This window comes from Solanum dulcamara, chromosome 4 (genome assembly GCF_947179165.1).
Source record: "Solanum dulcamara chromosome 4, daSolDulc1.2, whole genome shotgun sequence".
NCBI lineage: Eukaryota > Viridiplantae > Streptophyta > Magnoliopsida > Solanales > Solanaceae > Solanum > Solanum dulcamara.
This window is the reverse complement of record NC_077240.1, coordinates 18,808,093-19,059,870: the sequence shown is the minus strand read 5'-3', so window position 1 is coordinate 19,059,870 and position 251,778 is coordinate 18,808,093. Positions and strand designations below refer to the sequence as shown.

Here is a 251,778-nt window from a genome sequence, read left to right as displayed (position 1 = left end):
ATAGTATAATGGACAATAAAAGTGAACGGTGAGGTAGAAAATGCTTTCACATTTCTAAGTACTTTCACATTTCTAGTTGATAAAAACTCAAAACAGTTTTTTGTATTTTAGGGGGTGTGTTTGGTATGGAGGAAAATATTTTCCAATTTTTTAATATTTGGTTAGTCAAAATATTTTAAAAAATATTCTTTCTAAAAAAACAAGTTCCTTAAAAATGAGAAAAATGACATCTTTAATCAAAGTAGAAAAAATAAGTTATATAAGTGAAAATTACTTGTTTATTTCTTCCCCCACCCAACACCCCTCCCTCCATGACCATTCCACCTCCGCTCACTGCCACATTCCACCTCCATAGTGTTACTACTAGATAATATTTTGTTTATTTACCTATCAAGCATTAAAAAATAGTAAAAATCTCACTTATTTTTTAGATAATATTTTGTTCATTTATCTATCAAGCATAAAAAAATAGTAAAAATCTCACTTATTTTCAAAAAAAAATATTTTCTATAAAAATATTATGGTAACTACTAACTACATACTTATGGTTTAAAAAGTTACTCTTGTTGTACAACAAATTTTAAGTGAATGTCTATGTCCACTTTTTCTTTCCACCAAATTTTGTCCCCCAACTTGTTACGTTTTCTTTATTTGCAGTGGCTATAAATAGCCATTATTGGTATGCAATTAAACACACTGAAATCTCTCAATTTTCGTTCTTTCTCTTACTATCTCTCTTTCTTATTAATTTGTTAAGTTGATTTGTTTTATAACACTTGTTTCATAACACGTTATCAGCACGAACATCCATCACTTTGAGCTATTTTAAAAAGGTAACAAAAGGGTAAGAATTTTATTTTATTAAAATGTCAAATATCTCTAAACTTGAATTTGTTGCTCTTGATATATCTGGAAAAGACTATTCATCATGGGCACTAGATACCGAAATACACCTAGAATCGATGGGTCTGACAGACATCATCAAAGATAACAATAAGACATCTAGTTAAGACCGTGCCAAAGCCATGATATTTCTCCGTCACCATCTTGACAAGGGGCTAAAATTATAATATCTCACATTAAAAGACCCCATTAAATTGTGGAAGAATCTAAAAGAAAGACATGACCACCTGAAGTTGGTCATCCTTCCACAAGCACGTCATGATTGACTCAATTTGAGATTAATGGATTTTAAAAATATAACTGAATATAATTCTGCCTTATTTAGAATTATAGCACAGTTAAATTTATGTGGAGAAAAAATCACTTAGCAAGACAAACTTAAAAAAAACATACTTAAGAGGGTGGCTAACACCCTTAGTAGCTGGTCAAGGCAACAGTATGGGGACATATATGAAGCTGTCAAAGAGTTTGAAGAGAAGGTAAAGCAAGCTGAAGTTGATCTCATCCAAGACAAGTCTGAGGATAACAAGATCAAGCTGAATCTTGTGAATGCTCAGTATATTAAATACTTGAAGACTGAACAATCCATCCTTAAACAAAAAACTAAGCTTTAGTGTTTTAAGGAGGGAGATGCCAATTCCAAGTACTTTCATGCTATTATTAGAGGAAGGAGAAGAAGATTATTCATCCATCAGATTACTGATGAACAGGATAATACTATTCAAGGTGATCAGAATATAGCTACTGCTGCATGTGACTACTTTGAGAAGATCTTTACTGGTAAGGATGATGCTATCAATGAAGATATCCTCACATGTATCCCCAAATCCATCACAGATAATCAAAACCAGGCTCTTAATGCTATGCCAACTAAAGAGGAGCTGAAAGAAGCTGTATTTTCCCTCAGTGATGTATCTGCTGCAGGTCCAGGTGGTTTTAATAGCAAGTTCTTCCAAACTTGCTGGGATATCATCAGTGAAGACTTATTCAATTTGGTGAAATACTTTTTTTGTGGGCATTCTATTCCCAAGTTCATCTCACATGCTTGTTTGGTCCTACTCCCAAAAGTAGATCATCCTAATAAGTTATCAGATTTCAGGCCTATATCACTAAGTAACTTCACCAATAAAGTTATTTCAAAGATCCTATGTCTCAGACTTGCTCCTATTCTTCCTCAACTGATCTCTGAAAATCAGTCAGGTTTTGTTAAGGGAAGAAGTATATCTGAAAACATTATGTTGGCACAGGAAATCACTCATAGCATTAAAAAATCAAAGCTTGGAGATAATGTTGTGATCAAATTAGACATGGCCAAAGCCTATGACAGGGTGTCCTGGGCATTTATATGTCTAGTCATGAGAAGGTTTGGATTTGGAGAAGGATTTATTGACATGGTTTGGAGACTTATGGCTAATAACTGGTATTCAGTTATTGTTAATGGAGGTAGGCATGGTTTCTTCCACTCTACAAGAGGCCTCAAACAGGGAGATCCACTATCCCCAGCCCTATTTATTTTAGGTGCTGAGGTACTATCAAGAATGCTCAATAATCTTCATCAACACTATTTGTACAAAGGTTTCCACATGGAGAAGAAAGGTCCATTGATTAATCATTTAAGCTTTGCTGATGATTTAATCATTTTCACTTCAACATGTAGTTACTCTCTCAAGCTGATCATGAAGACATTGGAAGTGTATGAGCAGACTTCAGGCCAACTTATTAACACACAAAAGAGTCAGTGCATGATCCCTCTGAATGCTGATCCTGAGATCACTGAAAGGGTCACTTCTACCACTGGTTTCAAAACAACTCATGGCCCTATTACTTACTTGGGTTGCCCCTTATATATTGGAGGTCAAAGGATCATATACTTTACTAGTATGGTGTCCAAAGTAACATCCAGAATTAGAGGATGGCATACCAAAATTCTCAGTTATGGGGGGAGAGCTGCTCTTGTGAAGTATGTGTTGCAGTCCCTCCCAATTCATCTCTTATCTGCTATGATTCCAACTTCCACTACACTCAAACAAATAAAGTCCCTAATAGCAGACTTCTTTTGGGGATGGGACAAAGAAAAAAGAAAATACCATTGGGCATCATGGGAGACCCTCAGCTACCCAACAGATAAAGGAGGTGTTGGCATGAAAAATCTGAAAGATGTCTGCCTAGCAATGCAATATAAACAATGGTGGATTTTCAGGTCTAAGAAGACTCTATGGGGGAGCTTTCTGAGGGCCAAGTATTGCCAAAGGGCAAATCCAGTAATCAAGAAATGGGACATTGGTCAATCAATTATGTGGAAACACATGATGACAAACAAAGCTGAGATTGAGCCTCATATACAGTGGCACCTTAACTCAGGCTCTTGCAGTTTTTGGTGGGATGATTGGCTAGGAATTGGCCCTTAGCTTATCACAAAGACTGTCTACCTAGACTTAACAATACCACTGTCTCCAAGTTCCTGAAGAATGGAGAATGGGATGAAGAGAAGGTGAGGCAACATGCACCACAATATCTGATACAGAAGATTCTTAGTTTTTCCTTCAAGTATCAACCTAACATCCCAGATACAGCCTACTAGAAGCTGACCTCAGATGGAAACTTCACTTGTGCTTCAGCTTGGAATAAGATCAGGCCAAAAAGGAACAAAACCATGACTGACACTTATGTATGGCATAAGAATATACCTTTTAAGATATCCTTTCTAGTTTGGAGAACTCTCAGAAGCAAGTTGCCCACTAATGAAAGTATTGAGAAATTTGGTCATGCACCTGTTCAGTGCTCTTGTTGCTACAGGTCAGGATGGGATAATATAGATCATATATTTATCTCAAGACACATGGCTAGACATATATGGAATTATTTCTCTGATTGTTGGGGTATACATCACAGCAGCAGCCCCATGAGGAGCACTCTGATGAAATGGTGGTTGGTTAAACCAAATAATGAAGTCCATAAACTATTAATGCAAGCTACCCCCATATTCATCTGTTGGAATCTATGGAAGAACATATGTGCTAGAAAATATGGAGGAAAAAAGTCAAGCAGTACTAGAGTGAAGTTCTCAGTTATCAAAGAACTTTACATGCTGATCTTCACAGCTTTCCCTTACCTTAGCTGGCCAAGTGACTGGAAGGAGCTAATAGTTATGGTGGAAAGCTGCAGTCAGGAGCTGAAAATCACCCAAGTTAGTTGGCACAAACCAACTTACAATGTGGTTAAATTTAACACTGATGGAAGTGCTTTGAATAATCCTGGGAAAATTGGAGCTGGGAGCATCCTAAGAGACCACAAAGGAAACCTCCTTTATGCATTTGCTGCACCTCTTGGAGTTGGTTCTAACAACCAAGCTGAGGTACAGGCTGCACTTCTGGGCATCACTTGGTGCATTCAACATGGCTACAGCAGGGTCCTACTGGAGGTTGACTCTGAATTACTTGTGAAATGGCTAAAACAAGAGATTACACCACCCTGGAATATCAGGAATTACATCACAGACCTGCAGGAGCTGATCATAATGCTGGATTTCTTTCAATGCAAGCACATATATAGGGAAGCTAACTTTGTTGCAGATACACTTTCCAAGCATAGCCACAGTGTAGACAGCATGGTTCAATTCTACAGTGCTCAACAGCTTCCTAAGGAAACAAGAGGATACTACATCCTAGACAAATTGGGGATGCCAAATTTTAGGAGGACAAAACTGAAGAGGATCAAACAACCTCCTTGAATTGTATACCATTAATAGTAGTACAGAACTCCCTATGTATAAATTCATAGTTAGGAGTTTTGCAAAGGGGAGAGTCTCCCTTGTTTATTGCATTCCTAGAGCAATCAACCTACCCCTAGAGGTAAGGATTAGAGTAGATAGTTTCTTTTTTCTTTTCATGCTTGATTGTGTAGGTACCAGCAGATTTGGAAAAAGGGAACAAACAACTGCAAGCCAGGTGAGGTTTGCTTCTTGGCACAACAGCTGCAAAATGAACCAATGGATAACTTGGAGATGGCCTTGGAGCTGCAAGAATGCTGTACAGATGCAACACAAGAATCAACAAAGGGAATTTTCCTTTTGTTTGTTTATCTGGTGTAGGTATCATGAAGCTTTGAGCCTGGTATTGGAGTTTCAGCAGCTGAGATTGGAATTTTTGGACCAACAACCTACCATAGACCTGCAGCATCTCAGCAACATCACTTGCATATGCTACTCTACAGCAGCAACAGGATCTTGCATAGGGAATCCTTTGTACTGCAAATTCAGCTTGCCTCTTACCTTCCTCAACAACAACACCCTCCAACAACAGATCCACCAACTTGCAACACTCAGGGAACACCTACAAGTCATTAGTATTAGTTACTATAACTTGCAGAATTGTTTGTATGTGTGTTTTTCTATTTCTGTTGGTGGGTGCAGGTACCTTAAGGAGCTGATCCTGATCACAACTAAGGGTCCTCTCTTGGAAGTAAATTGCAACAACATGCATCTTAACCTCCTTTACTATGGAAGTAATTTGGAGCTACAAAAGAACCTGCAGCAGCCTGTGCATCTATCCTCCTTTTTGGTCTTCTTGTCATTTGTCTCTACAGGTTCAAGTTACCTCAAGAAAAGAGAAGCAACAACCTGGCATGCTAGGACTTCACCAAATAGTCAGCCTCTTATTCAGGCCAACACCCTCCCTGCAACATCTGTACCTAAGCTTCAGCAGGGTAAGATGTGCAGGGTGAGTTGCAGCATGTGGACATGCACCATGGCCTCAAAACTTTGCAGTATTGTAGCACATACTATTTTGACAAGGCCCAAGAAGTTTTAGCCCAAACGGATAATTCGAGACGTTAGGCGAGCGACCTTGAAAAAATCAGCTGCCTTAAGCATAAAGAGAAAGCATTTTGCTGTTTGGAACTTCCAACTTGGGCAAAAAGCTTTCAAATTTTTCAGGTGTAAAGAAAAGGCTATAAGTGCAGACCTCATGAAGTTTCAACTCAAACGGATAATTGGAGACGTTAGTCGAACGACTTGGAAAAAGATAATAGCCTCCAAAGCTCTTACTGAGGTCCCTCCCTTTTTGTTAGTTTGTGCAAGCTCTGTTTTGTTTGGTTTTGGTTGTTGTATTATTTCAGGTGACTGGAGTGATGTATCAACATTTTTTAACAACCAATACATAGAGAAAAGCATAAATTCAACTTCTAACCACCCTACAACAACTAAGCTTCAGCAAGGCAGCATGTGCAGGGTGAGATGCAGCATGTGGACCTGTCCAAATGGCTCCAAGATTTGCAAGGTTTCAGAAAATAATATATTGACAAGGCCGAAGAAGTTTCAGCCCAAACGGACAATTGGAGGCGTTAGGCGAGCGACATTGAAAAATTCAGCTGCCTTAAGCCTAAAGAGAGGGCCTTTTTCCCAACTTGGGCAAAAAATCTCCAAATCTTGCAGAACTAAAGAAAGGGCTGTTTGGGTATATCTCAAGAAGTTTCAACGCAATCGGATAATTGGAGACGTTAGTCGAGCGTCGTTGAAAATTCTGACAAACTCCAAAGCACTCTTGGAGGACCTTTCTTTTTTGCTAGCTGGTGCAAATTCTTTTTTGCTTTTGGTTGTTTGTTGTATTGTTGCAGGTTGTTGTATTGATTCATCAACATGCAATGACAACAACTACATAGAAGACATCACAGATACAACCATCAAATCAAATAGAATCTCCAAGACCATTGCACAAGGACCATCCTGCTCTCTGTTTGGCTTTTTCATACCTAAGATTAGAGTAGCCTTTTTCTTTTTCTTTCCTTCTTCTTTTTGACTGTGCAGGAACTTGTACACATGCAACATATCAATCCACAGTTGGAGGGCCAGCTATGTGTGCTGCATATTACAACAGTGGCATGATGGAGCACTTCACCATTTGGAGCTTGCAGCTTGTGGAATTCCTCCATGCAACCAGAACTATCAAGGGGCTGGTGCTGGAGGGTCAGCAACTGAGTTTGGAATTCCAACAACATGCAGCATACAAGGAGAAACTACATCACAGTTTTTGCTGTGCAGAACTCTTTGCAGGTGAAGGGATCACAAAGTGCATGGTTGCACTTGTAGGTGCAGCTAAAAACTACCATGCTACAACACCTACAGCAGCCCTCCTGAATTGTGTGCAGGCTCACAAGATCCCTCCAATATCCAAGGCACCATATATTAATCCTCCTGGCAGCAGCAGCACCCTCTTTGGAAATCCATCCTTTTGGACATGGCCTTTTTCCCTTTATGCAGACCCTCTTTGGAATTACTATAAGGGCTGCAATATCCTGGGGCTTCTATGGAGCAACACACTCAACTTTCCATCCACATTCTCTAACATCAACACACCCCAGCAACAACTCCACCAAATTGCAGCAAACAAGGACCATGGTTACAGCAACATGCAGATTTCTTGGGTTGTGTGGTTTGTTGGTTTTGTTTGTCTGTGCAGGTACTCCAAGAAGTTGAACCATTTCAAAACAAAGACCAACAAGCAGCCTAATTACAATGGCAGCAATAAGAAGCTGCACACAAACCTGCACCAGCCTTTTCACCTCCCAAAATTGCTTGCCCTTTTAATAGTTGCTAATGCAGCACAACAGCAGCAGTATGCAGCATATGCAGCACTCAATGAGCATCTACAAGTCATTAGTACATGGTATAGCAGCATCCAGATTTGTTTGCTTGTGTATTTTTCTGGTTTTGTTTGCCTGTGCAGGTATCCCAAGGACTTGACCACCATCCAAAAGAGGAATCTACTACTGAACCTAACCTGCAACAACAAGCTTATTATCACTGCAGCTAGAGAGGCAGCAAGGAGCTGGTCACAGGACTGCAATAACCATGTTGGTTTGCTTCCTTGGCTACTTGTAGGTGCAGGTCCACATAGTTGTAAACGAATGGACACTAAAGCATGGCTTACTAGGGCCTCTCCAGCACACCCCAACACTCTTTAATACCTGCAGCAACCATATATTTGGACCCCCATACAGGTGTTCGAATGCAACTACACTTTTCTCCACAACAACTCCAAGGCTGTTGGCTACTATAGCTCCATATACTTCCTCTCCTTTCAGCCTCCATAGCTGGTAATCATGATACTGATACAAAGGCACACTTCACCTGGATTTACTTGGTACAACAAGACTAAAAAGAGCAAAGATGAAAAGAATTTCCCATCCCATGCGAGATAGAAGTTTCGTATACTCGTTCTTCTTCAATGTAGCTATGTATGGTACGTAGCATAGTTGGAATAAGACTAGTGTAAGTTACTTTCCTTTTTTCTCATGGAAGGGGAGAGTCTCCCTCATTTATGCTTTCATAGTTGAATTGTACCGGGAGGAGTCCTCTCACAGGTTTACTGCTTTCTAGTTATAATTAGTCTCTTTTTTGTATCGGGGATGAGTTAGCCGACCTTAATAGGTTAGCCGACTTATGAACCACCATAGGATCGGAGGTAAGATTTATGTCCCCCTCCTTGTATTTTATTTTGATTATTTATGTTAAGGCTTGGGGGTGTTGCTTAACCCCTGACTGTGCACGAGAGGTGGGAGCCTCGTGTAGGGTCTGTTCCCATAAAAAAAAAAGAATATGCTCCTACAGCAGCAATATCGCGAAAAGGATTTTAAAAAATATTCTAAATTAATTTCTCGCCTTCTTATTGCTGAACGCCACAACGAACTGTTAATGATCATGATAGTCGGTCCATTGGTTCTTTGCCACTCCCTGAAGTGAATCAGACAAACTATAACCAACAAGAAAGATGTCATGGCCCTAGTCGTGGTCGAAGAAGAAATTATAATCATGATGCTCGGATGATACCGAGAAATGATCAGCAATATAAAAAGAAGAATGAAAAGCAAGAAGGTATACCAAAAAAATTCAGAAAGTATATGTCATAGATGTGGAGGTATGGGGCACTGGTCATGGACTTGCCGATCATCAAAATATCTGGTTCAGCTATATCAGGCATCCTTGAAGAGGATAGAAAATAGTCTAGAGACAAACTTTAAATCTGAAAATAATATTGAGCTTATGCATTTGGATGTAGCTAATTTCTTCAATTTTTCAAAAGGAAATATGAATATTGATAACTCTGATAATCGTTAGATAATTTTCTTTTTATTTGTATGTACTAAATAATATGTTTATATTTTTTTAATTCATGTAAATAAATAAAATTTGTATAATGAGCCATGTTTTAATTATAATGTTTACTTTATTTTTTTGAAGAAAAATATGGATATGCCTCAAATTTTATTTAGATCAATGATCAATCATGAGGATATTTGTGTAATTGATAGTGGAATGACTCATGTCATTTTTAAAGACGAGAAATATTTTTCATGATTGCTTAGAAGAAAAGCAAACGTTACTATAATTTTTGATAATTCAAAAATTATTGAAGGCTCCAGAAATGCTGCTATATTTTTGCATAAGGGGACAAAGATTGTTATAGAAGATGCATTATTCTCTTTTAAATTCTCAAGAAACTTGTTAAGTTTTAAAGATATCCGCAGAAATGGATATCATGTTGAGATACTAAATAAAATGAATATTGAATACCTTGGTATAACCAAGAGTGTCTCAAACCAGAAATATATTTTGAAAAAATTACCAACTTTGTCGTCTGGCCTATATTGTGCAAAAATTAGTGCAATTGAAGCACATTTAGTCGTAAACCAGAAGTTTATTGATCTAAATATATTTGTGCTATGGCATGATCGAATAGGTCATCTTGAATTAATAATGATTAGACAAATTCTTGAAAATTCAACTAGACATCCATTAAAGAACCTGGAAATTATTACGAATGATGAATTTTAATGTGTTGCTTGTTATCAAGGCAAATTAATTGTCAGACCATCAACCCTGAAGATTGGCATCAAATTTTCTAGATTTTTATAGCGTATACATTGGGATATATGTGGACCTATTCATCCACCTAGTGGATTATTTAAATATTTTATCGTCATAATAGATGCATCATCAAGATAGTCTCATGTGTATCTCTTATCATCTCGCAACCAGGCGTTTGCAAAGTTGTTAGCACAAATAATAAGATTAAGGGCGCAATTCCTAGATTATCCAATAAAGTTATTCGCCTTTATAATGTTGGAGAATTTACATCCCAAGTTTTTGATGATTATTGCTTATCAATTGGGGGATAAAAACTGAACATTTTATTGCTCATGTTCATACTCAAAATAGCCTTGCAGAGTCATTTATTAAGCGTCGACAATTGATAGCACGACCACTACTTATGAAAACAAAATTGCCAATTATTATTTCGGTTTATGCTATCTTACATGCAACAGGACTTGTACGTCTCAGACCGACAAATTATAAAAAATAATCTCCATCACAATTAGTATTTAGTAATGAGCCAAATATAGTCCATCTATAAATTTTTAGTTGTGCGGTATACGTGCTTGTAGCACCACCACAAAGTACAAAGATGGTCTCTCACCGAAGATTGGGCATATATGTTGGGTTTGACTCATCTTCCATAATTCGCTATCTTAAATCGTTGACAGGAGACTTATATACTGCTCGATTTGCAGATTGTCGGCTTGATAAAATAATTTTTCCCCCATTAAAGGGAGAGAAAAAGGAACCCGAAAGAGAAATTGCGTGGAAAATTTCATCACTATCTCATTTTGATCCACGTACCCGCACACTTCCAGAAGATCAACCACTTACAGAAAATAGCAAATCAAATGCCAGATGCATTTACTGATTTGAAATGGATAACTAAGTCACATATCCTTATAGTGAATATGCCTATCCGAATTGATGTTCCAAAAGGACCATCAACTAGTATCATAGCTTCTGAGTCCCAAACACGCCTGAAGCGTAGTAGATTATTGGGTTCAAAGGATAAAAATCTTTAAAAAAGAAGTATGAGAAATAATAAAGATGATACTACAAAAGAACCTCCCGAAGAAGGTCAAAATTTGAGTAATCCTGATATTCCTTAAGAAATCAGTAAACTCGAGACTTAAGTGAATGAAGAATTTTCAATAAGTTCTATCCAAGATGAGATAAATTTAAATCGATCGAAAATAACGATAGATAATATTTTTTCATATAATATTGCACTTAACCTCAAACAAGATAGTGAAAGGTTTGAGCCGAAATCCATCAAAGAATGTCGACGTAGATGTGATTGGCCAGAATGGCAAAAGGCAATTCAATCAAAATTGGACTCACTTTCTAAACATGAGCTTTTTGGACCTTTAGTCCAAACCCCTGAAGGTGAAAAACTAGTTGGCTATAAATGGATTTTTGTGCGAAAATGAAATGAGAGAAATGAAATTGTAAGATACAAGAAACGCCTTGTTGCACAAGGATTCTCTCAAAGACCCGGGGTCAACTATGAATAAACATATTCACCTGTTATGGATGAAATAACTTTTTGATATCACATTAGTTTTGTTGTACTTAAAAATCTTAAAATACATCTAATGGATATAGTTACAGCTTACCTTTATGGTTTACTTGACAATGAAATTTGCATGAAAATTTCAGAAGAATTAAAATTGCCTGAAGCATGTACTAAATTTCGGGATATGTACTCAATCAAATTGCAAAGATCATTATATGGCCTGAAATAATCAGGGCATATGTGGTATAATAGCCTTAGTGGGTACTTGAAAAATGATGTTATTCCTTGTGTTTTTATTAAGAAAATAGAATCAAAGTTTGTTATACTCGCCGTTTATGTTGATGACATAAATCTCATTAGAAATCCTGAAGAGGTCCAAAAGGCGATTGAATATCTAAAGAAAGAATTTGAGATAAAAGATCTTGGAAAGACAAAATTTTGTCTGGATCTGCAAATTGAACATTTAGCAGAAGGGGTCTTTGTCCACCAATCTGCCTATACTGAGAAAATATTAAAACGATTTTACATGGACAAAGCACATCCATTGAGTACTACAATGGTTGTTCGATCACTTGAAGTGGACAAAGATCCATTTCGACCTCCAGAAGAGAATGAAGAACTTTTTGGTCCTAAAATACCATATCTCAGTGCTATTGGTGCACTTATATAACTTGCTAACGCAATATATTTTCTGTTAATTTGCTGGCAAGGTATAGTTTATTCCTAACACGAAGACATTGAAATGGTATCAAACATATTTTGCAATACCTAAAAGGTACCATTGTTTGTTTTATACTAACAAATGTTGTGCAGACCTTATTGGTTATGCAAATGCAGGTTATTTATCATAGCCACATAAAGCTCGATCTTAAACAAGTTATCTATTTATATACGGAGGAACTGCTATATCATACCGATCTATAAATCAGTCTAATGTTGCTACTTCTTTAAATCATGATGAAATAATAGCAATTCATGAAGCAAGTAGAAAATGTGTGTGGTTGAGATAGATGATACAGTTCATCAAAGAAAGATGCGGCCTGAAAAATTATGTCAAAATATCCACAGTTATATTCGAAGACAATGTCGCGTGCATAGCTCAATTAAATGGTGGTTTCATAAAGGAGACAAAACAAAATATATTTCACTAAAATTATTCTTCACACATGATCTCTAGAAGAATGGTAATATTGATGTATAACAAGTTCGTTCCAGTGATAATCTTGCAGATTTATTCATAAAGACATTACCAACATCAACTTTTGAGAAGCTAAGGTATAAGATTGGAATGCGTCGCCTCCAAAATATCAAATAAAATTTTTTATCAGGAGGAGTAAAATACGCGTTGTACTCTTTTTTCCTTAACTAAGGTTTTTTCCCACTGATTTTTTCTAGTAAGGTTTTTAATGAGGCAGCATTCAAGGCGTATTACTAGATGTGTGTACTCTTTTTTTCTTCATTAGGCTTTTTCCCACTGGGTTTTTTCTAGGAAGATTTTAACGAGGCACACCATCTATGGGTGTTCAAGATAATTATGTATATTGTTTCTTGTAGAGTTTTTAATGACGAATATTTCACGTAGACATCTAAGGGGAGTATTGTACAACAAATTTTAAGTAGATGTCCATGCAATTAAACACACTGAAATCTCTCAATTCTCTTTCTTTCTTGTCACGACCCAACCCCGTGGGCTGTGACTAGTGCCCGAACTGGACACTCGTACATACACTTGTCATCTATAATCAATCAGCAACTAAACTTGATAGGGGACTTATACGGGCAGAACATTGCCTCAAAACTGTCATACATATATATATATATATATATATGAAAACCACCTGTCTTTTGGGAAGTCACAATCATCAAATGATAACATAGTACATAAGCCGACAAGGCTGCCACTGCACATCATATTCCAAAATATACATGTATATATGCAAGCCGACAAGGCTGTCACTATGAATAGGAACGTTCTAAAATATAAGTCATACTAGTACAACTGGAAAACATCTATATACCACCCACATATATGTCTACAGACCTCTAAAAATATCAACAATAACATATGATGGGACAGGACCCCGCCATACCCATGAATAAATAAATATATACATCAATATATCTATATCGAAATTCTAGGCTCCAAGACAATGGAGTACTTCCAAAATAGCTGAGTGGAAATCCTAACCTGGCGAATCCCCGAAATTAATATTTGTATCTGCGGGTATGAAACGTAGCCCCCCGAAGAGAGGGGGTCAGTACGATATATGTACTGAGTATATAAAGCATAAAATACCATAAGGGAGATCACATTTGAAATAGGCAATCAGGAGACAAGTATAATACCATTAATCAAGAAATCACTGTACCTGTGCCTTATGAAATAAAATTATGCATGATCATATCATATATCATATCCGACCCATTATGGACTCGGTGAATCTGTCATATACATGTATATTATATTCAGCCCATCATGGATCACAACACCATCATCATATCACCATATCATCATATCATATCATTATATATATATATACCGTACCCGTCCCTCTAGTGAGGGACTCGGTGAATAATACAGTGAAATTGTGCACGAATACATACCCAGCCCGGGATTCGGTGAAGAATACATTAAGGCATGCACGAGCAGAGTAGTGAGAAACTATATGCATTTAAATCACCATTTGAGACTCAAAAGAATAATTAAAATGAACCATCATTTAAAAATCAAGACAATAGTTATTTCAAGTAACCTTCGATTGCCATTATGAATTATATCAAGCATGAATTATCTCAAAATATAAATTATACCAAAATAGAATGGCTGGAATCATACACATGTATCAAAACATAATGATATAATTTCTAGGAATTAAGAACAATAGCCATCCTAGTGTCTCTAAGAATAGGAGTTTCTTTGGAATGTATACATTCATCGTCCGTTGATTTCATATGGATCATGCCAAAAGAAAGAAGGGATAGGCTTTACATATCTTTAGCATTTATCTTCATACAACATGTATATGCTGCCTCATAGGATCTCAACCTATATTAATACGTTAAGAACTATGATTAGGCTATGGAAAGGCATACAACGTACTTCATCGTTAGTAGGTTATTTTTGAAAATTTGGACAGCACCTCTCCTGAACTTCATCACCATTTCTAGAGTATATAAAAGCAAAATTGGGTTTTAGGGCCTAAATGAAAGTTTTAGATCTATGAAATAGCTTTCCAGGACATCTTTAATCACTCAAAATGGAGCTTTACAAGGAGTTATGCTAAAATTACTAACAACAGTCCCATCCAAAAATGGGTTTACAAAACACAAAATTTTGGGCAGCAACTCCCTTATACTGCTCACTTTCCCCACTTCCCAAATCAGCCATACAATCACCAAGAAACATCAATAATCACACATTCAAATTCTGTGTCAAGGCAATATAAGACGATATTCAAAAATACTCCAAACAACCCACATAATATTTAACTTCCGTTTATTACCAACATGACGACTACGATGTCATCAAATTACTTCTAATAAGTTGCAGCCATCACACCTTATTAAAATGATCTATAACATCCCAACAATCAACTATACAATGCATAATCATAACTTCAATTTAACACAAGCAATCACACACTATAAGCTGCTCTTAAATGAATTACAACTTCAACTTGACATGTCGTATGCTTTCATTTTCGTTTTGTAATAAGCAACAATAACGACCACCACATTAATCGATGTTCATCCATTATTTTTAGTTTAGAACAACCCCAATATGTCATAAACATTAACATATACAATTCCTTCACTTTTAACACATAATTCATGGCAATAATAGCAACACTAATCATGGGGTTCTCTTGCTTCCAATTTTATTTAACACAAGTTAATATCTTCATTATAGCATTATTGGTAAGTTAAGGCAGCGCACATTCATAACACTCAACAACAATTTCAATCCACATACAACTACTACATCTTCCAATTATCCTTAATGATCCGTAGTCTTAACGTTTTATCGAAACAATCCTAAAACAGCCCAACCAACATATAATGCAATATAAAATCTTAATTATCATTAATCTTCCAAGCTCAACATGAACAACAATAACATGTCAAAACAGCCCTAATTAACAACATAAGGAGACTCAAAACCTTGCGACGACTTGTGAACACACCAAGGAGACTACATACGATTTTACACCTTATGTCGTATTAACTTTTCTTCCAATTTTTGTGAGCCATAGCAGCAGCCACATGTTAACAACATCACCTTCTTATGTGCAAGGAAATTACATTAACATCATTTAACTCCTACAACAGCACACAACCAATTACTACTCCAACTCAAAATATCAAATTCTTCCATCTCCGTTATATAATCAACCACAACAATAACATCAAGAATAGTTATAACTAATTCCATCATTTTTGGATTAAGGCAGCCCATTAGTTTCAATTAACACAATATAAATTTTAACTCCTTATCCTTCCAATCAACAAGAACAATAACACACTCAAAACAACCCACAACAAATTCAATCTCAACTTTAACCATTTACTTTCCTTTATTCTCATCACTTACTTCATATTTATAACAGTCAAATACTAAATAAAATTAATTTATCATTTTCATACCAAAATAGCCTCCAACGTTTCACCAACACTTCAGCATCAACACATATGATTTCATATATTTATAGACTCACTAAACGTCCAAACTCACCCAAAAAAACGTATAGAAAATGATCCACTCTTACCTTGACAAGTTGGCTCCTTAACTTGCTGAAATTTGAGGGATGAAATGTTAGGCTTTCTTGCTGCCCTAAGGACTCCATCCTTGCTACCATGACCTTGAATAATTACCAAGCTTGGAGCTTCTCCATGATCCGCCATGGTCTAGCCTCTTTCTCTCTCAAAAGCTTAGGAAGTTTGGAGAAGATGAGAGCTTCTCTCTCTTTCTTGAATCTTCTAGAATTGGAAATTATTTTTGGCTGATCTTTTGGTCAATAAGAAGACATATCCTGCAGATTTTTAATCCACAAGGAGACCAAGTGGCTGCCCAATAAGCCTACTTGTCCCCTACTAACACATAGGCCAATCAAAATTGGTCATGTGGCAATGTGACCACTTTTCATCCCACTATTAGCTTAATTCATCTTAATTAATCCCAAACTCCCATTTAATAATTCAACCATGGTTAATTAATTCTTAATCTCGACTAATATTTTTATACTGATGGAAATTTGCAAACAAGTCGAGCCATTTTAAAATTCAGAATTAAAAATTCGCAGCCAATACCTTTGTTCAGTAAAATAATCATATCTCTTGATCCCGATATCGAATAAATTCCCACAACCTATTATTGGAAAGATAATCCAATTATCTACAACTTTTATTTTATAAGGTTTCCCAAATTCCCGAACTATTATGGCGTTATGGTCTCCCGCAGTTAGATTGCCCAAAAATTTAACTTAAAAATATCTTTTTGGAGGGCTTACACTTGGATTTGGCTCAAGGGTCCTACTTGAGTTGTGTTTAACTTCACATATATTATCCATATAAATTATCATATGTTATTTTTATAAAAAAATTATTATGTGGGCTCCACCTCAACTCACGGTTAAGCCATATATAGCCATAGTAAGACAAATATTTTTTCGAGTGTAACATTTCTCTTACTATCTCTCTTTCTTATTAATTTGCAAAGTTAGTTTATTTTATAACACTTGTTTCATAACAACTCTACCATTTTCTCTCACATTGAGACATCAAACCTAAAGGCAAGTATGCACATTTTTCAAAATGGAAAGCTATATGAATTTGATCGATTAGTGAAACTATTTATTTAAATTGGACTCAATCCAAACTATTAACTTTAATAGATTCATGGCCCAAACTATTTACGCGTTTATCCCACTTTCTCTTTTCTATTTCATCACAACTATGAATTAATTATATGTGATGCTCCGTAGGTATCTTAATACCATATCAGTATCATATATGATTGAGTTTAATTCTCTATGATACTCCATCAGTATATTGATAACATATCGTTATCATATAGAATTGAGCTCTTTTTTAAAAAATAAATAAAAAATAGTTAAGAGAAAATTATGAAAGTCACAATCTTATTTTTTAAACTCTGAATTAGTAGAAATATTTTTTTTCTCTTTTTGCAATTTTTTTTAAAAAATTATATCTAAATTAAGCACTTTTTAGCTGTTTTTAAATTAAAATATTGAAGAATTGAAATATACATCAGTGATATCATGACAGTATGTAGACATACCATAATGGTATCTTGGATGATTGAGTAACCTCATCGAAGAACTGAAGTAAACCTCAATGAAAATACTATTCAGTTATTCTTTGATACCATCAAATTATAATATACATTGATGGTATCAAGGAGGAAGAAACAACCCTTCAATGAAAACACTGTCAGTTAATCTTTGATATCATCAGAGTACATTCATATACTAACATTATTGCGCGAGTTTAAAATAAGTAAATTTTATGTAAATCTCATAGTGATTCTTTTCAATTACACTTTAGTCCTACTCTTTTAAATATTATCCAAAATCTTTTCTTTTTTATCACTTTCAGATATATCACATACGTCCTGATACATCACGTAAAGTAATGTATCTAATCGATATATTGTGTAAAGTGATGTAGCCGACATATATATCACCGTACAGTGATGTATTAGAGGAGAGAGTAGAGATTTTTGTGGTTTTTTCTAATGGTAGAAAATTTTAAAGAATATAGTAAAATAAGTTGTGTATTTAAATAATTTTTCCTTAAAATAAAAATAAGGTATGAAAGTAATGAGACATTTAAGAGTAAATATTTACTTTTTGGGGGCATAAATGTTCTTTTTCCTTTTCAAAAAGTATGTATGAGCTGTGTGCTAACAGAGTTGTTAACATCACCTAGCTTTGTGCATTACTTGCGCTAAATTAAATTGGTTCGAGCATGTAAAGTGGAGATGCACATATATTTTAATAAGAAGTTGACTAAAAAGAGAAGATGCACAAATATTTGATGAGTCTAAAAAGATGTAGAGGATAGGCCAAAATAGTACTAGATACTCCTTTAGCTTATCAAAGATATAATCCTAGATCGAAAGATTTAGAAATCGAGAATTAGGGAGAATAATATATTAGTAAATACTTTAGAAGTGTCGAGTTTCCTTATTAGTGTTATTATTATTTTTTCTTCAACTATTATATTATTTGTTGTTGATAATGTTTTTTTCTCATTATTTTCAAAATGACTTGTTTATATTGTATTTTCTTTTCAAAGATGTTTTGATATGTTTTACTTGAATCCAGGGTCTTTCAAAAACAGTCTTTCTACCTTTACAAAATAGATTTAAGATTTATATACACACCACCATCTTCACATTTCACACGTGAAATTACATCGAATATATTATCATTGTAGCCTAAGAATTTCAACTTTTGGGGTGAAAAGCAAAACGGTAGTTCATGAATTTACAACTAACGGAGTTATACTCCTCCTAATATTGTAAATAAAATTTATAGATTTTGGAGAGTACAGTTAAAACCTTGATAAATTAATATTCGATAAAGTAATAATTTCGCTAAATGAATATTTTTCTCCAATCCTGACTTGGGCTAGTTATATTAAAGTAATATTTTTGCTAAATGCATTAAATAATAATTAAAAATAAAGTTTTTAAGGCCCAGAAAAAATATAAAGTAATAATTACTAGAATACATCAAGAATTTATATATATTTAATCAGTCAATAATACTAGATCAATAACTATTTCTTTTTAAAATATGATTTTATAGTTTATTATTTTTTTCCCACCAAAATCAAAATTAATTTCATCCTTAACTTTTTGAAGAACGAACACAATTCCCAAAATATCTTGTTTGTGTTGTATCAAATAGTTTGACAATGTAGTCATTGCTTGAAATGCCTTCTTTGACGATACATGTGGGACAATGCTACTATCATTTTGTTCAGGATCATTCTCATAATCATTATTCATTACAAATTGAATAATCTCTTCCTCTGTAGGTGATTCCATAATTTTATCATTCTCGTTAGGGTAGTTCAAAAGATGTTCAATATCCATCACATTTCTGTAGGCTAAATTAGACGTGACATTATTTAATTCTTGGATATCTTCATCTAATTCACCAACTTCTTAGATACCTTCATCTAATTCACCAACTTGTGATTTGAAAACATTGTTTTCTTTCGACCGGATCTTGCAATGTCAAAAATAATTTGCAATTGTTATTTCTTTCACATCAAAATTCCAAGCCAAGTTAGCAAAATTAATAACATTCAAAATATTAATTTTTTCAGTATTTGGTGCTTCAACCTCAAGACCTGGTAGTATGCTGAAATAACGACGACGACGATAATGAACTTTGAATGCTCGAATAATCCCAACATTACATGATTGAATCTTAGACGTTGTGTTAGGAGGTAAGAAAAATAAATCTACATTTCTTAGGCCTTCAACCATCTTTGGATGAGCTGGGCAATTGTCTACTGTTAACAAAACCTTCCTGCCATTCATTCTCTTATCAAACCAACCAACATATTGTTGGAAAAGTAAGCCAGTCATCCAAGCTTTCTTGTTGGATCTATACATGCAATTAAGATTGTTCATGTTCACATTTTTAAAGCATCTAGGATTTGCAAACTTACCAATAATCCACAATGGTACTTTTTCAGATCCATCACCATTGCAACAGAGAGCAAGAGTAATTCTCTTTTTGTCTTTTTGCGACCTTCAAGTTGCTTGGTAGCAAATGAATGATCAACTTCCATTCAGTAAAATAGTCGAGTTTCATCCATATTATAAATATCCTTCAATTCAAATTGATCTAGTTTTGACTGTATGCTAAACGTCTGTACGACTTGATTCCGTATCTTGACTTGAAACGTTCTAACCAACCAGAAGAGAAGCTGGATTCTGGATTAGTTTCACCATATATTTTCAGGAAAAGATCTTTTGCTTTTCCTTGGATAATTTCTCCTGACATGTTCACTTTCTCTTGCTTTTGAAGAAACCACTCGTACAAAATTTTCTCTAAATCAGGGTATTTTTCCATTTTATGCCTCTTGGCATCGCTATTTTTCATCTCAATTGACAAATACTTTATTAACCTTTTGAGAGTGTGCGATATTGTTAATTAACTAATAGTCAAATCAAATTTTTGTTTCACCCATGCTTGCAAATCTTTTTGGCTAATAGTTGGATTCTCTTTCTTATGCTCACATATTGCGTTTCTTATTTTATTGGTTAAAAATGATTTTTGTACGTTTTTCAAATGACGAGAAGACATTATACTTGGATTATGATATTTAAACATCTAGCTTTTTTCTTTTATAGTTAACATAAAATCTCTTCATATTCTATATACATGAATACAATTAGAAACATTAAATTTCACTAAATTCGTTTAACTTTCCTAGATTTAAATAATAAATATGCAAAGACTACAGTTTTTAATTTTCTAGATTTAAACTTTTGAAATTCTTAATTCAATTTTTTTTATGACACATACCGTAAAATACTCTCTAAAATAATAAATATTTATTTATCGATATGCATTTATCGATAAACTAATAATCTCAATAAATGAATATTTTTTTAGGATTTCAAACATATACATTTATAGAGGTTTTACAGTATAACGATTATGTCCATTTATTGCATACTTAATTGACTATTCTTCTTTTCACTATATATTAATCTCTTTTTGCATTTATTAAAGTAAGGATACAGGTGGAAAAACTAATTAATCATATGAATTAATTTATTTAAAATAATATGTATTTTGAATCAATTATATAATTATGATGTACAAGTTTTGAAGTAAAATAAGTCCAACATAAACTCAGCTAGGTGGACCTCTGGGCCTTATAAATTAGTGCTATAATTTTAACCATAAGATTTAGAAGTAGGCTAGTAGCACTCGAAATTAATTGAGATCCGAGCACTAAATAAAGGAATGAAGGTTAATATTAATGCAATTATTGTGTAAAAGATGCCCAGGATGCTATAGAACGGCAATTAATTGAGATCAGAGCACTTTTTTTTTCATTCGCTATCTGATATCTGCTTGGAGGGGAGTTTTGGAGTAACTGATAAAGTTGTTGTCATGTGACCAAGAGGTCACGGATTCAAGTCTTGGAAACAGCCTCTGGCAGAAATGCAAGGTAAGACTGCGTATAATAGACCCTTGTGGTCGGGCCCTTCCCTGAACCCCGCGCATAGCGAGAGCTTAAGTGCACCGAGCTGTCCTTTTATCTGATATCTGCATTGGAGTCCGACTAATTCAGCTTCAACTTAAATAAAACCCATTCAAATATAACGCTTTCTAGTTCCTACTAAAAGAAATTCATATCCAAAACAAAATTTCTAATTAAAGAAAAAATAACCGCATCCATTAAAACAAAATTTAAAGAGAATAAAGTATACATAAATTTTACTATTCAAATATAAAAAAGGGTACATACACGACTTTCCTAACTTCAACAACAACAATGACATATCTATATAATCTCATTAAATACAATCAAAAGAATAGAAATACGTAAATCTTACCGCTCAGATACAAAAACATTGTTTACATGACTTTCCTAACTTCAAAAACAACAACAATAACATATATCTATATAATCTCAAAATTCGAAGAAAATAAAATATACTTATATTTTATGACACCATCAAAAATGATTTGTATATTTATTATCGCTAAAGGATATTTTTTTTAAGCTGTGTATCACTCAGATACAGAGGAAGTTGTTTACATGACCTTCCTAACTCCAAAAGATAAAAACCAATGCGAAGATAAAACCTCCCTACCTACCCCACCCCAAATCTCTTTAACTCAATAACAAAAGGTAAAAAAACCCCAAACATTCAAAATCCACTTAACTAAACAATAAAAATGGATTACACCAAGAACTCCATCTCTACTCTTGCAGTTATTTCTCTTATTTTAGCTGGATTTATCTATATTTCTACTTTATCTCCTTTCCCCCCTAAAACTTTATTGTCTTTCCAACTCAACCCAACAAACTCTTCACCTGTAAGTATCATTATCAATAATTTCTTTCCCCTAATTTCATATACTCCATGTGAATGTTAATTTTTAATTATTTTTTTTGGGTAAACAGGGGATGGCGAAAAATGAGCTTGAAGAAGCTTTAAAAAGAGCTTCAATGGAGGATAAAACAGTAATTATTACTGTAATAAACAAAGCCTACGTAGAGCCCCATAACGGCGAGTACCCATCGATGTTCGATCTATTTTTAGAGGGATTTTGGGAAGGAGAGAGTACAAGGGTATTACTGGAACATTTATTAGTTGTAGCCGTGGATCAGACGGCGTACGAACGTTGTAAGTTCCGGCGACTTCATTGTTACCGGCTGGTCACCGGCGGCGTCGATTTCGCCGGAGAGAAGATTTACATGTCGGAGGAGTTTATAAAGATGATGTGGAGAAGGACACGGTTTTTGATGGAAGTGCTTAAACTAGGTTATAATTTCATATTCACGGTACGTACACTTTCTTCAATTTGCTCCTCTCTTTTTTTCAATTATTTATATTCTCGTTTTAATTAATTTATTTAATTTTAATTTAACAAATATTTTAAAAATATAACATGGGGTGCGTTGTTTATTAACATGGTAAAAACATGTCATGTAGAGTGACAGTTGGAGACTTTCAGTTTTAGATGAAGTAATTAACTTACATTTTGTCTACTTGTCTTAGCTCAGCGAAATTATAGATATTCGAAAAACAAATACGGTATTTAAAGTTAAATTGAATAAATGTATGTATTCAAAAATTAAAATTGTTTTTTTTTATGTGCATTTAATATGCGCATAGCTGCCACCTGTGGCTAAATTTATTTATTTTAAAAAAAAATGGAATTGGTTCTGTAAGAACATTTATATTGCATTTTCTAAATACTTTAGTTCTTTTTCCCCCTCAAAAGTACATTGTACTACTGATTTATCAGTAAAGGGATTTTCTTAAAAATCCAATTTTTCAGAGAAAACTTTACATAAAAATAGGTTTGATTGATTGTCATTTTCTGTAATTTTTTCAAAATAAAAATAGTAATCTGTGGTGATGATTGTGATTGCACATTTTGTTAGTTTTATTTGATAGGACACGTGCAAGCAACTTAAGGAGTGTACTTACCCTTTCTGATATTTAACCTTTCACAGTTAGAGACAAAAAATAAATAAAAATTAGCAATTTAATTTTTAATTTTGTATAGTTAAATCATTCGTGGTTCGTTTGATTGTTATTCAATTTTTACCGTGAGATAAAAATAATATTACAGTTTTAGGATAATTAATCTCGAAATTAATTATTCAATAGTTATTATTATACATTTAATGTGAAATAAAAATAATATTACAATCTTATAATAACTAATTTCAAGATAAGTTATTTCACGATTTTATAAGATAGAACTCATCTTAAAATTAGTATCTCTTATTCCCCACCAAATGAGCCATCAAAGAATACTCTTATCACAATTAACTCAAACAAGACCTCTCACCTTTTTGGACCCACAAAATTGTAAGGTAATTTTTTCATTGAAAAATTAGTAGGAAAAATATTTTTTAATAAATAATTATTGATTTTAGCGATATTTTTTTATTTATTATCAATATATAGCAATATTATGATATATCTATTATGTATTAAAAGTGAATTATGCATGCAATATAAATGTATTATAAGTGTTTTAAAATATATTATACTTGTTTGGTAAGAAATTGACACAATGTATTATAAGTGTATTAAAGTATGTGATAAATATATTATCCATGAATAAAACTTGTATTATATGAGTTTTATAAATCATTCTCGCTAATATCAATATGTATTAAAATTGTATTATAAGTGTTTAGTGAAAAAAAAATATTATTGCTATAAATGGTAAATATTTTCTTAATGTAGTACATTTATGCAAATTTTCCTTTTTTCAAAATCTCATAGTGAAAAAGCCCAAATACAACTTATGCTGATTTTTTTGGTAATTACCCGAATTTCTTTTTTTTTATTCAGATTTCTGATATATACGAATGACGTTGATACATCGCGATTTGATACATAAGTCTTTTTCATGATACATCGCTAGTTGATACAAATCAAACATTGTAATATCAATAAAACTTATGAATCAACTTATAACACCTAATATATCATGAACACAACAAAAATAGCATTAAAACTTATGTTTTACTGATACATTGTGTGTTTGGATTGTATCAACTAGCGATATATCATGAAAATGACTTATGTATCAAATCGCGATGTATCAGCGTCATTCCTATGTATCAGAAGAAGGATTTTTGAAATTTTTACAAATGGTAGAGAAATAATTGAAAATATAGGAATATAAGGTGTGTAATTTGGTAATTTTTCCAAATTGTAATGGTTTAATTGGGCCTGGTCCTTCTTTTCTGCTTGAAGCCCATTTTTTTGGATGACTTACTAAGGCCCATTATAAGTAGAGCTAATTTTGCAATTTTGGCAGGACACAGATGTACTGTGGCTAAGAAATCCATTTTTGATATTAAACAAGAGCAAAAATTTGGATTTGCAAATGAGTACTGATTTGTTCAATGGAGACCCTTTCTCCAACTCAAATTCCATCAACACAGGCTTTTACTATGTGAGATCCAACAGAAAAACCATCATATTATTGGAAATATGGTACGCAATGAGGAGGAACTCGAAGGGCATGAAAGAGCAAGACGTGTTAGCCAAATTGTTACGTGAAGGGGTGAATAAGGAACTCCATCTTAGAATGATCTTCTTGGACACCCTTCGTTTCGGTGGTTTCTGTAGCGATAATAAGGATGTTAAGTTAGTTATGACCGTTCACGCCAATTGCTGCCGGAGCATAGAAGCTAAAGTGGGTGATTTGAAGAATGTGCTAATGGATTGGAAGAGTTTCAAGGAGGGTGATGTTGCTGCTGGTGAAAATACCTTCAAATGGTCTAAGCATATTTCTTGTAAAAATTCATGGCATGTAATAAATTCCACTTTGAGCTAACAGCGGATTATTTAGAATAGAAATACATAAAGATGAACAAGTAGAGTATACTAAGACGTTTACAGAGTTATGTTCGAGGAATTCCGCAAAAATAAAATCTAATTTCAAGAGAATTTTTTTTTTACATTGCTATCTTTTGAATCTTTTCTAATGGTTTTAATTTAATTTTTGGACTACTTGAACGAATCTATTATTTATGAACCCCGAATTGCTTTCATAATGCTATTTGTAATGACGATGTGCGCTAGAAAAATTAAATTAAAGGTTGAATTTAAATTTTTGATAGGTGAGAATAATTATTATTTTATTATTAGAAAAGTATTGAAAACATCTTTATTAATTTCATCCTCAAATTATTGACAGACTTGAAAATATTTTTCTACTTGATTAACTGAACTTACATACACCACTCTCGTGCCATACACATAAACGTGTTATTCACGCACGTACACGTGATATTTTTTGTGATATTTTTTGTTGATGTGGCGTATACATAGATATATTGTATGACATGAGAGAAGTGTTTTAAAATTCAGTTAATCAAGTAGGGAGAGTTTTTAAAACTATCAATAATTTGTGGATGAAACTAATAATTCTCTCCAAATTAAGGGACGAAGCTAACAACCTCATTTTTATTTTATTTTTAAAATTTTATTTATTACTTGTCAATTTAATTTTGAGTGAAATAAAAAACTACCACCTCTGTTAGATTTTTTTCTTATAACCTACCTCTTGTTAGATTTTTTCCTTATATTTTGTTCGATCCAAATAATATACCGGCCTCACGACTCATTTCTTTTCAAAATAATAACAAATAAAAAATCAAAAGATGTCAAAGACCTGTTTAATAAATATAACTTATTTTTAAATTGATCATTTGGTGTTAATAAACAAATACCAACGATTGGTCTTTGACATTAATTTTTCCGTCGGTTTTTTTGATTTATGGATCATTCAGCTTCTTATAAAGTATGTGTCATGAGATATTTTTAAAGGAATTATAGGAGTGTAATTAATTAACTTTAAATTTGTTGTAATTGAAGAAGCGTCGTTACAGTCCAAATTCAGCTGTCCTTCATGTGGCTGTTGAGCTTGCTTCTCAGCTTCCATGTCATATATACTACTAGCAACAAGACCTGAGAATACTAATGAACCAGCTGGGTTGGCAATAGTGAGAAAATTGTACAAAGCCCCAAAATTCTTTAAGCCAAACAATTCAAAAGCAACAGCCGGCACAATCGCCCAATGAGCTCCATAACCAAGTCCAACCAAAAGAGTACCAATGTACATAGCTCCAGGCCGACCCATGGCAAAGAAGAAATGACCAAAGGCCATCACGACTTGGGCAATTGCCATAGCTGCATGTCTTGGATATGCATTATCCCTGTTTGAGAAGGTCGTGTAAGAAATTAATGAGATTTGAATATTCATGATTAGCAGTATCTAAAAGTCCCACCATAATCTATCATCTATTAAATACCATTCAACTAGAGCTAAAAAATTTCCTAGAAAGAACAACGTATAAAACTGCAAATAAAAGCAAACAAAAACAGATGAACAAATGAAACAGATAATGAAATAAATAAAAGCAAACAAAAATGCTGAAAGCAAACAAAAATAGAGTATTTATTTATACTGAAACAAATAATGCCAAACACTTCTCAAATGAACAAAACAATAACTAAAAGCAAATAAAAATGCTGAAATAAGAGAAAATTATCTGGTTCTGGGCAGCGAACCTGAACTCTAGCAGAAAGACGAGAACATATACATTTATATGTCAACTACAGTAGGCGTAGGGTATTTTCCAGCGCTGGCTAAATCTGAAGAGAAAATTATCATAATGAGTCGTGTAATAAGTATAAACCATGTACAACAATAATATACAACAAATATAATAAAAAGTATCATTACCTTGTTCAAGCTGTTCGAGATTATCAAGATCTTCCTCAACGCTAACAGATTGTTGTAATTTTTCACTTCGAAGCCAATCTTGAAGACACACTAGAGCTTGCACTAAATTAGGAGTCAATGAACTCCTAAATGAATCAAGAAGACGTCCTCCCGTACTAAATGCAGATTCAAATGCTACACTTGAAACTGGTATAGCTAATACATCACGAGCCATTTCAGCAAGAATAGAAAATCTAGCTGAGTTCATTTTTCACCAGTTTAGGATGTTAAATTCTTTACTATCATCCTCAGTTTCTTCACCAAAATATCTATCTAACTCCGTTCTAGCATCCACACCTCCATTCGCTGTTTTATAGTTCTTTAGATCTTTCATGAATGATTCTAAAAGTCCTGTACTTTGGGTACTTACTTGACTGTTAGGAAGCCCGGAAGTAGAAGTGTCCAGTGAAGAGCAAAGTGAAGATTGAGCAAGCACGTTGCCTTTTGAGTTGGATTTTACATACTCGCTAAATAATGAAGTCATGTACTTCTTTATTTCTGCTTGTATAGATGACCCTTTTTCCCCAAACATCTTTACAAGTGCATAGCTAACTGATTCAAGCTTGTAACGAGGATCCAAAATACTCGAAATAAAAATTATCTTGTTCATTTTTGCTGGATCTCCCAATACTTATTAATTTTTTCTTGCATCTTTTTTGCCATATCGCTTAAACCAGTGTCTTCGCTTGCCATCAATTGATTCAAATAAACAGCAATAGCACAAATTTCAAGAAAATAAATATTTGACGTAACATAATGTGATCCGGATATTTTCAAAGTAAGAAGATAAAATATCTCAAGAAATCTGGTAATTCTTTTCACATGGACCCAATCACTACTCAAAAGTTCACCAACAGTGATTTCAATTTCAACATAAGAATTTTTAAGATAATGTTTCAGGCCAATTTCACGTGAAGCATAATTTGAAAATGCATTCTCAAATTCAACAGCCCCACTCAACATCAGATAGGTGGAATTCCACCTAGTTGGAACGTCTAAGCATAAAAAAAATTTGCAACTGAGTTGTTCATCGTCACAACTTTTTTGAAATCTTTTCAACCTCGCAGGAGACTGCCTAACATATCTAACTGCATGTCTAACACGTTCTATAGACAAAGAGCATTTTTTTAAACCATCCTGAATAACAAGATTCATGATATGAGCCATACACCTCACGTGAAGTGATTACCGTTCATCAAATTAGTTCCCATTTTTGTTAATTGCTTAGACAATTCTTTCACTGTCACATCATTTGAGCTTGCATTATCAACTGTGACAGTAAAGATCTTATTTATCCCCCACTCACGTAAGCACCTAGTAATACCATTTGTCATATCTTCACCTTTATGGCTAATAATAGGACAAAAATTAAGTATTTTCTTGCACATGTTTCAATCACTATCGATCCAATGGGCAGTGATACACATGCAATTGATCCTTTGTATAGAAGTCCATGTGTCAGTGGTAATACAAATTCTCTGTTTTGTTTCTATAAAATAACTCCTCAACTTTTGTTTTTCTTCATTAAACAGATTAAAATAGTCCCTAGTTACAGTATTACGGAAAGGGATCCAAAAATGAGGTTGAGCCATTTTTATAAATTCTTTAAAATCTTTTTTTTCGACAAAGCTAAAAGGAAGCTCATCAACTATTACCATACGACATAAAGCCTTCCTACACTCTTCTTGGTCAAATTTCCAAGAGATAACAACTACATCACCTTGACTGTCACGCCCCGGGAAGGTACCCTAGACGTAACCGGCACCCGAAGGCCATTTCTGACCTCCGAGCGAACCACCTGGTCCAGTCACACATTCATTCAATCACATTCTCTTAGCGGAAACTCAATTAATGAAATACTATTCGTAATATGAGGGCCGAAGGCCAAACATTTATAAACCCGACAAACACATAAAATAAGACTCCTAAAAAATAACCGTTCAACCTCCCCACACTCCAGTCTATGAAGCCTCTATCTAAGTCCAAGAGGTGCCAATGACAAGTCCATGGCTACCAATAATCAAAATAAAGGAAATGACAACAAAACTGTACAAGAAGACTCGACATCCTCCGGGAACTAGGAGGACTCACCAACTAGCTGGGAGCGTATATGGATCTTCAACGGAGCGCCGGTTGATGACCTCTAGTACCTATCTCTACATCATGAAACGATGCAGGCCAAATGGTGTCAGTACATGAAATGTACGAGTATGTAAAATGGCCGAATACAACGAACATCAGAGAAAACAAATCAACTCGAAATCTCAACTCAAGGGAAATAACAACTCAATCAAGTGCCCTAAGTCTAAACAAGGATATGATTTAGATGGGACCAATCACATATAATTCAACTCAATCCGACTCAGAGTACTATCAAGACCTATTTGAGAGTTTCTCTTACCCGACAACCATCACTTATGAGCTAGTGAAAGTACAACAAACCGACGTTGTTGCCGCATCCGTTCATACCTTGCCAGGGTATGAACGAATCAAACAATCATGGATCCAATCCAACCAAGTCCTATAATGTCAAGACAAATATTTTTGGGGGAGCATCCGACTTTAACAGTTCAATCCCCTCCTACGTTTGGCGACGTAGTTATTGGGTTCGAGTATGGACTTTACTCTTGCTCAATTCGGTGCTCGATACTCCTCCCAAGACTCAATGCTCATAAAACTCCATCCAATCAACTCAATCAAATCATATCGACAAGTCTCATTACAACCTTGTCAACTCATCAACTTTATCATGATCAAATCTTTTCCAATCATATTATCCGGTCAATCTCAGTCATATCTTTCAAAAGGAATTTGAATGCACATTTATAGCAACATATAAGCATAACCAATCATTTCCTCTATCCATTTACTCAATCTTCGAAACTCATCACAACTCCAAGGCTTTAAGTCAACAATTTAAGATAAGCAACATTTTTAAGAAAATAACATCCTTCATCATAATCCGCATAATTAAGAAGATCAATAAAACATATTTAACAACTCATCTTCATCGACTCATACTCACATAAAGGCTCATTTTAGGAACTTCTTAGCTCAACAACATCAACACACATAGAATCAAATAATTAGGGGACAAGGTTCATACAAGCATAAACCATACCAAGAAACTCTATTTTCATGAACATCTAACCTCAAAGCAAGAGTAGGGCACATGGGTGGACTCAACCCATGTTTTAGATAGCCTTACATACCTTAGTGAAGACTTGGAGAAAATCTTGATGTTGGGTCTTCAATGGAAGACTCAAACCTTGAAGCTCTTGGGACAAATCTTTGTTGAGAATGGAGAAGAAGAAGGAGATGAAGAAGAAAGAGGGAGAGAGGAATTTCTAGGGCTTTTTAGAGAGAGAGGGGGCTGGAAATTTTTTTGATCCCAAAATGACCAAGGGCAATACCTATATAACTTGGGTAAGTTCCCAAATTACCCCTCCTCAAAAGTTCTGCAAATAGGCTAAAAACGCACCTGGCGCGATAGTGGCGCGTCGCGCCATTGCAGCGCCAGGCTGAATACGCCTAAAACCTGTACACCTCGTAGTGGCGCACCGCGCCAGAGACCAAACTACTGAGGCATGTTTCTGGTGCGATAGTGGCGCGTCGCGCCCTTATAGCGCCAAGGCCATATTTTCTGGGTTCTGGAAATTTGGCCTAAAAAACCCTACACAACGTTTAGTGGCGCGTCGCGCCAAGGACCAAACTACTGAGGCATATTTCTGGCGGGATAGTGGCGCGTCGCGCCCTTACAGCGCCAAGGCCATTTCCCAAGCAGTTGCAACCCTGGCCAAAAATGAAATTCCTGTCGTGCTAGTTCATCTTAGGATCGTCATATCTTTTGACTTCAAACTCCAAAATTTACGTTCTTAGTGGCGTTGGAAAGAAGACTCGACGACCTTTAATTTGATAGGTCGTGGGCCACCCATATTGACGTCCTTCAAAAGATAGGGTCGTTAAAAGTCGACCCTTATACGAACTCATCCTAAACTTAGCCACGACGGATCTTTTGGGCTTAGCTCGGTCCTAGGGGTCCTCTATGACCCCACATCACCTCCAACGCTCTTTAGTTTCTCAGGGACTCATTTTAACTCAAGCACATACTTCAAACTAAATACGACGGGCCCTACACGTGTACAAGGAAGGCCCGAATCTTAGGGGAAATTTTTTGAGGGGTGTTACATTGACTTCCCCCTAGAATAGATTTAAAGCCTATAGTTGATTGTTTTTTATCAACAAGAGGAGTAGGAAATTTAGGAAATGTCGACAAATGACCAAGAAGAGTCGACGTACCATCTCTTGACTTAAAATAGTACAACTTCTGTAAAATGATCCCAAGCAGCAGACCTTTTTCTCCTTCTTTTAGAACTAGCTGATAGAGTTATCTCAGCATGACTTGCTGCATTTGAAGCCTTACTTTCACCTATCACCTTATCACTTTGTTCAGCCATGCTAGAAGATTAAGAGTTTAAGACTTTGCTTCCCTGTATTTCAATCAACAACCCAAAAATAAGCTAAGATATGAATAATCAATTTTATATCAGTAGTTTAATAATGCCAAAATTAGTGAAGCACATACCAAAATTATCATAAATAATCAAAGCAGATGCGAAGTTGATTTAGCACAAAATACTGCTTATGCCACTAGTTACAGCTCAAGGTTATTCAATGGAATTTCAGTTCATATATACTAAGAGCTTACACCTGGACCAGAATCTATGTTGTTTTCCTCACATCACCCCACATTGTTGGTATGTCCTGCTCTGTTTGGTCCATAACACAGAATCACATCCCCAAGTACTACAAGTCCACAACATGAGAAGTTGAGAACAAGAAGTACAAGTCGGACCAACATATTGGTGACATGAAGGAACCATAGCCCCCACTGTGACACTGCAACAACATGTGACTCCAATAACAATCTCAACACTCCAAGACAAGGGCAGTTGAGGCTTCTCAATCATATTAAAAGGAACCTAAACACTGAATTTACACATGATTTTCAAATCAATTCTAATGACTGCGTAAATACCAAAAGGTTAACTGAATTTCAACTCTGGCACTACGAGACACCAAAACCCAGCCAATTTTTACTTGACAGTACATCTTTATTTCCTATGGTGATGAAATACACTTGATATGATAAAATAAGACTCACACTGTATACCACAGGGAAGAAAAGGGGCACAAACAGTGCATACAGAAGAAAAGAAAGAAAAAATCATGTCCATGTATGTCTACTGAGCAAGAGTGATGCCGCTTTCAGGTTTATTTTGGGGTCAAAAGACAGTTACCCTGAAACACCTATGATATTCCTCTTTGTTTTCTCCAAGAGATGAGGAGTCTAACAAAAATATTTCTTAAGGAAACAATAATAAGAACACAGCAGTCCACAAGCAGCATCTACCTTCAAAGTATCTGCATATGGTCATCAAAAATCAACTTCAGACATGCATATAGAATCAACTCTGGGATGCTACTAGAATTTCTGAGGCAGATTTACGCAATAAGAATTCACATACATTAAAAGTAAAATCCACAAGAAGTTTCAGAAGACAGACTCTCGATAATTTCTTTTTTCTTGATCAGTAAATCCAAAGGTTGAAGTTCTAAAGCTCTGTAGAAGAGTTGATTGTTGAAGTTCTAAAACCTAAAGTAGGCGGAAGTTCCTATTTCCTAAACCTAAAGTAGGCGGAAGAAGTTTATGGAAGAGTTGAAGTAGCCAAGTAGGGCTTCTAGTAGAAATGGGCCTGCCTATTTAATTAAATTGGTTAGGCCTGTTTAATTAAATGGGCTTGTCCCTTATTTTAGGTTTACAAATAAAAATTATCAATAGTATACATATTTTATATGTTTAGGGATAAAATATATTAAAATATAATAAATTCTTAACGGATTAACGGTTTACCCAATAACAAAATTGAGTAATCCGTCCTCCACACCGATAAGCCGTTAATTATAAAATTTAAATTCATTCTCCACCCGCTAATCCGATAACTCAATATCAATAAGCCAATAAGCCAATTTTGCGGTTGGATTATTGGTAGCGGACGATTTTGAACAGCCCTAATTGGGGGAGTACTATTTAAGTTCAGTTAGTCAAGTAGAGGGTCTTTCGGAAACAGCCGTCCTACCTGGGTAGGAGTCAAATCTGCGTACATTCTACCCTCCCCAGACCCTACATTGTGGGATTTCACTGGGTCGTTGTTGTTGTAGTCAAGTAGAGGATATTTTGAAGGCTGTCAATAATTTGGAGGTGAAACTAATAATTCTTGGCAAGTTTATGGGTGTTTTTCACATTTCTCTCAGCTTTTTATTAAAAGCCCTACGCTAGTTTAACATCACATGTTATATCATGTGGCAGATTGAGGGTGTATTTAAATTCAGTTAATCAAGTAAAGAGGTGTTTTAAGTCTGTCAATAGTTCAGAGACAAAACTAATAATTCATGTAAAATTTAAGAGTGTTTTCAATAATTCTCTATTTTATAATTAACGTTTTTTTGTTTATTTTTAAGCTCTGAATCACTCTCACTCTAGAGTATTAAAAGCACGTGTGCCATAAACCTATTCACTATTTAGGTTAAATCATCTTGTGAAGGCAGGATTACATATTTTTTCATAATCATATTGTTCAGATTAATTTTGTTCATATTTCAATTAATTTTATGGTACATTCACTACCTCCCATCAATAAACACATGTTTATATCTACTTGGTATCTTTAAATTCAAAAAGCAAATGATGACGAACCTGAAGAAGGAATAAGGCATCGGTGCGTATCCACATGAACTGCTAGAATTACAGTGGAGGACTGCTTTTTACACCGCCCTTACAACCAACGCTGAACCATCATCACCTCCACAAACTATCACCACTTCTGCACAATCGTTACACTGAACATCACTACGGTAGCCAGTAGCTGCAATCATTAATCACCTCAACCATCGGACTTCAACATAGTCGCTATCATCAATCACCTCTATTATTATTTATTATATGTAGATGCAAATTCAAGATTTAAAATTTATTGATATTTTTCTAATGACCTCAAGTTAATATATACTAATCAAATATAGAGTAATAAATTGTTTATTGAACTAGGTAAATGGCCCATGCTTCGCGCGATGGTGAACTGCCTTAATTATTTTACTCATGAGCATTCGATAATATACGTGGTTCGTCCCAAAAAAAGTTTAGAAAATAATTAATAGGCTTTAGTACATCAAATTTTGAAAATTGAACTAAATAAGATCCTATGATGCCAGTGCATACTGTACTCTATGTTGGCATGCTATCCTTCCTTCATTACTTGCCATAAACATTGAGGAAAGTTTAATTGACAGATGAATGTTTAACGTATATTGCACCATTATTTTAGTAATTTTCTAAGGAAGTTCCAATCAAATCGGGCTATTATTTTCATTTTTTTTGTTAGTTCAAAGGGAAAAAAATAGTATTGCTGTTATGACTCAAAACGGGCCATGAGTGGCACCCATACTTTATCTTCTAGGTGGGCAAACCAATGATATAAACCCCAACTTATATTAGCTATTCAACTTATCTAATTTTAAAATGTCAAGTCTAAGAGTATTAACCACCAAAATAGATAAACAGAATAGTCTGTTTCCGAAAACTAAGGGCATCATGTCATGATAAGAAAATCTAACACGAGCTAGGAGTATAGCTCACCCTGGAATCTGTGATACTAGAGAATGGCTAGAGCCGAGGGCGATTCGAAGTCGATGAAACACTCATTGCACTCCACAAAATAAAATAAAGAAAAATACAAGTATGGGTCAGTACAGGGCAACATGTACTGAGTAGGTATCATCGGCCGACGCGAAATAGAAATCAATATGCATAAAGTAATAGCAGGAAACAACTATAACACTTAACAGGTGGCAAACAACCAGATCAAGATCAAGTGGCAACACAACAAAACAAGTACGTAATCAATCAACAATATCAAGAACACACATGAGGACTCAGGCCTCCACACCGCACTCTTTAGGGAAATAGGTTATTTGAGATTGAGAATATTAAGCCATTTTAATATGTTTTCCTTTAATGTTATCGTGTCGAAACGTGACATTCGATCCAATAATATCATGCCAGCTCGTGGCACCCGATTTAAATATATAGTGTCCACTCATGACACCCGATCCAAATATACCATATCGAAATGTGACACTCAATCTGAATATACCATGTCGGAATGTGACACCTGATCCAAATATACTGTGTCGGAACGTGACACCCGATCCAAATATACCGTGTCAAAATGTGACATCCGATCCAAATATACCGTGTCGGAATATGACAACCGATCCAAATAACTGTGTCGAAACGTGACACCCGATCCAAATATAATTAATTTATCATTCTTTATTATTACATTTCACTTCATTAACAATATTTCATCAAACCTTCTTTATTCAAGACATCACTTTTGATAGAGCAAGTTCAAGATTGTGGATTTCACGGTCTTGAGATTGCAGACCAATCACAACAATGTATCAACCATACAAACCACAACAATCAAATGCATAGTAAATTTCACACATTACTCAATGACTATCAATCGCTATTAAGAGCTATCTATGACATAGAATAAAACCATAACCTATCTCAACCGAAGAACTGAGTCAAGCAAGCTAATTCACCAACGCTTTTCCTCTTTTCAATGTCACACGTTTTCAAGCTATCAAGTTTACAATATTTGTAAGCAAACGAATCCGTAGATACCCATAATATATATATATATATATATATATATGTATGTTTAACCTAGACCCTATTATCTAATTACCTATCTTAATTTATCAAAACTTAAATTATAATGTCATCATTATACAAAGGACCTGGAAAGAAAGAAATAATAAAGCTAAATACGTATTAATACCTTGTCGCTAGAAACTATAATTTGCAGAAAACAATTAAGTCACCCTATCCTCATCATTTTAACCCTTTACTCCCCAATCATTGGCCATCATTAATGAATGATGGCCACTAGTACGCTGCAGCAGAACCATATAATTCCAACTTGCCCACATTCATTTGTTTTCTTTCCAATTCAATTAATATAGTATAAAAAAAATAATTTTCCATTTATCCACTTGTTTATATACAGGAAGTTGTACCTTTAGATACTAATTAGTCCTTTACCTGATATGAAGTTCGATGTTCGTCCGCAGCATAGATGAGAGAACCATTTTTTTCTTCTTTTCTTTCCTCAATTTATCATGTACTAAAAGTGACAAAACCTATCAACTTATTTTAATAAATATGAAACAAGTGGTATAATACATTAACTAAATTATCACTTTAGCCCACCAATTAAATTAGTTATCTAAAGTTACCTTCAACTAAATAATCGTAGTTATCAAATAGTCCAAAATACATATTAAAAATTTATGGGATGAGTCTTTTATGAAATAACAAGTTCTAGTACTCAAAATGACCTAATGAGTCGTTACAATTGCAGTCTAAAAAAATGGATAACAATGGAGTAATATGCTAAGAACAAACTTGGATTTAATTTCGGAAACAACCGTCCTACCTTGGTAGGAGTCAAGTCTGCGTACACTTTACCCTTCTCAGACCCCACGTTGTGGATTTCACTGGATCGTTGTTGTATTAATTGTAACTCGAGAGTACCACAATATGACATCCAGACATCCTATGTGTCTCATTCACAACCTAAGTATAGAGGGAATTAGATTCATGTATGCTTATTTGATTCCGTTGGAAAAAAAATAAAATACTAAATTTAAAGTTAACCTTTTTGTAGAATCAGTTATTCTTTAGAATTGCCCACTAATTAATTTGTCTAAAAAAGAAATAGCAAGATGCATAAGCAATTGACACACTACAGATCAAAATTTTAAAGTTGAATTCTAACAAACTAAAAGGCAAGAATATAGCACCTCATCTTTCCAGACATGCAGACACCAGATAGAGAATACCGATTTCAACTAAATACTAAGTTTCTCCCTCAATCAAATGTGAAACTATCAAATCAGTCACAAATAGAAGTGAGAGTGACTCAACTATTTTCATGACAGATAAGAAATAAAACTTTGAGAAATTTCAGTATAACAAGTATCTAATTGTCAACTTATAATAAAATAGAAATATCATTATGCACTATTTGTGAAATCTGGCAAGATACTATAGGTTTTTGTCTCAAAAAGGTCATATAAGGAACAATTATGTCCAGAAAGGAATAGTTTAAACACTGCATATTTCTTGATGGAAGAACGCAACTGAAAATAAAGTAAAATAAGTAAACAAAGTGTAGTTTTCGAAGCTTACTATGGATTCAATTGAGAGAACGAAATCTGAGCCATCTTTTCTTCTTTCGATACCATATCAGGATTTTTGAACTCTAGCGAGAATACAGTATAAAAATCCATCTTAGAAAGGAATTATAAACAATTGTCTAAGAAAAGAGAATTAAATAAAAGAACTACACATGAAAATTTATGTGAGATTGAATCGTTCTGTCCTTTCGGGAATAGAAGAAATAAATCTAGAACTTTCTTTTTTTTGGGAGGTATTTTTTTTCTCGGGTGAGAGACAACAAAATTCTGTTATTTTCCGTTTTCTTTCTCAAGAATCACCCTTTTTTGAGATATAAGTTTCTGGGAAAGAATTATGGAGACTTTCCTCTTCATTGAGTCTCCAACATTCAAATTTCAAAAAAAAAAAACAGAGACTTCAAGTGAGTAAGTATACATTCAAAACAAATTTGATTAGAACAATCAATTTATAAAAATTGCAAACATGCTTCAGAGAACACCAACTGATATATAAAGGATTTTAAAGTGGAAACCTTCTCATTTGAAGAAGGATGGACACCCAGCAAATTCGGTGGCTTTACAATTCTTTTAGTGTCTTCAGAGGTGATGTCTTCATCCTCTTCACCATATAATATCTTGGTAATATACCTAACAATGGATGTAAAAACTATATCAGTCAATGACTTGAAGCTAACGACATCTAAAGAAAATGAAAAAAGTATATAACTGTACTTCTTTTCATTGTTCTGCACTATCAAAATAATAACAAATCAGTTACATAGCTTAGAGGTTCATAAGTTCATGTGCTTGCAACTTGCAAGGTGTGATAACTAAAAGAAAGATTTAATGCTGAAAAGAGCAAATTTTAATTTTAAGCTAAAGAATACACTCCAGATGCTTTAGAAGTAGCAACTCAAAGTGCAAAAAATGTAGAAGTAAGAACCAGAGAAAAAGGAGGAGGGAACTCTTTTTTCCCTAATTGTGCATGGGATAACAGTACAATCTAAAGGAAGTTCCCTGGGCAGTGCTCAGGGAGAAGTCTTCCATTAGAATAGGTAATCGTAATTGGTTAGGCCAAGTACCTCTAAGCCAGAGTTCCCTAGAAATATTTGTACTTTCTTGACAGCAGGAGGCAACTGTAGCTGATCTATGGAGCATTTAAGGGTGGAACCTCATTTTCAGGAGACCACTTAATGATTCCAATCAAAAATTTGATAGAATTGTTAAAAGTTTTGCAATATTTCAAGGATCTTTCTACTGTTGAGGATAGTTTAATATGGTGGATGGTGAGAGACAAGGTAATTTTACTGTCAAATCTGCTGTAAGTTTGATCCCTTTACAGTCTTGTTATTATGGAGGATTATACCATCTTTGTATAGCCTTACTATTTATATAAGATATGTTACATGTTTTCAAAAAAAAAAAAGACCCAAAATATATGCTAGTACTTGCATTTTGAGTGTTGGTCATAACCTATGAAGTAGCCTGCACTAAACCCGCTTACATTGAAGATTAAAGTTCCCTGAAGACAGCTTGGGCATGTCCTACTGATCATGGGCACATTTATGAGCCTATGTGCCATGTTTACCCATCTTTCATAGGCGTTTTGAGAAGATGTTGGAGCTAAATTATGTGTTTTGAATGAAATACCAATCAAGTGTGCACTAAGGCATGTTCAAGTATATGCAGGAGTTTGGAGAAGTACGAGAAATAAAAGAGAAATGCGTTCTGCAGGTGCTATAGTGGAGCGTCGCACCAGAAGTAAAACTTCAGAGGCGCTCTGCAGGCGCTATAGTGGTGTCAACGCCAGGAGAAAAACTTCAAAGAAACATTTTTGATGCTATAGTGACGCCCAATGCCACTACAGCTCCAAAAACTTTTTATTTGTTTATTATTCTGGGTCCGACAATAATTGAATAAGGGCATTTAAATACATTTTTAGGGCTTGTGAGAGAGGGAGCAGCTGCGTTTTGGAGGGGAAAAAAAGAAAGAGCAAGAAGTTTACAGGCATTTTAGGTTCCTTTTCTTCTTCTTTTTCTTGTTCTCATTAATTTGTATGATGCTAAGCACTTATTTCTATCATTTGAACATGAGTAGCTAAGCACCCAAAATCTGGGGCTATGCTCCGAAGTCATGGTTTAATATTATTTGAGCTTGATTGATGATGTTTATTGATTTTAATTACTCTTGTATTCTTGTGGTTATGATTTTAATGTTTGATCAACATTAGAATATATGTATTGTCTACCTTGAATTCGGAAAAGGACAAGTAGATAGATTAAAAAGTGGAAGAAATGTGTTTATACTAGAATAACCTAGGATGATTCGTCTATAGGATGCTCGTGATACATACCTATATACCACGTTTGGTCATGATAAAGGATGATAGTTTAAATGTGTCTTTATTATTTCATGCATATCCCTGCTCAACGATGTAGTTAGGTTAACGATAAAGATAGTCAATTATAGGTCGGAAGAGCATGATTGGATTAATAGCCCTTTTTGATCAGTAATTAAATAACTCCTAAGAGACTGAGATTGAAGAATAGTAAGCTTGACTTCACGTTATGCTATATCCTTAGAATTTCTCGTAATCTAATTAATATACGTAACTACTGCACTGCTTTAATTCGTAGAAATTTTTCTTACATCTAAAATTATTAATAAATTATCTCAAATCCATCACATAATCACAATTAGTGTAGTTCATTGAAAAGAAATAATTCACCTCATTAAGGTCCTTGTAGGTTCGACATCTGGCTTGAAAGAGCTGTTTTACTACTTGAGAGACTACGTATACTTGCGTGTGCAATTGTAGCCATAATAAATTTTTAACGCCGTTGTCGGGGACCTTAAAATTAGGCAACTAGTCTTTTTAAAGTTTCTATATTGATTGTGCTAGTGTTAACAACTTGGTATTAGCTGTAAAAAAAATTTGTAAGTAATTGAGACATTACACTAGGCAGGGATAAGGAGCTTGTAGATCCATTATCCGAGGCTGAATGATTCTTTCAGCAAAAAAGGCAAACAGCGGCTTCGAATACCCAATGCAGAAACTTAATCTGGAGAATAAGCACGACTTAAAAGAAGAGGTTTCACCAGAGGAGGTACCTATTGAGATGGCATCAAGGACAGTGCGTGATGTAGCAGTCCCACTCACAGCAAATGTCACTTCCCGCATCTTGAAACCACCGACTGGAGGTAGCTTTGAGCTAAAATAGAATATGGTGCAACTTTTGCATACTAACGGGCAGTTTACGGGGTCTTCTCACAAAGATCCCTAAGTACACATCTAGAATTTTTTGAAAATCAGTGACACTTACACGCTAACCGGGGTATCTCTTGATTATGTGAAGCTAACGTTGTTTTTCTTTTCGCTGTTGGGGGAAGCAAAAAGGTGGTTGAAGTCAGAACCACCAAACTCCATAACTATGTAGGACGGATAATTTGCATGGATTATCTCAAGTTGAATGAAGCTACAAGAAAATATCACTACCCAGTTCTTTTATTGATCAAATGCTAGAAAGGTTGGCGGGGCAGGAGTACTACTGTTTCTTGGATGGATATTCAGGATATAATCAGGTCTCAATTGCACCTGAAGATCAGGAAAACACTACGTTCACTTGTCCCTATGAAATATATACCTTTAAGCGTATGCCATTTGGCTGAGCAATGCTCTAATAACTTTTCAAAGGAGTATGATGACAATCTTTCATGACATGGTCGAAGATTTTGTGGAAATTTTTATGGATGACTTCTCAGTCTTTAGAAAATCATTCAATTTGTGTTTACAGAACTTAGACAAGGTTCAAAAAGACAAATCTTCTTCTGAACTGGGAAAAATATCGTTTTCTAGTAATGGGAGGGATTGTATTAGGTCACAAAGTGTCAAAACAAGGGCTGGCAGTAGACAAAGCTAAGATAGAAGTGATAGAGAAGTTACCACCCCTGATTTTAATAAAAAGAGTGCGTAGTTTCTTAGGGCATGCAGGGTTCTATAGAAGGTTCATCCAGGATTTCGCAAAAATAGCCAGGCTCATGTGCAGTTTGTTGGAAAAGGAAATAAAGTTCACATTCGATGATAAGTGTATCCAGGCCTTTGAGTTACTGAAAAAGAGACTAACGAAAGCTCCAATCTTGATTGCTCCCAACTAGGGTTACTTTTTGAGCTTATGTACGATGTCAGTGATATAGAAATAAGAGCATTATTGGCAAAGAGAAGAGAGAAGATCTTCCACTCCATTTATTATGCAAGCAAGACTCTTGATTCAGCTTAGGTTAACTACACAATCACTGAGAAGGAGATGTTGGCGCTGGTTTATGCATTCGACAAGTTCAGATCTTATCTAGTAGGTACTAAAGTAATTGTTACACTGTCCTTGCATCTCTTAGGTTCCTATTCAACAAGAAAGATACAAAGCCATGACTTATAAGATGGATCATGTTGTTACAAGAATTTGACATTGAGATCAAAGATCGCAAGGGTTGTAAGAATCAAGTTGTCGATCACTTTTCTAGGTTAGAGAATTCGACACATGTTGGGGAACATATGTAGATCAAAGAAAAATTCTCTGATGAGCAACTTTTAGCTCTAGAGTTGACTGAATTATCGTGGTACATCGATATAGTCAATTACCTAGTGAGTTGGGTGTTTTCCTAGATATAACCTCACAAAAGAAGAAAAAGTTAAAACATGAGGCTCGATTCTACATATGGGACGAGCCTTACTTATTCAAGTAGGGAATAGACCAAATGGTAAAAAGGTGTGTACCAGAAATCGAGTGCGCCAAGTGTTAGATAGTTTCCACTCATTGCTATATGGTGGTCATCATGGAGGAGAGTGCACTGCGCATAAGGCACTTCAATCTGGGTTTTTTTGGCCTACATTGTTTGAAGATGGTGCAGGGTATGTGATGAACTATGACCAATGCCAACAAATAGGAATTATCTCAAGAAGACACGAAATGCCATTGAGATACATCTTTGGAAGTCAAAATTTTGATGTATGGGGCATGGGCTTGATGGGTCTGTTTCCATAATCTTATGGAAATCAATATATCTTAGTGGAATTAGATTACATGTTCAAGTGGGTTGAAGTCGTAGCTCTTCCCACCAATGACTCAAAAGTGGTGACCAAGTTTCTAAAGAAGCACATCTTCACTCGATTTGGCATTCCTAGAGCAATTATCAACGATGGAGGATCACACTTCATAAATCAAACAGTGAAGAATCTCTTGGCTAAGTATGGGGTGATATATAAAGTGGCTACGACATATCATTCGTAAACCAGCGGGTAGGTCGAGATATCCAACGGAGAGGTGAAACCGATATTACAAAGGACGGTGAATACACAAAGGAAATATTGGTCAGAGAAGTTAGATGAAGCACTTTAGGCATACCGAACAACATACAAAACACCCATCGGGACCTCTCAATATCAGATGGTATTTGGTAAAGCATGTCACTTACTGGTTGAGTTAGAGCACCAAGCCTATTGGCAATCAAGAAGCTGAATCTTATCCCAGAGTTAGCAGGGAGAAAGCGATTGGACCAATTGCATGACTTAAAAGAGTTTAGGCTCCATGCCTATGAAAATGCCAAGCTTTACAAGGAGAAAACAAAGTGATGACATGATAAGCACATCATTAATTGCACTTTCGAACTAGGGCAAGAGGTACTTCTTTTTAACTCTAGACTCAAACTTTTTCCAGGGAAGTTAAGATCCAAATGGAGTGGCCCTTTTGAAGTGGTGTGTATGACACCTCATGGAGTTGTGAAACTGCGGAATTCATAAAAAAGTTCACATTTTTAGTTAATGGACAAAGAGTCAAGCACTACTTTGATAATGATGTGGACCGTGAAGAGGAAGCTGTAGAGCTTGAGGATGAATGATGGAGATGTGGAGTCGTGGAGTCGTACCGCAATGGTAAATCAGGCGCTACACGGGAGGTAGTTTGTGATTGGTATAACCATATAGGACTTAAAGTTTGTAATTTTGCTTTTAAAATAGATTTTGATTGTGTGAATATTTTTTTTAGACATAGATAAGGTGTCGTGCCACGACAAAAAATAAGGCGCTAAATGGGAGGCAACCCACCATTGTTTATATAACATTGTGAAGTTGATGCGCAGAATGACAGGAGATAAGGCAGAGCAAGGAAAAACGACATGTAACGTGAAGAGTGAAAAATTTGGAGAAAAATCAGGCTGGAGCTATAGTAGCACGCCGCGCTAATGTCCAAATTTTAGAAGATCTCTGTAGGGGATATAGTGGCTCGCTAAGGCATATACTAAACTACTGAGGCTTAATCTAGGTGCTATAGTGGCGCACCGCCCCACTAACGTGCTAGTAGTGGGTTCGGGCTAAAGATCAGAAAATTTAAGTTAAAAACCACCAAAACCCTCCAACTACCCCATTATCTCAACTTAAACTCTACCATTACCCAACCCCCACTCTCTCACAACCTTTCCCCTTCATCTGCCCATTCTAATTTCTCCTATAAAAAAAATCTTCCCCAACACCTATATTTTAAAACTTCAAAACACTACTTAATTTTCTTTGTCTAGCCACCCACCATTCCTAAAACTCCACCATTGTCCAAATCTAATTTTTCCCCCTTTCTAAACTTTTCTTTTATCTTCTCCAGTGGCACCTAAAGGAAAGCAAGTAGAATAAAGAGTAGGTAGCAAAAGGTCTCGAAAAAGTGGGGCTTCTACATCGACAGAACAAGCAAGTTCAAGAATACCACCGCATCGATTCGATAAGTAGGTGGTAGAGGAATATGGGTTAGACTGGTTTGAGTCCCAGAAAGAGGCAAAGTACATAGGAGATGAGTATGTCAATGAGGGTAGGCTGTAGGCAGAATTTCCCCGAATTCATGAGATGGTATACAATTTGGGTCTTCAATTCATATTTGAAGAATAAGGTGAGTAAAATTTAATTTTCGTCCGTGAATTTTATGTGAATTGGAACACTGACCAGTCTAGTGGCAATAAGGTGGAGGTTAGGGGTAAGACTATACGTTTTACCACTAGAGCGTTGAATGAATTTTTGGGGACGCCCTATTGTGATTATTCTGAATACTTGGATATGAAAGAATAACCACCTTTTAGAGATATTCATCATACATTGTGCGGTGTTAATTCTGTTGCATGATGGAATAGGGCAAAGGACACTGGAAGGCACACTACACTATATTATACACATTTTAATAGTGAGACTAAGGTGTGGTTGAAAATTGTTTGTAGTGTATTCTTGCCAAGTAAGCATGTGTCTGATGTTACGCGAGATAGGATTGTTTTGATTTATCGCTTGATGAGAGGTTTGTAGGTAAATGTTGGATTTGTGATACGTCACAATATGATGAAATTTTGAAACAATAAGAGGTGGCACTTCTGTTATGGTAGTATGATAACCCAACTTTGTGGGCTGAAGAAGTTGAAGAAGAGGTTCATGATATAAGTGCACTGAGGGTGCCACATTTGGTTTGTAATATGGTTGATGTAACTAAAACTAGGGGCCTTGATACAGCCCAAGGATAGGTGTTATCTGTCACAGACTGACAAGCTCGCGACGAAAGTTAGATGGGCTGCATGTTTGGTATAACAGAGTTGCAACTGCGAATTGTTGGTCGTTCGATGATGGATAATGAGATGGCTAAATTTGCAGATCGCTATCCTCTTACGGATAGTGCTATGCATATATACCGGGTGGGGCTAGCTTTTCAAGAGCCTTTGGATGATGATGAATCTACGATGGAGGAGATAAGAAATGATGAGGAAGATGAAGAGCCAGATGATACCACTACCACTACTCTTATGGTGGTAGATGACACTGTCGCCATTATTGACGGAGAGAACGACTGAGCGGTTTAGAGAGTTCCTTCTTTCACTCTTAGACTGTGCATTAAAATAGTACACTGGGGACAGTGCTTTCTTTAAGTATGGGGTGGGAGTTGGAATTCTCATTGATTTTTGTATAGATTCTGTTAAGTGTATTTTTATTTTGGGTTTCTTGGTAGTTATTTTTGGTTCTTTAGCCAAGGATAGTCTCTTTTGAACCGTACAAAAACAAATTTTCTTAGGTCTAAGTTTGTGTCTGTTTGTATATAAAGTGTCTGACTAGGCTGCGCACGTGAATGAAAGCATGGTATGAAATGAAATGACTAGTTTAAGACACCTAAGCTCTTAGATTCTACTCAAGTGATTATGTTTAATATTTAATTCATATGATTGTATAGTTGGTAATCAGTAGTTATCATTCTTCAGTTGTACATGTGCCATGTGTGTGTGAGGATTTGATGTATTCTGTGCATACATATTGATAGCTAAAACTTGCCCGGTGTGTATAAGAAACAAAATGAAGATTGTAGAGTTTAGAAAATGAAATAGGCCTTTCTTTGATAGCCTTGTTTGTGTTTCCCCTTATTTTGTGCCTAACCTGAATGCTTAATCCCTAGTTAGTCCTGTTGAGGCTTGAGTTTTTTTTCAACAAACTCATTATGCAGCTTACCCCTATGTTATCTAGAATCATTAATCTGATCTAAAATTCTAAGCGCTTTGAAAAGAGATAAATGTGAAGCAAAGGGATAAGAGAATATGAAACTTATGAAATGGGGTATTAGTATTTGAAATAAGTAAGAAAGGATAAGCAAGAAGGAGGGGTGAGCTTAAATGGGTGTTTGAAGTTGAGCAAATGAGAAGTGTAATGTATTGAAGCACTTAGGAACGTTGCCAGATAATAGTTCCTACACTCCCTTCAGCCTACCTTTCAACCTATGAAGACCTAGTGATCCCAAACTATTACATTCTTGTATTAGTAGAGAAAAACACTAAGGGCAAGCCTATGACAATTTTTGTGTGGCATATGAAATCGTTTGAGAGAGTGAGTGACTTTGTTGCTATATACCCACTACGGTTAAAAATACTAATTGAGTGCTTGTGGGTGATTCAATTGTAGTGAGAGGCACATGTTCAATTGTAAGGATTGATAATTTATATGATGTCCAACTAAATGATATATATGAGTTTGTTGTGTTATAGAGTCAGTCCTTGAGGTTCGGGGGTGTTGAACTAGTCATGAGGATGTGAACATGCTTAGCTAGGTGCTCATTATGTATTCGAGATGGACTACCTTATGTTTATGTTGGGTCAGTGTCTATGCCTAAGTCAGGTGTTCATTTGAGGATGAACAAAAGCCTAGGTGTGGGGTGGTGGTCTTGGGCAAATTTATGAGCCCATGTACCATGTTTGCCCATATTTGATAAGCGTTTTGAGAAGATGTTGGAGGTAAATTATGTGTTTTGAATGAAATACCAATTAAGTGTGCACTAAGGTATGTGTTCAAGTATATGCAGGAGTTTAGAGAAGCATGAGAAATGAAAGAGAAATGCGCTCTGCAGGCGCTATAGTGGAGCGCCGCGCCAGGAGCAAAACTTCAGAGACGCTCTGTAGGCGCTATAGTGGCGCCTAGTGCCACTGCAGCTCCAAGAACTTTTTATTTGTTTATTGTTCTGGGTCCGATAATAATTGAAGGAGGGCATTTAAATAGATTTTTAGGGCTTGTGAGAGAGGGAGCAACCGCGTTTTGGAGGAGAAAAAGAAGGAAGAGCAAGAAGTTCACAAGAATTTTAGGTTCTTTTTCTTGTTCTCATTAATTTGTATGAAGCTAAGCACTTGTTTCTATCATTTGAACATGAGTAGCTAAGCACCCAAAATATGGGGCTATATTTCTAGTCCACTCATTTCATTTCAGACATGAAATTGGAATCAAAGTCATGGTTTAATGTTATTTGAGATTGGTTAATGATGGGTTATTGATTTTAATTACTCCTGCATTCTCGTGGTTATGATTTTAATGTTTGGCCAGCATTAGAATATATGTGTTGTCTACCTTGGATTCAGAAGAGTACAAGTAGATAGATCAAAGAATGGAAGGAATGTGTTTATACTAGAATAACCTAGGATGATTCGTATATAGGATGCTCGTGACATATATCTATATACCACATTTTTTCATAATAAAGGATGATAGTTTAAATGCGTCTTTATTGTTTCATGCATATCCCCGCTCAACGATGTAGTTAGGTTGACGAAAAAATAGGCAATTAAAGGTCGGGAGACCATGATTGGATTAATAACCCTTTTTGATCAGTAATTAAATAAACCATCTGAGACTGAGATCGAAGAATAGTAAGTTTGACTTCACGTTATGCTATAGCCTTGGAATTTCTCGTAATATGATTAATATACGTAACTACTGCATTGCTTTTATTCGTAGAAAATTTTCTTACATCTAAAATTATTAACAAATTATCTCAAATCCATCACACAATCGCAATTAGTGTAGTTCGTTGAAAAGAAATAATTCGCCTCATTAAGGTCCCTGTGGGTTCGACATCTGGCTTGAAAGAGTTGTTTTACTACTTGAGAAACTACGTACACTTGTGTGTGCAATTGTAGCCACAACACCTACTTTCATCAGGAAGTGATGCAAACAGAAAATCACCAAACGTTTTCTCCACCTGATGAATGTGCACACTATCAGTATATTTACAATACTTGCTAAATCTAGTCCAGTAATCTGTCCAAAGGCCTTTTCATTCAGTCAAACCAGCAGAGACATTATCAAGTTTCGTCTCCATATCGACAGTAAAGTTCTAATTTGTTACTTCAGTAAAGTAATGAGAGAGAAATGCTGAGACCATGTAAGTGCTAGTTTTTCTTTTGACGTGGTAAATGGAGGAAAAACTACGAGGAAATTATATTTTGGTTTCATGTTTTTTTATTGAAGATCTAAAGTAGAACTTCCAATTAGGAATTGGCAAAGTTCCACAGAAATTAGGGACGAAATTTGTGACGAAGAAGAAAGACAGCAAGAGACATAATTTGCCTAGTTTTTATAGTAGTCTCGAAGGGGTGCAACCGAAAGGACACAACAATAACAAACGCAAGAGTTGAAGCAACAACTTTAAAGGTAAAGATAAAACAGGGAAAAAAAACTTAAGAGTACGGAGAAAAACATAAAAGTAAATTCTTAAATTCCAAGAGTGCCACGCAGGCGTTTTCTTTTATTTATATATATATATATATATATATATATATAAGATTTCCTTTTTTCCTTTTTATATATACTAATGCAAATTAGGGTTTTCCAAAGTTCCTCAATCCTGCTTTCTCGGTGTGTGTTCTCTCTCAATTTTCTGATATCACAAATATATTTCTACGGACAATACAAATTCCTCAAGCTTTCAGATCATTCTTAATTTCGTCGAAGTTCCAAAAGATCCAATCTTTAGAGTTCTCTTAGAATTCTACCGGTGAATTTTCCGAAACAATGCCTCCGAAAGCTGTAAAGAAGACGCCGACAGGATCTGCATCGAAAAGGGGCGGGCGGACAGCCCGAGGGACACCTAAATCACAGGGTAAGCAGCCGGTAGGGGCGGCGGATGAACGGGTAAAAGTTGAGGTTTCTGCGGTGGTGGAGGAGAAGAAGAAGGTGGAGGTCAAACAAGAATTGAAAGCGGAGAAACCGGACTCCGGCCAAAAAGCTGAGCCTGAGAAACCGGTGAAATCTGTGGACAACCGGGTTGTTGCTGAGAAGAGTAAGTATTACTATTTTCTTGTAAATTGGTGTTTATATGAACTTTGTTGATGAATTTCTGGCTTGGGATTAAGACCAGCTTGTTTGTATCATACGTGTTGGCAATTATCATAGTAATTTGAAATCTTGTTGGTTAATCAAGTTTTAAAAAGTTAAGTACTGAAGAATATTGAATTATTTGGGATCTTTTCTGTTATAGTAATTTGAATTCTTGTGGCTTAATCAATTCAAATAATATCTGGACTCTTTTCTGTTAACTTCATAAATTATAAAAAATATAGTATTGAACATTATTGTAGTATAGGGACAAAAAGGCAGTTGCTTTTATGGGTGTGGTTCTCACTATCCGGGCGAGGTTTAGTTGGTGCAGACACTAGAATTAATAAAAGAAGACCATCCAAGGTAGGATGGCCATGGGAGGACAGAAGAGTTGTATATGAATTACAAGATATGATCTGCTGAGAATTAATTGATGCATGTTTGTCCCAATTCACAAATTATGCTTTGGTGTTAGTGATTCTTGGTTAGAGCATGTAGCTGTATGAAGATAGCAATGAAATAGGAAATCAACGAATCATGATGATTAGCCATTTATAGCGATATTTATTCCTATAACATATATTTTTTTCTATCTTATTTTTCATTAAATTTGTATTATAGTTGCCGGGAAAATCGAATTACAGATTTAAGCTTTAGGTGCATATGACAGTAAAGCAACCTGTTTCCTCCACCTTTATGAGGGAAAGGTTTGGAATTAATTTGTAATTATAGAAAACTATAGAGAAAGTGTAGGTTCAGGATTCATTCATAATTTGGAGATAGATCAAACTGTTGTTTTTCTTCAATGAAGGAGAAACTATAAAGGAAGGTTACAGTGACAAGGGTGGTTAAGCTCTGGTGACCTTGGAATAAGAATCTTTACTTTGAAGTACTTCCCTTTCCATGGTTGCAAGCCTCTTTTGGAGCATATTTTCTTGATCAAGATATCGATTTTATTTCTCTATATAGTTTCAAGTTGTTGACAGCTTACACGATTTACCATAAATCTAAGTTGCATGGATCAAGGGATTAGACCCTTCTATTTTCAGTTTATTCATGGGCCTGGATGGCTATTTTTTGATGGCAGAGGACGATGTGAAAGAGTCGGTTGATGAGTATGAAAAAGGCGAACGATTAGATTTGGAGGATAATGATCCTGAATTTGAGCCCGAAGAGTATGGTACTGTTGATTATGATGAGAGAGGAATTGAACATGAGGATGTTCAGGAAGAGGATTATGAAATAGAGGAGGATCCCCAAGAGGGAGAAGATGGTGAAGAGGAGGAGGGTGATATGGTTGAAGAGGAAGAGGAAGTTGAAGAGCATGAGGAAATTGAGGGCGAGGAAGACCATGAGCATGCATCAGGTGAGGAGCATGCTGAGATGGTTGACGCAGCTGAGGATGCAGAACATCACGAAGTTGCTAAAGAAAGACTTAAGAGGAAGGAATTCGAAATTTTTGTTGGTGGCTTGGACAAGGATGCTATTGAGGATGACCTCAGGAAAATTTTCAGTCAAGTTGGTGAGGTAACAGAAGTGAGACTCTTGATGAATCCTCAGACAAAGAAGAACAAAGGATTTGCATTCCTGCGTTTTGCAACAGTGGAACAAGCTAAACGAGCTTGTATTGAGCTGAAAAATCCAGTGGTACTCTCTTGATTCTGTACTTATCAGAGCGCCTGATGTTCATTACATGATAAAGCTTGTTTCCTAACATACCAACTTCCAGGTGAATGGCAAAAAATGTGGTGTTTCCCCCAGTCAAGACAGTGATACCCTTTTCTTGGGCAACATATGCAAATCTTGGACAAAAGAAGCTGTAAGTAGACACCAGCAAATTCATATAGTCACTAAACATCGACTTCTTAGGTTCGAAGAGCTTCTTAACTGCTGTCTGATATACGTTTACTTTCACTCCAGTTAAAAGAGAAGTTGAAGCATTATGGCATTGATAATGTTGAGGATTTGACATTGGTTGAAGACACTAATAATGAAGGAATGAATCGGGGCTTTGCTTTTTTGGAGTTCCCGTCACGCTCAGAGGCCATGGATGCTTTCAAACGTCTACAGAAGAGAGATATTGTGTTTGGAGTTGATAGGCCTGCAAAGGTTTCTTTTGCAGATTCATTCATTGACCCTGGAGATGAAATTATGGCACAGGTAAGCTCTTCGGACCCATTTATCTGATTTTGAGGAGCAATGTGGCTCATGGCTCCGGCTAAGTTTGGCTATATCTTCCAAATGGAGTTGGTTACACTTAGCTTATTGGAGGAGCTTAGTCATTTTGCAGTGGACTATTTGGTATAACCTATTTCTGAACTTGTTACTGAAGTAGTTTATCCTTTGATGGTTTGCTTCCTACCCTCTTATTCTAGTACCTTATGCTTCAACAGGAAAGAGATATGGGTGAGGCTACTGATTGTATTTACTGCTAGTTCAGTTAGACTGGATAACTGAGTTCCAGTCTGAGGTTCTTTTTTTTTTTTTGCCTTTCTTGGTTTTCTTGGTCGGGGTGGGTGAGTAGAGGGTAGCTAAGTGAGTTTGTTTTTTTCTTCCCATGAAGGTGTTCTTCGGATGACTTTGTAGCTATAATGTAAATCTTGCAGTGCAGCAATTCGTTATTCGACAATCGATGTGTATTGATTTCAGGTTAAAACAATTTTTATTGATGGTCTTTCTGCATCTTGGGATGAGGATCGTGTGCGAGATTTACTTAAACAATATGGCAAGATTGAAAAAATTGAGCTTGCCCGCAATATGCCTTCAGCCAAGAGAAAGGATTTTGGATTTGTGTCCTTTGACAGTCATGATGCTGCAGTTATTTGTGTCAAAAGCATTAATAATGAAGAGTTGGGGGAAGGAGATAAGAAGGTCTTTTTTTTTTATCTTTAATCTTATCTGAACATGTCATTCTTGTGTGTGCCTCCTTATATTTGTATATTCCAGGTTAAAGTTAGGGCCAGATTATCACGACCACTTCAGAGGGGAAGAGGGAGATATGGTGCACGTGATCTGCGACCTCGACGTGGGCTGATGCGCGGTCCCCCTGCTCCTTGGGGTCGTCCAGTCCCTCGCAGACTCCCTGTTCGTGGATCTAGAGTTGGTACACGTGTTCCTCCCCCTGTTGATCGTAGTTTTAAACGACCTGTCGCAGTGAGGGATAGGCGACCAGTTATGGCCCCTAGGGGCAGACCTATGGCTCAACTATCCAGCAGGTCCTATGACAGGAGACCACCTGGTATGGGATCAGTTCTGAACTTTTGTTTTGCTCTGCTGCTTCCACTCTACCTCCTTTCTAAATGACAAACTGAATTGCAGTTCCCTCATATTCAAAGAGTAACTTGAAGAGGGAGTATGCTCGAGATGAGGAAATTCCTCCTCCTAGAAGCAGAGCTGCAGTGGATTATCCTTCTAGGTTTCCTTCTGACAGACGTGTGTCCTACAGGGATGACTATTCCTCTCGTAGCTCGGGATACTCTGATTTTCCTAGAGGTACTGCTCGCACAACGACAAGGAGAGCTTATGTTGATGATGAATATGAACAGCGGTTTGAAAGGCCGCCTCCTGCATATCGTGAGGGGCGAGGTAGGGAATATGACTCCATGTCGGGCTCAAAACGTCCATACAGTGCAATGGTATGTAGTCTTAGTCAGTGTCAGATGTTACTTAATACAGTGGAATATTTTGATTTTTGTAACATTCTTGATCTACATAAGATGTAAGATCTAATTTAGTGTGTCCACATGTCAGGATGATGTTCCTCCCCGCTATGCTGAGGCAGGAGCCCGCCCTTCTCGTTCTCGTTTGGATTATGAACTTGGTGGTGCTAGTGGCACACAGTATGCAGATTACAGTGACAGGTGTGCTGCTTTTGCGGTTGAGATGATAGTTATCTTCCTTGCAATTCAAGTGTTATACTGACTTTCTATTACTGAATAGCAGTAGGCTAGGGAGATCAAATGCTGGATATAGTGGCAGCCGGAGTTCCCTTTCTGGTCAAAATTCTCATGGAATGTATGGCAGTCGTCAAGGAGGCTATGGTGGAGGTGAGTTCTTAGTGTTTTTTGGAACATCTGGTGCTCATGTGAACTGTTTTTTGGTTACAGTAGGTATTATAGGGTTCTACTTGGATAACTGAACTTTTTTTGGGGGGTTATACAGGCTCCTATGATGGCAGTGGTGTCAGTGGAATGTATTCATCTGATTATGGTGGCGATTACATGTCTCGTAGCAGTGATGTATACTTTATTTGACGATTATTTGTCTAGAGCTTCTGTGTTGATTGCAGACCACCATATTTATGTTGGACTCTATTGAAATTTTCAGGTTGCTGGTAGCTCTTACTCATCAGCCTATTCCAGCCGTAGCATGGGTGGTAGTGGTTATATGGGCAGTGGTGATTCTGGATCTTATTACTAAGGTACGTCACATGTTTAAAGCTTGTGTTATTTGATAGGATTTTTGTTCTCGTGTACTGAGTATCTTACTGAATTAGCATTTCTTTCTCCGTGTTAAGTTGTGGTGAAGATGCAGTTAGGAAGTTTATACTTATGTTTCTTCTAATAAGAGCTGCAGTTGAAGATGAGGAGCATTTAGTCACCACAAATTTGTTTATGGTACAGATTTGAGTTGGACAAAAAGATTGCAACTGGATGTGTATATCTGGAAGCTCCCTATGCAATGGGATCCCACCAGAAGAAGCTGGAGTTGATCTGTTATTTAGCCTCATTGTATAAATAGGGTGAGAGTATCTTAGTTTTAGGTTGTAATGCTCCAGAGCATGTTGGATTCTACTATGGGGAAAAGAGACATCTGTCCTTTCCTGCTGTAAGGAAAATTGAGTTTTTTAGAGTACACAGACGCTCTGGTGTTTAAACATGCAATATTTTGTTATGGTATCTCCATGTAAGAATTTATTGGAATAATAGAGGAGGTATGCTGCATGATTATTTCAAGAGCACATGGTTCATGAAAGTGCAAGTTACCTATTATCTGGTTTAAATCCCTTTGGATATATTGTGTTGAGGGTTATTAGGATAGTTTCTGACCGCAATATATCCAGTTGTTGAATCTTCTCACAAGGTTATAACCTTCTGGACTGCTATAGAATGCATATTTAACCTTCTGGACTGCTATAGAATGCAATGTTAAAAAGAGATTTGTTTATGTGATCAAAGTATCTGGTATTATATACTAGTTAATGGATTGACACGTATTCCGGAATATCATCAACATTGCTTTTGAAGGTGCGAGATTACGATTGCAGTGAAGGGAAAATAAGTATTCGGTTAGATATGCTTGGCAGATAATGTAATCCTGAAGCAAAAGGAAGAAAGTCATTTATTTGTTTGTCAATTGCTCAATTTACAAAACAACATGTTCTTGAGTGGAAAGAAAGAAATTGATTTCTGATGTGTGTTTGCGAACCCCATAATTGTGAATTCTCTGTGCCTTGTTCTCTTGGTGCTTCTGTTTTGTTGCTGTAGTCCTTGGATTTTGAGCTGCTATGAAGTTCCTATTGTTGGGCATAAAATGTTGTTGTTCCGGTGCTTCAAATCCTCCCAGCTCTTGAACTATTTTTTGTCGCAAGTTTTTTTCATTGCCTATATGATGCCTATTGGCTCCCAAATGATATTTACTCTTTCAGTTGCTGTACATTTTGGTGCACGAATCACATGACATTTATTTCTGACAGCTCGTGCTGAAGTTGATTTTTATTGAGATACCTCATTCTTATAAGCGTGTTGCACGAGAACAAGGGAATATTAAGATCTGCACTGTGCTTCTCTCGTTTGTTCTGTGGATGCTCTCTGATATGGTAGTAGCTCTGTTATGAATTGGTGTTAACCCTTGAAAAAGAAACGTATTTTAAAGGTTGTCAAGGGGATCAATGTACAGTGTATACTAAGATGAAGTGATAGTTTTATAACTAGTACTGTCGAAGAAATGTGATAGTTCATGAAAACTGGGTAAGAGTGATGAAGTGCCGAAAGTCTCATTATTAGTAGTTAATGGCACCAGATATTTGTGCTGCTTTCCTTTGCTTGTGCAATTGCATTTTGTTAACTGATTTTGATGTTACAGTTGCAGGCTTACTCCAGTTGTGGTTTCTCCTATTTGGTAGCCTTGAAACATTATTCTTGTACAGTGATTTCGAGAGCGACCCTACATTTGGATACATACATATACATTAAGAGCAGGATTTCTAATGAGTAACATGATGGTAATGGTCAACGCTATTGCTAGGGATACCAATGGGGTGGGGCGGGTTGAGCTCAATCCACAAATTTTTTAAACCGTCCTGCATAACAACTTTTTTTATTTTCAACCTGCCCCGCGTCATATAGACTTGTGCCACATAAATTTTTATGTTTTTTTTCATTTTAATTGAGTTTAATATGAAAAATAAAATTCATAATTTTTTGCTAATTATCATCTCAATAACTAATTAATTGTTTCTGATTAATATTTCAACAATTGTTTTTTAATTGCTAATTAATTCTAATTAACATTTGTCTAGTTTAAATTTAAAAAAAATTAAAATTAAAGTCAAAATTTAATATAAAAAGTTTATATTTTTGTTTTTTACTAATTACAAAGATTTAATTTTCTTCGGGATCCTATTTGATACCTTAAATCTGCATAAAACTTGCAATCCGTTCCATCTGCATTAATTTTGATGATAATTACTTCAACCCGCCTTGCATCTGCTCCGATCCGCATAACTCTAAATTCATCCTGCCGCATTGCCATTCCTAGCTATAGCTAATTTTGCAGTGCGACCTTTGTATAAACTTATTTGAATATACTTGTTTGGAGTCTAAAGCCAAAAGGAGGATAAAATTTTTCAGAATTTTCAAAATGACACAACAATTGTGGTTGATACCAAAACGGTAAAAGGGCAACATGCCATGCGCCTTAGCCCACACTTATTGGCGTCACTCATACAAAAAGCAAGTCGTATAAGGCGCACTGTCACTGCGCTTTGCAGTGGTGAAGTGACATTCTCCAATGCAGCAAATCCTCTAACCCACCCACTAACTTACCTCCAGTTTTCTTTTTTCCATTAAATTAATTGCTATTTTTTAATAATAACAAACATAAATAATTAAAAGAAAAAGGGAAAAAAGGCATTAAATGAAAATGGATTGTTGTTACTCTCTTCTCTATATAGTTTTAAACAATCACAGGTCATTAGCTAGTTTTGAAGATTGAATTAATAAGTCTAACATCCATTTTTGAGAAAGAAAAAAAATCTGAAATTTGAAATTATAATATATGTAGCTGTATGTAGAAAATTAAAGATGAAAATTCAATAGCTCAAGCTTTCATTGTCTTTTTTAATTTAGTGAGAAAACAGTCTAGCTAAGATATATGGGCAGTTAGAAAATGAAAGTGAAATAGCGATTCGGCGGATAACTTAAGTATGCTGTATTATTTCATTATCTTTCGGTCAGATTTACTTGTCAAATTTAAATTTAGCACATTTATTAAAAAAAATATTATTATTATTATTATTATTATTATTATTATTATTATGTGCTTATCATTTTACGCTTATTAATTGATAGGATCCTAAACATATTTACTTATTATATTTTTTACTGACAATAACTCAATATAAATAAATTGAGGGTATAATAGAAAGAAAAAAAATTATACTTTCTTGATTTTGTCAAAAATAACAAGTAAAAGTGAAAATTAAATTTGAAAATATTTGACAAGTAAATGAGAATTGCAATTTATAGTTTTTGAATATTAAAATGTTAAATATTAAATTAATTTAGTCTAATGTAATATAAAATTTTATGCTTTTTTACTACTGTATTTCTTTTTTTATTAATTTTAATATACTTCACGTGTACTAAAAGTCTCTCGGACATAGTCTTTTTACTTTCATAAGATAAGAATAAAATTGCGTTCCTACTATTCTCTTTAAATTCTATTTGTAATATTACATTGAATATATAATCATTGTAATTAAATAAAAAAAACAATTAAGTTAGACAACTATTTTAAAATAGAGAGAGTAAAATATAATATGCTAGAGTGATATGATTGAGCGGATCTCCAATCCACTCTCTATTTTACTCTCTAAATATAGAAAATAGAGAATATTTGCAGACAACCAATTCAAATTCAATTCTCTATTTTATTCTCTAAAAAGGATTTTTTTTTTCTCTCCTCAATATTATATTATTATTTCTATTTTATTTTTATTTTCTTATTTCATAATATAAATCCTTTATTCTTTTTTCAAATAACCACCCTATATAGTCTTTATGTAATATAAAATTTTGTTCTTTTCAAATTCTTCATTTAATATAAAATTAATTTTATTCTAAATTTCTAAATAACATAAATTGCAAGCAAATATTATATATTATACATATTAATGGACTATTCAAATCAAAGTGAAATCATTGATGAAACACAATTACCTAATAAATATTATATCATCGCAAAATTTATTTCGTGTACTAAAATTTACTATCCCTATTTCATTTTGAACGAAAATTAAAAGAAAAAAGTAGAAAAATTATTAATTAGGATAAGTAGTAGACTTGTCAATAATTATATTTTTAGATATTTTATTACATTGGAAAATAATTATAATTATTAAAGACTTATTTAATCGTCTTATATAATATAAATAATATTTAATAATTTAAAATTACACATTTAAAGTGAAGTTTTTTTAAAAAAGAAATAAAGTAAAAAAATTATTAATTCGGAATGAAACTAATATACTTGTCAATAATATATTTTTAAATGTTATATTAGATTTGAAAAATAATTACAAAAGTAAACCTTACCTAATAAAAAAAATATATAAAAATAATGAAAAAGTGAAATAGAGAGTATGAATAGTAATTATTTAAATTTGGAAAACTAGTATTCACCTCTCTCTATAATATAGAAAACAGAGAGTAAATATAGAAAACAGATAGTAAAATAGAATCCCGCAAAACCTTCCAACCACAAACATAAATATAGAAATCTTCTTTATTAAGAAGAAAAAAACAATTAATTTAATGGAAAAAAGAAAAACTGGAGGTCAGTTGGGGTGGGTGGGTTAGAGGATTTGCTACATTAGAGAATGTCACTTCACCACTGCAAAGCTCAGATGACAGTGTGCCTTATAAGGCGCCTGTCACCATGCGACTTACTTTTGTGTCAACGGCGTGTGGGATAAGACGCATGGCAAATTACGCTTTTACCTCTTTGATATCATCCACAATTAGTGTTGTTTTAAAAAAAATTGTTGCCCTTTTGACTTGGAACTCTACTTGTTTGCCCCCAATATTTGGTAATTAGGAACCTACCTAGAAGAATGACTCAGTAGTACTGACAAAAGATGCAGTTGTGCTGTATTACTCCTCTTTTCTTTTGAATCTTGACTGGACTTGGAAGTGTTGCCGTGTCTAGTGGGAAGCAGAAAGAGGACAACTACTCCATGACTTTTTTTGTAGATCAATCAAGATCATGATTCATGACTGTTGAAGCTTAAATATACTACGTTTAGTCAAGCAAAAAAACATCAAAGTTTGAATTTCAGAAAGCGTGCAAGGAAATATTGACCCAAGAGGGTATACCAAGTCCAACTGGTGAAAATTGATAGCTAGTTTGCCTCAAACTTTTTGCTGATTTTGAAAAAAAATAATACTTTTGGAGAGTAATTGTTTGGCTAATCAATTTAATAAGTATGTTAATGTAAAAGCAGTGATTTGTACTAAACCAATGCTCTAATAATGCATTTGGGATTAAGTTACTTTTTCAGCTTCTTAAAAACTTCCGTTATTACTCAAAAACATATTTTTCTTTTGGTTTTTCAGATGTTTGACTAACTAGGCTATAATTAAGGGGGAAAAAGAAAATCCATTTTCAATTGCTACTTAGCATTTAGTACTAATATAAGTATATATTTTTACAATATATCTAATAAGAGGGCTATAAGCAAACAATTCTTGGACGATATGGAGAGGTAGATCCAGGATTTGAAGATTGTGGGTGATATATCGCCTTTAAAATAGTAACTTGGGACTTCAGTTCGGTTATTCATCTTTTCAATTTATAAATACAAATGAATCAAATAAATAAATAAATTATGATAATTTGGCGCAAAGAAAAAAAAAACTAATAATAATATTCTTTATGATTGCACACAGTGAATTTTCATATTCTAAATACACTCAATGATGACATAATTATTTATATTCATTAATACCTTAAGCTCTATGTAAGAAACCTAATAGAAAGTGGTTGAGAAAAATTTACTTGCATAATTTCAGTAACAGAAACAAAGTTTCATGTTAAAGTTTTGACTCACAACAATAAAAATCTAAAAAGACCAACGAAATTATATAAGATTTCAGTATAACTTTCATGACGTCCTTTAATAGAACATATAATTTATTTCGTAAGTTTAAATTTTCGATACAATTTAAATTTTCATTGTTTAAACTATTTGTTTTTTCATATGCATTCAAATGGTTTCAATAATAGAACAAATTAAAGAGTAAGAGAAACTTGAAGTCGAGTTTTCAAAATTTTAACAAAAAGAGTAATTTTGGAAGAGAAGGTCTCAAACTAACCTTAGTCATTTGTGTGACTATAACTTATTTTATTAAAGATAAAATAAGAATTACAAACTAAAGTTATTTTTAATTATAGAAAAATAATATTTTTGGGGGATAATATAAAAAATAAAGTGTGTCATACAAATTGAGATGAAAAGAGTAATATTTATGCTTAAAATAAAAAAGAAAAAAAAGTTAACAAAATACAAATTAAAAAGTTTTACAACATGTTAGCATAGAAGGATCATATATGGGTTCGAATCCTTGTTGGAATTCATTTTTACAAAAGAAAAAAAATGCAGCTTAGAATGGTACCAACAATTTAAGCATATGGGGAATCGATCTCGAGGAAAGAAATACAACAGTAACCAATGGCACCATGCGCCACATTTGATCTCTAGGTGGCAAATGTTATTTTTATAAGATATCCTATATATATATATATACACATAAAAACATAATTTCAACTGAGGTCACCGGGTTCAGTGGCACCCCACGACCATACATAGATCCGCCCCTGACTATATGTGCGCTTGCAGCCAAGGGTGATTTACTCAAAATGTGGGGTTCGTTTCGGGTAGAAGCAGGTAGGTGTATTTAGTACTTTCTTTGTTTCAATTTATTTGTCTTGCTTTTTTTAATCAGTTATATATTTGAAAATTACGTTAAATATACTATAAGTCACAATAAATTAACAACTTAAATATTTAAATAAACATAATCTTTTTTAGTGATTCTCAAAATTCTATCAGTATTAAGGGTGGTAGTGGAATCGGAACTTACCAGTATCGGTACCGGTCCATCTTGGTCCGGGTCCGATTCCGTTCCAGTACGATAAGTTTCGGTAGGGGTAGGGGGTTCGGGATGAGTGGGCGTGGGTGTACCGGTCCAAAATTTCCGCTAGAAAAATTATTTTTTTATTTATAATTTAGCTGTTATATAGCCGCTGGGAGGGCCTACCCCAACTGCTATATCACCCCATCAGCCCCCTAAACACCCCCCTATCCCCCAATTTTTTATAATACCTAAAGTTTATATAAAAAAAATACAATTAGGTCATATTTTTTAACTATAACCCCCCCCACACACACACACACACACACTCTTTATAATTTTTTTACACTACTCTCAACTCTTTCAAGTTTTATTACTAAAAAAATACTTTATTAAGTGTTCTTAAATTATATTAATTGGAAAATTTTGGTGGATTATTTGGAGCATCTTCAAGCTTCAAGCTTCAAGATCATCAATTTAGTCTTTATTAATTTACTTATTTATTTGTTTGTGTTTAATTTACATAATATATTTAATTTGCATATTTGTAAAATTTTAATAGTCCACTTATTTAGTCTTCACTAGTTTACTTATTTATTTGTTTGTGTTTAATTTTTGTGTTATATTTAATTTGAATATTTGTAAAATTTTAGTATGAATTTTGGAGACAAAAATATTTCTAGAAAGGTAAAAAATTAATTTTGGGTAGTGTTGCTAATGTTTTAACCGGAAAAATTAAATTTGGTGGTAGTTCTTCTAAATCTAAAACTAGACAACCATAATTACGTATTAATATGGATGATTATATGCATGTAAATTATACTTATTTTGATATTGATAGTAATACTCAATTAGATCATGAATATTTAGATAGAAGCTATGATAATTTTGATGAATCACTAGATGATGATGATGGTGATAATGTAGATAATGATGATATTGATACTTTTGATGATGATGATGAAACTGAGTCACCTACGGCTACTAGTCCTTTTCGTGCTCCCGCTCCCTCTTCCACTCCTTCTGTACATCCTAGTAGAACTAAGCCTAAGTGTGAACCTAAAAAAATTTTGTTGTTTGACAATTTATGATTTAAAGTGAAGACAAAACTACAGCAATTTGTAATAAATGTATACATGTCATGAACCATAAAACTGCGGGAAAGGCTGGTGGTACAGGGCATTTAGAGCTAAGTCTAAGTATGAACGTCAAAAAAATCTGTTGTTTGGCAGTTTATGACTCAAAGTGAAGACAAAACTAAAGCAATTTGTAATAAATATAAACATGTCATGAACCATAAAACTGCGGGAAAGGCTAGTGATATAGGGCATTTACGAAATCATTTGATGGGTTGTTGTAAACGAGAAATTTTGAAAGCTAACGTGATAGCGGATGTAATAAAAAATGGTACGCCCTTTCCTGATGCATTTGTGGGAGTAGGGGGCTCTAACATGGTATAATCGACATTAAACCCTTCTAATATTTCTAGCCCTAGTACATATCGATCATATAGTAGAGAAAGAGATCTAAAAGAATTGGCTAAAATGATTGCTGTTACTGTATTACCTTTTAGTTTTGGTGAAAATCCCGGTTTTATTCATTATATTAGATTAGTGTATAATCAATCGTTTAATGGTTTTTCAAGAAACACTATTAAAAAGACAATCTTTGATTATCAAGGCCAATATTTTTACTATCTTCGTTGTTTATTTAATTATAATACTTGTAGAATAGTTATAACTTCTGATATGGCCCGTAGTTTAAACGGTAGTGATTATTTTACAATTATCAGTCATTGGATTGATAAAAATTTAAATTTAAAAACATATTATGGGTTACAAAAGTTGTGAAGTTTCAAAAATCGATGTTTATATTGCTCAAACTATTTTAGGAGTTACAATTTTTTTTGAAATAACTAATAAAATAATGAGTGTCACTTTAGACAATGCTTCTAATAATACATTTGCTAGTGATATTTTAAAAGGTGTACTTAGCCCTATTTATGATAATGATTTTCATATTAGATGTGTTGCACATATATATAAATTTAATTGCTAGATGGTATAACAATGTATAATAATGGTTGCATTAAATGTGAAGCTCATGTCATTTTATTTTTAAATATCAAGTAAAATCTAGACGTAAAGAATTTAAAAATAGGTGCCATGAATTTAATCTCTCATTAATATAGAAAATCTTTGCAAATGGTTTGGAATGCTCATAACGCAGATATGAATTATAAACTTTCAGAAACACACTGGGATGACGTAAAAGAACATGTGTAGTTTTTAAAAGTTTTTTTACTTATCTACAAAATAAATTTTTGGACTTTATTACCCTACTATTTGTTCCGTTTTACCAAATATTTGTGCAATTTCGACTAAATTTTATGATTATTGAAATAAACAAAAATTTAAAGATTCTATTGCTAAGATGATTGAAAAATTTTAAATATATTTTTTTCCTATTCGTCAAATTTATTTAACTGCTTGTTTATTAAATTCAACATACAAAGAAATTGGTGCATCACTAATGGTTGAAAAAAATTATTTAAATTTAGGTATTAAAGATGATGAAGAACCTAGTTTATCCACGGTTAAATATAGTATTAAAAATGAAGTTAAAAAATTATATGACTTGTATAATTCTACTATTTTAAATGAAGTAATACGTCAAGAAGAACTCAAACATCTAAGTGTAAATATTCTGAAGATAATATTGATGATATATTAAAAAGTTATCTAGGATTTACTTCTAACGAAAAAAATAATTTTGATGAATTTCTTAATCAGAGAACGAAAAACATTAAAAATGCAGAAGGCAAACTCGACCTTTTGAATTGGTGGAGGAATTGCGGCAAGACATTTCCAAAGCTTCAACTGGTTGTTCGAGATTTGTTTACTATTTAGGCATCTTCAGTAGCTTCGGAGGGATCTTTTAGTGCAGCCAGATTTCAAATAGGAGAGCATGGGTATTCGTTAGCATTTGACAAATTATAGATATCAGTATTATTTAGGGATTGAATTAATGCGGAGCATAGGAATTTTGGGCTTCCGCCACTACCTGCCCATTTTGAATATGATGTTGACAATATTTTGATAGATTTAAGTGAAGACGGAATGGATGCATGGAGGAACAAGCTATACAACCACTTTCGGAACAAGTAACTAGAGAAATGTTAGAAGAATTAAGACGAGACTATTTTGAAGAGTACAAATATTAGATAATTCGAGGCTTAATTAAAGCAGAGCCCTTCTTAGAAGGTGGCTGCGTCGATTAGATACTTTTTTAATATTTGTAAATTGTAATATAAATTGTACTAATTACTTTTTTATAAATAAAATAATAGATTATTCGCCTTAATTTTTTTTTAATTATTGTCTTCAATTTAATTAAAGTATTTTTTATATATATTTTAATTTTCAAATATTTCAAACTTTAAAAATTTAAAAATTTAAAAGTTTGAACTTCTATTTTCAAATTTAAAATTTAAATTTTAAAAATTCAAACTTAATATTAGAAAATATGCATGTCCTTCCAATTAATCACATGCATTTATTATAAATCATCAATGTATATTTATATCTTCGTTAATTTATTTGTTTCTTCCCTAGCTTGGGCTTTACGTACTCAACTACTCCTTTAATTTATTATTATTTATCCAGTATTTTAAAAATAAATTTTTATTTTTATTTATCATTTTTAATATGTTAAAAAAGTTAATTTTATCCTCAATATTAATCACTTATTCTCTAAATCAATTTTTAAAATTTAAAATTATATATCAATTAATATACATATTATAATAAAATATTTATATTAATTATTATTTCTTAAGAAAATATAAATTTTAAAATAGACTAGTAAAAGTGAACACGTAATTAATATGCTAGTAAACAGGACCAAGCATCCTTCGCACAGCACATGCACCTCATAGAGTCATACATAGTATTATTATATTTGATATATATTATTTGTCTTTTAACAATTTTTGTAATTAATTCTTAAAATATATAATATCACTAATTATAACAATATTTTTTAAAATTATTCTTTGTCATCCTTTTAAGTTTTAATATATCATCATTGGACTTATAACATTCAAATTAATTGAAGTTTGAATTTGAAATATAATAATAGTATTAATAATTACAAAAATGCTTTCAATTTGTAAAACATCAATTATTTTGAAATAGGTTTTAAAAAATAAAAAATAAAAATTGGATAGGATAAAGTTGTTACAACAAAATTTAATGACCCGTACACGCATAAAACAAGAAAATTGTATTGTATTAATTCTTGTGATATCCCACTTCCAACCATAAAAAGATACTAGCTAGTAAAATGATTTGACTATTTAGTAAGACTATACATATTACCATCCAAATTAAGTATAAATTTTAACCTAGCAAAGAAATGATATGATAAAAATTTATTTGCCGTCAATGTTTACAATATATTATTGAATATAAACAAGTTATGTCTTCATATATACTTGTATTAGTACTACTTAACAATGATTTTTTTTTCACTTCAATGTTTAACTGCATATTAGTTTTTTTTAAAATATAAATACTAAATATGAATAAATATTTGTTGAAAACACAAAAGTATCGCTTAAATCCCCGGACAAAAGAAAATACATCAATGAAAAAAAGTATATCAATGAATACAAATTAAAAGCATTTTTGTAATTATTAATACTATTATTATATTTCAAATTCAACTTCAATTAATTAGAATGTTATAAGTCCAATGATGATATATTAAAAGGATGACAAAGAATAATTTTAAAAAATATTGTTATAATTAGTGATATATTATTATGTTTGTTTTATGAAAATTAATTTAACTAATCTTTTGAATTAAATTAAATTATTAGTTGCAATAATAAGTTAATGAAAATATATATTTTAAAATACTAATTAAAATTTATATAATTTAATTTTAAATAAATAAAATATGACAAATAAAAATAAATGAACTAGAAGAATTAAAAGAGCCAGGCTGTTAGAAAAGGTATTGAGCAAGAATCCAACATTGTATTTATTAACGATGTTACATTTGATTGTACAAACTGCATTTATTTCCTTTCTAATTTATTATATCACACGGCTCTCTTTTATTCATCCCTTCCTGGCCCGCCTCTTCTTATAATAACCTTTATGGACTTGCATTAAATTATACTGTAAGCATTACCTTTTATATCTTTAGTATTTTATTTATCACACGTGTCTTTTTCATTTAATTTTGCTATGTGGTAATACATAATTAACATCAACGAATCCACGGAACAAACTTCCCAAACAATCATATTTCTATAGTTTTGCAACACATAACTATACTGAATTGGAAATTTGTTTAGGTTTTAAAATGCAACTTCAACTTCATAATATTTGACGTTTAATAATTACTTCCTCAGGTCCAAAATAATTGATGTTTTACAAAAGCAAGAAAAGATATTTAATTCTTTTCCAAATTTCCCCATATCACATTTCAAGTCAATTTAGTGTACAAATTAATAATGTCAACCTAAAAAAAGAAAAGAAAATCATATAAAGGGTATTTTAGTAAAAAAAAAAAAACTTCTTAATTTTTAGGAGTAAGCAGATTTTAACTCATGTGCCCAAACCTAAAACATTTTGGACTGGAGGAATCGGTATTAAATATAAAAATATAAAAAAAAAATTGATGGACTCTCCAAATTTGACTGTGTACATAAATTGTGAGACTGAGAGTTAGCTCCTATATATCTAGTGTAAACGCAAGAGTGCTTGAGCACTCGAAGAACAAAAATTTGAAACTTGAAACCTGTTATAGCTTTATTATAGCAAAAGTTAGAATGGATAGAAGGCTATTTGATGCTTCACGTACAGGAAATGTTGATAATCTGATGGAGCTATTAAGATCTGATCCTATTATCGTTTGCCGCGTTGGCTTGGTTGATGGTGATTCCCCCTTGCATCTCGCTTGTATGGGTGGCCACTTCAATTTTGTGAAAGAGATCCTCAAGTTGAGGAAAGAACTAGCAGGGGAGATGAATCAGAATGGTTTCAGCTGCTTGCATATTGCTGCTGCCAATGGGGACTTGCATATTGTCAAAGAGATTCTAAAAGTGGACATTGGTTTGTGTCTTATGAAGGGAAGGGAGAGAAGGATTCCTCTTCACTATGCTATTGTCAAAGGCAGAGTTGATGTCATCAAGGAATTGCTCTCTGCTTGTGTTGAATCCGTTGAAGTTGTGACATCTCGGGGAGAAACCGCGCTCCACCTTGCTGTCAAGAACGGGCAGTTTGAAGCGTTACAAGTGTTGATCAAGCACATCAAGATGTTCAATAAGATGGAGGTCTTTAACAAACAGGATGAGCTAGGAAATAGTGTCTTGCACCTTGCAGCAGCAAGGAAACAACACGAGGTACGTAGATATTGTCTACAAGGCTCATTTACACTATAAGTACTGTATAATAGCATAGTCAGGATTTTCGCTAAGAAGCTATATGAATTCAACATGTATATACAACTATATGATATTTCAGGTGGTGGATCTGTTGCTGAATGGGAGCTTAGCAGCAAGTTGGGCAGTTGGAGTGAATTCTTTTAACAAAATGGGATTCACAACTCTTGACGTCTTTTTTCTTTCTCAAAGTGAAGCTGGCGATAGGGAAATTGAAGACATTCTTCGTCAAGCTGGAGCCCTTAAGGCCACAGACGTGGTAGGAGTACCAATCAGATCATGTAATTCAAACAGACAACATGGGGAGGTAATGTCTCGAAAACATTCCCTTATGACTTGCATGCAAGATAGTCGAATACTATAAAACGCATTTTGAACGCATAGTCAAAAAGGAACAAAACGCGTTTTGAACGCGTAGTCAAAAAGGAAACAAAACGCATTTTGAACGCGTAGTCAAAAAGGAAACAAAACGTGTTTTGAACGCATAGTCAAAAAAGGAGGTGCAATACGCGAATTTTACGCGTTTCGAGTTTTCTTTAATTAGAGGGCCTTTTGCCCTCATTTAGATTATCCCACAAAATACAATCCAAAAGAGTAATAACACAAAGAGAGTTATATACCAAGATAAATATTGTAGTCATGAGTGTCCTCTTTAGTGAGTTATTCCTTTTATAAGAGAGAAGTGTTAATTGTTGTTTTCTCCTTGTATATGAGAGCAATGTACTCTCATATTATCATAGTAAGATCCTTCTACCCCGTGGTTTTTTTCCTCTATCTGTTTGAGGGATTTTCACGTAAAATTTTCGCGTCCAACTTATTTTCATTATTTACTATCATATCAAATTTTAGTTGTGGTGCTTTCCCCCAATAGTGGTATTAGAGCTCTGGTTATTCTGTCTGTTTTATGCGAAAGTACTATCTGTGAATAGTAAAATTCGGTGAAAAATACTATTCATGTGAATAGTAAATTTTGATGACGGTATAGTTTGTTACGATTGTTCGCAAAAATATTCAGAAACAATCTTAGAAGGGTGTGAACAAATAACAATGTCGAATACAATAAAGTTTGACGTTGAAAAATTCAATGAGACTAATTTCTCATTGTGAAAAAATAAAAATAAGAGCGATATTGAGAAAAGACAATTGCTTAGCTGCAATTGAAGGCACACTCACAGACTTTACTAATGACAGCAAGTGGAACGACATAGACAGCAATGCAGTTGCTAATCTACACTTGGCACTAGCTGATTAAGTGTTGTCTAGTGTGGCTGAAAAACGGACGGCGAAGGAAATATGGGATACTCTTACGGGATTGTATGAGGTCAAGTCTTTGCATAATAAAATCTTTTAAAAAGAAGATTGTAACTCTTCGAATGACAGAGTCCATGTCGGTTACTGAACACATCAATACTTTGAATATTTTATTTTCGCAACTTACAACAATGTGTTGCAAAATATAGGGGACTGAACGTGCGGAGCTTCTACTTCAAATTTGTCTGACTCGTATGATCAACTCATCATTAACATGACAAACAATACGGATAGTTTAATTTTCGATGAAATTGCAGCCGCTGTCTTAGAAAAAGAAAATCAGCGCAAAAATAAGAAAGACAGACAAACAAGTTCGCAGCAAGCTGAAGCTTTGATGACGGTGAGAGGAAGACCAATGGAACGTGGCCCTAGTAAGAGTCACAATCATGGTAGATCTCAATCAAGAAGTAAGAAGAATATCAAGTGTTACAACTATGGAAAGAAAGGACACTTCAAGAAAGATTGTCGGTTCAAGAAGAAGAGTGAACACCCCGAGTTATCAAATGCTCAAGGGAATGTTGCAAGTACCTCAGATGAGGCGATATTTTATGTAGTGAGGCAATATCAATAATGAAGGCAGAAAACGTTTCACTAATGTCTGGATCATGGACACAGGAGCAACATGGCACATGACTTTCCGGAGAAAATGGTTCTATCAATATAATCCTATCTCAGGAGGGTCTGTGTTCATAGAAGACGATCATGCTTTGGATGTTATTGGTATTGGATCCATCAAAATAAAGATGTATGATGACACGATACGCACCATCCAAAAGGTACGACATGTAAAAGACTTGAGGAAGAATCTATTATTTTTGGGGCAATTAGATGATAATTGATGTTCATATAAGACCCATGGTAAAATCATGAAAATATTAAAAGGAGTGCTTGTAGTGGTGAAAGTGGAAAAACTTGATGCAAATCTATACGTGCTTAAAGGTGAAACACACCAAAAAGAAGAAACATCAACCGCGTCAGCAAGTTCATTTGAAGAATCAATGGTGATGTGGCATCGTAAACTTGGTCATATGTCGGAATGAAGTTTGAAGATTCTTGATGAGAAAAAGCTTCTTGTAGGGCTCAAAAAGGTTTCACTATCCTTTTGTGAGCATTGTGTTACCAGTAAGCAACATAGACTGAAGTTTAGCAATTCCTCTGTTAAAAGCAAGGAAATATTAGATCAGGTCCACTCTGATGTCTGGCAAGCACTGGTGGAGTTCCTAGGAGCAAAATATTTTGTGTCATTTATCGACAGTTACTACAAGAGAAGTTGGGTGTATCCACTCAAAAGAAAAACATATGTTTTTTCGATTTTCAAAGAGTTCAAAGCATGGGTGGAATTTGGATCTGAGAAAAAGATCAAGTGTTTGAGGACAGATAATAAAGGAGAATACATTGGTGATGAATTTGATAACTTCTGTAAACAAGAAAATATTAAAAGGCAGTTCAAGGTGGAATATACTCCATAACAAAATGGAGTAGCAGAGCAGGATGAATAGAAACTTGTTGGAATGGACAAGAGCTATGTTGGCAACTACAGGATTGGAAAAACCATTATTGGCAGAAGCAGTCAAAACTGCTTGTTATGTGATCAATCGCAATTTATCTGAAAAAGCCAATGGAGACGTGGACAAGAAAATCAGCTGATTATTCTCGCTTACATATATTCGGAAGTCCTACATATGTTATGTACAACACCTAAGAAAAATCAAAGTTGGATACGAAATTCAGAAAATGCATTTTCTTAGGGTATGTTGATGGAGTCGAGGGGTATCGCTTGTGGGATTCCACTGCTCGCAAGGTGGTAATCAGCACGAATGTTTTGTTTGTTGAAAATAAAATATAAGGAAAAGAAGGTAGCATTTCGAAAGAAAAATCAGAGACTACTACAGTTGAAGTTGAAGAAATAGAAGAAGCTCTAATTTCTTCTGAGGTAGCACTACAGCACGAAGAACAAGAGCTAGCTGAGATCAAAACTCCACAAGTTCGACGGTCAACTAGGGAGAGAAGAAAATCAGCTTGGCACTCAGATTATTCTATGGAGGGCAATGTTGTATATTGTCTATTAACAGAGGATGAAAAGCCTTCAACTTTTCACGAGGCTATGAAAGGCCAATCGTCTCTGTGGATGAAAGCAATGCGAAAAGAAATTGAAGCTCTTTATAAAAATAAAACATGGGATCTTTTTCAATTTCTACAAGAAAGGAAGGTCATGGGAAACAAATGGGTCTACAAGATTAAACGTAATGGTAATGATCAAGTGGAGAAGTATCGTGCAAGATTGGTGGTGAAAGGATTCGCTCAGAAAAAAGATATAGACTTCAATGAGATATTTTCTCTAGTGATTCGACTCACTACAATTCGAGTGGTCCTGGCAATGTGTGCTACATTTGACTTGTACTTGAAGCAGTTAGATGTCAAAATTGCATTTCTTCATAGAGAGCTTGAAGAAGAAATTTACATCCTCCAACCAAAAGGTTTTGAAGAGCAGGAAAAAGAGAACTTGGTTTGCAGGTTGAACAAATCTCTATAAGGTCTCAAACAGGCGTCGAGATGTTGGTATAAGAGATTTGATTCCTTCATTATAAGCCTTGGATACAACAGACATAGTTCAGATCTTTGTGTTCATTACAAGAGATTTGGTGATGACGATTTTGTTATTTTGCTGTTGTATGTTGATGACATATTGGTAGCAGACCCCAACAATGATTGTCTCACAAATTTAAAGGCACAGTTGGCTAAGGAGTTTGAAATGAAGGACTTGGGACCAGCAAACAAGATTCTAGGGATAAAAATTCACCGAGACAAAAATAATATGAATATTTGACTTTCTCAAAAGAACTATTTGAAGAAAATCTTGCGACGCTTCAAGATGTAAGATTGTAAGTCAATTTCTACCCCACTTTCGATTAATTTCAAGTTATCCTCAAGAATGAGTCCTAGCAATGAAGCAGAGGGGATGGAGATGTCTCGAGTACCGTATGCATTAGCAGTAGGAAGTTTAATGTTCGTCATGGTATGTACAAGACCTGACATTGCACAAGCAGTGTAAGTGGTTAGTCGATACATGGCTAATCCTAGTAGAGAGCATTGGGATATTGTTAAGAGGATCCTGAGATATGTCAAGGGTACCTCAGATGTTGCAATGTGTTATGGAGGATCAGACTTTATTGTTAAATGTTATGTTGATTCAGATTATGCAGGTGATCTTGATAAAAGCAAGTCCACTACAGGTTATGTGTTACTCTTGTAGGAGGAGCTATAAGCTGGGTTTCAAAACTGCAATCTATCGTGGCTACATCTACGACGGAAGTAGAATATATAGCAGCTACACAAGCCAGCAAAGAGGCAATATGGATGCAGATGTTACTGGAGGAGCTAGGGCACAAACAAGAGAAGGTTGATCTGTTTTTGTGACAGCCAGAGCTCTTTGCATTTTGCAAAAAATCCGGCATTTCATTCAAGGACAAAACACATATGAGTTCAGTATCACTTTGTTCGTGAGAAGGTGGAAGAATGCAGTGTGGATATTCAGAAAATTCAAACTAATGACAATCTAGAAGATATGTTTACGAAGCCGATCAACATAAACAAATTTATATGGTGTTCATCTTCTGTTGGCCTAGTAAAAACGTAACATTGCAGTAATTGGGTAGAAAGGATGGTGTGAAGACTTAATTGATTCTCAATTAAATCTTCAAGTGGGAGAATGCAAGATAGTCAAATACTACATAACGCGTTTTGAATGCATAGTCAACAGGCCTAATTCTTTCATTCATTAATTAAGCACGTGAAAATTCTTTTTTGAAACAGGTAATGCCTAGACGAAAAATGAAGAGCGGGTGGTTAGTAGACTTCATAAAGTATGACAAGGATAGAGATGTCACAGAATCCGCAAGAGAAACACTGGTTGTGATCATGATGCTCATAGCTATGCTCACATTTCAAGCTGCTCTTAATCCTCCTGGCAACTTGCAACAGCAACAGCCCAATTACCAAATTGAAGCTGATCACCTCATTCACTATTCATCACACATATTCTTGTTTTTCAACTCGCTCGGGTTCTTCATCAGCCTCCATGTGTTTCATACCGTTACGAGGGCATTTCCCATGAGACTTGAGCTGGTATTCTCTGTTTTTGCAATTGGGATAACTTACATCAGTTGCCTAATGATCAAGTTGCCAACCTACTTCTGCTATTATCTTTGTGTGGGCATACCATTCTTAATGGTCTTTGCCCTCAACATTTCACGTTCGGTAGATTGTTTGCATCCACACAAAGTTACATCAGCCCTCCCTTCACTGATTAACCAAGCTTGAAGGATTATATATTTGAATTTATTCTTAGACCTGTATTTCTCTGTATTCTGGAGAGTTTAGGGGATTTGACTATGTATCCGAATATATATATAACTGTAGAGTGGGTTTAGAATTTATTTATGTTGAAAATAGTACTAATAGGTTTATGTAAAACCCACCACTAATATGAAAATTTAGTGAATAATTATGAAAACTAAAAAGTTACTGTACTAATTAGTTTGATAAATATGAATTTCTGGTATAATATTCTTGTACTGAAAAAAAACTTATTTTAGTGAGAAATTATATTTTTTCCCTCCTACTTCTGCTCAAAAGTTGAAAAATAACTTTTGATATTAAGTCCTGTTTGGTCACGTGAGATTAAATCATGATTTGAAATCATGATATAAAATCATATGAGATGAAGTTTTGTTTAGACATGTAATTAGATTTTAAAGTTGCATTGTTGCTCATAAGACTGCTGGTTGCATTATGGAATCAGAGCACTTTCCAATTGAGATGGGGCTACATCAAGGATCAGTTCTTAGCCCTTTCCTATTTGACTTGGTGATGGATGAGTGACACAGTCTGTTCAAGAGGAGGTTCCATAGGGTATGTTATTTGCGGACGATATAATATTGATTGATAATACATGAGACATAGCTATAACAGGTTTGAGGTTTGGAGACAAACTCTGAAGTTCAAAGGGTTTAAGTTGAGTAGAACCAAAATGGAATATTTACAATGCAAATTTAGTGTTGCATTTCGATAAAACAGACGTGGAAGTAGGGCTTGCCACACAAAATATTTCTAAGAGAGAAAATTTTAAGTATCTTAGGTCCGTAATTCAAGATAGTGAAAGCATTGACAATGATGTCACACATCGTATTGAGACAATATGGATGAAATTGAGGCTTGCCTCCAGAAGTCTTGTGTGATAAGAATGTATCATTTAAACTTAAAAAGTAAGTTCTATAAAGTGATGGTTAGACCATCCCTGTTGTATGGGGTGGAGAGTTAGTCAGTCAGTCAAGAACTTACATATTCAGAAGACCAAACGTCTCCAGACCACTTAGTAAGATTTCATTGGGTATGTTGTTGTTTGGTCATAAACATAAATACCTTACAAATTGTGAAGATTATTAAAATTGCCCAATTTTTTTAATACAATCTTACCAAATATGCAAAACTAATATATGATGAAAAAATATATCTTAAAATATTAATCACAATTCATGTCGTTTGATTTTTAAAAAGGAAATTATTACAACTAAAAATAAATAGAGGAAGTACATATATAATTAATCTCTGCATAATTAATATTTATTTAAAATAATACATAAATTCACTCATAATTAATACTTATATTATTAACACTCATGCCTCTAATCAGCTATCCATACCATAATAACCTTGGGTTGCTCAAATGCCTTGCAATTGAAAAAGTAAATAGCCAAAGCCTCACTCTTGATTATGTCGTAAGGCTCAGTGAATCCAATCTCAAGTAAATGGAAAGGGCCAGCGCTCCGAAAACTTTAATTTAAAGCCATCAACATGTTATACGTCATCATAAAGAAAAGAAAGAGAGAGAATTAGCAAAGACGATGAAATGATTTCTAGATAAAAGTGTTTGTCGCCACCAAGTCTTGCCTCCGCCCACAACAAAACGCGCAAAAGCCTATAAATTTTATCTTTTTAGGCAACACAAACGCCCCTGCCAGCTGACGCCTTGTTGGGCGGTGGGCACTGAACGCAGCAAGCACTCGGTCAAAATTATTACGCCCACCGCGCACTTTAGCCACCCCCACCCTACACCTTTAGCGGTGGCCTCTTCTCTCTCTCTAGATCTCCCCTTTTAACCTAACATTCTTTCATTATGCCTCCGCTCTCCTCCGCCGCCACCCACCACCACCCCTTTTCCTTACTCTCTTTTTTTCTTCCTCCGTCAAATTACGAAGGTTTAATCGATCTGAAACCGTTAACTAATTCTGGGTGTTTACTATTTGAGAGAGATTTGACATTCTGTAACTCACAATGGCAACTCTATCTCCATCAACCCAAGATTTCTCTAACGTTACCCCATCACAGATTCTACCTTCATCCAACGTCACAGTGGCGGTGGCTTCTCGCCGTCTTCCGCCGCCGTGTTGGTCACATGAAGAGACAATAGCACTCATCGATGCTTACAGGGATAAGTGGTATTCTCTACGCAGGGGGAATCTACGGGCTAATCATTGGCAGGAAGTTGCTGATGATGTTGGTTCTAGATGCCCTGTTGATCCACCGAAGACCGCTGTGCAGTGCCGGCATAAGATGGAGAAGCTTCGGAAACGTTACCGTGCTGAAATTCAACGCGCTGCTCCTTATGGTGGGGCTCGATCTCATCGTTATTGCTCTGCTTGGGTACATTTTAAGCGTATGGATATGATGGAGAGAGGTCCTAATGCTGTTTCTCCACCGCCCAGTGATGATGAAGCTGATGAGGATGTAGAAGATTACCATCAAAATAGCGTTAAACTTGTAGGGGATTTGTATGGTAACAATGTGAATACCAATAATCGGAGAAGTTTCCAAGGGGTTGTGAGTAATGGAGGAGGTGGGTTTCGGATCCGGATACCTGGGATGCCTGGGTCAGCTCCTCCAATGGCTAAACCGTATGGTAGATTTGAGGATTCTGGAGTTGAAACCCCTAATAATTTTGGGTCTAGTAAGATGTTCCGGGATGGGTTTGTAAAGAAGGCTGATTTGGGGAAAAGGGTTGTTGGTGAAGGAGTGGGGGAGAAGAAAAAGGGGGACCCCATGGCTGAAATGGTGGCTGCGATAAAGGTATTAGGGGATGGATTTGTGAGAATGGAGAGGATGAAGATGGACATGGCACGAGAGTTGGAAGGGATGAGAATGGAAATGGAAATGAAAAGAACTGAGATGATACTCGAGTCACAGCAAAGGATCGTGGAGGCGTTTGCCCAGGCGTATACAGAGAAGAAATATAGGAAGGCAAAGAGAATGCCAACTCCTAAATGCTAGATTGGTCTTAGGTGTGTTATAAAGTTTTCCTTTTTGGTAGATCATTTGCAGCATTGAATTGCAGAATGCATCCTGGATTACGCTAGTTACCTGTATTTAGTGAGCTTGCAATATGCCTTTCCCTTCCATCTTGGTATTTACTATTTACTTGTGTAGCAGAAGAATGCTAGAATAGGAACTTATCAGTTCATTGATGTAGCATCTTTTTGTTTTGAATTTGTTCTAGCAAATGATACTTGTTGCGGTAATTATGTAATCCAATGCGTTTAGATCAAGGTTCTGACATTGCAGTCGTTGTTAGTAGTTTGTAGTGCCTGTTTAATTTGGGCTATGTCTATTATGATATTGCTTACTGGAGTTTAAAATTTCAATTGTTCATTGCTAGAAATATAATTGTACTCTGGAAATTATGTTTTGTTTTTGGTTCTGCTGCCACTGTAAAATACTATGTTCTGGTACTAGAGAAGCAATTTTGTGACCAGCCATTTTTGGTGTGCGCCCACCACTTCAAAGAGAACAGGAAAAGGATAAGATAACTGGGAAAGGAACTGTTCCTTCAGTGACTATCTGTTAGCCGTTTACTTGAGCTGAAGCCGTAATTGAGGTAAATTTACCCTTGGATAGACTCTGCCTTGCCATGAGATTGATTGAAATCCTGCGTGTTTTCTTACTCAATGCATGTCATTATGCAGCCATTACGTCTGTATTCTGTAACAAACAATACTAGTGCACTATCTCTAAGTAATTGTAACCAAATTACTTATAGAACATGCTTCATTGGTGTCATTTCTAATTGTAACCAAATTACTTATAGAAATTACTTATAAGAATATAAAGATTTTGGGTCCCTAATTCATTTTGATATGGTAATATTTAAATGGTATAAATAACATGTTAATTGATTTGTGTGTATGTTACAGATAAGAGTTGCTTTTTCAGCCTCCTGTTGTTTCCAAGAAGTAGAAATTTGTGTCTCTTCGTGAATGTGAATTCCCTTGTGAATGTGTGATGTGTTGCAGTTCATTTAGGATAACCAAAGATCAAACATGCTCCCCTTTCGCTGCCTTAGTTTTCCACTTAAAACTTTTCTATGGGGGCATGGACATGATATGGGTTGAAATTATTGAAGGTTATTGACGTGGAAGTCATGTAAGCTTGTTTTCAAGTGTGTAGAAAAAGGCGTCTTTTGGACAACTTTCTTTTTTGATTGTTAGTTTCTTGGAATACTTTTTTGAGAAGCACAGTAAGGATTGCCAGTAGGTTTGTTGGTTCTGTTTTGCTGTAATGTGTAATTTGTTCAATGGTAATACTGCAACTTTAGTCTTGCTTTCCTTTGATCGTCAGACAGAGAATGTCTTTACGTAGCCGAAGACAATATTATACATGATAAATACCTCTGTTAGACACATCTACTTTTGTTCTGTCTTGCTGTTCTATCTTATGACTTGCCTTCGAGCAGAGAGAAGCCTGAATTGATCTATTCATTGATTGGCGGGTTGGTTCCCTGCCTGAGTGGAATTGTTTAGCGTGATGAGTATATTTCCCCCAGGCAAGCAAAATTTTGAAGTATAATTATGCTTTTGTGAGAGCTACTAGGCAGAATGCTAGTGCGGCTGCCAATTTGAAGAAGTTAATGGGTTTTGATAACTTTGTATGGTTTAGAGAAGCAGAATCGGAATAAAATAGTGAAAGTTCCTTTTGCTTTTCTAAACAAATAGCGACTTGTACGTATTTTCAACTAATGCTAGAGCAGTGAAAACACGAGCTTTGTTTCCATTTTCTATTCCAAATCATGTTGGTGCAGCTGGAGTCACGCACCATCATCTGCGTCTGCATTATAGGAGAAGTACGCAGCTTCAAACACGGCATCCATGTTATGATCAGATTCAAGTCTGCAGATGACAGGACTATATCTTCCTTTCTCTCGATTCTCTTAAATAATGTAGATACAAATTAACCTTTGCCTACATACACTGCATTGGCATGTGCCCTCTTGTTCATTGTCATCTGTATATTTTTAAAGCTCCTTAATCCATTGGCCCGATGAAGATATTACCATGTCCATGCCGATCAATGCCAACGACAACATTAGTTATCTGCCCATAAACTTCTAACGGATTCTTTGGTCCAAACCCTGTACTTGTCTTAAAAAATTCATTCAATTTGTATAAATTGTTAAGGACTAGGGTCACAAACTGATTAACTTCTAATTTTGGTTCTTTTTATTTGAACCCAATTAATTTAAGGTGGATAGTAGTCCTGAAAAAAGGGAAGATACTATAAAAAAAAGGGCAGCCCGGTGCACTAAAGCTCCCGCTATGCGCGGGGTCCGGGGAAGGGCCTGACCACAAGGGTCTATATGAGGAATAAAACAATATAGAAAGTGAAAAATGGAGGCATGCAGGATTTTCTATATCGTTGCTGATCACATTTTTGTGTGAAAGAAACTTTATTTTGTTGTACACAGTTAGGAATATGAAAGGTAAGTGAGAAATATTATACTAACTACATACCAAGTGAAATTCCACTGATGGTGTCTAGGGCCTTACTTTTACATCGTGGTAGTAGAGAGGTTGTGTGAAAGACTCTCTGCTCAAGTATCGCATTTCAAAGTAGTATGAAAATGGACATACAGAAGAAAAGACGTAACAAATAGTATAGTAGCCACAAGATACGGGGTCAATATTAAAGAGAATTTATTATCTGCTTCACCACATCAATTTTAAGTGAGAAACATTATATTCCTTTCAGAATTGGAATTCAGCTTTGAAGATTATGTAAGTCTACTCTTTCTTATCCTAAAAAAAATTGAACTTTATGATCTTCAAAGCTGAGATATTCCATAGTGGTGAGCACAATTTGATGAAAGAAACTAAAGTCTGCAGATTGATTTTTGGAATTCAGAGGTGAAACAGCTAAAAAGTTTTATCATTCTTTGGTAGAACTAATGGACAAAAGGCTGTGGGAGGCTGCTCAAAAAGGCGATGTTCATCACTTGCAAAGCTTTATCAAAGAAGATCCTCTTTTGCTCAGGGCAGTTTCATTAGCAGGTTGTGAGTCTTTTCTGCATATTGCTTGCTTGAGTTGCCATCTTGAGTTTGCTAAGGAGATCATTCACCTGAGGCCAGAATACGGAAGAGAATTAAACCAAGACGGTTTCAGCCCTTTGCATATTGGCTCAGCAAATGGAGATACAGAGATTGTGAAGGAGCTCTTGAATGTTGACAGTAATATATGCCTTCTTAAGGGGAAGGACAGAAGAATACCTCTTCACTATGCAGTAATCAAAGGCAGAGAACATGTCATGAAGGAACTTCTTGTGGTTTCTCCAGACTCTGTAGAAGAAGTGACTGCTCGTGGTGAGACTTGCCTTCATTTAGCTGTCAAGAATCATCAGTTTGAAGCATTCACATTTTTACTTGAGAGCCTCAAGGGATTTAGCAAGTATGGTCTTTTAACAAGAAGGATATCCAAGGAAACACTCATCTTGATTATTAACTTTCAATTTAGAAATGAATCATCCAGGTTGTTGATCTATTGCTCAACGAAAATGTTGTTTCTAAGGGCACAATTGAGGTGAATTCTTTGAACAAGAGAGGCCTTACGCCTTTGGAGGTACTATTAAAGGAATCTGGAGATAAGAGATATTGAGGAAATTCTAAGAGCATCTGGTGCTTTATCTGCTGAAAACTTGCAATCTTGGGTGGTTCCAGTTCAAGATCCATCAAATGAACAATCCGTCAGAGGGCAAAAAAGGGACCAGCGTCGATCTCTTGCTAAGAAGCTTCAGGATTTCTTCAAGTACAATAAAACCAAAGATTGTCCAGGGTAAGTAAGAGACACCCTTCTTGTGATAGCCATTCTAATTGCAACAGCAACTTATCAAGCAGTTTTCAGTCCACCAGGAGGCGTTTGGCAGGACACTTACTGGCCTGACGACAATAACAACAATAGTCATGATGGCAAAATGTCCCTGCGACATATCGCAGGACAGTCAGTGATGGGTACCAACTATCCAATTTCCTATGGCTTGTTCTTGGTTTTCAACTCCATCGGTTTCTTTGTGTCCCTCCGCATGATAAATTTCCTAACAATAGGATTTCCTTTGCAATTAGAACTGCAAGTCTCACTTGTTGCCTTGACAATAACCTATGATACTGTGATGTCTGCCATAACACCTAACCGGGGAATTTCTTTATACTTTTTTTATCTTTTCCATAGTCTTTCCAGTACTGTTGCCTTTCGTTACAATGACGTTGAGAAACTATTGCAAGAAACCTAGATTCTTATCAAGATTTATAAACTGGACAGTTACTTGAACAACATCTTCCTATATTTTGTTCTTCTTTTGAGGTTCAATCAGGATGTGTTGAGATTCTAAATCAAAAATTGTTTATGAGATTTATTACAATCACTTTTAAACTTTCTTATATGAAAGTATGTTGACATGTTGTTTTATTGACGCTTCATAGTATTTTACTATTAAACAAACTCTGAAGACTAACCTGTGTCAAGTCTGAATTCAGGCACTGAACATTATTATATATTATCATTTTCTTTGAATTTGTAACCACCTTGAATATTAGGATTACCTCAATTCAAGTATTGGCTGCAGTGGTCAATTGTTTTTCTCAGACACTCGGCCAAAGGTGTAGCGTAGTGGTCAATGAAGTGGGAAAGTCACAGGAGAGACCAAAACTCCTAGCAGAGTCGAAAAAGGCTAAGTGATTTCTTCCCATTTTTTACTCTGTGGGGATGAAGTTACTCAGTATCTATAATCCATTTCACCTGGAGATGTGGCGTACTATTTAATGCCATTCATTAATACGCTTTCCTGACAATTCAGCTTAATCCTCATTTTTTTAATGAATTGACTTGCATTAGTCATACTAGTTGGTTAAACATAACCTTTAAAATACATAATCACTATTTGAACAAGAAAAAGAGCAAGTCATTATATACATGGCATGTCTGAATTAATTGACCCATTCAGCAAAGGATCAGATGAATTTAGCACAGCAATTATATATATTACATTGACTTTGACTTGCTTACATATCTAAATACATGATTAAGAAATACATAAATCTCCAAATGTCTAATTAAATAAGCTGCAACTCAATTAGGTATGATTTTAGCACAACAATTATATACATTTCATTGACTTTTTCACTAGATGAATACCATGTAATGTCCACATAAGTTGCTTGACATATTGAACTTAAATATCAAAAGAGAGTGATTTATTGATAACTAAGATTTGTCTTACTATTCAATAAACCTGAGATTTGCCAACAATTATTATTTCAAGAAGAAAGCTCTCATCCTAAACAAGTCAACTGAACTCAACTCTCTTTTTTCCCATGCCAATAGAGTTGAATTTGAGATTTTTAGAGCCAAGATATTCCTTTGTGCTGAGCACAACTTGATGAAAGAAACTAAAATCCGAAGGACAAAAAACGAAAAAATTGCATAATTCTTTGGTAGAATTGATGGACAGAAGGCTGAGGGAGGCTGCTCAAAAAGGAGATGTGCATCAGTTGCAAAGCTTGATCAAAGAAGTCCCTTTTCTGCTCAGCACAGTTTCATTAGCAGGTAGTAATGAAACTCCTCTGCATATTGCTTGTTTGAGTGTCCATCTTGAGTTTGCTAAGGAGATTATTCATTTGAGGCCAGAATTTGCAAGAGAACTAAACCAGGATGGTTTCAGCCCTTTGCATATTGCCTCAGCAAATGGAGATATAGAGATTATGAAGGAGCTATTGAACGCTGACCGTAATCTATGCCTTCTCAAGGGGAAGGACAGAAGAATTCCCCTTCACTATGCAGTAATCAAAGGCAGAAAACATGTCATAAGGGAGCTTCTTGTGGCTTCTCCAGATTCTGCAGCAGAAGTAACTGCTCGTGACGAGACTTGCCTTCATTTAGCAGTCAAGAATCATCAGTTTGAAGCTTTCAAATTATTACTTGAGAATCTCAAAGAATTTAACAAGCATGGTCTTTTAAACAAGAAGGATATCCAAGGAAACACTGTTTTGCATCTTGCAGTCTCAACTAAGCAATACGAGGTAAGTATATCCAGTATCTTCATTATGCCTCTTTATATCAACTTTTAAATTTCAATAACAGATAAGAAAAATGATTATCCAGGTTATCGATCTATTGCTCGACGAAAATTTTGTTGCTAAGGGCACTATTGAAGTGAATTCTTTGAATAAAGGAGGCCTTACACCTTTGGAGGTACTACTTGAGGAAGCTGGAGATAGAGATATTGAGGAAATTCTAAGAACATCTGGTGCTGTATCTGCTGAAAACTTGCGATCTTTGCAACAAGAAGGCTTGCCACAATCTTGGGTTGTTCCAGTTCAAGATCCATCAAATGACCAATCCAGCAGAGAGCAAACAAGGGACGGGCCTCGATCTAATTCTAAGAAGCTTCAGGATTTCTTTAAGTATAATAAAACCAAAGACTGTCCAGGAAAAGTAAGAGACACCCTTCTCGTGATAACTATTCTAATTGCAACAGCAACTTATCAAACAGTACTTAGTCCACCAGGAGGCGTTTGGCAGGACACTTACTGGCCTGATCACAATAACAGCAGCAGTAGTGATGACATAACGTCCTTGCGACATATTGCAGGACAGTCAGTGATGGGTACCAACAATCCAATTTCCTATGGCTTGTTCTTGGTTTTCAACTCCATCGGATTTTTCGTTTCCCTTCACACAATAAATTTCCTCACCATAGGATTTCCGTTGCAATTGGAACTGCAGGTCTCACTTGTTGCCTTGATAGCAACCTATGATACTGTGATGTCTGCCATAACGCCTAACCGGGGAATTTCTCTCTTCTTTACCATCTTTTCCATAGTCTTTCCAGTTTTCTTGCCTCACATTACAAAGTTGTTGAGAAATCATTGCAAGAAACCTAAATTTATTATCAAGATTTGTGAGCTGTTTAGATAGTTGAACAACATCTTCCAATATTTGATTCTTTTTTTGAGCTCAGAAATATGCGAGGTGATTTAATATAAGATGTGTGCCAAGGTCTTTGGGTTCTTTTCTGCCAAAGGTCTTAGACGTGAGAAGAGATCACCAATTTTTTTTTAGGTGCGATTCTCATCGAATATTTAGAAGACCATTGAAATGTGCCAAAGAATCGCAAAGCATTAAGAAAGGGATCGATTGCATATGAGTTGTGTTTCAGGAATAACTTTGGTAGCTGGATACGAATAGATTTCAAGTTTGATTTTCGTATGACTTTTAGTAGGTAGATAGAAAATAAATTATTCATATATAAAACTAACACAACATTTGGTTAACAATTTAGAAATTTGCATAATTAATACATATATAAGTTATGATTGACATTACTAATACTCGCATGACTGTGTTGGTGGTGGGGAAAATTATAATGTGACAATGAATTGAAGAATGAGGTTAACCATGTTTGCATCAAAAGCTTGACCCTCCATCTGAAAATGGGTTACTCCTTGAATAAGATGGATTGTGTTATGTCCAGCAGCATCCTTCAACTTGTTCTCCAACTAGTGAAGCCATCATTAGTACCCATGACAAATAGTTTTGGCTTGGGGGATTGTAATATGGATTTTTGGTGCCTTCCAAAAAGTATTGAAGCAGTGAAACCAAAAGGGTCACATACCCAACTACTTGCTCTACTTGATCAATTGCAGATCCCGCTATGGCTGCTCCTGCTATTAGAAATTAGAAATTCAATACAAAGTTCAAGATCCAACTAAATCTAAAATTATGTATTTGTATAAAATTGACCTGCAGATCAACCAATAAGGATAATTCTGTTCCATTTGCAAACGAAGATAACATTGTTAATTTCAGCACAACCACTGAATTTTCCAGCGCCTCTAGTGTCAAAAGTGACAACAATCACCCTCTACTCGCCAATCCCTTAGCAATGCCTCTCATCAAACCTTGACATCCAATAAGGATGCACCAATGTTGAGAAGTGATTCAAAAATATTTGACCAAGTCTTTAGGAGTTAGTTAGTTTCCCTTATTTAAGCAAGATTAGATATTGTGCAGATAATTAGCAAATTAGCGGAAAATTTCGGGTAGGGTAGGCTTGAAGTCAGAAGTCCTATTCTTCCCGATCATATGTGGTATTCGCCAATATCTTGGTCATCTGACCAAGGAGCGTTGGCTTTGAAGCAGCTGCATGGTACTGGCATTTTGTAGATGTGGTTCGGTTAGTGGACCTAGATTTTAGTATTTTCAGTTTCATTTTAAGCCTATTTATACGCAGTCTTGTTTTCTTAAGTTATGCATCAGAAATACAAAGAATTTGCACCAGTTTTTTAATCTCTTTTGCTCTATTTTTTGTTCACTTTCTCCTTCGATTTCCTTTTCTTTTCCAACAAATTTGGTATCAAAACCAGGTTCTTTTTAAAAAATTGAGTGAACTGTGAGGTTTATATCAATTTAGTATTTGAGAGAAACAAAAGAGGAAGTGTGAGAGAAAAAGGAAAAATGGCAGTGAATGGTATTTCATCATCTTCACAGCCACTCATTCCAATTTTCACTGGTGAAAAGTATGAGTTTTGGAGTATAAAAATGAAAACTCATTTCAAATCACAAGGGGTTTGGGAGCTAGTGGAAGCAGGCTTTGTGGATCAAGCAGGCTCTGACGAAGAGGCAGAAAAACTGAAAGAGATAAAAAAAAAAGGATGCCAAAGCTTTGTTCTTCATTCAACAAGCAGTCCATGATGCAATTTTTCAAGAATTTCAGCAGCAACCACGTCTTCACAGGCATGGAAGATTTTGAAGAAGAAATTTCAAGGTTCAGCTAAAGTGATTACGGTAAAATTGCAGACTTACCGTCGTGACTTTGAAACTCTTTCTATGAAAAGTAATGAATCTGTTCAAACTTATTTGTCTAGAGTTTCTTCTATTGTTAATCAAATGAAGTCTTATGGTGAAGATATATCTGAAGAAACTGTTGTTGCAAAAGTTTTAAGGAGTCTTACTCTAAAGTTTGAACATATTGTTGCTGTAATTGAGGAATCTCATGACTTATCTGATTATTCTTTTGATGAACTAATGAGTTCTTTGCAAGCTCATGAAGATATTAGAAAGATAAACCAGAAAGTTTTTCTAATTGTGGTCGTGGCATAGGTGGTTTCCGTGGAAGAGGTCGTGGAAAAGGCCAAGGAAGAGGTCGAGATAGAGGAGGATCAAACGAAGAGAAGCAAAATAGGACATTTCTGTGAAATTATTGCAGAAAACCAGGTCATAAGGAAGCTTATTGTTGGCAAAAGCAGAAGGATGAGAATAACCAAGCAAGTTTTTGCAGAGAAAAATGATGATGAAAGTAGGCTATTTATGGCCCTTTATTGTGAAAAACAGATTCCTAACGATGTTTGGATTTTGGACAGTGGATGTTCCAATCATATGTCTGGAACAAGATCATTATTCAAAGAGCTTGATGAGTCCAAAAAATCAGACGTGAGGCTAGGAGACAACAAAAAGATCCAAGTTGAAGGCAAAGGTACTGTTAGCATTATGACCAGCCAAGGTAATGCCAAGTTTTTAGAAGATGTGATGTTTGTTCCTAGTCATCTCATAATTTGCTTAGCATTGGACAACTAATGGTTAGCGGATACTCAATTTCTTTTGATGATGGTTTTTGCAATATTAGAAGTAAGAAATTTGGGCAAACCATTGCTAAAGTTCCAATGACTAATAATAAAATGTTTCCTCTAGAAGTTTCAATGGTTGAGAAGTGTCTTATGGTCGCTAGTGGAGATAATGAAACTAGACTGTGGCATTTGCATTATGGGCATTTAAATGTTAACGGGCTGAAGTTATTGAGCCAAAAGAAAATGATTTTTGGATTGCCAAAAGTTGAGAATCTTGATTTTTGTGAAAGTTGTGTTTATGAAAAACAAAGTAAAAATGTTTTTTCTGTAGGCAAGTCTTGGAGAGCTTTAGTTTGTCTTGAGTTACTACATGTTGATCTGTGCAGTCCTATGAGTGTTGAGTCCTTAAGAGGAAGTCGATACTTTCTGCTTTTTACTGATGATTATAGTCGTATGAGTTGGATATATTTCTTGAAATTTAAATCTGAAACATTTGATAATTTCAAGAAATTTAGATCTTTTGTTGAGAGGCAAAGTGGATGTAGAATCAAAACTCTTTGGACAGATAGAGGTGGTGAGTTTATGTCAAATGAATTCAGCTCCTTCTATGAGGAAAATAGAATACACAGGGAGCTCACAATACCTTATACTGTTGGAAATAAAGCAATAAAATAAAGTAGGTTTGAAATTTTTCTCTCTGTCTTTTCATTATGCAGTGCACGTATATATATACACAACAAAGTCATCTAACCTAACAAAGCTAACCTATTAAACTTTGCCACATGTACAACATTATTCCCTATACAATGTGACTAAATAAATGCAAAACTGAAATTAATTTATGTATAGATTCTAATCCCTATTTCTTTTTTGTATGTTGACAGGTGTCCCTTTTTTGTCCACTTCCTTTTCTCTTTTGTTTCAATGTTCTCTGTAAATCTGAGTTTGTGGAAGATGAAATTCCAACACCCCCCATCAAGGTGGAGGGGAGCTGTGCGACACCCAACTTGCGAAGAACAGAGAAGTGCGAAGGGCCGGTTAACGGTTTGGTGAAGATATCAGCGAGTTGAGATGAAGACGGAACACAAGATAATGAGATCAAGCCAGAAAGGTACTGTTGGCGAATGAAATGGCAATCTAATTCGACATGCTTGGTTCGTTCGTGAAAAACTGGGTTTTTCGCGATGTGGATCGCCGATTGACTGTCGGAATGTAGCGGAACTGGAAGCGACGGTGAAATGGAGAAATCATCAAGTAAACGGACCAACCAGGATAGTTCCCCAACAACTCGTCTCATAGATCTATACTCTGCTTCAGCGGAGGATAAAGAAATTGATGATTGTTTTTTCGACTTCCAACTAATAGGACATCCCCCAAGAGTGATGTAAAACCCACTCACAGATCGACGAGAGTCAGGGCATGAACCCCAGTCCGAGTCACAAAAAGCCAAGAGATCGAGTGAAGGTGAACTGGAGAAGAGAAGGCCTTGGCTAGGAGCAAGTGTAAGATATCGAATAACCCGTAATCCAGCTAAGAAATGGGGAACACGAGGCTTGCACATGAATTGACTGAGATGATGAACGGCAAAGGACAGATCTGGGCGTGTGTGAGTTAGGAAATTTAATTTTCCTAACAGACGTCTGTAAACAGTGGGATCAAGAAGAAGGTCACCTTCATCAGATTTGAGCTTGTGAGTGGGATCCAGAGGAGAGTTGACAGTAGCAGAGGCCTGATTTTCAAATTCATCCAATAACTCCAAGGTATATTTCTTTTGACACAAAATGATGCCTTGTGGTTCACGAATGACTTCCATGCCCAAAAAAAAAATGAACTTTCCCCAAGTCCTTTACTTTGAATTCGGAGTCCAAAAATTGCTTAAGTGAAGATAGTTCAGTAGGATTGTTTCCTGTCAATAATATGTCATCAACGTAAACTGCAACCAGAGAGATGAAATCCTTGTCCTTTTTATAAAACAAAGAGTAATCATTTAAGGAAGAAATATATCCTTTGAAGTTTAAGGCTGCAGTTAATCTTGAATACCACTGCCTTGATGCCTGTTTAAGGCCATAGAGAGATTTCCTTAATCGACAAACCAAATTAAGATTAGGAGCCTGGATTCCAGGGGGAAACCTCATGTAAACTTCTTCATTTAACTCACCATGAAGAAAAACGTTGTTTACATCAAGTTGATAAATGGGCCAGTCTTTCTTAACTGCTATAGTAAACAAGCATCTGATAGTTGTCATTTTAACAACTGGAGAAAAAGTCTCAGTATAGTCAATTCCCTCTATTTGTGTATCCCCTCTTATCACAAGCCTGGCCATGAGTCTTTCTAAACTCCCATCTGACCTGTTTTTGACCTTGTAGACCCACTTGCATGCTAAAGCCTTATGACCCACAGGTAGTTCCATAACATCCCAAGTCTTGTTGGCAATCAGAACTTCAAATTCAGTGGACATTGCCTGTTGCCAGCCAGGATGTAGTGCTGATTGTTTATAACTTGAGGGTTCTGTTATGTTTGAAATAGAATTGAGTAGATGCTGATTAGTCATAGAAAGGGCTGAGAAGGGTAAAGTTTGAGGATGAACAGTTGGGATAAAGCAAGAAGAAGTTAAGTTGGTAAGGAAAACAACATTGCAATAATAATCTTTAAGATAAGAGGGCGTGTGAGTTGGCCTGCCTGATTTAGTAGTAGAGATTGTAGATAGAATATTTTGTGGAGGTAGAGGAATATGTGAATGGTGAGGGGTTGATTCTATGGCAGGAGGCGCAATAGGTGAAGGAGTGCTGTCAAGAGGTAGGACAGGTGAAGGAGAAGATTGGTCAGAAGGAGAGGGTTCTAGGATAGATGGTGAAATAGTAGGAGAAAAGGAAGGAGAATCAGGGAAGAGATCAGGGTGTGAGACATCAGGGTCTGAAAAGGATTCTGAGTGTTGATCTAATGATGGAGTGGGGTTAAAATTATGAGAAAATATAGGTGGAGGACTAGAATGAGTAGAGAATGGAAATGAATGTTCATGAAAGACTATATTTCTGGAAAATAAAATTTTCTTAGTGTTGAGGTCCATGATTTTATAGCCTTTCTTTCCAGTGGGATAACCAAGAAAAACCCCTTTAATAGCTCTAGGTTCTAATTTTGATCTATGACTTGGGAGAGTTGAAACATAGCATAAACAACCAAAGGTTCTTAGAAACTCATAGGATGGTGGCTGATTATATAAGATTTCATATGGAGTTTTGAATTGTAGGACACTAGAAGGGAATCTGTTTATTAAGCTAGTAGCAGTGAGGAGACAATCTCCCCAAAAAGAAACAGGAACTTTTGATTGGTACATTAAAGCTCTACAAGTTTCAAGAAGATGTCGATGCTTTCTTTCTACAATTCCGTTTTGTTGAGGTGTTCCTACACATGAAGTCTGATGTAAAATCCCTTGATTTTTAAAAAATTCAGAAGTGCTATGACTGCTTCCTAATTCTAAGGCATTATCAGACCTAATAATTTTAACTTGGGTTTTGAACTGTCTTTCTACCATTTTGAGGAAAGTTTTAAGAATGAAGAAAGCATTGCTTTTGGTAGTCAATAAAAAGGTCCAAGTTCCTCTACTATAATCATCTACAATGGTCAAGAAGTACTTAAATCCATCATAAGTAGCTGTTTTATAGGGTCCCCATGTGTCAATGTGAATGAGTTCGAAAATGGATTTGGTTTTAATAGAACTTAATTTAAAAGGTAATCTTGTTTGTCTTGCTAAAGGACAAATATCACAAGGAAGTTGAGAATGACAATGAATAAAAGCAGAAACTGACTTGATATTTTTCATTAATGAATAGGGTAAGTGGCCCAATCTCTTGTGCCACAGAGTTACATCAACTTGCTTAGCTACTACTGAATTGGAAAAAGATAAACTAACATCTTTCGTAGAAACTGGAATAACAGAATTAAAAGTAGGAACAACATCATTTTTCTTAAAACTTGGAAAACTAAGAAGGCTATGTTGTTGATGGCTGGACTTAGTGCTGGGAGATTTGAGTAGATAGAGACTTTCATGACATTCACCAAGAACCTGAGGCCTCTTCATGGAAGGGGCCTGAAAGACACAATTTGTGGAAGAGAACATTAGATGACATTTATATTGCTGACAAAGTCTGTTAACAGACAGAAGATTATAATTAAAATCAGGAACTAAAAGCACATTTTCTAGAATAAGATCTGGTAAAACTTTGACACTCTCTTTGTGAGTGACTATTACCTTTTGTGAATTTGGTAGATTAGCACTTAAAGGTGTAAGAAAAGGAGTTAGATTAAAAAAGATTGAGGAGTCAAAAGCCATATGTTGGGTTGCCCCTGAGTCAATGATCCAGGAATTGAATTTAATATGAGCAAAACAAGACAGAATATGGTGTAAGGGATTAGTTATACCAGAGCATGCTACACTGTTGGCAACAACTTCTGCTCCTGAATTTGTAGGACTTGATTGGCTAACTTTAACTTGTTGCAAAAGATGAACCAATTGACTGAACTGCTCCTGTGAAAATTGTTGATTGTTCCCTGCATAGTCATTGTGTTTCTCTTCGGCAAACACTGCATTACTATGTGCCAAAGTCTGATTTCTTCTTGTCTTTGTGAATTTAAAATCTGCAGGGAAACCTACAATCCTATAACACTTGTCGATGCTATGACCAGGTTTCTTGCAATGTGAGCAAGTCAGGTTGTTCTTTCTTGTATCAAATTTTCCTTTTTCTTTTTGCTCATAGTTTCCATGTTTCTGGTTATACTGATCATAGTTGGAAATTTTTTGAATAGGCTGATCATAGGGTGTATATTTGTGTTGGTTTATTGCCAAAAAAGAGGATGATTCACTAGGGTACTGTTGATTTACATAAACCTCCCTTTGTTTTTCATCTTGAATTAAGATAGAATAGGCCACATTCACATTAGGGAGAGGTGAGATAATCAACATATTTCCTCTAACTGATGCATATGAATCATTTAGACCCATCAGAAAATGCATAAGTCTCTCATCTTGTATAGATTTGGTCAGTTTGTCCTTTCCTCCACAGCTACAATTACATCCACAATTTATGTCAGCATTAAGAGTGTCTAGCTCATCCCAAAGTTTCTTCAACTTGGTAAAATATGTTGCTATATCATTAGATCCCTGAACTAAATCACTTAGTTCCTTTTGGAGATGGTATAATTTAGCCCCATTTGATTGACCAAACCTTTCTTCAAGGTCTGTCCATAAAGCTTTAGCAGTTTTTGAGTATATGACACTATCAGAAATTTCTTTTGAAAGTGAATTTAAGAGCCAAGATAACACCATGTCATTACACCTGCTCCACAATTTGTGATCTGTGGAATCAATAGCAGGTTCTTTACATGTGCCATCTATAAAACCTATTTTATTTTTGCCTGATAAAGCAATGAGAACTGACCTACGCCAGCCTCCATACCCTTTTCCATCAAAAGTGAAATTCACCAGATTCATACTAGGGAAATCTGATGAATGAAGATAATAGAGATGACTGGAACCCATTAACTTGGATTCATCCACCTTAGCTACCTTAGTTGATTCATCACTCATGATGGAATAAGAATCAAAGGAGTTTTAGCAGAAATTGAAAATACAAAAAAATAATGAAACTGTGAACAAGAACAGTGAAGAGAAAATCTGAAAATTAGCAGGATCTGAAAATTAGCAAAAGCTCTGATACCATGTTGGAAATAAAGCAATAAAATAAAGTAGGTTTGAAATTTTTCTCTCTGTCTTTTCATTATGCAGTGCTATATATATATACACAACAAAGTCATCTAACCTAACAAAGCTAACCTATTAAACTTTGCCACATGTACAACATTATTCCCTATACAATGTGACTAAATAAATGCAAAACTGAAATTAATTTATGTATAGATTCTAATCCCTATTTCTTTTTTGTATGTTGACAGGTGTCCCTTTTTTGTCCACTTCCTTTTCTCTTTTGTTTCAATGTTCTCTGTAAATCTGAGTTTGTGGAAGATGAAATTCCAACATATACACCGGAGCAAAACAGTGTAGCTGAACGAAAGAACCGCACAGTTGTCGATATGGGCAAAAGCATGATGCAAGCTAGAGGTGTGCCAAAGTGTTTTTGGGTTGAAGCTGTTGCCACTGCTGTCTATTTGCTGAATATTTCACCTACCAAAGTCATTTTCAATCGAACACCATATGAAGCATGGAGAGGTAAGAGCCTTCTTAGCTTTGGCTTCTAAATTAAATTGGCTAGTGTACCAATTTGATGTTAAATCTTCCTTTTTAAACGGTGATTTGGAAAAGAAAGTTTATGTCTCACAACCATAAGGTTTTGTAGATAATGGCAAAGAAGATAAGGTTTACAGGTTAAAAAGGCACTTTATGGCTTAAAACAAGCGCATCGGGCATGGTACTTCAAAATTGATTCTTATTTTCAGGAGAGTGAGGAGTAACAATGAGCCTACTCTTTATATAAAACGAAAAGGAAAAAATGATTTTTGGGTGGTATGTCTTTATGTTGACGATATGATATATATGGGTTCGAGTGAGACTATCATTGCTGAATTTAAAGATTGCATGATGAAGAATTTTGAGATGTCTGATTTGGGTCTATTGCATTATTTTCTTGGTCTTGAGGTGAAATAAGGAATGGATGGCATATTCCTTTCACCAAGAAAATATGCAATAGATCTTTTGAAAAAATTTAACGTGTTAAATTGTAAAGTTGCTGCTACGCCGATGAATATCAATGAGAAGTTGTGTCACGATGATGGTACTGAAATGGAAAATGCAACTTATTTTAGAAGTTTAGTTGGTGGTTTAAACTACTTGTCTCATACAAGGCCAGATATTGCTTTTTCTGTTGGAGTAGTGTCTAGATTTATGCACAGTCCAAGCAAGCTTCACCTTGGAGCTGCAAAGAGAATATTGAGATATATCGCAGAGACAACAGATCATGGAATTTGGTATTCTAAGGTAACAAATTTCACATTAACTGGCTTTACTGATAGTGGCTTTACTGATAGTGACTGGGCAGGTAGCATTGATGATAGAAAGAGCAGATTGGGTTTCTTGTTTAATCTGGGACCTGGAGCAATTTCATGGAGTTCAAAGAAGCAGGAAGTGGTGGCCTTATCAACTTCAAAGGCTGAATATATTGTAGCAACTTCAGCAGCTTGTCAAGCAGTTTGGTTGAGGAGACTTGTTGCAGATTTTAATTAGAAACAAGCTGCTGCAACTGAGATCTTTTGTGACAATACATCTGTTATTACGATGACAAAGAAGCCGGCATTTCACAGTAGAACAAAGCACATTGATATTCGCTATCACTATATTCGAAGTCTTGTTTCTACAGGAGAAATTAATCTAAAGGCGTGCGATACGAATGAGCAAGCAGCAGACATCTTCACAAAGTCACTTCCGCAAGCAAAGCACGAGTTCTTCAGAGGTTAACTTGGAGTTTGCACTTTTGAATCAAGGGGGAGTGTTGAGAAGTGATTCAAAAATATTTGACCAAGTCTTTAGGAGTTTGTTAGTTAGTTTTCTTTATTTAAGCAAGATTAGATATTGCTGCAGATAATTAGCAAATTAGTGGGTTAGTGGACCTAGATTTTAGTATTTTCAGTTTCATTTTAAGCCTATTTATAGGCAGTCTCGTTTGCTTAAGTTATGCATCAGAAATACAAAGAATTTGCAGCAGTTTTTTAATCTCTTTTGCTCTATTTTCTGTTCACTTTCTCATTCGATTTCCTTTTCTTTTCCAACAACCAACACTTCAACAACACTGGAATTGTTGGCCGGTAAACACCACCGTCCAAAGTTACACCCTCTTCGCTCTCAATGGTACAACTGCTTCTTCTATGAGTACCACTTACCTTTGTAACATATAAATAGTTTACCCTTCTCACTTGTTGTAATTCATTCTGATTCCTCAAGGAATACAACACCATTACCTTTGCCTTATACTAAAGTTTCCTCTCTGCATTCTCGGTTCTCTCACTTAGTTTTGCTGTTCCGCGATGTTTTAGTCAAAATACAACTAAGAGTCTGTATGGCACTACTATTTTTAGAAAGGTGCTTTTGAAAAAAAATAACAATTTGTGTTTGGTTAATTCATTTAAAAAATGTTTTTGATAACTATATTGTGTTTGACTAATCTTTTTTTAAAAAGTACTTTTGAGAGTCAAATTACGAAAAAAAATAAGTATCAATGCATTTCTAATATTATGATTATTTATAAAAATAAATTATTTAAACATCTATTAATTTTTTTTAATTAAATATTTATTTTGTTAAATTAAAATGTATATATTCAAATTTTCAATCAATATTATACATAGACAAATAAAATATAAATTAAATATTTATATAATATTAACATAATATTTATATGTAATTAAAATATCAAGTAAAATAAATATAAAAATCATTTCACAAATTAAATCATCACATACAAAAATTCACCACAATAATAAATAAATGTTAGAGATATATTAATAAATATGTATATATGGCAAGGATAGTTTGGTCTTGAAAAAAATAATTTTCTGTTTCTTCTTCTGCTTTTTCGAGAAGCAAATATTTTTATCTTCTCTCCAATAGCAGAAAATTATTTAAAAAAGTGCTTTTGTCTCAAAATAAGTGTTTTTGGCCTCCCAACAATTCAATATTTATAGATTTACATTTCTAACCATTTTGCGCTTCTAACCAATTTCATTTTCTTCAATTTGGCATAATGGAACTAACAAGATCTGCGATTATATAGATAATAGATTGGTGTCTATAGCTCATGGTTGACCTAGTTTCTCACAGACCATATTTGATATTTTCTTTGTCTCAATTTATATGACTCATTTTTCTTTTTAGTTAGTCTAATTACAAAACAGAATGACATGTTTCTATATTATCGGACTTGTTTCTATATTACCGGACCATGGGCCTTATTCGTTTTTTAAAAAGGGAAAAGAATACTTGTACTCCAAAAAAGGAAACTATTTACAACCGGCTACCCTCTGCTTTTAACTACTAGTTCATGTTTACTGCTTGATACCATCGGAGTGTGTATATATATATATATATATATATACATACATACATACTCTGATGGTATCAAAGAGGATGAAACAATGATTCAGTGAAAACACTACTCAGTTACTCCTTGATACCATAAGAGTTTATATATATAATAGACAGTGTTTCAGTAAAAAGACATTCAATTACTGTTTGATATCATCAAAGTATATAGATCCCATCAAAGCATATAGATACAATCAGAGTATATATATATATATACTCCGATGGTATCAAGGATGAAGAAACAGTGAATCAATGAATAAAACAAAGGGACAGTCGAGTAAATAATTTGGACTGTGAGTCTAATTTAAGTAAATAATTTGGATTGAATTTAATTTGAATAAAATTTTACCTAATGGGTCCAATTTGTGTAGTTTTCCCTAATACTTATCTATATTCAAGTCTTGAATGTTCTTTATATTATTTATAAAATATCAAAAGTCTATAATACATTCCTAATAAATATTATCTACATTAATTAATGTTATTTTTGAATAATAATTAAATAATAATGAAAGCTGAGAGGAGTTAACATAAGACCAAGGGTCTTCAATATATATTTTTTGTTTTACATTAATTAAAATTATTGATAAAATTAATATTTAAACAACAATGAAAGGTGAGAGGAATTATATAGGACCAAAGGTCTTCAATAAGTATTAATTTTATGATAATGAATGGAGTATTAGTTATCAAAGCCTGTTTGACATTTTTGTTGGGAGGCCAAAAATATTTTTTTTTAATAGAAAAAAACATTAATTTAAACAACAATGAAAGGTGAGAGGAGTTATATAGGACCAAAGGTCTTCGATAAGTATTAATTTTATAATAATGAATGGAGTATTAGTTATCAATATATGCTACTTAAAACCTGTTTGACATTGCTGTTGGGAGACAAAGAACACTTTTTTTATAGGAATTTTTTTTTGAAAAATTAAGGCGTTTGACAAATCAATAAAATTGTTTTTAATGGAAGCAGAAACAGTTTTTCTTCCTTTGGAAAGAAGCTAAAAATTTCTGTTTTTTTAAAAAACCAACAACAGAAAATTATTTTTTTCAAGAAAAAATATCCCTTCCATATTTACATATTTATCAATATATCCCTTATCAATTAATTAACATATCTCATAAGTTTAATTTTCATTTAATAATTTTTTTATTTTTATTTTTATATAATAATTTTTTTATTTTATTTTATGTTTTATATTATTATTTTATATTTTATATTTTATATTTTATATTTTATATTTTATATATTATTTTAGGAATATTTCTTAATTTACGTATTATTTCCTTGTGATTTAATTTTTTTTAACTTTAGAGGATTATAACAAACAAAAAAAATAATAGCTAAAGATTGTATCCAAAAAAAAAATAGGTAACAAATAACAAAAAGATTCTACTTTTTAATATTTTTCAACAATACTTTTGCATGATTAGAAACCCTTCTCCTCCCCCCCCCCCCCCCCCACCCAAAAAAAGAAGAAGAAAGAAGGTAGCACATTAACAATTTTTCTTGTTCCTAGTTTACGTATTATTTTATTCTGATTTGAATTTTTCTTAACTTTAGAGGATTATAACATACAAATGATTATCTAAAGATTGTATATAAAAATAAAAAATAAATTATATTTTTATAATACATATTTAAAATAGTTTATCTCTATAAAATAATCTTAATATTAAAAGTAAATTGATACTTGTCCTTTTTCGTAATTTGACCATCAAAAGCATTTTTTTAAAAATATCAGCAAAACACAATCTGTTTATCAAAAGTACTTTTCAAATGAATTAGACAAACACAAATTATTATTTTTTAAAAGCACTTTTTTGAAAAGCTATTTTTAAAAACTGTTTTTAAAAATAAGCAGCTTTTATCAGCAATGCGAAACAGACCCTTAAGTGAACGTATTTTGTATGTGTGCATCACATTATTAGTAATATATGTATATAAAAAGAATAAATTATTATGTGTGCGTTATATTATTAAGTGTGTGTGTGTATATATATTTAAAGTAACATCAAAAATTTAAGATAGAAAGTATACTAAAAAGGAACATGATAACTCAATACCACACTAACACTTAAGAAGCAAAATTAAATGTAGTGCACGAAATTTCACCATTTATATCAAAAGTCAAAATTATGTTGGTATTGATATATAAAAACACACTTCTAAACAATAAGGTAAAGAAAAATAAACTATATTACATTTGAACATAATAATATAACACAAATTAATAATAACAAAAAAGATTATGAGAAAGTAGAAAATGAAAATTGAAAGTTGTGACGAAAGAATCTGAAAGTTATCTATCAAGAGACTAACAACACGATAATTTTATCACTAAATCAGTATCACAATGTCAATATTTATTTAGGAATCTATTTTAATATAAGGAATTATTATACTGTCAAAATATGTCTAATACTATTTGCAACTAACTTAGTATCGTAAAATTAATATTTATTAGGACTCTATTTTTATGTAAAAATTTAGAATGTTTCAATGAAATTAAAAAATCCATTAGCTATAAAATTTGTTATCACGTACAAAACTTTAACACCATAAAAAGGAAAGATTTTTATTGATACAAAATAAATAAATAAGGTGACTTAATAATATCATGATATAAACATTGAACATATGCATATTATGGGAAACTTACATAAATATACAATATTAAGAAAAATATTTACCATTTATAGCAATAAACATTTTTTTTTCAGTGAACACTTATAATACATTTATAATACAATTTTAATACATATTGCAGAGAACTATTTATAAAACATATATAATACAAATTTTATAGATGGATAATACATTTATCACATATTTTAATAGATTTATAATACACTATGTTAGTTTCTTACTACACAAATATAATATATATTTTAAAACACTTATAATACATTTATATTGTATGCATAATTCGCTTTTAATACAAGTGTAGATTTATCATAGTATTGCTATATATTGCTATAAATGGTAATAAATAAAACAATATCGGTAAAATCGGTAATTAATTTTTAAAAAGCACTCAATCAAGTAATTTTTCCTAATATTATTCTATATGTATTAATTAACTAAGCAATAATATTGCTCAAGTAATACACAATAATATTATAACAATATTTATAAATGTTCGATAATAGACATTTTTTATATTATTGGATAATATACATTACTTCCTCCGTTCCAAAAAATAAAATAAAACCGCAAAGGTTTTTTTTTTTCCAGAATTTATTTGTGTTTAAAATTTATTTATATCTAAAGAGTTGGTTTCAATGATTAGGATGATGCTTTACTTGGGGAAAAAGTTTAATTCCATAATTGAACTTTTATGGAAAAGTTTCCTTAAAAAGATAACATTAGGCCGTGTTAAACAACTTTACATAATTGAATATACAAATCCCACAATTGGAAAAGGAAACTTTATAATCCCAATCCTAGAAGGATTAAGAGAAACCTCTTATCTTTGTACTTATATATAACTGTTTTACTTGGCGATTCAAACATCTTCTTAACACAGTATAAATTGTATTGCCATGGCGACTAGTTTTGCTACTTCTTTTGCAGTTGCAGAGACAGGTAGCAGTTTCAATTGTTATTATTCGTCTTCTGTGGATTGTTTTCGTCATCAAGTTAGATTTTTCGGGAGGAATTATCGAAGAATTAAGCCGTTGGTATATTCACATTCATTGATCCCTAGACGTGAGCTATCGGTAGTAGAAAAGGAATCGAATGTTTCGGGTTTGGAGGTTCTAAAAACATCTGATCGATATACAAAGATGAGTAGCAGCATTATGGTTATTGGACTTAAAATTCACACAACACCAGTTGAATTGCGGGAGAAATTATCTATCCCTGAATCAGAATGGCCTCAAGCAATTCGTGAATTATGTTCCTTGAATCATATCGAAGAAGCTGCTGTATTGAGTACTTGTAACAGAATTGAGATATATGTTGTCGCGCTTTCTCAAAATAGTGGAATTACAGAAGTGACTGAATGGATGTCTAAGTATAGTGGAGTTTCAGTTGCAGAGCTCCGCGAACACCGGTTTTTGCTGTACAATAAAGATGCCACACAACACCTGTTTGAAGTAGCTGCTGGATTAGATTCACTAGTATTAGGAGAAGGTCAAATTCTTGCACAGGTCAAGCAGGTTGCTAAGAATGGACAGGGGGAAAAGGTCCCTGGATTTGGTAGGAAAATAAGCGAGTTATTTAAGCACGCAATCACAGCTGGTAAGAGGGTTAGAACTGATACAAATATCTCCACTGGATCAGTATCAGTCAGTTCCGCGGCAGTGGAGCTTGCTCTGCTGAAACACATTCCAGATTCTTCTTCCACGTCCCCTCGCGTGTTAATTGTTGGAGCTGGTAAGATGGGAAAACTTGTGATCAGACATTTGATTGCTAAAGGGTGTAAAAAGATGGTTGTCGTTAACAGGACAGAGGATAGAGTTGCTGCCATCCGTGAGGAGTTGACTACGGATAATGCTGCTGTTATAATAGAGTACAAACCATTCTCAGACATGTTAGCATGTGCTGCTCAGGCTGATGTAATATTCACCTGCACTGCTTCGAAAGATCCTTTATTCGTAAAAGAGAGTGTTCAAGGTGCTTTCACTTGTGTGAACTCCTCCCGGAATAGGCTATTTATCGATATTTCTGTTCCTCGGAATGTGGAGCCTAGTGTCTCAGAACTTGAAGGTGCATGTGTTTACAATGTGGACAATCTAAAAGAGGTTGTGGAGGCTAATAAGGAGGAACGGTTGAGAAAGACAAAGGAAGCTGAGGTCATAATTGCTGAGGAAGTGAAAAAATTCGAAGCACGTAAAGACTCTCTTGAGACCGTTCCAACTATCAAAAAGCTGAGGGCATATGCTGAAAGAATTAGGGCTGCTGAGGTTGAAAAGTGTTTGTCTAAGATGGGTGATGATCATCTCTCCGAAAACAACAAGAAGGCCATCTATGATCTTAGTCTAGGGATAGTAAACAAGCTGCTACATGGGCCAATGCAGCATCTGAAATGTGATGGAACTCAAAACCGGAATTTGAGTGACATACTTGAAAATATGCATGCCCTTAACAGAATATTTGCTCTTGATATGGAGATGGAAGACAAGTTACGAGCCAAGATACAACAAAATCAAAAGCAATCTTCTTGACGTCAATTACTTTCAGCCAAGTTCAATCAGAAATGATCATAGTTTCAATTTGCTAGTTTTTGCTGTATCAAAGATGTTAATTCTTTTTTAGTCCATAGGTAGCCAAAACGATTCCCTGAGATTGCGGGAAAGTCTGTCATAGTTGCAGTTGTATTTGTTACTACTTATTTGTTCTATGTAGCCATTTATTGAATCCAGAGGAGTATTCATTCATTTATTTATTTTTATGTGTACAACCTATTTACTTAATCGCTTTCAGATATTTTTCTTTCAATCATCCCGTGTAATTGGTGATAATGGGAAAAGAAAAACTTGCTGGGACAATCATATTCATTCATCAAAATCACAGAAGTCCTTTTGAATTTGATCACATGTGCTTGAGATGATAGGCTTCAACATAGATATTGATCAAACTTTCACATTCATGAAAAGTAGGTTGACGTGTTGTTTTCTTGACGCTTCCATAGTATTTTACTATTAAACAAACTCTCAAATGAAGACTAACCTGTGTCAAGTCTGAATTCAGGCACTGAACATTATTCTATATTATCATTGACTTTGAATACCAGATAAATACCATATAATGTCCACATAAGTTGCTTGACATATAGAATTTAAATATCAGAAGAGAGCACCTTATTGATAACTAACATTTGTCTTACTATTCAATAAACCTGAGATTGCAAATTATGAATTCAAGAAAAAAGCTCTTATCCGAAAAGTGTCAAACTGACCGAATTAACTAAAAGAGTTGAATTTGAGACTTCCAGGGCCTGAGATATTCCTTTGTGCATATTGCATAATTCTTTAGTAGAATAAATGGACAGAAGATTGAGGGAGGCTGCTCAAAAAGGAGATGTGCATCACTTGCAAAGCTTGATCAAAGAAGACACTCTTCTGCTCAGGGGAGTTTCATTAGCAGGTAGTGAAACTCCTCTGCATATTCTTGTTCAAGTGGCCATCTTGAGTTTTCTAAGGAGATCATTCACCTGAGGCCCGAATTTGCAAGAGAACTAAACCAGGATGGTTTCAGCCCTTTGCATATTGCCTCAGCAAATGGAGATATAGAGATTGTGAAGGAGCTCTTGAACGTTGACTGTAATCTATGCCTTCTCAAGGGGAAGGACAGAAGAATTTCTCTTCACTATGCAGTAATCAAAGGCAGAGAACATGTCATGAAGGAGCTTCTTGTGGCTTCTCCAGACTCTGCAGCAGAAGTGACTGCTCGTGGCGAGACTTGTCTTCATTTAGCTGTCAAGAATCATCAGTTTGAAGCATTCAAATTATTACTTGAAAACCTCAAGGAATTTAACAAGTATGGTCTTTTAAACAAGAAGGATATCCAAGGAAATACTGTTTTGCATCTCGCTGTCTCAACTAAGCAATACGAGGCAAGTATATCCACTATCTTCATTATCACTCTTTTGTCTCTTCATGTTGATTTTTAACTTTATTTAACAGATGAGAGAAATGATTCATTCAGGTTGTTGATATATTGCTCGATGAGAATGTTGTAACTAAGGGCACAATTGAGATGAATTCTTTGAACAAGAGAGGCCTTAGACCTTTGGAGGTACTACTTGAGGAATTTAGAGATGGAGATATTGAGGAAATTCTAAGAGCATCTGGTGCTGTATCTGCTGAAAACTTTCAATCTTCGCAACGAGAAGGTTTGCCCCACTCTTGGATTGTTCCGGTTCAAGATCCATCAAATGAACAATCCAGCAGAGAGCAAAGAAGGGACCAGCCTCGATCTCGTTCTAAGAAGCTTCAAGATTTCTTCAAGTATAATAAGACCAAAGATCCTCCAGGAAAAGTAAGAGACACCCTTCTTGTGATAGCCATTCTAATTGCAACAGCAACTTATCAAACAGTGCTTAGTCCACCAGGCGGTGTTTGGCAGGATAGTTATTGGCCCGAGGGCAATTGGAGCATCAGCAATGATGTCAAAATGTCCTTACGACGTATTGCAGGACAGTCAGTGATGGGAACCAACAATCCAATTTCATATGGGTTGTTCTTGGTTTTCAACTCCATCGGATTTTTCATGTCCCTCCACACGATAAATTTCCTCACCATAGGATTTCCTTTGCAATTGGAACTGCAGGTCTCACTTGTTGCCTTGGTAGCAACCTATGATACTGTGATGTCTGCCATAACGCCTAACCGGAGAATTTCTCTCTTCTTTTTTATCTTTTCTTCAATCTTTCCAATTTCGTTGCCTCACATTACAAAGTTGGCGAGAAACTATTCCAAGAAACCTAGATTCTTATCAAGAATTACAAACTGTTAAGTTACTTGAACAACATCTTCCTGTATTTTATTTCTTCTTTGAGGTTCAGTCAGGATATATTGAGATTGTAATATAATACTTGTGTGTGATATTCAATTATAATCTCTATTACTTAATCACTTTCAGATATTTTTCTTCCAATCATCCTGATTAATTGACGATAATGGAAAATGAACTCATGGATACATTTCATACTGATACAAACTAAAAGATCCTAGTCAAACTCATGGATACATTTCATACTGATACAAATTAAAAGGTCCTAGTCAATTTGATCATAAATGGTACTTTTTTATATTAAATTTATAACATAAAATGATGGACTATTACTATCAGATTTCGCTTGTCCCTAGATTTCCTTAAATTTGAACCTACAATTAAGAAATGTTTTTTTGTTTTTCCATCCGGTGTCTGATACCCGTATTGAAATCCGACTATTCCGAATTCACGCTGCGTAAGGCTCCATTCTGGGGAAGCACTTCCTACCAAGAATTTTCGATACCCAGGGCTTGAACCCAATGGGCCTCTAGTTAAGGAAGGAGTAACACATCCATCGCACCACATCAATTGGTGGTTACCATTAAGAAATGGTTGAGATATGAGAATTCATCCTCTTCTTTTAAACATAGGAAAATTAGCAGCAGCAAGGTTGGAGGCAGAGGCAGATGTAGTTTATATTAGACGGGTTCGACTAAACTAAATATTTTTGATACAAAAATAGATATATATGTAAAAGTCCCTAGAATTGCAATAACTATTAAATTTCAGTAGGTGATTTGTTTTATCTGTCTAAGCCTTGGTGGACAGAATTTGCAAAAAATTAGAACTCAATGTGGGCGTAAGCTAGCATAGACACCACCATTATAAAATAGAAATGCTCAAAGACCTTGGTTAGAAGATCATATTTTAATTTATTTTTCTGCCATAGGTTTACAGAAAAGAAAGATTGAATTTCTTTTACGCTTCTATAATCAAAATTTCACCTGGGAATGTCACGTATTATCTAATGACACTAGTACGCGTTTCCTGACGATTCAGCCTAATCCTCAGGTGTTTTTTATGCATTTTGACTTGCATTAGTCATACTTGGTTGGTTAAACATAACCTTTAAAATTCATAGTAACCAATATGAACAAGAAAAATAGCAAGAAAAATTTAGAACGTAGCATTATCTATTCAAGATTAACCATTCTTAATTCAAGAAGAAACCTCTTAAGGTAAGAGTCAAAGTGAGCTGAATTAAACTAATTCATTCAACAAATTTTGCAGATGATTTTATCACAACAATTATTTACATTTCATTGTCTGAATTGCTTACAAATCTAAAACACATAATTAAGAAATGCAGAAATCTCCAAATGTCTAAGTGCTTATCAAGTAACAAAAAAAAATCTATTCAATAAAAATTGAACACCAAGTTGCGTGTATCAAATGAGAGCGACTTTACTGATAATTAACATTTGTCTTACTAGTTAAATGAACCTGAGATTGCAAATTATTAATTCAAGAAGAAACGAGTCAAACTGAACCGAATTAATTAATCCATTAAGCATTATAATAGAACTTCGTAAAGCATTTTTCTCATTTGATGGTTCGAAAGAATGGATCGAATGTTATTCGAAGCTGCAAGGACAGGGAATACAGAACACTTGCACAATCTTTTGAAAGATTACCCTCTTTTACTTGACACTATTGCATTAGGAGGCAGAGAAAATCCTCTTCATATTGCTTGTATTGTAGGACACACAGATTTTGCAAGAGAGTTGATTAGACTAAAGAGAGAATTTACTGAAGAACTGAATCAAGATGGTCTAAGTCCACTTCATATTGCATCAGCTAACTGAAGTATGGAGATCGTAAAGTTGCTGCTAAATTTAGATAATAATCTTTGCCTGCTTAAAGGAAAAGAACAAAGAGGTCCTCCACATTATGCAGCTATTAAGGGAAAAGTTCAAGTAATTGCAGAACTTATTAGAGCTTCTCCTGATTGCGTTACAGATTTTACAGCTCGAAATGAGACAGCACTTTACCTTGCAGTAACGAATTAAGGATTCGAGGCCTTCAGAATTTTGATGGAACATGTCAAGAAATTGAAAAAAGAGAATGTCTTAAACAAAAAAGATGAAAGGGGAACACGATATTGCACGTTGCAGTCTCTAGAAGACAATACGAGGTTTAACTTCCATTTTTCTGTTACTTTTCTTGTTATCTTATCCAAAGTTGCTGAATTTTTTTGTTAACTAATTAGGTAGTTAAGTTGCTGCTCCGCAAGCAAGTTACTCCAAGGAGCGCGGTGGAGGTGAATTCTTCAAACGAGAGGGGTCTAACGCCACTGGATGTTTTAGGATTATTTCAAAGTGAAGCAGGTGAGAGGGAAATTGAAGAGATGCTTAGAGAGGCTGGAGCGATGAGGGCTAGAGAATCACAAATTGCATCACAAGAATCAGCGATTCGTGTTAATGTAGAAAGTAGATCAAGATCACCAGCTAAGAAATTGCTTGACTACTTTAAATATGATACAATTAAATATTCCCCTGGTAGTGTGAGGAACACATTGCTAGTGTTAGCAGTACTCATTGCAACAGCAACTTACCAGGCTGTTCTCAGTCCTCTTGGTGGTGTTTGGCAAGACGATGACTCACGTACTGGCATCAACAATGGCACACCTCATGTTGCAGGGGAATCAATTATGGTATACCATAATCCAAAATCATATCGCATATTCTTGATTTGCAACTCAGTTGGCTTCTTTACATCTCTTCACATGATCAATTTCCTCACAAATGGATTTCCTATGAGAACTAGAGCTGCAAGTTTCGATTACATCCCTTGTTTTCACTTATAATACTTTTATGATGGCGATAGCACCCAGCTTATCCACTCTCTTCGTTGTTGTCTCTGTAGTTATGCCATTTATCGCACCGATGGCGACTGTTGGTCTTAGGAACTTTCTCAAGGCACCAAAATTTGAAATTCCCTTTATTAGTCGAGTTGTTTAATGAAGTCAGGATGAACTAAGTCTTTTCAATTCTTGTTAGGAACCAAATTCTCTTCTTGAATCTACAGAATGTATGTGCATATCAATATATTGCCTGTAACAAAATCTCATAATCTCTTGCTGCTACTTTCTATCCAATAGCTTGTAATTTTCTTATTTCTATGTGTCTTCATAAAGTGATGTGAAATGGCACAAATCTTGAACATGCCAGTGGATTACCAAACTACTAGTACTTATCAGATGAATATGCTATTGTATTACACGATGGTCTTACTAATATATCAGAAGGTTGGAAAAAAATAAAGGCATAATCCATAAACAAACACTTAATCTCAGCTTTGAATATGCACATTTATACACCTCAGCTTATCTTTACTGTATCACTTGAAACTCTAACTTATGAAATAATCATCTAGACACCTTCAAATTTTATGTATCATGTTAATGTTGGATGTCCACGAGACACAATAGGATGAGTTAGAATGTTTAGTTGTCAGTTGAGACCAAGTTGAAGTGTCTTGTTAGCTGATGTCAACTATTAGATCCTCTGATTAAAGTAAAATCAAATTTTAAGTGCTTACCTATCTCCAATTTTATTTTCTAATAGAGAGTTTTTTAGCGGTACGTCTACAACAAAAGATTTTGACAATTCATTTGAATTTTATCTTCCTTTTTACCCATTATGTTGTTAAGCAAAAAGATGATAATTACATAACAGATATACTGAAATTCCTTGAAAGAGAAGAAGAAAAAGAACGGAAGAAAACAATATTTTTGGAGAGAAAATGTGTCAATCTCAACTCTCAAGTGGTCACATGATGCACAAACATTTGTTCAATTCCATGGAAGAAATAGGAGTTCAGAACGGTTACATGACCCTCAATTGTATTACAATTATGGCAATTTGCACATGCACTCGACAAGGTATGGGAGTAATTTTCTTGTATTATTCTATTCTACAATGTGAGAGGCGACGAATCTTAGTAGCTCAGTTGATTGACAACCTGAACTTTCGTATTAGGATTCAGTTCCCCACTTTGTAATCCCCTCCATTTCCCCAACCCCAACTTTTCGTAAAAAAAAAAAAAACAATGTGAGAGGAATACACATACACACTGAAATCTATTGGCGGAAAGAATCAAAATTAAAGAGAAATATTTGTGAATCCATACATATATGCTAGGGTATGTCCATTATACCAAATGATGTCCACATTCATTCTGCAACATGTTTCCGGTCAATTTATTACAAAGGTAATCAATTTGAGTTTCATTCCACACATTTGTGAACAAATTAACTAGTTGATCTTCTCATGTCTTCACATAATTAGTGAAAATCAAGTTCTCCCAATTTTTCTCAAGATAAAAATGACAGTCAAATTCAACATGCTGATAAATAATCGAATTGATATATTAAGGACAATACTTGTAATCACATGCACCAAAATGTTATTGGGTAGTATGCTTCAACCTTTAGCCTAATTTCTATCAACATAATCTCACACGTAGATTGTGCTATTGTTTTGTATCCAAGATTTTCAATGAACCACGATACAACATTTTGTTTTGTACTTCTCCATGATATGAAGTTTCCATAACAAAACAATACTGTAACCAATAGTGTACTACTTAATTTTTTATCCTGTCCAATCTACGTCTCCAAAATACTCAATGTGAGAATATTCATGATTGCTATATAACATGTCAAGTCCAAGGGGTCCATTTAAGCAACATAAAATTTGTTCCACAGTTGCCAATATTTGATCTAACGTCGACAAACTAACTACACTTACTACAAAATAATATTTGGATCGTCAAAAAAATCGCCATAGTTGCAAATTTTATTCTACATCTTTGCATCCATGAATTGAGCATGGTTAATTGAATTTGAACGTCAGATCCTATCCCTCAAAAAAATAAAAATAGCTCACAATACAAGTCAATGCGATCTTAATAAAACTAGTCAATGCTATCTTAATAAAATCGCAAATTCAATTAATACTTTTAGCGGTACATATAGATAGACAATAGATAGGGGTGGCAAAATCAAATTCAATCCGTCCAATTCAATCCAACCCGTTTAAGTTTGGATTGATTATTAACCCGTCCATTCATTAACTCAGCCCATTTCAACCCTTAAACAATTGGGTTGATATGTAACCTGAATTGGCTAATGAGAAATTTTTTTAAAATATTTTTAAAAAGGCTTTTTTTCAATTTGATATGTTATATATAGCCGTAATAAAGAAAAATAATAATTTTATTAGGTACTAAAATAGTTTAAAAGAACAAACAGAACTATTGAGCTTAGTAAAATTGGATTGAGTTGGGTCTTGACCCGTTATATAACCCATTACCTAATCCATTTTGACCTAACTCATTCTGATCCAAACTAATTTGAGTTGGATTGAGTCTTGACCTAATTATTATCTTAACCCATTATGATCCGTCCAAATTTGACCTAACCAGCCAAATTAATAATAGACAAATAAATATTTGATTTGAATTCTAGCTCCCTATTTCCCCGTAATGTACCAGAAAGATGATAATGACAAAACATATAGAGGACATATTGAAAGAAAACATTTAAAAGAGAAAAAATATATATGTCAGTCTCAAGTCAAGTTGGTCACATGCACAAGCATTTGTTCACTTGTATGATTAATTGCACATGTAGTATGTTCCCTGCCCAGAATAAAATAAAACTGTCAACTGCATGTCTTCACTTGTCTTTTCTACCAGAAATACTATAACACACTCTTTCATTGTAATCACATTTCTAGTAACCCATTTTAGTGCATTTGCTTTGTCAATATAATCTCACTCACATACTTCTTCTTCATCACCTTTTTTATGTCCCTTTCCTCATTGGTGTCTCTTTATTATAGGTGGTACATGGACGAGTTGAGTTGAGTTGAATTTAGGCAGGTCAAGATGGGCTGACTCACTCAAGAGTTACATATATATATATATATATATATATATATATATATATATATATATATATATATATATATATATATATATATATATATATATATTCAACTTTTATTAAGTTTTAATTGCTTTACTTGAGCTTTTATACATTTTTTAGTACCTTATAAAACTATTATTTTTAGTTTTTATGACTATATATGACATATCAAATTTTTTAAAATGTCTTTTTGATAAATTTTTGATAAATTTTTTCATGAATCGATTTGGACTAGATATCAGCTCAAACTTTGATGAACTAAAATAGGTTGAGCTAATAAATGGGCGGGTCGATATTCAGTCCAAACTTGAACATGTCAATAACTCAGCAACGGATTGACGTGTTATGATTTCATGGGCTAATGTTTTGCCACCTCTAGTCTTTATGAACTATCTATGCATTTTACATTTAATTTTCATTTTTTTCACTATATTGATTTTGGGTGAGTAATACCAAAGCTCTTCAATGGAATTATTACTTTAGATAAGAGACATTGTAAAAGAATGTCCATCTATTTCTGTAAGCATTTAATTCATTCAGTTCGATCGAGACAATTTGAAATTCCAAGATAATGGTTATTTTACAAAGACAAAGTTGAAAAGTGGCTAGTAACTGCTATTTTTATATTAGATTGGTAGTCACTAAGAGATTACTATCTCAAATATTATAGTTCAGATTCAGTAAATTAAATTTTGGCTGAATATATCGATAGCCTTTTAAATTTGTTAGTATAATTGCTTCAATTGAACACTTAAATACATGATAAAATGTTTATACTAGAGACATTCCGCGCTCAAGTTTTGAAAAAGATTTTGCACGTATTCTCATTTATTATATAGATAAATTAATCATTTAAAATATATCACTTTCTTTAATTATACACATTAACCTCAATTAATGGTGAAACGGCTGCAGAGCTGAGCTTCGTGAATAGTAATCCTGTGGCAAATCTCAAATGACGATAACATATATATGATTCATGAGCAGTAAAAAGGGACGCCCAAAGCATTTTGTGTCAGCAGGGTTTGTGGTTTGTAAAAGGGTTGCACCCCAAGAGGTATAATGTATACGGTCTATTCTACTTAATGCAAGCATTTAGAATTGCTACCATGGCTCAAAAACCTATAGATCACACGATAACAACTTTATTATTTCTTTAAGCCTCCCCTTCGTATGTCATGAGCACTACATATTAAAAGTTTTGTGCAACTCTGATCTGTATAAATTATAAACATGCCAACCTGTGTATTTTGACAGTGTCATAATCATCCAGATCATTGGAATCTTGACTTGGATAACAAGAAGAAGTATCTAATACAACAGAAAACAATAAAGAGAACAACTTTTTTGGCCAGACTGTAAAGCAAAAGCAGCACCCATCTGTACATACCATTTCATTTCATGAGTTCTTCTAAAAGCACCCCCAAAATGTTTCCAAACAGAAGATTTTAAGAAAATAAAAAAAAGCAAAACACAAGAACCACACATCTGCTTCTTTTTTTTCAGTACAATTTTGGGTTTAACCGACCCTACACCTAACCTGATAACTACATTAACAAGACTAATTAAACAACTAGTTGTTGTTGTTGCTGCTGCGAAGACGAATCGTCTTCGTTGAAACAAATGTATGGATGATTTGGTGATCTTCCCATAAATAAGGTAGAATCTTCAAAATTCATGGGTGGTGGTAGTGGCTGGAGGTGCAGCAGCATCTCTTTTTGTAGATATGCACAATAAGTCTGGAAAGTAGTGGGTGTCACATTTAAGTGAAAACCCAATCCAAATAGGAAATCCACTTCAAGAAAGTTCATCTCTGTGATGCTGATTCCTCCAACCTTTGCATAGTATGCATTATTGTAGTACCTATATTAAAATAATTTGATAACAAAATCAGCTTACACTTTACACTTTTTTTTTAGTATATAAATTTTAGTGTGTTAATCAAATTGTGATTAAAGTTTTGAGAAGAGGTGAGGGTCATTAATGGAATGTAGCTTTCAAATCAAATGAGAATGTGTAATCTTGACCATGCAACTAAAGAACTGGGTGGCTGTATTTGAAAGTGGGGTTGATTTTTAAAAATTCAAAAATAAAAAAAGCAAGCAAGTTGTCACTGTGTTGCCATTATTTGATTTCTTAACCAATCATTAAGCCTTTGGTAAGTGCTAATAAGAGTATTAATATTAAGTCATTAAATATTATCTTCCAACTCTAACCCACTAAAATAGAAATAATTTCTACCTATATTTTAAAATCTTCAAATTTTATTTATAAAATTACACTGAATATGTTATTTTATTATTGATGTTAAATAAATTATTATTGTGTACTTAAAAAGAGAATTCTTAATGCAACCTTCCTATGCTTGTCCAATGTCTACTATGTAGTAGTAATTTAGTAATTAGTATACAACTAGACATCCATATTCATTGCCTCTTTTCTTTTCTATTTTTCTTTTTGTGCTCTTTGATTCTTTTTCACCAATTCAATATATCAAGGACCAAGAAAAACTAAATCCACATAAAATTATGGAAATACTCTGTTTACTCACAATTTTTTTCCTAAATTATGAAAATTACTAATTCAAAATCCAAGAAAATCCATGATTAAATAACCCTTTCAAGTTGAAAAAAAGGATTTATTGTTTTTTCTCTTTACTTATTTTCAAATAGATTGAGATCGATTATATATGTGAATCCTTGCTAATAATGTTGATGATTTTCTATTTTTAGAAGGGAAAAAAGCTGTTTAAGAATGAATAATAGACACGGACGGCGTTGCTTGATGTAGGACCCAGTAATTTTGGCCAATAATCATATTTTTATTTAAAAATTTACTATAAATAATTTATCTAGAAATTATGGAGCTTTTTTTCTTCTTCCAAAATTCAGAATTAATAAACTCAAAATCTAAGTTTCAGTGGGTCTTAATTATCTAGAAGAGAGAACTCTGTTTAAAAGAGAAAATTGAGTAAATTACTTACATATCATCCATGAATTTGGCAGCAATCATGACACTGGTGATAAGCAGGCGATGAATATTGAAGGAGTTGATGGGCAAAGAAGGCTGGCACTGAGTAAATCGATCGAGATAAACATAAGCAACAACGAAACAACAAGGGCTACAATTTGCGTACTTGAAAATCCTCTCTAAATAGCTCTGAATTGAGATATTTGGCCTTGTAAGCCCATGAAAAACAGAGATCTTTTGGGGTTGAAATTGGCCATTGATGTCGTTAGCTTCAGCGACTCGTTGGAGAAGAGAAGATAAGTAATCGATAAGTTTCGGCATCAGATTTTGATTTTGAATTTCCAGTTCTGCCATTGTTGTTGTTGTTTTGGTTTGGTACAGAGAAAGGAAAAAAAAAAAAAGGGAGAAAGGGGATGTGTGTTGAGTGTGTAATGTGTTGTTTAGATGTTGTAATATATAATGAATTTTTTCTTTTTTCCCTTTTTTGTGAAGGTTTTGTTTTTTTATTATAAAGAATTGTTGTTGGTTTTTTTTTTTCGTATTTTGTTTGTATTTAATTTATTTTATTATCTTGTAACAACCTGTAATGTTTGGTTGTTATTTTCTGGTGGGTAACTTTAGTTGACAAAAATAACCTTGTGAATTTGAAATTTGTCATTTGAGTCTATGTTGATGTTTTTTTTTGGCGGAATATATGGAGACCCTTGAATTTAACGTGTTTTATTTAGTGCACGCTCAAACTAATATTAGTCCTAAGTACACCTCTGAATATGATATGTTGATACCCTTGACTCTCCCAAACAATATGACCTTAGTTGAGAGTTCACACACGTCATTCACGTTGGAATATATATCATCTTATGATTGCCAACTGAATTGTATATCGCTTGATTATTCTATTGAATACTTGTTACTTTCTACCAGCACGTACGAGTATTGAGTAACTCTTTACTTAGACCAATGGGAACAAATCAATTTGCATTTCTTCCTCTACTTGAATTTGAAGTCTCTTATATTTTTTGTCTGACTATATTGATTGCTAGACTACAAATTGAGTTATGATAAATGATTATTTTTCTAAAGAGAATTGGTATTTTTGCTTCTTGTATTTTATTTTTTGGGGGTGTCTTTTAGGCTTGAAAGTTTTTATATGGACTTGAGTTGGATTTGGATTCTTTAATTTGAACTCAAGTTTGCGAGAGAGGGAAAGATTGGTTGGTTGTGTTGAGTACTTACCTTTTCTTTTAAGACTTAAAGTTGTTAATTATAAGCCCTTTTCCCCCCTTTCTTGTGGGAAAAAAGTGTTAGAAAAATGATAATGGGGAAAGAGTGATGGGCATGGCTTTAGATTAATTATCATGTGATTACATGTGGATTAGTGTTCCTTACATGTTGATTGTAGGTCCCATTTTTCAAATGAAAATGATCTTTCATGTGTTTTGATTCTATGTGCAATTAGGTTACATAATTAGGATTTTGTTTTGCATCTTAATAGCACTTTGGTACAACAATGTTCTTGCTTTTCCAGCCATAATCATAAATTTGTAGGCAAAAAAGGATCCAAAAGAAGTCACTTAAACAGATCGGCGCGATTAGATCTTCCACATTCAAAATTCAAATTATATTATTGAACTTATTTAAACTATAAACTAGATTTGCATATGCTTATTATACATAAATCTTGATTATAAATAATATCATCATAAAATTAGAAAAAAGTTTTAATGGGTAAATGTTTAGATGTTGAGGGCAAAATAGAGAAATTAATACTTAGAAGAATAAAAAGAGAAGAAAGCATAGAATATACAGCAAGGTTCACGTTTAATGAACTTTTGTCCCTAATAAGTCATAGTTGGCAAATGTACATTTTCTTGCTTATTCACAAAAAAACAAGGTGCATGTCTGTGCTCATGTTGTCTACTGGCACCATGTCTAGGCTACTATTAGAAAATCACACTTTAATTTTATTTTTTTTAACATATTCCCATCATTGTTGGGGCATTAATGGCAAATCTTTTTTGAATTTCTTTAACCTATATATATATTATATTGATAGTGTAAAATAATTTTTACTTTATTATGTTGCCTATTGATAATTATATTTTCGGGGAATTAGAAATAAGCGGCATAACTTATAATTATTCCGCCCATAAACACATTTTTGAGGAATGATATCGCTACGACTCCTGTCCCATCAAGAAGAAGATTTACACAATTTCGTTGTTGATATTGTGTTTAAAAAGAAACAATTTTGATTCAGTAGATGGAATAATATATCTCATGACAAAGTAAAACTTTTGTTACCAAGAGGAAATTTCTTCCTCTAAATTAAATAATTCAGTCCAATTAAGGTGGATGGAACTATCAGAAATTTGGTGAATGACAAATTGGTTCCCAACCTTATTTGAATCGATTCATTTTCATGTACTTTGTAATTAAAGATACTGACGCTGACATTTTGATATTTATGTTTCTGAAAGATAATAGTTGGAAAAATAATTGAGATGAACGCAAATTTATTCGAAAAATACCATTATTAGAAAGAAAATATCATAACATACTCTTCAAATTAATAAATAATTGTACTTGTCCTCCCTCAATAATGATACACATATATTAGATATGTAATTAGAGGTGTTAAATAGATGAGTAGAGCTGAATTAATTGAGTGGGTTAAAATGAGTTGAATTAATAATAAATGAGTGGGTTATTGATCCGCCTAAAAGTTAATTGAGCTGAAATGAGTTGTGTTGAAATAAGTTAAAATGTGGTTCATAACCCAACCTACTCAATTCCTAATAAGATTTAATCGTTTTATTTGAGTACCTAATAACATTACTTTTTTTCTTTATTATGACTATGTACAATATATCAAATAAAAAAAATTGACAAAATTTTTCATTAATCAATTTGTGCAACATATCAATCCAAATTATTTTAATGGACTCAAAAAATAAATAGACATGTCAATAACTACACATAACTAAGTTCATGTTACATAAGTATTATAAGAGGGTTCTCTTTTAAGCTCCTCCCCCCCACCCCCACCCCCCACAATTATTTTATAGTTTCAGGTCACTATAAGTAAGTTATTAAGAAAAGACACTACTACCTTGGCTGAATTTGTCATTACAAGATATATAGTGAGTTGGTTACTAGAAATTAAAAAGATGGAAGAGTATATATAACTATATAAGGGCAACTACTCTACTACCTTTCTTTAAGAAATTGCCAAAGGTTCACCATTAGTTTGGTGTTACCTTTTCTTGAGGTAAATATATTAAGAAATCAATCTCTTAATAGCAATGTTCTAAATTTTGCTTTCTAACTTGGTTGCAATTAGTTACTTCATCTTAAATAATAATGACATTTCACTGATGTTCAACATTTACCGTGTAAATATTTTTTAAAAAGACCTTGAATAAGTTACATTATTTGATTAAAAATTCAGCCCCTCTAGATCCAACGTACTTTTTTGGTGTAGCAAGAACTAACTGAACAAGCAAAGTAGCTAGGCCTATTGTTCAATTTAACGTAGTTCAAAAGAAAAAGAACAAAATAACTCTACTATAGTGTTTTATTAGAAACTTCTATAAACGAATTAGTTGTTATAACACGAAAAAGATGAAAATCATATAGATCATAATAAATACTAAATAAAGGTGTGAGACAAAAAAATCAACAGGATTGTGCAAGAAAGAAGAAAGGTTAATTCTTTTCGACACTTTTTTAAGCATGTTTTATATTAATGGTCCATATAATTTTTTTTTAATATATAATCATGTCATATTTACCTATAACAGGTAATTTGGTTTATTTTTAAGATTATAAATTCAACAATTTAAGAAAGCTTATTTGTAAATATCTTTTGTGTGACCTAATAGAGCTAAAATTGCACGTTTGATCCTTTAAATAGGATGATCTTTAATTTTTGTTCTTTAACAATAGAACTTATGCATAATGGGGCATAATTTCTTTAGAAATTAAAGTTAGGTCTGAACATAATTAAATTATAGGATATTATGATATAAAAATATAAACTTACGTCCGCAAAAAAATTAATAACCAACACAAAATAGGGGCAAATGTGAATTAAATGAGCCTTAAAAGTCTTCGCACTATCAGTGTATATATATTACTTATACTCAATTATGAACAACACTTTTCTCACCAAAGATTTAGTTTGTCAATGTCTTTTGAATGTTCTTAATCATGTACAATACGTATAACTCTAAGGGGTTTCGTGTCGTTTTCAATAATCTAGTTTTTTACGTCCACATAATCTAAAAATATAAGACATTGTAATCCACATGAATCTCTATTCAACTAAACGCTAGTAATTAGCATTTTCTCATTGGAAACAAATCCAAAATGAAAAAAGTATGTTAAGCCAAATTATATCAAATGAAAAAAAAAATATTTTTTTGTTAAAGTGAAAAGAATTGGTTCATGTTTGCATTAAGCAGATAAAAATGCAAGTTTCTACGTTACCAAAAAACATTTCTTGTAGTATTATTCTGATACTATATGTTATTTTTGTTACTATCTATTTTTTTTTTTGTGTTGCCATTATGTCTTTTTCAACTAAACGCTAGTAATTAGCATTTTCTCATTGGAAACAAATCCAAAATGAAAAAAGTATGTTAAGCCAAATTATATCAAATGAAAAAAAAAATATTTTTTTGTTAAAGTGAAAAGAATTGGTTCATGTTTGCATTAAGCAGATAAAAATGCAAGTTTCTACGTTACCAAAAAACATTTCTTGTAGTATTATTCTGATACTATATGTTATTTTTGTTACTATCTATTTTTTTTTTGTGTTGCCATTATGTCTTTTTCTAGACTGTTTTTGTCTTGAGCTGGGGATCTATTGGAAATAGTTTTTCTACCTCATCTCTGAGTTAGAGGTAAGGTCTACATACGCTCTATCCTCCTCAGATCTCACTGTGTGAAACTACACTGGATATGATATTGCTGTTATTGAAGAACATCTCAAAAACGAAACGATATCATTGATCTCTGTTTCAAACTAAAGAATGAAAAGCCTCTTGGTAGAGAGTGCTTTATAACCTCCTTTAGAGCCCGTTTGGATGGCTTTAAGTTGGTTTTGACCAACTTAAAGTCTTCTTTTAGCTTTTGGACGTGTTTGTCTAATGTTAACTTTAAGCCATAAAGTTCTTAAAGTCAGTCAAAAATGAAAAGTGGGGATTTCTAACTTTTTTTTTCTAAGTGCTTAAAGTCATTTTGTTTGACCATGAAAATTATTTTTATATCTCTTATATTTTAACTAAATTCCCAAACTACCTTTTTTATTCTTTTAACCCTAAAATTCAAACACTTATTTTCAGCATAAACACTTTTATCCAAACACTAAACTGCTTATTTATAAAACTAACTTTCAGCACTTCAAAATTCTAAAAGCACTTCATACATAAAAGTTTTTTTTTTAAAACGCATCCAAACGGGCTCTTAGTAGGCTTACTTGATTTGATTCAAATTAGTCGAGGAGTAAATTTTAAATACAGTAAAAAAAACAATAATAAATCAGGACTTAAATAACACTTCCATGCCCTACGACCCCTTCGCTAATAGAAAAATGATATTTTCTTCCTTTCAAAAACAGTGACCTAGTTTGACTTAGTCCATTGAACCTTATCATTTAGAGGAAGGAGAAGTCGTAACAAGGTTTCCGTAGGTGAACCTGCGGAAGGATCATTGTTGAAACTTGCACAGCAGAACGACCCGCGAACACGTTCAAAACACCGGGGGAGGCGCGCGCATGGGGGTGCTTCGGTGCCCCCTCCGCGCGCATCCTTCCCGTCCCCGACGGCGTGCTTGCGCGCTCGATTTTTCGGGCGACTAACGAACCCCGGCACGGAAAGCGCCAAGGAATACTGAACTCGAGGGTCTGCCCCCCGCGCCCCGTCCGCGGAGCACGCGGGGGGACGTGCGCCTCTTTCGAAACCAAAACGACTCTCGGCAACGAATATCTCGGTTGTCGCATCGATGAAGAACGTAGCGAAATGCAATACTTGGTGTGAATTGCAGAATCCCGTGAACCATCGAGTCTTTGAACACAAGTTGCGCCCGAAGCCATTAGGCCGAGGGCACGTCTGCCAGGGCGTCACGTATCGCGTCGCCCCCTGCACGCCTCAAGGCGTCGTGGGGTGGATACTGTCCTCTCGTGCGCCTCGAGCCCGCGGCCGACCCAAATGCGAGTCCACGTCGACGGACGTCGCGGTGAGTGGTGGTTGGAATCTCAACTCTCTCTTCCATCGCGGCCACAGCCCATCGTGCGCTGGGGCTCCCAGACCCTTTCCGCGACGTAGGATGCATGAGTGGTGCTCGGCTTGTGTGGTTAGGTTGGATCCCTGCTCGCGCAGCGACGTCCCGACCCGCACGCCACCTCAGTCGTGGGGCGAGCGCAAATCAGGCTCGCCCGAAGTCGGTTTCCTTTGCTGCATACCCAATGCCCCGGCATTATTGCGCACAACCGGTCGCCCCTCGCACTCCACACGAGCGGGGTGAACCCAAAAGCCGCTCCCGCGTCCCGCGCCCTCCTCGCCCCGATGTGCGAGGGCGCGGACCGTGGCCGGCGGCTCGGACTCTTAGATTCGGTAGACCCAGCGGGCAAGGGGCCTCCCACGCCTCCTATCTGCCCACAACGATGCTCCCTGCAGACGACGGTCGCGCCTCGCCTTGGACCCTGGCAGGCCCTCGAGTTCAGTATTCACGCCTCAGGGCGTCGTGGGGCGGATACTGGCTTCCCGTGCGCCTCGATCCCGCGGCCGCCCCAAATGCGAGTCCACGTCGACGGACGTCGCGGCGAGTGGTGGTTGGAATCTCAACTCTCTCTTCCGTCGCAGCCACAGCCCGTCGTGCGCTGGGGCTCCCAGACCCTTTCCGCGCCTTAGGCGCTCCGACCGCGACCCCAAGTCAGGCGGGATTATCCGCTGAGTTTAAGCATATCAATAAGCGGAGGAAAAGAAACTTACAAGGATTCCCCTAGTAGCTGCGAGCGAACCGGGAACAGTCCAGCCTTAGAATCGGGCGTCCCCGCCATCCGAATTATAGTCTAGAGAAGCGTCCTCAGCGGCGTACCGGGACCAAGTCCCCTGGAAGGGGGCGCCAGAGAGGGTGAGAGCCCCGTTGTGCCCGGACCCTGTCGCACCACGAGGCGGTGTCTACGAGTCGGGTTGTTTGGGAATGCAGCCCAAATCGGGCGGTGAATTTCGTCCAAGGCTAAATACGGGCGAGAGACCGATAGCGAACAAGTACCGCGAGGGAAAGATGAAGACACGAAGTTTAAGAAAATAAAGAAGATTTTTTAATCTTGTGGGTCCAAATTAAAGTTATATCAAAAGTATCAAAATAACCTTTAATTTTATGATTTTAAACTTGTCACATGGAAAATTGAAATTAAATTGTTACCAAAAAAGAAAAAAGAATATTCTTTTTTAAACGGATTAAAAAGGAAAGTAGGTAATTATTTTTAAAACAGATAGAGTATTAATTTTTTTTTAAAAAAAAAAGGGTGGGGGGGGGGGGGGGAGGGTTTTTTTTTTTTTTGCCTTGGAGTGAAACAAGAGCAAAGCATGTCTGGTAAGAGAGTTGTTCTCCATAGTTTGAACTATTCTATATAAAAACTCAATTAAAAATGTATAGAAATATATATACATACATTTAGCTTCTTTGTAATTGATACCTTTTGAAACAATGTGTCCTGTCTTCCCCATGTGATATTGTGATCGATCCCCACCCCCATGGCTACCCTACCCTACTCTCATGGCTTTCCCACATCCCTCGCCACCAAATTTTTGTCTGTACTGTGACTATTTAATCTAATAATATAGTCATGTCACAAAGATAATGTTTTAGTATAAAAGGAAACATATTATCGTATTTGATTGGACCCAAAATGTAAAATTAATAACAAATAAATTAAATGTTTATAAAATACCACAAGTATTATTAAATAACCAGTAGTAGCTAGTGATAACTAATACGGCCTATTAAAAATAAAAAGTTTTCAAATATAAAAGTTTCTCAATTTAGTTTCAAATGTTTTTAGAAGGAAAGGGACTGCGGCTCCACCTGTGAGTGTATGTATTTTGAATTTTAAAGATTTAAACTGAAGTTCCATTTTCAAAAGGGATAATAAATGACCAAACCGTATGTTCCAAATCCCAAAAAAATATTTTAGTTTGTCTTTAAAAATATTCTTTCAAAAATATAATGGTCAATTACACTTTTGTCTCTCTTTTGTGTTGGTATTTAATCTTTGCCCCTTTTGATATGTTGGAGAAGAGGAATACTGCATCAAAGCCAAAGCAGAAGAAGAGAAGAAGAAGGAAGAAGGCGATGGAAGCTGAAGAACAAAGCAAAAGAAGAAAAAGAAAAAGAAATGAGGATAACAGAAGAAGCTGAAGAGTTTTAACTCTTCAGCACAAATTCCCTGGGCACATACACGTGGAGAATTCTTCTCCACATACAATTATATATATATATATAATACACCACAAACAAAATTAACATGGTACATTTAATATATTTATGCCCATACAGTTATGAGCAAGTAGAGTATAATTTTTGTACAAATTTGTAACCCATGCCTTCTTGTCTCTATTGTATAACTCTATATAAACTAATGTACATAGTATCAATAAAAGATAGACAGGAAATTTATCTTAGCCTCTTTCTCTCTTTAAATTTTACATGGTATCAGAGCATTCCTAAGCTCAATTCAATCTGTATTTGTATCATCATCATCAGCTTCAAAAATCTGTGTTTGTATCATCATCTTCAAATCCCTATTGAAGCAAAATGCCTGAAGCAACTCAAGTTAAGTCAGGAAGTGGAGAGAAAGGAACCACGTATGAAAACAGTCATCCTTACCACTTAAACAATTCAGACTCACCTGGTATGACTCTGATCAACAATGTTTCGACGGAAGAGGATATCCAGGTTGGAGGAGATCCATCCTCTTATCCTTATCAGCTAAAAAGAAGCTTGGCTTCATCAATGGAACATACAGGGCTCCAGAACTGGAATCTGCAGATTTTGAACAATGGAGTTGTGTTAACGACATGATCATATGTTGGATATCAAATACACTCTCTAAGGATATTGCAGATAGTGTGATGAGTTCCAAAACTGCTAAGGAACTTTGGGACAGTCTGGAGCAGAGGTTTGGCAAGTCAAGTGGTGCCAAAATCTACCACCTGCAAAAGGAATTAACAAGCCTAATACAAGGGAATAGTGACATTGCAGGTTACTTCACCAAACTTAAGAGACTATGGGATGAATTGGATGGGATAAATGTAATTGTTTGTTGCTCATGTAAATGCACTTGTGATGGAAAAGCAAAATTAACAAAATCACTAGAAGATCAAAGGTTAATTCAATTCCTAATGGGACTAAATGATGTATATGCCCAGGCAAGAGGAAATATACTCATGATGAATCCCTTACCTGGAATGGATGTTGCATATTTATTGCTTTTACAGGATGAGAATCAAAGGGAAGTATATGCAAACACAAACTACATCTCTGATTCTGGATCATTCCTGGCAGCAAGTCAAGCAAAACAACAGGACAACAAACTAATTGCTGAGTTTGCAGCATTCATGGCCACTGGACAGGGAAGAAGTACACAGAGATTCAAACACCAAGCAATGAGAGGAACAAACACATACCAGAGGTACACCAATCCAGGTCAGAACTAGAGACATGATAAGTCACAGAACAGGTTTAAGGGTAAGAAGAAATATGATCCAAACCTGTCATGCACTTATTGTGGAAAAACAGGGCATGTACATGAAAATTGCTACAGACTGCATGGGTTTCCTGCAGATTTTGAGTTCACCAACTCAAGAAACTATCAGCCTCAGATTAAAGCAAATGCAACTTTGACTGAGCAAGCAGATGAAGACTTTAGGAGGACAGATCCTGAAATCAGTGATAGAAATTTTGAGGAACAGTTCAGCAAGCAGCAGATTGCAGAGATGATGCAAATGTATAAACAAAGCAAATTGACACAAACAGGAATCAATGCAAATGCAGTAGCTGGTACCATCTTTAAATACTCAAATTCTGTGCCCACTAATCTTAAGCAAAACACTTGGATAATTGATTCAGGAGCCTCAGAACATATGTGTTTTGATCCTAATTCCTTCTTATTTATAAAACCCCTGCCTATGCCTTTGAACATTAATTTACCTAACTCTTTCAAGGTAAGTGTGACCCATATAGGCAGCCTCAGAGCAGGCCAGACTTTAAGTATAATTTACTTTCAATTCATAAGTTCTGTGTTCAGTTTCAGTGTGATGTCCTATTCACTGCTACTAGATGTTTCTTGCAGGGCCTTTCAGTGAGGAGTCCTCAAGTTTTTGGTGAAGTTAGAGAAGGACTCTATTTATTGGATTCCAACACTGATAAATCTAAAAATAGTTTCAATGATGTATCTCCAGATCCCATCCCATAATCATTTTCAGTTTTTAATTCAGTACATGTTAATGCTACCCATAGTGTGAAACTTTGGCATGTAAGGTTGGGACATCTTCCATTTTCAGCAATGAAATATTTAAGTTTTCTTCCATGTGAATCTACTTCTGATTTTGTTTGTGACATATGTCCTAGAGCTAGGCAAACTAGACAACCCTTTCCTACTAGCAACATAAAATCCACACATATTTTTGATCTCATTCATATAGACATTTGGGGACCCTACAAGTGTAGTACGTACAATGGTTTCAGGTTTTTTCTCACCATAGTAGATGACTACAGTAGAGGGACATGGACATTCTTACTAAGCACTAAAAGTAATGCCTTTCCTGTACTAAAAAGCTTCCTATCCATGGTAGAGAGACAATTCAATGTCAGGGTTAAAATGATCAGATCTGACAATGCTTTAGAATTGGGGAAAGGAACACAGGAATCAGCATTTCTTGCTTCTCAAGGAATCTTACATCAGTTGTCCTGTGTTGCTACACCTCAACAAAATGGAACTGTTGAGAGAAAACATAGACACCTCTTAGAAATTGCAAGAGGGTTGATGTTTCAGTCAAAATTGCCAATGATTTACTGGGGAGAATCTGTTCTAACTGCTACTCATATCATTAATAGACTACCATCTAGTGTTCTAAAGGGACAAACACCTTATGCAGTACTACTTAGACAAGAACCTACCTATGCCCATTTGAGAAACTTTGGATGTTTGTGTTATGCCTCTACCCTGGGACAAGGGAGAAACAAGTTTGATGAAAGGGCTACTGCTTGTGTTCTACTAGGATACCCTTTACAACAGAAGGGGTATAAACTATTATCTCTTGATACAAGGAAAATGTTTGTATCCAGAGATGTTAGATTTCATGAATCACATTTTCCTTTCAACTCATCTAATAGCTCCCACACACCTACTTTTTTGAACTACCCTTCTTCCTCAGATCATGATCCTACTTTCCACAATCAATCAGCCCCACTTGTTCATGATCCTTTTTACCCAGCTACACTATCAGTACCTCCACCTAATACTTCTACCTACAGCCCCCAATCCGAATCCACACTTCCTCAACAAACATCTCCACCTATCCCAGATACTCTTGCCCCTGCTCCTATCACAGATCTACCAAGAAGATCTAGCAGGATGTCTCATGAACCTGGCTACCTAAAAGATTATATTTGCAATAGTGTAATATTCACTGATCCATGGACAACTTGTCTTGATCACCCTCACAAACCAAAAGGATATGTTTTCTCCTCTCTATCACTCCACAATCAGAAACTAATCCACTCCCTCTCTACTATCACTGAGTCTAGCTGCTATAACCAGGCTTCCCAACATTCAGCATGGAGAGAGGCCATGAACTCCGAACTTCAGGCCTTGGCAACCAATCACACCTGGGATGTTGTCTTGCTGCCTAAAGGAAAGAGAGCTTTACCTTGCAAATGGGTATACAAGATAAAGCATCTCTCAAATGGAAGGATTGAACGACTAAAGGCCAGACTAGTAGTAAGGGGGGATATACAAAGAGAAGGTATAGATTATGGAGAGACTTTTTCACCTGTTGTGAAGATGACCACTATCCGGTGCCTACTTACCATTGCAGCTAAAAAGAAGTGGTCTGTTTCACAATTGGACGTCAACAATGCATTCTTGCATGGTGACCTCCAAGAAGAGGTTTTTATGAAGTTTCCAGCAGGACTCACACCTCCTACTCCTAACCATGTCTGTCTTCTGAAGAAATCCCTATATGGTTTAAAGCAGGCCTCCCGGCAGTGGTATGCTCGCCTTGCAGGAGCCTTAGATTTCAAAGGCTATTCCTCCTCTTTAAACGATTACTCCCTCTTTTTCAAACACAATGGGAAACTTACTTCTATCTTAGCAGTATATGTCGACGATATTCTCCTCACTGGAAATGATTTGTATGAACTCGACAATATCAAATGCTTTCTCAACACAGAATTCAGAGTCAAAAACCTAGGACAAATTCATCATTTTCTTGGCATGGAAATTTTGAGAGAAGATTAAGGTTTTATTGTAAATCAACGGCAGTTTACCATGGACCTTCTTCAGGAATTCGATGTCTCTCATCTGCCTTCAGTCAATTCTCCGCTGGATCCCTCCTTCAAACTTTGAGCAGACGACAGTCCTCGCTTGGACAATCCCACTCTTTACCGTCACTTGGTTGGCAAGTTGAATTATTTGACCAACACTCGCCCAGATCTATGCTTTGCTGTTCTTGCTCTGAGTCAATACATGCAGCGACCCTGTTTGTCTCATTTCTCGGCTGCCTTACGCGTTTTGCGCTACCTGAGCACAGATCCAGCTCAAGGCATCCTACTTTCCTCCGATCCATCAGTTTCCTTGCTGCCTTTTTGCGATGCAGACTGGGCATCCTGTAAAGATTCACGCAAATCGGTCAGTGGTTTTTTTATTACCCTCGGAGGGGCTCCAATCTCTCGGAAATCGAAGAAACAAATCTCGATCTCCTTGTCCTCCGCAGAAGCAGAATACCGGTCCATGCGTCGTGTTACTGCTGAACTTACTTGGTTAGTTCGCCTTCTTGAAGATCTTTCTGCTCCGATTTCTCTTCCGATTCCGCTACGCTCAGACAGTCAAGCAGCCATCCACATAGCTCGGAATCCGGTCTTCCATGAGCGCACCAAATATGTTGAGCTAGATTGTCACTTTGTGCTCCAACAGTTTCAATCTGGTCTGATTTCACTCTCTTTTATTCCTTCCAAAGACCAACTTGTCGATCTCTTCACTAAGCCACTTTCTGGGTTTCTCATCAGGCGATCCTGCGCAAGTTGTAGGTGCTCACACTCCCCTCCAACTTGAGGGGGGATGTTGGAGAAGAGGAATACTGCATCAAAGCCAAAGCAGAAGAAGAGAAGAAGAAGGAAGAAGGCGATGGAAGCTGAAGAACAAAGCAAAAGAAGAAGAAGAAAAAGAAATGAGGATAACAGAAGAAGCTGAAGAGTTTTAACTCTTCAGCACAAATTCCCTAGGCACATACACGTGGAGAATTCATCTCCACATATAATTATATATATATATATATATATATATATATATATATATATATATATATAATTATATAATACACCACAAACAAAATTAACATGGTACATTTAATATATTTATGCCCATACAGTTATGGGCAAGTAGAGTATAATTTTTGTACAAATTTGTAACTCATGCCTTCTTGTCTCTATTGTATAACTCTATATAAACTAATGTACATAGTATCAATAAAAGATAGACAAGAAATTTATCTTAGCCTCTTTCTCTCTTTAAATTTTACATGATATGGAGTAATTTTTTTTGGATGACATAAATTTATATTTTTGCATCATAATATTCACAAGTTATACTGGTGCTCTAAAAAAGTTTATGCATCATTAGACTTAAGTTCGATTGCTTAGGATAAAAATTAAAAAAACAAATCAATTTGAAGGACAAATTTGCAAATAAATGAAAAAACAATTATGAAAACAAAGTAGTTACGTCCATTTCATTCTGCAAAACTATGGGCCTAGCCCAGCGTCCTGTATCATTTTCTTTCTCGAAATTACATTTAGACTCAAGATGTTATTAAGAAAAAATTATCTAAATACATAATTTATTTTATTATTTCTCCGGATCCTACACATAGCGGGAGCGTAAGTGCATCGGGCTTCCCTTTACATAACTTATTTTATTATATTTTTTAAAAATTTTCTATTATTTGAAAAAATTACAAAATTCCTACTCTCTTATTCTTAGATATGCACTTTACATGATGTATCGATCGGATACATCACTTTACGCGATGTATCGATCGCATACATCACTTTACGCAATGTACCAGAACGTTTAGGGATGTATTTGAATTCCACCAAATTTAAGGAAATTTTGTAATTTGAAAAAGAATAGGAATATGATGTTACTAGCTCTTAACATTATGAGATTTGTGTAATCATTTTTTTTTTTGAAATAATAGCAGCATTTTTGGTCTCTAAGTTATTATTAAATTCTAATTTCTTTTCTTGTGATATACGATTCAATATATTTAATCTTTAATTAATTAAAATGTGATTTTGACATATATTAACATGAAACAACAATTATTGAGGGCCCAAAAATATTAGATGGCATCACCGACGGTTTTCATATGTTTTACTATATGATCCGACCAAAGTATTGAGTCCTAAAGTTACGCCTTTAATGCTTAACTTGGACTAGGCATGATACCCCCAACTTAATTTGTTCCTCCTTGTGGTGGGATTCCTCTAAATATACAACTTATTTATGTCCTTCACACAGTGATAGTTGCAGGAGTTACTGTTACATCTAGTCTTCAGTCCTCAAGTGTGGGGATAATTAACAACTAAATATTGCTGCTAGTGATCTGGCATCTCATAATGTTTGATCCTTCTACTGTGTGCTATCATTAACCTAGCTAGTTCCTTCTTGCAATTTGATCCTTGGAGTTTGTCTAAGATGTGTTCCTGAAACTATAGATCAAACATTTTAGCCCATTATAAGAATCTTTCATATGATAATTTATACGGAAAACTAAGCACATGCTTCATAACAACAAAATAATTTTAGACAAATACCATTTTACTATTAATATCAATACCTCTAACTGATATTTCCCCAACTATAATTATAGGTACGCACTTTCCTTCCTTCAACAATTCAAAAAAGGAAGACTCTACTACCTTCCCCAATTTAAAAAAAGGAAAACTCTACACCCTTCCCCAATTCTCCTTCTTCCCCAAATCTAATAGTATCATCAAGTAACAAAGGAACAAATAGTACAGTGTTCAAATCGTCAATGATATCATAACAGTATGTTCATATACTGTCATAGTATCATTAAGAAATTATCAAAACTTTAATGAAATTACTCACTGTCAGGGATATAATTATAATACTTTCATACAAACAATCCCCAGACCTCACGATGCGGGATTTCACTGGATTGTTATTGTTGTTGTTTCATACAAACAATATAGCAAAGCAAACGTTTTAGTAAATCAAAAACCTCACAAAAAGCATATCAAAAACATGAAACTAATACATGATACCAAAAAAATATATGATACTCTAATAGTATCATCAAGTAACAAAGGAACAATCAGTACATTGTTCAAATTCTCAATGATACCATATTAGTATGTTTATATATTGCCATGATATTATTAAGGTGAATTGGGCATAGGCTAGGAAGGGGGCACGGAAGATAATTATTTTAGGCCCACTGGACATAAAGTGAGTTAATTAAGGATGAGTGAGTAATTAATTTGCTTTTTGTGTCCAATAAATGTACTTTTTCCTAATTTATATAGTTTAATCTCTACAAGAAATGAAATAGCATAAACAATTATCCATTAAAAGATGCCACCAAGATATAAACGTAAGTATTACAGAGTGGTTGGTAGATCAACTATGTTGTATGCGACTGAGTGTTGGCTAATCAAGAACTCATATGTTTAGAAGTTGAAAGTTGCAGAAATAAGGATAATGAGATGGATGTATGTGCATACTAGAAAAGATAAGAATAGAAACGAAGATATTCGGGATAAGCTGAGAGTGACCTCAGTAGAGGACAAGATGAGGAAACTAAGGCAAAGGTAGTTCGGACATATAAAGAGAAGACACACAAATGCCTCAATGCAGAAGTGTGAGATGTTAGCTTTAATGGATTTTGGGAGGAGTAGAAGTAGATAAAAAAGTATTGAAGAGAAGTGATTAGATAAAATATGACGAAGTTTTAACTTATTAAAGACATGACCTTATGGGAGGCACGAATTAGGATAAAAGGTTAGTAGATAGGTGTACGTTGTCTAGCTTCTCCTTTCATACCAGTGGGCAGTAGCAGTATTTACTCTTGTACGCTCTTGTTCATTAATTTTTGTAGTATTGTTCATTACTTTTCAGCGGACTTTGTCATACTTTCCCTTAATTTTTGCCATGACATCTTCCCTTATTTTAGTATTTTGAATTGTATCTAAAACAGTCTCTCTAACTTTCAAGATAGGGATGAGGTCGTGTACACTTTCCCTTCTAAACTCCATTTGTGGGATTTATGTCGTTGTAAAGTATCCATTAGAAGAACTCACTCACTGTCTAAGAAAAAGGAAAGAGAATCCTGTACAAAGTCTACTAGAAGTATTTAGGAGATGACAGCAACATAAGCTAATTCCTCTATACTCAAAATAATATGCATCAAAGCACTGGAATTAGCTACCTTATAGACGCCTAATTTTATAAGGAAAGACAGAAATTTTAATGCATTCATTTAACAACTTTACATCAAATATAAGAGGTGAACAAATACACATACATTCACTCATAAATCATTTCCGCGTAGCTTTTCTATCATCATCACTATTTTCACCGTCATCCTCATCAATGGTGCTATCATCATCATCATCGTCGTCGTCATCTCCATCAGGTGAAGGGTCAAGCCTAGCAGCATCAATGGCCCACTTAATCACCTTTTCTACTTCATCATCATCATCCTCCACCACTGCCTCTGCCTCTGCCTGTTGCTTAGCAGATGATGAAGACGAAGAATAAGCGGGAAGTGAGCTTTTGAGAGCTGCAAATCTGGTAAGCAAGTCATCTGAAGGTGGCTGATTGTCTAAACCCTGTTTGGAAATAGTTTTTTTGGGGGGAGTTTGCTTGGATCTGAGAACTTGGAAACGTTGATCCAGATCTGGGTCGATGAATTGGGTGGAAGAACCACGAGCCATATGGGAATTCAGACTGAGCTTGAGGAACACGTCATCCTCTGCCGCACGCAGCAGCTCTTCCACCTCTTCCGATTCGCTCTTCTTATTCCTGCTCATGATGCCAACACAAATTGCCCTCGCATACCTATTCAAGTTTTCAATTGATAAAATACTCCTCTCGTTTTCTTAATTAAAAATTATGACTTATTTTATTCTGAAATTTGAAGAGTTGATTAAATTTTTTTTAATGATTTGTAAACATTTTAAGTTATTAAAATTATTGTAATTTATAATATTTTTTTATATAATTTTCAGATAATATGTGTTACTCTTTTTGCTTCAATATATATGGTACCGATAGAATTTTGAGAGTCAATCAAATATTTTAAATTGTCAATTATTGTGAATTATAATACTTTTTACGTCATTTTCAAATAAGATATGTCATTCCCTCTATCTCAATTTATGTGATATTGATAGAATTTCGAGAGTCAATCGAGTTTCTTAAATCATAATTATAGTCAATTCAAATCATGTGTTATTTCTCGTGTCCTAATTTATTTGACACCAAATAGAATTTCAAAACTCAGTAGAGATTTTTTTATATATCTTTCCAATATCTTAAGTTGCTAATTTTTTGTGATTTATAGTATTTTTTATGTAATTTTAAAATATATAATAGACTGAAAAGGAAAAATAAGACAAATAAATTAAAACAAAAAAAATATAAAATGACCAAGTTGCCCCTGCCTAGGAAGGGGCATGTTGACGACCACCTGCCTGCTTCGTATACTCTTATTAACAGTAAGTACTACTAATAATTACTGGCCATCAGCATGAACAGGCGCTTGCGCTTCTCACCTAATAAGGTTTCTAAGAAGTGATCCTTATTTGAATTCAAGCGAGGAGAACTTACAGAAAACCAATCAACCACACCTCACCAAGTCAGCTGGGATCAGTTATAACAAGAACAATGTTTTTGCCCTGTTTCATCAACTGTTCCAACACATTGCAAAGCAGAAACCTCAAAATATGTCGAAAGTTATCAGAAGAATGCTATAGTTGAGTTGTCAAGCAACCAATGTACAGTGGTGTAAAGTCAAATAGGAACATTTGGGAAAACTATCCTTGGGAGAATTTCAATAGTACAAGGAAAATGAAATCTTAACCTCAAATAGATTGATTAATGCAAAATTCATCATATTTACAAATAAACCTGCAACACACTTCTGTGACTGACACCCCTGGGAAAACATGTGTATTGATTGGTGAAGCTAAAATAATACACTTCTACTTGATGTTCAATAAACTACATATATAGCGGCATGGATATTCATAAACCTAAGAAAAGAAACCAAAATCAGTAGATATGTGTTTATCATGAATGTCTTGCTTCTCAGCTCTACACAGACTCTTGCTTTACTCGAGCATCCATGTACCAAAAATCCAATTTCATGAGGCATTATCGCCAATGGTGTGTACCAGGAAAAATAGTTGCATTTCGAAATGAGTGAAAAAGTCTCACAAGTCTTCTTGCAATTGGTTGAGCAGTATGTCAGATCCTTCATCATTTTCAGATGTTTCCTTCTCTATTTCTGGCTCACTACTGGTAAATGTACCATTTGATAATGGAATATATGACATGTACTTTTCATCATCAAGACACCCAACTTGCTTCAACACCACCAATAGGGCTTCTTTATTTTGTGTATCCTCTTCCTGCTGACAAAGCCTGAGAATGGAAGATACATTTGCAGGTTTCGGTCTCCAGCTCTTTGATCCCTCAGTTGAAACAGCATCCTTCAAGCATGACAAAGCCTCAGATATTCTCCGTTCCCTGATATGGCCTTCGGCAAGGATCTCACATGTCATTGAGTTTGGCTTTCCTCCTGCTTCAATCATTTGGTCGAAGAAAGCACTAGCCTTGTCCACAAAACCCTTCCTCACATAAAAACCCAGCAAAAGATTTCCTATTCTAGGATCGTAGTGCACCTTAACAGGTAGCCACTCATCATATATCTTTTCTGCACCATCAATATCATCCAACCTGACCAGAGAAGATATGACAGAATGATAACCCAGGTTTGGAATATTTGGAAACTGCGATTGGTAGGTTTTCCAGATCCGGAGAACCTCTTCCTTTTTACCAAGACTACCATAGAGGCTGATGAGATAATGATATGGAATTCGATCACGACCTGTGATTCTGCTCTCAACACTTTTCAAAGAGTCTTCAGCTTTTTTCAACTGTCCCAACTTAATGTACATAGTAGACATAGTGCTAAATGTAGTCCAATTTGGATTGATATCAGTGTCCAGATTCATTTGTTCAAGTACTTTTTCCATTTTTTCTATGGATCCTTGAGATCCACAAGATGATAACCAGATATTGTAGGAATATATATCTAATGGAATTTGTTTCTCCTTCATTTCTGAAACCACTGACTCAACCTTGTCGTAGTCTTTAAGGTTCATATAGAGTGTCATCATCACATTGAATGGAAGAGCATGATCAGTGTAGCCTCTGTTTCTCATTTTATCAAGTAAAGATTCGGCTTGTTCCTTCTTTCTGGCCCGCACAAAGGCATTTAAAAGAGAACCATATATCCGCTTATCTTTTAAGGTGTCTGGCAACTTGACGAAGTATTCTTCAGCACTTGATATTCCATGTACTTTTGCTATCAGGTCTAACTGAATAGCAGTATCACTGGTGGTTAGTCTAAACCTCTCTGGTCTATTGTTCATCCACTCATACACCTGCAGGATACAAGATTAAGTTAAGCCCTAATTGGAATTGCATTACATGGAGACATACAGGTAAACTCAATGAGTTAAATGAGTAATGGAATCAAGACAGATTAATCAAGTTTTTATCATAGGACTGACATAAAATTTGCATATTTCTCTAGTATACCAATTTACATTTGTATTCAGCCTAGCTGACAAGTCTTGACCACAAGAAGTCTATTGATGCTCATACAAAATTTACAACTTTCGCACTTGGTTCAGACTTCAGACAGAGTGACAAAAATGTCCAGATTTTGAATTCTTTTATATAATTAGTTTCACTTGGTCATCAAATAGACAAAAACATAGTGCACACTGTACAATAATTAGTGAAATTTGTGCATTTATCAGTAAAAGGTTCAATGAAGTAGCTTGCAAAGAGGGAGTTCCCTGGCTGGTACCACTAGATAGAGCTACTAGTAAGATGGGCCATCAGTTATTGATAAGGTGAAGATAAAGCAAAGATAGGACATCACTAAGGTAAACAAGGCAATATCTTTGGTTAAAGTAAATCCCGAAAAGGCAAATTCAAACAATGTCTTGAAAATAGACTGAAACAGAATATCATGATAAAAATAATCACAAGATACTCCCACCACCCCAAACACAAGAAGAAAAAAGACTTCTGTCTAAGCAAACCTTCACAGAATTGGTATCCATAGATACAGTCTAAGATTTGCATTACTCTATCTGGATCGCATCTTCCTACTTTAGCACATGTTGCAACAGGCAGCTCATACAAGCTCTCACGAAAAATATTATTCAAAGTGTGCAACTTCGGGCCACTCATGCTCATTACATAATAGGAGGATGATAGTCCACTTATTTCCAAAGTTTTGTTAATAGAAGTTTCTTCATGACATTGACAAGAACTTTGATTTAATTCGAAAAAGCAGGGAGGAAATACACTTCTGGTATGACAGCAAGTTTATGATGTTTAATTCCAACTTACCTTAACAAACACATAATTTCAACTATTTTAAATCCAAGTAAAGTAACACAGAGAACACAATTAATCACCAATGAACTTAGAAACCAAAAGGCCTAAAAGTTAGCTGGTTCAACCTAGAAATTCAATAACAGGTAGCAAGAGGATACAAAGCAATAATCCAATAAAAACCCACAAAAAGATTTAAACTTTAATTGATTTGGTACCTCAAGAGCCAGTTTATAACGCCTAAACTTCCTTAGCTCCTTAATGACCCTAGAAAGCTCCCATTTTGTAACCTTTTTCCCCTCATTCTCCCACTGATTCAACACACTAACAGAGCCTCTTTCTGGACCATCATTCATAGATATTCTTTTGTAAATAGCATTCCATTTCACTATTGGCCGCCTCTCATAGTCAACAGTTCCATAGCTATGCACCTGCGATGTTGAGGAACAGCTAATAACTAAATGATTCTTTGAACAAATGAGGGGTTTAGTAAAACCACCCAAATTGCAAAACCCAGATGGAAAAGAGAGTGAATAAGAGAGGGACGATGAAAAAGAGACATGGTTCTCAGTTTTTTGATGTGGGAGTTTAACGGTGGTTGTGGGTTGTAGAAGCATGTTTTGGGAGGGGCTTGTAGGGTTTTTGAGCTTCAGGGCTTCTTGATTTTCTGTTAAACTTTGGTTGTGTAAAAGATAAGATGTAGACCTGAAGAATTGTAGACTGTTGTAGTGACAGAGTGATCCCTCTTGCTTTTTTTTATCTCATTATGAGTCCTTTAAACCTTCATTTGTTTGCATTCCAGTCCAAGGACCAATTATGAAATAGATTAAGGGTAATAAAAATGTTTTCTGAAATAGATTAAGGGTAATAAAAATGTTTTCTTCAAAAAATAAGTGAATTTCTTAATTTGTTTTCTTATATTCAGTATGTACTGTCAAAAATATTAAGTGGATTTGAAAATTCCTTAATCACTAAATCAACGTCTAATTTTATATTTTGGAGATTCAAATTTTTTATATATACACTAATAATAAAAATAAAAATATCTTATATAAAAAATGTAATACTTTACCTATGGAGTTCGCACCCTCGCCCTCTCCTAGATCTGCTCCTAGTTGTGGAGTGGTGGGGATGAGTGTTACGGGGTTGGGGTGAAGATGAGGTGTGTTGAAGGATGAGAAGGACACAATTAATATGAAATGTCATTTATAAAACATTTTCTACTTTCACTAAGAAGTCATTTTCCTTATTTTTAAGAAATTTATTTTCTCAAAAAAATGTTTCTCAAAAATCTTGATCAACAGCACATGAAAAAACTATAAAACATTTTTTGAAAAATAATTTCCTCCATACCAAACACACCTTTAAAGTTATATGTATAAATAGTGTAATTTTATAAATTAATTAATTTGACAATTTTATAAAAGAAGAAGAGTAAGAGAATATAGAGAGAGTAGTAGAAATTTTCTTCTATATCTATCTTCAAAATTGCCAAGCATTGACAATTTATAAGTGAAAAGAGAGCTAGAAAACAAGTGAACAAAAATACTAGTGGACAACTAACATCAACTAACATCCACTAACATATCACTCCTTATTGGATGTCTACGTGTAAAGAAAAATTCTAGTGAAAGAATAAATATACATAAATGTTGTGACTTGTTACTAGAAAAAACTCAATGGGAAAAAGCCCAGTGAAGAAAAAAAATACACACATCTAGTAACACGCCTTGAGTACTGCCTCATTAAAAACCTTACTAGAAAAATCTAGTGGGACAAAACATTGGTTAAGGAAAAAAGAGTGCAGTGCGTATTTTACTCCCCCTGATGAAAACTTTATTTGATATTTTGGAGACGACACATTTCAACCTTATATCTTAGCTTCTCAAAAGTTGATGTTGGTAATGCCTTTGTGAATAAATCTGCAATATTATCACTTGAACGAACTTGTTCTACATCAATATCACCATTCTTCTGGAGATCATGTGTGAAGAATAATTTTGGTGAAATATGTTTCGTTCTGTCTCCTTTTATGAAGTCATCTTTCAATTGAGCTATGCATGCGACATTGTCTTCGAAAATAATTGTGAGTACTTTGACATCATTTTTCAGGCCGCATCTTTCTTTGATGAATTGTATCATCGATCTCAACCACACACATTCTCTACTTGCTTCATGAATTGCTATTATTTCAGCATGATTTGAAGAAATAGCAACAATGGACTGCTTTGTAGATCGTCATGATATAGCAGTTTTTTCGTGTAAATAAATAGTCTGTTTGAGATCAAGCTTTATGTGGGTCTGATAAATAACCTGAATCTGCATAACCAATAAGGTCTGCACAATCTTTGTTAGTATAAAACAAATTCATATCAATAGTACCCTTTAGGTATTGCAAAATATGTTTGATACCGTTCCAATGCTTTCGCATTGGGAATGAACTATACCTTGCTAGCAAATTAACAGAAAATGTTATATCAGGTCTAGTTGCATTAGTGTCACGACCCAACCCCGTAGGCCGTGACTGGTGCCCGAGTTGGGCACCCAAACGTACCCTTATTCCAAATTAGTCTATTTTTTTTTTTTGAATAAACAAATGTATTGATTAGTAGGAATTGCTAAATATATTATAGAAGTAAATATACGCACGAGAGTTGAAAGGCTGTCACAAAACACACAAAAATCCAAACCATATATCCAAAACCCACAACATAACTCTGTCTACAGACCTCTACAGATGATAGCATAGTCATAAGACGGGACAGGGCCCCGTCGTACCCCTGACCAATATATACAAATATACAGAGATAGAGTCAGTACCAAAATACAAGCTCCGAACAAAGGAGCACTGTCAATAACACAGCAGATGTCCTAAATAGGCGGCTCAGCACAACGAACGTCGGTACCTGCGGGCATGTAACGCAGCCCCCGAAGAAAGGGGGTCAGTACGGAAAATGTACTGAATATGTAAAGCATGCACTGTAATATATAAAATCATAATCTGAATCGTATGTGCAAAACATGAAATCAATGTTTAGAATTTCAAAATGCTTATCAAAATCTCAAATCATATATGTACAGACATATGTCATATCCGGCCCCATTAGGGACTCGGTGAACAAAGTGTGGTTGCCCTCCCATCATCGGCACCACGGCACAGCATAACACCAGAGTAGGGAATATCTCCGTAACAAATCATATCATATCAGATGGCCATATCAAATCATATCATATCATATCATATCACAAACATATATGTACATGGCACAGCATAACTCCGTGGCATAATATTTACCACCCCATGATACATGTCATACCTGCCCCCTCACGTCGGGACACGGCGAATAATGCAGAGAATTACGCACGAAAACATATCCTGGCCCAGGCTCAGTGAAAGAAGCATTGAGGCATCCACGAGTGGAGTAGTGAGAAACTAATGCAATTTAAATCATAAAATATTTATACAGACTCGATGGCATAATTTTGATAACAAAACGTAAAAGGAAATTTGAATAATAATAATAATAGTACAAATACTTCCAAATATATTATGGAAATTTAACGGAATAATTATTCATATAATATTAGGAAGTATAGCAAAAAGTTTCTTTCGAATTCTACCTACCGTAATTCAAATGGAATAACGAAGAAAAATTCGGAATAGTGGGGCCCACCTCGAACAAATGAGGTGGCATATACAAATCACGTGCGTTAGACTTCATAATATTATTTATAAGAGTTTCAAGGTATTCGGAATTCATTTGTGAAAAATCTAGAAGTTTAGACAATTTTTCCAAAATTATTCATAATTTCCTAATTCAATTCTATTGAATAGAAAAGGCAAATTTTCGAACGTCGATTCCGAAGAGTAGAGTGATCCCCAAGGTTCGTATTCAATCCTATTACATCTAGGACATGCCAAGAGAAGAAAATGTAAAGCTTTACATACCTTTTTGACGTTTTACGATTGTCCAAATTCAATTCCCGTTTCCTCCAAAATCTACAATTGGTCACATTTCCCAATTACTATTCATAAGACTTTAAGAATTCAATTTTTCCAATACTTGTCTACAAAAATTTCGGCAGCATCTCCCCTATATATATAGCAACCCCGAGATTACAACTCGGCCACAATATCAACAACCAAGCCAACAACAACACCAATTTCATCAATAATCAATTTAAATACACCATAATATAAATTGGTGTAATTTTTCCAATTAGTGCAACAACTTTCAACCAAACTTTGCATTTCCAAATAAATATGAATATCTCATATCCAAAATAAATTTCAACTCATTCCAACATAAATAAAAATATTTCAAGTAAGCTATCCAATTTTTTTTCAATTCCATACTTCACTTAAAAATTCCATAAATCCCACAAAAATATTAAAAAATCATTTTCTTTCTTCAACTTCACAACCAACAACAACAATCCATACTTTTAATAATTTACTTCCATCTTCTTATAATATAACACTCAAATTATATAATTCCTACAAACTAAATTAATACCAAATACACCATTTAAGGTTCCTTATATTCCAAAAATTACAACCACAACTAACAAGCTATGCAACCTTAATTTTTTTTCCATCTCATCACTTAACTCTTATTTCCAACTTTAATTAATCTCATCCAACTTTCATTTTCCAACACCAAATAATTAACATAACCACCATCCAAATACTACACAAAAATACTACACAAAAATACTACACAAAATTTACATAATTCTTACTCATATAAGAACATGTATACATGGCATCATATTACCATGAAAACTTCCATATTTTCATAAATTCCATACATCTCAACATACTACAACATACACAAACCTTCATAACTTAATAAAATGAATGAATTCTTACCTTTTTCTTCTAACTTCTTCACTTCCAAATCAAGGAAACAAGTCCCCAAACTTCCAAAACAATTACACCATGTTGTAGAGCACCCTTGACTTAGTAGGAATACTAGAAAATTATAATTTTTGGGGATGAAATTTGGAGAGTTAATTCACTCCCTCCATGGCCGATTTTTCTCTCTAGTTTTTCCTTAAATTTTTCATCTTCTACTTCTCTCAAAATGTCTAGAAATCTCTAGGATTTTATGACTAAAATGCTTCCTTGTGAAATTACCATTTTGCCCCTCACCTTTCCTAATAATTCCAAGTTGAAATTCCACCTTTGCCCTTAACCTTTTATAGTATTTCCATAGGTAAAATTCCAAGTTTACCCCTAACCTTTTATGGTATTTCCACATGTGAAATTCCAATTTTACCCCTAACCTTTTATGATATTTCCACATGAGTAATTCCAATTTTGCCCTTTAACTTTTCCAAAAATTCCACCTCCCAACTTAATCAATGGAAACTTGTATATAACAAGACCAAGCATAGTCTTACCCTAGACTTGTTACAAGTATTCCCAACATGTCCTTAGGTGCAAAGTACGGGTTATAACAATTAGCAAGATACATAAGTGCACCAATTGCACTGAGATATGGTACTTCCGGACCAAGAAGTTACTCATCCTCTTCTGGAGGTCGAAATGGATCTTTTTTCACTTCAAGTGATCGAACAACCATTAGAGTACTTAATGGATGTGCTTTGTCCATGTAAAATCATTTTAAGATTTTCTCAGTATAGGCAGACTGATGGATAAAGATTCCGTCTACTAAATGTTCAATGTGCAGGCCCAGACAAAGTTTTGTCTTTTCAAGATCTTTCATCTCAAATTCTTTCTTTAGATATTCAATTGCCTTTTGGACCTCTTCAGGATTCCAATAAGATTTATGTCATCAACATAAACGGCGAGTATAATAAACTCTGATTCCATTTTCTTAATAAAAACACATGGACAAATGACACCATTTATATAGCCTTCATTTATTAAGTACTTACTAAGGTGATTATACCACATATGCCTGATTGTTTCAAACCATATAATGATCTTTGCAGTTGCATTGAGTACATCTCCCGAGACTTATTACATGCTTTAGGCAATTTTAATCCTTCTGAGATTTTCATGTAAATTTCATTATCAAGTGAACCATAAAGGTAAGCTGTAACTACGTCTATTAGATGTATTTCAAAATTTTTATGTACAACTAAACCGATAAGATATTGCAATGTTATTCCATCCATAACATGTGAATATGTTTCTTCATAGTTGACCCCGAGTCTTTGAGAAAATCCTTGTGCAACAAGGCGTGCCTTGTATCTTACAATTTCATTTCTCTCATTTCGCTTTTAAATAAAAACTCATTTATAGCCAACTGGTTTTACACCTTCAGGTGTTTGGACTACAGGTCCAAAAACCTCACATTTAGCAAGTGAGTCTAATTCAATTGCACTAATTTTTACATAATATAGGCAGTTATGAATGAATAGGCAAGTGGGAACAGCGCAGACGACAAAGTTGGTAATTTTTTCAAAATATATTTCTGGCCTGAGACACTCTTGGTTATACCAAGGTATTCAATATTCATTTTATTTAGTGTCTCAATATGATATCCATTTCTGCGGATATCTTTAAAACTTAACAAGTTTTTTGGAGATTTAGAAGAGAATAGTGCATCTTCTATAACAATTTTTGTCTCCTTAGGCAGAATTATAGTAGCTCTTCTGGAGCCTTCAATCATTTTCGAATTACCAGAAATTATAGTAACATTTGTTTTTCTTCTAGGCAAGTAGGAAAAATATTTTTCGTCTTTAAAAATAGCATGTGTCGTTCCACTATCAATTACACAAATATCCTCGTGATTGATCATTGATCCAAATAAAATTTGAGGCATATCCATATTTTTCTTCAAAAGAAAATAAAGTAAATATTATAATTAATACATGGTTCATTACACAAATTTTACTTGGATTAAAAAATACAAACATAATATTTAGTACAGATAAATAAAAAAATAATTTAAATATTATTAGTCTTATCAATATTCATGTTTTCTTCTAGGTAATTAAAGAAATCAGCTACATCCAGATGCATAGGCTCAATATTATCCTCAGAGATAAAATTTGTCTCTGAGTTATTTTTTGCTCTTTTCAAGGACGCCTGATATAGCTGAACCAAACATTTTGATGACCGACAAGTCCGCGATCAGTGCCCCATACCTCCACATCTATGACATACATTTTCTGAATTTTTCTTCGGTAAAGCTTCTGGCCTTTTACTCTTCCTTTTATATTGTTGATCATTTCTCGGTGTCAGTCGAGTATCATGATTATAATTTCTTCTTCGACTATGACCATGACCACGACTGGGGCCGTGGCCTCTTTCACATTGGTTATAATTTGTCTGATTCACTTTAGGGAGTGACAAAGAACCAATGGACCGACTATCTTGATTTTTCATTAACAGCTCGTTGTGGCGTTCAGCAATCAGAAGGTGAGAGAGTAATTCAGAATATTTTTTAAACCTTTTTTTACGATATTGCTGCTGCAGGAGCATATTTGCGGGTGAAAATGTAGAGTATGTTTTTTCCAAATTATCTTGCTCAGTGATTTTTTCTCTGCATAAATTTAACTGAGCTATAATTCAAAATAAGGCAGAATTATATTCAGTTATGTTTTTGAAATCCATTAATCTCAGATTTAGCCAATCATGACGTGCTTGTAGAAGTATGACCAACTTCAGGTCGTCATATCTTTCTTTTAATTTTTTTCACAATTTAAAGGGGGGTTTTAATGTGAGATATTGTAACTTTAGCCCCTCGTGGCTTTGACACGGTATTGATTAGATGCCGTATTGTCATCTTTGATGATGTCTGTCGATTCTAGATGTATTTCGGCATCTAATGCCCATGATGAATAGCCTTTTCCAGAAATATTCAGAGCCACAAATTCAAGTTTTGAGATATTAGACATTTTAAGAAAATAAAATTCTGAAAATTCTTACCCTTTTGGTTACCTTCTAAAAATAACTGGAGATTCGTGCTAATAACGTGTTATAAAGTAACTAACTTGACAATTTTATAAAAAAAGAAGAGTAGGAGAATATAGAGAGAGTAGTAGAAATTTTCTTCTATATCTATCTTCTAAATTGCCAAGGCAATTTATAGGTGAAAAGAGAGCTAAAAAACAAGTAAACAATAATACTAGTGGACAACTAACATCCACCAACAGGCAACTAACATCCACTAACATAACATGTAAAATATTTTAGTATCCATACATTTTAATTAGCTAGTGTACAACTTTTGGCACGTAATTATCACAAAGGCCTAATATTTTAAGTTGACAAAGTCAACATCCTTGACTTAATTGTAACAAATCACCATACAAAATTAGCCTAATTTTACACAGTATGAACAAGGGGTACAGATTCTTGATTAATTTCCTCATTCAAAGAACAATCCTCTGCTATACACAGAACTGCATGAGCCAAAACAACTGGAAAAGTTAAAGCCAAAGTAATTAAAAGATGGATTCCAGCTCCAGTGACTATAAGAGCAAGACATGTCCCAATGGCTAGCAGTGGCAGAACAATAGGCCTTGTATCGAACGCGATAAGCCAATGAAACAGAACAGAATTGGCCACTGAACGAAGAAATAGCAAGTACAAAATTGCCACTTCCTTCATGGCAACTAAACAGACTAATGAAGCTTTACGTTCAGGAATAAGCGCGATGAAAAGGACTATTGACGCAAATTCAGCATAGTATAGCCCAAATTTGCCCAAGTCTTCTATGATTCGCGATGTTGCTGATTCAAGGATGGAAGGGATGCTAAATGAACATGTAATTTGGAAGAAAAATGATTGTTTTTTTTTCAAGATTTGAGATTTGTTTTGATTCAACAGGCTGAATTTGGGATGGAGGATTTGCAGAAGTAGCTGATGTCCTTTGCACTGCTGCACCACAACTTGCCATTTTTTGTGAGATGAATGTGTGAGTTAGTATGGAGACACTAAAGGGTATTTAATGATTGATTACATGAAGTAGAAATGAGTCACTTTCAAAGTCAATAATATGAATTTTCTACCTTTTAATTTTAAGCAAGATTTTGAAAAATCAAAATAATCATGTATCATGACTTTTGTCCCCATTGGTGCACTGAACAGTTGTAGGCTCCTCCACCAATTAAGAAGTAACATGTCTAAGGTTGACTGGAGGAGACTTGTATGCAATAACCAGGGAGCTCCGCTTCCGGAATGGGCCTACGCAGCGCGATTCTAAAATAATCAAGCTTCAATGAGGATATCGGACATCGAAAAGGAAATTAAAAAAAGAGCTCTTAAGTGGATATGCATTTTGTATATTATAGCATCAAGAAGACTCAGCAATCTCTTTATTTTCTATTTTTTTTTTGTTATGGTAATGCAATGTAAGAGGTCGAAAATCTAATTGTTTCTAATGATGAAAAGAGCTTTTATCTTATGTGAAATTTATGAAAATCTGAAATAGTATCTTTGAAAGCTCAGATGAAGAGAATAAACAAACTCCTCTGTTTTGGGGAGGAAGCACCACAACTAACGTTTGATATGATAATAAATAATGAAAATAAATTGGACACGAGAATTTTACGTGGAAACCCCTCAAACAGATAGAAGGAAAAAATCACGGGGCAGAAGGATTTTACTATGATAATATGGGCGTACACTGCTCTAAAATACAAGGAGAAAACAACAATTAACACTTCTCTCTCGTAAAAAGAACAACTCACTAAAGAGGACACTCAAGACTACAATATTTATCTTGGTGTATAACTCTCATTGTGTTCTTACTCTTTTGGATTGTATTTTTTGTGGGATGATATAAATGAGGACAAGATGCCCTCTATTTATAGGAAACTAGAAACGCGTAAAATCCGCGTATTGCACCTTCCTTTTTGACTACGCGTTCAAAATGCGTTTTGTTTCCTTTTTAACTATACATTCAAAACGCGTTTTGTAGTATTTGTCTATCTTGCATCATCGAGGGCTACTTAAACCACTTTAGTGTGAACCAGAAGGTCTGGAGCTGTTGAATGTTGCTCAGTCCTGTTATAACTTAACAACCAAAAAGTTGCGCGTCGAACTTTAGCCTCCTCACAGTGGGGCATGGTCACTGATTATTGATGCTCCTGTGTACAATGGTGAATGAAGACATTGATCATTTGTTATTTGAGTGCCAATTCTACTTGATTGTATGGCATAAGCTGCTCTCCAATGGCGAAGGATTCAGAGAAGGGCTCTAAATTGGCAACATGAGATGGAGTGGGCTATCAAATGTGCTAAAGAAAGGACTGGAAAAGTAGAAATGTCCAGGATGACACTAGCAAGTTCTGTGTACCATGTGTGGCAGGAAAGAAACACACATGTAGTTGTTTGATTGTTGGTTGTGGCAGCAGGGCTTGGACATGTTCAGTGGCGTACATAAAATTTTTCGTCAACAAGATTACCTTTTAGAATGAGAAACAATAAATAAAACAACGTAATATCATTTTTTTAAAAAAATGAATAAAACACCATTTATATATAGTATTATGTACCTAGTTAAGTTGCTACCATGTGACCAGGAGGTTACGGGTTCAAGTCTTGAAAACAGCCTCTGACAGAAATACAAGGTAAGGCTGCGTATAATAGACCCTTGTGGTCGGGCCCTTCCCGGATCCTGCGCATAATGGGAGCTTTAGTGCACCGAACTGCCATTTTTATACAAAGCATCAAATGATCACTAAACAACTTTTATTCATTGAATTTAATAAATTGTCCTTAATTTGATGGGTGAGAAAGGTCAGAGAAAAAAAAACATATCCTTTAAGGGGTGTGGAATTCCAGAGCCAAATCAATTGAGCGAAGTGCAAATTTTGGTTTAAGGAGTGTCACTTCACATTATATATTTTTTATATCTGTCTCAAGCCTTCCTAAATTGTCCCTGGACATGTTTGTATAATACATAGTTGTACTTTTGGTAATAAAATATTAAAATGTCTTTATTTACCCAAAAGAAAATGTGCATAACTGTAATCTATTTTTAAATTTTATTAATGTTCCTTTAAAGAGTGAAAAACAATAAAAAGACTAGCTCAAAATTAAGTGAGAGACTAAAACCAAGCGACATATTCCGAAATACATGAAAAAAGGCTAGAGGAACAAATGCATGGCACTCAAATTGATACTTTGATAATAAATATGATGTCCTTATAATATGATAATAAAGATCACTAAGTTTCAAGTCTTAACTTTATTAATAGTATAAAATAAGAGTCATTTTTTCTATGAATTTAAGTTGTACGCACAATTTTGTAACCATCACATTAAGTTGATCTATAATTATATGTAACCCTATATGAAATTTGATATGTTAACTTAACATATAGAGTATTAATCTGCTAAAACTTGTAAAAATTACACCAACAACATAAAAATTCTTAACTCTACGAATATATATATTAAATACATTTTCTAATTCTTGTTATTATAATTGAGGTATAAATGAGAACAAAGAACAAGAAGAGGACTGACCAAGTCCAAAGTCAAGAAAAGACTAATGCAAATAATTTAGAGTACTATACAACATAACAAGTTTTGGCACTTAATTATACAAACAAAAAGGCCTAATATTTTCTTTTGAACATTCCCCACTTGACTGACCCTTTAAACTGTAATTTTTATTAGTACATTCTTTAACAAAACATACAACTTTTGGCACATAAACTAAACTAAACAGAAATACAACTTCTAAAATGACCACACAAAATAAAAAATAATAATAATCAGGTGACAGCAAATTCTCCCCTGTATAACACAGGAAAAAGATTCACAAACTCACCATCCTTGACCTTATTGCAACAAAATTAGCCTAATTTTACACAGTGTGAACAAGGGGTACAGATTCTTGATTGATTTTCTCATTCAAAGAACAATCATCTGCTATCCACAGAACTGCATGAGCCAAAACAATTGGCAAAGTGGCAGCCAAAGTGATTAACAGATGAAGTCCAGCATAAGTGAATATAAGAGCAAGACATGTCCCAATTGCCAGTAGTGGCAGAACAATAAGCCTTGTATCGAACACGAAAAGCCAACGAAACAGGACAGAATTGGCCACTGCACGAAGCAATAACAAGTACAAAATTGCCACCTCCTTAATGGCAACTAAAAAGACTAATGAAACCTTACGTTCAGGAATAAGCGCGATGAAAAGGACTATCCACACGAATTCAGCATAATATGGCCCGATTTTACCTAAGTTTTTAATTATTCGCGTTGCTGCTGATTCAGGGGTGACAGGGATGCTAAATGGACATATAATTTGGAAGGAAAATGGTTGATTTTTTTCGAAATTCGGGTTTTGTTTTGATTCATCAGGCTGAGTTTGTGATGGAGAATTTGAAGAAGTGGCTGATGGCCTTTGCACTACCATAACTTGCCATTTTTTTTTTTGTGTGTGTGTTGAATGTATGACTGAAAGTATGGAGAGATTAAAGGCTATTTATTTTGGGGCAAATTATAGCCAGAGGTATACTTTGGCTATATTGTATAGTTATTGTATATTTTTTATGTAAATAAAATATGACTATATCTGTTGTAAACTAATTAATTTATTGTATATATTTGAAATTGTACCTTTATTTTGATTACATAAAGCAGAAATGAATCACTGTCAAAGTCAATACTTTGAATTTTAAGCAGACTTTGAATACTCAAACTAATCAGGGACCTGGTCATATATGAGTCCCCCCCCCCCCCTCCCCCCCTAAATACGCACTATGTAGCTTTGAATGGGCATGAATGTTAAACTCAGAATTAAAAGTTGAGTTTGCAATACTATTTCTCCCCGATATAATTTTAACATGGTGTGATATTGGGAGCCTAGATGCTTGTTCATGCCTTTCTACTGTGAAATTAACCTCAAACCAAATTGTTGTTTATAAGAATTAATGAATCACAATATTATTTGAAACTTGTATAGGCCAAAGTTATTTTTGAGTCCTGCTGTAATCAAATGTTTATTTTATTACATATGATCTACCCGCGTTTATCTATTAAATAGCAACAAAAGTTTTTTTAATTTTACATTTGTATCTTCAACGGTATGTCTTATGAAAAGTTGATATTGTTAGAAGCAGAAAAATGTAAAGTGGTTTATGTGAGGCGGACTCATGCAGGGCGGGTTCATGCACTTTTAGCAAACTTAAAGGATCAAAACAGCGCAGAAATACATTCAAGGAACTGTTTTGAGCCTACCACCAAATATAAGGGACCATTTGTTGTTATTTTCTCGAAAGTAAGAGGACAGATGTGGTAATACCCAGAAAAGTGACAAATAGCAGAAACCATCAAAAATTTCCACAGCATTCATAATAAAGACGAGTTTTACTCAAAATAGAAATATTGAAGCTTTGAACATGTCAACTTTTTTGTTCTGACCACCTAGAAGAAGAAACACACATCTTTCTGCAAAGAGGATGTAATGTCAGCAACCAGCTAAATTTTCCAGCTTCACTACATCACGAGCACGGCTGATGTCTGAGCCTAACATTTTTCCCCTTCAGTTTTCGCGAAAGGGGGTCGGTGATAAGACTAGAAATTATGCCTCGTTACAATTTTCCTCCATAGTAATGTATGCTTCAGGAATAACCGAGCATCCTGGCCAGCCTCTATTCATGATATCTGTGTTTCTTATGTTTCCATGAATAAACACCTTTGGTTCCTTTGCCTGCATGATGCAAACAGGTTAAAAAGCAACAAGGATGACAGAATTTTGACGCTATCATTTGGCATTGTCTGAAGAATCCTTACAAGTGATATTGGAGGAAAACCAGTTCTTACGTGAACCCGAGAAAAACCATCCACACTCATCAGACATTTGAATCCTTCGATGTAAGAATTCTCACTGTAACAGCAGAATTGGCAGAGATAAGGCTGACGTACCAATGAACCAAGAAGTAAAACATAATAATTCATAATTAATACTTGACAGTCAGACCTAGAATTCATCAGCAACACCAACTATTATGGTTTAAGATCAATAACACAAATATGCAGGAATTGACGACTAGACTTCACTTCCATAGCTAGCCTCTTTACACTTCAGGGATCCATGCCCCGTAAAGCATCTATGCATCATAGAAGCGACAAGAATTCAGATGCAAATTTGTTTGTTTGATAATTTCTTTTAGCAGTATTGTCTGAGGAAGGAAAATCACAATATCACACAAGCAATGCCTCTCCACCACAGATATCAGCATTTCTCGAGGAAAAAAAGAAAAAAACATCATCCTCAAACAGCGAGACAACCAACTATTTATATAAAAAGGTCTAAGAAACTCATCATATCAGATTTTGTATCAATGTCATCCTCTATCGAGAGTTATTCTTTTGGTAAAGCCTCAAATACTTCTTCCATTTGGGTAATGCAACTATAGGCAAATGCTATTCAAGTGGTGTTTAACTTAATCACCATTTTTCTACAGACTTAGACCACTAAATATAGTGCTTCTTTTACAAGGAAAGTGCAGTGATCCATTTGGGTCATGCTAAGGTCACTATTATTCATTTAGAACTAGTCCCTAATACCGAAGTTCTGAAAATCATGCATGGGTTCATGAGGATCCTAGAACAGGGGAGCAGGGGCAATAGTGGCACTGAAAGCTGTCTTCCATCACATGACACTGAAATTTACCAAGCATACTTGGAAATAACTTCAGCATTGCAATCAAAGAAAGATGAAACGGCTATATAAGCGCCTGACGAGTCTGAAGACCAAAGCACTTATAATCTACCCAATGACCAGACAAGCCTTACTTTCCCAATAATCAACTCATGAATCTTTCACACTCTCTAAGTTTGTCCTTATTGAGACTCGGAATGCCACTTCTACCTGGTTCCACAGAGGCTACTAACAGAAAACAAGATGGTTGGAATTTAAATTTCAAAAGACATTTGAATGATAGGAAAACAAGCTGAATTTTTTTAGTTCACTGGAATATTTCCAAGGATTGGCACAGGGAAAGAGCTGGAGTTCATGAAAAGCATTTGCACACAAGGAGGCAGGAGACGGGGAAGCTTTGCTTCTAGACTGCTGACTACATGGGAACCACGAGATGTGGGGTTCTCTTACTGTTAAGACGTCTTAAACTCTTCTTTCTTTACTCCTTTCTTCATCGGGACTGATAAGAAGAACGGAGGAGGATCGAGATGGGGATGTCGTCCCCTCCTCAGTATGAAGAAGGGTGGGTTCGAGAGAGGATTGCGCGAATCCAGACAGGCTCACATTGAAAGACCATAGCAAAGGAATCTTTACAGTAAACTTTTGTTATTTACAGTTTTGTTATGGTAGACATCATTACAGCAAGATATTTTTATTCCATGGAAACAAATATGGAAAACAAATGCTCCTTATAAGGTGGCTTCTTTCACTTGGTTTGTTGCTAGAAATGCTTGTTTAACACAGGAAAATCTTCAAAGAAGAAGTTATCAGCTGTGCTTTAAATGTTGTCTTTGTGGATACAACCCAGAGAGTGTTAATCACCTATTTCTACATTGCCGCACATTAGGTCTGATTCAACTTTCGCACTTGTTTCTCCATATTATGGGACTTAAACAGATTATGCCAAGACAGCCATGTGAGTTATTGAAGTGATGACCCATCAGAGGAAGGAATTCCAAGCAAAACACATGGTGCAGACCATCCCGGGATGCACGTGATGGACAGTTTGAAGGAGAAAAATTCTAGAAGCTTTAAGGACAAAGGAGAGACCATTGAGAAGATCAAAATGAACAGTTTACTTTTGCTTTATTTTTGGGCTAAACAGAGTTATGTTAATGATGCTGAATCAGTGACAAAACATTATAGAATCATTTTAAGAATAGAAAGGGATGCACCTTTGGTGAACCGCCTAAAGTTCCAACTAAAAAGAACTAAAGGGGTGAAATAATGTTTCATTATCTCAGTTGAAGTATGGAGCCATGTAATTACTTTTGACAGCACCAATAAAGCTTAGAAGCTAGCATGCATCAGTCAACAAATCAATTACAACTGTCCATAGTGCCTTAGCCTCAGAAAACTTCTGTTCCCCAAAACAAGGACCTTGCAATCTATTGGAATAATTAACCAGTAAAGTAAGATAACTAAATTGCAAAGAACTCACTTCAGAAGAAATGTGAAATTTCTCATCTTCAAGTCTTCCAGAGAAATATTTTCTTCTTTAGAGTACCTGAAACCCAAAGTAGCAACCTTGAAGTTAAAATGCAGCTGGAAGGAAAATAGAGAAACAATAACTTTCATCAGTTGAAAGATTAAAAGTATAGGTACAATCAATCATATGCATCTCTAAGAGGTAATTTGTACTAGATAACCACAATATTGGAAAATTGTTGTACGTTATCCATTCAAATACAAAATAGAAGATAATGTACAGATCCTAACAATAGATGCCTTTCTTGCATGTGAAGGAAGGCAATTAGCTAAGTACATTAATTGGGTTGAGATACATACACTATGATGCAGAAAAAAAGCTATAGGTATGACGGAATAAGACATAGATGGCATGAAGAATACTGAAAACAATACAAAAATACAACAAGGTGTAATTTTTTTAACCAATTTTAGGTCAACATATTAATCTGTGAGAAATATAGGAGAAAAATATTATTGAATTGTGTAAGAACAATATTACATAAAGACCCTATTAATAGACATTATAAACCAATCCTTTTCCAAGTAAGATACTATAAACTATTCATATGCTAAGTAGGATTGTGTACACTTATTCCTATTCTAACACTCCCCCTCAAGCTGGTGCATACAAATCATATGTACCTAGCTTGTTACAAATATAATTAATACGAAGACCGGTGAGGGACTTGGTGAAAATATCTGCAAGTTGATCATTTGACTTCACAAACTTTGTAACAATATCTCCTGAGAGTATTTTTTCGCTGATAAAGTGACAATCAATCTCAATGTGCTTAGTCCTCTCATTAAACACTGGATTTGATGCAATATGCAGGGCTGCTTGATTATCACACACAAATTTCATATGACCGGTTTCTCCAAATTTTAGTTCTGTCAGCAACTGTTTGATCCAAACTAGCTCACAACTTGCCACAGCCATTGCTCGATATTTTCCTTCTGCACTAGATCGAGCAACCACACTCTATTTCTTACTCTTCCACGACACCAAATTACCTCCTACTAAAACACAATACCCGAATGTAGAACGTCTATAAGAGGGTGATCCTGCCCAATTAGCATCTATATATCCGATGGTATGCTCATGGTCGTGATCCTCAAAGAGTAGTCCCTTACCGGAAGCTAACTTTATATATCACAGAATATGAATAACTGCATCCCAATGACTATCACAAGGAGAAGTCATAAACTAACTTACAACACTCACAAGAAAAGAGATGTTAGGTCTAGTCACTATGAGATAATTCAACTTTCCAACCAACCGTTTATACCTTTCAGGATTACTGAGTGGCTCCCCCTGTCCTGGAAGGAGTTTAACATTCGGATCCATAGGAGTGTCAATGGGTCTACATCCCATCATTCCTGTCTTCTCAAGAATGTCTAAGGCATACTTGCGTTGAGAAATAACAATACCTGATCTAGAATGAGCAACCTCAATACCTAGAAAATACTTCAGTCTGCCGAGGTCTTTGGTCTGAAAATGCTGAAAGAGATGTTGCTTCAAATTAGTGATACCATCTTGATCATTGCCGGTGATAACGATATCATCAATGTAAACAACTAAATAAATACACAGATTTGGTGCAGAATGCTGATAAAAGACCGAATGATCTGCTCCACTACGAGTCATGCCAAACTACTGAATTACTGTGCTGAACTTCCCAAACCAGGCTCGAGGAGACGGTTTCAAATCATAGAGTGACCTATGCAATCGACATACAAGGGTACTAGACTCCCCCTGAACAACAAAACCAGGTGGTTGCTCCATATAGACTTCTTCCTCAAGATCACCATGCAAAAAAGCATTCTTAATTTCCAATTGATGAGGAGGCCAATGACGAATAGCAGTCATAGATAGAAAAAGACGGACAAATGCTATTTTAGCCATGGGAGCGAAAGTGTCACTATAATCTAGCCCAAAAATCTGAGTATACCCTTTGGAAACAAGGCGAGCCTTCAGTCAATCCACCTGACCAACAAGGCTAATTTTGACTGCATAAACCTAATAGCAACTAACAGTTGATTTACCTGCAGGAAGGGAAACAAGCTCCCAAGTACCACTCTTCTGTAAAGCAGACATCTCATCAAACATAGCCTGCCTACATTCAGAATGAAAAAGTGCTTCACCTGTAGTCTTAGGAATGAAAATAGAAGATAAAGATGATACAAAGGCATAATGTGGTGAGGATAGACGATGATAACTCAAGAAAATATAATGTGGGTTAGCATTTCGAGTGGATCATATACCTTTTTGAAGTACAATCGGTTGGCTAGAAAGAGGTAAGTCCGCAGTAGAAGCAGGGTCTGGCACATGACATGAATCATCTGGGACTATAACTAGATGCGGACGGCGATGATAAGTCAGGAGTGGTGACACTACAACTGGAGATGTAGGAGAGACCGTAGATTCCTCAAAAGTTGGTACAGGTAAGACCTTAGATACATCAGGATGATCAGAAGATGTATAGTAAGGTTGAGACTCAAAGAATGTGACATCGGCGGACATAAGGTATCGATGAAGTTCAGGTGAATAATAACGATACCCTTTTTGAACTCGGGAGTAACCAAGGAAGACACATTTGAGGGCACGAGGTGCCAATTTATCTTTCCCTAGGGCTAAGTTATGAACAAAGCATGTGCTTCCAAAGACACGAGGGGGGATAGAGTAAAGACGTGACTGAGGAAACAATATGGAATGTGGAACCTGATTCTGAATAGAGGATGAGGGCATTCTATTAATTAAATAACAAAACGCAAGGGCTGCATCTCTCAAAAAGTGCAACGAAACATGAGATTCGATGAGAAGAGTATGAGCGGTCTCAATGAGATGCCTATTCTTCTTTTCTAATATACCATTTTGTTGAGGGGTGTACGGACAAGATGTTTGGCAAATAATTCCATGGTGAGTCATAAACTCCTGAAATTGGGAGGATAAGTATTCTAAGGCATTATCACTACGAAAAGTACGAATAGAAACTCCAAATTGATTTTGTATTTCAACAAAGAAACTTCTAAATATAGAAAATAACTCGGAACGATCTTTCATTAAGAAAACCCAAGTGCATCTTGAATAATCATCAATGAAACTAACAAAATAACGAAATCCTAAGGGTGAACTAACTCTACTAGGACCCCAAATATCATAATGAACTAATAAAAAAATAGACTCTGAATGACCCTCAGTACTATGTGAAAATATAGCACAAGTGTGTTTCCCAAGTTGACACGACTCATAGTCTAAACTAGACAAACTAGGTACCATCTTTTGCAGCTTGGATAGACTTTGATATCCCAAACGTTTGTGAATTAGGTCTGGAGGATCTGTAACGGAGCATGTTGTAAAGAAGTTTGAATAGGTAAGATAATAAAGGCCTTGTGATTCATGCCCTGTGCCAATCGTCTGTCCAATATTGCGGTCCTGCATGAGAAAAAAATCATCAAAAAAAAATATGCCACAATGTAAGGCACGCGTCAAACGACTAACGGATGCCAAATTAAAAAAAGAGTCGGGGACATGAAGAACAGAGTCTAGAGTGACAGAAGATAAGGGTTTGGCTTTGCCAACCCCTTTAGGTTTTGTTTGGATCCCATTAGCTAAAGTAATAACTGGAAGAGATTGTGAATAAAAAATATCAGACAAAAGTGATTTATTACCAGAGATATGATCGAAAGCGCCTGAGTCCATGACCCATGAGCCAAGAGTACTAGATTGTGAAACACAAACGAAAGAATTACCCACAACAGAAACATCAGGTTCTGCAATCGAAGCTACTTGTGGTGACATTTGCTTACTTGCTCGATACTGAAGGAACTCATCATATTCTGTAAGAGTATTATTGAATAATTGATTAGGTTGAGCTATAGATGCTACTTGTGGAGATGTCTTCTTACTTACACGATTTCGAAGGAACTCATTATATTCCTTTAGAGCAATAGGATCATAACTGGGTGGTGGACCATGCAAAATATAACATATGTCACGAGTGTGCCCAAGTTTATGCCAATGACTACACTAGGATCGAGGTTTTCCAAAACGCCCTCCTCCTCGCCAATTCTCCATAGATTGATATGTTCATTTTTCTATGGTTAGAGATGTAAGAAGAGGGGAGTCAATGGTGGGTGATGAGGCTGCTTTGTGATTGGGAGGCCCGGCAAGACGAAGTAGACGAGAGAATAATTCATCAATTGTAGGAACGACAGGACTAGCTAGAATCTGATCATGCACTGAATCACGGTCAGTAGGAAGTCCAACAAGTGTAAGAACTAGAAACAACGTCTTTCTGTACTCTTGTTGTTTTTCCACATTCGTAGTAACTGGCATCAACATTTCAAATTCCTCCATGACTGCTTGTACTTGTCCCAAGTAAGTAGACATATCGGAATCTTGTTTCTTTAAGTTGGTCATTCGAGATATCACATCATAGAATTAAGATATGTCATTAGTGTATAAAGCACGAGCCATTTCCCAAACTGAATAACCTGTCTAGGATGGGCGAAACAAGGGCATCAACTTGAAATTGATAGATCGCCATAGGAGACTACATAATTGAGCATTAACCTTCACCCATTGTGCTTTGACTTTTGCATCTTCCTCACTAGCCTTGGCCTTTTCATCTACCACACAAACATTATTGGCTAAGTGATCTTGGACGCCTTGACCCTTACACCACAGCTCAACCGAGCAAACCCAAGCTAAATAGTTTGAGCTTCCCATTAATGGTTCCGAAGTAATCATAGGACTTGAACTTCCTATATTTTTAGAGCCAAAAATATCAATCCCAAAAGACATTATGAAATATGTATATATAGGAATCTGAAAAAAAATAATGGAGAAAGTTCAGTCGCCGGAAACCGGAAAGACAGATCTGACTGCCAAAATCTGGTCTGGAAACCCTAATTTCGCCAAAAAACTAGCTGAAAATTGTCGGAACCCTAATTTCGAGGATCAAATCTGGACAAAATTAGTTGGGGTTTGGCCGGAATGACTGGACGACCCCAACCGAGAAAAAACAACTCAAAAATAACTGATCGAAGAAGCCTCACGTGCCGGCGCGTAAACCAGATCTCATCGAAAAATTTCTTCTTCGAACGGCGCGTGGAGGTGTTGTTTTCTGGTGGTTCTGGCTGGGGTTTGGTCGCCTGAGCTTTCCGAGCTTTGTAATGGTGTTGGTTTTCTCACAACACCGACAAAACAAAAAACTGACAAAATTCAGCCCCCAAAAGTCGCCAGAAAAATAATTGACACACGGTGACTTGAAGTTTTTCACCAACGCTCTGATACCATGTGAGAAATATAGGAGAAAAATATTATTGAATTGTGTAAGAACAATATTACATAAAGACCCTATTTATAGACATTATAAACCAATCCTTTTCCAAGTAGGATACTATAAACTATTCCTATTCTAAGTAGGATTGTGTACACCTATTCCTATTCTAACATAATCCATAAATTTGGAAGATATATTAACACAAAACGAACCAGTACTGCTATGTCAAGACTAGTTTATTCGGTGGAAAGCAAAAATTGGAAGAAGATAAACATTAATAACAGTGGAAAGAAATAATACCCAAAAGAAAGCAGAAAGACCAAAACAAAAAAAGAAAAGGAAAATTAAAGAGGATATAACTAGCTTTCCCACCTTTTCTTGCTTTCATCAATCATCCTTGCTCTTCCACATTAAATTATCTTTATTTTCAAATTGCAATGGGATCCAAATCTCTAGACATTTAACCGAAAGATCTACATGAGAAAAATGGGACTAGCAAGAAAGAAAAGAAAAAGTAGAAAAAAAAAATCCTACCAAAGATAACTGCAGACAAAACAAGCCTCTTGAGCAACCTTATTGGCAATAATGCACCAGCCAGGTCGCTCCTGCCTACATCCTATCCCAATTGGTCTATGCCTAGGGTAGGCTACAAGAATTGAGCCATCTTAAAGAGGGTGGGATGGCAATAGAGTCCTTAATCTTTACGGGTCCATGTTAATATCAGTATATCACCTTTCTTTTAAGGTTTTTCTGAGCATATAGTTGAAACAATGCGCACTTGTACATGGGCCTATGGCTCCTCAAGGACAAATATCAGTCTATATCCCCACATAGGTTTCTTGCTTATGTCACATCCTCCTGTCAACTACCAAGTTACCAAATCTATTACTTCTCTTAAGCAAGCCAAAGAGCTGTATTCTCTCAATTATGATATCATATAAAGAGAAAATCATCCAATTCTTAAATTCTATAATTCTTCTTTGGTTAAAGTGTTCCAATTCTTAAATTCTATAATAATTCTTCAGTTCTAATCAAAAGGAATAAGGCTTATGGTTTAGGCTAGGGAAGCATTTTTAAAAGAGTGGACTTATCAGAAAGCCCAGGTACTCAAAGGACCTTCAGAACAGCTATTTAGAGTAGCTTCGTAGTAAGAAATTTGAACTTTTAGGGTCTTTTTGAAGGTTTCTACAGATAAAATTATGCATTAGTACACATTTTAAGGATAGGAGATCTCCACCTGAGATCTCATCCCAGAAAAGACCGCTGAGTGAATTGCATCAAAATGGTGATCAAGCATACCTCCATGGATAATTATATTCACAAAATCTGGATATTCCATTCATCGCTGAAAAAGTGTCAATATGAACCCTGAGTTCATCTGAATTCTTTGTCACACCACCTAGGCAAAGATTCAAGTTGACATTGTAAGCAGGGAAATATGAAGGCTAGGAGAAAAAAGCATAAAGTAAAAGGAATGAGGGAACTAATAACTAATAGAGGTACATAGATAAAAAAGAAAAGCAGGGGAAACCTTTAAGAGATGTAGAAAACCAGAGTGTACAGGCCACTTAGATACAACACAATATCCACACAACTGTAAATGCCAAACTACTTACTTACTCTACATGGAAATTATTAATGTTGTTGATCCAATTACTTTTTTATTTGTCCATTTTTACCTACACCCTACTGCTTTATACCTAAGAATTTTCTCCCGCACGAACAGAAAACTATGGCATTAAGCCCTTCTCCTAGTCCGTGAGTGACTCAAAAAGTGCAACTTTTTAAACTAGCTTACCTAGATACTACGTCGAAGGAAATGTAGTTACGGAAGTAAGGTTAAATAAACATGTGAATTTCCAAATACTGAGCACATTGCAGGAACCCTGGAAAGTTACAACTATAACCCTGCATTTACAGAACTTCAAATAACTGCTTTCTATAGTAGCTGAACCATATTTTCTATGTTGTAGGGAAAGAAATCAGTAAAAACAGTGTTTTCCAGATAGAGCACCAAATTTCTTCCATCTTCAAGAACATCATGAGCATATATAATCACACAAAGCCCTAGAAAATAAACAGGCGGCAAGAATATTACAAACCATGTCTGCCAGTAAATGGGGCCACATTTCCTCGAGCATGTTATACAATGATAGATCAATGCAACTAAACACAACTTGCAAATTAGTTCTACATCCCACCTTTAAGATAACCTTAATTTTAATAAGAGAGGTTTCACAATGTTATGAATGGCCAACATATAGGTATTTATTCATTCCTCGAGCAACCACATTCCAGATAAAAGGGTGTTGCATGTATAAACCCAAAAGACCTATGATGACTCTCGAAAGGGATATTGGAGAAGAAAGACAGGGTAGGATTGGCACATTAACAGGGTATAACATGAATGTTGTCAATCAATGAAACAAAAAGGAGAAAAAACACGGCATTAGTTTGTGATTTTTAGTGGTTTGAACCTAATAGTATAAGAGGATCAAACAGTCCATGGCTCATTCAAACTCAAAAGAATGTGAGTAAAACATCAAGAGAGAACTTACGTATCCTATGCAGAGCTTTTAGAGCATAACCACTAGGATAGTTTTTGTACGATGCCATGAAAAAAACTGCCGTGCAGGCTAGACTAAAAAGTAAGAAATGTGTCAGAATACACCCAAATAATTCAGTTTGCAGTGCGAGCAAGTTGGTTCCCATCATACCTGCCAAGTATAAATCCCAACATAGCAATGTACAGAAACTTCCAGAAACTCTTTTTCCTGTTATTATACCTGTATAAAGTTGAGATAATGCAACAGAATATGAATTTCTAGATAAATAATGATATAATCTTATGCAATAATGGTGAAATTCAGAAACTCGAACAACTTCTCATTGGTATTAGTCAACTTGGGGGTGGGGGACAAGCAAACTATCACATTGACTGGCTGCATCCACTCCAATGCTACAACAACATACTAAAAGTCAGGCAAGGGCTAAAGCACCATGTGAAGGAATTCTCTATATAAATATTTAATATTTAACCTGCAATTCTAAAAAAAAGAATTCCTTAGATATTGTCAACAATACATGTTAACTAACATTTGACACATAAAAGTAGCATTTACAGATTGACTGATTGCTTAAGCGAATCAGATCTTCACTTTATAGTGCAACTAGGAAATGCTAGATTTCGGAGGAAGTTCAAAGTTCTGAAGCCCTGACCACCTGCAATGTTTTACATGCCAGTCATTTATGGTTCAAATAAATTTACATACAACCAGCCATGTACTACTCTACATAAAGCAATTGCACATGAATATACTTGTATGAAGATGTCTTTTGGAACTCGGTAAAATTGAAGTGGGATCTTGCTAAGCATAAGACGCAACATACAGTCTGCTAGCTGCAACAGCTGCTGCAAAGTTGAAGACGGGAATGGAACTAATTATGAAGCGGAGCTCCTGCAGCATTGACAATTTTTGAAATGAACAAACTGCCACAACATTAACATCAATTGTACAACTCAATCACAGAGCTACTCAGAAATACCTTGTGCGGAAGCTTTGAGTACAGTAGAACAAAAGAGAGAACTGGAAGGATGTAGAAGAAAACCCTTCTGTCCAGTAAAACCCCAAGCTGGAAAAAACTAACATCAAGTTCGAGAAAAGAATTAAAGGGACCAGTGTAATTGATACCTCAGTCCTGCTACTGTGAAGTGGCATGATTACTTCCAAAATATTACTTTGTACTACCTAGAAATGCAACAGCACGATGTTTACCGGCCTGTTGCTGTAAGATGAAGCAAGATTTTCATTTTTCTACATTAGAGGCTATAAATTTCTGAGGATGAATGAAAAAGGTTCTCTTCAGTCAAGTTCGCAGGAACTATTAAACTATGACTGCCTCGAAACAGCCTCATTCTTGCAATTTAACAGGCCTAATTTTGTCATTGCATTTTTAAGGGGATTTAGCCCTCAATTGCTTCTCTCAGACACCTCTGACTATATCTTTAATGTTTTATAGACTGGTGAATGCTGACAAATCCCACTTTTTTTTATAAATGGCACGCAAGTAGAAATCATTGCAGGAAAAACATATATACCAAAAAAAGCGGGTATGCAGCAAGCAGTGAACGGGGAAGCGCTGACGTGAAGTACCAGTGGAAAGGATGTGTCTGTTCGCATTTATTAAGGAACACCAAAAGATATGGATAACAAAACCTCTACTCAAAGGAGTTCTACTTCAATGTTAACATCAATGGTAGAATCTATCAAATAATAAAGGCTGCCTATGAGTACAAGATTTCAGGAATAAAATCAAATCCAATCAGAATAAAATAAAAAAGCAAATCAAGGAATTCACAAGAAATGCTCACAGATACCTTTAGTCAGAATGTTTTTTTTTAAGAAAGGCAACATTAGTCAGAACGTATAACACTTTATATTATGTCTTCCTTTATACTGGGAAGCGAAAAAAACACATACTTGTGACGACAGATAATATGGCCATGACTCATCACATAAAGAACACCTTGGAAGTACATAGAAACTAAATGTGTAATTACATTTACGAATGCAGGATACACCCCATTCAGAACTCTTGTTCAAAACAGAGTTGAACCAGAAAACTTCTAATTCAGGCCACAACAATCTTTTCCAAATGACTGAATCGACAAGAACAGTAAGGCCTGTAATATGGTCAAAAACATTGTTTCAAACTTTCAGATAATATGACATACTTATTTCAAAGAAACTTTATTTCTTTTCTTTTTTTGATAAAGTATATAACAGATAAACGTGGTAATTACACTAAGTTACTTCACCAAATAACTGAGATTCCTTAAATATTGTAGCTAACAAACCTATGGAGAGGAAAGCAGCAGCTAAGCAGGATGTCAGTGCTTTCCAGAAAGAAACTGATTTAGTCTGCAGGTAAGAAATACTATCCATATTAGACAGAATATGCGGAGTACGCATACACTCATAAGGTTATCAAAAACCATAAAACAATGACACAAAACCAATTCCATATTTTCTTTTATTCTGAAAGAATCTATCCACTTTTCTATGCAGTACACAGCACTGGATACTTGTATTTTGTTTGGTCATCCAAACTTCATTTGCGTTCATTACCTTTACCCATTCAATAATTTGACAAAGCAGTCAGACTCTTACATGAATGCATCAAGTGCATGCAACTCTTGATAAGAAATAAACTTCATGCTCTCGGTATAAGTGTACAAATTAGTCTTTATACAACATTCTCAAAGTGAGAGAAAAAAGACTAATAAAAGCCAGCACCAGTATCAAAGAGTAGGAAAAGTAATGACTCTTAAGTAGACAGCAGTTCTCAAAAACTAAGTACAGGTGATGAACCAACTCCTCCACCCAATCTACCGCTTCTGCAGTTCTCCAAAGGGAAAGGGAAAACAGAACTCAAAAGAGTAAGTAATGACTCTTAAGTAGACAGCTGTCCAGCTTACCAGCAAGAGCTCCAAACCCAAAGGAGCAATGAGCAGAAGTATGTCGCATCTGAAGACTAATGTTGCAAACACCTGAACGAGAAATCAGACAGTTAATGTGATAAACATAGTCATTCTCTGTAGCTGATTTCTTATTTGCAATAGCAATTTTAATTATCTGCCTGTAACACAGAGTAATTACTTATTTTAAATCATTTCGACCATTTGGACTAGTCAAACTAGGAATAGATATTTAACTTAGAATTCCAAGCTCTCTGTGGGATTGACCCCAGATTCCTAAGTCAGAATATATTTGAAGTGACCACTGATTCTCTTTAGGGTGTAGTCGGGTGTGATCAATTGTCTAATTTATCCTGGCCTTCCTTGTTCTTGGTTGATTCCTCAGGTTTGGCTAGCAGGATTTTCAGATATTTTTATAAGTAAAGCAGAAAATTGTATTAGACAAAACACTCAGGAGGGCTGCTAAGTCTACAAAAGCCTAAAAAGGGGATACAAAGATCCAGAAAGAGAAAATGGAATACACTTATTGTTTACATAATAACCCACAAAAATTTTAAGCCATGATAAATGTGCCTAATACAACTTTCAATTTTATGATTGCAACTTCTTCAATTTTTAGATCATTCAAAAAGGAAGCTGCATTAGCAGATAGGTAGCCTTTTTCATTGGTTCCAGCAATTTGTTTCCCCACCAAATGCCACAAAGTTCACCACTTAGAGAAAGTGAAAGGAGCCTTTACTTCATTGTTTTTCCTAGTTCCCTTTTCCTGCTTCTGTGTTCCCCAAATATATAGATGACAATGAATAAGTTACTGTACACAAAATGATAGTACAAAGTACTGAAGGTGGCACATTTACATCACTTGCAGCTTTAACGTCAGAATGCAACGAAAATACAATGCATAGGAAGCTAGTAGAAAGAAGAAACAGACAGACAAACTGTGAAGAGTCTAGTTTATTTACATGGTGGGTTCCGTGAACTTGTGTGACACCTTTGTGATGCTTTTTGTACTATATATCTAATCATCAAAAACTTTGAAGTTCTATAATACGTAAGAAAAAAAAATCTGAAACAATATTTGCTCCAAACATGAACTTGAAGATCTGCAAACAAATGGCTGCTAGCAAAGTAAATCATTGTTAAATATGTTATCTAAAACAATGTGTCATGGTTAAATAGCGAGGCAAACTTACCATGCAATTTAACGCAGCATACAGACTTCCCTTAAACCAAAAGCCATATGCCAAATTTACTAGAAAAGAAAAACAAATGTGTGAAATCAATGCTCATTTTTTCCCTATTAAGAGATGAAATAACTGAGACAAAAAAATTGCATAGAGTGTGAAGTGACTAAGTAGTAGATATTATTCATTAATTACCCCTTGCACAGCAAAACTGCTAGTCTGCTAGCTTTAATCAGAAGAAAAGATGATACAGCAATAGTGTGTGGTATGATCCATTTATACAAGACAGCACAAACATTAGGCATGATATCAACCAAAATAGAACTTTTTTCCGTTAGGTGTAATACAATGCCCAGATTAGCTCTGTAATGTGTAGCCTGCCACTCCCCTCTGAGTAAGGAATGAATATTGGAACCTACTAACGTTCATTATAAACTGTGCAAGCCACTGTTTAGTTAAGTTGCTGTATCCTTAACATTAGTCTCCTGGGGCACTAATTGTCCTGTCCGGTTTGTGGCTTAAGACATGTTGGTGAGTTGACCTATGTTTGCGTATAAATGAGATTCCTTTTTTACAAAAATTTACAATACAATAGAAAAAGAATACAACCTCATATGTAGAATGAACATGCAGAGTGCAAGAAAGAGCATAATGCAACCTTAAAATTGGATATGATTATGAATCCTATAAGCCAACTTACTGCAAATTAATTAACTCCTGGGAAACACATCCTTTTTTGGGGGCAAGTAGCAGTCTCCTAATGTAGCTACAGGTTTAATTGTCTTCACACTATATTTTGCCATTAGAATGGACTTCTAACTTGAAATCTCATATATCTGGAAAAACATTGTCTCAATAATATTAAGAGAAAAACTCCCTCAAAAAGGAATTTTTTTCCAATTCTTTTTCTTTATTTAACTTTTGAGATTACATTCTTATTATGCTCATGATGATGATTATGTGGTTGCATGTTTCCAGAATGTACTTCTAAGAGAGTCGATTTTCTCTATTTGCAGAATTTCACAACTGAGTAGGCAAAATCGTTGGTTGGACGTCTCCTGAAACCCTAGGTCAAATCCAACTCTTGATCACATTATTAGGGGTTAACATGTACTTCTTTCCTATTCATTTCTAAGGGCTTTCAGTTTCAAGTGTGTCATGTTGCATTCTAGAGTAACTAGAAGCTTACAGTGGATGGATGCACTTACCAGCTCTGGCTCTTATATATTCTGTAGTTGGGGGTTGTCGTCATCTCCGTACAACATTTCCATCTGAATGGCCAACTAACTTCAACTCCAGGCGTGTAGATATACATTGCATCAATAATAGTAAGGGAAAATCTAATACTACCAAGAAAATTTCTTAGTCTTTTTTAAGGTTTTGTGAGATACGGTGTTGTTACATTCATAGTTTGATGAACATGAACGCTCTTTACTTCACACAAGACTAGTGCATTTGCAATGGATCTTAAGGCCCAGCTTGAGACCATCATCAGCCTACAAGTGTTGGTGGGAGAATGGCAGGACACTTGTCAAGAGAAAGATCATCAGACCTTTTAAGTAAAACCTAGCATTATGTGCATTTTAAGTTGTTTGGAAAATCAAATCAATCATGCAGAGAGGCAAAGCATATTAATGGCCTTACTTTGCACAATCATCAAGAGTAGAGTAAATTTGTGGATTCTTTCATACTAATAGAGGAACACATGGGCCTTACTGAGCAAAGGGGAATGGCAAGAAGTGTCGAAGTAGGTCCCGTATAACTTTTTGGATCATCTAGCAGCATCAGTATACTAGTTTCCTTTTCAGGAAGTATGAGCATTATTTTGGGACTGATCAAAAGGTAAGACAACATTCAATTTGGATGGAGAAATAGTTAGCACTTTAGTAGCAAAAAAAAAAAGCATGAATGTACAAATACTGACCTAAAGCAAATGCCAATATATTTGGAAGAGGACGGGTGCAATAGAACAGCAAATGAAACTGAGATACTGTCAGGATAACAAAGAATGCTTCAACTTGAGATCCAAACTTCTTCTTGATCTGCACAGCCAATTTAACATCACATCATTAGCTGTCACCTTTTAATCCTCTAACTCAACAGAAAAGGGCAATGTTTGGAGTATGAGAGTCAACTCATTCAATTTTCTCAATTGAAACACGATTCACTTGTTCAGATTTTTTTATATATTTTTTGAAACTGCATAACAAGCACTATGTCACAAGATTTAACAATTCAAAATATATTTAATATGTTAGAAAAAATTGTTTGACCCCTCGAACAGGGATAGTGTCATATATAATGGAACATAGGGACTAACAACTTAAATTAAATTAAACAATGCTGGAAAAAAGCAATATCAGCAATATCATTAAATTTGAACAGATGGATGATGTCTTTTGCAACCGATACTAATACTTTGTGGACTTCATAAATTCCCAAAAGTTTTAGAGGGAAGCTACAATCCCTTTTGCTGTAGATATTCCTTGCACTTTCTTTGTTTAATGAAATATCATACTTATCACAAAAAATGCAAGATTTGTTAGAGGCCAAAAAATTCTTCAGTCCTACACCCAATTGAAAGGCAGTCATATTAATGTACAGTCACTATATTCTTTGTATACAATCAGATACCTGAATGCGAAAAAATCGTAATGTAGACAGCACGATACCACCCAATACCAGTCGTACTACACAAACAAACTTGAAAGTCAGTCACTTAAAAAAATTGCACAGCAGATAAAGGAAGAACATGTGAGAGGTTTTTAGGTTCGCTATGAAACAGAAGTTAATGGTCAAATAAAAGAAATCATTCTTTTTTTTATAAAGAAAGGAATTACTCAAAGAATTAACGTCATTCAATGTTCATATGAGAGTGCCTTTTTCTAGCTTAAACGTGATTAAATTGGCCTTCACCTGAAAATAAATCATACTACTTATTTACTGTGTTTAATTGTTAAGATCGTGCCAAGAAAGGAAAAAGGCAGGAGTAAGATTACTTTACACAAGCCAAGAATTGTACAAGCCATGTCCCATTATAAAACTTCAAACAATGTAACATGTTCATGTCATATGTCCAGGGTGTATCAACTGCCGGAAAAATGAATATATGTGTTCCTATAGTTACCAGCTTATAACTTGGGTAATTGTTGTTGTTTCAGCATAAAAGCATTAGTAATCTCATTTCTCAGGTTATGAGCTCTTTCCTCCTTAACCAAAGTCATTCATTGAACTTGACATTTTCCACTTGTATAAAACTGACTGCACAGGAACCATTGAATTCAACACTAAGTACATAATAACTTTAGCATCACCTTGAGCTTTCCAAATAACTATAGTTCATTTATTCACTGTTTCGTCTTATATCACCAACCTCCTTTCACAAAGCAACACACTTGCTAAATTGTATTCATAACCTGTTAACCACTATGGGTAAGCTACATTGTGTAAAAGGTGAAATCTTAGAAGATTGTAACCATATTTCTACCTTTGGCATCCACAACAAAACAATGTGGTTATGAGTTAAGGATAACTAATATGCTATTGAAAAATTGTAGGAAGTACTGCAAAATTTCTTCTATTATTTTTTTACATATAACGAGCTAAAACAAATATGTTTTTTGACTTTTAAGTGATGAAAAAGCAATTCCGGCAATACCGGCAACAGTCGCGGGTCAAAGGTAACCACATAAAGATCATGCTTGAACAAGTAAAACCTCATCATGGTTACCAGACACCTTCATATCAGATTTAAGCTTCAGATATAATCTTGAACCACACAAATGTTCCCTCACAATACCATACCTGCATAGAGACTATACAGTTTTGGCAAGTGTAGCAAATTCGTTAGGAGAACAACTGGAGATGCCAAAATAGATACAAGAAGAGCCCCTGCAATGTAGATGGAATTTGCACAAAAAAGAAGTTAAATGTTGGAGATAAAGTGCGCAAATAGAACTGAAGACTGGACTATGCTTTAACTGATACATATTTTTGAAAAAAAGCACCTAGCCCACACACAAGAAGGTCAGGGTCAGTGCAGCTGTTTTCCATGATTATTGGCATGTCTTTAATTAGTGAGCAGAGAGATCCACTCCAACTTTTTGCCTTCTCCCAGAAGAGTAACCCTTTTATATCAGTTTCTTGTCTCCACAATTCCACCCAAAAACCCTTCTGCAGACAGGTCAACAGTGGATTTTTCCTTTTGGTGACTAAAACATTCAGTCTCATTGTTGGAGGTGGACAGGCTGAGAAACTAGAGGAACCCTCTCTTAATTCAATTATACATCACTATTTCCTCCGCAAAATAGGCATTGAACGGATATAGACAACTTCTTGATGCAGCACTAATTGGCAATAAATTGGTAGATAATGTTAACAATAGAAGGTGGCATTTCCAGATAAAGACCTAAACTAGATAGATATTCATGCCATTGGATGGGTTATGAAAATGAACTTTCACAGAGAAAGAACAGACCTCTTCCAGAAGAAGCAGTGTCCTAGGATTGCCGTTTATGTAGGAGGATGTGAACACTCTCCATAAATGATTAGAGAGGTTGCTTCAGTAGCAAGAGCATTCCATTTGCAACCAAATGGTTGAGAGTTCGAGTCACCAAAGAAGAGAATAGTAGGAAAACACACTGTTGACCCCTGGGGAGAGGGGGTTTTGGGGTGGGATCTGCCAGGTCAAAACAAACACACACAATATCTCCACAAGTGTGTGACAGCAAAAGGAAAACACACGCACAATCTCTGCACAAGTGTGTGACATCAAAAGAAAAACACACCCACAATATTTGCACAAGTGTGACTGATAGGAAGACTTGAACAGGCTGCATAAGTGTTACTTACTTTTCTGATTAGAAAATTTTGATATTGGTGGTGAGCAACAAGCTAAAAATCTTTTGCAGTAATTTCTCAATTCAAGATGAACAATTTTTTTCCATATTGATAAACTATTTCAAATTGGGCATCCCTGCTGAATCATCTCACATGGTAAAAATAAGTACTACAATCTCTCGATAAGCTTAGCTGAAGTAGAAAACTTGCCGACAAATGTGCGAGGTACAACTCCAGGGAACTCCAGATGATCATACTAAGGTTGTAGAACAAAGAACGGAAAAACTCAATGAGTATACTCCATAACATGAAATTCACCAGAAATGTGGGTGATAAAATTTAGGGGGGAAATAGGAAAGTATTAGATCATACCTTCTCTATCTGATTCCTGTGGTACAAAATATCATGCATAGCCTAATCAAATAAGGAGAAATATGTTAACACCATGGGACAGAACAACACTTTTCAGTAGAAGAAGGAAAACAAAGTAAGGGAGAATGGTCATCAAGGGACTCCCACAAATAAGAGAAGAGTTATAGTTGGTTAAAAACATTGCTGTGGACAGTGGGCTAGGATTGGTTGCAATTTTAGGAAGTCTACAGGTTACAATGTCATGAAGTATAATGACTAGGGTTTCCCACTTCAAGTAGAATCTGCTAGCACTACAAAATCATATGTTTAACATTTGAAAAATTGAAAGAAAATCCTAATAAAGGAAATGTTCATCGCAACCAAATAGAAAACATATCCACAAATCTTTAACTCTGAAGTTCTAACCGATTTCAGTTATTTTTGGGTTCTTATCTCAATATAAAGATCGTCGCTTCCAATTTACAAAGAATGCTGGTTGCATCAAGCTAAGTCACAGATGTAAGTACCAGATTTTCCAACTCATGCGCTTACATCTTTTATCCACGTTGTACCAAGGACAATGTCAAAGGCTGAGATGCATAATATTGAACCTTGGAAAGTCCCATTTTAATTTTTTTTATACGAGTGAAAGAAATCCTTTCACTAATATGCACCAACATAGTGCCAAAAAATACGAGTCTTTGGCATTGAGTTGCCAAAAAAATTAATACATGTAATACAGTAACATTTTTTTATATGAGAAAAGGTAAGTAAAAAAGAAAAGCCAAACATGTAGGAATATTTCTTTCCACAAAAAGTAAAAGTAAAAAAAAACAGAGCTCTTGATCCTTCATGTTCAGTTTTTCCAGTGTTATCAAAAGCAAACAGCACAAAAAAGCACTAAGGTCTGTTGGGTTTTAAGGGTAAAGTGCAAATAATAAAAAAGGTGCAAAGGGAGAAAAATACAAATATATATTTAGTTCAAGACTAATAATTATAATCATGAATGACAAATATATGAACAAAGAAAATGAAAAAAAAAATACTATAAAGTGAAATATCAATAGCTTAGATTGAAGAGGCTCACTAGCAAAGAAAAGTATGCCTTAGAATCTTAAGGGCACATTAAACAAGAGGCGATAGGTTTGGTTCAGTGCTTAAGTGTGTCTTTGACAACACTGGGTTTTTCAACTCCATCACCCCACCCCACCCCAAATTAAAACCATTTACTACACGATGCATTTCCCAAAAGTTGCCAAAATCACTTATAAATCTTGTGATTTTAAAGAGAAACAACAGGAATCCAATCCAATCCAATCCATCTAAAATAATACGAATACCCAGTTAATCAACTCAACCCAATCAAGAAAACAGTAATTGAAAAGGCAAGAATCATTAAAAAGAAAGGAGGGAAAATCAAGAAAATACAGGTGCACCTGTACCTGAACATTGAAACTTTCTTCTACCTTAGTGTAAGGTACCATGAACACATAGAACGCAGCAATTGATCCCAATAATAAATCGTAGCCTAAAAAAATCGTTTCAATAGGCTTAATACTTGATTTCAAGAAAATATCACACGTTAAACACAAAAGAAAAATTGAGATTGCAACTGAGATATTACCATATAGCTCCAAGAATTTCTCAGACTTGCGTGCCATTGTAGAAAGACACTGAAAATTGAAGTTGTATTTTTTATGTTTTGTGTTTTTATCGGAGTTTCGAAAGAAACACTCACTGACGGTCGGAAAAGACGGAAGCAACAACGACGTCGTATAAATAGAGACTACTCGCTAAAAGGAGAAAAGGTCAAAAATACCCTCATCCTTATATTATTTTTTTCAGAAGTACTCTTCAACTACTTAAATGGACTAAAAATACCCTTCCTCGATGGTTGTTTCAAAAAAGGAGAAAAAGCTTCAATTTTAAAAACCTTTGCACTATTTAAAATGGAACAACTTTGTCCTTCTCATTTTTACGAAAAAACTGAGACGGAAGTCGGGAGTTGAATTATGAATGTGAGAAATATGATAAGATAGAGAAAATATGTAGTATAAATACTTTTTATTTAAGAAAATAAAAAAGATGACATTGTTTTTTTTCTTCTTTTGATTCAATGCACATTAAGTATGAGTTATTATTTCTCAACATGATATCATGTACACTTACTTTAAAGAATGATATCATAAAAGAAATCAATTTTAATTATACATTAATATGCTTTGATACTTATTTTAAGTTATTTCGGATTTCAGTCAAATGCCATAATAGTTATTTAGATGAAAAATTAATATTGATAATCAAATTTTATATTTCATTAAAATAACATTGCATAAAATTGTCGTTTAAAGTAGTTAAATCAATCTCATAATCTCTGAAATAAATTTTTACTTAAATCTTTAGAATTAAGAGTATTGTCCTGAAATTTAAAAGGATGGTTAATTTATTCCATTTCAATCCGTTCAATGGCAAAATTGGTCCATTTTTTCTTATTTTGGAATAACGGTTAGAAGGAAAGATATTTTTGGTATATTTGGATAGTTAGAGCGTATTTTTGAGCTAAAAATATAAGGTAGAAAACACAACACGATAAGTTTGCAAAGCATCACTTGTCCAGGCACAAAAGGCCTAATATACTAGTTATTTCTTAACTAGTTAAGTGCATAAAGTTTAGTCATATCAGCTTATTGGTAGTTGGAATCCTACTAGATGGTCCTAAAAGTCATAAATTTCCCCATGCAGATTGGTTGGATGTGGCTGGATCAGCAGCAGCAGAAACAGAAAAGCCTCCCATCCATGGTGGTGGCAACATTCCAGTTTGTTCATGCAGAGTTTCAAGTAAAGGAGGCAATGCTTGGTAAATAGAAGCCAATTCTTTGATTCCAGCATGTCCACTACTTGTTCCATCAACCGTTTGACCACTTGTGGCACCATTACTCCAAATGCTGATCTTTGGCTGAAGTCCCTGGATCGCTTCAGCATTAAACTTGGCGATGTCTTTGAACATTCCTCTGTCGATCATCATGTAGTCTCGCAGGGCATTATAGTTTCCTCCCAAAGCTGATAACAAATTGCGTACATAAACTCCCTCTGCTTCTGCAATGCCCTTTAGTCCTTCAGCCTCTTTCTTTTTCGCATAGAGTGCAGCATCAGCAGCTAGTTGTACGGCATATGTTTGAGCTTCTGCTGCCAATTTCTTAGCCTCTGCAGCTTTTCTATTTTCATAAAGCTCTGCTTCTGCTTCCTTTTGTTTCTTGTACAACACCGAATTGGCTTCTTGCACCTAGAGTACATGTCAAACTTTGGATGAGTAGTAGCATGGTGCGTAGACGATAGATTCATATGACTGAATAAAGTATTAGATTTACAACTGAAAATAGAAAAATGGAAAACAGCCACATGCACGAGTATATATATATAGGGCAAAGTCACCCAAGAAAGAATGTAATTGGAAGGAAACACAGGCAAAGTCATGTAACAGTTGAACATGAAATCATCACTTCATACTGATTTTAGGAATTCTACCAAGATTTTTCAATGGGATACAGTACAAATAAGTGTAATATCAAGGTGAATTTTGCAGCTCTAAATATAAATGGACTATTAACTGAGTAAGCCATCTCACATGGAAACATCACAACACAAAAATAACAAGAAATAAAGATAATTAAAAGCAATCTAACCGACTCTAGATAGATCAGCAAATGAAAAGTCAACTCCATGAACTCACACAAAGGTAGTAAAAGAAAAGTGTTGTGATGATGAACTTGCCTTAATCTCATAGTCAACAGTAGCCTTACTGAGGTGTTGTGCTTTGAGGCTCTCTGTCTTAGTCAATGCATTCTTTCTCTCAACTTCTTGTTGTAATACAGCCTCCCGAATTGCTACAGCTTTCTGGGCTTCGATCTCAGCCATTTTTGCCAGCTGAGACCACCCAGCCTTCTTGGTTGCCAGAACAGAATTTGCCTCAGCCACCTCAGCTTCTCTCTGATTTTCATATATCTTAACATCAGTCCTCACTTTAACCTCCTCTTTCTTTCCATCACCATCCCTTTGGGTGGATATGATCTTTGTCTCAGCGTCAATCTTGGCAGCATTTTGACGTGTGAGACCTTCTCACTCCTTAGCTCCTATCTCACCCTTCATTTTGGCCTCAGAAACATCAATTTTTGCTTGGTTTGCAGCTTCCATTTGAGTTTTCTGCCCCAAGTAAGAAAAGTATTCGTGGCCTTGAACATCGACCAGTTGCTTAATGTTAGCATTGTATATCAGCAAGCCAAATTGGTTGAGCTCAAGCTGAACCTTGTCAAATACCTCCTTCTTGAAATCTTTTGTGCCTTTAAAGATTTCCTCCATAGTCATGGAAGCAGCCAAGACACGAGTCTCTCCTTCAATGACACCTTGAACAAGGTCCTTCACATCGTGTGAATCACGTTCATGGTGGGATAGAAGTTTAGCATATTTGACTAGTCTCTCATGGTCATCCACACACGGACCTATAGTAAAAACAGCAGGGAGAAGGAAGGGCAGCTTCTCAGCACTCATAGCATTGACTTCAAAAGTATAGTTCACAGGAGTAACATCAATGACCCGACATTTCTGCAATGGCCATACTAGTGCCTTTTTTGTGATCTTCAGTTCATTAATACCAATCCCAGTGATCACCAGAAATTCAGATGCCCTTGCTACGCGGTACATCATGTTTGCAGTTCCTTGATCTTCCTAACATGACAAGTGACAAGTAGAGGTTGTTAAGACCCACAACACCACACATCGACAGGTAGAAACTTATATTTTCCTCAAACTTCACAGGGTAAAAAACTGAAGAAAATCCCAATTAAGACAGAAACACAGTTTCGACTAGTTTAAATTGTCGCATGTAAAGATTACTAAAAAATCAGAAAAAAGTTATAATCATTAGGTTGTCAAGTCAACACACTTCCAGCAGATGATTAACTCGAAATGCCGTTTTCAATTTTGGTACAGATTCAAGTTTTAACTTACCCCAAAGTGTTTACCTTAAGAAATCTTTCTTCTGGTTCATATGACTAACAGATAAAGTTTAAAGATAATTCTTCTAACAAAAACCAAGAACTCCACACCCTCCTTGACTAAACAAATAACCAGAAATACTACTCTCAGGATTGTATCAAAGTAGATGAAAAAAACTTCAAGACTCACCAATAGATTGCTAGTGAACTCGTAAAATTAAATGACTAATAGCACGTACAACATTAACTTGTCATCTAAATTTCTCAAAATGGGCAAGTACTTGAATCATTAAGGAACAGTTGAACAGGACAAGAATACAACCCAACTAGTTTTAAATAAGTAGGAAATAAAGAAGATAAATGAGCATTTTAGTGAGAGCAAGTTCTTGATATCAGTTTCAACATTCAGAAACTTGAAACCTTAAAAATCTGGTCCAATCAAACACGGACAAAGGAATAAAAAGTAAACCAAGACCTCAACTAATTTCACAGAGTACCTAGTAACTACAACATCACATTGTACTGAGTAATCACTCATAACCTTAGCCCTTTATGATTATCAACCCATTTTATTGACCTCTAGGCCACATCTTTTGAATATTAAACATGTAAACAAAAATTTTGAGACTTAACAATTAGTAAAATATTGTCTATTCCAACTTTGGTTTTTTGCATTTCCATTTTAGTTAGTCAAAATACAAGTAAACATGTAGAAGAGAATCATCCCCAAACACATAATAAATGAGACAACACAAGAAGCAAAGCCATAAATTGAGTCACATGCAAAATACTAAGCAACGCCCCAAATGTCATGAAACCATATGAACGAAAACACAGTTCCTTTGCAGGGTTTTACGAAAAAATTAATTTTGCATTTCAGGTTTCACCTTTGACCCCTCTCTCCTACTCCACTCATACACGCATACCCATAATCACAATACAGTCCAATAACAAACGTAACATAGTCCCACAAAGTGAAGTTGAGGACGGGTAGAGTTTACGCAGATGTTACACTAACTCAGAAATAAAATCATTGAGCATAAAAACAGAGCATAATGAAGAACTTATTCGTTCTTCCAAACTAGACAAATGAAAATAAAAATCTTTTTTACGATAAACCCAAAGGAAACAAAAAAAAAATACCCAAGTAAAGGGAAATCAAAACACCATTTTAAAGATGAAAAGTGTAGCAAAAATGCTTTACTTTGTGAATGAAGGTTGCCTCTGAAACTCTAGAAATGTCTCCAAGTCTCTAAAACAAACTATAATGCTGGATGGAAGGAGATTATATATATATAATCTGTCAAAAAGCCATTAATACTGTTATGTAACAGACCAATTTCTATTAAGGGATAAAAGGAACATGCCATGAACGTTAACCTCTCTGCCATGGAAAAAGAGTTACTGTTTACCCCAAGCCAATAATAACATGACAAGTGGCTTTTATAATAGTACAGCCATAATTAATTTAGTAGAGTACTGTTTTTACCGATTACTACTACTGCTACTTGATTAGTTATGGTAAATGTACTAGTATATGATTTTGTTATGTAAATACTCTGCTATATTCAAGTCTTATACTGGCGATTCAAATTTCTTATATATTACCATAGATGTTAAAATTGAAGTTTGACAAATTACCGTCCTGCATTAAAAACATTCCGTATTGATCAAGCTAGTGATAGAGTTTTAAATAAAAAATCAAAACCTATTGATTTCCATTTAGTGACATTGATAATTTGATATGATCTTTTTCCTTATCTAAGTTGTTATATTCTTTCCTTCTTCTTTTTAAGTAATACACACAAGCGTTTTATTTCTCCTAAGAATGTTTAGGGAGAAAATTATATTGGGAGCGTATGCTTAATTCGAATTTAATTGAGATTCCATGAGCTTTAAACACTCAATGAAAAATCAAAAAAAAATAAACACTGAATACAAATGAGTCGTTTCATAGGGTGTATAAGAATAGTAATGTTGAGATTATTTTTTATTCACATTTGGTTTGTTATATTAAATTATATAACATGCATTATATAATATTTTTTCACAAAAATACCCTTCACAAAATATGGTGGAAAGTACGTGAAAAAAGTTTTGAGGCACAATTGTGTTTTTAATCATGCTAATAGATAATGCATGCATTAAAAACCCTTACATTTCTGCCAGAAGCTGTTTCCAGGCTTGAACCCGTGACCTCCTGGTCACATGGCAGCAACTTTACCGGTTACTTCAAGGCTCCCCTTCAATTCTTACATTGTTAATACCATAATTTTCATGTATTAGTTTATACGTAACATAAAACCAAATAAAATGTATAACTAATGCATTAGAATGCATAATGCATCCATTATTTTTTTCTCATAATCCTTCCTCCCAAACGGCCCCGAGCACTTTACCTATTAACAAAATGGATATTGAAGTTGAGATAAACACTTTGAGGTCCATAATTAGGAGCAAATCTTGAGTAGTTACAAGAGGCAATTGAATTATATTCTTAGATTTTTTTTTATTTTTTATTTTTTTGGTTGTTGAAGTTACACCGACTTCTTTGAAGAAATAAATGTATCTTATTCTTCACTTATAAATTGTTCAGTTAATTGATGAAATATTCACTGGAAAATCACCATTTTCTGTAATAGAAATCAGTACCCTCTGAATTTGAAATAATATTATTGGGGCATTACTTATATTTGTGTATTGTGTGTGTATTAGTTTGCCTTTAATTAAAAAAAGTTAATTTTCTATTAAAAAAATATTGTTCACCAAAGTGTAACAAATTCTAAATTGTTGCTTTACGTACATCATCATTCTTAAACTTACTCGTTTCACTTAATGCGGTCACCTTATATTGTCGTATATGATATTATAAGTACTTTTTCATGTCAATTTATATGATTTATTTACCTAAATACATATTTTAATAAATATTTTTTTAAAAAATTATAATTTTAAATTTATCATAGTATCTAATATTTGTATAACTATAAAACTTTTGAATTGTGCAGTCATTACCTTAAACTTGCCACACATTGACTATTTTAGTAAATACCTGATTTATTTCGTCAATATAAATATTGATAACCGTACTCAAATACCACGGTTATAACTCTGTAGCACAAATATCGGGTACTCATCAGAAAATATTATAATATTGTATAATACACCTTAAAATTAAATAAGAAAAAACAAGTTCCATATTAAGAAGTCGTTTAGTAGGATGTATAAAAATAGTACTTAATAAAATGTATTAGTATTATTGAAATTAGTTATGTTAGATATTATCTATTATCAATTGTTTGGTCTATCTATTAAATGAATAAGATCTATTAGAATAATAACGTTACTCTATATTGTTAATGCAATGATTTTGCTAGCATTTGACCCCGAATTTTTAAATATTTTTGGCAAGTTATTTTTGGTAAAGTTTTGGTGAAATTTCACCATGCATTTGACCACAATTTTTTTTGATAATATTTGACTATTTCAAAAAATATTATTTTATACCCGTAAGTTTTAAAAATACTCATAAATTTGTATTATCATTTTATAATGAATATGTTCCGTTTAAAATAAACTTATAATTGATAAGAATCAACTGCTCACCCAATTTTGACTAACTCATAGCTACTTTTTGAATTGCTATCTTAATAGATAGACATTTCTGAAAAATATTTTTTTATTAAGTAAGTAAATTTATATTTTGTTTAACCAATAAATCGTATATTTTGACATTTATAATTTACATTTTTTTTCTATTTATTAATAGTATTACTTTTATATTTATTTTTATTTTTTTAATAACAAGCTCCATACGTTCAAATATTTATACATGATTATTTATATATATTATGTATATGTATGCATTTTCTTTATATAATATATATATGTATATTCCATATCTATTTTAATACATCTTATACACACGTGCAGATAAAAGATTATTACTTAATTAAATTTATTATATATTTTACTTAATTATATTAATATATAAATATATATATATATATATATTATATCTATTTTAGTACGTATTATATACATACGTGCAGTATATATATATATATATATATATATAATTATTACTTGATAAAGTTTATGATTTTACTTATTAAATATATATATTATGGTTATTAATTAGATAACAATTTATTCAATTTTCCTCAATTTTATTTTAAGCACAGTCTTCTTTATTCAATTTATTAAAATTCTAGCTAAATAACTTCTAATTTATTATAATTCTAGCTTAATTAAATTTAATGTGATCTAATTTTAAAATTCTCTTTCAATCACATCCGTTCATTTATCCTGATCCAATATCTACAATTTAATCCCTTATTATTCTCCTTTTCTAATTACTCAAACCCTTACCCTAACTTCATTTTTGATCATATTCTCAAGAGAGAAGAAGAACCGCCGCCGTCCCTCACACTCTCTCACCCTCGCCGATCTCTCTCTTCCTCCGGTGAGAACCCCACTCACCGGCGAGCGTTGCGCCGCCCAGAGAACACCGGTGAACCACCATCGCCTCCCTCTCTCTCTTCTCTCAAGCCACTGTCTCTCCATCTTCTCCGGCGAACCACCCTCGTCGCTGTCCTCTCCACCATCGAACCTCCAACCGCCGCCTCCGTTCTCTTCCTCGGCTCTCGCCCTCCAGCGAGAATCCCACGCCTTTGGTGGCCTCTTCTTCCCCCACTCAAAGCTTGGTCAGAAGGTTTTCAAAGATTAAAATGTTTTATTTCTTTTAGAGTTTTTTAGGAGTCATTTCTTTCAAGATAGATCTATCCGTCACAGGTATGATTTTCCAAACATTTTGTTTGATTCTGAGGGATAAAATTTCCACATTTTCTTGTTCTTTTGCATGTTTCCTATGTGTTTTGATTTAACACCTTCTGCCTAACCCATTTCATGTCTTATTGAAATATCATAACACCTTCTGCCTAACCCATTTCATGTCTTATTGAAATATTAGTATGTTTTAGAGCTTCAAATAATTTGTATTGTGTTATAACACACTCTTTTATCTACTGATCCCAAATCATGTGTCCTATGTTAAAATTGCTAGCATTTTGATCCAATTTTGGTAAGACGTAATGTGGTATTTGATTTTCTCTATTTATTTCTGAAATGATTGTTTCTTTAATTAGTTTGGAGGAGAAAAATTTCTCTTGCTAATTACGCCTCATTCTTCTTTTTAAATTGATTTAACATCTTTCATGCATTACTTATGGCAAAATTGCTATAATTTAGTCGGAGAATATACAACATTGACATTTTTGTTTCGATCTGTTTAATTTATTTTATTACTCCTTTATTTATGGTGATGTAGAAAATGATATAATTAATTATATAATTTCTATCCTTCCTACTTATTGCTACTGATTTGTTAAAAATCTGAGCCCCTTTTCTTACTCATATTTTTGGTAACCTTTCTTTCAGTTTCAAAATCTAATTGGCTTAGTTATTGGGTTTTACTAATTTCTTTATGATAACTTTGAATATTATATCACTCAATTGATTTCCGATAAAAAAGAGGATTACGATTCGGAGGAATATTTTCTTTCCTTTCTTTTATTTACTGTTTTGCATTTTGCTCAGTATATAAACAGGCTCTTATTTCATTCTTGGCAGTTCAACACATTTTACCCACAACTTTAGACAAAGATACAACTTTACCTACTGAGGTTACCAAACTTCACATATTTTTAAAATATCATACTCGATATTTTCTTACTTGAATACTTTTCATACATTTGAACGTCAATATTCGCACTTTGGTTTATTCTATTATTGCCTATAATTAATTATTTCTCTAAATTGGATTGCATAAATTCTTCTACAATTATTGATAGAGGTCCCTCTTGACACGATTTTTAGGACTTTTGTTAACTGTTTTTTTTTTACTTTTACACCATTTCAAATTAATTCTTGACAAGTTTGATCAAATCACATGATAATTGATTTGGTCATTGAAAATCCTGATTTAGTTATTGAAAATCTTGACAGATTTTATTATTGAAATCTGGTCACCTTTTTTGAAATATTGACTCTTTTATGGACTTCTTGAACAAAAGTTTGAAACGGGGTGAAGTCATTTTTGTTGATTTTTCTTGCTTCTTAATTGTTTTTGATTACTATAAAAGAAGACCTCCCATCTTTATTAGAAGAGAGACTGACACAGATAGAGAAAACAAAGACACACAAACAGAGAAGAGGAGAGAAAACATACCCACAGAGGGAACAGATAGAAAAAGAAGAGAATAAAAACAATGAGAGTAGAGAAAGAAAAGAAAAGAAAACAAAACATTTTTACTTTACTTTCTTTAAAAACACCTCAAACAAAAAAAAAGAAGAATTTTTAGCATACTTTAATATTCTGTTTCTACCTTGGCATCACGGTTCGAATTTTTATTTACTTATTCTTCTTAACTAAAGTATCCAGGTTAGTCCCAACCTTTCTTTATATGTTAGTTTATTATTTTTAAAAATTTTCTTGCTTTGCTTGTTTGCTTTGTTGAATTAAAATATATAATCATGTTATACCTCTATATTATTTGTATACTGCTTGTATTTTTTTTTATGGTTTAACAGTGTTTCCTGATGAATTGAGTCCACCATCTATTTCATAGTAATCACGAAAAGCAAGCCCTATGTGTTTGGACTTCAAAGTTGAAGACATGAAGAGTTCATTTGGAATAGGATTCAGATAGTTTTAGTTCTTGTTTTATTATTTCTATTTGTCCATTATTCTTTCTTAATTATTTTGGCTTGTAATAATAAACTTTGTATATAATAAAAAGGAGAAAATACATCGGGAGGGAATATACTTGTTTATTTTTATTTTTTTAGTTTATCGTAAATTTATGTGTGTGTTTGGGATACATGTTTACCTGATCTAGTTATAATAATCATATCCACATGTTTAGGCTCATTTATTTGCGATATAAGTATTTCATTTTTTACAAGTTGTTTGCTTTAATAAAAAATAAAAAATAAATAAAAATGATCTAAGATTAATTTATTAAATATTGTTTATCATCATATATGTTTCAAAATAATTTGCCTATTTTATATATCCTATCTTTGTTTATTTTTTTAAAAAAATTTAATTTTCATTAGAGTAATTGTTTTGATGATTATCCTACATTATAACTCATCTTTTTAATTTGAAACCATGTTTATAGTTTCAAACAATAACTTTGTCATATTAACTATTTACACATTATATGGGTAGGATCTACTAAATAATTTTGAATATTATGATTTAATCGTATTTAGATTTGAATATCATTTCATATAGACATCACGCTCATAAAATTTTATAATTTTAATATATCATGTCTACATATATTTTAATTAATATTTTTCAACTTTCTAATCATTTAGAAATCACGTTAGTAGGATTTTATGTTAATATCATATAGCAAATCATGTTTATAGGACTTAATGAATATATTATTAATTATAAATCATAGTTAAATTTTAGCATGTTATAAATATGGAATGAATATTTTTCAGAAGGTTAAAATTGATCTCGTTAATTAATCATGCTCAAATATTGATGACATCTATTCTTGTCAATTTAGATATCATGTTCATAGGATTTAATTTAATATTTTCAGCATTTTTATATGTATAGAAATCATGTTATAAGATTTTAATAAATATTCATCATGTTGATATATATATAGAAATCATGTCTACAGAATTTTAATAAGTTTTCATATAGAGACTATGTCTATAAGATTTTAATATTAAAGCATATTATAAATTAGAAATCATGATCATGGGATTCTATATTTTCAATATATTGTGTCTATATATTTCAATCAATAACATTTCCAACATGTCATTTAGAAATCATGTTCATAAGATTAATGACAATTTTGAGCATGTTTAATAATGGATATCATGTCTTATAATTTCAACCAAATTTTAGCATATTAGTTTATATGAAATCACGTCCATGGATTTTAAATAATTTTCAATATGTTATGTATTTTAGAAATCATATGTATAGAAAATTAAAACAACTTTCAGCATCATATCATATCATAAAATAATGCTTATAAAGTTTCGTTCATTTTCAACATAATAATGCACATAAAGGTTGTGGCAGGATTTAATAAATATTTTAATACATTATTTGTGGAAGATCAACGTGTGAGCACACACTTATTATGTCAAAACTTTTCGCTATTTATTTATGTTTTCAAGCATGCTAATTAATAAATCTAGAGACTTACTTGAGATTCTATGTGCTAACTAATCGTTCTATTTGTTTTGTTTGACGATGTGTTTAATTAGGATGCCTATATTTTCTTTAGTCTAAAATTTATCTCAATAGTACGTCCAATGCCCCTTGGACATTAAGTTGGACGTTAGACACATCTTAGGACGTTAGTTTTTATTATTTTATTTTAGATCGCTGTAGGATTATAATAATAAATAAACCTAGGAGCGTAGGGGTAGCTAGGCCCCTCGGAAATGATGGAAGTTGATCCGAGCAGAAAAACGACAAAACACTATATTTTTGTCTTCCGATTAAAGTCGGCGCTGATCCAAAAAATATGAGTACATAAATATTTTTATCCCGTCTATTTTTAAATATTTTCGTTTGAATATATTTGAGGTAGTTTAATGTTTTAAAAAAAAACTGAAATGATTCCTTTTAGGCATCACTAATTTCTATTATTTCGCTTGCCTTTACTCTTATTTAATTAGTTGATGATATGTATTTATCCTGTATTAATTTTATCATTAATTGTTTAATTTAACTTAATTAAATCTCTCGAAAAGAGACCATTTTTATGATCATTTGTTTCATTTAAATTATTCCTCCTTTATTTAATCGTTTTCATACCAAGTCTATTTCTCTTATAAATTATCCTAAATGTTTTAAAGTTTATAATCCTTTCAAATTATTTAATGACTCGATTATTATTAAACTCATTTTCCCAAAATTAGTTAAAATTAGAGTTTTAGTGTTAATTCACGCTAAAAGAGTGTAGCGTAAAATTTGATATTATGGCTTGGAGATACCTATAAACCCAAACCTCACTCGCACACGGGACTCGCAAGGGGCGAAAGATGTGTTACGTCGCTAGGGCTCATAAGAGTGTAGTTCTCAAGGCCAGGATGATTGTTTTGTGCTATCTGGGTACCCATTTTACCTCTCTAATCTCCGATGCAAGCTGTTTTGTTCTTATTTTCTGCTTTTAATATCGGAATATATAATGGAAACACAAACGACAAAACCCATGATTTCTGGCAATACAAGTAAAGGGATTGATAGAATAAGCTTATTGCCAGATGAGGTACTCCACAACATACTTTCGTTTCTCTGTATTTTTGATGATGTAGTTCGGTTGAGTGTATTGTCAATTAGTCTCCTTATTACCAATAAATTTCTCGCTACTTCGTTCTAAAAAGAAAATCTAATAAGTTTCTCACTTCTTAGTTATAAGAAAAACTCTCATTTCTTGTATTTTTGTTTGTGTAGTGCATGTATAAAGCAACTGGCAAAGAAAGGCTCTCCCCCATCTCCTTTTATAAGTTGAAGACCTTAAAAATGTATGTGAGAGTTGATGAAGATTCTATGCAAGCTATGATATTATTGCTCAAGTATTCTCCTAATGTGGAGGCTCTACAGTTGTGCTATTATGAGGTAAAACTCTTCATTTTTTTCACGAATTATGTGTACAAATTCCATTTCTTTTATATAGTAGTCGGAATAACTTGTAAGTTTCGTGAAATAAAACTAGAAGTTAATTAACATGGAAGGAATCTTTCAAGAACAGAAGCCGGTGAAATTAGATTCAAGAACTAACATCACTAAACTTTCCAAGGAAAGGTTCAATGAAAATTGCAATGTCATTGTAACAATGCTGAACTACAAACCTATATTCGAGAAAAGCAGATCCTGATAACATGTACATTGGTAGTTGGCAACTATCACCTGTTTACTCATGCCATATGATTTAATCACGTTTGCTGCATAAAACTTAATGGTAGAAATATATTTGAACTGTAAATCGATATGGCGAAGCCTAGGTAGGAATGCACTTTCGGTATTTTGGTTCGGTTTTAAGAGCTTCGGTTTTCAGGTTTCCGATTGCCTATACCGAATATCAAACCGTTGTTAGTTTGGTTCGGTTCAATTTCGGTTTTTTGGTATGAGCTTATTACACTGGATTATTTTCTGCTTAAAATAGCAATGATCGATTTGGTCGTGACAATTAATTAGAAACTAAACAACACATCAAATAAATTGGGTCAGGATTCGATTCCAATGCTTATATAGGAAAATCTCATGGTTATCTCTTTCAATTGGCTTTCTCTTTCAATTGGCTTTCTTAACTGCTTACGATGCTGTTTTGTGCCTAGATGGAGTCATAAAGGTTACGTTAACCTTTTATAGTGCTGCAATAAAGAGAAAGCTCTTTTTTGCCTTCTGTTAGGATCATGATTCAAGTCTGTTTTCCTACTGTAGGACAAACTCGACACAAGTTATAAAACAAGTGTCATGTAAATACGTAGGAAGTTTTTTTTTTTTTTTTGACTTAGTAAATTAAATTGACACTGTGAACTTTAATACTTTGTCAAGCTCTTATGAGTTCTTTATACCGTTTGTTCTAGCCTTGGCGGACAGAGTTACTTGGTACCTATTTTTGGTGGAAGGTAGCAGGTATCCCATGGAATTAGCTGAGGTGCACGTAAGTTGTCTCGGACACCATAATTATTAAAAAAAAAAGAGAGAGAAGAACTTATGAGTTCTTACATTGCTAACATCTATAACTTGACATGAGGCACACAAATGTTAAAAGGTGAAAAGAAAAAAACAAGCAGTTATCCTCAAGATTTCAACAAAAGGAACACAAGTTGGGTGAGTTCTTTGGAGTTACTATAACAATCTTCCACATCTCAAAATGCTCAAAGTGATTGCAAAAGAAAATAGAATTGAGAAGAAAGAAAGTTTTGAAGTCCAGCTAAAGAATAAGGAGTTAGACCTGAAACTTGGTCTACTGTAGTAGTCTACCAAATAGTTCGGTATTTTGGTTTACCGAAATATATCTTAAATCCGAACTTTAAAAAAATTAAAAAATCAAAACCGAAAACTGATTGAAGAACCGAATTAATTCTGTTCGGTGCGGTTTTTCAGTTGTATGCCCAACCTCTTAAGTCTAAGAAGCACTGAGATGATGATACAACATAAAGGAGCATTAAGTTGATAAATGAAGGAGAATTGTAAATGTGGCCTTCAACAAGATCTTTATTAAAAAAATGTTTCCAGCAATCATAGCATCTAAATTTGGTTATAAGCTGAGATTAGAGAGCTTTACCAAATTAATTTATTTTCATTGTTAAAAATAAAGATGTATAAATGTCACCGACAGATTCTGAAATCAACTCATCTGAATGCTAGAACTTTGGAGCAAGATGTTTGTTAGATGGAAGGTATGGTTTGAATAGTATGTACCGTGCTTCGAAATATGAACTGATAACTGGGAATTTTAATGCATCTGTGATGCCTAGGGGAAAAAGAAAAGTTCAAAAGAGAAATAGTCCAAACATGTTGAAACTGAATCTTGTTTGACATTTTCACTTGTAATGTAGGAAATGGGTGCTTATACTGTTGAGTAATTGCTTATTGTTGTTTCAATATAAGTGTTTACTGAAATGGTTTCTATTCTAACTCTCCTCTGTCTGCCAGAATCAACGCTGGTTTGAGGATTGGCAGATGCATGATCTTTGATGAAAACATTGTGTGCTTGGAATCTCATCTAAAGTCAATTCGTTTGACTAATTTCAAAGGTGAAGAAAACGAGATAAAACTACTAAAGTTTTTTCTGAAGAATGCACGAGTGTTGGAATAACTGACTATTTTCTGGGAGGAGGATCGTGATAGATCAGAAGAGGCATTAGAGGAGGTTTTAAAGTTTCCTAGAGCTTCTTCACAGGCTGTTCTGACATTTCGCGATGCCAAGATGGTTATTCGATTGTTGGATGTACTCTTATTGGGATTTCTTTTGAAGATCCAAGCCAGAACCAAACTCTATATTAAATTACATTGTTCCTTGGTTTTTATGAAAACACTATAGTTGTTTCATGTTTGGACTGCTATAGAGTAGCTAGGAAGATCAAGTCTTATTTCTACTTGAAAGTATCAAGCAGGATGTGGTTAACTTCATTACAAGTGCCAAAGAAACAATTTTGGCTCTCCAGGACAATGATTTTTGCAACTAATGACACTGTTTGCTCTGAAATCAATATGGATTTCATAGAAACACATCCTAATATCTCTTTAAACTACTCAAATGCTTGCTATTATTATGAGTAGTCGAGATCCAATTTTCACCAGCTTAATTTCAAATAAGAGATTATGAATATCTCTGTGTTTTCCTGAAGTTGCAAGATTACAGACAACTTACCTAATTCATATGTGAATTCACTTTCAAATACTTTTGAATCATATCATTAGGGTCGTTAAAAATTGAATTGTAAATGATAACTCTATTGCAAAATAGGCTTATTGATATCAGGTTATCGAATTAACAGTTGGTGAAAGGATTGAAATTTGTAAATAATGGCTTAACGGTGCGGAGTTTGAATTACTAAACCCCTACCCCATTTTTTTTTCCGAATTTGAAATAGTAATCTATATGGGCGTGAAGTATATACTGAACTATGAACTTGCGTATACTTCTCCTTTGTTCACTTTTACTTGTCCATTATTTTTTTTGTGTTAAATTTAAATGTAACAAGTAAAAGTAAACATAGGGAGTAGTGAATTTCGATATAGTGGACATCAGTGGCGGAGCAAAAATATTTAATAAGGGGTTCAAAATCTAAAAAAGTAGAGTTATAAATTGATTGAAAAGGATTCGACATCTACAATATATATTTAATTTTTTTTTTTTACTATATACTCATTATAAGGTGGCTCCGCCAATATTAGGTCGAAGTTTGAAAGGAAAAAAATGAGGGAGCTCATTAGAGACTGGTGGGCCGTAGTTCTCGAGAGATGATTGTGCACAAACCCTTTTTTGAGTTTTGCTATTTGGGGTACCATTTCTACATATCATATCTTCGGAACAAGGTAATTTTGTTGGTATTTTCAGCTTTCTACTCATTCAAATTGGAATACATAGTGGAAATATCAACAAGAAAACCTAAGATTTCTAGTACCGGCACAGGGATTGATAGACTAAGTTCATTGCCAGATGAGGTACTCCACAACATACTTTCATTCCTCTTTATTTTTGATGTAGTTCAATTGGGTGTATTGTCGAAAAGATGGGAATATATATGGACTACAATGCCATACTTGCACTTTGATATTGATCAATTTTATGAAGAACAGCTCAAACGACGTTATTCTTATTTGAGAATAACTGAAAAATTGAAAGAGTTTATCAATTGGGTCTTAATTTCACATAGGGAAACTAAGCTTGTCAGTTTTCTTCTCTGCGCTGAGATACACGGTATATTCGATAAGATGGCTATTTTGCGGTGGATACGTGCAGCAACAAGGCGAAATGTTCAAAAAGTTGGGTTAGAATTTTGTCTTGGTGAGCCATTTGAGTTACCATTTTGTCTTGCAACTTGTGAATCATTGCAAGTTTTAAAACAACACCTGTCCGAAGACATACTTAAACTGCCTTAATCATTTGGGATTTCGGCAGCTGAAATTGCTTCATCTTGAGCAGGTCGAGTTATCGGACGAGCATTTGACAAGTTGCTTGTTCTCAAAATGTAATTTCCTCGAAACTTTGATCTTAGAAGATTGTAGTGTAGGAGCTATGCCACTACTTGATATTCCACATCTCTTATATACATTACTTTACGAAATAACATTTCTAATGTGGAGTGTTATGGCAATTGTGAAATCAAAATTTCCTTTCCGAGTCTCAAAGTCTTAAAATATAATGCTCCAGTGCCAAAGGATATAGTTGTTGAGAATCTCTTTTCAATAGAAGTTGTTAGCATCAACCTTGTTGATAGGGGTTCATTTGAAGAAAGAGGAATAATGTTGCATAACATGATCAAGGAGGTTCATTATTCAGTTTTGAAGCTATGTATGACTTCCAATTCGGTAAAGTTCTCTCTTTACGCGTAAAAGGGAAAAAGAAATATTAAAGAAATATGTAGACATTTGGACAACTTGTCGATAGCTTTTCAATTATTCTCCTTACCAAAGGAATTCTGACTTCTAAGTTATTGAAAAAAACTCTCATTTCTTGTTTTTTGTTGCTGTAGGGTTTGTACTATGTGGCTCACAGAATAAGACTCTCTCCAATCTCCTTTTATAAGCTGAAGTCCTTAAAACTGGAAGTGGTAATTCATGAAAAGTCAATGCAAGTAATGATACTATTGCTCAAGTATTCTCCTAATCTGGAGGTTCTTAATTTGTGGGTCTGATGAGGTAATGGTCTTCATTGTTTTCACTAATTCTTCTGTAGAAAATCCGTTTCTTCTATATGGTTGTTCATCAGAAGGACTTGTAAGTAAACCTAGAGGTTGATTAACATGAAAGAATTCTTTCAAGAACAGAAGGTCAGAAACTAGGCTTAAAAACTGACATCACTAAATCTTCCAAGGAAAAGTTGACTTGTAATTGCAATGTCATTTGAAGAATGCTACACTATAACCCTATCTATCGAGTTTCAAACCTTGAGCCATTGATCTCGGGGATTTCCCAATTACCAAAAAAAAGATATTTGTTAGATAGATGGCATGGTTTGAATAGTAGGTATTTTAGTATACCTTTACCTTATTTAAAAAACTAAACTGTACCATAGTCAGAAACATGAATAGATCACTGGATATTTTAATGCATCAGTAGAACTTATGGGAAAAGAAAAATCCAAAGAGAAGTAAATGGTCCAAAACATTTAGGAAATGAATTCTGTTTGACATTTCCACTTTTAATCGAGGAATGGTTGCCTACACTGCTGAGTGATTAATTATTGTTATTTCAATACAATAGCCTACTATGCCCGATGAGGTGGTTTCTCTACTGACTCTCAACTGTCTGCTAGAGTGTTGACGAGAGTGTGAATTGGCAACTGTTTGAGCTGGATGAAACCATCGTGTGCTTGGAATCCCATCTAAGGTCAATTCATTTGACTTGTTTCAAAGGTGAAGAAAATGAGATTGAACTTCTACGATTTTTCCTGAAGAATGCACGAGTGTTGGAAAAACTGATGATTTTCTTGGAAATGGACACCGATAAGTCAGAAGAAGCTTCAGAGGAGGTTTTGAACTTTCCTAGAACTTCTTCATACGTTGTTCTGACGTTTCTCGATTCGAAGCCCAAGCCAAGATCCTCGTAAGTGGTACAATAGATATTCAAAATGACTCAACTTAGGAGAGGGTTATTCGATTGTTGGATGTACTCTTATTGAGATTTCTCTTAAAGATTCAACTCAGAACCAGACTATAAGCAATTTCATGGGACTGTAGTGCTGTTTTTGGTTCCATGATTGAACTGCTATAGAGTAACTCGGAAGGTCATGTATTTTTCCTATGGGGAAGTATCAAGCAAGATTCCAATGCTTTTTGCAAATTGCAGCCACTCACAAGGGGAAGTCGTTAAAAATTATGGTATTGTTTTGCTTCTCCACTTAAAGATCCCCTGCTTTGCAAGGTCACTTTGCTGAAGTCTTTAAAGCTGTTCGTGGATATATGTTGAAGATTTTATGCAAGTTATGATATTATTGCTCAAATATGCTCCTAATCTGGAGGTTCTTAAAATTGTGGTCTGATTAGGTAATGCTGATCATCATTTTTTCAGTAATTCTGTATAAAACAGTTTCTTTTATTTGGTAGTTGGTCTTGTAAGTTTTCTAAAACTAGAGTCTGATTTACGTGAAAGGTTTCTTTCAAGGACAGAAAGTGGTAAAATTAGGCTCGAAGACTCACGTTAACTGCAACTTTTCAAGGGAAAGTTGACATGTGTATGAGCTGTGGTATCTAACTTCAAAGTCCAATCCAGTCTTGCATTTCTAACTGAATTTGTTTGAAATCTCTGATAGACAACCTACAATTGGAATTTCGTCCAAGTATTTGTAAGTAGGGGTGTGTATCGGTTAGTTCGATTCGGTTTTATGTATTATCGGTTTTCGGTTTTGAAATGCTAAACAACAACAAACTAATAAGATATTTTTTATCGGTTTTGGTCCTTAACGGTTCGGTTTTCGGTTTAACCAATAATAAAATGTTCATAAAATAATTGTATGACTTCTCCAATAATTTGACGCGATAGGTTAATAATATAACTTTATGGAATGCTCATAAAATAGAAACAATAGTAACTAACATGAAAAAGAACTTTATAAGTGTAACACAAATAAAAAAACTATGACAATAATTTGAATTGAATGTTAGAAGGCAAAGGTAATAATCAATAAAGTATTGATATTAATATTTAATATTTATTTAGGGGGTATAGTAGTAAATTATTATTGTCTTAATGAGTTATTGGTTTAACTAATATCGAACCAATAACCCGATAATTTTTTGTGAAAATTTTAGGAATCACATACTGTATAAGCCTAATTTCATTCTATCCAACCCTTTTTAATTTTACAAAAATCCCTTTAAAAAAACCCCATCCGGATACATCCTTGGAGCACAGATACATAACGTCCAATACATAAGTTAATGAGTCTGTTGAGCTTTAAAAGGAAACAAAACGTAAAAATTAAATTCTAGTTGAGCAAATCACGCACACGAGTTTCAAATCATTCAGAATTCAAATTCCCTTCTATCTCCAACACAACCCAATACGTAACAGAGTTTGTTTCTTCGAAAAACAGAGGTTGATACATGATGAACTTAACAATTTTGTTGAGGCATTCTGGAATTTGGGAGAGTGATGTGAGTTATGCCCGATATAAGAGCGACAGAATAGTTGTTAGTCAAACGATTTTGTTCATGAATCTCAAATCTGCAATTGCAACGGAATTATATATCGATGAGATGAGGAAAAACATAGAAATTTGATACATAATTGAAGGAAATTTATCTCCAATGATAATTAGAAACGATATGGGAGTAAGACTGTATTTGGAGGTGAAAAAAGAGAGCCTAGAATTGGAATGTATTCATTATGCATTGATACAAATGAAAAAAATGGTGAAGAGATACATTGCTTTGATCCTTCGTCAGGTAAAATTTTATGTGTCGAAGGTTCAGAAAGAAATACACAAGCTCTTGCTTTGGTTGAATCAAAAATTAATGATTTATGTTACTTTTCCAAATTAGAAACTATGAATTACATAAGTGATTCGAATAGTACAGATGTGAATGAGAAGTATCTGTATAAGGATAAATCAACACTGATCTCTGTTATGGCGAAACAAAATAGAGCACAACTTCAATTTCAAGGTAAAGAGATCTGATGTGAAAAGGTATGTAAGTCGTTAAGTGTTTTGTGTATCTGATACAAAGCTATCTTTATTGTCTACAGATTATTGTGATACACTTCCTTTTGTTTATTGTTAATGATACATTGTTGTTCAAAAATACTCGTGAAATTATAGATATGTGCCTTTTATTGTGATATTAATAGGTGTTAGATACATGAGAATATGTATGTATCTGATACGTATTAAAATGTCAAAATTTAATTTGAATTGTAAGTGTATGTATATAAAAAAGTAATAATTTAAATAAATTTATCAGATACGTCAAATAATAATTCATTGGATATTGATACATAGTCTTTCAACTGAGATACATTGGATACTGATACATAGTCTTTCAACTGAGATTTGAGTTTGAAACCTTGAATACTGATACATGACCTTTCGCTGATACATTTATGTGATACATCTGAATGATGTATCTGTCACAAGACATGACACGTAAGGTCAAAAATCTATTTTGAATATGATAAAGTTCATGAGATATTATTGTATATGTGATTGGATTTTTTTTGTAAAATATTATAGTTGTTGACTAATACATGATATATTTTTTGAATTGACATGAATCTGATACATGCAGCTATGTTTTAGTGTGTTATTCTGCTGATTGTGGTTGGACTTTGAAGGCATCGTGTCAAAAAAATTCAGAGATATTCAAAATCATATACTTCAATAATGAACATACCTGTCCATTAAGAGATAAGATGTTAACAAAGGTTCAAGCAACAATGGGGTTTTTAAGTGGTGTAACTGCTCCCAAGTTGTTCAATCATAAAAGAATGCATACTCCAAATGATGTAATTGAAGATGTTAGAGCAATCTATGGGATTGAGATTTTTTACCAACAAGCATGGCAGACTAAGGAACGTGCACTAGAGATAATAAGGGATAAACCTGCCGATGGTTATAAAAAGATGCCTATATACATATATATGCTCAATAATGGTACCCAAATTCGTATATAAGGATACACAAGTCAGAAAAAAATTAATTTATGTATTTATTCATATCATTGAGGCTTTATGAGGGGGTTTGATTTCTGTAGATCTATAATTGTGGTTGACGGTGCAAATCTTAGTGCAGCTTACAAAGGGACCTTTGTATTAGCAAGCACGCTTGATGGTGCAGGTAATTTATTTGTTATTGATATTCTGTTGTATTTATTTTGATACACCTTCCAACTATTAATGAAAAAAAACTAATATTTGGCTGGACTTTTTTTGATTAGATTGCATATTTTCATTAGCTTATGGAGTTGTTGACACTGAAAATAATTCTTCATGGACCTGATTCTTTCAACAATTCAAAAATGCATTTGGGGAGAGGGGAAAAATGTGCGTTGTATCGGATAGAAATGAAAGTATAATGAAGAGTTAAAGCATTATTTTCCCAAATGTTCTCCATTATATATGCATATGGCATATTTGGAAGAATGTGTGTACAAACTTCAAGAGGAGAAAAAACACTGAGTGATCTATTCTACTCAATGGCCTAATCATATAGAAAAGAAGATTTTGAAAAATTGATGGCTAAGGTGGAAAAAATTGATTACCGGGTTAAGGAGTACCTTGAGAATGTTGGGTATGAAAAATGGTCAAGAGTTCATACAATAATAAACAGAGGAAGAATGATGACTTCTAACATCGTCGAATGTATCAATGGATGCCTTGCTGAGGCATGACAGCTACCTATATTAGAATTCTAGGAGGAGGCTAAAATTCTATTTGATTCTTGGCACTGCAAAAACAGAGAGATTTCCTCGTATACAAAGGAAACATTAGGGAGAAGGATTGAAGAGATTTTGATTCTAAATGCGTCTAAAAGTTCAGGAATGATGATATATATCTTGGCCTCAAAAGGTTATGTATCACTAGTGAGGTGATGTATCAGTGTGTTTTTCAAATTTATTGATTTAGATCATGTAATGTGTCTCAAACTTTCTTAATCTTTGCAGGTTGTTCCATCATCTGAGTTTATGTTTTTAATTTATGAATCTGGAAGAAGATACATTGTATGCCTTGAGCGAAAAATATGTAATTGTGGAAGATTTCAACAAGACGAGATACCTTGTGCACATGCAATTGTTGTTTTAAAAAGCAAAATGTTATAGATATGCATCCATACTGCTCTGATTACTATAAACAAGATGCATTAGCCAAAACTTATGAGGTTCCAATAATTTCAATGCCTGATAAAGAAGATTGATCGATTCCAGAGTATGTTTCAGATGAATTAGTTTTGCCGCCTAGATTCAAAAGGATGCCAGGATGATCAAGGAAGAAAAGGAAAAAAACCCAGATGAGAAGCTAACATCAAACAAAAATTGTTGTGGACGTTGTGGGCAAGAAGGTCATAACCGACGAACTTGCACTTTTGTTCCTGGGGAGAAGTGACACAATGTTCTTATGATACATTAATACTACTGATACTTTGATCTTTCAATATAGATTTATGTTGAATTTGAATAAATGTCATTTTATCGTTTGGAATAACAATGAATCTTGTTTTTTGAATTTGAGAAATTCAATATAGATTTGTCATTCAGTTGCGTAACTAGTTCTTTTTTAACACTGGACTACTTTTTTAACATATGAATACTTTATGTATCAAAAAAATAATTGAATATTAATAACTGATACATGCATGGTTGATAATTATTTTCATCTTAATTTACTTGATGCTCAAGTAGTAAAAGTTATTAAATATCAAAATAAATAGATTAAATAAGATATTTAAGCTGACACATGTCATAGATATATCATTGTTGTGAATCTGATACAAGAGACTAAGTTATATAATTATTTAACAGATATATGAAAATGATAAATTCAAAATATGTATATGATACAAAGATAATGTGTCAGATATAAATCTGATATTAATTTATGCTTATTTGGTACAAAGCACTACATGTTTTTTTATTAAAATGTATCAGATACATTAAAGACTGATACATTAAAATATTGATACATGGACTTTCAACTTATATTTTGAGTTTGATACATTGATTACTGATACATGACCATTCGACTGATATTTAAGATTGATACATTGAAGACTGTTGTATAAGCTTTCAACTGTTACCTATAAATGATATATCAGAATGATGTATCTTCCACAAAAGATGATACATAAACATTGTTATGTATGATGAACAAAATTGATATTAATTTAGACTTATTAGATACAATGCACCATAGATTTAAAGTGTTTATGATCAAAATTTTTAGATTGATATATTGAAGACCTGTACATAAAATTGATACATAAGAGAAATGTAACTGATACAAAGACTTATGTAATGAACAACAAAAAGTTATATTCAACAACACTTGCTAAATAGGTGCACAACAAATTATTAACATAGTATTGTTTCAAAAAAATCTTACAAATAGTACATAACCAAAAAAATGTTTACGATTTGTGCCAAAACAAAAGTCTGCATTCTACTACCATCAATTTCAAAAATACTACTCGACGTCCACTGGTTCTCCTTGACCAGAAGATATGAAATTTCTCTTATATTTTTTTGGATCGTCATTTTCACTAATATAATTATATTTATTGGTCTTCCGACAACCATAATTCCACAATAGCGAGGCGTATCTTGAACGGAAGTATTCAGCATGTAGTCTAGTAGTTGGAATAGAAATTTCATTACTAAGATATTCAGCAAAAACAACTACGAATACACTACAATCCCTGCAAACAAAGAATTAACCAACTTAAAAAAATAAAAATGGCATTTTAATGAATTAAATATGTTTATTTCTTAATACTCACAAGCTATCATTTTTTTATTGAGCAATGCCTTCAACATATTCAACTTCAAAAGGGTGATGTGCTTCAAGCATGTTACCGGTTGATTTGTCCTTGTATGAATCAAGTGATGACCAATCAGTACATTCATTCTTCTAAAAAAATCACTATCCTAAAGGTATGTAGATAGCATTACTGCTATATTTTGAATTTCTAGGAAAGGATTTCTACTTCTTGTTCCATAGGATGAATCATAGACGCATATCAACCTCTCTTTCAATACAACTACTGTCAGAACCCAATGAAAATATCTATCGTAGTTTATCGGAATGTATACCTCATCTGTCAAATGCCATAAAAAATCAACGGGGATTGAAAAACCTCTTATTATATTCTTCACAGAACTCTCGTGATGAGCTACAACAGAGGCCAGTGCCATGTCTTCTTAGACAGAAATATCAGGTGGAATGTGATAGTATTGTGTGTATGCAGGTTCGATGTAAACTTTGAAGATACAGTTTATTGTTGTGTATCAATACTGATTGACCAACTGCATCTTGGTCTTTTTTTGAAGGTAGTAAAATATTACATCGATATGCTGCACATTTTCAGAAAATATTAGTTATACAAACTGATACATAGTTAGTAAGCAGAATAGAAACATCTGTATTAAATGTATCTAATCCATAGTATTTATGTATCAGAAAGTGTGTCTGAAATGTATTAGACAATGTCTTGTACTATATTAAGAAATAATTACCTCATCATTACACTATCTGTTTGGCTGTGAAATGAGGTAGAACCAGTTCTTATCTTGAAAAAATGCCATTACAAAGTTCATTTTTTCAAATTCGAATTAAGAGCACTTTGCTTTGTAGTGTTCCTCCTTTGGTTTTCTAAATGAAAACTTATATTAAAATGAGAGTGAATATATAATAAACAACTTGTATTATTATAAGTTGTAAATATCACACTTACTTGTTGGCATGAGATTTTAATAGTCACTTATCTATCCATTGAGTAGTTGTTGGCATGAGATTTTAATAGTCCCTTATCTATCCATTGAGAGTATTTGGTGATAAGCTCGTTTGGGGAACTATAGCATATGTCAAAATCTTCAAAGGGATGTATTTGATAACTATCAGTCAATATTTTTTTTGTTACCCTTTTCACTCGATCCAAAATTTGCTAGGTACAGTGATTGTAAGATCTTAGAAGGCATCTTACTTCGTAGAAGAGGTGTCTTCGCATTATCTGGCAACACAATGGGTTTGGATGGAAGAGTGGTAGGGAGCTGGCTATCACGTAGTAGACATTCAGCCTGAGCTACTTGTTCATGACTAATGTCAGTTAATGGCGTGATCGATAATGGAAATTCGTATATTAGAGTCTCTACCACCTCTCGAGTTTCGGATGATATCGAGGTTGAAGTTGTGGAATTCTATTTTTTGAAAATGATAAAAATATTATGACTTTAGTATAATAATCTGTACTAAATTTAATGAATCTGATACAAGTATGAAATATTACTGATACACCGGAGTTGATTTTGTCTTTATCAATCTGCTCAACATATTCTTCAACTTGATCAGTATTATCAACAACCTCTCTTGCATTTTTCATGGCATAATTTGATTCTTCTGATGCATCATCCTAAATTAAATGTATCATTTCAATACTAAACTTATTAATGTTGAATGTATCATAAGAATTGATCTGATATATTACCTTTAATATATCAAAAGCAATATATATGCATTTCAAAAGATTTTGCAGTTGCTGATTTCATGTGATGTGCTGATACATCCTCCAATTATTTTAAAATATTGAATGATTCCTCTGTCTACAAATATAATAACAATTACTTATGAAAATAACTATTGAAATAAAAATTGAAGGATCTAATACATGACCATGAAATGTATCAAGAGCTATGTAGCATCAGATTGATCATAAAATTAGTTATGATACATTACTTTTAATGTATCAGTAACAACCTGCTCTCCATGGGATTCTGCAGCATCTGATTCCATGTGATGTTTGGATACATTATTTATTTCTTGTATCTTCTTGGATGGTTCTTCTTCCAATAAATATAATAACAATTATTTATGAAAATGACTATTAAAATAAAAATTAATAATTTGATATATGATCATGAAATGTATCAAGATCTATAAATAATCACAGATGTATTAGATACAAGAGTTATGTAACATCAGATTAGTCATAAAATTAGTTCTGATACATTACATTTAATGTACCGGTAGCAACTTGATGTTCAAAAAATTCTGCAGCATCTGATACCATTTGATGTTCTGATACATCCTCCATTTCTTGTATCATCTTGGATGGTTCTGCTTCTTACAATTATAATAACAATTACTTATGAGAATTATAATTAAAATAAAATAATGATCTGATATATGAACATGAAATATATCAAGTAGTTTAAAATTTTATCAAAATAGAAAAGGCGGGATTATCAAGAACTATATGATGTATCTACCTGAGTATCTTCCTGGCCATGAGATTGGCATGTGCTATAGGGGAATCAAATTTATTTGAATCATTATGCTCCTCCAATACAATAGGTTTTTGTTGTTCTTCAACCACATGAAATGATTGAACAAAATCATATTTTTAAATTGGAGATGATGTACCAGTCATGTGGTGCACTATATTGTCAATGGCTTTCAAGAGATTGGTATAAATTGAATCGATTTTATTCTCTAGTCGCTTAAACTTTCGGTCAACCTTAATACAATAATATGAAAAATCAGAATGTATCAACTAATAACTTATGTATTTATTTAGAGACTTCTTTAAGGCTTTGAATTCCACTTGAATAATTTGGTCCGATTGACCGGAAGATTCACCTCCTACTGGAATGGGTTTTTACCATGGGCAATGTTTGCCACTGGTTTTGAAGTAGTGAAAACATGTTTTTTTGATAGTTTTGGTGGAAGGCTATTTTTATCTTTGTTAGCCATTTCTACTGGAATTGATTTTTTACCATGGGCAGTCTTCATTCTTTTGGGAGGAGGTGGAGAAGATGTATCAACAATAAGATCGGATCTTTTTAATAAATCTTCGGATGGTTTAGTTGAAAAGTCCTAAAAATCGGAGAGTTCTTGAGGTTCCGTTCGTTTGGTCTTGCACCTGATATAGTAGCTTCAGTAGAAGGATCACTACCAGGGATGTCAACTTATTCCAATTCATCTTATGTTGGGATAAGATTGGAGCATGTATACTGAAAAAAAATTGAAAAACATCAAAAACAAAAACAAAGATCAGTATGTATCATGATATCATTATAGAGACGTAATGTATACAAAGATCTAATATATCAGATTCAATATTATTAAATGTATGTATCATGAGTTCATGATAGATACCTAATGTATCAGATTCAAGAATAATGAATGTATCATATATGTTATGTATTGAATCAGTGAAAAATTGAAAACTAAATAATCTTAAATACAGTTAATTAGCATAAGATGACATATACATTTGATATAAATATGAATAGGATTTTATGAAATATACCTCACTGAAAATACTAGATATGAAGGTCTCATATTTGGGCTTGACCGCAACAACACGCCAATTAAGAATTCTGGGGATACGATTACCCACTCTTACAATAATTTTAGAAGGAACTTGAGATGCACATTCATAAATCTATGCATTGAGAGTGTATGGCATGCCGCCCAAACGATACATTTGTTTGGCAATAGTAAACTCCTACTTCGTGCCTTTCATCAATTTGAAAAATGTTATTTTACCTCATGAGAACTGCTCATATCTTTCCTCCTATACCATCCTAAAGTCATCAACAGAAATAGGTGAATCACCTAGTTGAGAAAAGGCAAAAGTGTGGATGAAGTAGAGAATGGTTATCTGAACAACGTCTTCATTGGTTGCCATCCTCCCATCAGAAAATGCTGAACGAAACGTCTTTTATTTATCCTATTTTTTGCACCAGGAAAATATCTAGACAACAATCTGCTTGGGGGTGTATCCAGGTATCGAAATTCATTAATATTATCGGTATATCACAAATCGATAATAATATCAAATTCCTTGATTGAGAAATGGAGTATGTTTTTCTGAACGTGATGAATGTGCAATTCATTTGTGTTTTTCTGCTCTACCTCGAGAAGTAAGAAATATTTGATGATTTGATCTACAAAATTACACTGTGGCATATCTAGGTAGTGACCAAAGATGATTTGCCTAAACAACTGGATACCTTCTTCACATATTGATGATTTGAAATCATCAATAAAATTAGCGATATATGTAGTGCCAAATCTCAGAAAGTGGGAAGGAATCTTTTTGACGAGGTACTTCAGTCCCTGCATTAGCAGAACAAATGAATAAATACAACTTGTACTTGATACATTGTATATCTGACTTTATGAAAACATAACATAACATGATATATTAAAATAGATGATACAAAGTGACTTTATGTATCAGGTGTATGACTAATCAATATTCATATAGAGCTTATTATATTGATATGAGACACTTTGTTTTGCCCTTATATATCAAAAACAATAGAAAAGACAGAAATTAATGCATCATTAACAATGCAAAATCAAAAACATCTTATGTATCATGATTAGTACATAATGTATCATGAAAATTATAAAAAACAGTAGACCTTATGTATCAGAAACATAATAACAAAACTCATATCAAAACCTGATGTATCAGCATACGAACTTTAAAAAAGATACATTAAAATGTATTAGAAAAATCAAAATTTAAAAATAAAAATAACAGAATATAGATTAGATGAACTCATACCTTTGGGAGATTAGGGCGTGTTGTAATACCATTAATCTTTTTCTCTGCTTCTATGGGTGCTTGTTGAACTGGAGATTTCGACTTCAATTTCGCACGTAATTTATTCATAACTGCGGGATCGATACGATGTTTGAATCTAATCTCGTGGTAACCTTCCCAAGATGAATCAGAACCTGGTGAAACAAAAATTTCTTGATTTTGATTCAACTGTGTGAGACCAACATTAAAAGATGGAGCGGAATCCATATGTATCGGTGAGCAAAAGAATAAAAACAATAAAAATTATAGTAGAAATAATTGAAAGATCGAAGGAGGTGAAATTGAAGTGGGATGATAGAGAATGAAGAAATTGAATTACCTTAATTAGAAGCTTGAAATTCAGTAAAACTTGGACTAAAAATTCAAAAAAAAAAATGCAGAAATTGTGGCTTGAAAATAGGAGTGAATTTAGGATAGTTGGAAAAACTAAAAAAGGATGTATCGGTGACTTGGAGAGTTAAAAAAAAGAGGATTTTTTGAGATTTTTACAAACGATAGAGAATAATAGTAAATATAGTAATATAAGGTGTGTAGATAGGTAATTTTTCCTAATTTTTTTTATAAAACTAATAAAAACCCATTAACCCAATAACATTTTTTTGGTTCGATTTGTTGATTGATTCGGTTCTTGCACACCCCTATTTGTAAGGACTAGATCCGAAGAGCAAAATGTAATTTTCAGTTTTTTCTATCTATGCCAGGCTGGCCCATGTCTTTCTTACTCTAGTCCAAAACTCAAAACAGATTAGCTAGCCCAACTGGTTTTAGTCTCGAGAAAACTACGAATATATACTGTTAGGTCAACTAGTTTTACCAACATGGCCTAAATATCACAACATTATCAGCATATATGTTGTGTATAGATATGTATATAATTGTATAGTATGTGTGTTTAATACATATTTTATGAATTAGATGGCCGAATGATTCAGATTTGTAATAATTCCTTCGGTCTAAACTCTCAAGTGTATAAGTCCTAGTGTTTTAATTCATCTGGATCTAAGCCAGACTGGCCTTTTTTTGCTTATTCACTCTTTCTTTTCTTCTTTTTTTTTTTTTTTTGTAATTTTTTCTTCTTTTGTTTACTAAGTTGTTCAGCTTAAGAGTTTGTCTATATTTAACTTTTAAGTTAGCGGATGAAGCGCATATATAGCCGATTTTAGGATTGCTATTTAATTAAGGCACAACCGAAATTTATAAACTTTTGTAAGGTTTAGTCATTTCAAAATCAACTTTAGACCTACGGAACTAAAGTTTGAAATAACCTGGGCTGAAGTTACAAACTTTAATTAAACGGGTTTGAATTTTGGCTTGCCAGACAAACTTTAGACACTTTGGAAGTAAACAAACTTCTTTTTATCGAAAGTTTTGATTTGATATTCCCAAATTCAAACATTTTTGTTTGAAGTTAGACTTTATTGCGCAAAATTCGTATATATAAAGTTTTGAGACTATTACACCTAACTTCAAATTTGTCTCCCCCCCTCCCACATAGCGGCACAGCGAGAAAATATGCTAGTTTGTAAATGTATTTGAGCTGCACTAACTCAAATTTATAGTCGCAAGCTTATGTTATGTGGCTCGTGGAAATAATCCTTGTCGTTGATGTTCATCAATTTGAACTACCATGAGGATAAAATACATATCAATTGTCTTTGTCTGAAGTTTGTCAATACTAATTAAACATTCAATAATTTAAAAAATAACTGCAGTTTAAATAGCAAATTGGAAACTGACCAACGGGTACGATTCTTGCTAAATTAGCCATTTTTGGGCCTCAATTAACTTGGACTAGGTACGGGTACCTCAATTAACAGTCACATGTTTAAATACGGTTAGAAGACGAATTGTAACAAGTCATGTGTATCCAACAGGGAGGTAAGATATACATAAACTTTACTCTATCGGATTTTCAAGATTTGACTATGAGATATCGGATTAAAGTGGAGAAACAATCCCAACCATTTCATGCACCCATTAGGAGTCCTTTGGTTGATAGAATAAGAAATAATTATCGATCCATGTGAAATTACTTTATCCCAAATTTAATATAAATTTTAAATATATGATTAACGATTCCTAGATTAATATTTTTATCTCACACTCTAGGTGGAATAACATTTCGAAATTACTAATCTGGAGATAAGAATGACAAACTGTCACATTTTCCTTTATGATCTTGAAAGCTTTTGTGCCATAGTCTTTTTAAAAAGTCAAGGTTAAAATTTAGGATAAAAATTTGTCCAAATTTATCTAGTTTAAACCAAACACAACATTGTACTATCATATATTTCATTTTAGTCCCATAACCAAATCTACTAATAAAAGTATATTTGCTAAATAATCTTGACATTACATAATTCCTGTATTACAATCTCCAAATTATAATCACGATATGACTTGTTGAGAAACCAAACAATCCCTTAGTGTGGTTTAACTACTTACCAACTATTACATAGTGTTTCTTCTTTGTCAAGTTTTCAAGTGTTTCTATTTTCAGATCAAAATAAATGACGTGTTTAAAATTTTTTTTAAAAAATAAAATAAATGGCGTGTTTATTTAGGAATGGTGACACTCCAAAAACAAGTTATGGAATGAAGATAATGTCTTTTTCAAGTAACAATCAACAAATAGATATATTTGTTTTTCTCTCTACTATGGTCAATACAGGAAATCGATTGATTTCTGATATTTCAACTTAACCAAAATTATTTATATTTTCCTACAAGTTACTTTGAAACCAAATTTCCCTCATATTCATAGAAATTGTACTTTAACATAATCATTTTTGAACTTGACATTAGAATATTACTATACTATATATGTTTTCGTGATGTCTAAGGAATGATTCTCCATCTTCATTTCTGGTTATAAATTCAACAACAAGAAAGGAGCACTAGCTAATACATATCCTAATATCTATTTTTTCTCAACAGGATCTCATATTCTTGGTACTTTTTTTTCCATACCCCCTCCCCTCCATCACGAGGATCACTAATATTTCCACTTACCATTCAATATGACTCGAACCTTCAATCTACCCGTTGATGGTTGAGGTGCCTCAACCACCGAAACAAACCTCACCTTATCCTTGCTACTGTTTTTGTTTCTATTTTTCCATATATTATTTTAACTTACCCTAAAGATATTTAACAATGACCCTAAGTATGATGACACTAAGAATATATTCAAAACTAGGCTCACTTCAACGGACTAGAAGAAGCAAATAATAATGGATAGAGACGTGATCAATTTGATTAAAAGGTTTTAACTTTAATATAAAAAAAATAAAATCAGACTATCGAAAAATGTCAACATAAATAAATGATGGTCTTGACTACATAATTATATCGAGCTAGCTAGCCATACAAAACAATTAGGGAAAAAAATCTAACATAACCAATATTAAAATTCACCATAGCAACATGAAGCTAGGCACAATATATATATATGATTCGTTGTGACATTGTTGTTGTTGTAGTAGTTCCTTATAATAAAGCTATAATAATAATACTAATATATGGTTTGAAAGGGGTAGGTAGTATATACAGAATAACAATAATAATAATAATTCTAGAAAGAGGTGAAACAATCATGATCAGAAGAGTTAGAATCATCACAAGGAGAATGGTTATGTCTACCTTCATACGTAGTTATTACCATACGGCAATCTTCTGATAGTCTTTCAACTCTTTTCTTCACTCTACAATTACTATGTGTACATCGATAGTAACTCCTACAACAACAATAACCAAATGAGGATATAAGTTATTTTAATTTTTTAATACTTGATATATATTAATAATATTATTTTAATAGTGTTTATATTTAATCTGGACAAATAGTAGTAGGAAAGTGCTGGGTAATAGAGTAGAAAGAAGACTATCAACGTGGAATGTTACCTATGAAATTTGTTTTCTATACTTGCATCACCAGGAAAGTCATTTTTCAAAAAAAAAAAAAGTTCCAAATTTTTAAAAAAATATTTTCCCAAACACATCCAAATCAATTTTAAGCAGCAGTTGTTACATCATACATGTAGTTGAGTTTTGTACAGATAGAAGATCTACAGACATATATATGGTGGACAAAAAGAGCTACAAATACAGCCAATACTGATTTAGATTAATTACTTCCTTCCATACAGTAGTTTAATTTCAAAGTATATTAACAAGATTAGCTTAATAAAATACACATATAATAAAAGTTAGCTCGACGCCAAGTACGGAAACGTTCTTTTTTTCTTAAGAATTATGTTCAATCAATATTTGCTAAGTAAAATGAAACAGATGGAGTACTATCTCCGCATATTAATCTATTGAAGTGTGTGATCATGTCATTTAAAAACTTATGTTACTAAAAAAAATGCATTTTTTATTATTTAATCATACTATTTAATTAAATCCAAGAAGAATTGAGAACTATATATAAAGTATTGTTGGACAGATTTGAAAAAGAAAACAAGAGAAAAGTACTTCAGTTTACTTTAGACGAACAAACTATCTTTTTTAGTTCATACATATATAAATCGAAGTTTGAGGTTGATAACTCAACCTTATACTTGACTTTTATATTCTTGTGTTACTTAAGTATCTTCATTTGTAATATCATCAGAAAGAGTATTATAAACTCTATAATAATCATAAAATATTTAGTTTTCTCCATCTCTTATTTTCTTCGTGCTTGTAAAGTAATAGAGGTTTGTTACCTCATTAGAATTAGTAAGGTAAGACCTAGCTTCCCTTATTTGTATCTTTTCTCTTTGAAGTTTCTGTTTTTATTTATTAATAAAAAACTAATCGTAAACACCCTGCTTATCGAATTCAAAATTTAATTAATATTTTCTCTATTTTAATTCATCATAATTATCCTAACTAAGAGGTGAGATGCAACATATTCTTGGATAAATAGCTGTTTTTTTTTCTTTCTAAAATATAAGCAGAAGGTTCAACCATTCAAGTTTCAGTCTATCTTTTCAAGGAGCAAAGCAATCAGACAATATTCACACAAAGATTAGTGTAACATCTCTTGAAAAACTACCATAGTAAGAATTACTCAGATACTCTTTAGTTATTATGTATACTAAAAATAGTTATTCCCAAATATTTTTTATTTTGTTCACTATACTAAAAATAGATGTTCATTTTATTTGTCCAGTTTGGAAAATCAAGAACAAACTTATCACTTAGTTTCTAAGTTACCCTAACTATTAACTATTGTTATTTTTCAATGCATTTCGAGAAATATTGAATTTATTGTATTCAAAGAATGATATGATAATAGTGCTATTAAATTTATTGCTCCTTAAAGGGTGTGTCAAATCAATAATGGGCAAGTAAAAATGAATGGAATAAATACTTTTCAATTTTAAAAATCAAGAGAGAATCAATTATTTTTCATCTTTGCCCTTAACATTGATTATTTTAAAATTAAGTGACATGTAAATAGATAATAATTAAAAAATAATTAATAAAAATAAATTAATCAAATTACACTACTAATTATTTTTTTCCTTTTAATAATAGTATCAAATTTTATCCTAACAACTAAATAAAAACAAAGAAAGTATAATTAAATAAATACAGGTGTGTTATTTAGAGATATGCCATTGTCATCAATTATATATCAAAGAAAGAAAGAAAAAAAAGATATATAGATGGCCCATTACCAAATCTATCTCTAACATTACTCAAGCTATACTAATATATAGGAAATATATTATTTTGAATTTAAGGTAATTATTAGTACTAGGAAAAAAAGAGAAAATACTGGAAACAAATAAAGCCAAAGTAGAAAAATACAAACCAAAAGGGAATTGGAGCAGAAAAAAGAAAATACTCATCAATGGTTAGAGGAGAATTCAAGATATATTGATGGTCCACACCCTACTGTCAACAGGGTCTCTATCCCCACTTCTAGATATGGAGTAGAAGTAATAATACCAATTTATACAATTTCTTTGTACTTCCCAAAACTATTTGAAAGCACACCATTTTTCCCATTTTTTTCATTTTAATTTAAACCCCATGAGGAAAAACATGGTATGAAATCGCAGGCCCAATATAATGTCCTGCGAATTGGAGCTAGAATTTTAATTTTTTCAAATTATGAATATTAGAACAATATTTCAAAGATAAAGAGAAAATTGTTCAGGTAGTAATTAATTTTTACCTTTAATCTTAATATCAAAGAGCAAAAGGTGAAAGCTCCTAACGAGGGACTAAAAATAAGAACAATGAATATTTCAAGTACTACTCCTTCTATCTCAAATTATCTGTCGCACTTGTTAAAAATAGTTATTTTAAGTAATTTTTTATTTTAGAAATTTAAGACAAAATTAATTATTTTTTTCTCATTTCACCCTTATAGTTTTTATTCTTGAAGACTACAAACATATCAATTATGAGGTGATGTTATGATTATTCAAAGGGTAAAATAGTTTTAAATCCTTCTATTAATACTTCCCCCGTCCATTTTTTACTTCTCCAATATTTCAAAAATAGATTTTCACTTTTATTTGTCACTTTTAATATATCAAAAAAAGATAATATATATTTTTTCATGTCTGACCCTTATCATTAATTATTTATTCTCCCAAATGATTTTCTAATACCTAACATTAAACATCAATTACAAGGGGCAGTGCGATAAAATAGTCATATCAATTATTATTTTCTTAATGGATGTGCCAAATTCAAATATAACAAGTAAAAATGAGTGGAGGTAATATTTGTTAAAAGATGTGTAAAGAGAATCCCAATAAATAAAATAAATTTAATTAAACTCTAAATTTAATATATATTCATATTTATTGAGGTCTTAAAAGAAAGCTATTAAATTCAGTTGATAAGAACTTTTACCTCTGCCCCCTCCTGATCCCAAAGTTTGTGAAATTGCGGAGTAAAAAGATATTTTCACAAATAATTAAGCGGATGAGAAGGAATTAAAGCCACATAATTTTCTCTTAATTAATTTGTAGATGTTCTGTCTATTTCGAAGTATCAACTTATAAAATCATAATTCGTTTAATTTGTTTATATTTGGATGGGATAATAATTTGTTTTATTTACTTATTGGTTTATTTTGACGAGTTTAATTCAGCTCATTATAAAATTAAGTTAGTACGCAACTTAGATTGATCCATAAAATTTTTTATCAATTATTTTTAAAAAAGACATTCTTTTTGTTTGATATGTTTTTTATAGTCATAATATAAGGGGGAAAATTTATTAGGTAGTAAAAAAGAAGCTAATTTTGAATTTAAAATTTAGTAAAAAATGTGCGGATTCGATTATGATCATGTTTTAGCATATTTTAGTCTAATATGCTTTGACCTAAATAATATTTAAGCGAATCAATAACTCACCTAATCATTAACTCAATTCATTTGGCATTCTCAAATCTAACTTGATCCACTCATTTGACACTCTATTAAGAAAAATGAATTAGTAGTCCTAAACTTGTTTCGGATAAATGTACTAATTTGAAAATCATATATTCTGCTAACAGTAAAAAAATAATTTGTAACATATTAAGTGTTTATAATATTTCTATTTTTAACCAACCAAACAAAATTCTTACTCCCTTTATCCCATTTTATATGACATAATTTAAATATCAAAGTCAAACTTTTCCTATGCATCTCAAACGTACAATATTCAAAGTTTTTTCAAAATAATTTACATATTTCAAAACTACATAAAAATTACCAAGTCACGAGAATTAAAAATTGAAAATAATTAAAGGATATATGAATAAATTGAGGTTAAAATGTTTTTATTTGACTCTCGAAATTTAAACTATGTCATATAAATTGGGACAAGAAAAATAATTCCTAAAAAAATTTAATTAACTAACTCCTTTTAGGGGAAAAAGAAAAACAGAAGAAAGTAGTAGTAATTGATTCTCATTAATTAGGTACCTGGGATGAAGGCTATTCTTGACAACTTTCTGACCATATTTTCTCCATTTATATCCATCATCAAGAACATCAATGTCACTCCTTGTTTGGAAACAAAATCTTGGTTCTCTTAGCTTTCTCCTTATCTTCACCTTTCCTTTGTCTGAAGATGAACTCTTCCACCTACATGTTTTGGAAATGAAATAATGTTGCTACTAAATAATCACTTGATGAGCTCGTGACAACAATATAAATTTATATATATACTTGTGCTAGCAAAGAAATTAAACAAGTCCTATCATATGTGAGTTGAATTCTATGATGTGGGTACAAATATATATATATATATATATATATATATAGTTGAGCATTATAAATATATAGTGGATCTAGCTAGCACTTGTCCTTCTGAAAATGCACTACACTCTAGCTCCACACCACATATATAATATATAGTACAAACCACAGTATTTATATACACATTTTGAAATAGTGTCATTATTAAAGAGCAAGACACATTTCAAGAAAACATGATTCAAGAATCTATCTGCATGAATGCCTTACTAGATCTTTTCAGGTTTTAATGTAAATCATGAAGAAGCTTCTAGAGGTAGTTCTAATAAATAGTGGAGTTGAAAATAAAGCAAAGACTTTTCTTTCTTCAAGTCGAAACTTGTAAGTCTCATTAATTCTGATACGCATGGTGAAAAGCTCACAAGTCCGACTAACTCCAATTCACCTTGTATAATTAAAGCCCACTATAAAAGTGCTTTATATAATGCAGAAAAATTCATTCCAAGACTATGAACTCTAATTAAGAGCGAAGAAATCTTTATCATTCCACTACACGTGTTACTCTCCAATTTCTTAGATTCTGATGGGACGAATTAAGCATAAAATATAGAGGTTGATAACCTTATCCAAAAAGAAAAGAAGAAGAAGGAGCAGCAGCAAGCATAAATATTTGTGAACAGAGAAAATAGATCATGATACAAATCTCCAAAACTCCTCCATCCTTCTTTTCTTTTAGTTTCCCCTTTTGTGAAAACCAAGATAAGTCAAATGTTAGAAGAAATTAATTAAGATATTTCACTTGTATATGATACTAAAATTAAATTATGCGCCGCACGAGAATCGATACAACATTTTGAAAATAAATTAAATCTTATAGAGTTATACAATACCATGAATTGTTACCCTCACTGGCATTACCGCTGCAATTTTCGTCAATAATACCCTTGGGATCTACTGTTTCCACCTATTGTAAAATTAAACAAAATGAAGAAATTATTACAAAGAATAATTTGAGAAACCCTAAAAGAGATCCCAATATTTTATTTTGTGTTAGTCTATATATCACAAAGACATAACAAGCTTGTTGTCTTTTTCTTTTGTTTGTTTAATACCATCAGTAGTATCTGGACCAATTTGCGTCATCACAAATATGTGAGGAAATGAGAAGATAAACTTGTCAATCGTCCGAATTTACCTGGTCGTTGTTGTTCCAAGATGGTCTATTGACAAGTAATTCATTGTGGCTAAACCCTAGACCACCGGTAACGTTATTTGTGTTGATGGCGGCGGATGGCGTAACACTTACGTTGGCGGCTGCGGCAGCTTGAAGAGACTGAGAAGATTGTGATGAAGGAGCTAAAAAGCTCAAGTTATGATCTGCAAAGTGTACAAATCCCAATTCATGGATACTATTTGCTGCGGTTGATGATGAGAAAGATAAGTAGTTGTTTAACTGATTTCTTTCTTCACCCCTTTCCATTAATTCTTCTCACTTTAATTTTTTTTCTAATATTCCAAAGTACTTTATTGATAGTTCTTTTGAAAAATTTCTTTTCTCTTTGTGTTGCTGCGCTAGGTAGCTACTTGTTCTTGTTGTTGTGATGGTGAATTAATTATTGAGGCCAGGGATGTATTTTGTCAATTGCATGTATTCGTACACCGTGTGGGGTTTCAAGTAGAATGATGTTTTTTCTTTCACCAACACATATATATATATATTGAAGTATATAAATATATCTGGTCAACTGGTAAAATCTACAAGGAATGTAGACCAAATAATAACAATTATATATATATATTTATTGTACCGGACAATTCTCCCCCAAAAGAGTTATTTTTTTGTCGTTAAAGTTAGGTTTAGTGTCTATTTCTTTTAATGTTGGTGCCATGTGATCAGGAGGTCACGGGTTCAAGCCTTGGAAACAGCCTCTGACAGAAATGCAAGGTAAGGCTGCGTACAATAGACCCTTGTGGTCGGGCCCTTCCTTGGACCCTGCGCATAGCGGGAGCTTTAGTGCACCGGACTGCCATTTTTTTGTATCAGTAGAAATAAATCTATTTTTTTTGAATTATGAGTTCTTACGATAATCTCAAGTTAATATATATATATATATATATATATATATATATATATATATATATATATATATATATATATATATATATATATATTTCTTCAGTTTTAATATATGTGATATTTTTTAACTTGACATGAAATTTAAGATTATTTTTTTTTAAACTTATGGTCTAAAATAAGATAGAGATGTGTGTCTGATATGTAGGAAAATATTTTCCACGAAAATTAATTTTTTAGAAAACAAATTAGTTTCTTACTTATTTTCTACTGTTTTATAAGTAAGCAAAAAAAGTATATATCTCAAGAGCATTTATATGTATAATATAATGTGAGATGGGGTGGGGAAGGAGGTTGGGGGTGGCGGGTGAAATGGTCAAGGGTTAGGGAGTTTGGGACTTGGGGGTGATTGGGTGGATGAAGAGGATACAATAAACATGGCATATCACTTATAGAACTTATTTTCCCTACTCCATGAAGGAAGTCATTTTCCTCATTTTTTTAAGGAATTTATTTTCCTAAAGAAAATGTTTTTCAAAAATTTTGTTCAATCAAACATGTGGAAATAAGAAAATATCTCCTCCATATAAAATACACCATAAATTATCTCATTAAGAGTAAAATGAATATTTTAAAATTAATTATTACTAAGTATAAATACAAAAATATATAATTCTTTTTGAGATCAACTAAAAAAGAAACTATGTCATAGCAATTGAAAGAATAAGATAATAATACAATAATTGAGTTCACAAATAAAATTTCTATAAATATTTAATTAATAAATTATTTCAATACATATATAAAATTTAAGAGAAAATTATTAGATTCACGTAAATCCAATTATAAGTTAGCCCAATCCCAACACTATCGTGTTTGTGTTATGTGTGCTCCCATGTCCAACTCTGGGCATGCTAAGGAATGTCAAGTCCCGCCTTAATAGGAATTTTCTTGTATAATCTAATCCTCCCCTATGAGCTAATTAATTGTTTGGGGAGCTTATGTTCAACCTTAGTTCATATATTTCTTTTATAATAGAATAAGATATAGTAATTAATATAATCAACAATATTAAAATTTTAAATATGATCAATATATATTTAAATATGTTGTAATATATTAAGTGGCGGATTCAGGATTTTTTCACTCAAGGGTTCGAAAAATAAAAATATAAATATGTGAACTAAAGTGCAAATAAAAACATCAAAGGGAAAAAGGTTTAAGTTATTCTATCGGGTTTTTTAATGTAGTAATTATACACCAGCAAAGAATTCAATTTTAAAAAAATTAGACAGTCTGTGCGCCCGGCAAAAATCGAGCCTGCAAATTGGGACTAGTATTCGCGGCCCAAATTTGACAGTCTAGTATCACTAAGCTATCTCTCCTGATTAGAATGATTCAAAATTATTATATGTACGAAAATATAGAAAATCTACCCTATCTATACTATGTAATTTTTTGTCGAGGAGTTCACCCGAAGCCCCTGTCACCCACGTAGGTCCGTTGTGTATATATAATTTGGGGAAATACCCAAATTGCCCTTTCTTCGAAATCTGGAAAATAGGCCAAAAATACTCTTGGCGCGATAGTGGCGCGTCGCGCCACTGCGGCACAAGTCGAATTTAGGCTTAAAAACCCTGCAGCCCAATAGTGGCGCGTCGCGCCAGGGACCAAACTACTGAGACTGTTTTGTGGCGAGATAGTGGCGCGTCGCGCCCTTACAATGCCAAGCCCAAGTTTTCTGGGTTCTGGAAAATAGGCTTGAAAACCCTGCACATCTCGCAGTGGCGCGCTGCGCTAGGGACTTAACTACTGAGGCTTGTTCCTGGCGCGATGGTGGCGCGTCGCGCCACTGCGGCGCCAAGCCCAGGTTTCCAGCAGTTGTCCCCAGGCCTGAAACATAAAATACCAACGAGGGATCGCCTAAGCACTTCTTCAACATCAAAACATAAAATACCGGATGAATAGAGGCTAGCTCCGAGGGTAACTCCAACTCATAGGCGACACTCCCAATCCGCCTCGCAATCTGGTAAGGACCAATATATCGAGGACTAAGCTTCCCCTTCCTTCCAAACCTTATGACGCCCTTCATGGGTGATACTTTCAAGTATACCCAATTACCCACCTCAAACTCTAAGTCTCTCCTCCTCACATCGGTGTAAGATTTTTGGCGGCTTTGGGCTGTCTTTAGCCTATCTTGAATAAATCTCACCTTCTCCATGGCTTGGTTAACAAAATCAGGCCCAATCAACTCAACTTCACCAACTTCAAACTACCCAATGGGTGATCTACACCTCCTCCCATACAAAGCTTCATAAGGAGACATTTGAATGCTTGCATGATAGCTATTATTATATGCAAACTCTATGAGAGGTAAGTGATCGTCCCAAATTCCTTTGTAGTTAAGCACACAAGCTCTCAACATATCCTCCAATGTCTGAATGGTGCGCTCCGCTTGGCCATCCGTCTGGGGATGAAAGGTCGTACTAAGGTTCACCTTTGAACCCAGTCCCTTCTGAAAGGATCTCCAGAATTGGGAAGTGAATTGAGCTATTTTGTCTGAGATGATAGACAAGGGGACCCCATGCAATCTGACGATCTCCTGAATGTATAGCTTTGCATAATCTTCTGCGGTGTCAGTTGTCTTAACTGCTAAGAAGTGAGCTGATTTTGTCATTCTGTCCACAATCACCCAAATCAAATCATATTGCTTCCGGGACTTCGGCAGACCTGTGATAAAGTCCATAATAATCATTTCCCACTTCCATTCCGGGATTTATATATTTTGAGCTAACCCATATGGCCTTTGATGCTCAACTTTAACCTGTTGACAATTCGGTCACTTGGAAACAAACTCCGCAATATCTCTCTTTATCCCACTCCATCAATAAACTTCCTTCAAGTCGTGATACATCTTTGTAGAGCCAAGATGAATAGAGTATCTGGAACTATGCGCTTCGGCCATAATCCTTCATCGAACATCATCGACATCTGTTACACACAATTGGTCTTGGTACCTTAACACACCATCTCCCCCTTTGGTAAAAACCATCATCTCCTGTTTGTGAACAACTTCCTTCAACTGGAGAATGACGGGATCTTGGTCTTGCTTTTCTTTTACCTCTGCCACGAGTGAGGATGCAGCCCCATCCTGAACATTAACTCCACCTTCATTGTTCTCTTCAAGACAAACTCCCAATCAGGCTAATCTGTGCACCTCTCTAGCCAATTCTTTCCTTTCCTCCTCCATATGGGCATTGCTACCCATAGACAACCTGTTAAGAGCATCAGCAACAACATTAGCTTTACTTGGATGGTAGAGGATGCTCATATCATAGTCCTTGAGTAGCTCGAGTCATCTTCTTTGCCTCAGGTTGAGTTTCTTCTAGCTGAAGACGTATTGTAAACTCTTTTTGATTGGTGAACACATCAACATGCACTCCATACAAGTAGTGGCGCCAAATTTTAAGGGAAAATACCATAGCTGCCAGCTCAAGGTCATGAGTTGGGTAGTTCCTCTCATGAACCTTAAGTTGTCTTGAAGCATAGGCTATCACCTTTCCCATCTGCATCAGCACACAACCTAAACCAACTCTAGATATATCACAATAGATCACAAAACCTTCTATTCCATCGGGCAAAGTTAGGACAGGAGCAGTGGTTAGCTTGGTCTTCAATTTCTGGAAACTCTCCTCACAAGCATTGGACCATTAGAACTTAGCCTTCTTTTGGGTCAGTTTGGTCAATGGTGATGATATGGATGAGAATCCCTCTACAAACCTTCGATAATAGCCGGCCAAACCCAAGAAGCTTCTTATCTCTGTCGGGGACGTGGGTCTAGGCCAATTTTTCACTGCCTCAATCTTCTGAGCATCAACCTGAATACCATCTCCAGATACAATGTGGCCTAGAAAAGCCACTGATGCAAGCCAAAATTCACATTTTGAGAATTTTGCATATAATACCTCGTCCTTCAGAGTTTGCAAGACGACTCTAAGATGATGGGCGTGCTCTTCCTCATCCTTGGAGTAAACCAAAATATCATCTATGAATACAATCACAAACATATCAAGATATGGTTTAAATACTCAGTTCATGAGATCCATAAAAGCTGCGGGGGCATTAGTCAACCCGAAAGACATCACCAAGAACTCAAAGTGGCCATAGCGGGTCCGAAAAGCTGTCTTTGGGATATCACACTTCCTCACCTTCAACTGATGGTAGCCTGATCTTAGATCTATCTTTGAGAAACAAGTGGCACCCTAAAGTTAGTCAAATAAATCATCTATCCTAGGGAGAGGGTATTTGTTCTTTATGGTGGCCTTGTTCAGCTGCCTGTAGTCAATACACATTCTAAGGGATCCATCTTTCTTTCATACGAATAGGACTGGAGCACCCCATGGTGAGATACTCGGCCTAATGAATCTCTTATCTAACAAGTCTTTCAACTGTTCTTTCAACTCAGCCGGAGCCATTCTATATGGAGGGATAGAGATAGGCTGGGTATCAGGGAGGAAATCAATCCCAAAGTCGATCTCTCTATCAGGAGGGACTCCAGGCAGATCTTCAAGAAAGACGTCAGGAAACTCATTGACAATCGGAACTGACTCAAAGGATGGAGACTCAATGTTGTTATCTTTCACTCGGACAAGGTGATAAATACACCCTTTTGAGATTAGCTTTCTAGCCCTAAGGTATGAAATAAATTTACCCTTAGGCATGACAGGACTCCTCTCCCACTCTATGACAGCCTCGTTCGGGAATTTGAACCTAACAACCTGAGTTTTACAATCAATAGAGGCATAACAGATATAAAGCCAGTCTATGCCAAGGATCACATCAAAATCAACCATGTCTAACTCAACTAAGTCGGCTAAGGTATCTCTGTGATGAATTGACACAATGCAATCTCTATAGACTCTCTCATCTAAGACAAAATCACCGACAAGAGTAGCTACACTGAAAGGCTCAAGGAGACATTTAGGGATTTTATCAAATTTACTTGCCATGTAAGGAATCACAAAAGATAGTGTGGAAGCCGGATCCATCAAAACATAACAGTCAAGAGAAGAGACTCAAATTATACCCGTCACGACGTTGGAGAATTCTCCTGATCTTGACAACTACCCATGGCATATAGACGGTTTATACCTCCGCTCGTACTTGAAATAGTGCCCCTCTGATTACCTCTAGCTGGTGGTACGGTGGTAGAATAGTGGGCTCTTGTGACACCCCGAAAAATTTTTCGCGAAGAATCAAACATTTCTTCACGTGTGGGTAGACTCAGACCGGAGGACTTGTAATTCTACATATGAGTTAGGATTAATTCCTAAGTATTTGAAGTGTTTTAGATGTGTTTAGGGGTCATAAGGGATCTCTAACACCAAGTCGAGTCCAAAGAACTCCAATCGATTAAGTTTTCGGACGAGTTAGTATAAGGGTCAACTTCAAACGACCATATCTCCTAGTATATAAATAACTGGGTGGACCACGACCTACCAAATTAAAGGTCTTTGAGTCTTCTTTCCAACGCCACCAAGATTGCAATTTTTGGAGTTCGGAGTCAAAAGTTATGACCATTTTTCTACGAACTAGCACTGCAGGAATATTCAGGCCTGGGCGAAATATAGGCTTGGCGCCCCAGTGGCGCGACGCGCCACTATAGCGCCAGAAAACAGCCTCAGTAGTTTGATCCTTGGCGCGACGCGCCACTATTAGATGTGCAGGGTTTTAGGCCTATTTTGGCTTGGCGCTGCAGTGGCGCGACGCGCCACTATAGCGCCAACAAGATTTTTTGCCCAATTTTCAGATTTTTGAAGAGGGGCAACTTGGACTTTTTCCAAATTATATATACACCATTCTTGGACGTTTTTGGACCATTTTTCAGTCCTCTCTCTCTCTCTAAAAAGCCCTAAATATTTTTCCCTCTCTTCTTCTTCTTCTTCTCCAAATCCATCTCCAACAAAGGGTGCCTTCAAGAGTTTCAAGGATTCAAGTCTTCCATTGAAGACCTAACATCAAGTTCCTTCAAAGTCTTCAAACAAGGTATGTAAGGCTAACCTAAAATATGGATTTAGTTCTTCCATATGCCCATATATGTGTTGGATAGAAGTTGTGAAAGAGTTGAACCTTCTAAGAAGGTTTTCTTGAAAGTTTTCCTAAACTATGGAATGTTTTTAAGTACTATTAGTTGATTGATGTTTTTAATGACTTGAGTTACTAAATAGTTATCTTTCATATTTTTGGCTACAAATGTATCTTTGTATATAGATTTATAGGTATTGACGATATTCTTGAGTTGAGTTTTGTTGAGAGTATGGGTTCATGTTTCATTCACATGAACTCAAGATGAGATTTCTTGTCCTAAATGTCTTGAGGTTGAGATAGATAGTTGTGTGTATATATGTATTGATTGGAATGAAAAGAATGAATTGGTTAGTTAAGAATGTCCCTTTTGCTTCTATAAAATGAACATAGGACAAAAATAAGGATTTTGGAGTAGATGTTTGATTATGATGTAAATGATAATATATGATGATGATGTGATGATGATGTTTTGGTGATGATGTGAGTGATGATGTGAATGGTGCTTATTTAATATATGTAGAATGGTTGACAAAGAGGTATATTGATGAGAATGTTATGTGATGAGGTGGATTGGAGTCTAATGTGAGTTTGTGGTATGTGATGTGCATAATTTGAGTTGATTAGAGTCTTAGGAATGCTTTGAAAATAAATGATCTTTTGAGAAGGAGCTTTAAATAAATTAATTGTGAACCTTTTTGCATAAACTACTTATACACTATTTTGAGTCTAAAGAATTATTAGTTTTATCTTTGATTTAGAAAAGAGTTTAAGTATGAGTTGAGTAAGAGGAGCCTTTAAATGAGTTGAGTATTTTTACATTAAAGTATTTATTTTGAGTTTGAGTTGAGGAGTTGAAATTATATTTTGATGTACATAACATTTTCTACATTCATTGAGTCGAGATTGTATAAATTTTTAAAGAGAAGAGTTTGATGATTTGAGATGAGTTGATTTGAAAGAAGGTCCAATGAGACTTGTCATTATGAGTTAATTGAGTTGAAATGAGAACAGAGTTGATGAGGTGGCAATGTTCCACATGAAACTAGCCGTGAGGGCTTGTTTGAGATGATTGAAGGAGTTTTATGAGCATGGAGTCATGGGAGGAGTATCGAGCACCGAATTGAGCAAGAGTACAGTCCATACTCGAACCCAATACCTGTGTTGCCAAACGTAGGGGGGATTGAACCGTTAAGTCGGATGCTTCTCCGAGAGATTTGTCCTGACATTATAGGACTTGGTTGGATTGGATCCATGAGGTTCGTCGTTCATGCCCTGGCAAGGTATGAACGGGCGTGGCAACGACGTCGTTTCGTTGTACCTTCACTGGCTCATAAGTGTTGGTTGTCGGTTAAGAGAAACTCCCATTTAGGTCGTGATAGTGCTCTGAGTTAGTTGAGTTGAGTGAGTTGCTATATGCTTATGAGTTAGTCCTGTCTAAACGATTTCTTGTTAGACTTAGGACACTTGAGTGAGTTGTCATATATATTTATTGAGTTGAGTCTTTTGAGTTGAATTGTAAAACGTTGCATAATTTAATTTGCATATTTATTGAGTTGAGTCCTTTGAGCTGATGTTTGAGTTGAATGTCTAGTAGATTGTACATGATTGAAAGGGATCAAATTGTAAATAAGTTGGTTGAACGGTATAGTGTATGATTGGATTGGACTGTATGGTATATGATTGATCTTTGTCTAAAAATGTATTATTACTTTAGACTTATGACGCCTTGTTGAGTCTCTCTTATCTTTTCAATTTGAGATATTTGGACCGCTGCTATTCTTCCTTGAGGTATGTTTCATTCTGCCATTTTACATACCAGTACATTCCACGTACTGACGCCATTTGGCCTGCATCGTTTCATGATGCAGAGACAGGTTTAAGAGATCGTCAATAGGAGCATCATTGGGGATCTATTCGCACTCAGCGTATTGGTGAGTCCTCCTCTACATTCGGAGGACACCGTCTGTGTATTCTTGCATTGAGTTAGCCCTTTTCATTTTGATTTGAGGTAGCCATGAACATGTCATTGGCACCAATTAGATAGTAGTGATAGAGGCTTCATAGACTAGATAGTGATGAGTCGATTGAGTTATTCTCGTCAAACTGTTTATAATGATAAATATTAGAGTTGAATTTGTTGGCCCATGGCCTTTATTCTTTGAGTTAGACTAAGGTTTGAGTTGCCCACTGAATATTTTCTTTATTCTTTTGTCTTCCGCTGATCGAATGAATGAACGGATGTGTGATCAGGCTATGTGGTTCGCTTGGGAGCCAGAAATGGTTTCTGAGTGCCGGTTACGTCTAGGGTACCCTCCCGGGGCGTGACAGCTCTGTTCCTCATGCTGGACATTCCTTCACAAAATAGTCTATTTGGCCGTATTTATAACAACCAACCCTTTTCGCTCTGCACTCTCCCAAGTGGAGCTTACCACACTTGACGCATGGTGGCTTCCCTTACGAACCTTGACCCACGCTAGCATGGGATTGAGAACCCTAGGCTCTGAAATTCTGGCGATTCTGTCCTTGCCGATCATACCTGTTCTGCGGCATAGGTGCACTGGCGGTAGATGAGGCATAGTTGGAAGGCCTCTTTTGGAAGAAGGACCTGTTGCCCTTGTTTTGCCTCTGTTCATTCTCCTGCCCAGCTGATCTTGCCTTCTTTCTCAGATGCTCCTTTCTGTCTTTTCTCTTCTCATCCTCCATCTGTTGAGCGTACACCATTAATCTTAAAATATCCATATCGGAGATTAACAATGCCTCTTTGCACTCCTTCTTCATGTCTTTCTAAATCGGAGATAAATTTTCTCATCTTCGACCTCACATCTGGGATCATCTCTGGAGCATACCTGGACAGCTGGATGAACTTCAGGCTGTACTCCTTAACAGTCATGCCTTCTTGTTTCAGATTTACAAACTTCTCCACTTTTGCTTCCCTCAATTTTCGGGAAAAGAAGTGGTCAAGAAAGGCTCCCTCAAATTCATCTCACATAGCAGGTTCAGCATCGTCACCTCTACCTTGTTCCCATTGGTTATACTAGATGTTTGCCACATCCTTGAGCTGGTAGGACACCAACTCAACCCCCTCAATCTCTGTAGCATGCATAGCTTTTAGGATTTTCCACATCTCATCAATAAAATTTTGGGGGTCTTCATCAACCTTAGAACCCGTGAATGCCAGTGGATTCATTCTCAGAAACTCTCTAATTCTGGTAATGCAGACGACTCTTGGGAACTAGAGCTAAGAGTTGGCCAACTTTGGGTACTATTTCGGGCAGCCACTAATTGAGTGAGCATGGCAATCGCTCCTCTAAAGTCTGCTTCCGAAGTTGGTGCAGGTGGAGTAGTAGGCATTTGAGGTGCCTCCGCATACCTCATCGGTCAGCCTCTAGCCCTCGATGGGCGTACCTCTAACTGTGGCATCCCTACGTTATCAGCATTCCTCTGGCTAGCAGTACGTTTAGGAGGTATTATCTGTAACGTATAAACGCACAAATTAGAAAGAAAGTTTATAGAGTTTAACTCTATCGCATGAATTCAGAGTATGAAAGAAGTAAAACAATTCTTAATGTCTTATAGCCTCCTGATTATAAGTGTGGTACACAATACACCCAAAGAAAGACTCTACTAGACACGGCTTCATAGACTCCCTAGTACTCTTGAACTCTGTGCGTTGATACCATGTTTGTCACGCCCCGGGAGGGTACCTTAGGCATAGCCGGCACTCGAAAGTTATTTCTAGCTTCCAAGCGAACCACCTAGTCCAGTCACACATTCATTCAAACACATTCTCTTAGCGGAAAACTTATTCAATGAAGTACTATTCATAATTTAAGGCCAAAGGCCAAATAACTATCAAATCAACAAACAGTTATAGAAGAACTACTCGAAGAACAATCCAACATTTCTACACTCCGGTCTATGAAGTCTCTATCAATAATCTGGGAGGTGCCAATGACAAGTCCATGGCTATCAACAATCAAAATAAAGGAAACAACACAACTATACAAGAAACTCAACATCCTTCGAAAACTAAGAGGACTCACCAACTAGCTAGGAGTGTGTGGATCTTGAACGGTGTGCCGGTTGATGATCTCTAGTACCTGTCTCTGCATCATGAAACGATGTAGGCCAAATAGCGTCAGTACATGGAATGTATGAGTATGTAAAATGGCCGAATAAAACAACATCAGAAGGAACCAAATCAACTCGGGAATCTCAACTCAGAAAGAAATACAACTCAACAAGCATCCTAAGTCTAAGCAATAATATAGTTTTGTGACACCCCGGAAATTTTTTCGCAAAGACTCGAACATTTCTTCACGTGTGGATAGACTCGGACCGGAGGAATTGTAATTCTACACATGATTTAGGATTAATTCCTAAGTATTTGAAGTGTGTTAGATGTGTTTAGGCGTCATAAGGGATCTCTAACACCAAGTCGAGTCCAAAGAACTCCAATCGATTAAGTTTTCGGACGAGTTAGTATAAGGGTCAACTTCAAATGGCCATATCTCCTAGGATATAAAGAATTGGGTGACCCACGACCTACCAAATTAAAGGTATTTGAGTTTTCTTTCCAACGCCACCAAGATTTCAATTTTTGGAGTTTGGAGTCAAAAGATATGACGATCCTAAGATGAACTAGCACAGTAGTGATTTTCAGGCCTGGGTTGCAATTGCTGGAAAACAGGGCTTGGCGCCGCAGTGGCGCTATGCACCACTATCGCGTCAGAAACATGCCTCAGTAGTTTGGGCTCTGGCGCGACGCCGCTAAAAGGTGTGCAGGGTTTTTCAAACCAATTTCCAGAACCCAAAAAATTTTGGCCTTGGCGCTGTAAGGGCGCGACGCGCCACTATCGTGCCAAGAATGTGCCTCAGTAGTTTGGTCCTTGGTGCGGCGCGCTACTACAAAGTGTACAGGTTTTAGGCATAATCAGCCTGGCGCTGCAAGGGCGCGACGCACCACTATTGCGCCAGGTGTATTTTTAGCCTATTTTCGAAATTTTTAAGGAGGGGTAATTTGGGAACTTACCCAAATTATATATGTATGACCCTAGACTATTTTGAGATCATATTTTCATCCCTCTCTCTCTCTCTAAAAAGCCCTAGGAGTTTTTCTCTCTCTCTCTTCTTCTTCTTCTCTATTTCCAACACGAAGAGTTCCAAGAGCTTCAAGATTTGAGTCCTCCATTGAAGACTCAACATCAAGGTTTCCTTCAAAGTCTTCAAACAAGGTATGTAAGGCTAACCTAAAATATGGATTGAGTTCTTCCATATGCCCATGTATGTGTTAAATAGGAGTTATAAAAGATTTGAACCTTCTAGAAAGGTTTTCTTGAAATTTTTTCTAAACCCTAGGATATCTTTATATACTAGAAATTGATGGATGATTTAATGACTTGAGTTACTAAATAGTTATCTTTCATATTATTGACTACAAATGTATCTTTGTATATAGATTTATAGATGTTGATGATATTCTTGAGTTGAGTTTTGTTGAGAGTATGGATTCATGTTTCATTCACATGAACCCAAGATGAGATTTCTTTGGTCATAATTTGTCTTGAGTTGAGATGGATGGTTTTGTGTATATGTGTATTGATTGGAATGAAAAGAATGAATTGGATAGTTAAGAATGTCCTCTTGCTTCCATAAATTGAACATAGGACTAAAATAAGGATTTTGGAATAGATGTTTGATGATTGATGTGATGATGATATTTAACAATGATGTGATGATAATGTTTGATGATGATGTGATGATGATATTTTGATGACGATGTGAGTGATGACGTGAATGGTGCTTATTTAATATGTGTAGAATGATTGATGAAGAGGTGTATTGATGAGGATGTTATGTGATGGAGCGGATTGGAGTCTAATGTGATTATGTGATATGTGATTTGCATAATCTGAGTTGATTGGAGTCTTATGAGTATTTTGAAAATAAAGAATCTTTTGAGAAAGAGTTTTAAATAAATTATTTGTGAACCTTTTTGCATAAACTATTTACACACTATTTTGAGTCTAAAGAATTATTAGTTTCATCTATGATTTAAAAAGAGTTTAAGCATGAGTTGAGTTTGAAAAGTCTTTTAATTATTTTGAACATGAGTATTTTGAGTATAAATGAGTTGAACATTTTTACATAAAAATGTCTATTTTGAGGTAGAGTTGAGGAGTTGGAATTGTATTTTAAATGCATATAATATTTTCTACATCCATTGAGTTGAGATGGTATCAATTTAAAGAGAAGAGTTTGATGATTTGAGATGAGTCGATTTGAAAGAAGGTCCAATGAGGCCAGATTTGATTTGAGTTTTGAAAATAGTCCAATGAGACTAAATGAGTTGATTTGAAAGAGTCCAATGAGACTAAATGAGTTGATTTGAAAGAGTCCAATGAGACTAAATGAGTTGATTTGAAAGAGTCCAATGAGACTAAATGAGTATTTTGAGTATTTTACTCACTTGATAGATATGAGCATATTGAGTCTTGGAAGGAGTATCGAGCACTGAATTGGATAAGAGTATAGTCCATACTCGAACCAATAAACTACGTCGCCAAACGTAGGAGGGGATGGAACCGTTAAAGTCGAATGCTTCCCATTTTATTGTCCTGACATTATAGGACTTGGTTGGATTGGATCCATGATTGGTTGATTCGTTCATACCCTGACAAGGTATGAACGGATATGGCAACAACGTCGGCTTATTGTAATATCACTCGCTCATATGGTGATGGTTGTCGGTTAGAGAAACTCCCAATTGAATGGATTGTGCTTGATATGATTGGTTTGAATGTGATTGTAGATGATTGAGTTGAATTGTAAAACATTGCATAATTTAATTTGCATAGTTATTGAGTTGAGTCTTTTGAGTTGATTGTTGAGTTGATTTTATATGATTGGATTAGGTGATGTGTGATGAATTGAATTATATGATATGTGATTGGATAGTGTACGATGAAAAGGTATATGATTGGATTGGATCGAATCGTATATGACCGGATTGAACCGATTATATACGATTGGATTGAATCAGATGATATATGATTTGGTTGAACTGTATTGTGTATGATTGGATTAGATTGTATAATGTGTGATTGGTCTTTGTCTAGAAATGTATTCTTACTTTAGACTTATGACGTCTTATGTGAGTCTCTCCTACCTTTCTGATTTGAGATAGTTGATCCGATATTATTCTTCCTTGAGGTATGTTTCATTCTGCCATATTACATACTCGTACATTCCATGTACTGATGTCTATTTGGACCTGCATCATTTCATGATGCAGAGACAGGTTTAAGATATCGTCAATAGAAGTACCATTGAGGATCTACACACACTCAGCGTATTGGCGAGTCCTTTCCTTCATCCAGAGGACACCGTTTATATCATTCTTGCACCGAGTTAGCCCTTTTCATTTTGATTTGAGGTAGCCATGAACATGTCATTGGCACTAATTAGATAGTAGTGATAGAGGCTTCATAGACTAGATAGTGATGGGTCAATTGAGTACTTCTATATTTGAGTTATTCTTGTCAAACTATTTTTAATGACAAATATTTTAGTTGATCTGTTGGCCCATGGCCTTTATTCTTCGAGTTGGATGGGTGATTTGAGTTGCCCGCTAAATTATTCTTTATTTTTAAACTTTCCGCTGAATGAATGAATGAACGGATGTGTGATCAGGCTATGTGGTTCGCTTGGGAGCCAAAAATGGTTTCTGAGTGCCGGTTATGTCTAGGGTACCCTCCCGGGGCGTGACAAGTTTAGACGGGACCAAATTATATACAAATCAACTCAATCCGACTTAGAGTACTACCAAGACCTATGTGGAGTTTCTCTTATCCGACAACCATCACTTATGAGCCAGTGACAGTACAACAAACCAACTTTGTTGCCGCATCCGTTCATATTTTGCCAGGGTATGAACGAATCAACCAATCATGGATCCAATCCAACCAAGTCCTATAATGTCAGGACAATAATTTTGGGGAAGCATCCGACTTTAAGGTTTAATCCCCTCCTACGTTTGGCGACGTAGTTATTGGGTTCGAGTATGGACTATACTCTTGCCCAATTCGATGCTCGATACTCCTTCCAAGACTTAATGCTCATAAAACTTCATCCAATCAACTCAATCAAATCATATTGACAAGTCTCATTTACAACCTTGTCAACTCATCAACTCTATCACAATCAAACCTCTCTCAATCATACAATCCGATCAATCACAATCATATTTTTCAAGAGTAGATTAAATATGCATTTATAACAACATACAAATATATCCAATCGTTCATCTATTCGTTTAACAAATCTTTTGGGACTCATCACAACTCCAAGGTTTTAATTCAACAATTCAAGATAAACAACATATTTAAGAAAATTAGCATTTTTGTCATAATCCACATAGTCAAAAAAATCAATAAAGCATGTTTAACAACCCATCTCCATCGACTCATGCTAACAAGAAGATTTTAGGAATTTCTTAGCTCAACAACATCAACATAATAGACATTAATTAAATAAGTGACAAGACTTATTTGAACATAAACCTACCAAGAACTCCATTCTTATGAACCTTTAATCTCAAAGAAAGTATAGGGCACATGGGTGGACTCAACCCATGTTTTGAGTAGCCTTACATACCTTAGTGAAGACTTGAAAAAAACCTTGATGTTGGGTCTTCAATGGAAAGCTTGAATCTTGAAGCTCTTGGAGGCACTTCTTGTTGGAAAAGGATTTGGAGAAGAACAAGAAGAGAGGAAAATTTTCTAGGGCTTTTAGAGAGAGAGAGAGGCTGAAAATATGGTCCAAAAACGTCCCCAGGCTGTGTATATATAATTTGGGGAAATACCCAAATTGCCCTTTCTTCGAAATCTGGAAAATAGGCCAAAAACACTCTTGGCGTGATAGTGGCGCGTCGCGCCACTGCGACGCCAAGTCAAATTTAGGCTTAAAAACCCTGCAGCCCAATAGTGGCGCGTCGCGCCAGGGACCAAACTACTGAGGCTGTTTTGTGGCGCGATAGTGGCGCGTCGCGCCCTTACAGCGCCAAGCCCAAGTTTTCTGGGTTATGGAAAATAGGCTTGAAAACCCTGCACATCTCGCAGTGGCGCGCCGCGCCAGGGACCAAACTACTGAGGCTTGTTCCTAGCGCGATAGTGGCGCGTCGCGCCACTGCGGCGCCAAGCCCAGGTTTCCAGCAGTTGTCCCAGGCCTGAAATTCCTGTAGTACCCGTCCGTCTTAGGATCGTCATATCTTTTGACTCTAAACTCCAAAAATTATATTCTTGGCGGCGTTGAAAAGAAGACTCGATGACCTCTAATTTAGTAGGTCGTGGGCCACCCAGATCGTCATATTTCAAAAGATAGGGTCGTTAGAAGTCGACCCCTTGTACGAACTCATCCTAAACTTAGCCACGACGAATTTTTTGGACTTAGCTTGGTCCTAGGGGTCCTTTGTGACCCCACATCACCTCTAACACTTTTCAATTTCTCAGGGACTCATCTTAACTCGTGCATATACTTCACAATAATCGAGTTCAACCCTACACGTATACAAGAAAAGTCCGAATCTTAGGGAAAAATTTGGGGGGTGTTACAAATTATCACCCTCATAAGAAGTACAACGTGTTCATATTCAGTCTTTAATATCAAAACAATTGATGTATAATATTTGTCAATAGATTATGTCTCACTAATCATCATTGAGGAATATATATTCACAATTTGCTAAATTACTTAACCATGATAAATTGCTATGATTTGATATAAACATCAAATGCGGAAAAAATATCTATAATTAAAATTTGTTTGCATCCAATATTTACAGAATTCATATTGAAAAAAACGAAACAGCTAATCATATTAATCTAACATACAATAATTAACTGATGAATTGTTATGACCATACAATATATATTAATTAATTTTAATTTACATGGTAGGGTCCGTGTCGAAACCCCGCCACCCCAGAACTCATTTAATAAAAAAGAAAATTGCTATGTTAAAACATATACTCATACTCCCTCCGGTCCTTTTAACTTAGTCAGATATTTTCTAATTTAATTTTTATTTTTATTTATTATTTTTGACAAATCAAGAAAATATAATTTTTTTAAATATATTATACCCTCAATCTATTTAGAAAGTTAATTTCTTTGTTAAGATGATAGGTCCCAAATCTTTTACTAAAGAATTTCAAGGAGTTCTACATTTTAAAAAAATATTAACTTTCTAAATAAATTGATGGTATAATAGATTAAAAAATTATACTTTTTTTTATTTTTCAAAAATAAAAAGTAAAAATAAAAATTAAATTAAAAAATATTTGACTAAGTTAAAAGGAATGGAGGGAGTATAAATACATGAAACTCAAAATTTGACGAGTAAAAAAGAACGGATGGACTATCATTTGATCTATTTATTGGATTGTGTCTTTAGGTTGTCTGAAGATTGTGTTATAGGACCCCCTTCCCTATGACTCATTAAACAAGGTGAAATACGTGATCTTGAAACTAGAAATTCTAATTTGAAATAAGTAAGCTATACTGGTCAATTTCTTAAAAGGAACTAAATTATCTTAAATACAAATTGATTGATCCTATAATTTATTGACATACTAGTATTGAGTGTAGACTCTCTCTATGTGTAATCATAAATCATAAGGAAAATTGGAAAGTTGAACCATATTGTTAGGCTCTCGGTGGAGTTTGATAACAACAATTACTTTGAGACTAAGTATATTTAAAATAATCATTGTTATTGACTTATTATGCACTAAACGGTTTGTTAAGCAATAAAACTGGAGTTTGAGTTACAAGAAACTTTATAACCACGAATTGTTTCAGTACATCTATGACAATTGTAACAAAAATATTCATCGCCCAATTTCAAAGCTGTGACAAAAAGATCACCTCATTTTGGTGCTACTGCGGTACTGCGAAAACATCGTCATATGCTTATCTTAACTTATTTTTCTAGTGTCTGATACATAATCAAGAAAAATATTGTCTCAAAAGTAATTATATATAGTCTAGACAAATACAATAAGGGTGGGGGGGGTAAGGTATGGGGGCGGTGGAGATAGAACTATGGCAGTGCATACAGTTGGGGTAGGATGTGTTCGAGAGGATGGATAGAACATAATTAATGTGGAATGTCACTTGAAGAATAATTTGTAGTCCCTGATTTCTTTAAGGAAGTTCATTTTTCTCATTTTTAAGAATGTTTAGAAATTTTGACAAACCAAATTAAATATTTTTCTCCATACCAAACACACCCACAATTAAAATGTTGTTTGTGTTAACACTAATGCTTCGTAGAATGACGGACTATGAGACAAAATAGAAAATACTTCTCCGTTCAATTTTACTTGTATATTTGGACATGACATATTTATTAAGAAAATAATAATTTTACAACACTATCCTATTAATTGATGTTTAATATTAGGTTTTGAAAAATAATTTTAAAAATAAGTGATTGATGCTAAGGGTAAAACATAATTGTTTTTTAATCTTTTCTTGATATATTAAAAATGACAAATAAAAGTGAATAAGGAAAGTAATTCGACGTGCTGTTTAACGACGAACTTAGCTCGACAACTATGGTAATTAGAAATGGATATTAATTCCCTAATCAATTTCTTAAGGAGGAAATTAAAAAGAAGATGGTATCTAGATACCTAGATATATTTAAAAAAATTTATAATAGTGTTGTTTGTTCGATATTTTTTAGTACTATAATGAGATGATGTTATAAAAAACATATAATATACTAACATAATATGGAAATTGATTTTAGAAATTTTTTAATTATTATTATTGAGGATGATTGTTATAAAAGGCGTGAATGTACTAATGCTCAAAATTATAAGTACATAGCATTATCATTATTTTAAAGTGACATTTTTTTAACACGTTCAATATTTTCCCTAAATTTTTATCGTAAATTTGAAGCAAATAATGTTTTTATTTTGACCTAATTATTTGGAAAGTTAGAAATTGAAGAGTCATGTTTAACTATATATCATACATATATCTAAGTCCTTAATTCCTATTAGGGTATTTTGCTTAATCGAACATTTGTCTGTATACTAAGAACTTTTCTATAACAATTATAACGTCGATGACTAATAGACTCTTCTTTTAATTTGCTCTTTCTTTATTCACTTTTGATTAGGATAGGTCCATAAGGAATATTGTACAAAATGAAAAAGGTAAGATTGCAATCTTAAGATAACCTCGTCTATAAGTTTTCAAATAAAAAGCAAGAGAAAAAATTAACTTTCCTTTGAAAAGAAAAACAATTAAAAAAAAAGAGAAAAAAATAAACCTCACATTGAAAAGAATAACAAAAAAACAATAGCATCTAGTCAAAGACAGGTCAATTATTAATTTTACATAAAAGGGTAAAAAAAAAACGTTAAACCGTTTGATATTGAATAAAATGTCATATGTTAATAGTTAATCAAAAAATATTTTTGGTCAATATTTTGATTCAAAAATGTTCTTAATATTAGTTTTGGGTCAATTTTTTTTTAATATATGTATTATTTCTTTTTTAAAAACACATTAGTTTTAATAAAATATTATTTTTAAAGAACTTTTTGCTTATTTTTTATTTTAAAATCTCTTTAACTAAAATAAAAGTGAAAAATAATATTTTACCTTCTTAATATCCTTTATCAATTAAAAATATAACTACTCCATATATATTTTAACTTGTTAATATTGGTCAAATGCAAGATCATATTAACCTTATCATTAGTTTCATTTAGATATATAATGATTAGAAAAGAATTGAATTAAATAGATTATTTTTTTTATTCTTTTTCGTATTGAATTAGAATAAAAATTTGTTAATATATTCATTGATTTTAAAATTAATATGAAAAAGGGTCAATAATAATTAACTTCATTGATGATAATTTAAGAATATTTTATGATTTAAAGCAATGTAATAATTTTTTATTATTTTATGGCATTATGATTGTTGTTAACTTTAAGACAAATTATTATATTAGCAAATGTTTATTCTTCTATAACTCAAAAAATATTAAGAAATATTTTTTTCTAATTTGTTGAGAGAAAGAGTTTTATCGTTATCTAATAAATGAAAACTAATGATGGGTAATATTATTTTTATTAGAAAAAATGTGTTAACAGAAAAATAAATAATATATTTATTAGGAAAAGAATATTTTTGACCCAAAATAATAAAGCATTTTTGGACCAAAGCATTGACAACAGAAGAATTTTCGAACCAAAGTATAAGCTGAGGGTATTTTTGCTCAATTTCACATAATTTACGAACATTTTCTCATTTTTCTCAATGTTAAAGGAACTTATTTTCCGAAGGAGAATATTTTTCTAAAATTTCAATCAACCAAACAATAAAAAAATTGAAAAACATTTCTTAAAAAATATTTTCCTGTACACAACACACCCTAGATCTCATATTAATCTCCATATATGGGAAGTTAGGTAATCATTTTAATCCGGACACACTTATTAATTTAATTTAATTTTAACCACAACGGATTAAAATCCTAGCAAGTTTTGAATTAAGGTACAACTAATTGAATTGTATATATGATTGATCCTAAATTGGAAAAAAAAGAAGAAGGTATAAATGGATTTAATGTCTCGTGGAATTTTGAACATGTCGTATTACGAGAGTGATAATTACTAACGGTCTAATTAGTCATAATTTTCTTTTTTGAAGGGTTGATTTAATTTCTTGTCCACTTGAGATGGACCATATGAATTTTTTCTTTAATTATTTGTGGAAACTATCAAATAATCAGAAATGAAAAAGAAGACTTGAAGTGAATAATACAGAATATAGTTTGTTGATTCTCGGATACGAAGGTATCAAATGAGCTAATAAAGCTCTAAAATATTTAACAAGTAGTGAAATATATAGAGTAAAAGGGATATAAGCAGTAAATTTCATCAATTAAAGAAGCAATTCAAACAAAATTAATTTTACTACAACTAATAATTTGATATAGAAAGAGAATTCGTTTACATCACCTTTCATAATGAATAATTGATTCATTTTATTAATTCAGCAAATTCCATTAAACCAAATTAGTTTATTAAATCATATTAAAAAGATTTATATTATACAATCACCTTATTTAATTTTAAACTCATGAATTTTGAATTTTCAAAATGACAGCTTATTACATTCTGAATAAATTATTTATATATATTCAGTTAATTTCTTAACACAAAATATAAATACATGATTTTAATCAAAACTATTACTTAAATTATATCAAACTTATGGCTAAAAAATCTAACTTGCATATTTTAAACCTGAAAGCGTGAATACAATAACAAATATTTTAGCTAAGGAAAAACATTCAGAGACCAATCATATTAGCCAATATAATTAGCAGTAAATTATATTAAACAACCCCACCCCCACCCCCCTAAAAAATTAAATTAAATTGTGATATGACCTAAACTTTAATACGGTACCTACTGTCTCCAGGTGCTTTCAAATGGTTTTACGCGTGAAATAGAATTTGATATATTCCATCTCCATGATTGGATATCGTTGTCTCCTCTCTATAAAAAAAATACCTTGCCTATGCGGTTGGTTCTTGTATAAAGTTTCTAACTTAATTTATATCAAACACCATTGCACAATTAAAAAATGGATAATTTACATAAATCTTAAGAGTTATTTACATTATTTTTCTACTACTTTTCTACTATTTTTCAAATTACAAAAATTCCTTAACATTTATGGATTTTGAATACATTATTGGACTTCTGAATACATCAGCAAACATCCGGATAAATAGAGGAGAGGGATGTATTAGAGAGTGGATAGAGATGTATCAGAGAGGGGATATGACATCCAGATACATAGGGGGAGGATGTATCAAAGAGGGGAGGAATTTATCTGAGAGGGGGATAGGGATATATCAGTGAGTGAGGGATATATCAGTGAGTAAGAGTGATGTATCTTGACAGGGGATTTTTGATTATTTTTTTTTAAATGTTAGAAAATTCTAGAAATTATGATAAAATAAATATGTATTTAGATAACTTTTCCTTAAAAATTACCAAATAAAATTTACCTGTGTTGGTTTTACCAATGGTTGGTTATGCAAAGTTAAGAGTCCATCACTGATTAGGAAGATTTATTTTTTCTTCTTATATTGAAATGTTCTTTATTGAATTTGTAAAGAGCTAATAAAAGAGAATATTTTTGTGCACATGAAAAATTGGCTTGAACGCAAACTGGCTGATTTACATAAACCAGCCCCAACCCCAACCCAGTGAGAGATATACAATAGAAGTAGTTATTTTATGTAATATTCTGTAATTAATTGCTATTATTTCAGAAAGTCTTGTTTTTTTTCGAGATATCAACCTGGACTTACTGATATGATAGGCATAGATTTAAATGTCATCATGACCTAATTGTCTTTCCATCACAAATCCACAACATCTATACAGACTACAGTAATAGTAATGCTAAACTCATATCAGTATAACATAAAGTGATCCAGTTTTGACACAAAATTAAATAATTAAGAGGTTAAGCTATAGCCACTAACTATTTTAATTTTTTCTAATAAAATAATTAAGATAATAATCTAAAAGAAAAATAGCAAAAATATCTTCATGTTACTAATTATTAGTTATAATCAAACAATTAAGCTAATAATCTCAAATAACAAATAGAAAAAATATCTTCATGTACCTAATTATTAGTTATAATCAAATAATTAAGCTGATAATCTTTAATAACAAATAGCAAAAATATTTTCATGTTACTAATTAGTTGTATGTGAATGGGGTGTGGCTGTGTGTCAAACCAAAGGAAAAAAGAAATTTCTTGAAAGCAATGAGTGGTAGGTTGGGTCCATTAGAATTTTCTTACATGTCAAAAGATTGTCTAATGAGTATTAGACAGTGGAAAAGGAATAAGTGAAGACGATATGCCTTCCTATCTAATCCTGCCAAGTTTGATTCCATTAAAATAGATATCAATTTCTTATAGACTTTTAATTTTATACATCATCAATATAAATAATTATTTATATTATTATATCATTTCAAAAGAGATATTTATATGTATGTCTCTTTAAAATGCGGCTATCTATTATAACATATTATATAATTTGATAATATAAAAATTATTTATATTTATATAGTAAAAGCTCTATGAAACAAATATCAAACACTAAATAAAAAATTAAAATTAAAAAGAAGAAGAAGTTGAAGCTAGGGGTGGGTAGCTAGAAAGGAAGCTAATAAGTAGTAATACTAACAATCTAGAGTGACGTAAATATATAGGGCACTTTTCCCTTTAGTTTTGCCTTTTTCATATCCATCGATATATTAGGGATGAAAATTGGACGGGTTGGGTTAAGTTTGGATGGATTATAATGGGTTAAGATAATAATTGGATTAAGATCCAATTCAATTTAAATTAGTTTGGGTAAAAATTAATTTGATCAAAATGGGTTGTATAATAGGTCAAGACTCAATCCAACTCAATTTTTACTAAGTTTAATTATTTTATTTATTCTTTTAAACTACTTTAGTACGTAATAAAATTATTTTTTTCTTTATTATGGTTATATATAACACATCAAATTAAAAAAATTAAAAATATTTTAACAAGGTTTCTTATGAGTCAATTCAGATTACATATCAATTCATTTTTTTATGAGTTTAAATGAATTGAGCTAATAAATAGACAGTTCAATAACCAACTCACACGTAAACGGATTGAATTGAATTAAGCGAGTTGAATTTGAATTTGTCACCCCTCTCTTTATTTGATCCACGTATGATCATGTGTATTCACTTATGTTCCCTTTTCACCTTGCAGACATGGGAAAGAACGATTTGTTGGTTTGAAAAAATAATTTGTTTGAAAAAGAAAAAACAGTGGATTTTGTTAAATAAAATAGTGTGTTAAATTTTATGGAGTTTTCCTGTAGAGTTAACAAAAAAAGTTAAAATAAACATATTTTATTATATAATATACATTAAAAAATAAAATAAAGCAATACTTATACCTTAGGACCATTTTGATATGAAGGGTGATATAGAATCTTAACCCCTCAAAAACTTTGATTAGTTATAACATGCCCAACCCTTCACATTTTTGTTGCTTATTTCCAACAATTGCTGGAAAATATTATATTTAATTTGTCATATCAAATATGTATAAATTATTAATTCAAAAACTCAATAACTTGAAAGAATTAAAATTTCAAAGCCATAAAATTTAAATTTTGACTCATGTCATTACTCACGAAGCCAATTTATAAGATTTAAATAAAGAAAATAATAAGTAACCCTGACATACGTTCAGTTTGACTCATGGAGCATAATCTTATACTTTGATTATTTGGACTTCTCCCTCAACAACATATTTTAAAAATTCTTGAGGATAAAAATATACTACTATCATATTATTCAACAAAATAAAAACGTCCATCTGATTAAATTAAAATGCAAAGTTTATTATAAGACAAATATTCATTGTTGCAAATCAGAAAAGTGATTGTAATTAAAAGGATACAGCTTTAAGAGATTTTTTCGTGCAAAGCTAACTGCATAAAACAAATAAAAAACAGTAAGCTAAAAGTAGACTAATTTGCTTATTAAAATAACCAAGCGTTGACCTTTTTACAAGTCCGATTAGACTCAAATAATCAAATTTATGTGAGTGCAGATCTTTGATGATCTAGATTGGGCATCCTATGCTTAGCTACAGGGAGCAAATTAGAGTGAAAAATATATTATTCAAAGAAAGGAGCAAGGAACAAACTTTTTTGTGGGACATAATTAACCTTGACATATTCACCGTTGATTGCTAGCTATTAATACGTTTATAGTAAACAAATTAGGAATTATTTTTGCTAGAAATATTTCAACTTGTAAAATTAATAGTTCACTTGACTCCAATACCTTAAATCTTAATTATCAATTGCTCCAGCCTTGTTGAATTAATTCTATTGTTAAATTAATTATGTCTTTATTAATTAAGAGTAATGCAAAGAATATAAAGTAATATGTTACAAAGGAGATGAACTTCATATTCATTTCAAATTAGATTTTGCTGAGTGTGATGTAATAACTTTTAATGTCTTTAACATTCATATACGTTTCTCAAAAACTTATAGTAACTGTGGAACCTTGGGGAGCGATCGGTTACAACGATTTGCATCGGAGTCGAGCCGAAATTGCTTTCAAGGCAGTGGTTGTTGATGATGATGCTAAGATGAACTTCATATTCATTTACTATAAGTTTTTGAGAAACCTATATGAATGTTAAATACATTAAAAGTTATTACATCACACTCAGCAAAATCAAACTTTTTCTTTGCATCGGAGTCGAGCCGAAATTGCTTTCAAGGCAGTGGTTGTTGATGATGATGCTAAGATGAACTTCATATTCAGTTACTATAAGTTTTTGAGAAACGTATATGAATGTTAAAGACATTAAAAGTTATTACATCACACTCAACAAAATCAAACTTTTTCTTAGCATCATCATCAACAACCACAACATTGCTAGAATCAATGGTAGTGTTAGAACCATCTGTAGGAGGTTCATTAAATAATACATAATCAACTTCTAGTTGTTCAAAGAAAATTAGGAGTTTTGTGATCAGCGTTCAAGATGATGCTAAGAAAAAGTTTGAAAAGGATAATAAAACTGTAAGAGTACATTTCTTAAACCATATGGCTAATCCTTTATTTGATTTATTTATTACTTATAAATCTGCTAAGGAAATATGGGATAGTTTGGAAAAGAAATATGGTGCTGATGATGCAGGAAAGAAAAAATATAATTGTCGGTCTGTAGATTAAATTTTAAATGGTTGATAATAAGCTAATCATGAAACAAGTTCACGAATATGAGAACTTGACTGCTGATGTTCTCAACGAGGACATGAAGATGTGTGAGATATTCCAGGCTAATGTTCCCCTTGAAAAATTCCCATCTTCTTAGAGTGATTACAGAAATCAATTAAAACATACGAAAAAGAATTTAACTCTCCAAGAACTTATTAGTCACATAAGGATTGAAGAGGCAAACCGTCTCAAAGATAAGATGGAAGCCCTTTCTCTTAATTCTTCTAAAGCTAATCTTGTGGAATCTTCTGGTAATGTTATGAAAGACAAGTTCAAATACAAACAGAAGAACGTTCTGAAAAAGGAGCACGTGAATAAGAAAAATCACTTTAGCAAGTCGGAGAGTCAAATTCAAAAATCTAAGGGTCCTTATTTTATCTGTGGAAAAATTAATCACAGGGTTGCCTAGTGAGATTAAAGAAAACGACAAAACTCGAAGAAGAAAGGACAAAGTGACGTCCAAGCCCATCTTGATGAAGGTGATGAAGTAATTGTTGCGGTAGTGGTTGAGGCAAATCTCGTGGCTAACAAAACCGATTGGGCGCTGGACACAGGGGCTTCAAGGCATTTTTGTGCCAATAAAGAGTTATTCCATGACTTTGAGAAGTCCACTGAAGGCAAATGTGTATACATGAGTAACTCCACTACTGTTGTAGTTATGGGTAAAGAAAAAGTTTTATTAAATTAATTTCTGAAAAATTTTTAGCCTTGAACAATGTTCTGTAGGCTCCCTCCCTCCGTATAAACTTAATTTCCGAAGAACTTCTCAACAAAGTTGGGCTTAAATTATTTTGAAGCTGATAAAATAATTATTTCATGTGGAGAAGACTTTATTGGAAAGGAATATCTCAGTGGAAGCTTATTTGTACCGAACATTGTTCAAGAGATTGTCAATAATGCAAATATTCTAAATTTTGCTTATATTATTGAGTCTATTAATTTATGGCATGGTAGACTAGGTCATGTTAATATTTTTTCTATTAAAAGACTTACAAAAATGAAATTAATTTCCTCTAGTAAAAAATGATAATTTTTCTAAATGTCATATATGTGTAGAAGCAAAGCATGTCAAAAAACCTTTCAAACCTGTTATTAGTCAAAAGACCAAATTGCTTGAACTAGTATATTTAGACTTAACATATTTTAGCGCACTATAATTTCTTGTGCTCTGACTTCTGTTATTATCTTTCTATTATTTTTCGTACTTTGATTACTCTATTTTATCTGTGTCGCTTTCATTAGTCGTGTTACTCGTTATTTGTTTTCCCATAATGCTTTAAATTTTTTAGCCTTATCTGACCTCTTTTTATGCTTCTTTTGAGCTGAGGGTCTCTTGGAAACAGCCGTCCTATCTTGGTAGGAGTAAGGTCTGCGTACACTTTATCCTCTCCAGACCCACGTTGTGGAATTTCACTAGGTTGTTGTTGTTGTTGTAGACTTGACATATTTCAAAAATATTGTTAGCAAAAGTGGAAAAAAGTACTATTTTCGTTGATGATTTTTCTAGATACACTAAGGTATATCTTCTCAAGTCTACAGATGAGGTTGAAAGTATGTTCTTGAAATTCAAAGCAGAAGTGAAAAATCAGTTAGATAGGAAGATCAAAAGATTTCGATTTGATAGAGATGGTGAATACAGTACTTAAACTCTAGAGACTTTTTGTGAGAAAAATGATATTATACACGAGGTTAGTGCTCCCTATACCCCTATCAAAATGATATAGCCGAACGAAAAATAGAATCCTTAAGAAAATGATAAATTCTATGCTTTTAAGAATTCGAATCTATCTAACAATATATGGGGGGGCGAAGTAGTCTTGTTTGCATGTTATATCCTTAATAGAATTCCTCATAAGAAGTTAGTTAAGACCTCATATGAGTTGTGGAAAGGATTTACTCCTAACTTAAAATTTCTGAAAATGTGGGGGGAGTTGGTCTACCTGATTTTAAGCGAGTAAAGGTTGGATCTAAGACTTTTGATACTGTCATTATTGGTTATGCTCAAAATTGTTGCATATAGATTTATGTCTTTAAATGATCATTCTATTTGTGAATCTAAAGATGTAGAATTTTTTGAGCATATTTTTTCTTTGAAAAATGATGTGCCTAGTGATGTCCAAAATAATGCTTCTACATCTATACCTGTTTATTCTCATGTTTTGAAAAATGATGTGCCTAGTGATGTCCAAAATAATGCTTCTACATCTATGCCTGTTTATTCTCATGTTGTGCCTTCTTCTGGTGTTATTTCTAATTATCATGAAAATAAAATTAGAAGAAGTAAAAGACGTACAATTGAGACTAACTTTGCTCCTGATTTTATTACTACTTTCTTGACCGAAAAGTTCAATATTGATTGTTTAGATGATGAATTAGTGTTTATATACTTAATAGAAGAATACGCTAAGACTTATAATGAAGCAATGACATCAATAGACGTGATATTTTGGAATGAAGCTATTAAAAGTGAATTAAACTGTATAGTTTCTAATCACACTTGGGACTTGTATAATTTGCCTAAAGATTGTAAACCCATAAGTAGCTAATGGATATTTAAGAAGAAATTGAGACGTGATGATACAATTGATAAATATAAGGCTAGACTTGTGATTAGAGATTTTAATCAATAGAAAGGTGTTGATTACTTTGGTACTTATTTCCATGTAACTAAAATAACGATCATTAGGACTCTTATTACTTTAGCCGCTATTCATGATTTACTAGTAAATCAAATGAATGTCAAAACAACATTTCTAAATGGTGGTTTAGAGGAAAAGATCTATATGACTCAACATGAGGGATTTGTGGTTCCTGGACAAAAAAATAAAGTATGCAAATTAAGGAAGTCCTTATATGGACGTATGCTATGCCTAAATTCTTTTCTCATGCTTGTTTGGTCTTTCTCCCTAAGGTAGATCACCCAACACACTCTCTGACTATAGACCCATTAGTCTCAGTAACTTCACCAATAAGATCATATCAAAACTCATTAGCCTCAGGCTTGCACCGATTCTCCCCGTTCTTATTTCTCCCAATCAATCGGGATTTGTAAAAGGAAGAAGCATCTCCGAAAATATCATGCTAGCACAGGAGATTATCCACGATATCAGAAAGCCCGTTATTGGTGACAACGTGGTTATCAAGTTAGACATGGCCAAAGCATATAATAGAGTCTCCTGGTCTTATACTTATCTGGTACTGAGAAGGATGGGCTTCGGTGAGACCTTTATTGATATGATTTGGCGAATCATGTCTAATAATTGGTACTCTGTTATTATTAATTGATCTAGACATGGTTTTTTCCATTCCACCAGAGGGCTCAAACAGGGTGATCCTCTTGCTCCCGCTTTATTCATTTTGGGAGCGGAGGTGCTTTCCAGAATGCTGAATAGTCTTCATAATTACCACTTCTACCATGGTTTTTATATGAAGAAAAGAGGCCCACAAATTAACCATTTGAGTTTTGCGGATGAAGTTATCATCTTTTCCTCCGGAAGGAGGGAAATTCTTCAAATTATCATGAAGACCTTGACTCTGTATGAAAAGACATCGGGGCAGCTTATAAACAAAAATAAGAGCCACTTCATGATGCATCTCAATGCACTCCAAGACAATGTGGAAACGGTGAAACAGGTTATGGGTTTCACTCAGAAGCATAGTCCCATCACCTACTTAGGATGTCCTCTGTACATTGGCAGGCAAAGAGTCATGTACTACACGAACATGGTCTCTAAGGTTGTCAACAGAATTAGAGGGTGGCACTCCAAAATCCTCAGCTACGGCGGTAGAGCTACACTCGTGAAATACGTACTTCAGTCGCTCCCCATTCACCTTCTTTCGGCCATTACTCCCCCCGTACTACTCTCAAACAGATTGAGAGAGTCACCGCTGATTTTTTCTGGGGGTGGAAGGATAACAAGAAAAAATACCATTGGGCTTCATGGAAAAAACTTTGTTATCCATATGACGAAGGAGGTATGGGGTTGAGGAGAACTACAGATGTGTGTAAATCTCTCTAGCTCAAGCAATGGTGGATCTTTAGAGTTAACCAACGTTGTGGGGTGAGTTCCTTAGAGCCAAATACTGTCAGAGAGCCAACCCCATCAGAAAAAAAGTCCATTCTGGCCAGTCGCTTGTATGGAAACACATGATGCACAACAAACACATTGCTGAACCTCACATTCAATGGAGGCTTCACTCGGGTTCGTGTTATTTTTGGTGGGATGATTGGCTAGGTATCGGCCCCTTAACCAACTATAGGTAGGAATTGGGAAACGCAAGCAATGCGAGGGTGGCTAATTTTCTTATAAATGGGCAATGGAACATCGATATGCTAAATCAGTTGGCACCAGCGCAACTCGTCCCTCTCATTACTTCTTCCACAATTCAGATGCAAGGAAACACACCCGATCAGGCCATTTGGAAGCCTAACACCAATGGGAACTTCACATGTTCCTCGGCATGGCAGGTTGTCAGGGAACACCGGACCAAGACATTTTCCGACTATTACACTCGGCACAAAAACATCCCCTTTAAATGCTTTTTTTTTGTTGTAGAGGGCTTTTAGAGGCAAGCTGCCAATGGAGGAAAAGTTAATTGCATTCGGCTATGATTCCACTCCATGTTGTTGCTGCCATATTCCAGGTTCGGATACCATAGAGCATATTTTCAGCACTGGCCAATTCGCTAGGAATATTTGGCGCTACTTCTCAGATTCCCTAGGCATAAGGCATGAAGCCACACCCCTCAAACTTCTTGTTATGAGTTGGTGGCTTTGCAAGTACCGTACAGAAGCTCACAAACTTATCCTTCACTCCAGCCCAATATTTATATGTTGGAATTTGTGGAAGAATAGGTGCGCGAGCAAATATGGGGGGAAGAGTTCTAGTTTGGCGAGAGTGAAATTTGCAATTTTCAAGGACATCTCAAATCTCCTTAGAGTCGCGTACCCCTATATCCATTGGCCCTCGAACTGGATCCACACTATCTCCTGTATAGATAAGTGTACTCATGAGATGAAGATCACCCAAGTCTCGTGGATTAAGCCACAACTAGGTTTCGTCAAGCTGAACACTGACGGCAGTGCGTTGGATAATCCGGGGCCAACTGGGGGGGTGGAATCTTAAGAGATCACATGGGTAAATTCATCTTCGCCTACGCCATACCGTTAAGGGAGGGAACCAACAATCTAGCCAAACTAGAGGCGGCAGTTTATGGGCTTAAATGGTGCATTCAAAAGGGCTTTCAGCACGTTATCCTAGAAGTTGACTCGGAGTTGCTCGCTAAATGGATCAATCATCAAACGAAACCTCCGTGGAGCCTTCACCAGGTAACTCATGACCTTGTTGTTATTTCCAAATTATTTGCTTTCTTTTCTTGCAGGCATGTATACAGGGAGGCAAACTTCACTGTGGATGCTCTCTCCAAGCACAGTCACATTTTTACCACTCCAGGCCACTACACCACCCTCCAGCAGCTACCTCCTGGTACTCGAGGATACTACATGCTAGATAGAGTCGGCATGCCCAGCTTCAGACGGAGGAAGACCAAACGGATTAAAAAGCCTCCATGATCTACTATTTCATTTTGCACCCTTGGATTGAGCACCCAATTACAGTGTTCCCCCTTATTTATGCTTTCCTAGTTTCTTTGTATCGAGAGGAGTCCTCTCCTTTAGGTGCATAGTTTTTAGGTTCTCTTTTCGTGTGCATGTATTGGGAATGAGTTGGCTGACCTTAGTAGGATGGCCGGCTTATGAACCACCATAGGATTGGAGGTTAGGTTTATGCCCCCTCCTTGTAATTTTTTTTGTTTTATGTATAATACAGCTTGGGGGTGAGCGGCTTAACCCCTGGCCGCGCACGAGAGGTGGGAGCCTCGTGTAGGGTCTATTCCCCCAAAAAAAAAAGTGGTATGAAAAGTTTAATGTCACATTAGTGAATAATGACTTTTTGTAAATTTATGTGATACCTATTCTTATTCTAAAATGATAGATTCAGATTGTGTGATTATATGTTTATATGTAGATGACATGTTAATCTTTTTCCCTAATGTGAATGTCATTAATGAGACTACGAAATTTTTGTCTTCTAAATTTGAAATGAAAGACCCTGGTGAAGCAGATGTGATTTGGGGAGTTAAAATCAAAAGAACTTCTAATGATTTCTCTTTGTGTTAGTCTCATTACATTGAAAAGATATTGAAAATTTTTAATTATTTTGATGTAGTTCAAGTGAGAACTCCTTATGATCCTAGAGTATATTTGAGAAAGAATAAAAAATCTAATGTCTTTCAAAATGAATATGGTAAAATAATTAGAAGTATAATGTTTCTCATGAACTATACTCAGCCTAGTATAGTTTATGATGTTGATTGAGTAGATATACTCATAATCCCAATAATGAACACTGAAATGCTCTTCATTTCTTGCTAAGGTATTTGAAAGGTACTATGGATTGATGTTTGCACTTTAATAATTTTTTTGTTGTTTTAGAATGTTTTTGTGACACAAACTGGGTAACTGACAATGATGAAGTTAGCTCGACCAATGGCTATGTGTTTACTTTGGTTAGAGATGCTATTTCTTGAAAGTCTTTCAAACAGACTTGTATAGCACGATCTACCATGAAATTTGAATTCATTGCTCTTGAATTAGCAGGGCAAGAAGCTGAATGTATGAGAAATCTTTTGATAGATGTGCCATTATAGGGATTGTCAAAAATAATGTGTACAATGAAAAACAAAAGACATTCATATCAGACATGATGCAATTAAACAATTGTTGAAATTGGGTGTTATTTTTAGAAATATGTAAGGTTCGAAAGAAATTTGAAAGATTCTATGACCAAAGGTTTGGCAAGAAAAATAATTCTTGAAACGTCGAGGGGGATGGGGCTAAAGCCTATTGATTGAGGTAGTGTGGTGGACCCATTTAGCCTCAATATACACCATAATTTCTATTCCTATAGTGTGAGGCAATGTTTTATAAAGTTGAACTTATTTTGCTCTTAATGATTCTATTGAGATAGACTTGATGAAATCACCTATGTGAATATAAAGGTGTGGTCGCCTTTTATGAAAGACTTGAGTCGTCTTTCTAGAGCACTCATAAGACCCAATGTGTGTGTGCATAACCATAAAACCACTTTATTCGTATCGCGGATGTTGCTTAAATTTAAGGATATGGTATGTGTTATGGGGGTCTTAACTTATATCTGAGTACTTCACTTTGTGGATATTAGTTGTTGTCTCATTTCACTACATGTTAATTCAAATACAAATATATTGACACTTAAGTACATGTTCCATTCTTTTGCCCAAAATCTTTCTTACTTTTTGTCTTTGCATTAGTGGGGAATTGTTGAGTTAATTCTATTGTTGAATTAATTCTGCCTTTATTAATTAAGAGTAATGCAAAGAATATAAAATAATACGTTACAAAGGAGAAGAACTTCATATCCGTTTCAAATTAGATTTTGTTAAGAGTGATGTAATGACTTTTAATGTCATTAACATTCATAAACGTACATTTCTCAAAAAACTAACTCTCCTATTTGCAACTCCTCCTCTTGCAATCCTATATAAGAAATGTCTTTGGTGAACATAAAATATACTACAACCAAAAAGAAAATAAAAAAATAATTTCCTCCATTCTTCTTAGAATATATTTTAGACAATTGATTTTGGACAACCTCCAAACTATCAGCCACGAGTGCATCAACATATCTTTTATTCAAACGAAAACTATTTCTACGAACGAGAGAGTAACTGTGAAACCTTGGGGAGTATGTAAGAGACTTTCCTCCATGTTTGACTTCGTTTCACTGACCTCCTTTGTGATTTACAATATTATGGTTTCCTTCCTTATTATTTAGACTTATTTATAACAATTCTATTAACATATATTTATTAATAATATAAAAAAAAGTGATATGCGTAATTTGCCTTCTCTAATATATTTTTCATTTTCGATTAAAATCTATATATTCACCATTCACTTTACAAAGTAATCCCATTTGGTTAATTAGAAACTAATTTTTTTCTCATCAAGAGTTGCATCAACATACATTATCTGCTGCAACATTTTCAATTGGAAGGCCGAATGAGAATTCTCTTAAATTAACATTGATATTTCATATTTTTTAAAAAAGAAATAAGTGTCAAAAACATAACTAAACTATTCCTTTTTTTTGAGTTTTATACCTAAACTATTGAAAACGTGAGTTTCATATCTAAACTATCACTTATTAGTTAGAGTGTGAACTCAAAAAAAGATAACAATTCAGATGTGTTTTTGACATTTATCTCCAAAATAAATTTTTAAAAATAGAAATTAATAATGGATATGCCAAGCTTAAGAATGGATTGGGGATGATTTTTTGGTGTGGTTTGATTTTTCTAATAGCCAAGACCTTAACGAATCCATACGACTTTATGAAATTGAATTCAAACGAGTAGAGCTTCCAAAAATTGGCGTGAAATGGATGGTTTGAAAGTCAAAAAATGAAGTTATGTTTTAAAATATGCCCTTTCAAAGGATTTTTGGAGTTGTAGTATTGTGCAATCCGCTATAGCGGGAGGACACTACTGTAGTAGATGACAGGCTCTATAGCGGGACTTGGGCATTATAGTAGGGTGTTTTAGGCGCTAGAACGGGATTCAGGCTCAATAACGTTTATTTTGCATGTTTACTAATTAAAAATGGTGTTGTTGGATGAAGTTTTGGTTAGTATTTGATTCTCCCATCGGAGGATTAGTGTGGGTACCACTCACGACGGGTTAAGATCGTGACAGTAATAGATTCAAGTGTCCAGACCAATAGATCCACAATAAATAGATATTGAGTTAATTACATTTATAGTTAACTGTTAGTTGAATGATTGTCTCATAAATCAACTCTTACCGTATATGACTTTTTGAAACAATCTATCTTTATTAACAGGACACCAAAATAAAAGGTTAAGGTTAATTTCATATGGATAATCCATCAACTTTTATTTTATAGTGTGAAACTCTCCTAATTTCATGGTCTATATATGAATGAGCTCAAAACAGGACAATGCATAGTAGCGGTCCCCTTTAAAAGTCCGTGCTAGCTCCAAATTAAATATAGTTTCATGGTAGAGATGAATTGAAATATCAAAAGTACACACCAATGATTAAAGAGAATAAGGCTTCTACAATACTCTGCTGATTAATGAATTTGGAAGATATAGTTTGATCCAAAATCGAAAGAAAAAAGTAGTAGCTCCAACTTTTGGTGTTCCCAAATCTTCTTGGTCAAACTCCTTTATTGTTTCAACAAATCATCATGAATTTTCTTCTGCAAAATAAAAATGATATGCAGTTTCCAGGCTGATGGATTGATCACTACTCATCATGAGATAAATCTTGTAAATCATATATAGTTCAGAGCTTATATTATACTACTTTAATTTCTTGGCCATCGATCCACTGCGATGGCAGTCAAAGAAAGCTGAATATATACATATATAATATGGCTAGTTTAATTGTTATTATTATCCATATGATGGCCGGGAACAAAGAGAACAAATCAAATGTTTGTTGCTTTTAACATATTGTTTGATTAAAATAAAAATAAATAAATGGTATGATATACTCCTCAATTTTGTCATTTAGGGCTGATATTTTTTTTAAGTGGCTCCTAAGTTATAAAAATGGCTCACATATACCTCTACCGTTACAAAAGTCGCTCACATATACCCTTTTATCTAACGGAAGTGAAAAAATTGATTTTAGATTTATTTTTTTGATTTTTAATTTTTTTAAAAATCATGTAGGGGTATATATGATCCTTTCAGACATGATTTGTTTGATTTCTTTGATTATCATTATTTGAGTTTCTTATTCTTATTTTATTACTTTTTTCGTTCATTCTTTAGTGTAACAATATGATGAATAAAATAAAAGAAGTGTGAATGAAAAAAAATGTAAACTAATTTTTCGGCTTTATTATAATTTTTTTTTATCTATAAAAAAATGGGGCATATATGATGAATTTTACAAGAAAGTTAGTGAAAAAATAAATTAAAATTAGCCGTTGCTACAAATTAAAGAAGAAAAAATAAATATATGTGTGAGAAGGTTCAAATATACCCTGCATGAATATTTATTTTTAATAAATAAATTTAAAACTGTTTTTTTTTCACTTTTGTTAGAGAAAAGGGATATATGTGACACATTAGGAGTATATATAAATCATTTTTACAACGAAGATATATCAGCCTAATGGTAAAATTCAAGAGTATATTTTAGCTTTTTCTCTGAGAAAAAACACCAATAGCTTTGTAGGATAATTTTTATATATTTAAATTGTAAATGATGATATGGGATAATATCGCCTTCTTTCCTCTAGTTTGGCAAAGATTCCAGCAACATGTAATATGTTCAGTACAGTTCTTTGACCTAAATATTCCAGAAACATTTGTAGGCTCAAATCTTGAGAAGAAAAAAAAAATTGACAAACTTTTCTGATGGCAAAATATAGTAGTATTGATCATATTTTCTCTCCACTGTTTTAATATAATCTTTAGATTAATTTTGTTAACAAAGAGAGGGAATTTGAGATTAGCTTAGATGCAAATTTTGAGCTTTTGGCCACCAAATAAACTTTCCCAACTTTTTTCTACTATATTTTTGTTGACCATTTAATTTGCACGTTTATTCTTGGGTGGAATTGTTGTTTGCACTATGAGAATCACAAGGGGAGACATGCCCACCACTTTCAGAACTTGATAGTGTAGCTTTTATTTATGTTTGAGACACCACCTACATATTTTATAGAGTAGCTTCTATTTAAAAATATCTAATTCATTTTTGCATTGAAATCTTAACTATTTAGATTTTAATCTTTTTTAAAAAAAATAACTATTTAAATGAATCTGAATAGATCTAAATAATTAAAACTTATAACTAAGCCTTAAGAATATTAAGATGTTATTTATTCAAGAATTTTTCCAAAAAAATATATGGTCTTTCACCATTATTTATTTTATCTACTCTGACCATCAACTACCACCATTGATCACCGCCTGCCATTATCAATGACGTACTATTCATATCGTCGCCACAACCATTATAAACTACCATCATCCATAAACCATCAACTTTGTGTCTTAGCCATATCGTAGTCACCATCATCGTCAATCATTACAGTTATTTGTCATTTCTATTGACCACCATATACAATCATCATCACTATTACCACAACAATCACTTATCACCATAGAAAATCATCACCATAAGCCTCTAGTATATATAGCAACTACCATTATCGCAACTACCATTATCGGTCATCGCATGTATATATAATTTGCTATGATTATCCTCCACCATAATTATGAACAACCGCCACCACCGACTACCACCCTTAATGAGCACCTAAGATTCAAATATTTTGTTAAATTTTATGTTTATTAAGTTTTATATAAAATTTATGCATTCAAATATTGAGAAAGCAAATATTATTAATTATAAATTTAATATTTATATCTTAATACAACGTCTTAGTAGTTATATATAAATTCAGATAATAACATTTTAATTTTAATACGAGTAACTGGTAAAGTTGCTGCCATGTGACCAGAAGGTCACGGGTTCAAGCCTTGGAAACAGCCTCTGGCAGAAATGCAAGGTAAGGCTGCGTACAATAGACCCTTGTGGTCGGGCCCTTCCCCGGACCCTGCGCATAGCGGGAGCTTAAATGCACCGGGCTGCCCTTTTACACATCTTAAGATTCAAATATTGTATTCAAATCCAAACATTTTAATCTTAATAACATCAAATAGCACCTTAATTAAGTTATATGAACTGATAATTTAAAACATATTTACATAATCATATCAATACTAATATAGACAATTTTATACATTAAACGTCGATTGAAAACCTAAAATATAAGTGATAAGTGTTTTGTTATATTACATGAAATTAAACAATAACAACAACAACAATATACCTAGTGAAATTTCACAAAATAGAATTTGGCGAGGTTAAAGTGTACGCAGACCTCACCACAACCTCATAGAGGTAGATATGTTATTTCCGAAAGATCCTCGGTTCAAGTGCATCAATCTCAAATAAAGAAGAAAACACAGTGGAAAAAGCATAATGGTAATAAGAAAAGCAGTAGAAAGTTTATAGGAGTTAAACAATAACAACAACAAAATAGTGTGATAATTGAAACACAATAAAAAAACATATGACAAAAACTATAAAGGCACGACTAGTCTTACACCGGGCACTAAACGTCGCAAGGAAAGACAACACTCTACCCTTACTACCCTTCCTATACCTTAATACGCGATCTCCACTCCTTCCTATCTAAAGTCATGTTTTCGATAATATGAAGTTGTCCTGTCCTGTCCTGTCTAATCACCTCTCCTCAATACTATTTTGGCCTACCCCTACCCCTCCACGTACCCCTACAACTAGCCTCTCGCACTTCTTTACCGAGGTGTCGACTATAAAGTATAATTATGTTTGTATAAAACTTTCAATATATATAACTTAAATTCTTATAAATAAATTACTAGAAGAAATCAAACAAGTTGGAGGGAATTGTAGCATTTGGAAAGGGAAAGTTTTACCTAAGGAACCGACAATCTCATGATTTCTCACAAAAAATTCAAACAAGTAATGGATTGTCTCCTTCAAAAAAAGATAGTAACAAGTTGAAGTAATTGAGAGATTTCCACCAAAGGGCAAAGGGGCAGGCATCATATGCTGAATTCCATGCAACCATAATGGCCATTTCAATCAGTGTGTTAAAGTCTTCTAGTATTCATCATCAGAGATATATTTGGTGGGGTCTTTCACTTTCTCTCTTTTTCTTTTTTGTTGTCTTCTCTTTGTTTCTTTCCCTTTGAGGTACAAATGGTTTTCAAACTTTGACACTTTTTTTTCTTTCTTTCTTTTCTGAAGTTTGACATGCACTCTTAATGCAATGTTTCTTTAATTTCTTGGCTGGTGAGACTTAACATTCCTTCAACCACTTAAGTCAATTACATTTGCACAAACTAAATCCTCAATAACAAAGTGGTATCTGATTTAACATGTATGTGCTTAGAGGCAGATTTCCGAGTTAATTTGATAGGTTCAACCTTTAAGTTTTTTTTAAGTAAAACTCAATTTGTATGAGTTTTAAAAACACTTGATAATTCATTAAAATAGGCTCAATCAGCCTCTGCGCACACTCGAGAGTTGAGTCTTAGCTTTCATCAGGTACCTGTGATTTCACACCAAAGTAATGGGTAGTTTTATTGCATAAAGTTAACTAATTAGTCAAATAAAAAGAGATCACTCATTAAAAGTTATGTTTACCCCTTGCTTTTCTTTGTTTCATTTGGCTCTCATGAGTCATGATTTAGAAGAGCCCTAATACTTTTTTATTATTAATGATTTTTAATCATGGAATACCTGATTGCTATTGAGTTGTAACTCTAACTTCAATCATATTTTGTTGTGATCATTGTTCAATAACTCTCAACTATGTCATTTTTCTTTTTTACTCTTAATTTCTCTAGACTAATTATAAGCTTCTAGAAAATGCATGTTTCTCTTTAATTTAAACCAAGCTTGAGACCGGTCGTTAAGATAGAGTTGGTGTCGGTAGCTGTTCTTGCTTAGCGGGATCAGGTCCCCCCGGTTCTGGTTCAGGAAAGGGTCAAATTTTTCTCGTTACTGTTCCAATGTTCAGACGGACGAATGTTGCTAGGGGGTGCGGAGATAGCCTGGTCTGAGCTAGAACAGCAGAACCCAAAGAAGAGCTAGAAAAAGGAAAGCCTTCCTGCCAGTGTATCCCGTATCCCTTCCTGGGTGAGAATCCTTTGCTCTCTCGGCTTCCTGAATGGTCTGAAGATTTGCAGGAATGGAATCGAGAAATGCAGATTAAATGTACTTATAATGGTGTTCAATTATCAGAAACAGAATTTCCCAAAAATTGGTTGAGAGGTCAATCTCCCGTCATTGCTATCTCGTGCGCGAAGCTACGGACAAAACACCACGCCCACAGGCTCGGCCCTTTTGAACCGCCTACTTCTATTCGCCAAGCCCACCCCGCAGCAAGAACTTCGTTTTCTTACCTATGATGATAGATCTATCATTGATTGGCTTAGTGTGAAGTATCATCTTATTACCTTAAAGTGATCCTCTGTCTATTTACCTAAACGAGATCAATTCTCTCCTCAATGCCTTTCTTCAGCCTATTCAATCGGCTGGATTCATACAAGCTAAATCTTCTAATCGATAATTAGGCCAAAGAAAGAACTTAAATTTAATTAATTCATTTTTATCTTTATAAAGGGGTTACTAAATGAAACGACTTTCACTTTTCATAACAAAAATGAAAGAAAGTCAACCTATTCCTGAAATTGCGGTCAGTCTCGCTACCTCTTTAGTTGCCGCCCCCTACTTGCTCATTCGCAATTACTACCACAAGAAAGTCGCCCCTATCTCTAAAGGGTTACTTTTCTCGAAAAAGTCATAATCCATAGGGAAAATTACGAGGTATGGTAGACCTTACTACTATATTATACGTTTAGGATAAAGTTTAAAATAATTACGGCTCACAGCAAACATAGCTATCTATTTACGCGGCATGGCAAATCTCGCTTGCTAGATATACAAATATATATGTATATCAGTTACCATTATACAATTTTTCTGACAAATATACAAATATAATTCGACAAATTTACATATATACAATTTGCCTCTCTCCTCCCTCTCTCGATATCGCTCGCCTCTCTCCTCCCTCTCTCGATCTCACTCGCCTCTCTCCTCCTTTCTCTTAATCTCGCTTGTCAGATATACAAATACATATGTATGTCAGTTATATATGTATAATTTTTTGACAAATATACATATACAATTTGAGAGATAAACATATACAATTCGCCTCTCGCTCGCCTCTTCCCTCTCTCGATCTTTCTCGCCTCTCGCTTGCCTCTTCCCTCTCTCGATCTTTCTCGCCTCTCTCCTCCTCTCTCTCAATCTCACTTGCCAGATATACAAATATATATGCATACCAGTGTTTGTATATTTCGGTATACAAATAATTTGTGGGTATAACGTTTGTATAATTCGCTACAACTTTTGTATAATTTCCTACATCATTTGTATAATGATAAATTTATTTTTGCCATTATAAGTAATTAGGGAGACTATACCCGTATCAAAAATGTGTATTTTATGTATATCAAATAATAATATACAAAAAAGTATACATTGTTGTCTATTTTTTTTGGTGGGCCGCTATGTAGTGTAGTTTTCCCTTCATTTTATTTCTCTTTTCTTCTTGAGAAATTAGCATGTGTATATTAGTAGGATAAAAGATTGACACGAAAGACGTGAATATTACTATGAATACAGTGTTCGAGGTCGAAGGACCTAAAACAATATTGAAGACAATTTAAGTTGATTTTCAAATTTAAAACTCGATGTTGAAGAACACTTTGTACATTGATGTATATCTCATGTACATATTATGTATATCAGTGAATATCTATGAAAGTATATGTTCGACGAAAAAGAATGTATATTTGCGTATATTCGTGAAAATATGGCTATGATATACACACGTGATATATATTTCGAAGTCATATTTTTCCAAGTATATTCCAGATATGAAATTTAACTCCAACCCTGTACAAAACAATCTTCGTCAAATTTTATATAGCTTTGTGTAGGCGTTTTCGACGAATCCTAAGCACACCCACTAAAGAAAACTATTTAAAAGGGTTCATAATTTTATTCTTACACATAATTAAATTTTTTAGAAACAATTTAACTTTAAAACTTCCAACTCAAGTATTGTACGAACAGTAACGCAGTGGTAAGAGCTGTTTGATGGCATGGGAAAACTGTGTTTAAAATGGTTTGAGTGAGAATATATTTGACTGTTGGTTTGGGCCATTGAGGCTTTTGGGCCTTGTAGAATCCATTTAGGAAAAATTACGTGAATTGACAAATATTACTAATTTATTATTTAATATATTTATAATTTTACATAATTATGAAACGTGGCTATAATTTAATAAAATTTGTCATTATACAAATATGGGGACTCATATACAAATCTTAAAGCAAATTTAGGGGCTCATATACAAATCACTAAAATAAATTTATATTTGTATATATAATCTCTTTGAAAGCTCAATTTGTATAATGTAGCAAGATATACAAATAAGAAAGCCCAAATTGTATAATGCAGCGAGATATACAAATAAAAATTGATATAGCAACTAAAACTATATCTATAAAACATGATTAAACAAATTATAACTAAGGAACCTAATTATATTTCAAGTATTTACCATTTTTGAAAGTTCTCATCGATTTAATTTGGATAGGACTTGGATATTTACATGCTAATACAGGTGTGTTTTGAATGGAGGAAAAATCGAAGATCTATCCAATAATTTGGATTTCATGTGTGTTGGAAAACATAATCCAAAAAAAAATGGAAAAAATATCATTTTTGTCTCTATTCAAAAGTAGCCACAGCTCACGTGAAATCATTTCCTTCTTATTTATCAAACACATCCTAAGAATATTTTATCATCAATATGTTGTATAAATTTGATTCATGCATCAAAAGGTTTTTTTTTTCTTTCTTAATTTTAATATCCAATTAAATTAAGCCGAGGGTCTTTCGGAAACAGCCGCCCTACCTTTTAAGGTGGGGGTTAGGTCTGCGTACACTCTACCCTCCCCAGACCCCACATGGTGGGATCACACTGGGTTCGTTGTTGTAATATCCAATTAAATATTTATTTGAAAAACATAATTGAACCTTTCATTTCATTTGCCTTTTAAGCCTCGAATCAAAGAATGATAATGGATTCGAGGTGAAAAAGCATATCATTGCCACCGTCTTACCTAACTTTTTCCTCACTTCAACTTGTTTCTATTTTTTTTTCTTTTAATAATAAAGACAGTTTTTTTTTTCGAATTTAAAGACTATTACCAAGTGAATGTCTATTTTAAGGTTAGGATTTCAATATAGAAATCAATAGAATTGGGTAATTCCTTAGTAAAGCCTTTGGGATATGCTCTATTCATGTTTATTTTATACGCAGTATAATAGTAAAGAGTATTAGGTTGTTCACTTGTTCTCACTTAATATAACCTATATATGATCAATGAGTTTTAATCTTATTATATGTCAAATATTTTAAATTATAAATTTCCATGAAAGTATTTAGTTATCGAGAAGGGTCTGACACATCTTGAAATATTTAATAAATTTATTAAATTTTTGAAATGCCTCTTAAAAGAAATATATTATCTTTCATATAGACATGAATTAAGATTTTAAGGTAGAGTAGTCTCCAAGCACGAATATGATCTCCACTTTACAACTTATATTTTCCTTTTCCATCATGTTAAATTTTTGTATGTTCAAAAATTTCAAACAAATTATTTATTTTTTTGGAAACAGTTCATAAATATATAATGAAGTAATTTTATTTGCATTAAATATAGCCAAATAGTTTCATTTGCACTAAATATAACCAACTTTTCATTTACATAAAAAGGGTCAAAATTAGATATACTATAAAAGGCTCAAGCAACAAAATTTACAAATTGAAAAATGGCAAAATGTGAGATTCTACCTTTCTTCGTTCATCCCATTGATTTCGTTGGTGATTGTTCTTCAATTTTTACAGTTGATTATTCTTTAATTTCACCATTGATTCTGCTCTAATTTTGCAGGCAATTCATCGATTTCGTTGGTGATTCTGTTAATATATATATCATCAATTTTCATGGATTGTTTCACCTTTCTGATTCAACATAACGGTATACACTCAAAAAATTAATATAGCTTACCTATACAGTAACTAAACACTGACCCTATATTATGATACAATCAAAAATTGAATATAGTTAAACTATACATGAATTATACATTTACTATACACTTATGATACGCTCAATACTGAATACAACTTGCCAGAAATATAGAGTATGATACACTCAAAACTGAATATATCTTGCCTACACAAAAACTTACCATAATCGAAGGTGAAAACGATATCCAAAGTGGTTGAGCTAGGAAGTGATGGTAAGAAGTAAAGCATGATTTATCTCTTCTTTTGAGCAGAGAGTAAATAATAGTTGATGAGTTCAATTATCAATAATATCTGTTTTTGGGCTATTTCAGATAATTTTTATAAGTTGAGCTGAATAGATGATGAGTAAAGTTTATTGATTGATGTTCTATATAATTATTCCGATTTTTTTTCTGCCAACTTATTAATTGACAAGAGGAAATTATTTAAGTGATAACACTTCTCACTTTTGATCTTAAAATTGTGAATTGGGATTATCATTATTCAAAAAAAAAAAAAGAAACTTCGAATAAAAAAAATGTCAATTCAAAATAAAATATTTATCTTCTAGTGACACACGGCTATAAGGTTCTAACCTAACCTGTGTTCTGCCCTGGCGAATTTTCCTATGGGCTTTCTTTCGGGCTAAAAACAAAACAAAAAAGAAAAAAAAAACCCGAGAATATTCCATAGAACAATTAGGGTTTACTGTGTAAAGTGCCATCGACCCGTTGCCGTATAAATAGCCCTTCTCCATCTCTTCACCAAAGTGCCGCGTACTGCTAATTGCTAATCCTTAAATCCTGGTTCATCAGCAACATCAAAGAAACGAAAATGGAGCAGACTTTCATCATGATCAAGCCTGATGGTGTCCAACGTGGCCTGGTTCGTTCGTCTTCCTAAATCATTTTTCTTTTTCTCTATACATGTATCTTATAGATCTGATCTATCACTTAGATCTTTGATTGATTGTGTTTTTTTGTTTATTACCTGTTAAAGATTGTCAATTTTGTATCTGGGTTTCCTAAATCTTTGATATGGCAGCTTTTTTTGTTTTTGTACTTACTGTGCACTAATTTGAATATTATGCTTCAGATTGGTGAGATTATCTGCAGATTTGAGAAGAAAGGATTCTCTATGAAAGGTAAATTTTAATCAATTATTATAAAGTATGAGTTAATTAGTTTTATGCTGCTTTAGTAATCGATTTATTTAGTACTTCAAATCACAGCACTTAAAACTTATGATTAGGCAGGACCCACTCTGTAATAATTTTTCAGTTGAGATTTGTTTTTGTTTTACGTAAGGTTAAAATGGACTGGAACAGTCTAGTGTGTACCCTTTGCCTCCTTGTGTAGTTATTGCTCTTTGCTAAAAAAGTTTTTTTTTTGGAACTGGTCATTATCTTGCTAATGCATCCTCATTTTGTTTTATAGTGTAGGATTGTTACTGTTCTAAAATAAAATTCATGTTTATAGTGTGTAGTATTTAGAACTTATTTTACTTTATTTTGCCTTTTTGTTTTTGACTGTGATTGTTGAGTTGGGTTGTGAAATTTACTTTGCATGTATATAGCCTTGAAGCTCATTACTGTGGATCGCGCCTTTGCTGAGAAGCATTACGCAGACTTGTCTGCTAAGCCTTTCTTTAATGGGCTTGTTGAGTATATTGTTTCTGGACCTGTTGTTGCAATGGTCTGGGAGGGTAAGAGTGTAGTTGCCACGGGCAGGAAGATCATTGGAGCAACCAACCCCTTGGAGTCCGCTCCTGGTACCATCCGTGGTGATTATAGTATTGACATTGGCAGGTAAAATATCCGTGTCTATTAGTGAACTTTACTAATTCAGCTCTAATACTTATGTCAATGATCAACCTGCATGGATTTAGTGCCTCGGAGTGGATTCCATTCCCCAAATAACTATTGTTCTTGCAAAATTACAAGTACACAGGCAGTGGTAAAAGAATAGGAGTGAGAATTCTTTCTGATGGTGAACAAGGGGTGACATTGTTATGTTACTGAGAAACTCTTCCATAGTTCTACTGACAATACTCCCAAAATCTTCAAAAAGATTACAGCTATCCAAACACATTTTCAACTTCCACACTTTTCCTCTAAAATTCTTATGCATAAGACTTCTTTTTTCTTATAGATGTTCTTCAAATGGCACTTATCTTTTATATACTTATAGTGGGACATATAGTTTTGTAATCAATCCTGCATGCTGACTCTGCATTTCCTGCCCTGGCTTCAACAGCAGCAATTATTTAGTACTGATGAAGTTGCACTGCTCCTAGTTTTATCTCTAGGAAATTTTATTTCCAATCTTGGTTACTTGATTTCCCTTCTGTAGAATATAAGCCTGGTGGTGCTACTCTTTGTCAGTTCAATGTTGTTTTTGCTTAATGCCCCGATCTTAACCATATTGCTCAAGTCTAAGACCAACCTGTTTAATTACAGGAATGTTATTCATGGAAGTGATGCTGTTGAGAGTGCAAGGAAGGAGATTGCTCTTTGGTTCCCCGAAGGAATTGCTGAGTGGCAAAGCAGCCTTCACTCTT

The 251,778-nt window shown here is 34.1% G+C and overlaps 16 protein-coding genes, 2 long non-coding RNA genes, 1 other non-coding gene and 7 pseudogenes across 29 annotated transcripts in view; 15 read left to right on the top strand and 11 right to left on the bottom strand.

Annotated features, from left to right (window-relative positions):
• Positions 1 to 19,488: 19,488 nt before the first annotated feature.
• On the bottom strand, positions 19,489 to 20,641 carry LOC129884074 (CENP-B homolog protein 2-like; annotated as a pseudogene).
• Positions 20,642 to 22,148: 1,507 nt separating this feature from the next.
• On the top strand, positions 22,149 to 25,500 carry LOC129886783 (uncharacterized protein At1g28695-like). The gene is made up of 3 exons (XM_055961628.1): positions 22,149 to 22,393; positions 22,482 to 22,862; positions 24,866 to 25,500. The coding sequence occupies exons 1-3, from the start codon at positions 22,253 to 22,255 to the stop codon at positions 25,385 to 25,387; spliced, it is 1,044 nt and encodes a 347-aa protein (XP_055817603.1). The 5' UTR covers positions 22,149 to 22,252; the 3' UTR covers positions 25,388 to 25,500.
• A 23,283-nt stretch (positions 25,501 to 48,783) lies between these two features.
• On the top strand, positions 48,784 to 54,263 carry LOC129886782 (uncharacterized). 5 transcript variants are annotated; one of them, XM_055961626.1, is made up of 12 exons: positions 48,784 to 49,251; positions 50,377 to 50,936; positions 51,019 to 51,108; positions 51,210 to 51,449; positions 51,939 to 52,160; positions 52,236 to 52,527; positions 52,608 to 52,924; positions 53,040 to 53,149; positions 53,235 to 53,335; positions 53,451 to 53,527; positions 53,616 to 53,709; positions 53,806 to 54,263. In XM_055961626.1, exons 1-11 carry the CDS (start codon positions 48,984 to 48,986, stop codon positions 53,706 to 53,708), a joined length of 2,370 nt encoding a protein of 789 aa, XP_055817601.1. In that variant the 5' UTR covers positions 48,784 to 48,983; the 3' UTR covers position 53,709; positions 53,806 to 54,263. The 5 variants fall into 5 exon arrangements, with proteins under 5 accessions (XP_055817601.1, XP_055817598.1, XP_055817597.1 ...); XM_055961623.1 differs by having other exon boundaries at positions 53,229 to 53,335; positions 53,912 to 54,263; XM_055961622.1 differs by having other exon boundaries at positions 53,229 to 53,335.
• Positions 54,264 to 66,360: 12,097 nt separating this feature from the next.
• LOC129886779 (ankyrin repeat-containing protein BDA1-like) lies at positions 66,361 to 72,941 on the top strand. Its single transcript, XM_055961620.1, has 3 exons — positions 66,361 to 67,058; positions 67,180 to 67,404; positions 72,222 to 72,941. Exons 1-3 carry the CDS (start codon positions 66,486 to 66,488, stop codon positions 72,726 to 72,728), a joined length of 1,305 nt encoding a protein of 434 aa, XP_055817595.1. The 5' UTR covers positions 66,361 to 66,485; the 3' UTR covers positions 72,729 to 72,941.
• A 1,170-nt stretch (positions 72,942 to 74,111) lies between these two features.
• Positions 74,112 to 76,099, top strand: LOC129886780 (trihelix transcription factor ASIL2). Its single transcript, XM_055961621.1, has one exon. It carries the CDS (start codon positions 74,742 to 74,744, stop codon positions 75,732 to 75,734), a length of 993 nt encoding a protein of 330 aa, XP_055817596.1. The 5' UTR covers positions 74,112 to 74,741; the 3' UTR covers positions 75,735 to 76,099.
• Positions 76,100 to 77,018: 919 nt separating this feature from the next.
• Positions 77,019 to 80,053, top strand: LOC129884073 (ankyrin repeat-containing protein At2g01680-like; annotated as a pseudogene).
• Positions 80,054 to 80,985: 932 nt separating this feature from the next.
• On the top strand, positions 80,986 to 82,938 carry LOC129884814 (ankyrin repeat-containing protein BDA1-like). The gene is made up of 2 exons (XM_055959093.1): positions 80,986 to 81,802; positions 81,885 to 82,938. Exons 1-2 carry the CDS (start codon positions 81,227 to 81,229, stop codon positions 82,698 to 82,700), a joined length of 1,392 nt encoding a protein of 463 aa, XP_055815068.1. The 5' UTR covers positions 80,986 to 81,226; the 3' UTR covers positions 82,701 to 82,938.
• Positions 82,939 to 83,119: 181 nt separating this feature from the next.
• LOC129884072 (uncharacterized) lies at positions 83,120 to 93,311 on the bottom strand (annotated as a pseudogene).
• LOC129884813 (uncharacterized mitochondrial protein AtMg00810-like) lies at positions 91,253 to 93,068 on the top strand. 2 transcript variants are annotated; one of them, XM_055959091.1, is made up of 2 exons: positions 91,253 to 92,337; positions 92,399 to 93,068. In XM_055959091.1, exons 1-2 carry the CDS (start codon positions 92,011 to 92,013, stop codon positions 92,522 to 92,524), a joined length of 453 nt encoding a protein of 150 aa, XP_055815066.1. In that variant the 5' UTR covers positions 91,253 to 92,010; the 3' UTR covers positions 92,525 to 93,068. The 2 variants fall into 2 exon arrangements, with proteins under 2 accessions (XP_055815066.1, XP_055815067.1); XM_055959092.1 differs by having other exon boundaries at positions 91,269 to 91,572; positions 92,388 to 93,066.
• Positions 93,312 to 97,977: 4,666 nt separating the features above from the next.
• Positions 97,978 to 99,825, top strand: LOC129884812 (glutamyl-tRNA reductase 2-like). The gene has a single exon (XM_055959090.1). The coding sequence runs from the start codon at positions 97,987 to 97,989 to the stop codon at positions 99,610 to 99,612; it is 1,626 nt and encodes a 541-aa protein (XP_055815065.1). The 5' UTR covers positions 97,978 to 97,986; the 3' UTR covers positions 99,613 to 99,825.
• Positions 99,826 to 99,908: 83 nt separating this feature from the next.
• On the top strand, positions 99,909 to 101,971 carry LOC129884071 (ankyrin repeat-containing protein BDA1-like; annotated as a pseudogene).
• A 1,535-nt stretch (positions 101,972 to 103,506) lies between these two features.
• LOC129884070 (uncharacterized) lies at positions 103,507 to 104,760 on the top strand. The gene is made up of 2 exons (XM_055958442.1): positions 103,507 to 103,734; positions 104,154 to 104,760. Exons 1-2 carry the CDS (start codon positions 103,507 to 103,509, stop codon positions 104,748 to 104,750), a joined length of 825 nt encoding a protein of 274 aa, XP_055814417.1. The 3' UTR covers positions 104,751 to 104,760.
• Positions 104,761 to 109,235: 4,475 nt separating this feature from the next.
• On the bottom strand, positions 109,236 to 111,288 carry LOC129884811 (cyclin-U4-1). The gene is made up of 2 exons (XM_055959089.1): positions 110,860 to 111,288; positions 109,236 to 109,739 (listed from the first exon to the last, which is right to left on the bottom strand). The coding sequence occupies exons 1-2, from the start codon at positions 111,198 to 111,200 to the stop codon at positions 109,442 to 109,444; spliced, it is 639 nt and encodes a 212-aa protein (XP_055815064.1). The 5' UTR covers positions 111,201 to 111,288; the 3' UTR covers positions 109,236 to 109,441.
• A 5,529-nt stretch (positions 111,289 to 116,817) lies between these two features.
• LOC129888104 (5.8S ribosomal RNA) lies at positions 116,818 to 116,973 on the top strand. Its single transcript, XR_008766534.1, has one exon. It is a non-coding gene; the product is annotated as a 5.8S ribosomal RNA (ribosomal RNA).
• A 2,959-nt stretch (positions 116,974 to 119,932) lies between these two features.
• On the top strand, positions 119,933 to 121,329 carry LOC129884069 (uncharacterized). The gene is made up of 3 exons (XM_055958441.1): positions 119,933 to 120,560; positions 120,654 to 121,078; positions 121,207 to 121,329. Exons 1-3 carry the CDS (start codon positions 119,933 to 119,935, stop codon positions 121,327 to 121,329), a joined length of 1,176 nt encoding a protein of 391 aa, XP_055814416.1.
• A 4,274-nt stretch (positions 121,330 to 125,603) lies between these two features.
• On the bottom strand, positions 125,604 to 128,251 carry LOC129884810 (uncharacterized). The gene is made up of 2 exons (XM_055959088.1): positions 127,685 to 128,251; positions 125,604 to 125,846 (listed from the first exon to the last, which is right to left on the bottom strand). Exon 1 carries the CDS (start codon positions 128,190 to 128,192, stop codon positions 127,698 to 127,700), a length of 495 nt encoding a protein of 164 aa, XP_055815063.1. The 5' UTR covers positions 128,193 to 128,251; the 3' UTR covers positions 125,604 to 125,846; positions 127,685 to 127,697.
• A 981-nt stretch (positions 128,252 to 129,232) lies between these two features.
• LOC129886778 (pentatricopeptide repeat-containing protein At1g02150) lies at positions 129,233 to 132,532 on the bottom strand. Its single transcript, XM_055961619.1, has 2 exons — positions 132,018 to 132,532; positions 129,233 to 130,832 (listed from the first exon to the last, which is right to left on the bottom strand). Exons 1-2 carry the CDS (start codon positions 132,414 to 132,416, stop codon positions 129,597 to 129,599), a joined length of 1,635 nt encoding a protein of 544 aa, XP_055817594.1. The 5' UTR covers positions 132,417 to 132,532; the 3' UTR covers positions 129,233 to 129,596.
• A 1,921-nt stretch (positions 132,533 to 134,453) lies between these two features.
• On the bottom strand, positions 134,454 to 137,232 carry LOC129884809 (uncharacterized). The gene is made up of 3 exons (XR_008765985.1): positions 136,673 to 137,232; positions 135,749 to 135,799; positions 134,454 to 134,705 (listed from the first exon to the last, which is right to left on the bottom strand). It is a non-coding gene; the product is annotated as an uncharacterized LOC129884809 (long non-coding RNA).
• Positions 137,233 to 139,815: 2,583 nt separating this feature from the next.
• LOC129884808 (uncharacterized) lies at positions 139,816 to 142,117 on the bottom strand (annotated as a pseudogene).
• Positions 142,118 to 143,328: 1,211 nt separating this feature from the next.
• On the bottom strand, positions 143,329 to 144,200 carry LOC129884807 (uncharacterized). The gene has a single exon (XM_055959087.1). The coding sequence runs from the start codon at positions 144,153 to 144,155 to the stop codon at positions 143,598 to 143,600; it is 558 nt and encodes a 185-aa protein (XP_055815062.1). The 5' UTR covers positions 144,156 to 144,200; the 3' UTR covers positions 143,329 to 143,597.
• Positions 144,201 to 145,052: 852 nt separating this feature from the next.
• LOC129886776 (dol-P-Man:Man(7)GlcNAc(2)-PP-Dol alpha-1,6-mannosyltransferase) lies at positions 145,053 to 166,881 on the bottom strand. Of its 6 annotated transcripts, XM_055961617.1 has the most exons (20): positions 166,677 to 166,881; positions 166,495 to 166,580; positions 165,074 to 165,115; positions 164,912 to 164,957; positions 163,667 to 163,753; positions 162,497 to 162,552; positions 161,787 to 161,904; positions 159,872 to 159,930; positions 158,679 to 158,750; positions 158,058 to 158,121; positions 157,780 to 157,883; positions 157,299 to 157,370; positions 156,746 to 156,832; positions 156,590 to 156,657; positions 155,917 to 155,985; positions 155,758 to 155,840; positions 154,499 to 154,598; positions 147,886 to 147,951; positions 145,535 to 145,628; positions 145,053 to 145,451 (listed from the first exon to the last, which is right to left on the bottom strand). In XM_055961617.1, the coding sequence occupies exons 1-20, from the start codon at positions 166,711 to 166,713 to the stop codon at positions 145,323 to 145,325; spliced, it is 1,539 nt and encodes a 512-aa protein (XP_055817592.1). In that variant the 5' UTR covers positions 166,714 to 166,881; the 3' UTR covers positions 145,053 to 145,322. The 6 variants fall into 6 exon arrangements, 3 of the variants coding, with proteins under 3 accessions (XP_055817592.1, XP_055817591.1, XP_055817593.1); XM_055961616.1 differs by lacking the exons at positions 166,495 to 166,580; positions 166,677 to 166,881 and adding an exon at positions 163,870 to 164,208 and having other exon boundaries at positions 164,340 to 164,957; XR_008766251.1 differs by lacking the exons at positions 145,053 to 145,451; positions 166,495 to 166,580; positions 166,677 to 166,881 and adding an exon at positions 149,958 to 150,063 and having other exon boundaries at positions 145,546 to 145,628; positions 163,870 to 164,957.
• An 893-nt stretch (positions 166,882 to 167,774) lies between these two features.
• On the bottom strand, positions 167,775 to 169,753 carry LOC129884068 (flotillin-like protein 6; annotated as a pseudogene).
• A 9,832-nt stretch (positions 169,754 to 179,585) lies between these two features.
• Positions 179,586 to 182,233, top strand: LOC129884806 (uncharacterized). The gene is made up of 2 exons (XR_008765984.1): positions 179,586 to 179,710; positions 181,757 to 182,233. It is a non-coding gene; the product is annotated as an uncharacterized LOC129884806 (long non-coding RNA).
• A 769-nt stretch (positions 182,234 to 183,002) lies between these two features.
• Positions 183,003 to 188,765, top strand: LOC129884067 (F-box/FBD/LRR-repeat protein At1g13570-like; annotated as a pseudogene).
• A 10,735-nt stretch (positions 188,766 to 199,500) lies between these two features.
• Positions 199,501 to 205,975, bottom strand: LOC129884805 (probable WRKY transcription factor 12). Its single transcript, XM_055959086.1, has 4 exons — positions 205,485 to 205,975; positions 205,180 to 205,253; positions 204,017 to 204,178; positions 199,501 to 199,831 (listed from the first exon to the last, which is right to left on the bottom strand). The coding sequence occupies exons 1-4, from the start codon at positions 205,767 to 205,769 to the stop codon at positions 199,669 to 199,671; spliced, it is 684 nt and encodes a 227-aa protein (XP_055815061.1). The 5' UTR covers positions 205,770 to 205,975; the 3' UTR covers positions 199,501 to 199,668.
• Positions 205,976 to 249,851: 43,876 nt separating this feature from the next.
• Positions 249,852 to 251,778, top strand: part of LOC129886775 (nucleoside diphosphate kinase 1) — a 2,145-nt gene continuing 218 nt past the window's right edge. The window contains exons 1-4 of the mRNA XM_055961614.1: positions 249,852 to 250,104; positions 250,315 to 250,363; positions 250,795 to 251,026; positions 251,678 to 251,778. The exon at positions 251,678 to 251,778 is cut by the window's right edge and continues 218 nt beyond it. Coding sequence (XP_055817589.1) covers positions 250,054 to 250,104; positions 250,315 to 250,363; positions 250,795 to 251,026; positions 251,678 to 251,778 — 433 coding nt within the window. The 5' untranslated portion in view covers positions 249,852 to 250,053. The remainder of the gene's footprint in view (positions 250,105 to 250,314; positions 250,364 to 250,794; positions 251,027 to 251,677) is intronic.

Bases quoted from the DNA above. Each gene is read 5' to 3' on its own strand.
- LOC129886783 (XM_055961628.1), top strand. From the start codon at position 22,253: ATGGATTACACCAAGAACTCCATCTCTACTCTTGCAGTTATTTCTCTT. The intron at 22,394-22,481 runs GTAAGTATCATT...TTGGGTAAACAG, and splicing joins ACCCAACAAACTCTTCACCT to GGGATGGCGAAAAATGAGCT. The intron at 22,863-24,865 runs GTACGTACACTT...CAATTTTGGCAG, and splicing joins GTTATAATTTCATATTCACG to GACACAGATGTACTGTGGCT.
- LOC129886782 (XM_055961623.1), top strand. From the start codon at position 48,984: ATGCCTCCGAAAGCTGTAAAGAAGACGCCGACAGGATCTGCATCGAAA. The intron at 50,937-51,018 runs GTACTCTCTTGA...ACCAACTTCCAG, and splicing joins TTGAGCTGAAAAATCCAGTG to GTGAATGGCAAAAAATGTGG. The intron at 52,528-52,607 runs GTATGGGATCAG...ACTGAATTGCAG, and splicing joins CTATGACAGGAGACCACCTG to TTCCCTCATATTCAAAGAGT.
- LOC129886779 (XM_055961620.1), top strand. From the start codon at position 66,486: ATGGATAGAAGGCTATTTGATGCTTCACGTACAGGAAATGTTGATAAT. The intron at 67,059-67,179 runs GTACGTAGATAT...ATGATATTTCAG, and splicing joins CAGCAAGGAAACAACACGAG to GTGGTGGATCTGTTGCTGAA. The intron at 67,405-72,221 runs GTAATGTCTCGA...TTTTTGAAACAG, and splicing joins CAAACAGACAACATGGGGAG to GTAATGCCTAGACGAAAAAT.
- LOC129886780 (XM_055961621.1), top strand. From the start codon at position 74,742: ATGGCAACTCTATCTCCATCAACCCAAGATTTCTCTAACGTTACCCCA.
- LOC129884814 (XM_055959093.1), top strand. From the start codon at position 81,227: ATGGACAGAAGGCTGAGGGAGGCTGCTCAAAAAGGAGATGTGCATCAG. The intron at 81,803-81,884 runs GTAAGTATATCC...ATGATTATCCAG, and splicing joins TCTCAACTAAGCAATACGAG to GTTATCGATCTATTGCTCGA.
- LOC129884813 (XM_055959091.1), top strand. From the start codon at position 92,011: ATGGATGGCATATTCCTTTCACCAAGAAAATATGCAATAGATCTTTTG. The intron at 92,338-92,398 runs GTAACAAATTTC...GTGACTGGGCAG, and splicing joins ATGGAATTTGGTATTCTAAG to GTAGCATTGATGATAGAAAG.
- LOC129884812 (XM_055959090.1), top strand. From the start codon at position 97,987: ATGGCGACTAGTTTTGCTACTTCTTTTGCAGTTGCAGAGACAGGTAGC.
- LOC129884070 (XM_055958442.1), top strand. From the start codon at position 103,507: ATGGATCGAATGTTATTCGAAGCTGCAAGGACAGGGAATACAGAACAC. The intron at 103,735-104,153 runs GCATCAGCTAAC...TTAACTAATTAG, and splicing joins GTCTAAGTCCACTTCATATT to GTAGTTAAGTTGCTGCTCCG.
- LOC129884811 (XM_055959089.1), bottom strand. From the start codon at position 111,200: ATGGCAGAACTGGAAATTCAAAATCAAAATCTGATGCCGAAACTTATC. The intron at 109,740-110,859 runs GTAAGTAATTTA...ATTTTAATATAG, and splicing joins GCCAAATTCATGGATGATAT to GTACTACAATAATGCATACT.
- LOC129884069 (XM_055958441.1), top strand. From the start codon at position 119,933: ATGATCATATGTTGGATATCAAATACACTCTCTAAGGATATTGCAGAT. The intron at 120,561-120,653 runs GTCAGAACTAGA...GTGGAAAAACAG, and splicing joins CCAGAGGTACACCAATCCAG to GGCATGTACATGAAAATTGC. The intron at 121,079-121,206 runs GTAAGTGTGACC...TGTTTCTTGCAG, and splicing joins ATTTACCTAACTCTTTCAAG to GGCCTTTCAGTGAGGAGTCC.
- LOC129884810 (XM_055959088.1), bottom strand. From the start codon at position 128,192: ATGAGCAGGAATAAGAAGAGCGAATCGGAAGAGGTGGAAGAGCTGCTG.
- LOC129886778 (XM_055961619.1), bottom strand. From the start codon at position 132,416: ATGCTTCTACAACCCACAACCACCGTTAAACTCCCACATCAAAAAACT. The intron at 130,833-132,017 runs GTACCAAATCAA...TGTATCCTGCAG, and splicing joins GTTATAAACTGGCTCTTGAG to GTGTATGAGTGGATGAACAA.
- LOC129884807 (XM_055959087.1), bottom strand. From the start codon at position 144,155: ATGGTAGTGCAAAGGCCATCAGCCACTTCTTCAAATTCTCCATCACAA.
- LOC129886776 (XM_055961616.1), bottom strand. From the start codon at position 164,092: ATGAGACTGAATGTTTTAGTCACCAAAAGGAAAAATCCACTGTTGACC. The intron at 147,952-154,498 runs GTATGCTTGATC...TTTGGGTTTCAG, and splicing joins GAATATAATTATCCATGGAG to GTACTCTAAAGAAGAAAATA. The intron at 145,629-147,885 runs GTGAGTTCTTTG...CTGCTGTTACAG, and splicing joins AATTTCACATTTCTTCTGAA to TGAGAATTCTTACATCGAAG.
- LOC129884805 (XM_055959086.1), bottom strand. From the start codon at position 205,769: ATGGAAAGGGGTGAAGAAAGAAATCAGTTAAACAACTACTTATCTTTC. The intron at 204,179-205,179 runs GTATTGTATAAC...CAAAACATGTAG, and splicing joins AGTGAGGGTAACAATTCATG to GTGGAAGAGTTCATCTTCAG. The intron at 199,832-204,016 runs GTACCTAATTAA...TTGTTGTTGTAG, and splicing joins AAGAATAGCCTTCATCCCAG to GAGTTACTATCGATGTACAC.